General features: G+C 44.1%; 5 protein-coding genes across 20 annotated transcripts; 1 reads left to right on the top strand and 4 right to left on the bottom strand.

Annotated features, from left to right (window-relative positions):
* Window positions 1-62,474: 62,474 nt before the first annotated feature.
* CASP3 (caspase 3) lies at window positions 62,475-97,957 on the bottom strand. 5 transcript variants are annotated; one of them, XM_053584764.1, is made up of 8 exons: window positions 97,868-97,883; window positions 96,520-96,567; window positions 84,709-84,776; window positions 82,079-82,203; window positions 80,258-80,386; window positions 79,797-79,972; window positions 79,504-79,624; window positions 62,475-62,795 (listed from the first exon to the last, which is right to left on the bottom strand). In XM_053584764.1, exons 2-8 carry the CDS (start codon window positions 96,520-96,522, stop codon window positions 62,605-62,607), a joined length of 813 nt encoding a protein of 270 aa, XP_053440739.1. In that variant the 5' UTR covers window positions 96,523-96,567; window positions 97,868-97,883; the 3' UTR covers window positions 62,475-62,604. The 5 variants fall into 5 exon arrangements, with proteins under 5 accessions (XP_053440739.1, XP_053440731.1, XP_053440712.1 ...); XM_053584756.1 differs by lacking the exons at window positions 62,475-62,795; window positions 96,520-96,567 and adding exons at window positions 77,739-77,969; window positions 85,819-85,963 and having other exon boundaries at window positions 97,868-97,923; XM_053584737.1 differs by lacking the exons at window positions 62,475-62,795; window positions 96,520-96,567 and adding an exon at window positions 77,739-77,969 and having other exon boundaries at window positions 97,868-97,957.
* LOC128581687 (60S ribosomal protein L37-like) lies at window positions 85,971-89,323 on the bottom strand. The gene has a single exon (XM_053584823.1). The coding sequence runs from the start codon at window positions 89,168-89,170 to the stop codon at window positions 88,928-88,930; it is 243 nt and encodes an 80-aa protein (XP_053440798.1). The 5' UTR covers window positions 89,171-89,323; the 3' UTR covers window positions 85,971-88,927.
* Window positions 97,958-98,057: 100 nt separating the features above from the next.
* Window positions 98,058-147,056, top strand: PRIMPOL (primase and DNA directed polymerase). Of its 6 annotated transcripts, XR_008378884.1 has the most exons (14): window positions 98,058-98,341; window positions 104,572-104,797; window positions 106,759-106,856; window positions 109,892-110,021; window positions 114,178-114,325; window positions 126,978-127,265; window positions 127,778-127,940; window positions 129,568-129,665; window positions 131,202-131,291; window positions 131,370-131,478; window positions 136,203-136,285; window positions 136,365-136,411; window positions 144,505-146,378; window positions 146,420-147,056. XR_008378884.1 is itself a non-coding variant. In XM_053584659.1 (13 exons), exons 2-13 carry the CDS (start codon window positions 104,618-104,620, stop codon window positions 141,571-141,573), a joined length of 1,449 nt encoding a protein of 482 aa, XP_053440634.1. In that variant the 5' UTR covers window positions 98,058-98,341; window positions 104,572-104,617; the 3' UTR covers window positions 141,574-143,152. The 6 variants fall into 6 exon arrangements, 5 of the variants coding, with proteins under 5 accessions (XP_053440634.1, XP_053440625.1, XP_053440602.1 ...); XM_053584659.1 differs by lacking the exons at window positions 144,505-146,378; window positions 146,420-147,056 and adding an exon at window positions 141,559-143,152; XM_053584650.1 differs by lacking the exons at window positions 144,505-146,378; window positions 146,420-147,056 and adding an exon at window positions 140,770-143,152.
* On the bottom strand, window positions 141,272-183,172 carry CENPU (centromere protein U). Its single transcript, XM_053584702.1, has 13 exons — window positions 183,088-183,172; window positions 182,258-182,309; window positions 179,117-179,234; window positions 174,678-174,780; window positions 167,836-167,896; window positions 166,773-167,009; window positions 163,455-163,524; window positions 150,332-150,440; window positions 148,529-148,607; window positions 148,269-148,316; window positions 146,055-146,116; window positions 143,163-143,319; window positions 141,272-141,411 (listed from the first exon to the last, which is right to left on the bottom strand). Exons 1-13 carry the CDS (start codon window positions 183,126-183,128, stop codon window positions 141,298-141,300), a joined length of 1,251 nt encoding a protein of 416 aa, XP_053440677.1. The 5' UTR covers window positions 183,129-183,172; the 3' UTR covers window positions 141,272-141,297.
* A 13,063-nt stretch (window positions 183,173-196,235) lies between these two features.
* On the bottom strand, window positions 196,236-263,238 carry ACSL1 (acyl-CoA synthetase long chain family member 1). Of its 7 annotated transcripts, none has more exons than XM_053584552.1 (21): window positions 263,072-263,238; window positions 240,461-240,687; window positions 228,598-228,712; window positions 223,347-223,411; window positions 220,168-220,269; window positions 216,489-216,588; window positions 216,106-216,284; window positions 213,101-213,133; window positions 212,876-212,927; window positions 212,268-212,341; window positions 209,070-209,147; window positions 206,762-206,896; window positions 205,613-205,747; window positions 204,889-204,984; window positions 203,782-203,854; window positions 201,901-201,989; window positions 201,322-201,438; window positions 200,447-200,590; window positions 198,851-198,952; window positions 198,670-198,741; window positions 196,236-198,140 (listed from the first exon to the last, which is right to left on the bottom strand). In XM_053584552.1, exons 2-21 carry the CDS (start codon window positions 240,653-240,655, stop codon window positions 198,000-198,002), a joined length of 2,097 nt encoding a protein of 698 aa, XP_053440527.1. In that variant the 5' UTR covers window positions 240,656-240,687; window positions 263,072-263,238; the 3' UTR covers window positions 196,236-197,999. The 7 variants fall into 7 exon arrangements, with proteins under 7 accessions (XP_053440527.1, XP_053440537.1, XP_053440545.1 ...); XM_053584562.1 differs by lacking the exon at window positions 209,070-209,147 and adding an exon at window positions 208,926-209,003; XM_053584570.1 differs by lacking the exon at window positions 263,072-263,238 and adding an exon at window positions 245,548-246,025.
* Between the last annotated feature and the right edge of the window lie 1,234 nt (window positions 263,239-264,472).

The following is a 264,472-nucleotide window of genomic DNA, read 5'->3' as shown; positions in this document are numbered from 1 at the left end:
ATCATCTTAAAATTTATCATTTATTTGTGTTGGGAATATTCATTATCAAGAGGGGGTCCTTTTAGGCACTGTTCCGCTTTGCTTTGAGTAGATTTCACTCAGCTCTGTCCTTTCCCTGTTTCATCCACAGGCTTACACATGTAGCTATGACTGGAGTTTTATGTTTCTGTCACTGACAGGGTACAAGGATAAGATTAAAAAATAGATAAGGGGCTGGGTGCAGTGGCTCACACCTGTAATCCCAGCACTCTGGGAAGCCAAGGCAGGAAGATTACTTAAGCTCAGGAGTTCAAGACCAGTCCAAGCAAGCGTGAGACTCCCATCTCTATTAAAATTTTAAAAAGTAGCTGGACATAGTGTCGGGCACATGTAGTCCCAGCTATACGGGAGGCTGAGGCAGGAGGATCGCTTGAGCCCAGGAGTTTGAGGTTGCTGTGAGCTATGATGCCTCTGCACCCTACCCTGGATGATAGAGTAAGACTCTGTCTCAAAAGAGAAAAATAAAGGAAGAAAGAAACAGATAATACTTATTGGGCTCTGATTCCATGTCACTCACTTTTCTTTCTATGACTTGGGGCTTTTGACATAGGCACTTTCCTCAAAACTTAGAGTGTGTCTTTTGGAGTAAGACTTCAAGGACACCCATCTCTGTCACCTCTATGGCATTGCAAGACCTAGACCTGGCCTTCGGAAAGCCGCTGACCTCACACACATGCAGGGTATCTGTGAAATCAGAATACTAAGCTGCCTACCTGTTACTGGTGGGTTATGGAGGAGATTGCTAAGTTAATATTTGAAAAGGTGACTTGGACGAAAGGACAAAGGGCTATTTTTATGCCTATCCAGATGTGTGGCTGCAGATATAATGAGCAGTCATAAAATTATCCAGCCTTAAATAGAAGTCAGCCAAACTGTTTTCGTGGTTTACAGCCGTGGTTGAAATGCCACCCATTGGTGGTGGCCTAGTCCTGTGAGAGCACCTTGTTGGCTGTCTGTCTCAATTTCTTAGTGGGAAGAAGAGAGGCTCTATGCTTTCCAGTTAAGACCTCTTTTTCTCAGTTCATTTGTGACTTAGATCGGCCGGGTGCGGTGGCTCACGCCTTGTCATACCAACACTCTGGGAGGCCAAGGCAGGAGGATCTGAGCTCAGGAGTTCCAGACCAGACTGAGCAAGAGCCAGACCTGTCTGTACTAAAAATGGAAAAACTAGCTGAGCATGGTGGTGGGCGTCTTTAGTCCCAGCTACTTGGGAGGCTGAGGCAGGATTATCGCTTCAGCCCAGGAGACTGAAGTTGCTGTGAGCTATGATGCCACCCCGGCATTCTACACAGGGCGACAGAGTGAGATTGTCTCTCAAATAAATCTTTTTTTATTTATTATTATTTTGGGGGTGGGATTCATTGAGGGTACAATAAGCCAGGTTACACTGATTGCATTTGTTAGGTAAAGTCCCTCTTGCAATCATGTCTTGCCCCCAGAAGATGTGATGTGCACCAAGGCCCCATCCCCCTCCCTCCTTCCCTCTTTCTGCTTTTCCTTCCGGCCCCCCCATAACCTTAATTGTCATTAATTGTCCTCATATCAAAATTGAGTACATAGGATTCATGCTTCTCTATTCTTGTGATGCTTTACTAAGAATAATGTCTTCCACTTCCATCCAGGTTAATACAAAGGATGTAAAGTCTCCATTTTTTTTAATAGCTGAATAGTATTCCATGGTATACATATACCACAGCTTGTTAATCCATTCCTGGGTTGGTGGGCATTTAGGCTGTTTACACATTTTGGCGATTGTAAATTGAGCTGCAATAAACAGTCTAGTACAAGTGTCCTTATGACAAGAGGATTTTTTTCCTTCTGGGTAGATGCCCAATAATGGGATTGCAGGATCAAATGGGAGGTCTAGCTTGAGTGCTTTGAGGTTTCTCAATACATCCTTCCAGAAAGGTTGTACTAGTTTGCAGTCCCACCAGCAGTGTAAAAGTGTTCCCTTCTCTCCACATCCACGCCAGCATCTGCAGTTTTGAGATTTTGTGATGTGGGCCATTCTCACTGGGGTTAGATGGTATCTCAGGGTGGTTTTGATTTGCATTTCTCTAATAAATAGGGATGATGAACATTCAAATAAATCTTTTTATCTGGTAATCAGACGTATACAACAAGTGGAACAAAATTCAAGATCTGGAAACACACAATTTAAGTACCAAAGATGATATACCATTGCCATTTAGGCCGTGAAACGAGAACCATGCTGAAAGTATTTCTGAGAAAGGCCGTACTGTATTGAAGGTAACATTTGCCAGTAGCCTTGGAAAATAAGCTGGTGACCCAGAACCTAGAGTTGAGACAGAGAAGGAAACAAAAAGAAGATGGGGCATCTGGTGGACTCAAGCTCAGGCTTTGCTGTCCCTTAGGGGAAGTATTGTGCTGCTTTTAGTTGGCATCTGTGTGAGCTGATATCCTTTTACGATGGGCTTGGTTATGTGAGTGTCGGCCTGTTTGTGTGAGGGAACCTAAGTGTAATCGCCTTTGGGACAATAGCCTCCATTCTCTGCAGCCATTCTGTGGGTCACTCCCTTGATAAGGAACTCATTGTACAGCTGTGAATGACTCAGGGACGAGTGCTTCCACCCAGCACACCTGACACAAAGGGCTTCCAAAACGCGGCCTGAAGGTCTAAATAATCCATGCTCAGCCAGGGCCATCTTCCTATGCTTTGATGAAGTTAACTGCCAAAGACAGTGTTTAGTCTATTTTAAATATATTTGTAGAGAAGAAATAAACGTGGATAAGAAACACAAATTCTTGGATGTCAAAACCTTAAAATCATTTCCTTCTATTTCCCCAGAATGCAAAATGCACTATACCAACCCATGTTGTGTGTCGATACTGCTGACATAGCATCAGAGGAAGGATGAAGGTGACTGCTTTGGTTTTGGGAGTCAGGAGTTTTCAAACTGGTGCTTTTGTAAGGTACTTTGCATGTGAATGAAAAAGGTGTCAAGCCTCCAAAGGCCTCCTGACCCTAATTCACAAAGAGGTGGAACATTAGACATTCCTTTTACCTGAGACTGTTCTTTTTGGAGGGGGGTTGTTTGTTTTCTTTTGTTTTGTTTTGTTTTGAAAGGTCTCACTCTGTCCTCACAGCTCGCAGCAACCTCAAACTCCTGAGCTCAAGTGATCCTCCTGCCTCAGCCTCCCAAGTAGCTAGGACCATAGGCACCTACCACCACACCCAGCTAGTTTTAGAGATGACATCTTGCTCTTGCTCAGGCTGATCTTGATCTACTGAGCTCAAGGCATCTATCTGCCTCAGCCTCCTAGAGTGCTGGGATTACAGGTGTGAACCACCATGCCTGGAGTTGAGGCTGTTCTTTGAAAGCTGAATTCATTAGGTTTTTAAAGCCCCCTGTTATTATAGCTTGGGACAAACTGGCCTGGATAAAAGGTGAAAGTTAAGAACCCTGCCATTCTGCCCAGTTTCTACTGAAGAGAGACAAAGAACCAGAAAAAGGGTTGCAAACATAGCCAAACTGGGCCTCCGGCATGCAGGGGTCAGATATCCAATGTCTCCAAACCTGCTTTGGAAAGAGAATGGAGGCAGAAGCTGGTCTTGACCTGCTGGTTTTCAGCCTCCTCCCTTTTCCTGAAACTATTCTGTGGTGTGTTCAGGGCCAGGACAGTGGGACCCACCAGGACAGGAACCTGGCCAACCCTCCCTCTGTCCTCAGGTTGCAGTGGACCCCTCCCCGGGGCATCCCAGGTGGGTGGGTGTCTGTCCCCCACAGGGCTGTCAGCTTCCTGAGACTGTCTTCTTTTCTTTGTGTCCCAACATGTGCAACAAGGTCAGGGACCTGTTAGGCAATTACCACCACATTTCCTCCTCCCCTGCCCTCACCATTCCCAATGTCAAGGGAACAGGATTGCGACCCTCAGCTGTGCCCTTCAGGAACGTGGCCAGCTGTACACCTGGAGAGGACACCCTGGGCTGTGTGAATCTCCAGGTGGGGAGGTACAGGAAGATGGTGAATTCTCCGATGTCCCCTCCCGAAACTGCCTGGCCTCTGGGCCCCACCCTGCCCCATGGACCTGGTGCCATCTCCTGCCTGGGTTCAGGCACGGCCAGACCTGCTGTGCTGGGACAGATGAGGGGGTAGTGGTGGTTTTCTTCTGCGGCCACAATGATAACAGGTGCAGGGGCGCTTGGTCTCTGCTTCTGAAAATAGTATCTAGAAGGAAGGAAGTGGTCAGGCCTAATAAACAGTTTGAACAAAAATGTTAAGTCTGTCCAAGAACCTGGGTCATGCTGTGAAAGGATCAAGATGGGAAGTTTCAGACACATAGTCTGAAAAGAGCATGTTCTAGAATCCTCTGACCCAAGTTTCTTTATAAGAAAAGCAGCAGGCATGCTTTTCTGCTCAGAGCAAGCACCCTTTGGAGGTTTGGTCATTTTCTCCGTATCTGCTTTATAAACATGTTCAGACTGAGGTTACTGGCTCTGTGGAATGCATTCTGCTGGGATTGTGCAATGGCTGCTCAGTTAACCCCTTCTGTGCATAGCTGCAGAGACACCCCTGTGGCAAGCAGCAGCCTGGACAGTGAAAACAGCTGATTTTAGAAACACAACTGCTCCTGCAGGTGCCAACAACATTCAACAACAGCACCTCTGAGTTTCAACTTGTGTTGAGAAAAATGTTTTGCAACTCGAGCACCCCAAACATCCCTCTACGTGAATCACCAGGATGTTCCATCAGCTGATAGCTTGTCGAGGATCTGAGATGGATCAAGGTGCCAGTTCAAAGGAGTCGACATTTCGGATTCACACGTTCTACTTGGAACATGTTGCCTGAAGGATAATGTTAGCAACTAGATGAGGGCCTGTTCCCTATGGCTAATGATGAACTCAACCTTTATTCTTGCCTAGAATTAAATTTGGTTTTTTAATTTATTTTTATGTATTTATTTTTTTGAGACAGAATCTCACTCAGTCGCCATGTGTAGAGTGTCATCAAAGCTCAGAGCAACTCAGACTCTTGGGCTCAACCAATCCTCCTGCCTCAGCCTCTGGAGTATCAGGAACTATCGGTGCAGCTAGTTTTCTATTTTTAGTAGAGACAGGGGGTCTTGTTCTTGCTCAGGCTGTCTCGAACTCCTGAGCACAAGGGATCCTTCTTCCTTGGCCTTCCAGTGGCTGGGATTACAAGTACCCTGTTTCCCCCAAAATAAGACATCCTCCAAAAATAAGACCTACTTACAGGAAAGATAAGGCGTCCCCTGAAAATAAGACCTAGCGCATCTTTGGGAGCACACCTTAAAATAAGACACTGTCTTATTTTCGGAGAAACAGGGTATGAGCCACTGAACTTGACATTCTAGAATTAACACTGACATATTCTCTCAGAGTCCACTCATCTGTCTCCCAAAGCTTGACTTCTCTGGGGTTGTAAAATGAACACAACTTTTTTGTTAGTTTGTTTTTTGAGACAGTCTCACTCTGTCTTCTTGGGTAGAGTGCTGTGGCATCATAGCTCACAGCAACCTCAAACTCTTGGGCTTAAACGATTCTCTTGCTTTAGCCTTCCTGAATAACAGGAACTATAGGTGCCCACCACCATGGCCAGCTAGTTTTTCTATTTTTAGTAGAGACAGGGTCTCACTTTTGCTGAAGTTGGTCTCAAACACTTGAGCTCCAGCCCATCTTTACTGCTATAATCATTCCTCTCGGAAATTTGTGATCACATTTTTAAAGTAACTGTGAAATACAGAAGAGATTTCCCAGGCTCAACTCTAAAATATTCAGGGAACAGGCCAAGTAGGAGCTTTGGTTTAATAAATAAATAAAGTAGGGCCAAGTGCAGTGGCTCGTGCCTGTAATCCCAGCATTCAGGGAGGCTGAGGCAGGAGGAAGGCTTGGTCTCAGAAATTCGAGGCCAGCCTGAGCAAGAGGGAAACCCTATCTCTACTAAAAATAGACAAACCAGCTGAGCATCATGATGGGTGCCTGTAGTCTTAGCTATTCAGAAGGCTGAGGCAGAAGGATCGTTTGAACCCAGAAATTGGAAGTTGCTATGAGCTATGATGACACCACGGCACTCTACCAGGGTGACAGAGTGAGATTCTGTTTCAAAAAAAAAAAATGTAGTTTTTTTTTTTCATTCAACACTAGTCCCACTATTTTCAAAAAAAAAAGATGTAGTTTTTTTTTTCATTCAACACTATTCCCACTATTTTCTGGTAGTGTTCTTAAATATTAAGAGCTGTTACAGAGAACAGTGCCTGTGGCTCAGTGGGTAGGGCGTCAGCCCCATATACCGAGGGTGGCAGGTTCAAGCCCAGCCCTGGCCAAACTGCAACAAAAAATAGCCGGGCATTGTGGCGGGCTCCTGTAGTCCCAGCTACTTGGGAGGCTGAGGCAAAAGAATCGCCTAAGCCCAGGAGTTGGAGGTTGCTGTGAGCTGTGACACCACAGCACTCTACTGAGGGCGATAAAGTGAGACTCTGTCTCTAAAAAAAAAAAAGGCACTGTTATAGAAATGAATAGAACCTAGGCAGGCATTGTGGCAGGCGCCTGTAGTCCCAGCTACTTGGGAGGCTGAGGCAAGAGAATTGCATAAGCCCAAGAGTTGGAGGTTGCTGTGAGCTATGACGCCACAGCACTCTACCCAGGGCAACACCTTGAGACTCTGTCTCAAAGAAAAAAAAAGAAGTGAATAGAACCAAGTCCTGGTTCTTGTGGACTTTAAATTCCAGTAGGGTGGACATTCAGCCAACAAAGAAAAGTAGTCTCTGGGAGATGCTATATGCTAAGGAGAAAAATAAAGCTGGTGAGGGAGACAGACGGTGATGGAGACGCTCAAAGCTTTCGTTTTAAGAGCTTAAAGGATTGATCACAGGGTTGGGGCTGCAAAAATCAGCAGTTAGAGGGAGAGAAGGAAAACAGCGTTATCAGCAGTGCTCAGTTGCAGGAAGCAGAAACCACACTAGCTATTTTAAGCAGAAAGGAATCAACGAGAGAACAGCAGGGGTTTCCAACTGTGGGGATCCTGGAGGACCTGCCATTCCAGGTGCCACCACCTCTGCCACCAATGCATAGGTAGGAAAGAACTGACTGAGGACATTGCCCAAACTGTCTCATGACACCCGGGAAGTCAGTGGCTCACCATGGAGACACTGCTTCAGAATGTACTGGTGTATATAGTTGTCTTTGCTAATGGTCACCGCCAAATCAGCAGGACAGTGGCTCCTGCCTCATCCTGGCTTCCGTATCGATGCAGGTACTCTTGCAAATACCTGCATCGATATGACCTAACTCATAATTTGAATCCCAGCAGCAAGCAGGACTGAGATGTGGTTCTGGAATGCCAGCCTCTGCAGCAGAGGGAGGCTCAGAAGACAGGAGTGAGAGCGGATGTGAGGGCCTCCTCAGGGCACCCGTCACGCCGTGAGAGGCCACTCTGCGGAGAATACTAAAGGCAGAGAAAAGCCCAGGTTGAGACTATGCGGAGAATGGCATCTTCATCCCATTTTCTCCAGTGTGTATGGGAAGGCAACATTATGCAGCGGGAAGAGTGTATGGTGGTTTGTTTTGTTAGTTTTTATGACAGAGTCTCACTCTGTCACGCTGGGTAGAGTGCTGTGGCATCACAGCTCACAGCAACCTCCAACTCTTGGGCTAAAGTGATCCTCCTGCCTCAGCCTCCTGAATAGCTGGAACTACAGGCGCCCACCAAAACACGCGGATAATTTTTTTATTTTTTGTAGAGATGGGGGTCTCACTCTTGCTCAGGCTTAAACTCCTGACCTCAAGGGATCCTCCTTTCTCAGCCCCCCAAAGTGTTGGGATTACAGGCATGAGCCACCACAGCCAGCCAAGAGTGTATGTGTTTGAAACCATACAAGCCTGGGTTCAAGTCTCACTTATTTGCCAATGACTTTGGGCATATTTCTTAATATCCATGGCTGTGTTTACTCATCCATGTGAAGCAGTGAAGACTCTTATTGGGATCAGACATCTACTCTTCCAAATACATTTTTTTTTTTTTTTGGTAAATTTCAGTAGTGCCTTCCGGTGCTGGTGGGACGGACAGAGGGTGAAGAAACCCAACCCTCTCATGTGCCACCCAGGGACATTTGGCAATGTGGAAAACGAGGCTTTTCCTGACCAAAGGACTCAGCCTGGAGAAATGGGCTATATCTGAAAGCCTGTGTACTGAGAGAAAGGTGCCCGTGGAGGATGTCAGGGTCAGAAAAGAGAGGAAAGAGTTTCTTGCCGTCCCAATACAGGTGTTGCTCTTAACTATCCAGTAACAGTGTGGCTGAGGCAGGAAGGGCCAGGGCTGAAGAGCAGGACCCTGAGGTCACCTGGCTGCTGGGGAGAGGCAGAGGGCATCGTCACTCTCACCTTGGGCTGGGTGTGTGTGAGAGGGGCACTAAACCCCACCCCCAAGGCGACCCTTCCTGGAAATTCCTTCCAAAAACATAAGCATCTTGGCCTGGTTTGGCTTTGCCCTCCTGAGTAGGTTCTTATCATTTATTTCTAGATGTGGCAACTTAAAGGACTAGCTGGAAATTGTTTCACCAGTGGCAAGGCAGAACCATGACCAGTAAACAGGAAGGGAGGGGCTTTTGTGTGAGTGACAACTTATAACCCCACCAAAAGTTTGTTTGCTCTATAACTTTATAAAAATGGAGGGAGGAGGCTCGGCGCCCGTAGCACAGTGCTTAGGGCCCCAGCCACATACACCGAGGCTGGCAGGTTTGAACCTGGCCCAGGCCAGCTAAACGACAATAACAACTGCAACAAAAAAATAGCTGGGCGTTGTGGTGGACGCCTGTAAGTCCCAGCTACTCGGGAAGCTAAGGCAAGAGAATCGCTTAAGCCCAAGAGTTTGAGGTTGCTGTGAGCTTTGATGCCATGGCACTCTACCGAGGGCGATAAAATGAGACTCTGTCTCTTAAAAAAAAAAAAAATGGGGAGAGGAAACCCACCAAAGGCAAGATAATTACACACATGAACGCACGAAACTGCAGAAGACTTCGATAGGATTAGTTCCTCAGTCCTTTATTATTAGAGTCCAGTTGGTGTTTCCCAATTGCCACATGTCATTACTAATTCAAATAATGTTCAGGATCCCAGAGAAGAGGACTGGGTCTTTCTGCATGGCCAAGAAAATATGTGTCTGCCAATGAGCCTTCAGAAATGACATCTGAGCTCGAAGAAATTATTTCAAGGAGCTTGAAATAAGCTGAACTGCTATCTTCTTCCCCTGCTGTCTTTGGGGCTGCTTTTCTCTCCAGACTGCGATTTGAACTCTCTTACCTCCAGGATTGGAGTAGGAAAAGGGGACAGGGGTCATGTGGGCAGAAAGGGAAGAGGGAGGCACAACTTTCTGAGTGATGGGCACAGCTCTGGCTGTCCGCCCAGCTGGACTTCTCAAGGCCTTGTGACTTTTGAAAACTGCCCATTTCCTCCACTACAAGACTCATTTTGTTTTCTCCCATGTTAGTGTTTACAAAATGGGATGTTTCGTGCTTATCCTGTCAAAAGACGCTGCCAGCTGCCAGGCAGAGGAGGGAGCCGCAGACACGGTTGGTGTTGCTGGTGGCCGCACACTCCCAGCCAGCTCCACAGAGGATCCATGCATCTGTTTTGTCACTTCCGTTTTGTTATTTGCATTGGTGGTATCACACACTGTTAACTGAGATTCACATCCCTGATTGTCACTGAAAATATCTTCATAAAGATGACACTGCTTTACTGTATAGAAACAAAAGTCACCGTGTGTGTAAGATTACCCAGGATGTGCCAGGCATGACATGTTGCCCCCCTGTCGCCCCACTGTACGGAGTAAATTATACAATTTTCCAACTGCGGGGAAAGAGGGTGTGACTACTTTATGCATCATATTAAAAAAATTGTTGGCTCGGCGCCCATAAACACAGTGATTACAGTGCCAGCCACATACACCAAGTGTGGCAAATTCAAACCCAGCCCAGGCCAGCTAAACAACTGCAACCAAAAAATGGCCAGGGCACTGGGCCTTGGGCTGGGTGCCTGTAGTTGTAGCTACTTGGGAGACTAAGGCAAGAAAATTGCTTAAGCCCAGGAGTTTAAGGTTGCTGTGAGCTGTGATGCAGCGGCCCTCTACCGAGGGTGACATAGTGAGATTCTGTGTTAAAAAAAAAAAAAATGGTTAACACTTCTGGTCTCAAGCATTTCAGATAAGGGATACAGTACATTAAAATCTCTGTGACTGTGAAAAAAAATTGTTAATTGGGTTCTAGAAACTATCAAAACTTCTAGGGATTTTCAAAAGAGGTTGCGATCGCTCGAGCTCAGGAGTTTGAGATCAATTACTGTGAGCTATGATGATGCCACAGCACACTACCCAGGATGACAGAGTGAGACTCTCTCTAAATAAATAAATAAATAAATAAATAAATAAAATAAAAACCAAAATCATAAGTTTAACCAAAGAGGAGATGCCAACCAATGACTAGAATTGTCTGTGATGCCCTTAAATTATGTCACCAGTGTCGAGTGCCAAAGAGCCCAGGCTCGTGAGCATACCTGAGAAGTGGGGTGTCTTCTATAAGGTGGTGAATTCCAAAATGATTTGGAAGAATATTTAGTCTCTGCTTATGAAATAGGCTAGAGCAGTGGTTCTCAACCTTCCTAATGCCACGGCCCTTTAATACAGTTCCTATGAGTCGCGACCCACAGGTTGAGAACCACTGGGCTGGAGGTAAACTTAGATCATGAAAACAGGATGTAATTGCATGGATAAATGAAAACGGAAGTCATTAAAGAATATGCACAGGAAGTTCGCCCCACCCGCTCCATGCCCTCTATGGTTTTCTATCTTTCCTCTCTTTACCTCCCTCCCTCCCTCCTTTCCTTCTTCTAATCTCTCCCTTCTGTTTTTTTCTCCCACTGCTATAAAACTGATAGAGCATCTCACAACCAACAACATCTTAGAATTGGGGACATAGGGTATTTGTCAGGCCACTTGAGTTGGCCATTGACGGCGAAGGGTTGAGGATTTTAGATGAGCAAGACTATTGGGTCTCTTTAGAGAAGATGGTGGAGCCATGGAGTCAACTGTAGCAGGTGATGGAGACGGCAGCAGCAGCCAGGCTCCTCCAGCCTGTGGAGTGGATGGAGAAAGGGTGAAAGTAAGCACGAGAGGACCATATGGGTAGAAAAGCCAGCGGCAGTCTCCAAAGAAGAGGAGGCAGTGAAGTTAGAGCATTTAGAACCCAAGGTTCGAGCTAGAAGAAATTTTGGTCACTCCTCGCTGAATCCTTTCATTAAACAGATGAGGAAAATTGGCTCCTACAGTAGAAATAATCTGCAGAACAAGGACCAGATCCCAGGTGTCCACCTCCCTGCCTGGGAATTTTCATTTGGAGAAGTCAGGTATGTGCCTGCCCCAGGGCCCTTGCACCTGCTGTTCCCTTTGCCCAGGACCTTTCTTCCCCTGGATAGCCAAATGGCTTTCCTCCTCATCTCCTTCAAGTTTTTGCTTGAATTCCTGTTTCTCACTCAGGCCTTTTCTTACTGTGATAAGGGGACCAGAATATGCAACCTCCAAATATGCCTCTTTATCATATTGATTATTTTGAGAAACTGTAGACATGGCAGGGCATGGTCACTCACACCTGTAATCCCAGCACTCTAGGAGGCCAAGGCAGGAAGATCACTTGAGCTCAGGAGTTTCAGACCAGCCTGAGCAAGAGTGAGATCCCATCTCACATATAGAAAAACTAGCCAGGCACACTGGCAGGCACCTGTAGTCCCAGCTACTCAGGAGGCTGAGGCAGGAGGATCACTTTAGCCCAAGAGTTTGATGTTGCTGTGAGCTGTGATGGTGTGACAGCACTCTACCCAGGGTACAGAGTGAGATTCTGTCTTAAAAAAAAAAAAAAGACAAAGAAAAGAAAAAGAAATTGTAGACACAAGAGTTCAAATCTGAAAACAGATTAGAAGTTCCCCTTTTGTAGGGAAAGTTGACATCTATCTAGGCAATTTCCATTTGTAAGAGTGTCTCCTTCTCAGTACTTAGACAAGAAGGATGACCAAATCACTAGACTCTTATCAATGAAGGAGGCATGGACTCCAGCCAGTAGTACAGACCTCACCCCTGTTCACCTCAATTTTCCCAGGGGGCCTCCCCACAGGGCTCCATCCAGCAGTGCAGGCGAGGACCTGTTGCTCAGCATTTTCATTAACACTTGGCAATAAGTGTCAGCTTTGGAATTCTCTTTATAAGAGCTCGGTCCAGTCTTCCTTAGAATTTTTAAATAGCTCAGCAAGCATTTGTGATCTGATACGAGCAAGGAAACCATTGGCACGGGGAAGAACAAACTGCCTTACATGCACACGTACTCACAGAAAAGCCGTTGCTCTCACCACTTTCTTTTAGTATTTTTGGATGCCAAGCTACCTCACCAAATGCTACACAAATAGCTTTTTCTGGAGTCTACCTCCCGCAAGGGATTAGCACCAATTCTAAGAGATTCTACTTGTCTTGTTTGCAATCTTTGTGCCATTTTAGGACTCTATGTTCCCTTTCCTGTAACTGTACAATAGCGCCATTGCCATGCAGTGCTGCACGGCTTCCTGCTCTCTGCCCGAATTTCCTTGTAATCTCCAGGTGTCTGCTGCAGAGATGAGAGCCCAGGCTTTAGAGGCATTTAGACAAACCCGGGGCCCAGGTGTTCTGTTGTTTGCTATATGCTCACTTAATCTCTTAGCTTGTGCTTTTTTTCTGTAAAAATGAAAATAATATTATTATAGTCTAAGTAGGATCATCATGAAGATTGAATAGGACCCAGCAGTGCAGGGTGTATAAAGCATTCACCACAGTGCCTGGCAATATCAACTACTTCAGTCAATGAAGTCATTATTTTAATAATGGCAGGAAGGGAACAAGGGGACATGCAGTGTGCTTTTCTTTGTTGTGATCCCCAGCAACAAAATGCTCTGCCTTTGCTTAAAATCTTCGGAGACATGCACAGAAATGTTTCAGTGGAGAAGGTGGTGCACAATGTTAGGGATTCTTGGCTGTATTAACTATGTTATAAAATGTTCTGTGGCTTGAAAAAAAGGCTGTCTTAGTGACCAGATGGCTACTAAATCAACAAAGCCTTTATAACATTTCTGGAGAAAGAGGAGGGACACCTCACCAGGTTGGTGATTGTAGAGAAACAGATATGCAAGGTAAAGGGATGTGGGCCCTCTATTGATGATGACAAGAACACTTACAAGAATCCAAAACACCTGTTGTGTCTCTGCATCTTACCTTTGGCATGGCTGAAGAAGGGCATATGTGGCCAGAAATTGTGTGTTGTTGACATGGATGGTCATGTACAATGAACTGAACTTTTCTTTCTTTTTTTTTTTTTTTCTTTTAAAACAGAGTCTCACTTTATCACCCTCAGTAGAGAGCAGTGCTGTCACGCAGCTCACAGCAATCTCCAACTCCTGGGCTTAGATGATTCTCTTGCCTCAGCCTCCCGAGTAGCTGGGACTATAGGTGCCTGCCACAACGCCCGTCTATTTTTGTTGCAGTTTGGCCAGGGCCGGGTTTGAACCCACCACCCTCGGTATCTGGGGCCAGCACCCTACCCACTGAGCCACAGGCGCTGCCCAATGAACACTGAACTTTTCCATGAATATATTATTTTCTTCAAATTTGTTGCACATGGGGGTCCAAGGTGAATATATCACGCTGGCCCTGAGAATTCTTGAAAAGCCTTACTTGGGTGAATTTTGCCAGGGATGGATGAAGGCCTTGGTGTTTGCTTTGTGTGTGTTCAGCATTTACTCTGGGGAACTTGTGGTACTTACCATGTGGCATGGAGGAGGAAGAACAGATTTTATTTATTTATTTTATTTATTTATTTGAGATAAGATTTTTCACTCTTTCATTGTAGGTAGAGTGCTATGGCATCAAAGCTCACAGCAACCTCAAACTCCTGGGCTCAAGCGATCCTCCTGTCTCAGCCTCCGGAGTAGCTGGGACTACAGACTCCCACCACCACACCCAGCTAGATTTTCCATTTTTAGTAAAGGCGGGTCTTGCTCTTGCTCAGGCTGCTATTGAACTCCTGAACTCAAGCAGTCCACCAGCCTCAGCCTCCCAAAGTGCTAGGATTATAGGCGGGAGCCACTGCACCTGGCCAGAAGTGCTGATTTTAGAGTTACATAGGCCTGCACTGGATTCTCAGCTGGGCCGCTCATTTACCTTGAATGAGTTGCTTAACCTTGCTGAGATACCTCATTGAAAAATGAAAACAATAACATCTACCTTGCAGACTGTTGTTACTATTATAATTGTAAAAATTGTACTGTACTTTGCACAGTGTGTGGCATATGGGATAACAATATGTGGTGGTTTATATTGCTGTTACTTAAAAATGATCTAGCAGTTGTATAGATGAGGCCACTGAGGAGGACAATTCGTTTCATAAATTAACAGATCTCTGAACAAGCCCTTAGCATGAAATCCAGATGTTGTATCACTCATAGCTACTCCCAGAAGAAAAAGAACAGCTAGGCTTGGTGCCTGTAGCTCAGTCAGCTAAGGCACCAGCCACATACACCAGAGCTGGGGAGTTTGAATCTAGCCTGGGCCTGCCAAACAACAGTGACAACTACAACCAAAAAATAGCCAGGCGTTGTGGCGGGCGCCTGTAGTCCCAGGTATTTGGGAGGCTGAGGCAAGAGAATCACTTAAGCCCAGGAGTTGGAGGTTGCTGTGAGGTGTGATGCTATGGCACTCTACACAGAGCAACAGCTTGAGGCTCTATCTCAAAAAATAACAAATAAATAAAACAGCTAGGAGAGAGATTAAAGATGGCGGCCGAGTAACAGCTTCCCTGTAACTGGGAACAGCGAGTCTGGGGAGACAAGACTCCAGGCATCTCTGGCCGGAGGGATCTGCCCATAATCATCCCTTTGAGGATACAGGGAGCCAGCAAGGGACTTCTGGACCCCAAGAGGAGGACAAAAACAGTGGAAAACTGGCAAGTGGTTGCGTGTGTTCGATCGACCTAATCACGCTGGCAACCGTTAAATACAAGCAGCAGTGAGACTGCAAACCAGAAAGGCCTTAGCTGTGAACTGTTTTGGTGTTCTTGGACTTGGCACTCAGTTGAACTGCCTTGGGGAGAGCTTGAGCAGGAGTGTGGAGAACTTTGGGCATTATCTGGGGCCCCAGACTGAGCCACTGAGCTAGGCGCAGGGAGCCATTGTGAAAGAACTGCCCCAGCAAGCTCCGCCCTCAGGGTCTCAGAGCAAGGATTGGGTGGGTCAAAGTAACCTACTGACTGAGCAGCCTAAAGGCGGGGACTGAGCTTCCTTACAGCCCTAATCCTTACGGGCAGAGTGAGACAGTTTTGGCACACTGGAGCCTTGGGCTGTTGCCCTGGGTAGAGTTCCGTGATGTCACAGCTCATAGCAACCTCAAACTCCTGGGCTTGGCACTGCCCAGACCTCCATAAGAGCTGTGCAGCGACCTCTGACCAGTGACCCGCACCCACTGGGCCTCCACATTCCCTGACCAGGAACTGCGGGAGCCACACAACCCTACGTCCTCCCTCCTGTGTCCTCCCAGCTTCCACACTAGCCCGTTCATCTGGACAGGGACTCTGGTAGCTGCGTGCCCTTTGGAGCCCTCCCTGCCTCTGTGCAGAGCTCTTCTCCTGGCCAGACACTGCTGGAACCTTGGGCTCTCTGTGCCAAAGTCACTGGGTGCCTGGCACTCCCAGAACCGTGCGCACCACCCCCAGCCCTGTTGCTGGATCCGGGTGTGTCACAAACAGGAGCTGCTTCCACAACCAGAACTCCCTAGCTAGAGCAACCCCAGAGGAACTACACAGAGTCACTCCCTACAAAGATCCAGCAACAATAGAGTGATCCCGCTGGGGTCTAATCTTGGAGAGACACCTCCCCAACTCTGAGGACAGCCAGAGGCAACGATGAAAAACAATCATGAGGCGAAATCAACAGAAAAATTCTGGCAATATGAATAATCAGAGTAGATCAACTCCCCCAAGGATAAATGGGGCAGAAACAGCACAAGACCCCATGCAGAAACAAATAGCTGAGATGTCAGAAATTGAATTCAGGATCTGGATAGCAAATAAGATCGAATTAGAATTCCAAAAGTTATCTCAAGAATTCAACGGATTCAAAGACCAAATGACCAAAGATTTCAACACATTGAGACAAGAAGTTGCATCCCTCAAAGATCTGAGAAACACAGTAGAATCCCTCAGTAACAGAATGGAGCAAGCAGAGGAAAGGATTTCTGACATTGAAGACAAAGCTTTCGAACGCTCCCAAACCCTCAAAGAAGAAGAGAAATGGAGAGCAAAAACAGACCACTCTCTCAGAGAGCTCTCGGATAATTTGAAGAAAACCAATATTCGTCTTATAGGGATCCCCAAAAGTGACGAAGTGGCTTCACAAGGCACAGAGTCTCTTCTCCATGAGATTATGAAGGAGAACTTTCCAGACATGCCAAGAGATTCCGAAATTCAGATAGCAGACAGTTTCAGAACTCCAGCATGACTCAACCCAAATAAGACATCCCCCAGACACATCATAATCAATTTCACTAAAGTTAATATGAAGGAGAAAATTCTGAAAGCTGCCAGACGAAAGAAAACCATTACCTACAAGGGGAAGAATATCAGAATAACTGCAGATCTCTCTGCTGAAACCTTTCAAGCTATAAGAGGATGGTCATTGACTTTTAATCTCCTAAAACAAAATAACTTTCAACCCAGGATCCTGTACCCAGCTAAACTGAGCTTCATTTATGACGGAGAAATTAAATACTTCAGCGACATTCACATGTTGAAGAAATTTGCCACAACTAAACCAGCTCTCCAGGACATTCTTAGACCTATCCTCCATAAAGACCAGCATAATTATAAAAGTAAACCCACCCAAAAAATTTTTGATCAAATTCCAACTTCCACAGTCGCAAAAGGATTAAAATGTCCACTGGTATCTCGAAAGGCTTATCAATACTCTCAATTAATGAGAATGGTTTAAATTGTCCTCTAAAGAGGCATAGGTTGGCAGACTGGATACAAAAACTCAAGCCAGATATGTGCTGCATCCAAGAATCACATCTTACATTAAAAGACAGATAGAGACTCAAGGTGAAGGGATGGTCATCTAAATTCCAGGCAAATGGAAAGCAGAAAAAGCAGGCATTGCAATCCTGTTTGCAGACGCAATAGGCTTTAAATCAACCAAAATAATCAAGGATAAGGATGGACACTTCATATTTGTTAAAGGTAATACTTAATATGATGAAATCTAAATTATTAATATTTATGCACCCAACTACAACGCACCTCAATTTATAAGAGAAACTCCAACAGATATGAGCAACTCGATTTCCTCCACTTCCATAGTAGTTGGAGATTTTAACACCCCTTTAGCAGTCCTGGATAGATCCTCCAAAAAGAAGCTAAGCAAAGAAATTTTAGATTTAAACTCAACCATTCAACATCTGGACTTAACAGACATCTACAGAACATTTCATCCCAAAAAAACTGAATACACATTCTTCTCATCAGCCCACGGAACATACTCCAAAATCGACCACATCCTAGGCCACAAATCTAACCTCAGCAAATTTAAAAAAATAGAAATTATTCCTTGCATCTTCTCAGACCATCATGGAATAAAAGTTGAACTAAATAACAACAGGAACCTGCATACCCATACAAAAACATGGAAGCTAAACAACCTTATGCTGAAGGATACATGGGTTATAGACAAGATTAAGAAGGAAATCACCATATATTTGGAACAAAACAACAATCAAGAAATGAATTACCAGAACCTCTGGGATACTGCAAAGGCAGTCCTAAGAGGGAAATTTATAGCACTGCAAGCCTCCCTCAAGAAAATGGAAAGAGAAGAAGTCAATAATTTAATGGAACATCTCAAGCAACTGGAGAAAGAAGAACACTTCAACCCCAAACACAGCAGAAGAAAAGAAATAAGCAAAATCAGAGCAGAATTAAATGAAATTGAAAACAAAAGAATTATACAACAGATCAATAAATCCAAAAGTTGGTTTTTTGAAAAGATCAATAAAATAGATAAACCTTTGGCCAACCTAACCAGGAAAAAAAAGAGTAAAATCTCTAATTTCATCAATCAGAAATGGTAATGATGAAATAACAACAGACCCCTCAGAAATTCAAAAAATCCTTAACGAATACTACAAGAAACTCTACTCTCACAAATATGAAAATCTGAAAGAAATCGACCAATACCTGGAAGCACGCCACCTACCAAGACTTAGCCAGAACAAAGTGGAAATGTTGAACAGGCCTATATCAAGTTCTGAAATAGCATCAAATATACAAAATCTCCCTAAAAAGAAAAGCCCAGGACCAGATGGCTTTACGTCAGAATTCTACCAAACATTTAAAGAAGAACTAGTACCTATACTACTAAACCTCTTCCAAAATATAGAAAAAGAAGGAATATTACCCAGCACATTCTACGAAGCAAACATCACCTTGATCCCCAAACCAGGGAAAGACCCAACAAGAAAAGAAAATTATAGACCAATATCACTAATGAATATAGATGCTAAAATACTCAATAAGATCCTAACAAACAGAATCCAACAACACATCAAAAAAATTATACACCATGACCAAGTCGGATTTATCCCAGGGTCTCAAGTCTGGTTCAATATACGTAAATCTACAAATGTAATTCAACACATAAACAAACTAAAAAATAAAGACCATATGATTCTTTCAATTGATGCATAAAAAGCTTTTGATAATATACAGCATCCCTTCGTGATCAGAGCACTTAAGAAAATTGGTATAGAAGGGACATTTCTTAAACTAATAGAGGCCATCTACAGCAAACCCACAGCCAATATCGTATTGAATGGAGTTAAATTGAAATCATTTCCACTTAGATCAGGAACCAGGCAAGGTTGCCTATTGTCTCCATTGCTCTTTAACATTGTAATGGAAGTTTTAGCCATTGCAATTAGGGAAGAAAAGGCGATCAAGGGTATCCACATAGGGTCAGAAGAGATCAAACTTTCACTCTTCGCAGATGATATGATCGTATATCTGGAAAACACTAGGGATTCTACTACAAAACTTTTAGACGTGATCAAGGAATATAGCAATGTCTCGGGCTACAAAATCAACACCCATAAATCTGTACCCTTTATATATACCAACAATAACCAAGCCGAACAAACAGTCAAGGACTCTATTCCTTTCACAGTAGTACCAAAGAAGATGAAATATTTGGGAGTATACCTAACAAAGGACGTGAAAGATCTCTACAAAGGGAACTATGAAACTCTAAGAAAAGAAATAGCCGAAGATGTTAACAGATGGAAAAACATACCATGCTCATGGCTGGGAAGAATCAACATTGTTAAAATGTCCATACTGCCCAAAGCAATATATAATTTTAATGCAATTCCTATTAAAGCTCCATTGTCATACTTTAAAGATCTTGAAAAAATAATACTTCGTTTTATATGGAATCAGAAAAAACCTCGAATAGCCAAAACATTACTGAGCAATAAAAACACAGCAGGAGGAATCACGCTACCAGACCTGAGACTGTACTATAAATCCATAGTGATCAAAACAGCATGGTACTGGCACAAAAACAGGGAAGTAGATGTCTGGAACAGAATAGAGAACCAAGAGATGGATCCAGCTACTTACCGTTACTTGATCTTTGACAAGCCAATTAAAAACATTCAGTGGGGAAAAGATTCCCTATTTAACAAATGGTGCTGGGTGAACTGGCTGGCAACCTGTAGAAGATTGAAACTAGACCCACACCTTTCACCATTAACTAAGATAGACTCTCACTGGATAAAAGATTTAAACTTAAGACATGAAACTATAAAAATACTTGAAGAAAGTGCAGGGAAAACTCTTAAAGGAATCGGCCTGGGTGAATATTTTATGAGGAGAACTCCCCAGGCAATTGAAGCAGTATCAAAAATACACTACTGGGACCTGATCAAACTAAAAAGCTTCAAAGAACATAGTGAGTAAAGCAAGCAGACAGCCTTCAGAATGGGAGAAAATATTTGCAGGTTATACCTCTGATAAAGGTCTAATAACCAGAATCCACAGAGAACTCAAACGTATTAACAAGAAAAGAACACGTGACCCCATCTCAGGGTGGACAAGGGACTTGAAGAGAAACTTCTCTAAAGAAGACTGACGCAAGATCTACAAACACATGAAAAAAAGCTCATCATCCTTAATCATCAGAGAAATGCAAATCAAAACTACTCTGAGATAACATCTAACCCCAGTAACAGTAGCCCACATAACAAAATCCCAAAACCGGAGATGTTGGCGTGGATGTGGAGGAAAGGGCACACTTCTACACTGCTGGTGGGAATGCCCACTAATATGTTCCTTCTGGAAATATGTTTGGAGAATACTTAGAGACCTACAAATAGACCTGCCATTCAATCCTATAATTCCTTTACTAGGTTTATACCCCAAAGACCAAAAGTCACAATATAACGAAGACATCCGTACCAGAATGTTTATTGCAGCCCAATTCATAATTGCTAAGTCATGGAAGAAGCCCAAGTGCCCATGGACCCATGAATGGACTAGCAAATTGTGGTACATGTGTACCATGGAATACTATGCAGCCTTAAAGAAAGATGGAGACTTTATCTCTTTCATGTTTACATGGATGGAGCTGGAATATACTCTTCTTAGCAAAGTATCTCAGGAATGGAAGAAAAGTATCCAATGTACTCAGCCCTACTATGAAGCTAAATTTTAGCTTTCACACGAAGACTATAACCCAACTATAGCACAAGACTATGGGGAAAGGGCCAAGGAAGGGGAAGGGAGGGGGGAGGTTTGGGTGGAGGGAGGGTAATGCGTGGGGCCACATCTATGGTGCATCTTAGAATGGGTACAGGCGATTGCACTAATGTACACAGCTATGATTTAACAATAAAAAATAAATAAATAAAACAGCTAGAATGTATTACTAACAAGCCCTGGCCAGGGCCTACCCATACAGCACATCTTCTTGATACCTGGTGCTGGCTTCCCAAAGTTCCCCTGGGAGCACTGCCCATGCTCATGTGTCCATCTATTGCTGAAGACCAGAGGAGCATGTTTCTCTTTTGGGAGGTCCTCCCACATTCATAAGACTCCCTGGGTGAATGAGCACTGGAAGTAGGAAGGATTGTGACACTCTTATGCTACCAGTGTGGGCTGGGTCATCATAGCCTGATCTGTCTCTGCCACGTCCCCACTGGAAGGACCATCTCCCAGCCCCACAGTACTGCTACAGACTGGTGTCCTACAGACCAAGATGGCAAAGCGAGGTCTCATGGATCTGCTGGGCCTGGCAGATTGGATCGTCTGTGGTGGTCTCCACAGGCTTGGGAACAGGGCATAGTGCATACATCTGTCCAAAGTGTTGGTTGTTCACCAGCAAACTTTGCTCCTCTTCTATGTTGCTAGAAAGCGGCTGTTCAGCCAGAAATAACATGTTCCAGAAACACTTGCATCTAATTTGGGCCGTGAGACCTAGTTCTGGCTATCGGAAGGTGGTGGAAGTAACACACCACGTGCGGGCCTGGCCCATAGAAACCTCCCTCCAGGTCTTTGCTCTCAAGATCCTGTCTGTCGGCTGGATGGCAGAGCCTTGGGCAGCTCTGGGAGACATGCTCGTGGGAGGGATGCTTAACGGGGGGCTCTCTAGGATCATGTAGGGTCCCCCTTTTCCCTGCTTTGTGCCAGCTGGGAACTGCATGAGTGGAAAATGAATTTCAACTGTGCTTTCCCACGGAGGTTTGGGGGGTATATGTGTGATTGCAGGTATATTACCTTAATACGAGATAATTTGTTATTTTATTTTATTTCTTAGGATACTGTCTCACTCTGTTGCCCTGGGCAGAGTAGCATCATACTCACAGCAACCTCAAACTCTTGGGGCCAACCAATCCTCTTGCCACAGCCTTCCGAGTAGCTGGGACTACCGGCACCACCCACCACCACATCCAGCTAGTTTTTCTATTTTGAGTAGAGACAGGGTCTTGCTCTTGCTCAGGCTGGTCTCAAACTCCTAAACTCAAGGGGTCTACCCACCTTACCCTCCCAGAAGTGCTGAGATTACAGGTGTGAGCTACCACGCCTGGCAATACAAGATGACTTGTGATCAACTTTTCCTGGGATGTCTGTCCAGTGATGCTGCAGATTTGACCCTTATAGTGACTGAACAAGGTGTCTGGTGGGTGATTACACTGAGACAACGCGCAAGGCATCTTAAGTCCACGTCAGCTCCTGTTCACACCTTTTAGGACATGAAGAAGAAGGCCAAGTATTTCCTTCCTTCCTTCCTTCCTTCCTTCCTTCCTTCCTTCCTTCCTTCCTTCCTTCCTTCCTTCCTTCCTTCCTCCCTTCCTCCCTTCCTCCCTTCCTCCCTTCCTCCCTTCCTCCCTTCCTCCCTTCCTCCCTCCCTCCCTCCCTCCCTCCCTCCCTCCCTCCCTTCCTTCCTTCCTTTCTTCTTTATTTTGAGACAGAGTCTCACTTTGTCATCCTTGTTAGAGTGCTGTGCATAGCTCACAGCAACCTCAAACTCTTGGGCCTAAGTGATTCTCCTACCTCAGCCTTCCAAGTAGCTACAGGTGCCTGCCACAACGCCCAGCTCTTTTGTTGTTGTTGTAGTTGTCATTGTTGTTTAGCAGGCCCAGGCTGGGTTCAAAACTGCCAGCCCTGGTGTATGTGGCTGGCGCCCTAGCCACTGAGCTATGGGCGACAAGCCAAAGCCAAGTATTTAAAGTATATGTCTGGAGCCCTAAAGGGTGAGTAGATTTATCAGCAGGATAAACCCTAGCCAATACAGAAAGAAACGTCCTAGCTGGGTGTCATGGCAGGCATTTGTAATCCCAGCACTCTGGGAGGCCGAGGTGGGTGGATTGCTTAAACTCTCACCTGAGCAAGTGTGAGACCCCATTTCTACAAAAATAGAAAAACAAGCCAGGTGGTGTGGCTGGTGTGCCAGCCAGGTGCCTGTAGGTCAGTACAGCTATTCAGGAGGTTGAGGTGGGAGGATCGCTTCAGCCTAGGAGTTTGAGGTTGCTGTGAGCTGTGATGGCACAGCACTCTTTCTACCCAGGGTGACAGCGTGAAACTCTGTCTGAAAGAAAAAAAAAAACATTCACTAAAGGTTCTTTCTTAGAATGCCTTTATTCAAATAAACACGCTGGGAGTTACCTGCTCAGTAATTATTTATTGATGAGTAATTTAATTGGGAAAGAATCCCTAAGGACTCTCTATTTCCATACTAGTTTGTGCAAAATAGCTTAGATGTTCTTTTTTTCTTTCTTTTGTTTTTTTTTGTTTGTTTGTTTTTTAGAGACAGAGTCTCACTTTATCGCCCACTGTAAGTGCTGTGCCATCACAGCTCACAGCAACCTCCAACTCCTGGGCTTAGGTGATTCTCTTGCCTCAGCTTTCCGAGTAGCTGGGACTACAGGTGCCTGCCACAGCGCCCGGCTATTTTTTTGTTGCAGTTTGGCCGGGGTGGGGTTCAAACCTGCCACCCTCGGCATATGGGGCCGGCGCCCTACCCACTGAGCCACAGGCACCGCCCTAGCTTAGCTGTTCTGAACAAAGAATACAAAAAAATAGTCCTGCTGCTAATCACTTGGATTCCTCAATGTCTGAAACCCCATCTTCAGACCACCTAACAAGCCAGGTGGCAGGGCAGAGTCGACTTGTTTTGTTTTTCATTTCAGCCGCTCCCCTGTGAAGAGGGGTCCGTGGGTAAGGGCGGCCCAGTCTCACTTCAGGAACACGGGTGGGGGTTACTCTCCTTCCCCTTGTCAGCCTGGCCCCTAGACTTCCTGGATGGGGACGTTTGCCAGATTCCTCACATTTAAGCCACATAAGGCAGAACTCACCGGAAACATCCACTTCCCTTCTCTTCCCAGCAACAATACCTTTGCCCAGTCACCAGGAAGCCCTGTCCACTGTCAGCTGTGCTGTGTGTGTGTGTGTGAGAGAGAGAGAGAGAGAGGAGAGAGAGATCTACAGAGTGGCATTAAAAAGACTTATGTAAAAAGCCACAGAAGGCCTTTGCACAGGACTGCCTGGAAATCCTGCCTGCCCATAAGCCTCTTTGCTGCCTTCCTCTTGCAGGGGACTGTCCTGCCTTGGCCAGGTGGGTCCCCCACTCACCTGGGGCAGCTCAGCCTGGAGGGCAGATGTGGGGTGGAGGCAGTGATCCCCAAGCACCAAATTCTGCTAGTAGTCCCAGAAAGTGTTTTTCTCTTGCTTGAAATAAAACAACGCTCACAGCATTGATTCTTGTCACAATTATTCTCATTTGTCACTGTATCTGAGGCTCTAGAGAAGCCACTAATTGTCCTCTCATTGCCTTAGAAGGTAGCTTTTCTGTTCACATAAGGGCCATCCTCAGATTCTTGACTCTGGAAAACTTCGCAGACAGGAAATTCAGTGGAGGCCAGGCGTGGTGGCTTATGCCTGTAATCCCAGCACTCTGGGAAGCCTAGGCAGGTGGATTGCTTGAGCCCAGGAATTTGAGAACAGCCTAAGCAAGAACGAGACTCCATCTCTACTAAAAATAGAAAAGGTAGGGCGGCACCTGTGGCTCAGTGAGTAGGGCGCCGGCCCCATATGACGAGGGTGGCGGGTTCAAACCCAGCCCTGGCCAAACTGCAACAAAAAAATAGCTGGGTGCTATTGCGGGCACCTGTAGTCCCAGCTACTTGGGAGGCTGAGGCAAGAGAATCGCTTAAGCCCAGGAGCTGGAGGTTGCTGTGAGCTGTGTGATGCCACGGCACTCTACCAAGGGCCATAAAGTGAGACTCTGTCTCTAAAAAAAAAAAAAAAAAAAAGGTAAAAAAAAAATAGAAAAGGTAGCCAGTTGTGGTGGGTGCCTGTAGTCCCAGCTACTTGAGAGGCTGAGGCAGGAGGATTGCCTGAGCCCAGGACTTTGAGGTTACATGAGTTATGCCATAGCACTCTACCTAGAGTGACAGAGTGTCTGAAAAGAAAAAAAATCCAGTGTAAGTATGTATTCTGCTCATACCTGGTGCCCCATTTACTTTTGCTGCGTAAAAAGTCACCTCAAAATTTAGTGGCTTAAAATAAATGTCTTAAAGGCCAGATGTGATGGCTCACACCTGTAATCCTAGCACTCTGGGAGGCTGAGGCGGGAGGATCACCTGAGCTCATGAGTCCCAGAACAGCCTGAGCTAAAGTAAGACCCCATCTCTAAAAATAGCCAGGTATTATGGCAGATGCCTGGAGTCCCAGCTACCTGGAAGGCTGAGGCAAGAGAATCACTTGAGCCCAGGAGTTTGCTGTGAGCTATGACACCACAGCACTCTACCATGGGTGACAAAGTGAGACTCTGTCTCAAAAACAAACAAAAAACCCAAATGTCTTATGTATGCTCATGTAATCTAGAATTTAGATAGCAAGGGTAACTAGCTAATTAAAAACATTTTTTTTGGTAGCGATATAGTATCACTGTGTTTCTCAGGCTGGTCAAACTCAAGCTCAAGGGATCCTCCTGCCTTGGCCTCCCAGAGTGCTGGGGGCCACCACGCCTGGTGCATTGGTGTTACTTTAAATAAGGTAAGCACTCCTTTGCCCTCCTTGTGTATTAAGGCATAAATGCACTTTGCTTTCTTTGGGGTCCTCGTTATAACACCATTACATCTTTCTGCATGTTGCTGTGACCCCTCCCTATGCTTTGGTTTTCCCATGACCTTATTCAAAATTTATTTATTTTTATTTATTTATTTATTTATTTTTTTGAGACAGAGTCTCACTGTATTGCCCTGGGTAGAGTACTGTGGCATCACAGCTCACAGCAACCTCAAACTCCTGGGCTCAAGCAATCCTCCTGCTTCAGCCTCCTGAGTAGCTGGGACTACAGGCGCCCACCACCACGCCCAGCTAGTTTTTCTATTTTCAGTACAGACGGGGTCTCACTCTTGCTCAAGCTGGTCTCGAACTCCTGAGCTCAAGGGATCCTGATGCCTGGGCTGACCGCCTATCAGAAAGGGAAGAAGAAAGAGAGAAGAAAGAAACAGGAGGAGGGGAATAAGGACGAGGAGAAAGAGCTATGTTCATTGGTTGTGTGTGTTATTCATGTGTCCAAGAGCCTGTTACCTGGTCATCTTGAACATTTTGCAAATTACTTCCTAATATTGATCTGCTGGGAGAAGTTGACTCTGAGCAGACTGTAATCTAGTAGAAGCAGTGATGACTGTGTGTTCACTCAAGGGTGTGAGCGGGTAGCCCTCCTGCTGAGGTGGTGGGCCTGAGTGGAGCCTTCAAAATAAATGAGACTGCAGGGTCACCTTCCAGGCGGAGGGGAGGAAAATGCAGTAGCACTGTCACACATGGGTGTCTGTGGTGGGTATGTCTGGCCCTGGCCCACCTGCGGCAGGTGCAGAGCCTCTCTCTAGGAGGCAATGGCTCCCCACCTTCAAGCCACCTAGCCCCTGTCATTTCCCCTTCAAAGCAGCCTCCTGTGCCTTGGTAGGATTGGTGGTCTTGGAGGAAATAAAAACGTGGAACAGGTCGGGAGGATGTGTACTTTCTCTGCTCTTTCAGCCAACATCCTTCAAATGATTTGAAGCCCTCTGCACACAATAGGGCAGTGATTTTCAACTGGGGTGCCTCAGCACACTGGTGTGCCATAGAGGATCTTAGGTGTGCTGAAAAATTTTTAAAGATCATTCATTAAATTATTTTTGAAAGAAATTCAAAGCACAGGGTGGCGCCTGTGGTTCAGTCAGTAAGGCGCCGGCCCCATATACCGAGGGTGGCGGGTTCAAGCCCGGCCCCGGCCAAACTGCAACCAAAAAAATAGCCGGGCGTTGTGGCGGGCGCCTGTAGTCCCAGCCACTCGGGAGGCTGAGGCAAGAGAATCGCTTAAGCCCAGGAGTTGGAGGTTGCTGTGAGCTGTATGAGGCCACGGCACTCTACCGAGGGTCATAAAGTGAGACTCTGTCTCTACAAAAAAAAAAAAAAAAAAAAAGAAATTCAAAGCACAGTAAATGTATTCTTTTTCTTACTTGTTTAAATCAACATAATTTAAGTGCCGCAAAAGTTTAACTGTAAGTGTGCTGTGAAATAAAACAGATTGAAAAACACCGTAGTCGGGTACTGTGAGAGAAAAGGCCTCATCTAGGTGACAACTGTGCGGCAGATGGGCCCTCACATGTGTCCCGGGTCCGCAGATATGGGGGCCTCCTCTACCTAACTGTGCAATGAATGGATACCCATTTTGTAGCCTCAGAGAGGGTCCTAAACCGGCTCCCTTCCTCATCCCCCCACATCCCAGGGGTCATTCAGTGCTACTGATCCTTTCCTCCCCCTGGCCCTCTCCCTCCCTCCTCAGCCCTTCTCCCTCACTCTCCTCTCCCTGTTTGTTCTCTCTGACCTTCCTAGCTGGAAGGAGGAGATGGGCAGGGCAGGGCCGCAGCCAGGCCTGCGTGAGGCCCCCATCCCCTCCTCCCTGTGCCGATAGGAAGACACCTTGAGTACCTCCGCCCCCGCTCTGAGCTGCCCCTGCCCTGCTCCTGCTCCTCCTCCTGGAACCCGACTGGCCTTGGGCCCTGCTCCAGAGGGGACCTACCCTCATCATAGCACATCCACTCTCTCCTGCTGCTGGCTGCCCCTCGGAACTTTGCCTGGTGAATACTCAGTGTCCAGGTCTAGAACAACAAGCCCTCAAGAGGGTTCTAAGGTGGCCAGGTGTGGTGGCTCACACCTGTAATCCTAGCACTGTAGGAGACCGAGGAGGGTGGATTGCTCGAGCTCAGGAGTTCCAGACCAGCCTGAGCAAGAGCAAGACCCCGTCTCTACTAAAAATAGAAAAACTATCTGAGTGTGGTGTTGGGTGCCTGTAGTCCCAGGTACTTGCAGCCTGAGGCAGGAAGATTGCTTGAGGCCAAGTTTGAGGTTGCTGTGACAGAGGGAGATTCTTTCTCAAAAAAAAAAAAGCATTCAAAGGACAGTCACAAGGATGACCCACCTGGGAAGCCAGAGCCACACAACCTAGGATGTGAAGGTGGGGTGCTGGGTTCTTCCTCCAAGGATAGGAGGCCCCTTCGTTTAGGCAGGGCAAGAGAAGTATTGTCAACCCTGGCTGAAAGTTCCCCGAGAGGCAGAGCTGTGGGGTGGCTGTACTGAAATACACACTGCCCCTTCCTCTGTGGCAACCACAAGAGATGCAGGGAGGGCTCTGGGACTGAGATGTGCACACAGAACTCTGTCACTCACTCATTCAACAAATAACGGTGAGACCTGAGGCACATACAGTGGCTTGTACTAAATGCTGACCAGGAGAGTGTGTGAGTGAGCTGGATTGAACTGCCCGTGGAAGAGTCTCATCAAGGGTGATGGTAAGTCCTTAGGGAGGCTTTCATAAGAGGAGCTGTTAAGTGTGGTTGACATGGGCCCTTGTTAAAGGCGAGTGCCATGAAGAATCATGGCGGTGACTTTCTCTGGGCGCCACGTTCAGCCCTGCTCTGTTAAGCAGGCCTGCAGGTGGGGATATCTGCTTGTACCTGGTCCACCAGGGCCTGTGGCATCATGCCCAACCTGCTTCCAAGGTATCAGATTGTGAGCTGGGGTGACCTTTCTGTGCCAAAGGAGTGGCATGAAGCCAGTGGACCCTGACCTTCAGTTAACACCACAGCCTCCCTACACCAGTAGCCATATCAGGCAGTATTTTTCCGTGTGTCCTGAGTTCAAGGACAATACTCCAAAAACAAACTTGGAAGCTGACATGACACAGTAAGGTGGGGGTGTGGAGCAACAGGAAGGACTTACATATTTTTTAGAAATAGCGGCCAGTCCAGGCACCAGTGGCTCACTCCTATAATCCCAGCATTCTGGGAAGCTGAGGCAGGTGGATTGCTTGAGCTCAGGAGTTCAAGACAGACTGAGCTAGGGCAGCTCCTGTGGCTCAAGGAGTAGGGTGCTGGCCCCATATACCAGAGGTGGAGGGTTCAAACCCAACCCTGGCCAAAAACTGAAAAAAAAAAAAAAAAAAGACAGATTGAGCAAGAGTAAAACCCCACCTCTACTGAAATAACAGAAAAAAAATAGCTGGGTGTGGTAAGCAGGCACCTATAGTCCCAGCTACTCAGGCAGCTGAAGCAGGAGGATCACTTGAGCCCAGGAGTTTGAGGTTGCTGTGAGCTGTGATGACGCTACTGCACTCTACCCAGGGTGACAGAGTAAGACATCATCTCAAAAAAAAAAAGAAAAAAAGACTGCCAAAAAGAAGGATTGTCTAGCCATCTATGCAACTCCTAACATGAGGAAGGGAGGACTCTGTGAAAGCAGAATAGAGGAATTTCAAGCAGCAAGTAAGTCTACAATTCACGTTAGCTGGAGCCTGGGAAGTGAACGAGCTTGAGCTCAGGAGTTTAAGCAAGAGTGAGACCTATCTCTACTAAAAATAGAAAAACTATCCAGGCGTGGTGCTAGGCCCCTAGTGTTAATCACTAGGCTAGAGTGATTAACGTCTGAAGCGTTCCTTTTCTAGTGTCTTGTTTTGGAGCATTTCTTATCTAGTGTCTGATTTCTTGTTTTTGTTTGTTTGTTTGTGAGACAGAGTCTCACTCTGTCACCCTGGGTAGAGTGCCATGGCATCATCACAGCAACCTTAAACTCTTGGGCTCAAGCCATCCTTCTGCCTCAGCCTCCCTAGTACCTGGGACTACAGGGGCCTAGCACCACGCCTGGATAGTTTTTCTATTTTTAGTAGAGATGGGTCTCACTCTTGCTTAAACTCCTGAGCTCAAGGGATCCACCCGCCTTGGCCTCCCAGAGTGCTGGGATCACAGGTGTGAGCCACTGCGCCAGCTAGTGTCTGATTTCATTTTGTTTGTATGCTATGATTATTTGCAGTCTACATTCAAGAAAGCAGTCGGCCAAAACACAGGACTACACACAGAGGTTGCTTGGTAGACTCAGTGGAGATGGCCCAGTCCTGGGTGCCAGAAGACTCTGCCATTGGCCTCCGCCGACCTCTGGGTCTCAGCCTTGTCAGCAGGGCAAAGGCTTTCAGGATGCATGGAGGCCGGCGAGAGAAATACAAGAAGAGTCTCTGTCATCAGTACAAGTCCTGGCCACTACCAGGAAGTGATCTAAAAAATGAAAATAAACGTGCACATCACAAGGTGGAACATATTTTTTGCTATAGGGTGGTTCATCCATTTCAAGGCATTAAAATGCACTTTCTGTCGGTGGAAGGACACTAAACTGTCCTCCTGCCTGCTCTGGATTCTCAGTGGGACCGGACCGTGCCCTGGTACCTCTGTCAGGGAAGGCAGGCCCCAGAAGAGGAGGCCTTTGCTTTGTTAATTTAGCAGGAGAGCAGAAACTTTGGTGAAAGTTCCCCTGACCCAAGGCAAGCTCTTCCACCTGCCATTAGCGTCCAGGAGGACAAGTGGAACTGAGGAGATGAGAGGACACTGTCTCCTTTGCAACCCTTAGTTACATTAGGCAAAGCACAGTGTGGGACACTGTGGGACTTCAGATTATTAAGATTAAAATGTTGGGCAGCGCCTTTGGCTCTAAGGAATAGGGCGCTGGCCCCATATACCGGAGGTGGTGGGTTCAAACCCCACCCTGGCCAAAAAAAAAAAAAAAAAAAAGATTAAAATGTTGGGCAAAAGCTTACATGTGAATTTTATTTTTATTTATTTATTTTTGCAATTATTCTTTTTTTATTTCAGATTATTATGAGGGTACAAATGATTAGGGGGTTACAACGTTTGCATTTGTTAGGTAGAGTCCCTGTTGTAGCTGTGTCCTGCACCCAGGAGGTGTGCCGTGTGCCCTTACCTTGTGACCATTAAGTGGGAGCTCACCCATCCCCCTCCCTCCTACCTTCTCCCCCCTTTCCTTCCCCCTTCTTCCTTTCCCTCTTCCCTCTCCCCACCCCTCCTTCCTTCCCTTTCTCTCCTTCCCCTTCCCCCAACTTGAACCAGGTTTTTCTCTTGTGTGGGCGTGTATTAGTTCATCTACTGGCTTCATATTAGTACTGAGTACATTGGAGACTTGCTTTTCCATTCTTGTGATACTTTACTAAGAAGAATGTACTTCAGTTCCATCCAGGTTAATATAAGATTGTCTCCATCTTTCTTTAAGGTGGAATGGTGTTCTACGTTGTACATAAACCACAGTTCATTCATCCATTCATGGGTTGATAGGCACTTAGGCTGTCTCCACCTCTCGGCTGTTGTAAATTGAGCTGCAATAAACAACCTCATGCAAGTGTCTGGTGTTCTGTGAGGGGATCTTAGGTGTGCCAGGAAAATTTTTAAAGATCATTAATTAAATTATTTCTGAAAGAAGTTAGAAGCGCAGTAAGCATATTCTTTTTTTTTTTTTTTTAACTTTTTTTATCAACATAATTTAAGTGTGCTGCGGAAGTTCAACCATAGGTTCAAGTGTGCTGAGATAAAAAAGGTTGAAGAGGGCGGCGCCTGTGGCTCAGTGAGTAGGGCGCCGGCCCCACATGCCGAGGGTGGCGGGTTCGGACCCAGCCCCGGCCAAACTGCAACCAAAAAATAGCCGGGCGTTGTGGTGGGCGCCTGTAGTCCCAGCTGCTCTGGAGGCTGAGGCAAGAGAATCGCATAAGCCCAAGAGTTAGAGGTTGCTGTGAGCCTTGTGACGCCACAGGCACTCTACCCGAGGGCGGTACAGTGAGACTCTGTCTCTACAAAAAAAAAAGGTTGAAGAGCACTGCTCTATATTGTAGCCAATCCAAACATCAGATGAGTGGGGAGTTGGTGTCACTGCACTCCACAAGAGATATTTCCCCAGGTTTCTGGGTGTGATCTTGAAATCACAGAATTGACAGAAATCTGACACCGCTGGGAAGCAACACAGGCTCTTGGGCCTGGAGCCAGAGTGGTGTGCACTGGCCAGCCATCCAATTCCGTTTGGACCTGAAGACCCCAGTGCATGGGAGAAGGTCATTTCTACAGCAGCACTGGCTCTTCCAAAGATGAAAGAGGAGCTGAACATGGAGAAGCAACATTTTGAAAATGCCTGTGGAGTTTGCTGAGAGTTGCAAAGGAATCTGTCTTTAAAATCTCCTAAGACATCATCACTAGGGATGTATTTCAAAATCTTCTTGAGTGGGCCCAGGCACAGGGGCTCACACCTATAATCCCAGCACTCTGGGAGGCCAAGCCAGGAGGATCACCTGAGCTCAGGAGTTTGAGACCAGCCTGAGCCAGAGTGAGAACCCCATCTCTACTAAAAATTGAAAAACTTTCCAAGTGTGGTGATGGGCACCTGTAGTCCCAGCTACTTGGGAGGCTGAGGCAGGAGGATCACTTGAGCCCAGGAGTTTGAGGTTGCTGTGAGCTATGATGCCATGGCACTTTACCCAGGATACAGAGTAAAACTATCTCAAAAAAAAAATAATAATAATAATCTTGTTGAGTGACCCATTTGTTACCAGTTCAAAGATGGAGAAATTGTACCAGCACTGTCATTGTTTTTCTGATCACTAGCTAAAAATGTCATAGACATCAAATACCAAAACCAGCTCCTAATTCATCACCAAGAAGAAATCCCTTGGTGTCAGCTTCCCAGTAATGGTTTTTCATGAAATGAAATGAAATGTCTACAGATGATGTTGACCTAGAATAGAAAACTGGGCTACAAGAGCTTATTTTGTGACCTTAGGTATTCTGTCCCCCACCCTCTCGCTACACCCTCCCATTTCTGAGCTGTGTTTGACTTAGCATGTGTAATACTCTGACCTCTAATCTCTTTCACAGAATTAGGTTAGGAGGACAAAGGGTTCAGATAGAAGGGATTTTTCAGCTGGAAATTTTCCAATATGACACCGTTTCCTTTTTTGTCATCTTTTCTTTTTCAGAGGAATTGGCAGGATGTGTTAGAGGCTATGACTACAAGCTGTAGATAGGAAATTCAGTCTGTGACAATAAATTTTAAAAGAAAGATTTAAAAAAATGGTAATGTATTTTTAGTCTACATCTTTGATTTTGTTTGATGCCATTGGCTTTTTAAAAAATTTTAACACGTGGCCAGGCACTGGCTCACACCTGCAATCCTAGTGCTCTGGGAGGCTCAGGAGGGTAGATCACTCAAGCTTAAGAGTTCAGGCTTGGTGCCCATAGCTCAGTGAGTAGGGCACCAGCCACATACACCGAGGCTGGCAGGTTCAAGCCTGGCCCAGGCCTGCTAAACAACAATGACAACTTCAACCAAAAAATATCTGGGTGTTGTGGTGGGCACCTGTAGTCCCAGCTACTTGGGAGGCTGAGGCAAGAGAATTGCTTGAGCCCAAGAGTTTGAGGTTGCTGTGAGCTATGACACCACAGCACTCCATTGAGGGCAAAATAGTGAGACTCTGCCTGAAAAAAAAAAGAGTTCAAGCCTGAGCAAGAGCAATACCCCGTCTCCATTAGAAATAGAAAAACTAGCGTGGTGTGGTGGCGGGTGCCTATAGTCCCAGCTATTTGGGAGGCTGAGTCAAGTGATTGCTTGAACCCAAGAGTTTGAGGTTACTGTGAGCCCTGACACCACAGCACTCTACCTAGAGCAACAGAATAAGACTCTGTCTCTTTTAATACATTTAGGGGGTACAAGTTATTTTGTTATTTGGATGAATTGTATAATGCCAAAGTCAGGGCTTTTAGTGTGCCTGTCACTATAATAGTGTATCTTGTATCAAATAGGTAGATTTTTATCCCTCGCCCCTTTTCTTAGTTTCCAGTGTCCATAACATTAAGCATACAGCCCTCATTTAACTCCCACTTAGAAGCGAGAACATGTGTTGTTTTTCCATTCCTGGGATGGTTCACTTAGGATAATGGTCTCTAGCTCCATCCAAGTTCCTGCAAAATGACATTATTTCACTCCTTTTTATGGCTGAGTAATACTCCATGGCATATCTATACCACATTTTCTTTATCTTCTCATCAGGTGGTGGGTAGTTAGGTTGATTGCACATATTTGCAATTGTGAATTGTGCTGCAATAAACATTCAGGTGCAGAAGTCTTTTTGATAAAGTGACTTCTTTTCCTCCTGGTAGAGACCCAGTAGTGGGATTGCTGGATCGAATGGAAGGTCTACTTTTCTTTTTTTTTTTTTTTTGAGACAGAGCGTCACCATGTTGCCCTGAGTAGAGTACTATGGTGTCACAGCTCACAGCAACTTCCAACTCTTGGGCTTAAGTGATTATCTTGCCTCAGCCTCCCAAGTAGCTGGGACTACAGGTGCCTGCCTCAACACCCGGCTACTTTTTGGTTGTAGTTGTCACTGTTGCTTGGCAGGCCCAGGCTGGATTCGAACCCGCCAGCTCTGGCCTATGTGGCTGGCACCCTAGCTGCTGAGCTACAGGCACAGAGCCAGGTCTACTTTTCTTGATTTCATCATTGGCTCCAGGATTGTTCAGCAGTCAGCTTGTTTAATTTCCATGTATTTGTATAGTTTTGAGAGTAATTCCTCTTGGAATTGATTTTGAGTTTTATTCCACTGTGGTCTGAGAAGGTACACCATATTATTTCAGTTTTTCTACATTTTCTGGGACATTTTTTGAAGCTTAACATATGATCTATCTTGAAAAATGGACAATTTTTTTCTTTTTTGAGACAGAGTTTCACTCTGTCACCCTGTGTAGAGTGCTGTAGCATCATAGCTCACAGCAACCTCAGACGCTTGGGCTAATGTGAGCCTCCTGTTTCAGCCTCTGGAATAGCTGTGACTATAGGGGCCCACCACCACACTCAGCTAGTTTTTCTATATTTAGTAGAGATGGGGTCTCCCTGTTCTTCGGTCTGGTCTTGAACTCCTAAGCTCAAGGGATCCATAAGCCTCAGCCTGGATGTGCTGGGATGACAGGTATGAGTCACAGTGCTTGGCCAGAAAATGGACTGTTTTGAAGAAAAAAACAGGAACATCTTTTGAGACCACTTAAGGGGAAACACTATCTTTGCATAAGATGCCAAGATAATATATATGGCATGCCAAGTATTTAATGAAGCACTTTCAAGTGGATAAGAACCAGGAGACTAGAAAGATGCCACCGGTATTTTGCAAAGTGGAGTGCGAAATGCAAGTTTTTGCCAGAATTTGCATATCCCATGCCAAACCCAAGGAGAGGAAGTGGCAAGAAGGAAGAGAACTTGATTGTCAGATGGTTAAACATGGTGTGATAGGATTCTATTAGAAGTTTTGAAACATTCAACATATGTTCACTGTGCTTCAAATAGGCCCAAATGGGAAACATCTGGGGGTAGACACGAGCAGCGGTGCTGTGAGACACATCTGTGTATAAGGCATACACTGTGCTGGCTATTTGTCGGCTGCATCCCTTCTCTGTAGGGGGCTGGAAGCCTGCTAACTACATTTCCCAGACTGCACAGTTGGCTGGTTTCCAGTTAGCCTCCATCAGTAGATGCTGGTGGGAGCTGGGAGGAAGGTGGAAGATAGCCCATTTTATTTCTACTTCTGCAGTGGAAGTGGTCATGGCACAGCTGCAGCAGTGGCCATGGCGGACTGTGAGTTCCTGCTCAGGTTTCAGAATGGCAATAGCAGTGGAGGCCAGGAGGCACCCCTGAGCACAGCACTCCTGGACTGTGGGAGTTTAGCCTTCTGGACTCCTGGAAGATTTCCAACAATAGCAGTGGACCAGCAGGTCTCCCTGCAGCTTTGGCACAGAGCAGTCCTGGATTCTGGGTGACACCACAATCCTCCAAGTGGTTTCCTGCAAGATACTCATCTCTCTGCCAGTCCTTCAGTATGTTTATAGGCAATTTTCTATGTGAATATTCCTGTAATGAAAATTCCTAAAGCAGCTTCTGTTTTGTGACTGGACAGTGACTAGCACAAACATTTAGACTAAAAATTAAAATTTAGGGCAAATCATATTATAATTGCAATGCATTTAATTTCTTCTCCATTTTCACTTGAGGGCTTACCACACACAGGGAGAGAAGAGCAAGACTTTACCCCCAGGGCAGCGCCTGTGGCTCAGTCGGTAAGGCGCTGGCCCCATATACCGAGGGTGGAGGGTTCAAACCAGGCCCCGGCCAAACTGCAACCAAAAAATAGCCGGGCGTTGTGGCGGGCACCTGTAGTCCCAGCTACTCGGGAGGCTGAGGCAGGAGAATCGCTTAAGCCCAGAAGTTGGAGGTTGCTGTGAGCTGTGTGATGCCATGGCACTCTACCCAGGGCCATAAAGTGAGACCCTGTCTCTACAAAAAAAAAAAAAAAAAAGACTTTACCCCCAAAGTTTGACAAGAAAATTCAGTTCCTTGCCATATACCCCGCAGCCTGCAACAAGAAAAAGAGGTTAATGCAGCCCTTATTCTAAGTGGAGCACAATGGCTCATGCCTGTAGTCCCAGCACTCTGTGAAGCCAAGGTGGGAGAATCACTTGAGCCCAGGAGTTTGAGGTTGCTGTGAGCTATGCCGCTACACACTACCCAGGGTGACAGAGTGAGACTCTGTCTTTTTTTTTTTTGTAGAGACAGAGTCTCACCCTATCACCCTTGGTAGAGTGCCGTGGCGTCACACAGCTCACAGCAACCTCCAAATCCTTGGGCTTAGGCGATTCTCTTGACTCAGCCTCCCAAGTAGCTGGGACTACAGGCGCCTGCCACAATGCCCGGCTATTTTTTTGTTGCAGTTTGGCCGGGGCTGGGTTTGAACCCGCCACCCTCGGCATATGGGGCCGGCGCCCTACCCGCTGAGCCACAGGCGCCGCCCGAGACTCTGTCTTAAAAAACACAAACAGGCTCGGTGCCTGTGGCTCAAGCAGCTAAGGTGCCAGCCACATACACCTGAGTTGGCAGGTTTGAATCCACCCCGGGCCCGCCAAACAATAATAATGGCTGCAACAAAAAATAGCCAAGCGTTGTGGCAGGCGCCTGTAGTCCCAGTTATTTGGGAGACTGAGGCAAGAGAATCGCTTGAGCCCAGGAGTTGGAAATTGCTGTGAGCTGTGATGCCAGAGCACTCTACCCAGGGTGACAGCTTGAGGCTCTGTCTCAAAAAAAAAAAAACAAAAAAACACAAACAGGCTTGGTACCTGTGTCTCAAGCGGCTAAGGTGCCAGCCACATACACCTGAGCTGACGAGTTCGAATCCAGCCCAGTCCTGCCAAACAACAATGACGGCTGCAACCAAAAAATAGCCAGGCGTTGTGGCGGGTGCCTGTAGTCCCAGCTACTTGGGAGGTGGAGGCAGGAGAATCACTTGAGTCCAGGAGTTGGAGGCTGCTGTGAGCTGTGATGCCACAGCACTCTACCCAGGGTGACAGTTTGAGGCTCTGTCTCAAAACAAAAACAAAAACCCACAAACAAAAAAATGTAGATAGATATATAGAAAGATGGTCCGTCAGTGACTGAAACATCATTATGCACACATGACTATATTTTTAATGGCACTAGTACATCGTTTAGTGGTGGTAAAGAATAATATGTTAACAAATTGAGTCTAAAAGATCTAATTGGGTTTTATTAGTGATTCATAAACCAGGCATCATCCAGTCTGCAAAGCAGACAGGAGCTGCACTGGGGGTGGCAGGATGCTGGGATTTTGTAAGGTTGTTAGAGCAGGAACAAGGAAACGGTAGAGCACACAGAACGGACTGGCTAATACCGGGTTGCTTCTCATTGCTTTCTTTGTATGAGTGTAAGCAGCGGGAACTTCCTTCTCATGCCAGCTCAGGGCAGCTGAGCCCCTTTTGTTTGATTGCTGTGAATCCCTTTGTTTTTGGACAACTGGCCTATTTGGGGATTTTCTTATTTTTTCTTAAAAAGATCTCAGTTGGCTTCCATGGCACTTAACACTAGTGACTCCATTGTGGTCTGATCTGTTGAGGTCTAGGCAGGACTTCAGTCCAAAACAATGGCCTTGCCCCAAGGCCACTTCAGGTGGCTACATACCCCTCTCTTTTTCGTGTGCACACTTTGCAATGTGACTTGACCATTCCTCTGACCCAGGAGTGTAGTCTCTTTCTTCACTCCCTGGCATTTAGGATGGACTTGTGACTTACCCTGGCTTAGAAATGTGCCAGAAGGGCCATGTGAGCTCTAGAGACCAACCTCCATGGTCACCAGATAGCTGAGGGGAATACTGCAAAGGTGACTACAGTGATATTCAGAGTCAAGTATGCAGCACTTTTTCTGGGACAAGTCCTCGAACTTCATTGTCTGACTTCGTATGCCCTTCCAAATATTGTCTCTGGTTTAGGATTTGAAGCAGGTCCTGTGTCCACAGCAAATGAGAGCAGGGGGTCTTCTTGCACTTGACTGCAACTAACTAAATTGAGTTGTTAGGGCCAGACACAGTGGCTCACATCTGTAATCCCAACATTCTGGAGGCTGAGGAAGGATGCTGGGATTTTGGAAGATCAGGAAGATTTTGGGATCAGGAAGATCCCTTGTTCTCAGGAGTTTGAGACCAGCCTGAGCAAGATGGAGACCCTGTCTCTACTAAAAATTAAAAACTAGCTGGGCATGGTGGCAGGTGCCTGGAGTTTGACACCTTGGCACTCTTGTGTGGGTAACAGAATGAGACTCTGTCTCAACAATAAATAAAAATTAAAAAATAATAAATATGCTATTAGAATACTGTCACATCTGCTTTAAGGCATTTGTCAGAGTGACCATGAAACAAAGAACTAGCGCTTCACTGAATTTACAGAACTGGTCATACAACTTTTTGGTGCCTGCTGGTTTCTAAACGTTTATTTGAAGGCTGAATTCAGCCTAAGACTTCCCTTCATTATAACATTCCTCCTAATAATGACGTCCTGGGAGAGGAGAGAAGCCTGGTGGCTGCCACCTAGTTCTGTTGTGTGTCCACATGGGCCAGGCACAGGGTGTGCAACTCTTCCTTTAAGAAGGGTTTTCAGAAGCCCTGAGGCTGGAAGAAAGCTTGGACCTGTTATCAAAGGTCCTTGTTGTAGCAGATGGGACCCAGTCATTGTATTTCTATATATTGGCTCTTTACTATGAACAATAAGACTCTTCAGCTGTCATATCAGAAGGACTTTTAACCTTGACTCTATGGCACCGAGCTAGGGAATGAGGTGAAAGGGGACTCCTTGCAACTCCTGGAGGCGTTTTTGTTTTATTATTTTCATTTACTTATTCATTTATTTTAGAGACAGATTCTCACTCTGTCACCCTGAGTACAGCGTTGTGGCGTCATCATAGCTCAGAGCAACTTCAAACTCTTAGGCTCAAGTAGTCCTCCTGCCTCAGCCTCCCAAGTAGCTGGGACCACAGCACCCACCACCATTCCCAGCTAGTTTTTCTACTCTTAGTAGAGATGGGATCTCACTCTTGCTCAGGCTGTTCTAGGACTCCTGAGCTCAAGGGATTCTTCCACTTCAGCCTCCCAGAGTGTTGGGATTACAGGCGTGAGCCACTGTGCCTGGCCTCCAGGAGCCATTTTTTAAAATGTGCCTGTGTTTAAGTTTCACATGCGTGGTGGAATCACTTTCACCTTTCTGAATGACACTGAAAGTCACACTGAAATCCCTATAGCCAGCAGAGCCATGGGGGCTGCAATTTCTACCCCCGAGCACAAAGTGTTCTTTTTAACTTCAGAAAACAGAAAACCTCCTCCCCTCCAATTTCTGTTTGCATGGAGGCTGATATTTTATTCATTTGTTCTTTCAATATCTCTAAGTGCCACCACCCAGGGTGGCCTGCACACTGCTTTTTTCTTCTCCCTGTCACACGTCTTTATGCCACATGCACAAAAAGAAGCAACTCCACACATAACCTGTGTCGGTCAGCTTTCCTTCCTAAGTGACAAAATGCTTACTCCGTGCCATTAACTACACTGTGAGATTCCCTTTGAGAACCCCGCAAATAAAAATATATAACCATTATATATTTGCTAAGGATTAGGAACCTTTATACTCATTTAAATTCTAGACTCTTTAAAAACATTATTTTCTGTGGAATATTAACAGTCACCAAATGATCCAGTTGAGAGCCAAAAAAGCATTGTTGTAGGATGACCAATTTTAGATGTGATCTGAATAACGTTTAGACTCTGCAAGTCTGTGAAACATGAACTTGCCATGTGAAGCTTCTGGGTTTTCTTGTTTTTTCTTTCTCTTTCTCTCTCTCTTTTTTTTTTTTTTTCTGTCTGTTTCTGTCATTCAGGCTAGAGTGGCGTGGCATAGTTCACAGCAACCTCCATCTCTTGGGCTCAAGTGATCCTCCAACCTCAGCCTCTAGTACAGTGGTTCTCAATCTTCCTAATGCCGTGAACTTTTAATACAGTTTCTTATGTTATGGTGTTCTCCAACCATAAAATTATTTTTGTTGTTACTTCATAACTGTAGTTTTGCTACTGCTATGAATTGTAATGTAAATATCTGATATGCAGGATGGTCTTACGTGACCCCTGTGAAAGGGTTGTTCAACCCCTAAAGGGGTCGAGAACTGCTGCTCTAGTAGCTGGGTCTACAGGCTCCCACCACCACGCCTGGTTAATTTTTCAAAAAAATTTTTTTTTTTTTTTGAGACAGAATTTCACTCTGTTGCCCTCGGTAGAGTGCTATGGTGTCACAGCTCACAGCATCCTCAAACTCTTGGGGTTAAGCGATTCTCTTGCCTCAGCCTCCCAGGTAGCTGGGACTACAGGCGCCTGCCACAACGCCTAGCTATTTTTTGTTGTGGCTGTCATTGTTGTTTAGCAGGCCTGGGCCAGGTTTGAACCCACCAGCCCCGGTGTATGTGACCAGTGCCCTAACCGTGTAGCTACAGGCGCTGAGCCTAGTTTTTCTATTTTTAGTAGAGACAGGGTTTTGCTCTTGCTCAGGTTGGTTTCAAACTCCTGAGCTCAAGGGATCCACCTCCCTCGACCTCCCAGGGATTACCTGTGTGAGGCAAGGCACCCATCCTTAAAGCTTTTTTTCTGATTCACACTCATAACTATAACATGAGTGTGTCTGTGTGTGTGTCATGGGTAGGTGTGCACTGCACAGGGCTGACAACAACGCACTACTCCCACGAAAAGTCATGCAGAGAGAGGTACCATCGATTTAAATTTTTTTTTAATTTTCACCTTGACCTGAGCTTTTTAACCACTCTGTGGTTAAACCAACATGAACATAGTGTCACACAGAGCAGTCATGTGTGAAATGATGTCACAGAGGTGTTACAGGACAGCAAACAACACTTTCAGAGAGGGCCTTTGCTCTTTGTCAGTGGCAAAGTAAATGTTTCCTTAGGAGGGTAAATCCCTTATTTTGAAAGGCCAGAGGGTGGGGACAGAGAGGGTGACTGCCGGGTTGGGATTGATGCCAGTGGACTGCAGACAAGTTGTACTTATAAGGCCTTGGGCTGACCCAGCTCCAAGTAGTGCTGTTTAGGAAAGCTGAGGAGAGTTTTCTGGATGCATCAAAAACTAGTGATCTTTCTTTCAGACAGACTTTCTTCATTTACCATTGAGTTTGATGTTGTAGAAAGATTCCTGGATTTAGAATCAGAAACTCTGGATGAATTTGACCTAGCAATCCTGCTACTGTCTATTTACCTAAAGGTAAAAAAGACATTTTATCCAAAAGACATGTGCACTTGAATGTTTACAGCAGCTTAATTCACAGTTGCAAAGATGTGGAAATAACCCAAGTGCCCATCAGCTCATGAGTTGATGGACAGAAGGTGATATATATACCACGGAGTATACTCAGCCATCTTGAGCGGTGTATCACAACAATGGAGAAACCAACCCCACATGTACTCAGTACTAAATTGGAACTAGTTGATCAGCACCTATGTGCATATATGGAAGCAAAACCCAGCAGAAATCAACGAGGTGGAAGGAGGGAGAAGGGGTTAGGTTAATTCACACCTAGCGGGTACAATGCACACACTCTGGGTGAAGGGCACATTTAACAATTTTTGCTTAAAATGTACAAAAGCTAATTATGTCACCAAAACACGTGTCCCCCAGAAACATCCTAAAATTAAAAAGAAAAAGAAACGGGTTGAGAAGCTCCTTATTTAATCACCATGGAGGAGGAGAAATAACCTTCTCCCCCATGCTAGGCTCATGGCTGAGGCCTCTGTAACAGACAAGAGTAGAATGTGAAGAGCATACAAATTGATTTAATGCAAGTTTTATGTAACCTGAGAGCCTTCAAAATGAAAACCCAAAGAAATAGTCAAGCCTGTGGTACAGTGCCTCACGCCTGTAATCCCAGCACTCTGGGAGGCCAAGCTCGGAGGATCCCTTGAGCTGGGGAGTTTGAAAGCAGCTTGAGCAAGAGTGAAACCCTGTCTCTACTAAAAATAGAAAAACTAGCTGGGCGGGCTTGGTGGCAGGTGCCTGTAGTCCCAGATGGTTGGTAGGCTGAGGCAGGAGGATCTTTGAGCCTAGGAGTTTGAGGTTGCTGTGAGCAATGATGATACAGCACTCTACGCAGAGTGACTATATCATTAAAAAAAAAAAAACAAAAAAACCTCAGGTACAACAGTTTGAAGTTTTGAAACATCTGTGCAGAGGACACATTGTAGAAGAGAATGCATACACATTTCCAGTGCCAGAATATCTATTATTGTGATTCTCTGGAAGCCTTTTCCTGTTTCTCTGATTTTCTTCCATCTTTTGCTGTAGCTTCCTTCAACCCATGTCATCATTTATTTATGCACTAATTTATTAATATGGCAAAGCAATACATAATCAATATGTGTATTATTAATAAAGTAACTGGTATTTTATAAATGTTATTTGATAATGAAAGAAAGGTCATCAATTATAACAATTATAGGTAATCAAAAACAATAAAATAAATGAATTGATTTTGTCATGTTTATTTATGATTCTTTTTTCTTTTTTTTTTTTTTGAGATAGAGTCTCATTATGTCACCCTCGGTAGAGTGCCGTGGCATCATGGCTCTCAGCAACCTCAAACTCTTGAGCTTAAGCGAGTCTCTTGCCTCAGCCTCCCAAGTAGCTGGGACCACAGGCGCCCGCCACAACAGCTGGCTGTCTTTTAGTTATAGTTGTCATTGTTGTTTGGCAGGCCCAGGCTGGATTCAAACCTGGCAGCTCTAGTGAATATGGCTGGCACCCTAGCTGCTGAGCTACAGGCAAGTGAGCCAGATTCTTTTTCTTACTCTTTTTTTTTTTAGACAGAGTTTCATTAGGTTGCCCTCAGTAGAGTGCCGCAGCGTCACAGCGACCTTAAATTCTTGGGCTTAAGTGATCCTCTTGCCTCAGCCTCCCAAGTAGCTGGGACTACAGGTGCCCGCCCAAACGCCCAGCTGTATTTTTGTTGTTGTTGTTCTCATTGTTGTTTAGCAGGCCTGGACCCGGGCCAGGGCCAGGTTCAAGCCTGCGAGCCCCAGTGTATGTGGCCGGCGCCCTAACCACTGAATTATGGGTGCTGAGCCTTATTTATGATTCTTTCAAAGGCTTCTCTCCACATAGTACCCATTCACCAATTGCCTTATTCACTTGACAATCTGAGAAATCATTTACTGGAGTGGTAGTTGCTCTGCAGAGGAACAGGCTGAACATCCCAAAAGGGTGTTTATGCTTAACTCACAGGTAAGTAATTTCTTTAAGCCATCTTGCAGAAACTCCCACCCATTCTTTGTGCTCATTAATAAGTAACCAATAGTATTTGCACCCCTGGTGGGTCATCCAATCCTCCCACCAACTAGGCAGGGAGATCAGAGAAGTAAGGAAAGTGAGCTGTAGAGAATTTAAGTTGCAGAGAAGGGCTTGAAACTAAATCTTCCCCTCATAAATCCTGCCCCTTTCATTCTACACTGACTAAGGAGGAGGGCACAGGGCTTTGCAGAGTTTAGCTGAATTTGCTGATAAAAGCCATAAAGCTATTACCTCCTAAGCGAGAAAATTCAGAACTCTCCATGTGCCCATTTTGTTATGCTGTAACATTGCAAGCATCCCAGCAAAATGGTTCCATGCTGTCTCTGTGTGTGGAGTGAGGAGGTGGGTTGAGTGAGGCAGTGTGGGAAGAGGAAGATGTTGGAGAAAGGGTCCCATGCCCACCCTTGGCCAGAAAGCGAGGTGCCCCCACTTGGGTTAGCAGCCTCAGAGGCAGGGACTCTCCAGAGTCCTCTTGCCCCTCTCAGCGTTGGAGGGGATGAGGGGGCTTCCCAAGGCTGGCATCCTTCTGTAGTTCTTTTAGCATTTCAAGACCTAACGAGAGGCTGGGCGTGGTGGCTCATGCCCATAATTTTAGCACTCTGGGAGGCTGAGGCGGGTGGATTGCCCTGAACTACCAGGTTCAAGACCAGTCTGAGCAAGAGCAAGACCCCATTTCTAAAAATAGCCGGGCATTGTGGCAGGTGCCTATAGTCCCAACTACTTGGGAAGCTGAGGGAAGAGAATCACTTGAGCCCAAGAGTTTGAGGTTGCTGTGAGCAATGACACCATAGTACTCTACCAAGTGCAACAAAGTGAGACTCCATCTCAAAAAGAAAATAAAAAAGATCAAACAAGAGCGGTGCCCTGTGCACCCATGCAAAGAGCAGCGGAGTGCCTCTTTTCTGGTCTCTTTTGTGGCCACACTGCATCGGAGGTCCTAGAGTTAGGCCAAGTCCCACCTTCCCATCATCACTTAGTCTGTGCTCACCTGGGTCTGAAGTTTTAGTATTTATCTGCTATTGTGCCTCACTCTGGAGTCCATCTAAGTGCCAGAATAAGTGACCCCCTACAGCTCCAAGTCCCCTTTTTTTGAGCCTCCCTGGCTGCTGGAAACTGCAGGAAGGAAGTAAAGATCTTTTCCTAGGACCCTCAGAGGCACACAGCCCTGCCACCACCTAGCTTTATTTTCTATTTTGTTTATGTTGAGACAGTCTCACTCTGTCATGAGTGCTGTGGTGTCATCACAGATCACAGCAACCCCAAACTCCTGGGCTCAAGCAATCCTCCTGTCTCAGCCTCCCGAGTAGCTGGGACTACAGGCACCCGTCACCATACCAGGGTAGTTTTTCTATTTTTAGTAGAGATGGGGGGATCTCACTCTTGCTCAGGCTGGTCTTGAACTCCTGAGCTCAAGGGAGCCTCCCGCCTTGGCTTTCCAGAGTGCTCATGATACAAGGTTCCCCCATTCAAGACTGGACAGGGGACCCCAGTTTTCCTAGGCTTGGGAAAGTTCGTGAAGGGAACGCCCTGACCTTTTGCCCTGAGCTGGAGGGGCTGCATTCATTCCTTTGTCGATAACACTCATTAAGGTTGAAAACGTTTCCACCTGCCAAGTCCTGACCAAGTGTAATTCTCAAGACCTAATACCCCTAGATAAACAGCCCACATAGAAACTCCTCACTTGGTCTTTCCCTGCCAGAAGCTCTGGTACTTTTTACTTCTTCCGTATTCCTTTCTTTCTTTCTTTTTTTTTTTTTTTTGGTAGAGACAGAGTCTCACTTTACCACCCTCGGTAGAGTGCCATGACGTCACAGGACTCACAGCAACCTCCAGCTCTTGGTCTTCTACGATTCTCCTGCCTCAGCCTCCCAAGCAGCTGGGACTACAGGCGCCCGCCACAACGCCCGGCTATTTTTTTGTTGCAGTTTGGCCGGGGCTGGGCTTGAACCCGCCACCCTCGGTATATGGAGCCGGCGCCCTACTCACTGAGCCACAGGCGCCACCCTCTGTATTCCTTTCTAACAAAATCCTATCTTACCACTGATCTGTGGTCCGTTTATTCCTCGAATCCCTGAGACCAAGGACCTACTTTGAAGAGAGAAATTCTGGTACCACTGGGATCACAGTTCTCAGCCACCACACTTGGCTGACACCTAGATTTTAAACTCCAGCCCATGGAAGTGACAGAGAACACATTTTTGTCATTTTCAGCCACCCTGTCTTGGTGCTGCGTCACAGCAGCTCCAAGAGACTCAGGTTCCCGTGAATCCAGGCAGAAATGGAGATGCCAGCACAGGTTGAGGAAGGGTGTGCACACACAGGCTTTGACCTCCTTTTGAATTGACTTTGTTTATTACACTGGTTTCAGGTTTATGGCAAAATTGAGCAGGAAGGCCAGGGACTCCCCGTGTATTCTGCCCCCATATATGTGCAGCCTGCAGGCTCCCCCCATATAGTGCCCTCTGGCACCAGGGGGCATCTTTGTTACCAGTGACGGATCTGCGTTGCCACCTCACTGTCACCCAAAGTCTGTAGTTTCCAATAGGCTCATTCTTGGCATCACCACTTTCCTTCTGATGACAGGTTTTACAGATCTGTCTTAACTTCCCCGAGCCCTGGGGTGTTGAAAAGAGCTATGATGACTGATATAGAGATAAGGACACAAGGAAGCAGCTAATAAAAAGTAAATCCAGAGGGTTGGGTGCAGTGGCTTATGACTATAATGCACTTTGGGAGACCAAGGCAGGTGGATTGCCTGATCTCATAATTTTGATATCAGCCTGAGCCAGAGTGAGACTTTGTCTGTAAAAAAATAGCCGGACGTTGTGGTGGGCACCTGTAGTCTCAACTACTTGGGAGGCTGAGGCAAGAGAATCACTTAAGCCCGAGAGTAGGAAGTTGCTATGAGCTGTGATGCCACTCTAATGAGGGCAAGAAAGTGAGACTCTGTCTCAGAAAAAAAAAAAAAGTAAATCCAGGACTAGAACCCAGATCTTGTGTCTCTAATCCAGTGGTAACGTTTTTTCTTTTTAATACTATGATCATGCAGCTTTTTGGACTTGTGTTTATGTACCTGTCACTCACACATACACACACACACACACAAAGGGCTTTAGAGGCTGTTCCCAATGGTTCTTTAGATCCTGCACAGCCATGGCACACAGTAGGGGCTTAATAGATGTCTATTACACTGAAGTGGAAGCTCTTTGGAGCCCAGAAGTGCCTCTCTGGGTGTGGGGTCAACACTTCCCCTAGCACACACCCTCTACTGGGGCAAAACAGGACACTTGGTTTCTGTTGCTTTGGTGGTAACTGCCCAAGGGCCTAGGAGAGGAAGTCAGAAAAAAGCCTATCAAAGCCCACCCAGAGCAGCAGGGAAATTCCGGGTCTTCAGTCTCTGGCTCCCTTCAATGCAGGTGGGGGCCCTGCTCTGTGGTGAGCCACCCGCCTGTCCTGCTGTGCCTGTGAAGCACCCACCCACGGAAAGATGAACCATCAGGACTGCTCTGAGCTGCTGCAAATGTCAGTAGCAGCCCCTGTTGTCAGCTAAAGGTCAGCAAATGAGTTCCCTGGCATTTGGGGTCTGCAGGTGCAAATGCGTACTGTAAAGGCCTGCAGGGCCGGCACTGGGTACTTCTTTTTTGTTTTGAGACAGAGTCTCACTCTGCTGCCCTGGGTAGAGTGCTGTGGCATCATCATACCTCACAGCAACCCCCAACTCCTGGGCCCAAGCTATCCTTCTGCCTCAGTCTCCCGAGTAGCTGGGACTACAGGGGCCCACCACAACGCCTGGCTAGCTTTTCTATTTTTAGTAGACATGGGAGTCTCATTCTTCTTCAGACTGGTCTTGAAGTATTAAGCTTGAGGGATCCTCAGCCTCCCAGAGTGCGGGGATTACAGGCTTGAGCCACCATGCCCAGCAAGTCCTTCTAATTGGCTTCTGCAGGCCCAGGGCCTGGCTGGGCCCAGACGGTGATGGTGGCCAGGGCTCAGCTGGCCTTGTTCACGCACTGTCCCTGTCTGGCTTACAGGCTGGGCTTTGGGAGCCTGCCTCTCCTCTCTGTAACGCTGCCTTCAGGGCACCTGCACATACTCTGAGAGGTGACAAAAATAATGAGACCAAGAAGACTGGATTCAAATAGATGTTTTTACTTTGCACAGAGTATGCCTCATGCAGCGGAGAGAGCCAGCCAGGCCTATGGAGCCCCTCCTCTGCCTCCTGTTCCCTGTAGGAAGGGTGTTAGCTATCCTCTGGGCCCCTGTCCTCCCTCTGATTCTTTCCAAGTGGCCTTTGTGTCTTTGCATGGCTCTGCTTTGTTTTCAGAGACCACAGAAATGTGAATGAGAGAGAAATGCGGTACAGATGTCTTTGGCTCCTTCCCTGGCATCACAGAATGACTGATACAGGCTAGCGGTTTTGAGGAATGATGAAAAGCATGTGGTTCCCCCCGTCCCCCACCAACTTCCAAGAACTAGTGGCAGATTCTAGGAGGGTGAAGATGGTCTTGGCTTAAAAATACTAGCACAGGGCTCGGCACCTGTAGCTCAAGCCGCTAAGGCGCCAGCCACATACACCAGAGTTGACGGGTTCGAATCCAGCCCAGGCCTGCCAAACAACAATGACAGCTACCACCAAAAAATAGCCAGACGTTGTGGTGGGCACCTGTAGTCCCAGCTACTTGGGAGGCTGAGGCAAGAGAATCACTTAAGCCCAAGAGTTGGAGGTTGCTGTGAGCTGTGATGCCAGGACACTCTACCCAGGAGGACAGCTTGAGGCTCTGTCTCAAAAAAAAAAAAAAAAAAAAAAACAAAAACCCACTAGCACAGCACATGTGTTGAGGAGATAACACCCATGAAAAGGACGGAATAGGAGCTGGTCTGTGGGTATTTCCTATATCACAGAAAAAGGTGTCACTCAGCAAGGTTCAGCCCTGGGCTCCCACCTGCCCTGCAGCTGAAGCTCACAGGATTTCCCCCAACTCACAACGTCCACAAAAGGCAGTGAGGTGAGTCGTACCCCTGTAGTCTCACTTTGCCAGAGAGACATTTCTAGAACCCAAGCCTGATGGTGCAGATCACTCCCTTGAAGTTCACTTGTTGGTTTCTAGACCCAGGGGTTACACAGACCCTCACCACTGCATTCCATGTTATCTCTACACCAAATTACTCGTCACGTTCCACATAGACTGTTGGATTTTTTTCCCCTGAACCAACTCTCTTCTCTAAAAGATTCAGGCTTTGGATTGGGCCCGGTGGCTTATGCCTATAATCCCAGGACTCTGAGAGGCTAAGGCTAGAGGATTGCTTGAGCTCAGGAGTTCCAGACCAGCCTGAGCAAGACTAAGATCCCATCTCTATTAAAAATAGAAAAACTAGGGCGGTGCCTGTGACTCAGTGAGTAGGGCACCGGCCCTATATACCGAGGGTGGTGGGTTCAAACCCAGCCCTGGCCAAATTGCAAAAAGAAAAAATAGCCAGGCATCATCGTGGGTGCCTATAATCCCAGCTACTCGGGAGGCTGAGGCAAAAGAATCACCTAAGCCCAGGAGTTGGAGGTTGCTGTGAGCTGTAACACCACAGCACTCTACCAAGGGTGATAAAGTAAGACTCTGTCTCTAAAAAAAAAAAAAAAAAGAAAACCTAGCCATGTGTGGTGGTGGGCACCTTCAGTCCCAGCTACTGGGGAGGCTGAGGCAGGAGGATCACTTGAGCTCAGGAGCTTGAGGTTGCTGTGAGTTATGATGATGCCATGGCACTCTACCCAAAGCCCAGAATGAAATTGTCTCAAAAACAACACAACACAAAACAAAACAAAACAAAAAACCAAACAGATCCAGTCTTTGGAAGACTCCTAGGAGGGCTGCTCATGCTACCCGTGCCCACCTGAGTTACAGCCTGATGTCTACAAGTCTGATCCAGCACTAAGCACAAGATTTTAGTTATCTTCTTCCTGCTCTGCATCCTCAAGCATCTCCCTCCTACTTCTCAGAGTACAAATTCTTCTTTCAATAAATATGCATCACGCTCCCATTGGGTCCCAGTTGCTATGCTAAGTTCTGTAGAAGCAGTGGCAAAAACTCCCAAAATACATGATTGCTGCCGGATTAGTTTCCCACGGTGACAGAGCCCCACAAGCTGGAGAATGTTCTGTCTCACGGTACTGGAGGCTGGAAGTCCGACATGGAGTGTTAGCAGAGTTGGTTCTTTCCAAGGCCGAGAGGGAGAATCTGTTCTGGGCCTCTGTCTGGCTTCTGGTGGTCTGGGGGGTGATTGTTAGAGGTCCTTGTCCTGTAGGAGAGTTGCCTTAACCTCTGCCTCTGTATTCATACAGCCTTCTCCCTGTGTGGGTGTTAGCCTCCAAACTTCCCCTCTTTAGAAGGACCCTCGTTATATTGGATTAGGTATAACCCACCTTAAGGGCCTAATTTTACTTCATTAGCTCCATAAAAATTGTATCTCCAAAGAAGGTTATGTTCTACTAGGGAAGACTTCAACATGTGGATTTTTTTTTTTTTTTTTTTTGGAGACAGAGTCTCACTCCCTTTCCCTGGGTGGAATGTGGTATCATAGCTCACAGCAACCTCAAACTCCTGGGCTCAGGTGGTCCTCCTGCTTTGGCCTCCCAAGCAGCTGGGACTACAGGAGCCCACCACAATGCCCAGCTAGTTTTTAGAGACAGGATATCAGTCTTGCTCAGGCTGGTCTTGAACTGAGCTCAAGCAATCCACTGCCTTGGACTCCCTGAGTGCTGGGATTACAGGCGTGAGCCACTGCACCTGGCAACATATGGATTTTTATGGGACACATGTCGGTGCCTAGAACCAGTGTCAGGAGTCCAGTGGTCAAGGAGGCAGTGCCAGAGGATGCACAGATGCCCATAAGCACACGCTCAGCAGCCTGCCAATCTGACGTGTTAGCTAGGACAGGCTTTCTGTGGATGGTGACTGACTCTGAACACCAGAAGAACAAGTTGGAATTACCCAGGTGATGGGAAAGCAAGCACAGGGAATGGTGTTTGGAGCTGAGAGAACAGCATAGGGGAAATCCCTGATGCAACAAGGAATATGGCTCCTTTGAGAAGTGGAGAACTTTCATGTAGATAGTTCTGGGAGGGATAAGGCTGTAGGAAGGGAAGGCCTGAGTTTCAAGGGGGTTCCTTTGGTGCCATAATGAGGAAAATTGGACTTCCTGGGGGCAGGAAGAATTGGTTGAGTGGTTTAAGGCAGGGGAATAACATGATTACTGTCAGCTTTCCAGAAGACCCCAGGCTAGGAAAAATTGGGAAGTTATAGCCACACTCAAAATGTGCCCACGTGCAGAGGAAGACCCAGAGCCACAGGGAATCCTGATCTCCAGGACAGGCTGAGCAGAGAGGGAGCAGGGGAGGTGTAGAAGGAGGTCAGGAAAAGCTCTCTGGCTGTAGGCCAGAGGCCTCCACCCTGAGGAGCCAGGGGGCTGGTCCGCACCTATGCTGATATGTTCTTCGATTTGAACAGAGTTCATGGTTTGCTTTGTTGTTGCCTTTTTTTTTTTTTTTGAGGCAGAGTCTCACTTTCTTTCCCCTGGTAGACTGCTGTAGTATCACAGCTCACAGCAACCTTGAACTCTTGCCTCAAGTGATCCTCTTGCCTCAGCCTCCTAAGTAACTGAGACTACAAGTACCCACCACAACGTCTAGCTATTTTTTTTTTTTTTACGAGATGGGGTCTCATCTTGTTCAGGCTGGTCTTGAACTTGAGAGCTCAAGCGATCCACCGGTCTCAGCCTCCCATAGTGCTGGGATTTCTGGTGTGAGCCATGGCACCCAGCCTGCTGCTGCTGTTCTTGTTGAGGGGATGTGAAATAGACTGAGCCTCACTGCATGATGTCATTGTCCTAATAGCCAGCTGTGATTCCTTCCCTCTGATGGGGTACTCTCCCCGGGTTATAAAATTATCACATACATAGAAATATCCCCAGGTTATAAAATTATCACATGCATAGAAGTGGGGGCTTTCTCAGGAAGGGACCTGATGTCATATCCAGGACAAACAGGGAAGGTCCTTTTTAGCTATACTGGACTCCTTTAAAACTATAATGGTTTATAAAAAATTTATATGACCTAGTGTGCCCCCTTGACTACTTTCGAAAATGTCACCCACACACAGAGATCTGTCTCTACTGTGAGAATAGATGAAGTGTTAGGCACACAGACAGATGGATGCAGTTAATTCCCATAACTGCCTTCAAAGTAGGAGCTAATGAGACTGCCATGTTACAGATGAGAAAGCTGAAATTCAGGACACTGGGCTGATGACAAAGCTGCACAACAATAAGTGTGAAGCTGGGATTTGGACCGACCATTAAGGATTCTAGGCTAGAGTCTGTGCAGCAAAATGCTCTTGCTAGTTCACCTGAAGTTCAGTATATGAAATCAGACAATTAAGTTTGAGAACTCTTCCTAGAAAAAGTGCTACATACCTCACTGCTATCACTATTGTCACCTTTGAAATACTCCCCTTGCCATCTGGTGACCATAGTGATATTCAACAAAGAGATATGTAGCACTTTTTCTAGGATCAGTTTACAAAATTAATTGTCTGACTTCGTATACATACTATTCCTGCTTTAAATAATATGTTTATTTATAAGGTCTGACAATTAAGCTCATGAACTCACCACTATGCCCAGAATTGATAAAAACATTGCAAAAATTTGTTGACTTGTGCATCAAAATAGTTTCTGTGAGGAGCGTAGCAGACAAGTAAACACTGAGAGAAAAACATGACAGCAGACCAGCTCACTGGGCACTGTGAGGAGATTTTTAGGCAGTAAACAAATACCTGCATGGGAACATCCTCCCTACTCACCTGATTGGCCCCCAGTGACTTTTTTCTTTACCCCAAAATAAATACTGTAAGGAAGGCCTTTGGATGACATTCAGGACAGTAAGGGTAACAGGACACCAGCCCTGGTATTCCAAAAAAATAATTTTAAAATTTTATTTGAAGGGGACTAGGTGCTGGCCTCGGTGCATAGCCTCTTCTCAAGGGGAGTACCTAGAAGGTAAGCATGGTAATACTCAGCAGGGAGATACGGAGCACTTTTTCAGGAACGAGTTCCCAAACTTAACTGTCTGACCTCAGACATACAGTTCCCATTATGTGTGTTTATCGTATTACTAACGAGCTTTCTAGTACTAGAGGTAAAACCAAGCACAGGCTCTTTTCCTTCACGGTGAGTGACCGTTTGCTTAGAAAAATAAACTTTCAAGAAATTGATCAAGCCAAGATTCGCTTGTTGTCTTGGGGACAAAAGAAGGATCCCTAAAAGTTAAGGGCTGCAGTGACCCCTCCAGCGGGACGTGCAAAGCCCCAATTCCAGCCATTGAGACGGCAGGGCCAGTCCTGGGTGTCCAAGCCCGGCTGTCCCATGTGCCAGGTGCAGTCAGGGCGGAGGCAGTTGAAGGCCTTTGTACTCAAGCCTTTTGTTCCTTTTTTATTTGGGGGGGGGGGTCAGGTGGGGACCGTAGATTGCCAAGAATTACATATATACACGGGACGAAAGGTGGCGTTGAGGAGACTTGCCATTTCCCCTTCAGTATAGCTACCGCCCCTGGATACTGTCTTCAAAACAGATTAGTCAGGGGGGGCGGCAGGGAAAAAAGACTTCATGGGGATCCCAGGCCCGACTGTAACAAAGTCTGACGCTACCCAGGGGCAGTCTTTAAAGGGAACCTGCAATTTTTCAGGGTAAAACACGTAACAGCCTCCCCTATGACCTTCCAATGTTCCACTAACGTCCCTGAAAAAGAAATCCGCCACATCAATACAACCAGGACTGTCAGCCTATTTGCCGAGGGATCTTTGGCAACTCTGCAGCCGGCGTCCCTGCAAAGCGCTGCCCTGGGCCCGCAGCAGGGAGGTGCAAACGCCTCTCTCCCGCGCATAAAAGCACTGTGTGCGCGCACCGGGTCCCGAGACAGCCTGCTCTCCGCTACGGAGCTGCTGCTGCTGCTGTTTTTTTTTTTTTTCGTTGTTGTTAAAGAAAACACAAGCTCAACCCAACGCCTTCGCAAGCGGCCCATTAATCCTCCCCACTTTGCACTTTCCCGGAACTCGGCAGAGCAGTTATTCCTCAGGAACCGTAGCCGGAAGGAAGTAGGTCTTCGCGGGCGTCGGCATGGTGCATCCTGGGAGTTGTGGTCCGCGCAGCACAGTAGGGAAGCGGGGACGCAGCGGAACCCTGCAGAGAGGAGACTGCGCAGTGTCAGGGACGGCGAAGTTTGGGTATTACGTCACGTCTTCCCTCTTGTCCCTCGGTTTTCGTGAGGACCCAGTTCTAGGACCTTCACTGATATCAAAAATCTGCGGGTGCTCCATAAAATGGCGTCATATTTGCATATAACCCAGGCACATTCGCGTGCACTTTGAATCTCCAGATGACTTAGAAGGTCTAATGCAACGTGACTGCCATGTAAATAGTTATACTGTGTTTAGGGAATAATGGTAAGAAAAAAGTCTGTATATGTTCAATACGGACGCAGTTTTTTCTTTTTTGAGACAGCGTCTCAAGCTGTTGTCCCGGGTAGAGGGCCGTAGCGTCACAGCTCACAGCAACCTCCAACCCTTGGGCTTAAGCGATTCTCCTGCCTCCGCCTCTCAAGTAGCTGGGACTACAGGCGCCCGTCACAACGCCCGGACGTCCTTTGGTTGTAGTTGTCATGGTTGTTCGGCGGGCCGGGCTGGATTCGAAGCCGCCGCCTCTAGAGTGTGTGGCTGGCGCCCTCGCTGCTTGAGCTACAGGTGCCGAGCCCGCAATTTCTTTTTTATATTTTAGATACTCGGTTGGTCGAATCCACCCAGGCGGACCCTACGGCCGGGCAGATGGGGTCAGAGTGGGCGCTGCGGCCAGGAGACCCGTATAGCTTGGCTAGGGGATCTCCACGGATGCCTGCGGCTCGGGGTGACGTGGTTTGGGTACGGTGAGTGTTTGGAACAGGTTGAGATGGCCCCCAAGTGGCCAGAGCGCTATGAACTAGGGCAGAACATTGCAGAATCCAAGGAGGCGTGCGGCAAAAAGACTCTCCCGATCATTTACCTTAAGAAGACAGCATTTTTGAAAAATTTTGGCTCTTTAAAAACATAACTCCCCCCCTCCAAATACCCAAAAACTCTTCCCCAAAATAAGAACTACCAAGCCATATTATGTATGAGACATAGGAACAAATAAAAAGTATTGCGAAGTTTGGAAGCATATACAGCAAAATATTACAATTAATTTTCTTTGGATGAGAAGACTATATTTAATCATTCCTATTGGGTAAATACCCAGTAATGAAATTGGTATTCAGTTGCTACTGTTGTTCTCAATTTTACTTACATTCTTAACTGTTTCAACCAGTTTTTATCTAGACCTACAGTTTTATTTCAGAGATTAATATATATGTAGATGACCACATTTTGTGCAAATTATTTCCATGTGCTCTGTATTAAGTGGAAAATTCCTCACAGATTCTAACAAGTAGTGGTTTTTTGTTATGTTTTGCTTCTAAAGGCTATGGTAATTTTTTTATCTTTCCATGAACTTTCATTATTGTAGTAATACCATGGAAGACAGCTAACTGAATCCTTGCAATCTTGGAGGCTGAGGTGGGAGGATCGCTTGAGTCAGGGGTGGGAGACCACCCTGAACCAAGAGCAAGACCCCCGTCTATACTAAAAATAGAAAAAAATTAGCTAGGCATGGTGGCCAGCACCTATCATATCAGCTACTCAGGAGGCTATTTTAAACCCAGGAGTTTGAGGCTGCAGTGAGCTATGATGATGCCACTGTATGCCCCTATGCTGGGGCAATAGAGCAAACTCTTTCTCAAAAAAAAAAAATTTTTTTTTCAGTTGTTTTAAACCACCTACTTTGTGGTAACTTGCTATGGTGGTCCTAGGAAACTACAATATACATGGTATAAATACAGATTGAGCATCCCTAATCTTAAAATCCAAAATTCAAAATGCTCCAAAATCCAGAACTTTTTTTTTTGAGACAGAGTCTCACTATGTCACCCTTGGTAGAGTTCCATGGTGTCACAGCTCACAGCAACCTTAAACTCTTGGGCTTAAGCAATTCTCTTGCTTCAGCTTCCCAAGTAGCTGACACTACAGGTGCCTGTCACAACAACTATTTTTTGGTTATAATTGTCATTGTTGTTTGGCAGGCCTGGGCTGGATTTGAATTTGCCAGCTCCAGTGTATGTGGCTGGTGCCCTAGCTGCTGAGCTACAGGTGCCAAGCCAGAAGAATCCAGAACTTTTTTATTTATTTTTTTTTTTGTAGAGACAGAGTCTCACTTTATGGCCCTCGGTAGAGTGCCATGGCATCATACAGCTCACAGCAACCTCCAACTCCTGGGCTTAAGCGATTCTCTTGCCTCAGCCTCCCGAGTAGAGAATCCAGAACTTTTTGAGCATGACATGACACCATAAATGAAGAATTCCATGTCTGATTATATGTGACGGGTCACAGTCAAAAGATAGTACAGACTTTGCTTCACATACAAAATTATTAAAAACGTGTAAATTCCCTTCAGGTTATATATAGGATATGTATGAAACATAAAGGAATTTTGTGTTTACAGTTGAGTCTTATCCATAAAATGTATCATTTTATATATATATACACACACACACACACACAAATATTCCAAAATCTGAAAAAAATCCAAAATCCTTTGGATTTTGTCCCAAGCATTTCAGATAAGGAATACTCAACCCATCCACCAGGGCTGGGTGACAGTGACTTCCTTGAGTGCAGAGTGGGGAAGGTATGTGCCTCTCTTCTCATGGGCCAGTGTAAGATGGCTCCCAAACACCACTGAGCAGAAGGCTTGGAGCCTTCTTAGGAAGAATCTCAGGAAGAGAGAGTTCCAAGTTTGTTCAGAAGAATTTGAGATAGGTTTGATGGAAAACTTTCAATGAAGAATTATCACCCCTAGACATTGTCTTATTTTGTGTATGTTCTCTTCACCTTTTTAAATCTCCATGTTTGGCTAAAGGGGTACTTTGACCTAATTCAATTCTAAAGAAACAGGCAAGATCATGAATGCAAAAGTACCCGATAACAATTCTAATACTAATGACAACATGAAGAAACGGTTCAAGTTACTCTGTTGAGACATTCCTTATGTACACGAAGACTGTTTCAGCTAGGAGTTTTAAAGCCACTCAGCATTGAAATATCCTGGATCACAAGTGACAAACACACAGTGACATTGGACACAAATAGAAGTGTCAGGGCAGTAGGGTCTTTGTATAGAACCTCTACTCCTGTTTCCTGTCCTCTTGGTGGGGAATTAGGCCTAGACTGGGTTCAAATTCCAGCTCCACCACTTACAGTCTGTGTAACTTGGGATAAACTACTTACTCTTGATCAGGCAGGTTTCCTCTGTATAAAGGTGATAATAACACACGGCAAGTGTGAAGGTTGACATATTTAACTCAATACCTGGGATATGATAAGCACTCAGTAGTAACCAAGATAAGAGCGGCAACTTCCTGATGTGGGGTTTTGAATCTAGGAGGCCCAGGCCCCCAGGGCAGAGTCCAGTGGCAGAGGCCTGCTCTTCCGCCCTGACAGCTGAGAAGGAGCAAGTGAGGTGCTGTGTGCAAGGTCCCTTCAACTAGGAGAATGCTTTGCTTCCTTCAGGAAATCTGAAGCCTGAACTTACCCATTGTGATTCGCCTCTGTCCAAAGCAAATGTGCAGGGTTGACAAAGAAACGTATGTTAAAGATCAGGATGGAAAACACAAGAGCGTTTCTGAGGAGGTCAGTGGTGCCCTTTGTTTCGACATGCTCTGGAAGCCAGGCTTTTCCCAGCTTGGGGCAACAATGCTACTATAGGGAGGAGTCCCAAGTGAGGGTGGTTGGCTGCAGGTGGTGGCTGTCTAATTACTAGGGAATTGTGTAAGAGACTTTTATCTTTTCTCATTCTAGAGCATTGCTGAGAACACCTTTATTCTTAAGATTAAAATGTAAAGATAAAGACCAGGGCCAGACACAGTGGCTCATGCTTATAATCCCAGCATTCTGGGAGGCAGGACAATCTCTTGAGCCAAGGAGTTTGAGACCAGCCTGAGCAACAAAGCAAGACTCTGTCTCTACCAAAAAAAAAAAAAAAAAAAAATTTGTAAATTAGTCAGGTGTGGTGGTGCACACTGTGGTCCTAGCTAAGTTGCTTGTCTGCCTGGTGCTTGGCCCATAGTAGGTAATTTAACACCATTTAACGGAAACTTACGATTTATAACTCACCTGGTAGTTTATGAAGCTTTCTCAAGTATATTATTTCTACTGATTTCTTGAAACAACTCAATTCTTACCTTTATTAGCTATTACCATCCTCCCATTAAGAAGCTTGGGTTCATGGAGCATTAAACTTGGCTTAAGTAGCTTAACTGGTGTATGGTCCACCTGAGACCACACAGCTTGGATGACAAAGCTGAAAGAGAAGAGCAGCCTTCCAAGTCATAGGCTCTTTTTACTTACAGTTCTGGCAGGGGAGCCAGGAGGCCTGTGTATTTATCTCTCGGTAGCTTTGAGATTTTGACCTTACCAGATCTCTTTTTTCTCATCTATAAAATGAAAAGGCTACAATAAATAAGGAATTCTCAACTGTTTTATATTACCTATCTACTAATATTTCTAAACAACCCAGAGATTCCCTAATTTTCCTGCTTCCAACAGATGCCCATCTCCCTCAAAATTTAAAATACCTCACAGGAATGTTTATATGGATGTTTATTTACATAGATTTCAAAGCCATGAAATTATAATGATATGATTGAAGGTATATTATAATGCCATATTTTAAAAACATAGCTCTACATGCCTTAATAGTCTGAAATATTGGAAAATATTGCTGAGAGTATAGTTTACTGTATCATTATATAGCACAAAATAAATCCTGGTATTATGTAGAGGTAGGAATATATTGCCACTGACCGATTAACACATACATGTACATATAAAACTCATTCTATTAGAAACTAAATTATGGTAATACCATTGACAAATACTTTATAGCTACCATTGCAAACTCAGATGAGTAATTTCATCACCAGAAAACATATAATGGTTATTTAATCTTACTGTTGAAAAGCCTGTAATTGCATTTTACCCAATAGCACCTCATTTCTTGGGATAAAGTTTGAAACAGCACCTGGGAGATCAGCTTTAACTTAAAAAGTTTTATTTTTAGAGTTGTCGTGGTATAAAAGTTGTTGGAAATAGGCCAGGTTTTGTGAAAAGTTTTCATTAAGTGTTTCATGTTGTCCTCACTTTAACCTCAAACAATTGCGAACTCTTCATAAGCTATTACAATGCTGGTTCAGCTGATAAATCAATAAATTTCTCCTTCTCTAAAGTCCTAAAACCATGAAACATTTGTTAACATTATTAATAGAAATGGATGGACGTGGATGGGCCACCCACTAATCTCCTATTCCAGCATCATCTGCAAAGAGGAAACATCAATTTCACTGTTTCTTGCTTACCTAGGTCAAGAGTAATCTACACTAAAAAGTGGAACTGCACAGAGACAAGCGCCAGGGTGTCAGGAGGAGCAAATAAAAACCCAGGTGCCTTTGGCTATTGTGAGTAATGCTGCTATGACCATAAATTTACAAATATCTGTTTGAGACCCTGCTTTCAATTCTTGTGGGTTTATACCCAGAGGTGGAATTGTTGGCTTCTGTGGCAATTCTATGTTCCAGTTTTTGAGGAACCATCACACCATTTTCCACAATGTCCTCAATAACCCTTATTACGTCGTGGGTGTTTGTTAACAGTCATTCTGCTGTCTGTGAAGTGACGTCCCATTGTGATTTTGGTTTGCGTCTTCTTGGTGCTTTTGAGTATTTTATCATTTGCTTGTTGGCCATTTGTGTATCTTCTTTGGAAAAAGAATTCAGGACTTTTGCATGTTTTTAAATTGGTTTTATTACTTTTGAGTTGTAGGAATTTTGGAGTTGTAGAATATTCTAGATGTTAATGCTTTATAAAGTATAATGATATTTTCTCCCATTCTGTAGGTTTCCTTGTCAACTCTGTTGATGGTATCCTTAGATGCACAAAAGTTTTTAATTCTGGCTGGGTGTGGTGGCTCACACCTGTAATCCTAGCACTCTGGGAGGTTGAGGCGGGTGGATTGCCTGAGCTCACAGATTGGAGACCAGCTTGAGCCAGAGTGAAACCTCATCTCTAAAAATAGCCAGGTGTGGTGGGTGCCTGTAGTCCCAGCTACTCAGGAGGGTGAGGCAAGAGAATTGCTTGAGCCCAGTAGTTTGAGGTTGCTATGAGCTATGAGGCCACAGCACTCTACTGGGGGTGACAAAGTGAGACTCTGTCTCAAAAAAAGAAAACTTTTTAATTCTGATAAAGCCCAATTTACTTAATTTTTCTTTTCTTGCCCAAGCCTTGAGTATCAGAAAGCTTTTAGTTTCTTTTGTTTGTTTATTTGTTTTTTGTTGTTTGTTTTTTTGAGACAGAGTCTCGCTATGTCACCCTGGATTGAGTGCTGTGCCATCACAGCTCACAGCAATCTCAAACTTTTGGGCTTAAGTGATTCTCTTGCCTCAGCCTCCAAGTAGCTGAGACAACAGGTGCCAGCCACAATGCCCAGCTATTTTTTTGGTTGTAGTTGTCATAGGTGTTTGGCAGGCCCGGGCTGGATTCAAACCCGCCAGCTCCGGTGTATGTGGCTGGTGCCCTAGCCACTGAGCTACAGGCGCCGAGCCTATTTTTTTTTTTTTTTTTAGACAGAATTTCATTGTATCACCCTCGGTAGAGTGCTTTAGCGTCACAGCTCACAGCAACTTCAAACTCTTGGGCTTAAGTGATTCTCTTGCCTCATCCTCCCAAGTAGCTGGAACTTGAAAGCCTTTAGCTTTTAATTTTAAATATATCATGTCTGCTGTGTCCTATTTACCCCTGGACGGGTCCCTTTTAAGGTGCTGAGTTTTTGTCAGAGGTAAATGCATTTTTGATGTGGACAGCAGAGATAACTACACAGTTGGGATGGAGAACTAAGGTAGTTATGAAAGTTCCAGATGCAAACAGTGAGGGCTCAATGCCACAGTTCTCTGCCAGTTGGTCCTGGACATCGTTGTCGTCGTCTTTTTTTTTTTTTTGAGTTGAAAATATTATTGGTGGAAAAAATACAAAGAAAAGTCCCAACGAAAAGAACATGATGGTTCGGCGTCTGTAGCTCAAGCGGCTAAGGCAGAGCTGGTGAGTTTAAATCCAGCCCGGGCCTGCCAAACAACAACGAAAACTACAACCAAAAAATAGCTGGGCGTTGTGGCAGGTGCCTGTAGTCCCAACCATTTGAGAGGCTGAGACAAGAGAATCTCTTAAGCCCAAGAGTTGGAGGTTGCTGTGAGCTGTAATATCATGGCACTCTACCTAGGGTGACAGTTTAAGGCTCTGTCTCAAAGAAAAAAAAAAAAGGAAAGAACATGACAATACAGCATAACTGAAACGTCATTTTCCCTAATCAATATAATTATTAAGTGATCATTTACTGTATCTTCATACTAAGCAGAAGAGTCCTTGTCTCTGATCATGAGAACAAGGGGATTCCTGTAGATGTGACCCTGGGGTCACAGGTTATGCCCATGCCCAGGAGGATCTGGAGGACAGGTGATTCCTCACAGGACACTTGGGGAACCTTGAATAACATTCACTACATCTGCTCTGCTGGCAACTTCCACAGTGAACCTTCTTTAGGTTGTCAGAAATGAAATGGTTATTGAGTTGTCTCCATATCCAAGGTCATATCCGCTTGGTACTTCATTCTGGGGTTAATCTATAGTACATCTCAGTTGGTTTTCTTGTGCTTTGACCTTGGACTCCAGCTCCCCTACCTGGGCAGTAGGCCTGATGTTACTATTCTGAGACCTTAGGGCAGAGGAGACATAGTCCTCCCCGTGGCACTCTTTCTGTGGTGGGTATGTGAATCAGAGGAAGAGAGTATTCAGATTTCTGGTGCTCAGGATGATTAACGTAGTGTAGGCAGATAGGAGATCTACTTGCTTCTTTACAGCATTCATCTATGACTCTGTCTTTCCTCCACTAGGCTTTCCTCCTCTGGCTTACCGCTATGTCCAAGGATAGCTCAGGTCTCAGTCCTGGACATTTTTAGAATTGTCTAAATAGTGCAGGGTTTAGGTATAACACATGATCTAAACAGATAGAGCAGTGATTTTCTTTCTTTTTTTTTAAAGACAAGAGTCTCACTTTGTTGCCCTTGTTAGAGTGCTGTGGTGTGTCACAGCTTATAGCAACCTCAAACTCTTGGGCTTAAGCGATTCTGTTGCCTCAGCCTCCCAAGTAGCTGGGACTAGACTATAGGCATCTGCCACAACGACTGGCTATTTTTATTTTTTGGTTGTAGTTGACATTGTTGTTTGGCAGGCTTGGGCTGGGTTTCGAACCTGCCAGCTCTGGTGTATGTGGCTGGCACCCTAGCTGCTGAGCTACAGGCACCTAGCCAGAGCAGTGATTTTCAACCAGTGCACTCTGAGAGGATCTTAGATGTGTTGCAAATTTTTTTTTTTTTTTTTTTGCAGTTTTTGTCTGGGGCTGGGTTTGAACCCACCACCTCCGGTATATGGGGCTGGTGCCCTACTCCTTGAGCCATAGGTGCCACCAGTTGCAAAAAATTTTAAAGGTTATTAATTAAATTATTTTCAAAAGAAGCTCAAAACACAGTAATATATTCTTTTATTTTTACTTTGTTTTTTTGATCAACAAGTTTAACTATAGGTTTATGTGCTGTGAGAAAAAGAAAAGGATGAAAAACACTGGTATAGAGAAGAGACCAAGATGAGAAAGAGTATCAGGATACCCTTGTTTGGAAGGTTATCTGCAGAGGCAAAAGGGTGTGGCTTCACTTTGTTGAAGGAAACAGGGTTTTCGTTTTGTTTTTGAGACAGTCTTACTCTGTTGCCTTGGGTAGAGTGCATTGGCATCACTTTCAGAGGCTAAGGCAGGTGGATCACTTGAGCACGGAGTTTGAGACCAGCCTGAGCAAGAGCGAGACTCCGTCTCTACTAAAAATAGGAAACATGGTGTTAAGAGCACTCTGGTGGAAGATGCCAGCTTATCCTGATACAGAGAGAAGGTGTTAAGATGACTCCATGGAAGGCCTCAGGCTGAGAAAGCTCCCAGGTTCTGGGTTCCTACATAAAACAAAATGACACCTAAGCTTTTTTTTTTTTTTTGAGACAGAGTTTCACTATGTCACCTTGGTAGAGTGCAGTGGCATCCCAGCTTATAGCAACCTCAAACTCCTAGGCTTAAGCCAGTGGTTCTCAACCTTCCTAATGCTGCAAACCTTGAATATAGTCCAAAGGGGTCGCCACCCACAGGTTGAGAACCACTGGCTTAAGCGATTCTCTTATCTCAGCCTCCCAAGTCGCTGGGACCACAGGCACCCGCCACAATGCCTGGCTGGTTTTTTGTTGTTGTTGTTGTTGTCGTTGTCATTGTTTAGCTGGCCCAGACTGGGCTTGAACTCACCATGTTCGGTGCATGTGGCTGGCGCCGTAACCGCTGTGCTATGAGTGCCAAGCCAGACACCTAAGCTTTGCCAGTCACAGGAGCTAACTGAGTATTAGTTATATAATCAGGGGATTTCGGCTCGGCGCCTGTGGCTCAAGTGGCTAAGGCGCCAGCCACATACACCTGAGCTGGTGGGTTGGAATCCAGCCTGGGCCCGCCAAACAACAATGACAGCTGCAACCAAAAGATCGCCAGGCATTGTGGCAGGCGCCTGTAGTCCTAGCTACTTGGGAGGCAGAGGCAGGAGAATCGCTTGAGCCCAGGAGTTGGAAGTTGCTGTGAGCTGTGATGCTACGGCACTCTACCCAGGTGACAGCTTGAGGCTCTGTCTCAAAAAAAAATAAAAATAAAAAAATAATCAGGGGATTTCCAGTAGGAGAGTTCAAGTAAGGCAGATGCTCAAATGTGTTGATACTTTCTTGCTTCTGCTCCAGCATCTAGCTTTCCCTTCCAACTGTTCTAGGGGAGCCTGGAACCAATTTTAGTTTAGAGCTGCCTGATTTGTGACTGCTGTTTGTTCAAATAGGCTCTTTAAATTTTAATGTGCCTCGTCTATTTCTCAGCAAGGGTTTGACCCCTTCCTGAGATTTGTTTGTATTAATATATGAACACTGGCTCATCTTACGCTGTTGGGCACTTTGACCTCTGGAGCAGTATTCTGCTAAGAAATTCAAGCTAGTTTACTCTCTACTGAGCAGGGGAGGTTTCTCTGGGTTTGAAAAGATATAAACTCACACCTTCCTACCAACACTTCAGGAGAATCAACAGGAGAAATCTTGTCCTTTGGGGTCCTAGGCCAGAGCAAGTCCTCCTTGTGGGGCTTAGCCACCACTGACTTTCCTCCCAGGAGTATTGACACTCATCAGATACACATCTCCCCTAGGGTCTGGCCCCCCACTGCTTATCTCCAGTCACTGGGGCTGAGAGAAGGTCCCGGCTCAGCTGACCTTGGACAAATGCAGGCTGCTCCCAGGGGAGCAAACAACTTGTGTGCATGTCCTGAGCCCTTGACCCATTGGTAGGCTGGGTCTGAGCAGAAGGCAGCTGCCCCTTCCAGATCACGTCAGAGACTCAGGTGGCCATGTGCTCACATCAGGCTGGGCTTCCTGCTCTTGGTGCACATATTTCCCATCTGCCCAGGAGACTGGCTGGTAGTTAGGTGATAAAGTCCCGGGAGGCAATGAGCAGATGAGTTAGAAATCTTCAAAGGCCAACCATACTTACTTTGACCTTGCTGCCACTTTGACCTCAGAAAAAACGTGTAACCGGCAGGGGCCTGAAACGCTGTCACCTGGGCAGAAACTGTGGCAGTGAGAATACCTTGAGTGGGGAGAGGTACACCCTTGGTATGAAAAGCACTCAGTATGGTATTAAGTGATGACACCTTGAAACCATGGAAATGTACTGAAATCTACTGCTGTAGATCATCTGGAATGTGTAGTTTTGGTTTGTTTTTTTTAAATTCTAGCAAAACTTCCTTGTGGGGATCGGGAAATTGGTGTCAGCCTAGTCACCCATCTTGGTTTCTAGTTGGGAGTTTCATGTACATTTTCATAAATTAGCCACATAATCTTTTATAAAATGTTAGTAGCAAAACCTCTGATCTCCCTGTCTTAATACCAGGTCTCTATCTTGCCTCTTTCTCTCTCTCTTTCTCTCTCTCTCCTCTCTTTCTTTCTTTCTTCCTACAGCTGTTGCCCTGGGTAGAGTGCCATGGCATCACAGCTCACACCAACCTCCAACTCCTGGGCTCAAGTGAGTCTCCTGCCTCCCCCTCCCAAGTAGCTGTGACTACAGGCGCCCACCAGAACGCCAGGCTATCTATTGGTTGCAGCCGTCATTGTTGTTTGGCAGGCCCGGGCTGGATTCGAACCCTCCAGCTCAGGTGTATGTGGCTGGCACCTTAGCCACTTGAGCCACAGGTGCCGAGCAATGCTTGTTTCTTTCATCCAGGTGCTCCATGAAAGTCAATTCCTGCCCATTTTACTTTTTTTTTTTTTTTGTAGAGACAGAGTTTCACTTTATTGCCCTTGGTAGAGTGCCATGGCGTCACACAGCTCACAGCAACCTCCAACTCCTGGGCTTAGGCGATTCTCCTGCCTCAGCCTCCCGAGTAGCTGGGACTACAGGCGCCTGCCACAACGCCCGGCTATTTTTTTGTTGCAGTTTGGCCGGGGCTGGGTTTGAACCCGCCACCCTCGGCATATGGGGCCGGCGCCCTGCTCACTGAGCCACAGGCGCCGCCCCATTTTACTTTTTTTTTGAGACAAGAGTCTCACTTTGTTGTCGTTGGTAGAGTCTGTGGTGTCACAGCAACCTCAAACTTTTGGACTCAAACGATTCTCTTGCCTCAGCCTCCCTAAGTAGCTGGGACTATAAGGCCTGCCACAATGCCCAGCTATTTTTTAGAGACAGGATCTCACTCTAGCTCAGGCTGGTCTTAAACTCCTGAGCTTAGGCAGTCCACCTGTCTTGGCCTCCCAGAGTGCTGGGATTATAGGCATGAGCCACCACACCTGGCCTTGCCTGTTTTACTTTAATTACAGTAAGTCCTCTGGAGGGAGGTAACTGCTAAGTAACTGTGAGAAGTAGGGAAAAGTATGAAGGCTGGCCATGTGGTTGCAACGAAAAAAAATGAAAAAAGCAAACATATAACATAAAATGATAATAAACCATATTGCATGCAAGTGAGTCCACCAGGAATTTTTGCTGCTATTTACATTATATTTAGGAAGGAAAAAAAAGGATAGTACTATGATTCCTATTGTGAAATGTACTATGATTTCTATCTGTAAAGATAGATAACTTAAGATATATGAATGATTTTTTTCTCGAAGTCATACTGTTATAATAAAAACAACTTGAACAGGCTTGGTGCCCGTAGTACAGTGGTTATGGCGCCAGCCACATACACCAAGGCTGGTGGGTTTGAATCTGGCCTGGACCAGGTAAACAACAATGACAACTGCAACCCGAAATAGCCAGGTGTTGTGGTGGGCACCTGTAGTCCCACCTGCTTGGGAGGCTGAGGCAAGAGAATCGCTTAAGCCCAAGAGTTGTAGGTTGCTGTGAGCTGTGACACCACCGCACCCTACCCAGGATGACATTGAAAGACTTGGGGCAGGACCCCCCACTCTGTCCTGAACGACGACGACCCCAATCAACCGCAAGAGAAGGCACTTGATGCAATCAGCAAGAGGATTTTATTCCAGCATGCTGGGGCTTAACTCGTAACTCTTTCAGGAGCAGAGGAGTCAAGCCCTGAACAGCAGGTTTTACAAGCTTATAAAGGCAAAAACCACAAAGTAGGGAGGGGTAGCAGACATAGCAGGGGCTTTCCAGATAAGAAGAACTCTGGTTCATTACTCATCTGTCTTAAGACAAGATCAGCAGTTAAACATTTGCTTAGCTCTTTTCTCAGAACCGGTTACCGGGTATCTGCTTTAGCTCGGGGCTATTTCCTGGAACAGTTACGAAAGGTCACATTCTTATGGTAGGGGGCGAGAGGTGCTGCTACATGGCTGGTCCCCTCCCCCCCCTTTTTGGATTTGGTAGTACTTTCCTTCAACATAGTGAGACTCTGTCTCAAAAGCAACAATAACAAAACCCCCATAAGAACAAAGTGAGTAGCATAATGTTAGATTCTGGGGGTAAGAATGTAGAGAATAAACAAACTGTTCATAGAAGTTAGGGCTTCTGAGTTTCAGATCAGAGTCAGCTAATAACACTTAACACTTTACTTGAGCCTCAGTCTTCTTGTTGAAATTTTGACGTAGCTGGAGTTTGAACACGTTAAGTGCTGATCTGTGCTGTGCTGGTTTATGGCACATTGATCTTTGAAAATCTTATCTACTTGTTCCAGTCAGTCCACTTCCTGAAACATGATACTGCTCCAAATACCCATAGTTACCATTCAATATCTTTTCTTTCTTTCTTTTTTTTTTTTTGCTTCTAGAGATAGCAGAGAAAATGAAATTAGCATTTTAGGGTGAGTTTTATTTGCCCATATATAGACATGTGGAGACTGGGCAGTGAGGCAGCAGAGCCCCCACAGCCTGGGGAACATTCAGGGAATGAACCCCCAACTGCTTCTCCTCTGTTCCCAAAATAGCCATATTCCTTTCTTCATGCTCTCTCTGCCAGAAGTCTAGTAGCTCTTTCTTTCTTTCTTTTTTTGCAGTTTTTGGCCGGGGCTGGGTTTGAACCCGCCACCTCTGGTATATGGGGCCAGCGCCTTACACCTTTAAGCCACAGGTGCCACCCAAGTAGCTCTTTCTTTGTCTAGTTAACTATCCAGAGATCCTTGTGATCTCTCCCTTCTTTCTCCTTGTCATACCTAACAAAGTTGAGTAGAAACCACTAAGTCACATAGTTCTTTATTTTGTTAACTATGCAGAGATCCTTGTGATCTTTCCTTCTTACTCCTTGTCGTGCTAACGAAGTTGAGTAGAAACCATTAACAAGATGATTTATCTTTATTCAAGTCATTTACTTCTACCTATCATACTGTAAGTCCAAAATATGTCTTTTGTTTATGCTACTTCCCCATATTATCTATGTTACTTCCCCCTAGACAATCCTGTACAGATACTATAGAATAAAATTGATTTTGTGCTTTGGTGCTGGCTGCAGCCATCAGCTCAATCAGTCCTCCCAATCCCATCTTTTGTCTCTGTGTCTTCACTTGCACTGTATTTTTCTCATTCCCCACTAATTCCACTCTGGTTTGCTCCCCTTCCCCGCACTGCTTTGAGACATAAACATACATATCAAATATCATTTGCTTTTTTTTTTTTTTTTTTAATTTTTAGCCAGCCTGGAATTGAACATACAAGGTCACTCAAATATATGATCTAGGGCAGCGCCTGTGGCTCAAGGAGTAGGGCGCCGGTCCCATATGCCGGAGGTGGCGGGTTCAAACCCAGCCCCGTCCAAAAACCACAAAAAAAAAAAAAAAAAAAAATATATATATATATATATATACGATCTAAAAATTATTTGTATTAGTCAAGTGAGATTATAGAGATCTTTTTGAACACACACTTTGTCTCAACTATTAATAGTCTTAAATTTAGAAGTAGCAACTCCATAACAATTCAACTTTCTTCTATTTTATATCATAGTGGGTTTATCTTAAGGACGCTTTACAGCTTTCATCTGATTTAGATCGGTATGTCACAAATCTCAGACGGAATAGTATAATATGCATTGTTCACATAAATGTAAACACACCTTCAAATACTAAAAGCAGACCCATGGATAAGTTGGGGGTAGAGGCCAGTATTCCTACTTATAGTCTTTAGAGCAGACATATCCCAGTGAAGTAGATCCCAAAGTAAAATGGAAACTAGACTCTGGAATCACATTGTGTGGTGGAACAAGACTTGGGAATCACATTGGCTTTGCATTTTGACTCTTCCACATACAAGCTGCAGGACTGGCGTAGGTTACACACCATCAATTTCCGTTTCCTCCTCTGTAAAATGGAGGCTAACACGTATGTGTCACAGCTGACGTGGGAATAAAAGAACCAACATCAAATGCACAGGCAGGGACTGGTCCTTAGGGCAAGTGGCGCATCAAATGCAAGCCCCTATTTTGTCTCCTCTTTGCAAAATTGAGAATAAGGTGTAATAAGTAGTCTTGGAAAGACTAAATTAAAACCTATTTTTTGGGAGGGGGGAACTTTTTCAAAAAGATGGGAGTTTCATGTTTGTGGAGTGAGGATACATGTGGAGCTTTATGCCTACCAGGTATTTGTGGAACTTTAATAATAGCTTTAAGAGACCAGTTTAGCTGTCATCTATTTCCTCTGCCAAAGAGCTTCCTCCCCTTTTCTGAGATTTCTGGATAACACTTTGTTTTTCTTTTTTTAGAGAAAAGGTGCCATTCTGTCACCCTCGGTAGAGTGCTGTGGTGGCACAGCTCACAGCAACCTCCAGCTCTTGGGCTTAGATGATTCTCTTGCCTCAGCCTCCTGAGTAGCTGGGACTATAGGTACCTACCACAATGCCTGGCTATTTTTTTGTTGCAGTTTGGCCGGGCCAGGTTTGAACCCAGTACCCTTGGTATATGGGGCTGGAGCCCTACTCACTGAGCCACAGGTGCCACCCTCTGGACAATACTTTTTATGGCTCTAATAATGTGATTCTCTCTGTGTTATTTGAGCTATTCTAGTAGATACAAAACAGTATTTCACCAGCAGATGCTATTGCATTTTATGTGAAGACTGCAAACTGAAAATTCCTTTAGGACTATGTCATGGATTTTGGGGAGGAGAGTGGACATACTCTTAAAGTTGAAAATTCTGTAAAATAGGTTTACAGCAGATGATAATTACGTGTTGCATATGCCTATCTCACTGTATTACATGTATATGCAGATCAACATTTTGTCTTAGAGTGTAGTTACTTGATGGCAGAGACTGTCATACAATCGCTGCACCCTGGTGCTTAGCTCAGAGCACCATACACACTGGATGCTCAGTAAACTTTCTAAAAATGTGCTAAGAATAAATCGAAGTCGACATAAAAACACCTATGAGTTCAATCTGTTGACATGGTCAGAATTCAAAATTCAATCTCCAACTGTCAAAACCCTCTCCATCTTTCAAGGCTCAGCGTGGGAGCAACACACCTTCCCTGAAACACCCCTGATCCTTCCACAGCCCCAAGATATGAGCTTTCCCACTTCAAGTTCCTGTAGCACTCTGTACCTCTTCTTTGGAACATTTGCTGTTTTCTGCCTTTTGCTATAATTTGCTGGGTGATAGAGGTGTAAATTAGCTCCTGCCTACTCCCTGCTGAGTCATCCCCAAATGTTCCCCAGTGTCCACAGACTATGGTGGTCTCACCAAATGATTGTTGAATGGTCTCAGTTCCGAAATCTTAGCATTAACAAAAAAGCTTTTAGCCTAGTGTGGTGGCTCATGCCGGTAATCCTAGCGAGGCAGAGGCAGGTGGGTTGCCTGAGCTTAGTTTCAAGACCAGCCTGAGCCAGAGCCAGAGCGAGATCTTGGTCTCTAAAAAGCTACTTGGAAGGCTGAGGCAAGAGAATCACTTAAGCCCAAGAATTGGAGGTTGCTGTGAGCTGTGATGCCACAGCGCTCTACCAAGGGTGACAAAGTGAAACTGTCTCAAAAAAAAAAAAAAAATGTTTTAAAGTAGCTTCAAAGCCCTTTTGAAAACAGATATGTTCATAACAAGATGAAAACATTGGATTTGCATATGGGTCCCATTGTTTATTTGCAGTTGATTAGACTATGGCCAAGGCACTTGGCTTCTCTATCCCTCATTTCCTTTTCTACAAAGTAGAAATAAGAATAGCTAACAATTAGGGTTGGAGAAAAAACATGAGTATATAAAGGCCATTGAAGAGATCTTGTCATATAATAAGCACTCAGCTATTGCCCAGGCAAGGTGGCTCACCACCTGTAATTCCAGTACTCTGGGAGGCCGAGGCAGGTGGATTGTTTGAGCTCCGGAGTTTGAGACCAGCCCGAACAAGAGACCCATTTCTACTAAAAATAAAAATATTAGCAGGTTGCCTGTAGTCCCAGCTACTCTAGAGGCTGAGTCAGGATCGCTTGACTCCAGGAGTTTGAGGTTGCTGTGCTTCCTCACTAAGCTTAATCATCTCTACCTTTTTATTTAAAATGAGAGACAACTTGAATACTTAGAGGCTATTGTAGCGTTACTAATTGGCCTAATTTCAATACTGTGTCCCAGGGAACAGGGAGAGAGATGGGAAAACAGCTGATGGGTGGCACAGTCAGATGCATATACGATTTATCAGTTAAGTTCTCTGTCTTCTGTGAGTGCAGTTCATGGTACCTCAACTCAATTGAAATAGTAACATCAGTGATTACCATAACAGATATGGTAATAATTTAAAAGTCTGAAATACAGCAAGAGCTATATAAATATGACATAGCGTAACGTGAGCACACGCTGTTGGAAAAATGTACCTGGAGACTTAACACATTGGTTGCCACAAACCTTCAATTTATAAAAAAATGTAGTGTCTATAAAGAGCAATAGAGTGCAATGAAATGAGTTAATGCCTGCACTTAAAGGAATAAAGGCACAAGTCCAAGTGAAGGCTCAGTCTACCCAAGGGCAGCCTTATCACCAGCAGACTCACAGGAGCCTCCAACAGTCTTTTTTTTTTTTTTCCAACAGTCTTTTAAGAACTTTGCCTAATGGGCGGCGCCTGTGGCTCAGCGAGTAGGGCGCCGGCCCCACATGCCGAGGGTGGCGGGTTCAAACCCAGCCCCGGTCAAACTGCAACAACAAAAAAAAATAGCCGGGCGTTGTGGCGGGCGCCTGTAGTCCCAGCTACTAGGGAGGCTGAGGCAAGAGAATCGCGGAAGCCCAGGAGTTAGAGGTTGCTGTGAGCCGTGTGACGCCACGGCACTCTACCCGAGGGCGGTACAGTGAGACTCTGTCTCTACAAAAAAAAAAAAAAAAAAAAAAGCACTTTGCCTAAGGGCAGTGCCTGTGACTCAGTGGGTAGGGTGCCAGCCTCAGGCCCCACATACTGAGGGTGGTGGGTTTGAGCCCGGCCCTGACCAAACCGCACCACCACCAACAAAAAAAATAGGGCATTATGGCAGGTGCCTGTAGTCCCCGCTACTCGGGAGGCTGAGGCAAGAGAATTGCCTAAGCCGGGCGGCGCCTGTGGCCCAGTGAGTAGGGCGCCGGCTCCACATGCCGAGGGTGGCCGATTCAAACCCGGCCCCGGCCAAACTGCAACCAAAAATAGCCGGGCGTTGTAGCGGGCGCCTGTAGTCCCAGCTGCTCGGGAGGCTGAGGCAGGAGAATCGCTTAAGCCCAACAGCTGGAGGTTGCTGTGAGCCGTGTGACGCCACGGCACTCTACCCGAGGGCGGTACAGTGAGACTCTGTCTCTACAAAAAAAAAAAAAAAAAAAAAAAGAATTGCCTAAGCCCAGGAGTTGGAGTTTGCTGTGAGCTGTGACACCACTGTACTCCACCAAGGGCGATAAATTGAGACTCTTGTCTCTAAAAAAAAAAATGTCCTGAATCAACTGTGGCCTGGGGGGAGGGAGTAGGGGAGGAGAGAAGCTGCTTATGGAAAATGAACAGGGAGGAAGGCAGACCAGTCACTAGTTTTGACATCAGTTATTTCAATGAAAAAGAGAAGGTACAAATAGACCCTTTTCAATGGACTGAGGACTATACCTGCATCTACTGGATTTTTTCAGACAATCCCAGTTTCAAATTTTTAACCTGATGTGAACACATTATTGTGGGTCAGACCGTTGTCCAGGTTTAAGGCTCAGAAAATGAGCTCACTGTACAGTGGGAGGCCTGGTTAGGGTTGAGAACTCTTCCCCAGACCCGGGGGCTGCTCTTGTGGAGGCCAATAGCAGGTGGCCACGTTCACCTCCAGGACTGGCGTGGAGGAATTCATTACCTGTGCTGCCCCCCAGCGGCGAAGGGCAGGTGGCACACCAAAGCCCAGACGTGGCACTGCAAGCAGGAACACACACTACCAGTCATAACCCGTGTGGCAGTCACCTTGTGCGTTTGGTCTTCCTCTTCAGAAACTACAACATCTTCCCTACAGTGATGAATAAACATCTCTTATGTACGAGCACCGGAAAGTTTTAAACTCCAGATACAATGCCATAAGAAAATTTTAAAATATACCATGTATTATTGAGCAAACGTTTACTGAAACTATGAGCCAACCACATTTCCAGGCCTGTGGGACAGAAATATCAGGAATATAGAGCCCTTTGGCTGGAGAAGCTGACATTTCTCATGGAATGAACTGACAAAGCACTGTTGTTCAGGCGACGTGTATCTGAATAGCAGTATAATCTTTTCTTTTTCGTATTTTCCCCTGACAACAGTGGTTCAACAAAATGTAAGTGAAGGTTTATAGGGATATCCTGTTGGCTTCTTCAGCACCTAAAACAAACCTTCCAGGACTCTCCAGGCTCCTCCCTTAAGATGCAGATGCTCCAGGAAGGATGATATCTTTCTCAAACCTCTCCCTCGTCTGAGGGCAGCCTGAGGTCACAGGATCACAGGATGTAACTTTCCCCAGATAGTTGTGCCTCATCCAGATATAAGCCTTTTATATCTAAACTATGAGCAGCTTTAAAGACAAAACAAGACAAATACTAACAAGAAAACACTTTCCTTCCCAGCTACTTGGGAGGTTCAGAGAATCGCTTGAGCCCAAGAATCTGAGATTGCTGTGACCTGGGATGCCACGGAACTCTACTGAAGGCGACAAAGTGAGACTGACAAAAAACAAAACAACAAAGCTTTCCAGTGGCTCACACCTGTAATCCTAGTAGGGAGACCGAGGTTGGTGGTGGATTGCTTGAGCTGAGCAGTTTGAGATCAGCCTGAGCAAGAGCGAGACCCCATCTCGCTGGGGTGTTGGGCAGGTGCGTGTAGTCCCAGCTACTTGGAAGGCTAAAGCAAAAGTTCCAGGTCGCTGTGAGCTATGATGCCGTGACACTCTATCAAGGATGACAAAATGAGACTCTGTCTCCAAAAAAATAAGAAACACTTTCCTATTATTTACATTTTCAAAAACACCTGTTAACGTCACCACTTTGTTGTTTTTCCAATATCAGTACAGAAAAAACAAATTGGCTTTTATAATAATACATTATGAAGATCATCAAACATCAAAGATACCACAGGAAAAATAACTTTGAAACTATAGGGTTTGTCCAAACAAAGAAACAGAAAGGGGCTTGGCGCCCGTCACTCAGTGGTTAGGGCACTGGCCACATGCACCTGGGCTGGTGGTTTCAAACCCAGCCAGGGCCTGCTAAACAGCAATGACAACTGCAACAAAAAATATCTGGGCATTATGGCGGCTACCTGTAGTCCCGGCTACCTGAGAGGCTGAGGCAAGAGAATAGCTTAAGCCCAAGAGTTTGAGATTGCTGTGAGCTGTGACGCCACAGCACTTTACCGAGGGTGACATAGTGAGATTCTGTCTAGGAAAAAAAAAAAGAAATACAAAGGGTAAACTTTTTTTTTTGAGACAGAGTCTCACTTTCTTGCCCCTGGTAGAATGTCATGGCACCATAGCTCACAGCAACTTCAAACTCTTGGGCTGAAGCAATCCTCTTGCCTCAGGTGCTAGGAGGCAAGGGACTGCAAGTAGCTGGGGCTGCAGGTGCCTGCCACAACACCCGGCTATTTTTTTTTTAAAGAGACAGGGGTCTCACTCTTGCTCAGGCTGGCCTTGAACTCGTGAGTTCAAATAATCCACCTGCCTCGACTTTCTAGAGTGCTGGGATTATAGGCATTAGCCACCATGTCTGGCCGACTTTTTTTTTGTTTGTTTTTTTGAGACAGTCTTGCTCTGTTGCCCGGGCTGCAGTGTCAAACTCCTGGACTCAAGGGATCCCTCTTCCTCAGCCTCATCACAGACATACAACACTACACCTAGCTCATTTTTTTTGGCAGAGATGGGGTCTTGCTATGTTGCCCTAAGCTGGTGTCAAACTCTTATTTCAAGCTATTCTCCCACCTTAGCCTCCCAGAGTGGTAGGATTACAGGAGTGAGCCAGTGCCCCTGGCTGAAAGGGTACACTTTACAATATTCAAATTAAAAAGAAAATGTTTGGTTCCAGTAGCAGCAGTAGCTATGGCAGTGGCAGAAGGTTTTAATTATTCCCAGGGAGGAGTCTACTACAGTCTTGTCAACTCTTTTTTTTTTTTAAAAACCAGAAACTCATGTTCAAGTTCAAGGCTAAAAGGAACATCCTTGTGAGGACAACCTTTGTCTGAGCCACTTGTACTTCATTCTCACTGCCATGCAGTGGACTTTAGCTGCTTGCAGCCCTGATGATTAATCATTCTATTTTGTGAATGGGTTTTTTAAATAAATATGTTGCATTTGAAAAAAAAAAAGAAAATGTTTGAAGTATGGAGAAATAACCAGAAAAGAAATTAACAAGAAGCACTGTGAAAAGAAAATAGGGTGAGCTGAACTTTGAGTGTGTTTGTCATGCAAAATGGAAGGTGAGGAAAAAGCCAATATGCACCGATCTACATATATTAACTAATTTTAGTAACAAGTAAACTGAAATATATTCATCCCTAGTAGAGTACCAAAAGGACTAATACTTTAGATTTGGGCAACTTTGCTTAAAAGAATGGAAAAAATTTTGAGCTATTTACAAAGAAAGTAACTAGTCAGGCATAGTGGCTCATGCCTGTGATCTCAGCACTCTGGGAGGCCGAGGTGGGAGAATCCCTTGAGCTTAGCAGTTCAAGACCAGCCAGAGTAAGAATGAGACCCCATCTCTACTCACAACAGAAAAACTAGCTAGGCATGGTGGTGGGTACCTGGAGTCCCAGCTACTTGGGAGCCTGAAGCAGGATTGCTTGAGCCCAGGAGGTTGAGGCTGCTGAGTGAGGCTGCCTGGCAGTCTTACTCATCTTCTATGGTCAACTCATGCCCACTGGTGATAATGACTGTTTCAAACCTTCCTTACTCTTTTAACCCACTCTCACTGTCACCTCACATCCCCCAGGGCAGCCAGCAGTGCTTTGTCCTGTATCCCTCTTAGGTTGTTCCCCCGTCCATTAGCTCTTTTTAAAATGTATGGGGTGGACGATGTTTCAAATTCAAAAGTACAATCATATTTAAGAATAGAGATTTGGCAAAGTGAGTGCGCTTGCTGGCACTGTGGTGGTTTTAGGAGTAGGGTCTTCTGAGGGGACCTGGGACACTGTAGAGTTCTGCTCACCATAGTCAGTAACTGCTACTGCCTCTTAGTTCAGAGTGGGGTACTGGTGCTTCCTCTTCTGTTCTTCTGAATTAAGCTCTTGGTTAAATATATTTGAACTTCCAATAATAACAACTACAACAAAACACTCAAAACACATTGATAATTTTAAGTTTGAAGGTATATTTTGAAATAAAAATGCAAAATAAATTTTTACAAAATTGTCACAAAGGAACACACTTCACAATATCATCATATACTACATTACTTAAAAAAATTACAGATCTAGTCATCAACAGAAAGAGCTGTTATTTACAAAGGCCAACTTCCCTTCTTTGAGGAAAAGGAGAGCTCGGGTGAAATGGCAGACGGCAGGTGCGACACTGCTCCGCTCCTCTGGGAGTGAGGAATGAGGATGCGTGCGGCCTGCCCCTGGCTGGGGGCTGAACTTGGTCCTCCACCTTCCCAGGTGCCAGAGCAGAGGTTCTGACGGTGACTTCTCTGGTCCTGGACACCATGGTCCTCTTACTTCACTGAGCACTATAAAACGTGACTATAAATTTCCTTTGATTGTAAACAGAAAAATAACTTAATATGGTTAAAAATTTTACTACAAAGTGTTCCATAATTTTTATTGTGACGTACCACATTTGCAAAATTTTCATTTCAGAAGTTTCTGATTTGGCTCACTTGGTGATCTGTGGCTTGGCACATCCTCCGTGAATCTAGGATGCCCCCAACTAGGATGCCCACCTTTTCAGAAGGTGGTCCTTTCTGAAAGCTGCCTCCTATGGCATGGGCTGAGAGCCCCACTTACTGGTTTATTTTTTGTTCCTTGCATTCCATTTTTATTATATACACTACAGGTTAGAATGTTCCCGTTAGAATTTCTTCCTGTCATCCTATTCGTAATCAATAGTTAGAGGTTTTTACGTAGTAGCTCTTAGATTTTGCTGGTTTGTGAAGCTCAACTGATGTTGAGATGTGCACAGATCAGCTGCATTTCAGCACCTTAGGGTTTAACTCCATCTCCTTATGAATGCTGCACTTTTAGCCTTAAAAAAAAATCAGCTTAGTTTGCTCATACTTCGTCTCAAATAAAATATTTACTTTCTTTTTCAATATTAAACAATTACCTTTTCTTTTCTTCTTCTTTTTTTTTTTTAACAAAGCCATGCTCAGGACAAACACCACAAAACCATAATCTTACAGAAAGTGTCTAAAATGCAGTTGACTTCGTGTTTGTATATCAATTCTAAACTAAAGGCTTAAGCCTGTAACCGTGCTCAGGGATCCCTAAACTCTTCCACATTATCATTTTTACAGTTTGATAAAAACTAAAATGCAGAGTCCTAAGTGGGAGGATATCGTGAAAATTCCTTACTGCGATCATACTGTCTTATGATTCTTGAACATTCATAGCATAGCATCATTAACACCTGCTAATTACGAGAGCTGTACATTTACAATCATTTCCTCTCCTAAGGAGTAAACCGTTACTCATTTTTACTTATTCCTAAGCAAATTCAATTGTGACTACCTAATTGGAGTCAGAGGTAGCTTCATACTGGTCGTATACTATGGAAGTGGTATATACCATGTGGAGGATTAGATTGGATTTAGCCCTGAGAGGAAATACAGTATCAGTCACACTGCTTTCTCACTTGGCATGCCAACTATACCCTCCCACATAACTGTTTGTTTAGTGATAAAAATATAGGTCTTTTGTGAGCATGGACACAATACATGGAATCTGTTTCTTTGCATGATAAGTAGAGTCAAAGGAAAAGGATTCAAATTCTGTTGCCACCTTTCGGTTCACCCGGGTGAGAATGTGCATAAACTCGAGCTTGTGAGCATACAGTTTCAGCATGGCGCAAAGAGACTGGATGAACCAGGAGCCATCCTTTGAGTTTCGCCAGGAATAGTAACCTACAAGGCAAAATACGACCAGAATACCATGGACATCGGATTTTAGTTGACTCTATAGATTATCATGTAATCATAAAGTTAAATTCTTATCAGCCACAAGAAAAGAAAATTACACCTTTGGTTTCAGGAGAAATGATGCTGCAGGGGGAAAAAATGTGTGCTGTGTATACACCTTTGCTTTCAGAAAAAAATAGAGAACTGTGGACTCACTTTCCCATTAAATTACTGAAAGTTTTACTTTCTGGGTTCCTGTTCCAATAGGCAAGAACAGTAAACATGCAGAAGGCAGAAGATGGAAAAACAAAGATAAACAGAAAAACAAAGATAAACAGAAACAAAGATAGCATGGTGTTTCCATCTGATGTCATCTTATTTTAGTACTACTTAGCCAATAAACTGCTTTGAGTATCCTGTCTACAGGGTATCTGAATGAAGTCTAACATGTTACAGAGTGTTCAAAAAGTCCCACAGAAAAAACTGTATTATCATACTTTTTTTTCAGATTAACTGTTGGACTCACTGCATTTATTTATTTATTTATTGAGACAGTTTCACTCCGTCACTCTCCATAGAGTGCCATGGCATCCATCACAGCTCACAGCAACCTCCAGCTCTTGGGCTTAAGTGATTCTCTTGCCTCAGCCTCCCAGTAGCTGGGACTACAGGCGCCCGCCATAATGCCCGGCTATTTTTTGTTGCAGTTTGGCCGGGGCTGGGTTTGAACCCGCTACCCACAGTATATGGGGCTGGAGCTCTACTCACTGAGCCACAGGCGCCGCCCGGACTCATTGCTTTTAACTTAGAAGTACTCTGCCTGGGAAGATGCCCAGAGGATAAAGGAAATCATATTGTGAATATTTAAAAATAATAACACTGTTTAAAGATACCTTTAACTTCAACCTTCTAAGCTGTCTGATGCTGAGTTAGCTGTAAATAGTTGTATGAACTGGGCAGCGCCTGTGGCTCGGTGGGTAGGGCGCCGGCCCCATATGCCGAGGGTGGCGGGTTTGGGCCCAGCCCCGGCCAAACTGCAACAAAAAAATAGCCGGGCGTTGTGGTGGGCACCTGTAGTCCCAGCTACTTGGGAGGCTGAGTCAAGAGAATCGCCTAAGCCCAAGGATTTGGAGGTTGCTGTGAGCTGTGTGATGCCACGGCACTCTACCGAGGGCGGTAAAGTGAGACTGTCTCTACAAAAAAAAAAAAAAAAAAAAAGTTGTATGAACTATAAATGTTTATTTTTAATGTATGCGCAACACAAAAAAAGAGTAGAGGTTAACATATTCATGTCATTTTTACTGTCTGTTCTCTCTTATGCTAGTCATATTTATGTTATTTATTTCCTATCTTCCAAAGAATTCCTGAGAAACACACCTCTCTTCTATTCTGTGGCCAGAGACTTTTCTGTGTTTAACATACTCTGAAATATTCTTTACAGATACCAAAATCTTGACAGCGTCTAGCACATGCTCTTTACCATTCATTCTACAATTAATCACAGAGTCATTCATTTAACATTTACGGGTAACGTGCTTACCAGGTGCTGTGGAGTACGCATACAGGAAGTCAGCCTCCACAGGTATTTTCTGACATGCCATGTCATCCTCAGCACCACTGTCTGTCTCAATGCCACAGTCCAGTTCTGTCCCTCGGCAGGCCTGGACATTAGACAAGAAACACGTATTTAACCTTTAAGTGGTGGTTTAAATGAATGAAAAAGTAACAATAGTTCATTAGCCTTGGCAGGAAAAGTAAACCCTTTGGATAATTTATAACTAGGTAAATTAATCCCTGATTAATAGTAACTAAATTGCTCAATTATACATTTACCTGAATTATGAAAAGTTTGGGTTTTCCAGTTAGACTTCTACAATAATCCCCTCTGAAGAAACTTGTTATTTTTTTCAGGTCCACAGGTCCATTTGTCCCAAAAATTATTCCTTCTTCACCATGGCTCAGAATCACGCAGACAAAACTGCTCCTTTTGCTATGATCTTCTTTAGAAACTGGAAAAGTACAAGTAAGAAGAAACCCAATCTTATTCAACAAGCTCAGAAACACTGTGTGGAGATAAGATGAAGAAATTAAGACTAGATGACTTATCAGAGAACACACCTCAGACCGTTTTAGGGAGGTAGCATAAATACCTTTTTCTACTTCTCGCTGTCATAGGTAAGATTAGGATCACGTACAGTGTACCTCCACAGTTCTCAAACCTTATTATATGTACAAATGCAGCTAGACCATAACATAAAATTGGACAATGAAAGTCAGTGGTAATGATTTCTTACCATTGTGCATGAATGCCACAATTTCTTCACATGTAAGATCATTTTTATTCCTGACTTCATATTTCAAGTTCATGAATGTTTCCCTGAGGTTTGCTGCATCTACATCTGTGCCTGACCGAGGTGACATTCCTTGAAACAGAAAGAATTCATTTTAAGGGGAGAAGAAAAACTATTTTATTTATTTATTTATTTTTATTAAATCATAGCTGTGTACATTAGTATGATCATGGGGCACCATACACTTGGTTCATAGATCGTTTGACACATTTTCATCACACTAGTTAACATAGCTTTCGTAGCATTTTCTTAGTTATTTTGCTAAGACCTTTACATTCCACAAGAAAAACTATTTTGAAATGAAATGAAGTTTTCAGCAACTCAAAGTATTCGCAGTAAGTTCTTCCCTTCAAATGCTATGAAAAGTCTTAATTGTTTTGATCATGGTGACACAAACTCTTTGTAGTTCCTTAGTTTATAAGACATTTCATATTAACATGAGCTGTATCAGTGTCACAGCCATGTGCGATCTCTCACAGTTGCTTAGTGAAAAACAGAGACAAATGGCCAATAGGATTTTGGAAAAATAAATTATGATTCATACTGTGCTGCTATTTTTGTAGATACAAGTTTGCCAGCAAATGGTCGTTGCTTAAACAAACAAATAAATAAAACCAGAAAACAACATGATTATATTTTCAAGAAAAAATTAAATACATACATACTTCTCACACTCAGAGGAACTGCATTTCTTTGATTCTAACTTCCCAACAGTTTCAAGATAGCATTACCACTTTCATAATAACTTTTCAGGAAAAAAACCCTCAACGTCAATACTGTTCATCAGGCGTTCTGCTGTGGGGAACTGCCCTGAAATCCTTCCAACCACCACGAGACAGTTACCACCACCAGCTTCATCTGCACAGAGGTGAGACATCAGGTAACAAGGCTGGGTGACAGAGCTGGTGCTGGGCCTGTCCCTGGGCTCCTGGTTTCCTCCCACTCCTCCGCAGCAACTTTTATGCAGACAAAGATTCAAGAAGGAATGGGGAAAAGTAATCTAGCAAACTTAAACTACATATATTCAAAATTGAGGAAAGACGGGAGATAAGAGGAATTAAGAGGAAATGGGGTAAAAGATGGGAAGTCTCTGTCAACTGTGTAGGGCAGGAGGGAAAGGCAACAAAGCAGAGCAGAAGGTGGCGTAAGAGATCAGGCTCCCAAGTGGGCAGAACAAGCCTCAGACCCCTGCTACTGTTACCTGCATGACTCTGCAAGGGTTTTTGCCTTCCAAAATCAAACAGGAGTTACTTTCCAGGCGGTTGTAAAGATTAAAGGAGACAGTATCTGTGACGTGCTTTGTAGGACTACTACTTACTATTTGTTAAGAACCTTTCACTGGGGCTTGGTGCCTGTAGCTCAAGTGGCTAAAGCACCAGCCAAATACACTAGAGCTGGCGGGTTCAAATCCAGCCTGGGCCTGCCAAACAACAATGACAACTACAACCAAAAAATAGCCGGACATTGTGGTGGGTGCCTGTAGTCCCAGCTATTTAGGAAGCCAAGGCAAGAGAATTGTTTAAGCCCAGGAGTTGGAGGTTGCTGTGAGCTATGGCACCACTGCACTCTACCCAGGGGGCAGCTGGAGGCTCTGTCTCAAAAAAAAAAGAACCTTCCACTGGGATAAAAGAGAGGCAGCAAGTTAAGCACACATATAACTCTGTCATCGTTTTCTGCCTTATCACATGTCAATACTGCTTTTTATATCAAATGTAAATAGCACGAATATCTGAAAAGGGATCAAAAATTATGTAAGGTACATACCAGTACTTTCGTGAAAGTTCTTATTATTAATTATGATACACAAGCCCATTTCAGGATAATCCATTTTATAACTATTGTCCAAGGATATTCCAGAGTCTGTTGATTTGCTTCCATGGATGATCTTTCTGTTTGGAAATCACACAACAGTTTACCAGGGTAGAAATGACCAATCCTTCCATTTACATTAACACAACTTTTATAATGCGTAAGAAACATCAACATTCCTTAAGATGGCCTGGACTTTGTGCTTCAGGCTTTTCCTCATTTAAATTTCACACCAGCATATTTTACAGATGAGGAAATGATGCCCCACAAGGCCAGTGAAATGGTGAAGGCTACACAGATGCCCTGTCAAAGCCATGAAGGAAGGTAAGTGTCTGTTGGAGTTCACTGTCAGGCTTTTAATTTTAACACTTAATGTTTTCTTCTATTTTTTTTTTTTTTTTTCACTTTATCGCCCTGGTAGAGTGCTGAGGCATCACAGCTCACAGCAACTTCCAGCTCTTGGGCTTAGGCAATTCTCTTGCCTCAGCCTCCCGAGTAGCTGGGACTATAGGAGCCCATGACAACACCCGGCTATTTTTTTGTTGCAGTTTGGCTGGGGCCAGGTTTGAACCTGCCACCCTCAGTATAGGGGCGCTGCCCTTATGTTTTCTTCTAAATTTTAGTAACATTTCATTAAACAATTTTTATAATTTAAAATTTTTTTTATAACTTTGTAAAATATTTTATTCTTTGAGGTAAGAGTAAAATCTTAAAAATTACCCTGAAATGAAAGGAACAAAATGCAAATATGAAAAATTATTTATCGTAAAACCTCTACTTTCTGACCAGGGATCAGTAAACTTTTTCTGTAAAGGCCCAAATATTAAGTGTTGCAGCTACTTAATTTTGCTGGTGAAACCAACCCAGGACAACATGTAAATAAGTGGATGTGGCTAAATTTCAATAAAACTTGAAAGAAACAGACCACAAGCCTGACCTCTGATCTATACCAACGATTAGGAAAAGGCTGAGTACAGTGGCTCCTGCCTGTAAGACTCTGTGTTTGGGGGTGGTTTTTTGACCCCCCGTTTATAAGGAGTGGCTCTGGGGGCCAAGGCAGTGGATCGCTCGACCCCCTATTTATGAGTAGTAGTTCTGGGAAGCCAAGACGGTGGATTGCTTGAGCTCAGGAGTTCAAGACCAGCCTAAGCAAGAGTGAGATTCACATCTCTACTAAAAACAGAAAAATTATCTGTGTTGTGGCAGGCGCCTGTAGTCCCAGCTACTCGGGAAGCTGAGGCAGGAAGATCATCTTGAGCTGAAGAGTTTGAGGTTGCCACTTCACTCTTCAGAGGGTGACAAAGTGAGACTCAGTCTCAAAAAACAAAAAAACAAGAGAATAGGAAAAAAACAGGACTAGAAACAGCCAGACCCTGATAATTAAAGTCTGTGTTCTCATGCACTTAACTTTAGAGTATTTCCGAAATATTGCTGGATGAAGATTAAAAGTGTAATAGTATATTAATGGAGTCAAGATCAGAAAAGAACTAGAGGTAAAGAGCCCCACATTTTACAGAGAAAATCAAAACTTTGAAAGATGAGTGACCTAACCTTCTGGTCATACAGAGAAAAACTCCTTTGCTAAACACTGTGAAATCTTTACTGGTAACTTTTTAACAGTACTGTTGTAATAGTGTTGTTCAGTAATAAAATTAGTTTGGAATTCCCAGGGTGGTCCAGAATATTACTGAGCCCCTAGAATTAAAAGTATCACAAGCGACCCCAAATGAATAAAAACAGAGAGGAATCAAGTGAAGAGTGTTTGGATTTTATCTTCTTCCTTTCCCTAGAACGAGTCTATTCTTCTCTAGACTGAAAATTACCATTGCATTTTATTATTAAAACTCATGAACAGGATCCTGTAGTATAGGTTTTATTTTTTATTGTATTTTTTTTTGAGACAGAGTCTCACTATATTGCCCTCTGTAGAGTGCAGTGGCATCACAGCTCACAGCAACCTCAAACTGTTGGGTCTTCAGTGATTCTCTTGCCTCAGCCTCCCAAGTAGCTGGGACTACAGGCGCCTGCCACAATGCCCGGCTATTTTTTGTTGTTGTGGTAGTTGTCATTGTTGTTTAGCTGGCCCAGGCCGGTTCAAACCTGCCAGCCCTGGTGTATGTGGCTGGTGCCCTAAGCACTGAGCTACAGGCGCTGAGCCTGTAGTATGGGCTTTATAATTAAAAATAAAACAAAATTCAAAACCTTGCTAATGAGGTCAGAACACTCCCCCAAACACAAAATCTCTAACCCTATGGTGATTTGGGAAGGTACAGACCACCCAGCCTCATGAGAATGCCTCTCCTGTAACATTCTTCTGGTTCTGGGACAAGGTTTCCAACTGTGGGTCTTTCTTTCCCTTCATCTTCCCTGTGGTTCTGTGAAAGTTTTATTACTTCCATTTAAAAGACGAGGTTCAAAGAGGTTGAGTTAACCTGTGTAAAACCACATAGCTGGCTGAGGTAGGAAGCCTGCTTGGTCTCCCTGGCTTGAGAGCCATATTCCCTCTGCTTTCCTATCCTCATAGCTTGCTGTGTGTCACACACCCACCTTGCTCTGATTACAGAGGATTCCATTTAAATACTCACGTTTCCAAATTTTTAATAGATTTTGAATCCACTGAGTTTTCAGTATTCTCCATGGATACGTTTATTAACTAGAATATAAAGAAAATGGAAGATAATACAAAAATCAGTCATAAAATCACTATATTGTACTAATTATCCCAGTGATTATCCAAGTTAATAACCCATTTTCACCTCGACTACTAATGATTTGCAACAGCACTTACGATGTAGTTCTCATCCATCTGTCTTGCTCTCTAACTGAGCTATGAATTATATATATTGAGTAAAGTGTATATCTCCATCAATTTTCATATTTGCAAGATAGAAGTGTGTAACTCCATCAATTTTTATATTTGTATACTTTCACCAGATCAAAATTGTGATGAAATACATATAAAACTTACCTTGGTAACCTTTTTTTTTGAGATAGAGTCTCACTTTGTCGCCCTCGGTAGAGTGCCGTGGCATCATAGCTCATAGCAACCTCCAACTCCTGGGCTTAGGCGATTCTCTTGCCTCAGCCTCCCGAGTAGCTGGGACTACAGGCGCCCACCACAACACCCGGCTATTTTTTTGTTGCAGTTTGGCCGGGGCTGGGTTTGAACCCACCACCCTCGGTATATCGGGCCGGCGCCCTACTCACTGAGCCACAGGTGCCGCCCATGTTAACCATTTTTTAAGTGTACAGTTTAGTGGCACTGAGTATAGTCACGCTGTCGTGATCCATCCCAGGAACTTTTTCCTCTTCTGCCCAACTGACACTCCATACCAAGGGCCCCTTTTTCAAAGTCTCTCAGAAAACATAGTTTCTTTCTTTCTCAATGCTAAGGTCCTTTCTCTCTTCTCCCCCACTTTTGTGTGCAACTCTGATGGGGAAAGACTGAAAGACAGTAACTGTCACCAATTCAATTTAACCACCAAGGGGGCAGTGTTTTTCCTGAAGCCCTTTTTCACTTTTTCCTGAAGCCCTTCCATGTTTTACATTTCTAAAAAAAGCTCCTTGTTTTTCTGCCATTAGTCTTCCTAGAAAAACAAGGGAAGATGTGAGCACGATTGAAATAAATTATCTGTTAGTGTACCAGGCACCATTCTAGGCTCCAGGACAGAGTGAAAATGAGACAAAGTTCCTACCTTAAAGAAGTTTTCACTCTAGAGAGGAGGAGTAATTATACAGATGTCCTTGCTTATCCAGGAGGGGTATATTCCAAAATCCCCAGTGGATGCCCAAGACTACAGGCAGTGCTGAATGTGAACTCTGTATACACTGTGTCTATCCCTACAAAAAATAAAAACATCAGCTGGGTGTGTAGCATGTACCTATGGCTCTAGATGCTGGGAAGGCTGAGGCAGGAGGACTGCTTGAGCTTATGAGTTCAAGGCTACAGTGAGTTATGACCATGCCACTGTACTTTAGCCTGGAATAAGTCAGAACAAGACCCTGTCTGTAAAAAAACAAATCAAACAACAAAAACCCTCAAAGGACCAAAGAAAGCAGAAACAGAGAACCAAAAACACACTGGTTGTTTCAAAGTTACTTATAAAGGTAGTTAAGGCTGAGGGGATTTTCCTAGCATAGCTAAAACTGGCCTGTTTGGGGTTTTGGCTGTTATCTCTTTCTACCCAATTTCATGGAAAGTCAGACAAACAAGTTGGTTTCAGATCCGTGGCATGGAAACCGAGCTTGAGGAGCTCTATTTTGGTTTGGTCTACTGAGCCTAGTACAGAACTCAGCCCAAATCAATAGCCTCCTATAATTTTTTTTTTTTTTTTTTTTAAAGGCAGAGTCTTACTCTGTCATCCACTACAGTACAGTGGCATGATCATAGCTCATTGCAGTCTCAAGCTCCTGGCTCAGCGGATCCTCCCACCTCAGCCTCCGAAATAGCTGGGACTACAGGCATGTGCCACCAAGCCTGGCTCACATTTCTTATTTTCTGGAGAGATGGGGTCTTACTATGTTGCCCAGGCTGGCCTTGGCCTCCATGACTTCCCAAAGTTCTGGGATTACAGTCATGAGCCACACGCCTATCGCGCCTATAAAATGTTTTTAACAAAGGAGACAAGGGGCACAGAATTCTTGTTTTGTTTTAAAGACAGTCCACGTTAAAGCATGTTTTTATGCTGATGAGGGAGGAAGAAATAAGGGAGGAGTAGACAGTGAAGTTCCTAAAGGCATGGAAAGGTCTGGGGATCCAACTTGCATAGGAAGAGGCATTCGGCCCAGAGAACAGGGACAGCCACCCACTGTAATGGGAAGGAAGACCAGTTATTTTGGCACAACACAGGATGCCGATGAATTTGACCGAAAGGAGAATGAAGTACATTTCGTATGACTGGAATGGTTTTCCTTTCAGATGATACAACAATGGCAAGTGCATGGGACAGGCATTCTCATGTGTTCCTGATAAGACCTCCTTTATTTTTTATTTTTTTATTTTTTTTTTTTGAGACAGAGTCTCACTATGTAGACTGCCATGGTGTCACAGCTCACAGCAACCTCCAATTCCTGGGCTTAAGCAATTCTCTTGCCTCGGCCTCCCAAGTAGCTGAGACTACAGGCACCTGCCACAATGCCTGGTTATTTTTTGGTTGGCGTTGTCGTTGTTATTTGGCAGGCCCAGGCTGGATTCGAACCTGCCATCTCCGGTATATGTGGTTGGTACCTTAGCTGCTGAGCTACAGGCACCGAGCCCTGATAAGACCTCTAGAGGACAAGATGACTACAAGTCCCCTAGTCCCAAATAAAACACTTCAATTCTGATCTGGTAAAATAATACTGCAGACTGTTCCCAGATTATGAACAGGATAGGTTCTGTAGATTTGTTCTTAAATTGAATTTGATGTAAATTGGAACAGGTACATTTACCTATTATCTATAATAGTCTCCATTTGTAAGTTTGAGTTGTATGTAAGTCAGATGTTTGAAACTCAAGGACATCCTGTACTAAGAACGCATCCTAAGAAAATAACCCCAGAGGCTCCAGGGCATAAGGAAAGGGAAGAATATGCATTATTCATCAAAAAATTAAGAATCTGAGAAAAGAGAAATAGTTATGATATGTCCATACAATTATTAACACACTAAATTTTTTTGAAGAACTTACCAAGGATATAGGAACTATAATGATGATTACTGGCAATTTATTTATCCCTTATATTCTTCTATATCTTGTAATTTTTCTATAACATTTGCATTTTTTTTTTTTTTTTGAGAGAGAGAGAGTCTCACTATATCACCCTAGGTAGAGTGCCCTGGTGTCATAGCTCACAGCAACCTCAGGCTCTTGGGCTTAAGCGATTCTCTTGCCTTAGCCTCCTGAGTAGCTGGAGTCCCAGTAGGCTCCTGCCACAACGCCTGGCTATTTTTGTTGTTGTTGTAGTTATCATTGTTGTTTGGCTGGCCCAGGCAGGGTTTGAACCCTCCAGCCCTGGTGTATGTGGCCTGCACCCTAGCCGCTGAGCTACAGGTGCTGAGCCCATTTGCATTTTGTTTAATTGTTGGGGAATCATTGACTATACAAAGAGCCAGGTTACACTGCTTGCATTTGCTGGGTAAATTCCCTCTAATAATAGTGTCCCATCCCCAAGAGGTGTGTCCCTCACTGTGGCCCTCCATCCCCCTCCCTCCTTCCCTCTCTCTGCATCCCCATTCTCCTCCCCCACCATGTACCAGCATCAACTGTCCTCATATCAGAATTGAGTACATTGGATTCTTGCTTCTCCATTCTTGTGATGCTTTACTAAGAAGAATGTATTTCAACTCCATCCAAATTAACACAGAAGTTGTAAAGTCACCATCCTTTTAATGGCTGTATAGTATTCCACAATATACATATACCACAGCTTATTAATCCATTCCTGGATTGGTAGGCACTTAGGTTGTTTCCACAATTTGGCAATTGTAAACTGAGCTGCAATAAACAGTCTAGTGCAAATGTCCTTATGACATAAAAGGATTCTTTTTTCTTCTGGGTAGATGGCCAAGTAATGGGATTGAAGGATCAAATGGGAGGTCTAGTTTGAGTTCTTTGAGGATTCTCCGTAATTCCTTCCAAAGGCTTGTATTAGTTATTTGCACTGTTTTTGAAGTTAAAAAATAACAATCAGATAATAACAAGTAATTAGTTATTTGCATTTTTTTTATTTTTAAAAACTAAAACATTTATTGCATGACTAATTTTTGAAATTCTTAAGATGAACCGGATGCTGCAACAGCTGCCCTCTTGGGTTTAGGCATTGTTCATTCACAGAATCCATGCCTGAGTCTGTGGTACACAATTTTCAGGTGCCTCATCTGACCAATCCCAGTGGTATTTCTTCTTTTAGCCTTGGCACTCCAGTTGTGCTTTCTTTTGCACTTAGCAGGATAGCCACATTTGCTACAGGTAGACTTTTGCAGGTGGTAGGCCTTAGAGCCATAGCAGTGGCACAACGTATGTGTCTTATTCCGACGCTTTCCAAACGATGACATTCCCTTCATCATGGTGCTTCTGTAGTTATTTGCATTGTTTTTAAAGTTAAAAATAACATCAATCAAATAATAACAAATGGTGTGTTGATATGGCACCTGTAGCTCAAGTGGCTAGGGCGCCAGCCACATACACCAGAGCTAGAGGTTCAAATCTAGCCTGGGCCCACCAAACAACAATGACAACTACAACCAAAAAAAAAAAAAAGGCCAAACAAACAAACAAAAAATAGCCAGATGTTGTGGCAGGCACCTGTAGTCCCAACTACTTGGGAGGCAGAGACAAGAGAATTGCTTAAGCTCAAGAGTTTGAGGTTGCTGTGAGCTATGACACCACAGCACTCTACCTGGGGTGACAGCTTGAGACTGTCTCAAAAAAAAAATATTATTTTATAAAGTAATATCAACAAAGGCCGGCTGCATCAACTAGGTTTGTACCAGACAACTTCAACTCTCAGACCAGTTTCAAGAGGGACAAAACTAGGGGTATTTCCTGCTATCAGATTAGCAACTCTCCCTTCTCTACCCCATGCTCTGTACCATGTTCTAGGCTACCTACTTGCTGTTCGCTTTTTCTATCATATGTACAATAAATGTGTATCAGGTACAGGGAAATCTCAAACTTTCTTGAACCATAAATATCATAAGCCCGATTTGTCTTTATACATATCAATTCAAGTAGACAGACCACAAGACAAAATAATTACTCATCTGCTGAGAACAAGGTGTGGGGTGTGGTTAACTTGGATAACTGAGGAACGCTAAGGGTGCCTAACAAGTCTGCAAACGCAGGTGAATACATAACAAACTGTGTTGATACTGAGTTACAACCCAGGAGACAGTATCTTTGTTTCAAGACTTTCTGGCTACACTATAGAGAAGGGAGTGAAAACACAAGGGACCTCCTCAAAGATCAGCAGACTGCAAATCAGTCTTCTGAAAAGAAGCTCCACATCCCCCAGGGAGATGCAGACTGAGGAAGCAGCAGCTGCTACCGAGTCAAATGGCCAAGATTCACAGGACTGTCAACACCCGATGCCGGCAAGGATGTGGAGCAACAGAAACTCTCATTTGTTGCTGACAGGAATGCAAAATGGTACAGCCACCTCAGAAGACAGTTGGGCAGCTTCTTACAGAACTCAACATACTCTCACATACGATCCAGCCATATGGTAAGTATGTGCTCTTTGGTATTTACCCCAAGGAGCTGCAAACTTGTGTCTACACTAAACCTTGCACACAGATCTTTGGAGTAGGTTTGTTCTTAGCTGTCAAGAGAAACTGCTGCTCCAGACAAGGGGACATCAGTCAGTGCTAAACAGAAATGAGCTGCCAAGCCACAGAGAGACATGGAGAAACCTTACGTGCATCATTAGTAAGTGAAAGAAACCAATTCTCACTATACGGCAAGCTGGGAAAGACAATTAAAAGACCAGTGGTTGCCAGGGATTAAGAGGGAGATGGGAGCCCAGAAGATATTTAAGGCAGTACACTGCTCTGTGTAATACTATAATGGTGGATAAATGTCATTGAAAATCTGTCCAAACCCATGGAAGGCACAGCGGCAGGGGTGAACCTTAGTGTGAGCTGCAGAGTTTGGGCAGTGAGATGTCAGGGTAGGTTCATGGTCTGCACCAAACCTCCCACTCTGGTGTGGGGTGTCGACACCAGAAGAGCCCAGTGCGTATGTGAGGGTGGGGGACGGGGATGCCTCTGCACCTTCTCAGTGTTGCTTTAAATCTAAAAACTGCTCTAGAAAATAAAAAACTGGGAAATAAGACTTAATAAGCCCCGACCTTCAAAAAGGTCTCTTTTTGAAGATTCCTGCAAACAGTGCAGTAACTCTTAAGACTGAAATACTGGCTTTTGGGTGGCGCCTGTGGCTCAGTGAGCAAGGCGCCGGCCCCATATACTGAGTGTGGCGGGTTCAAACCCAGCCCCGGCCAAACTGCAACAAAAAAATAGCTGGGCGTTGTGGCGGGCGCCTGTAGTCCCAGCTGCTTGGGAGGCTGAGGCAAGAGAATCGCTTAAGCCCAGGAGTTGGAGGTTGCTGTGAGCTATGTGACGCCACGGCACTCTACTGAGGGCAAAAAAAAAAAAAAAAGAAAAGAAATACTGGCTTTTAGTAACCTGTTGTCTCTTGCCAGCAGTAAAGCTGTGGGATAAAATTATTTTCTCCTGTGACTGGTAGCAGAAACTTTAAACAGCGACCAGCTTCCCAGAGTTTTATAATATTTGCTTCTTGGCTCAGACCTATGTAAGATTTCATCTAAATCCTGGGTCATTTTACTTAAAAGTCATTTCCTTACTATACAGCGAACCAACTTTTTTCTAATTACTTAGTAAAAGTTAAGAAAATTTTCAGATGTATCAATCTCAACACAAGTAATTACAAGGTAAGCATTTCTGATAGTAGACACAAGATACACTGTTTTAGTAATATAGTTGGTGGCTGAAAGGAAAACATGAATTCTTTTAGAATAGGATTTAAAACAGTGCCTTAGTATTTTATAAAGATTTCTCAAGAATAAATACTGTAATGTATTCAGTTTACTTCTCTGCTACAGGTATCAGTAGATCTTGGTATACTACTGAAAATTTGTATGATGGTAGATAAAATACTTGCCTTGTACGCTGTGCACATCTGCTGTCTACGTGCCATCCCTGCTTTTTCCACGTGAAAGCACCAAAGCTGCACTCTTGGGAGCAGAGCTCTGGTTCCTGCAGAGCCACTAAAGTGTCACACTCAGCATTACCTCAGCTCCATTAGCTAAAGCTTGGCTGGATACAAATTATTCTGGGGATGATGATCTCATCTTAGAAGGATAAAAAAATTATCTTCTGGGGAGATACTCACCTAAATAATAACAAGAGTTTAGGTTCTTAGAACATTTTCATTTGGCAAAACATAAACAGGGAAAATAATGGGGGGTTAAAAACTTAATGCCAGCACAGCAATGGACTTACGCTAATTGCATCTTACTGTATTTAGATGTGTAGTTCTTTGCATCAACTCAGATGCTGATGGTAAGAAAGCAAATTTCTGAACATATATCTGGTGGGCTATGGCGAAGCTCCAAGCACACTGACAGCAGACAGCAACCTGGAACTAGGGTCTCACAGTCACTTCAACACTTCCCACCAAAGCTACAATAGTCAGGTCCTCAAAAGTTAAAAAATGTTGTCAGTAAAGTTATTGTCACTCTAAAATAGATATCTAAACATTTCAAGCTGTGTTTCCCTAAAGCAGTAAAAAGTTAGAATGTTTTCCCTGGTAGTTAGAATGTTTTCCCTGGTGTTTACATGGTAGTTAGCCAATTATTCATTACAATAATGAAGTAAAGCAAGCAGAACAAATTGGCCACAGAATTAAGGCAGAAGAATAAAAATTTCCAAAACAGAAGTTTCCATATTAAGCTATAAGGTATTAACAATTTGAAAAAAAAAAAAAAAAAGCCAATTTATTATTAAAGAATGAATAGTTTGAAAGTGTGCCTGTGTTGGGTGGCACCTGTGGCTCAGTGGGTAGGGTGCCGGCCCCATACTGCAACAAGAAAATAGCCGGGCGTCATGGTGGGTGCCTGTAGTCCCAGCTGCTTGGGAGGCTGAGGCAAGAGAATTGCCTAAGCCCAGGAGTTGGAGGTTGCTGTGAGCTGTGACGTCACAGCACTCTACGGAGGGCGATAAAGTGAGACTGTCTCTACAAAAAAAAAAAAAAAAGAAAGTGTACCTGTGGTAGAGAATTTAAAGTGAGATATTAAAGTAGTCTAACCAGTTTTAGAGACTCTTTTTCTTTTTTTCGACCGAGTCTCACTTTGTTGCCCCCAGTAGAGTGCCATGGCATCACAAACCTCAAACTCTTGGGCTTAAGCGATTCTCTTGTCTCAGCTTCCCAAATAGCTGGGACTACAGGTGCCCACCACAACACCTGGCTATTTTTTATTTTGAGACAGTCTCAAGATGTCCCCCTTGGTAGAGTGCCACGACATCATAGCTCACAGCAAACTCCAACTCTTGGGCTCAAGCAATCTTCTTGCCTTAGTTTTTCTAATTTTAGTAGAGACAGGGTATCGCTTTTGCTCAAGTTGGTCTCAAACTCCTGAGCTCAAGCAATCTACCCACTTCCGCCTCCCAGAGTGCTAGCATTACAGGTGTGAGCCACCATGCCTGGCCCAGTTTTAGAGATCCTTAATCAGCTAATATATTTCCCACCATCAGGCTGTTCTTCCTGCCTGTCCCATAAGGAATCTCTGAGATCAGGGATAAAACCTGATTTCTGCCCTAAGAGTTTATAAGTCCCAAAATGAGACAGTGAGCCAAAACTGTTCATCTCTGAATCATCTCCATGAACATGAATATTTTAAAAAATCATTTACAAGTAAGAATTTATCAGAACAGCAGCCAAAAGAACACACATGATTCAAGTGTTGTGCGCAAAGCACAGTATGTGACCGTCCCTCTTCCTTTTGGCTCACAGGAGCAAGACCCCGAGCAGAAAGGTTCATGTGCATTTCTAGTGAGTCTCAACGACACTCTGAAGCATAAGGATCCCTACTGATAGTTCAGTTGATTGAGGATTAGAGAAGGTTAGCAAGTTTTAAGTGACAAAGAATGTTCAAACTAGGATCTGATTCAAGAGGACCATGTTAGGCACCTGTGGCTCAAGCGGCTAAGGCACCAGCTACATACACCAGAGCTGGCGGGTTAGAATCCAGCCCGAGCCCTCCAAACAGCAATGACAACTACAACCAAAAATGGCCAGGCATTGTGGCGGGCGCCTGTAGTCCCAGCTGCTTGGGAGGCTGAGGCAAGAGAATTGCTTAAGCCCGGAGTTGGAGGTTGCTATGAGCTATGATGTCACAGCACTCTACCCAGGGTGACGGCTTGAGGCTGTCTCAGAAAAAAAAAAAGAGGACCACATTAGTATAATTCAGGTATTGTCATTATTGACACCACTATATTTCAAAGAAGGAAACAAAAATCTGTAATCTCAGCAACTCCAATTAAGATGAGACAAAGAGCATAAATAACATGATAGAAACTTCGGCAGTACCAAAAGAGCATATAATTCTAATTAGTGGGAAAAAAAGCAATAATGATTATGGCATTTCTGATGCCTAAAATAAGTGGTTTTGTGTTCAGTATTCACTATAAGTCATTAAGACACATTTGCTATCTATTTGTCTCCAAAGGAAAGGTGAAGCCTTCCCAGCATGACTTCTGGGAATACTACATGTCTGTCAAACAATTTGAAAAATATCGTTATATTCATTAGCTGTCAGAGGTCGGTCTGACAGAGGAGCTGACAGAGGTCGGTCACATTTCCAAATTTAGTAAATGAAATAGAAAGAAGATCTGTTTCACAATAGTTTGGATAGGAAAAAACTTGATGTGTACTGTATAGAGGTTTTCTAGACATCTTTTTCCATCTGATCTCTGAATTCCTTTGGGGACATAGAAGATTACCAAACTGGTATTGCCATTGGGCCTGGCGAAGTCAATCCTCTTAATATTTATTATGGAATCAAGGAAAAAAACATGCGAACAAGAAAATAAACCAACTTACATACAAATTCCACTTAAGAACAAACCAATAGAACCTATCACGTTTGTAACCTGGGAGTGCCTGTGAACCACCCTTTCCATTTATCTGGCATGGGTCCCATGACCAGAAGGCAGACTTGAGCGCTTCCCACTGTGGAAAGTCTCTCTCTTAGTGTCTGCCGTAAGTCAGAGAGAACATACTATATGCAAGAGGCCTCTTCCCCTCATCCAAATGAAGTCCTAAGATGATATTTTTAGAGGGGCAAAGAGAGAAAATGGGGAAGTCTTTACATACCTAAATATTTTGTATAACATAAAATACATGTAGAATGGAGGATCTTGGATGCCTTTTATAAAAATAACCTATAATGCCTCACTACTACCCCTAAGAACCACTGTTTTATGGAATTAGATAAAAGTATAAAACCAGTTGATTAAAGAAATCCTGCCTGCAAGAGAAGGTTTAAAATGGTCAAAAGTCCGAGTTAGAGCATTTACTCATGCGGTATGTGCATCAGTACTCATCTACTGAACACCACTGTGTGCAGAATGCTGCATTAGATTCTGACTTTATAAAGCAGAGAAGCCACAAAGCATCTCCCCTACTCATGGCTACGTCAGCGTTCTCGGGCATTAAAAAGTAGATTGGCAAGCAAGGCAAGTGCCAGACCGTATTCAGTACTTGCCAGATAACTTTATCTTATTCTACCCCAATGCAGAAGCTCTATAGGCAACATGTGAAGGCAAGAACGAAACATGCAGTGAAATAAAATAACTAACATTATGTAAATTAATGAATTCCCACATTCTATTTTAAGGTCTAAGCACCAGTGCTTCTTATCTTGGAGGAAGAGCTTTAAGAATTAATACTAAGCACCAGAATCAACATAATGTCATTCATGAAAGTAAAGACTGCTTTGTAACATTAAAGGGTGGGTGAGGCATTAGGAGATTGTGTTAAAATAGGTTTGAAAGTAAAACAGCACTGCCTATATCAGATAAGATGCCAGTCTCTTTTTTTTTTGAGACCGTTTCACTATGTTGCCCTCGGTAGAGTGCCGTGTGACGTCACAGCAACCTCAAACTCTTGGGCTTAAGTGATTCTCTTGCCTCAGCCTCCCAAGTAGCTGTGACTACAGGCACCTGCCACAACGCCCAGCTATTTTTTGCAGCTGTCATTGTTGTTTAGCTGGCCTGGGCTGGCCTTGAACCCGCCAGCCTCGGGTTCATGTGGCTGGTGCCGTCACCACTGTGCTATGGGTGTGAACCAGAAGCTAGTCTCTTCTAAGGGCAGGAGGCTAGGTCTTTTTTCAGGAAAAGGGATTCAAGTGCAATTTGTTTTACTTTGAACCGGTTTTATCGCAACACTCTGATAAATTATTTATTCATTCATTAAAATACATTTTCACTTTCAAAAGCCTTCTGTTGCAAAAAAGCAAAGCAAAACCAAAGTTCAAACATCATATTGTGATAGGGATGATATAAGCCTTACATTTCATTTTTGGAGATGATGTAACCACAGCACAAAGCAGCTGAGCGCACTCTGACACTGCCGGCCTACCCGCCTCACTTAACACTGCCTTGAATGTTCATGCAGTGACAGTGACTCCCTATTCCACCTCCATATTCTCTGCTAGTCCCCATGTTAATATTTGCTATGTAATCCTAAAGCAGATCTACTTTTTCTAGATGAGGCATAGTTATTAAAAAGGGTAATACTAAAGTGAAAACACAAATGAATGGGTTATTCACTTGTGCGGAGCTCTGGATCTGGGGGAAGACAATAAGGAGAAAGTCAGTCCTAGATGGAGTTTGCTTACCATTCCTAGGAGGGAAGATAGCAGATCGGGTCTGACTTGTCCCTCCAGCTGTTTAATGAGAGCAGAGACATAAGCAGGAGCTAAGGAATTAAGTGTTCCAGGCAGGGAACAAGCTGGAAGGTTAAATGACCGGTGTGAGAGAGTGAAGATGAAGGCGGGGGAGGGTCCTCAGGACCCAGCCAGCGCCAGGCTTTTCAATCAGTTAAGGGCTGGGTTTACCCTAAGGGCAAAGGACGCTCTCCCTCTGCCCTGTGTATAAAGAACGGACTGGAGGGGCGGCGCCTGTGACTCAAAAAGTGGGGCGCCGGGCCAATATGCCCAGGGTGGCGGGTTCAAACCCAGCCCTGGCCAAAAAACTGCAAAAAAAACAACCACCACCACCACCAACAACAACAAAAACAACGGACTGGAGAGAGGCAGGAGGGTCTGGCAGTGGCCAGGCAAGTGAAGAGGCTGCGGTGGTCGGGTGAGAGCCAAGTGTGGCTGAAATCAGAGATGGGCAGAGTGGACAGATGTGGCAGGCTTTGAGGAGGTCGCCAAGGCTTGGTGACTGGGGCAGAAGCGCGGTGGGTGACGGAGGGAGAGGGCTGCTTTCTGTTTTCCTCCTTGGGAACCACTCACTGAGAAAGGGGGGAAAGAGGCAGCTGCTCACGCAGACTCTGAAAACAGGTGTGACAGTGAGAAAAGCCCTCTCATTCAATATGGCCTGAGGAGACCTCAAGGCTGCTCAAACCCGACGTTGGCCTTGGGCACACAGCCACGGGTATGAGCCAGAAACATTTACAATTGGAATTAAATGCTCTCAATTAGCTCCCTAGAAAACGAAACCACACTGGCAACCGAGAAACAGTAGGCTGCAGACCCAGAAGGCGGCAAAGGCCAAACACACTCGTCCAACAAAGGGAGGATCAGCCCCGAGGGCCAGCGCCTCGCGCCCCCCCTTGCGACCCGCGACTCGCTCTTCGGTCCCGGCCGCGCTCACTGTCCCTGCATCCCGCTGCTTCCCGCTTCCTGATCGGATCTCCTGGGCCCCAGGCCCGCCGTCAGGCTCCCATCACTCACCCCAGTCTGGCCCCCGACCCTCTTTCCCAGTCTTCAGGTCTCGGCCCCGAGCCCCGCCTCCTGCTCCTCGGCCGGGTCTCTAGCTCCGCGGGCTTCAGCGCTGACCCCCACCCCCGCGGTGGTGGCAAAACAAAGGACCCGCCGCCCGGACCGCGCCGATCTCCTCCCTCCCTGCAGCAGCTGCAAATCCGGGCAGGTCTCTAGGGCGGCGCTGGACTTGGGAAGACTCGGGCAGCGGGCCCCGGGCCGACCCGCCGCGGAGAACAGGGCCGAGGGCGGCACTCACCGCACACCCTCCGGTCGGCAGGCAGCCGCTTTCCTCGCTCCGCGCCAGCTCAGCTTCCGCGGCCCCCTGCGCCCGGGGGAAGAGCTCGGGAGCCGGCCCCGCCCCGGCCCCGCCCCGCCCCTCGGCTCCGCGCGCTCCCTCCCGCTACGCTCACGTAGCCCCGCCCAGCCCGGGCTCAGCGCGCTGTCAGTCTTCCAGCCGCCGCACAGCCGCCGCACTGCCGCCCCCGGCCCGGTTCCCGCCGCGTTCTGGCGCACAGCTGGGGGAGTCGGGGCCGTGCGCGGCCCGGGCCGCACCGAGAAGAGGGCGGGGGGCGGCCGGCTCTGCGGCGCATCCCCGGCCTTCTCGCGGCGGGCCGCGGGCCCGGGGCGCGTGAGCACGACGCTCGCGTCCTGCTTCTAGGGCTGCACGGCGTCCTCTGTTACTTCGGAACCTCGTAGAACTGGCGGGTCCCAGCGCTGGCGGTGTTCGGGCGTAAGTCGGAGCTTGTGTTCTCTGCGTGAACGCGCAGGGGAGCTATGCGACTCCGTGCCTTGAGTGCTCATTTTACCTTTTTTTTTACCTAGTCATTTCAACGACCCCCACGGTAGGAGTTCCAGTCCCCACCCAAGTTTAGGAGGTTTGCCCGCGCTAGGAGCTGTAGGAGTTAGACTCTTCCCGGAAGTAAAACTTCGGCCTTGTATGTTTTTTTTTTTTTGAGGCAGAATCTCAACCTGTCGCCCTGGGTAGAGTGCTGTAGCGTCACGGGTCACAGCCATCTCCAACTCCTGGGCTTAGGCGATTCTCTCGCCTCAGTCTCCGGAGTAGCTGGGACAACGGGCGCCCGCCACAACGCCCGGCTATTTGTTTTGTTGTTGTTGCTCTTGCAGTTTGGAGCGGGGTTCGAACCCGCCACCCTCGGTATATGGGGCCGGCGCCCTACTCACTGAGCCACAGGCACTGCCCCAGATTCTTTGATTTCTAATTGATTAAAGAAATGAAGCTTTGGGCGGCGCCTGTGGCTCAGTGAGTAGGGCGCCCGCCCCATATGCCGAGGGTGGCGGGTTCAAGCCCAGCCCCGGCCAAACTGCAACAACAAAAAAATACCCAGGTGTTGTGGCGGGCGCCTGTAGTCCCAGCTGCTCGGCAGGCTGAGGCAAGAGAATCGCTTAAGCCCGAGAGCTGGAGGTTGCTGTGAGCCGTGTGACGCCACGGCACTCTACCGAGGGCAGTAAAGTGAGACTCTGTCTCTACAAAAAAAAAAAAATGAAGCTTTGGAAGGCCAAATCTGCAGGTGTGGTTTAAGCGTTCGTTTTTCTTAGGCCTGTCATGATTTTGTATCACAGAATAACTCCAAAAGGGACAGGGCATAACTAGGCGTGTCTGACCTTTTCTTCACCGTTAGCAGCTCAGCTTTGACGCTGTTTTTGGTGTTGGGGTGGTCCTCTTGTCCAAGAGGGAATCCATTCAGTCGGCTGGGAGGCTTAAGATTTTATTTTAGTTTACACTATAAGTCATTAATTAGTGTCCCTGTGTACAGTTATGATAATGGTTGATACTTCTGGCAGAAATATGCTGTTTGGGTGGGAGACCCTGTAGAGAAGATAGACAGGAACCTGAAAGCAAGAGTGTTGGAAATTTAACTATGAGTTATTGTTGTTCAATCATAGGCAAAGTGACTAAAGTGACAAAAAAGAAAATTCATTCGGTTATTGTATTTAATGTTTTACGATGTTATCTGTCCAGGAAATAAACTCATGTAATTATATTTCTGTAAATGCTTTTTGATCATGTACTTTATGATGAACACTTTAGCATGGGAGAAACAGTATAAATGCATTCCTACAGGACAGAAAAAGAACTATAAGAGGACATTGTCAAATACCAGAACATTACTAAATACTAGGACTAAAGTATTGCCAGAAACACAAAATACTGGTAAATCTATTCTCAAGATAGAGGAGTTGAGGATTAGAAATTGACTCATGATTAGACAAAAATAAAGAAACTGGGAGGAGTGGGTTAGAGAGAAGCATGGCCACAGGCTTCAGGTCCCTGTGCCACAAAGCCAGTGTCTGTAGAGCTGGTGCCCCCTAGTCCGGCTGCTCCTGAGAACCAGGCCATCAAGTGTCACAGCTGGGCAGGTCTGGGCACAAACCGAAGGAAGCCAGGGCTCCTTGATTCTGCTGCATTTTCATCCCCATTGCCTGTTCTCCTGCTACTGTTATTTAAAAAAGGACTAACCCAGCCTTTTTTCTAGCTTGATCACCTTTAGTTATAAAATCAGTATGGAACTCGGTAAAATAAACATTCGGTGCAATGTTAAGAAGTAAATAATAGAACTTGTTACATGTACTTTAAAAATACAATAAATATTTTCATTTGGAGCTTGGAAACTGTTACCAAAAATTGTTCTGGTTCTTGGTGAAAAGCAGTGTCAACAGAAATGAAGCCAAATTAAAGAGGTTTATTCTGAGCCAAATTTGAGGACCATGACCCATAGTCACATCCCAGAAGCCTTGAACAAGTAGACTCTTGGTGTGACAGTTTTGTTTTATACATTTCAGGGAGATAGGGTTTACAGGTAAAGTCATAAATCAATACGTGGAAGGTGTACATTGGTTTGGCCTGATAAGGTAAGATATCTCAAAGCCAGGGGCTTACAGGTTACAGGTGGGTTAAAGATTCTTTAACTGACAATTGGCTGTAAGAGTTAGATTCTGTTTAATGGACCAGGAGTCAGCAAAAAGTAATGCTGAATTAAGATGGGGTCTGGTAATCAGAGGTACATGCCCAGACCCAAGGGGTTTGTTATATATATGGAGGACCTGCAGGTGTGTCTTGCATAGCCTTAGGCCTGTAAATGGGTCACAAAGGGCATCTCTAAGAAGGGAGGGGTACCTGATGAGGAATGTCTTATCTCCTTCTCATGGCTAGCAACTTTGTTTGATGGATCCTTTTGGCCATGAGGAGGTCCAGTCAATCAGCTGCTGTAGGGAGCTTTAAGATTTTATTTTAGTTTACAGCAGTTTTGATACACAATTATATGAAAGAAGACTTTACTCTTTCCTGCCAGGAATTAAAAACATTTCTAGGCTCTGCGCCTATAGCTCAAGCAGCTAAGGCGCCAGCCACATAATGCACCAGAGCTGGCAAGTTCGAATCCAGCCCGGGCCCGCCAAACAACAATGACGACTACAACCAAAAAACAGCTGGGCTTTTTGGCAGTGCCTGTAGTCCCAGCTACTTGGGAGGTTGAGGCAAGAGAATTGCTTAAGTCCAGAAGCTGGAGGTTGCTGTGAACTGTGATTATAGCACTATCCAGGGCGGCAGCTTGAGGCTCTGTCTCTAAATAAATAAAAGCATTTCTAATATGGTGACATCTTCTCCTAGAGGTAGAGATGAGGAATGTGATAGTCCCAGGCTAGAATGCCAGATGTCCTGCTGGGCTATATTTCCTTTTGTCATCTAGCCCTCCTCCTGGAGTAGCCCAAACCCCAGTTGTCTTCTGATCCTCACCCTAGCTGTTTTTTTTTTTTTGGAGGCAGAGCCTCAAGCTGTCACCCTGGGTAGAGTGCTGTGGCATCACAGCTCACAGCAACCTCCAACTCCTGGGCTCAAGCGATTCTCCTGCCTCTGCCTCCCAAGTAGCTGGGACTACAGGTGCCTGCCACAGAGCCTGGCTGTTTTTTGGTTGCAGCTGGCATTGTTGTTTGGCGGGCCCAGGCTAGATTCGAACCTGCCAGCTCAGATGTATGTGGCTGGTGCCTTAGGCACTTGAGCCACAGGTGCTGAGCCACCCCAGCTATTTCGAAGCTGTGCAAAGATCACAGGGCATGATACATACTGAACTTCTCTTTTTTATTCTGTTGAAACTCCATGTATCCCCCATCTGGTGAGTGTTAAACTGGTTTCTGCAGTGACTCCATGACTGTCATGTATGACACGCTCCCATGGTTATGTTAAGATGATTTTCCTAATGTCACGTCCTCAAGTTGAACATCCACGTAGTCATCACTCGTCAGTTAACTAGTTAGGTACTAGCTGTGATTCAGATACGATTGCCTTCTGTCAGATATGGACTTTGTTAAAAGTTAAGTTTCATAGAAGAAAGTCACTTTCTCAATTAGATTATCTCAATATAGGGGAATTTTATCTATGTGAGGCAGATTAAAGTAACCTTGAATGCTCAGAGTCTGCCTAGCAGAAAGGAGCCATATCACTTTGTACAAACAAGTTAGAGCCGGTTTTTCCAAATTGGCTCCATCTCCTCAATCCAATGAAATGTTATTTCCCTCCCCACCCCCCCAGGCCTATCTATTTTGAAATTTATATTGATGCCTTTAGGATTTGTTTCTTAGTTTATAATAATAATTTTCATGTGGATTAGGTTTAATTCTGAGAGAATAATCTTTCTTAGGGCTGTTATGGTTGATGTCAACTTTGAAATCTGTAGATGATAATATGCCTTTATCTCTAAACAAGGTCATGATATCTTTACTCTCTCTTAATCTTTTAAAGAGATTCTGTGTTTCCTTCCCAGGGGTATATCATTTGTCAGTGAGTTTGTGTTGCTGTAGAGTTTTCTGCTAAAATTCAAGAAACTATTTATCAACTTGATGAACAAAAAGGAATTTTCTCTTCAGAACCCATATTATTTTGCTTAAAAAAAAAAACCCCTAATTATCTGTTTTCTACATAGGTAAATTATGCATAGATGATATTAGTGTAGAGGGGAACTGTATCAGTTACCTATTTCTATGTATAAAACCAGCCCTAAACTTACTGGCTTAAAAAAAAAATAGATTTATTTATAGTTCTGTGAGTTGGCTGGGCAGTTCTATAGGGCTCTCCTGAACTCCTTTGGGTATTGAGTTTAAAATGGCCTGACTCAACTCTGACAATTGGTGGTGGCTGTTAGCTGGGATGCCTTTGTTTTTCTCTGTGTATAGTTTGACAGTCTCAGGGCAGGATTCCAAGATAACTAAATCTGATGCAAAAGCACATACTAAACCTCTCTTTGCTTCACATCTGTCAATATGACGTCTCAAAGCAAGTCATGCAACATGGCCTATCCCAGAGCCAGTGTGAGTGAGCTTCGAGAACATCTCTTAATGGGAAAAATGGCAAGGAGGTTGTGGCTGTTTTTAAGTCTATAGTATAAGCTCCACCCCCTCCTTCTAAAAACCTTTCCTTATTCCTTTGTAAGTAAATCTTAATCCCAAATTGGGAAAATATTGTCTGGCCCCTTACCTGTATGGAAAGAAAAATCACCCATTCCCATAGATGTCTGAAACTTGCCAATATCATGACTGCCATTTGCACACTGAATTTTTCTCCCAACTAAAAAAAAAAAAAAGGTTGTGTTGGGAGAGAAGAGGGGAAATGGAAGTACAGAGGAAAAGAGATGTAGGAGTTCATGTGGGTGTTTGGAAATGAATTCTGTGGCCTGGCGAGGTGGCTCACGCCTGTAATCCTAGCACTCTGGGAGGCCGAGGTAGGTAGATTGCTTGAGCTCGTGGGTTCGAGATCAGCCTGAGCCAGAGTGAGACCCCATCTGTACTAAAAATACAAAAAACTGAGGCAACAGCATTGCTTGAGCCCCAAAGTTGGAGGTTGCTGTGAGGTATGATGTTGCCATGGCACTCTACCCTGGGTGACAGCTTGAGACTCTGTCTCAAAAAAAAAAAAAAAAAAGAATTCTGCACTGAGAATAATAGCAGAAGAGTGGGAGGTGAGGTGGTAGCACCAGTTGGGCCAGGTAGGTAGCGCGTGGTGCAATAAAATGGTTATGATAAGACCCATAGTGGCTGGTCTGAAGGTAGCGAGTTGTCTCACTTGATTGTTCACAGTTACAGATTGTTCTGCTCTTTCCCCCTTTCTCACTACTGTGCTTGACTAGTCTTTTTTTGTTTTGTTTTGTTTTATGTTGCCATTTTTGGCTGGGGCCGGGTTCGAACCCGCCATCCTCGGTCTATGGGGCCAGCACCCTACTCAATGAGCCACACAGGTGCCGCTCTGCTTGACTAGTCTTAATAAATAAATAATAAATACTGTAAAGATACAAAAAGCACTTACAGTACAGTATTTTACGTGAGGCTTTGTAATTCAGAGAACACTTGGACATGTCTTATCACATTTATCTTCAAGGTAAGTATATAAAGTATTCAAGAAGACATTTTGTTTTTTTGGGGGGTGGGGGTGGGGAGACAGTCTCACTCAGTCTCCCTGGGTTGAGTGCTGGGGCATCATAGCTCACAGCAACCTCAAATTCTTGGGCTCAAGTTTTTTTGTCTTAGCCTCCCAAGTAGCTGGGGCTACAGGCGCCCAATACAACACCGGGCTATTTTTAGAGATGGGTCTCACTCTGGCTCAGGCTGGTCTCGAACTCCTGAGCTGAAGCATTCCACCCACCTCGGCCTCCCACGTGCTGAGATTGCAGGTATGAGCCACTGTGCCCAGCCCAAGAAGACATTGACATTTTACAGTTGATTAAACTAAGGTTCAGAAAGCTTTATTAACTTGTCCCAGGTCGTCGCACTATTAGATGAAAGAGCCAGGGTCTGAGGGTTTCTGATGAGCAACACGCTTTTATTCTGTGGTAAAATTGCACTCGAAGAGTAAAATATAAAGCAAACCAGGAAATGAGTTCTGAAATTTTATCAAACAAAATGTATTCTAAACATGGAAATGAATGGCCTTTTTGTTTTTGTGGTAATTGACAGAAATCTTACCTGGGACAGGATTTATTCTCCCACTACTTCTGAACCAATGAACAGAACATGGGAAGCAAAACTGAAGCAAATTGAAGAACGAGCATCTCGTTATGAGAGGAAACCTTTGTCCTCAGTGTATAGACCAAGATTGTCCAAGCCAGAAGAACCACCCTCCATTTGGAAACTGTTTCATCGACAAACTCAAGCTTTTAATTTCGCTAGAAGCTGTAAAGAAGTAAATGCCTCCTCCTCTCCTCTCTCTTTTTCTAGAGCTATTATAGCTGAAGATTTCTAACAACACAAACAATTTGTCTTTCATTTTCAGGCCATGTTCTTTTGCCAAGAGAATCTAATGGCAATCTTAATATCACATGATTTAGGAAAAAAAATCTCTGAATCGCTCATTTCATTTATGTTTGTAATGAAAAAGAATGACATATCTAGTGCCAATTAGTGCCTTATACCTGGAATTCCAGCATTTTGGGAGGCCAAGGTGGGAAGATGGCTGGAGTAGGCTGGACAACATAGTGAGACCCCTATGTTTTGTCTCTACAAAAGAAAAAAAAAAAGTTAGCCAAATGTGGGGGTGTACTCTTGTAGTCTCCGCTACCCCAGAGGCTGAGGTAGCAAGAAGAAAGTGACATTTAAACAAAGATTATGCTTAGAGAAAAGGTGACTATATTTATTGCCAAAGCATTAAGCAAGTGGGAGAAAGAAGTGTTTGCTAGATGCCAGCCTTGAAAACAGCCATGGTGCTCAAAAACAAAAATTAGTAATCAAGGGCGGTACCTGTGGCTCAGTGAGTAGGGTGCCAGCCCCATATACCAAGGGTGGCAGGTTCAGACCTGCCCCGGCCAAACTGCAAAAAAATAGCTGGGTGTTGTGGCGGGTGCCTGTAGTCTCAGCTACTTGGGAGGCTGAGGCAAGAGAATTGCCTAAGCCCAAGAGCTGGAGGTTACTGTGAGCTATGACGCTATGGTACTCTACCTGTCTTTAAAAAAAAAAACTAGTAAATCAAGCAACAGATGTGTATTGCACATTCTTTTTTTGTTGGGCACTATGGGGAATATAAAGAAGTAGAAAAGATGCATGAAATCAAACAAAATGTATTGTGAGTCTGATTTCTGATGCTGTATAAAAGCTTGAAGTTAGGCCAGGCATGATGGCTCATGCCTATAATTATAGGAGGCTGAAGGATTCCTCCGGAGCCAGAGTGAGACCTGTCTCTAAATATAGCCTGTTGTGGTGGCGGGCATTTGTAATCCCAGCTACTTGGGAGGCTAAGGCAAGAGAATTATTTGAGCCCAAGAGTTTGAGGTTGCTGTTAGCTATGACATCACAGCACTCTACTGAGGGTGACAAAGTGAGACTGTTTCCAAAAAAAAAAAAAAAAAAAATGCTCAAAAGTGCTGGAATTCTTAGGAGAATTCTTAGGAAGCGTAACAGACACCTTTCTTACTCATTTTGTGTAAACTTAAGACATCAGAAATTAAAATTTCAACAGATTCATTTGAAGTTGAATTTTTAAAAAAATATGGAATTGCCAATTATTGGTCTATAAAAACAGGCTCACCAGCTACCTTTAGCTAAGTGGAAACTAATAATTTATAATAGTTTAGGTAATTTTGAAAAGTAAGTTTAGCCAGGGGCAATGGCTCTTGCCTGGTAATCCTAGTACTCTGGGAGGCCCAGGCGGGTAGATTGAGCTTACCAGTTCCAGACCAACCTGAGCCAGAGTGAGACTTTGTCTCTAAAAATAGCTGGGCATTGTGGTAGGCGCGTATAGTCCCAGCTACTTGGGAGGCTGAGGCAAGAGAATTGCTTAAGCCCAGGAGTTTGAGGTTGCTGTGAGCTGTGACTTCCTGGTACTCTACCAAGGGTGACAAAGTGAGACTGTCTCAAAGGAAAAGTAAGTTTAATTTTATAAGCTAAGAAATAAAACTATCATAGAAAGTCAAACTACAATAATAGAATTAAGAATGATTTTTCTTTTATTATTATCTTTTTAATCTATATATTCAAATTGTTTTTACTTTGTGCATATATTATGCAAATGATTAAGTAGATTTTGATCTAGTTACTTTTGTGTTCAATAGTGTTCAAATTCCAGTTTCTGAAAATGTGATAGTCTTTATTTTCAGTAGTTACAGTTGAATTTAGGTTAACATTTTCTGAATACTATTTGATTTTCTATAGGATGTTCATGTATTTGCCTTGGAATGCAAAGTGGGAGATGGACAACGTATTTACCTTGTAACAACCTATGTTGAACTTTGGTTTTACTATAAATCCAGGTAAGTAGTGTGTAACAGAAAATGCATTTAAGCTAATGTTACATTTCCTTCACCTAGTAATTTGGATGAAATTAATTCAGGCTAAATTGGCTTTCAGCGTTCTTGACCACATGATTAGTTACTCCTTCACTATTAGAATTGAGTTCTGGAATTTCTCTGTCATAGCAACACTTGATTATTTCCCCAGGTGCTAGGAGAAAACAACCCATATATATACACACACATGTCTGTGTACCCAGAGGGACACAGAAGTTTTTATTTTGGAAACGAGTATTAAATCACAAATGGATACTTTATAAGTTTCTAATAATCAAGAGATATCTGCTTTATTATTTATTATTTTAAGTTATTTATTATTATTTGAACTGGGTGATTTGTCCATCTATTTCTTAGACTTGAATAATGTATGGAAAAGGAGACCATATTGTTACAGATGCTCAGTATTGACTTAGAAGTATTTTCTGTGGGGATCTGGGGAAAAAACCTTTTATTATAATGTTGCTTAAGTAGCTTCAAAGATAAAACTAGATTTATTTATGTTTGTAGTCTTACAGTATCAGAGTTGAATTAAAATCATTAAGATGAGGTGCTGTGTTTTGATTACTAAATCTTATCTTTCTATGTAAATGTGGTATTGAGGGCTCCAGGGTGTACGTGTAGGGGGTAGGGGGCATGGTTTGAGTTCTGTGCTACCTGGTACAAACCCCCATCACTTTTCTTTTTTTTTTTTTTTTGGTTTGAGACAGAGGCTCACACTGTAGCCCTGGGGAGAATGCAGAGGCCTCATTATAGCTCACAGCAACTTCAGAGTCTTGGGTTCAAGAAATCACTTTTCTTTTTTTCTGCACACCCTTTGTAGGCTGCCAAATGAAAGTCAGTTAGCCCAAATTATCATTTACCTGTTAAGTCGGCTTCTGTTTTTATTTTTATTTTTCTTTATTTTTTTTAGGGTTTTTTTGGCCGGGGCTAGGTTTGAACCTACCACCTCCGGCATATGGGACTGGCGCCCTACTCCTTGAGCCACAGGCGCCACCCATGGCTTCTGTTTTTATTAACCTGTGTTAAAGTCCTGTCTCTTCTTGCTGGCAAGAAGAGCGAACGTGAACAGTAAAAGCTTATTGAAATCAGGTGACTCAGAATTTTTTTTTTTTGAGGCAGAATCGCAAGCTGTAGCTATAGGTAGAGTGCCATGGTGTGACAGCTCATAGCAGCCTCAAACTCTTGGGCTTAAGTGATTCTCTTGCCTCACCCTCCCAAGTAGCTGGGACTGTAGGCAACTGCCACAAATGCCTGGCTATTTTTTTTGTTGTTGTTGTTGTAGTTTCATTGTTGTTCTGGCTGGCCCAGGCTGGGTTCGAACAACCCCCTAGCCTAGGTGTATGTGGCGGGCACCCAGCTACAGGTGCCGAGACAGATTTTTTCTTTTCTTTTCTTTTTTTTTTTTTGGAGATAGTCTCACTGTCACCCTCGGTAGACTGCCGTGGCATTACAGGTCACAGCAGCCTCAAACTCGCCTTAGGTGATTCTTTTGCCTCAGCCTCCCACGTAGCTGGACTATAGGTGTCTGCCACAACTCCCAGCTATTTTTTTGTTGTAGTTGTCATTGTTGTTTGGCAGGTCCGGGCCAGGTTTGAACCCACCAGCTCTGGTGTATGTGGCCAGTGCCCTAGCCACTGAGCTACAGGTACTGAGCCAAGATTCAGAATTTTTAAAACAAATTTTATAAACATTATCTTCCTAATGAAAATATAAAATTATTCTCATGGAAAATTCATGGAATCCCAAGAATGTGATCCTGGGATCTCACTTTGAAAAAGAATATTCTTTTCTCAGAATTTGTTTCCTGGTGACACCAAAAATGAATGTGGAGATATTACTCCATATCAGAATCATCTGAGAATGAATGAGAAAACTAGGCCCACCTCAGTGAGGTCTTCTTTTATAGAGTAAAAACACTGTGAAATTGACAGCATTTTTCAAGTAAATAATGTTACAGAATATAATCATTACATCTTATTTGATGGAAATTCTTAATACTCTGAGCCATAAATCTATGGTAAACACATTTACTTTATCATGTCTTTAATTCCTACTTACATGTATTTAAAGCACAGTTAACACTACACTTTGAGATACAAGATCAACATTATTTGTTTGTTTATTTATTTATTTATTTATTTTTGAGACAGAGTCTCACTTTGTTGCCCTGGGTTAAGTGTCATGGTGTCATTGTAGCTCACAGGAATCTCAATTTCTTGGGCTTAAGCCATCTTCTTCCCTGAGCCTCCAGAGTAGCTGAGACTATACTTGCTACCACGCCCAGCTAGTTTTTTTATTTTTTATAGAGATGGGTCTTGCTTTTTTTTTTTGAGACAGAGCCTCAAGCTGTTGCCCTGGGTAGAGTGCTATGGCATCACAGCTCACAGCAACCTCAAACTCCTGGGCTCAAGTGATTCTCTTGCCTCCGCCTCCCAAGTAGCTGGGACTACAGGCGCCCGCCACAATGCCCAGGCTATTTTTTGGTTGTAGTTGTCATTGTTGTTTGGCAGGCCTGGGCTGGATTCGAACCCGCCAGCTCAGGTGTATGTGGCTGGCACCTTAGCCGCTTGAGCCACAGGCGCCGAGCCTTTTTTTTTTTTTTTTTTTTTGAGACAGCTGTTGCCCTGGGTAGAGTGCTGTTGTGTCATAGCTCACAGCAACTTCCAACTTGGGCTCAAGCCATCCTCTGGCCTCAGTGTTTCTATTTTTGGTGGAAATGAGGTCTCGCTTTTGCTCAGGCAGGTCTTGAACTCATGAGCTCAAACGATCCACCCGCCTCGGCCTCCCAGAGTACTAGGATTACAGGTGTGAGCCACTGCACCTGGCTGGGTTTTGCTCTTGTTCTGGTTGGTCTTGAACTCCTGAGTTCAAGGGATCCTCCCACCTGGGCCTCCCCAGAGTGCTGGAATTACAGGTATGAGCCACCACACCCAGCCTCAACTTTGACTTAAAAGGTATAAAATAGAAATCTAATAATCTTGAATTACTCAATTTAGAAACAATCTCTTGCACTGCTATGAAGTTATTCCTGAAGATGCTGTGTGCAAGCTTTACTTTGACTTGGAATTTAATAGACCTGCCAATCCAGGAGCTGATGGGAAGAGGATGGTTGCATTACTCATCGAGGTAAGTGACAGGCTAAGTTTTTCTCCTTTGATCTGAGGCTGAAGCAAGAGCATTGCTTGAGCCCAAGAGTTTGAAGTTGGGCAGTGCCTGTGGCTCAGTGAGTAGAGCGCCAGCCCCATATAATGAGGGTGGCGGGTTCGAACCTGGCACTGACCAAACTGCAGCAAAGAAAATAGCCAGTTGTGGTGGGCACGTGTAGTCCCAGCTACTCGGGAGGCTGAGTTAAGAGAATCGCTTAAGCCCAGGAGTTGGAGGTTGCTGTGAGCTGTGATGCTACAGCACTGTACCAAGGGCGATAAAGTGAAACTCTGTCTCTAAAAACAAAACAAAACAGTTTGAGGTTGCTGTGAGCTGTGACATCATAGCACTTTCTCTACCCAAGGTGACAGGGTGAGATTCTGTCTCAAAAAAAAAAAAAGTATTAGAATTTTCTAGCTGGCAGGAATTTTAGGTTATTTTATCTTGTCATTTAATAAGGAAATTAAGACCTTGGGCGGCGCCTGTGGCTCAAGGAGTAGGGCGCCGGTCCCATAGGCCAGAGGTGGCGGGTTCAAATCCAGCCCCGGCCAAAAACCACAAAAAAAAAAAAAAAGAAAGACCTAAAAGAGATTAACTTCTACTCAAGACCTTACAGATAGTTGTGGGTAAAACCTTGTCTACAGATACAGTTACCACTATTTTTATTTTTATTTTATTTTATTTTATTTTATTTATTTTGAGATAGAGTCTCACTTTTTTACCCTGGGTAGAATGTCATGGCATCATAGCTCACATCCACCTCAAACTCCTGGGCTCAAGCAATCTTCTTGTCTCAGCCTCCTGAGTAGCTGAGACGACAGGCCTCCAGCACAGGTCTAGCACAGTGCCCAGCTATCTTTTAGAGATGGGTTCTTGCTCTTGCTCAGGCTGGTATTGAAATGGTGAGCTCGAGCAACCTGTCTGCCTCGGCCTCCTAGAGTGCTAGGTTTACAGGCCTGAGCCACCGCACCCGGCCCCTGTATCCCTATTTTTAACTAAGAGAAAAGAATGTAATTCTAGTATTTATTTTTGATTTAGCTATGTCAACTAGGAAGTTACTAAAAAAAGGAATAATATGCACTTATCCAGCTAAGTTCTGTTGCAGTTATTTCCAAAGAAAGTTTAAGATTGCATTGCATGACGTTGTATTAAAATCATGTGGTCTATTGACTTTGGCCTCAAGAGCAGCTATTAACATTTGTTGATTAATTATATTTTTCTTCTCTTCTCTTTTTTCTTTTCTTTTATTTTTTTGAGACAGAGTCTCAAGCTGTTGCCCTGGCTAGGGTACCGTGGCCTCATAGCTCACAGCAACCTCCAACTCTTCGGCTCACGCAATCCTCTGGCCTCAGTTTTTCTATTTTAGTAGAGACGGGAGTCTTGCTTTTGCTTATGCTGGTCTTTAACTCATGAGCTCCAGCAATCCACCCACCTTGGCCTCCCAGAGTGGTAGGATCACAGCACCTGGCCTGAAAATTCTTTTTAAAAAATGTATGGAAAGTTAGCTTTATTCTGGCTTTGAAGTAGAGGAAATATACGTAAAATCTCTCTCCCCCGAAAATACAAAACACACACAAAAAAGTTATGTTTTTCTTAAAGAAGCCACTGAACCCTTAAAAATAAATTTAAATGCTTATTTCATTATGGTTGGTAAATTCTCTTTAATTTTTCAAATTAATTGTTTTTAATAATTTATAAATATTGACTTTTCTGGCATGTGATACAATTCTACAGTCTAAATTAGGATTTATTGTGCAGGTTCTCTGGTCTACAAGGAATTCAGATTCAGAGATTTTACTGGCACTTAAAGATGTTGATACTATTCATTAACAAGGAAGTACTGTGTTGTATTAGAAACAAAACTACCCCTAATGAAATCAGCATGAGTGCAAATTCCATTTGTAGCATATTAATAAACACTGGTATTGGCGTAAATCTTGTGGGTATTCAGAATTTTTTTCCTTCTACTTCTTTATACCACCTTATCCAAATGGGTCTTGAACAACTAATTTTCTGTATCACCAACACTTGAAAAAAAATTATAAAAATCTTAAGTTCAAAATTACACAGCATTTAGGCTCGGTGCCTGTAGCTCAAGCGGCTAGGGTGCCAGCCACATGCACCGGAGCTGGCGGGTTCAAATCCAGCCCTGGCCCGCCGAACAATGACAACTATAACCTAAAAATTGCTAGGTGTTGTGGTGGGCACCTGTAGTCCCAGCTACTTGGGAGGCTGAGGCTAGACAATCGCTTAAGCCTAAGAGTTTGAGGTTGCTGTGATGCCTGAGGTGACAGCTTGAGACTCTGTCTTAAAAAAAAAAAAAATAAAAAAAATTATGTAGCATTTAAAAATTTTTTTTATAAAGATAAGATCTCACTATGTTGCCGAGGCTGGGCTCGAGCTCCTGGTCTCAAGCAATCCTCCTGCTTTGGTCCCAGAGTACTAGGATTACAAGTTTGAGCCACTATGCCTGGCCAGCATTAAAAAAAATTTTTTTTTTGCAGTTTATGGCTGGGGCTGGGTTTGAACCTGCCACCTCTGGTATATGGGGCTGGTGCCCCCACTCCCTTGAACCACAGGTGCTGCCCCATATTTTTACTTTTATTTATTTATTTATTTTTATTTTTTTCAGCATTTTTATTTAACATGTTTACCATTTGATAGAACATTCTTATGAAATTACTTAATATAATGTCTTTATAAGTACTTACTTTGAAATTAATTTCATTTATTGGTTACTTTGTATGCAGGAAGTTTAAATCCAGTAAGTACTTTTTCTTTTGACTCTATGTAAGGAGGCATTAATTAGGTTAGCACTTAACCTAAGTTTAGCAAAGGGTTAGTAATAATTGGTCATAATATATAATACCCTTTTGTTTAATGGCTGACACATTTCAACAAGCCACTTCTGTCGGTTAATATGAAGTCTGTTTCTAATAATGCATTTTATATGATCATTGCTCAAACAATCAGGTAGTTTTAACTTTCTGATTTTATAATATACTTATTTAAATAACTTAAATTTTCATTTTTTTTTTGCAGTTTTTGGCCAGGGCTGGGCTTGAACCCATCACTTCTGGCATATGGGGCTGGCGCCCTACTCCTTTGAGCCACAGGCGCTGCCCTAAATAACTTAAATTTTAATTTAACGTTTAAGTTGGGAAAGAAAATTTAGGACCGTATGATTGCTTTTCTACCTAGAGTCACTGATTCATTCTCTATAGCTCCAAAGTATAGCACTCCACTTTGTTCCTTTATCAGAAATGTTCTAGCTGTTATTACATGTTGTGCACTGTGCCAGGGACTGGGAATACAGGGGTGAGCCCAAACAGACAGAGTTCCTGACTTCACAGAGTTCGTAATCTAATGGAGGATAATAAATTAGGGTGGACTTAGCCGCCATAATTATGAACTAAAGTGGCTTAAATGAGATGAAAATATATTTCTCTCTCAAGTAGTATGTCATGTGGCTCCAGTGCATTAGAGACTAGGCTTGTGGCTTTGTTACTCCTAAGGTGCTGCTTTATTCACGCCGTCCAAGATGGCTCACACCTGCCTTCCTGTGTGCCAATCAGTGGAAAGTGGTAGATTCCATTTGTAGCATATTAATAAGCCCTGGTATTGGCATAAATCTTGTGGGTATTCAGAGTTTTTTCCCTTCTACTTCTTTATAGCACCTTATCCAATGGGTCTTGAACAACTAATTTTCTGTATCACCAAAACTTGAAAAAAAAATTATAAAAATCTTAAGTTCAAAATTACACAGCATTTATGCTAGGCACCTGTAGCTCAAGCGGCAAGGGGCCTGCCCCTCACCTTTATCTTAGAAGTGGCGTCCTTTCCTCCTCCTCATATCCCATCAGCCAGACTTGGTCACACTGCCACTCCTTACTGTAAAGGGGCCTGAGAAATGTAGTCTTATTCTGGATGGGCTCCTTGTCTAGCTACAAACTGAAGAGTATATAAGGGAAAGTTGGTGTAGATTAGGGACATTGGTAAGATTGTTCTATTGTAAACATTCTGATAATGAATTGATATTTAACTGTTAAGCTTACTTATATCACGACTTTTGAATTTTGCTTATAGAAAAATTTTAAAACAGAAGTATAAATTATTTATCTTTAACTTGTGTTTTTAGCATGTGTGTAAAGCACTTCAAGAGTTATATAGTATTAACTGTTCAGCTGAAGATGTTTTGAACTTGGATTCTAGCACTGATGAAAAATTTAGCCGCCATTTAATATTTCAGCTCCAAGATGTGGCATTTAAAGATAACATTCATGTTGGTGAGTACACTGTTCTTTTTTTTTTTTTTTTAAATGATGAGAGTTGTATTAAAAACTCATATTTTCCGATTCCTCTTAAAATGTGTAAGTGCTTATCAAGTTTTATGGTTGGTAACTTATCCTAAAATGCAAAATGTGATCTTTCATGCTTTCAGGATTTGCCCTTAGCCCTAGACCTGTCCTTCTGTTCCAGGCACATTCCTGCTCAGAACATCTTTGGCGTTCACACCTCTCACCACAGATATTGGAGTGGCCATGTGTGTCCAAGTGCTGGCTTCTGCTCCTACAGGATCCATCTCAGTTTTCTGAAAATTCATAAGTGGCTTTTTCATTTCTAGCCTTTTCTGTGACTCCTCTTACCTGGATTTCTGACCTTTGTTTCAGCCTTCCTTTGGGACTTGGGTCCCAGGTCACATCAGGGAAGACTTGTTTACTGTTCCAGGCTGAACTTCGGGGCTGGAAAGAAGTCTGGATATGGAAGCCTGAGTGTATCACCAGAGTATTGGTCCTAAGCCTGGGCATTAGAGGTTCAGGCTGAGGTGTGAAATGACGTCAGTCCAGAAGAAAACATGGGGCAGGAAGGGAGTACCAAAACTCAAGCCTGAACAAAGCCCAAATCCTGCAGGTTTGTCAAGGGAGGGTAGGGCAAGTATCCCTGGGTCCAAACAGCAGCTGGTTGACTGAGCACAGGTGACAGGTCATCGATTCAGGGTGTCTTACAGCTTCACAGCCACCTAGGGTGAAAGGCATGAGTGTGGTCATTAAGGGACTGGCATAAAAGCCAGGAACCTAACTCGGACTAGGTGTCACTGGTCACGACCTGTGTGTGCTGGTGTCCAGGGCTGCTGCTCGCCTCCTGTTAGTTCCATGGGGCGTTGCTTCCCTGTCTCTTCCCTCACCTCTTAGATGTTAGTAATTGTAGAGTCTGTCCGCTACCCTCTTCACACTCTGTCCTTACCCTTGACAGTTGTCCACTGTCACGGCTTTCACGATCATCTGTGTTTATGACTCTGAAATCTTTATCTTCAGCCCAGATTGTTGTCCTCGATGCCCCCTGTAGCCAACCAGCCACCAAATGTCCCCATGCAGACATGCCAAACTGAGCGTGTCCTACGCTGAGCTCTTCATTTCCCCCCCCACCCAGAACCTGTTGGTGTCATCCTTGACCACGGTGTGTCTTTCTTTTTTTTTTTTTTTTTTTTTTTTTTTTTTTTTTTTTTTTTTTTATGTTAATAAATAATGGGTTTATTATTCTTATTTAAATGAATTAATGAACACATTAAGACATTTCTCAGTTTTAATTTCTAATACATTAAATATTGATATATAACCCACATACATTTTCAATAATATTTTGTAATTTTTAAGATTGTAAAGGGATCCTAAGACCAAGATATTTGTGAAATGCTGCTAGCCATATAGTTTAAAAATTTTTAATAATTTGGAATAACTTTAGATTTATAGAGAAGTTGTGAAGATAGCACAGAGTTCCCGTCTACCCCTCATTGCACTTCCCCTAATGCTAGGATCTTGCACAATGTACATGGTACATTAGTCAAAATTAAGCAACCAACAATTGGCACATTATTATTTTTTTTTTTTTTTTTTTTTTTTGTCTTTTTTTTTTTTTTTATTGTTGGGGATTCATTGAGGGTACAATAAGCCAGGTTACACTGATTGAAATTGTTAGGTAAAGTCCCTCTTGCAATCATGTCTTGCCCCCATAAAGTGTGACATACACCAAGGCCCCACCCACCTCCCTCCTTCCCTCTTTCTGTTTCCCCCCCCATAACCATAATTGTCATTAATTGTCCTCATATCAAAATTGAGTACATAGGATTCATGCTTCTCCATTCTTGTGATGCTTTACTAAGAATAATATCTTCCACGTCCATCCAGGTTAATACGAAGGATGTAAAGTCTCCATTTTTTTTAATGGCTGAATAGTATTCCATGGTATACATATACCACAGCTTGTTAATCCATTCCTGGGTTGGTGGGCATTTAGGCTGTTTCCACATTTTGGCGACTGTAAATTGAGCTGCAATAAACAGTCTAGTACAAGTGTCCTTATGATAAAAGGATTTCTTTCCTTCTGGGTAGATGCCCAGTAATGGGATTGCAGGATCAAATGGGAGGTCTAGCTTGAGTGCTTTGAGGATTCTCCATACTTCCTTCCAGAAAGGTTGTACTAGCTTGCAGTCCCACCAGCAGTGTAAAAGTGTTCCCTTCTCTCCACATCCACGCCAGCATCTGCAGTTTTGAGATTTTGTGATGTGGGCCATTCTCACTGGGGTTAGATGATATCTCAGGGATGTTTTGATTTGCATTTCTCTAATATATAGAGATGATGAACATTTTTTCATGTGTTTGTTAGCCATTCGTCTGTCGTCTTTAGAGAAAGTTCTATTCATGTCTCTTGCCCATTGATATATGGGATTGTTGGCTTTTTTCATGTGGATTAATTTGAGTTCTCTATAGATCCTAGTTATCAAGCTTTTGTCTGATTGAAAATATGCAAATATCCTTTCCCATTGTGTAGGTTGTCTCTTTGCTTTGGTTATTGTCTCCTTAGCTGTACAGAAGCTTTTCAGTTTAATGAAGTCCCATTTGTTTATTTTTGTTGTTGTTGCAATTGCCATGGCAGTCTTCTTCATGAAGTCTTTCCCCAGGCCAATATCTTCCAGTGTTTTTCCTATGCTTTCTTGGAGGGTTTTTATTGTTTCATGCCTTAAGTTTAAGTCCTTTATCCATCTTGAATCAATTTTTGTGAGTGGGGAAAGGTGTGGGTCCAGTTTCAGTCTTTTACATGTAGACATCCAGTTCTCCCAACACCATTTATTGAATAGGGAGTCTTTCCCCCAAGGTATGTTCTTGTTTGGTTTATCAAAGATTAGGTGGTTGTAAGATGTTAGTTTCATTTCTTGGTTTTCCATTCGATTCCAAGTGTCTATGTCTCTGTTTTTGTGCCAGTACCATGCTGTCTTGAGCACTATGGCTTTGTAGTACAGACTAAAATCTGGTATGCTGATGCCCCCAGCTTTATTTTTATTACAGAGAACTGCCTTAGCTATACGGGGTTTTTTCCAGTTCCATACAAAACGCAGAATCATTTTTTCCAAATCTTGAAAGTATGATGTTGATATTTTGATAGGAGTGGCATTGAATAGGTAGATTGCTTTGGGAAGTATGGACATTTTAACAATGTTGATTCTTCCCATCCATGAGCATGGTATGTTCTTCCATTTGTTAATATCCTCTGCTATTTCCTTTCTGAGGATTTCATAGTTTTCTTTATACAGGTCCTTCACCTCCTTCGTTAGGTATATTCCTAGGTATTTGATTTTCTTTGAGACTATGGTGAAGGGAGTTGTGTCCTTAATTAGCTTCTCATCTTGACTGTTATTGGTGTACACAAAGGCTACTGACTTGTGGACATTGATTTTATATCCTGAAACATTACTGTATTTTTTGATGACTTCTAGGAGTCTTGTGGTTGAGTCTTTGGGGTTCTCTAAGTATAAGATCATGTCGTCAGCAAAGAGGGAGAGTTTGACCTCCTCTGCTCCCATTTGGATTCCCTTTATTTCCTTGTCTTGCCGAATTGTATTGGCTAGAACTTCGAGCACTATGTTGAATAGTAAAGGTGACAGAGGACAACCTTGTCTGGTTCCAGTTCTAAGAGGAAAAGCTTTCAGTTTTACTCCATTCAGTAAAATATTGGCTGTGGGTTTGTCATAGATAGCTTCAATCAGTTTTAGAAATGTGCCACCTATGCCTATACTCTTCAGAGTTCTAATTAGAAAAGGATGCTGGATTTTATCAAATGCTTTTTCTGCATCTATTGAGAGGATCATGTGATCTTTATTTTTGCCTCTGTTAATATGGTGGATAACGTTTATAGACTTGCGTATGTTAAACCAGCCTTGCATCCCTGGGATGAAGCCTACTTGATCATGATGAATGACTTTTTTGATGATAAGCTGTAATCTATTGGCTAGGATTTTGTTGAGAATTTTTGCGTCTATGTTCATTAGTGAGATTGGTCTGAAATTCTCCTTTTTGTTTGGGTCTTTTCCTGGTTTTGGTATCAGGGTGATGTTTGCTTCATAGAATGTGTTGGGGAAGGTTCCTTCTTCCTCAATTTTCTGGAATAATTTCTGCAGTACAGGAATAAGCTCTTCCTTGAAGGTTTGATAGAATTCTGGAGTGAAGCCATCTGGACCAGGGCATTTTTTGGTTGGAAGCTTTTTTATTGTTTCTTTGATCTCAGTGCTTGAAATTGGTCTGTTCAGGAGCTCTATTTCTTCCTGGCTGAGTCTAGGGAGAGGGTGTGATTCCAAATATTGATCCATTTCTTTCACATTGTCAAATTTCTGGGCATAGAGTTTCTGGTAGTATTCAGAGATGATCTCTTGTATCTCTGTGGGATCAGTTGTTATTTCCCCTTTATCATTTCTGATTGAGGTTACTAGAGATTTTACTTTTCTATTCCTCGTTAGTCTGGCCAATGGTTTATCTATTTTATTTATTTTTTCAAAAAACCAACTCCTTGTTTCATTAATTTTCTGAATGATTCTTTTGTTTTCAATTTCATTGATCTCTGATTTGATTTTGGATATTTCTTTTCTTCTACTGAGTTTAGGCTTAGATTGTTCTTCTTTTTCCAATTCCATAAGATCTCTTGTGAGATTGTTGATGTGCTCTCTTTCAGTTTTTCGAATGTAGGCATCTAAAGCGATGAATTTTCCTCTCAAAACTGCTTTTGCAGTATCCCACAGGTTTTGGTAGCTTGTGTCTTCATTGTTGTTATGCTCAAGGAAGTTAATGATTTCCTGTTTTATTTCTTCCTGCACCCATCTGTTATTCAACAGAAGATTGTTTAGTTTCCATGCCTTTGGGTGGGGTCGAGCATTTTTGTTAGAGTTGAGTTCCACCTTTAGTGCCTTATGGTCTGAGAAGATACAAGGTAAAATTTCAATTCTTTTGATTCTGTTGATATTTGTTTTGTGTCCCAGGATATGATCAATTTTGGAGAATGTTCCATGGGGTGATGAGAAGAATGTATATTCTTTATCTTTGGGGTGGAGTGTTCTATATGCGTCTATCAAGCACAGTTGTTCTAGAGTCTCATTTAAGTCTCTTATATCCTTGTTTAATTTCTGTTTAGAGGATCTGTCCAGCTCTGTAAGAGGAGTGTTAAAGTCCCCTATTATGATGGTATTATCAGATATCATATTGCTCAGACTGAGTAAGGTCTGCTTCAAGAATCTGGGAGCATTTAAATTGGGTGCATAAATATTTAGAATTGAAACGTCTTCTTGTTGTATTTTTCCCTTGACCAATATAAAGTGACCATCTTTGTCTTTTTTGACTTTAGTTGCTTTAAATCCACATGTGTCTGAAAATAAGATTGCAACTCCTCTTTTCTTCTGAGTTCCATTTGCCTGAAAAATTGTCTTCCAACCCTTGACTCGGAGCTTTAATTTGTCTTTTGAAGCCAGGTGTGTTTCTTGCAGACAGCAAATGGATGGCTTGTGTTTTTTAATCCAGTCAACCAATCTATGTCTCTTCAGTGGGGAATTCAAGCCATTAACATTTATTGAGATAATTGACAAGTGTGGTAGTATTCTATTCGTCTTATTTTGTGAGAGTCCATTGCTTAGTTTTATCTTTTGCATCAGTGTGGAGGTTAGGTTCTGTCCTTTAATTTCTGAGTTCTTACTTTGCTGCTGATCCATTGTGGTGGTCAGTGTGCAGAACAGGTTGAAGTATTTCCTGTAGAGCTGGTCTTGTTGTGGCGAATTTCCTCAATGTTTGTATATCCGTAAATGATTTGATTTCTCCGTCAATTTTGAAGCTTAGCTTAGCAGGGTACAGAATTCTGGGCTGAAAATTGTTCTGTTTAAGTAGATTAAAGGTAGATGACCATTGTCTTCTTGCTTGGAAAGTTTCATTAGAGAAGTCTGCGGTCAATCTGATGGATTTGCCCCTGTAGGTCAACTGGCGCTTACTCCTGGCAGCTTGCAGAATCTTTTCTTTTGTCTTGACTTTGGACAGGTTCATCACAATGTGTCTTGGAGAAGCTCGGTTAGAGTTGAGGCGACCTGGGGTCCGATATCCCTCTGAAAGCAGTGTGTCAGAATCTTTGGTGATATTTGGGAAATTTTCTTTTATAATATTCTCTAGTATGGCTTCCATTCCTCTGGGGCATTCTTCTTCCCCTTCTGGAATTCCTATAACTCGTATGTTGGAACGCTTCATAAAGTCCCATAATTCTGACAGTGAACGTTCTGCTTTCTCTCTCTTCTTTTCTGCCTCTTTTACTATCTGAGTTATCTCAAGAACTTTGTCTTCTACCTCTGAAATTCTTTCTTCTGCATGGTCTAACCTGTTGCTGATACTTTCCATTGCATCTTTAAGTTCCCTGATTGACTGTTTCATTTCCTTCAGCTCTGCTATATCCTTTTTATATTCTTCATATCGTTCATCTCTTATTTGATTCTGTTTTTGAATTTCCTTTTGGTTATTTTCCACTTTATTAACAGTTTCCTTCATTGTTTCCATCATTTCCTTCATTGTTTTCAACATGTGTATTCTAAATTCCCTTTCTGTCATTCCTAACATTTCTGTATATGTGGAATCCTCTGCAGTAGCTACCTCATGGTCCCTTGGCGGGGTAGTTCTGGACTGGTTCTTCATGTTGCCTGGAGTTTTCTGCTGATTCTTCCTCATGGGTGATTTCTTTTATCTGTTTACTTGCCCTAGTTTTCCTTTCAATTCCTCTTGCTCTTTAAGTTCTTGTGCCTGTGGACTAAGGGTTACAGGACCAGAAGGGTGAGAAGGTTTAAGAGCAAAAAAGCGATGAAAGAAATGAGGACCGAGTGATAAGAAAAAAAAAAAAAATGAAAAAAAGAAAAATAGAGAAAGGAGAGTGGTTGGGTGAAAGGAATATTGACAAAAAGAAGAGAGGCATAGAAAGAGGGAGACAGAGGAATATAGGTGTACAGTAGGGTACTTTGATACAACCTTAAAAAAAAAAAAAAAAAAAACACCTTCTGGGGGTGCCAAGTGGGGTGGTTCCCTTGAGGTCAGCAGCTCTTTGCTAACCTGATCAGACACAGAACCCCACCTCCACCAAGTAGAGAGGAAAGACAAAAATGCTATAAATCAAACCAAAACAAGCAAACAGAAAACTTTACGGGATAAAATTGGCTGGAAAAACCAAATAATAGTGGTAGAAACACTAACAAAAATGAAGTTCTGATTATTGAAATAGGCAGCAATGGGAAATTATAATTAAACTAGAAAAATTGAGAAAGAAAAAGGATCTGTATGGAAAAGGTTGAACTTAAAAAACAAAACAACAATCTAGAACGTCAAAATAAACAAAAAAAACAACCAAACCAAAAAAAAAAAAACCAAACAAACAAACAAAAAAAAACACACACGCAACCAAAAACAAAGCAGTATGTATATGGAATTGAATATTGTCTGGGCAACACGTGGTCTTCTGGGGTATGAGATGTTAATCACAGTTCTGATACAACTGGAGGCTGCTAGTTTCTCGAACCCCAGCAGGTAGACACCCTAAATCTCTCTTCAGCCCACTTAAAAGGCACTTTGAACTTGTTCACTTACTGAGCAGAAGCTTTCTCAGGGAAGTGCTTGTTGCTGGAATCACTGCTGAAGTGGCTATCCACTTACCCTGTGTGTCAAAACTGGTCTCCCTCTGCCCCCGAGGGTTAGGGCTGCAAGGCGGCTCAGACCCCGCCCTTAGGCTACTTGGTCGCTGGGTTACCAGCTCCCACCCAATTCCAGCTCTGCGACCCTGAGGGCGGAGCTTGCCAGGGCAGATCGCTCACAATGTCTGCCTGTGACCCAGAGCCAAACTCTATTAGCTCCGTCTGGCTCAGCGGCTCAGACTGGGGCCCTAGACAAAGGCCAAAGTTCTCCGCACTCCCGCTCAGGCTCTCCCCAAGGCAGTTCAGCTGAGTGCCAAGTCCAAAGACACCAAAACAGTTCACAGGTAAGGCCTTTCTGGTTTGCAGTCTCGCTGCTACTGAACTTACAGTTGCGGGCGGGTTTAGGCAGATTGAACACACGCGACCACTTGCCGGTTTTCCACTGTTTTAATCCTCCTCTTGGGGTCCAGAAGTCTCTCGCTGACTCCCTGTATCCTCTCAGGGGTGATGATAGGCAGATCCCACCAGCCAGAGATGCCTGGAGTCCTATATCCCCAGACTCACGGTGCCCAGATGCAAGGAAGCTGTTACTCGGCTGCCATCTTGCTCCACCCACGGTGTGTCTTTCAACCCACTCACTTGGTCAGCCAGCTGGAGTGAGCTGGGGACCCTGCTTCTGGGCCCTAGGGGCATGGATGGACATTCTTTGCCTGCTTGAAGGAACATGGTGAGGCCCCTGTGCTTCTGCCTCATCTGTGGCCACCTCACACGGCACATTGGGGCCGCGTTTCCTGGGTTCCCCGGGCCACTGCATGTTTGATGCAGCTGTCTGCACAGACACGTCTCCAGATTCGGCCAGTCTGTCAGGTCTCTGCAGCTGTCACATCATCTGAGAAGTTTTTTAGTCATGGCCCAAACCCTAAGATTGAGCTGAGTGTTGCTCTGGGTTACAGGGTCTGGGATTGGTTGCGTGTACCACTTCTCGAGTCATTTCCTGTTTCCTTTGTCTTCTCTTCAATTCACTTAATATTTCTTAGGGGCAGGGACTGATTCTTCACTACTGTACGTGATTATTTCCAGAGCTTAGCGCGTAATGGTTGTGGGGAAGAACTCCTCAGGACTCTGACAAAAGTACAGCTATTTGGGAGACAAGTACAGAAAGAAAGCAGGCCAGAAACCAAATTGTGGTCACAGCAGCCCTCTTCCCATACTCCTGTAAATCCTTGCGACCTTGACAAGAGTACAGCCAACCTGGGAGGACGCTAGTGATAGAGAGGAGGTCAGAAACCAAAGGCATGGTCACGGCAACCCCCTCTCCACCTTCCTGAAATGCTTCAAGACTGGTGTTCCTGGAAAGCATCAGATCTCCTACCCAGGCCCTGGCTGGAACTAGAGATAAGACCTTTGTGCAAGTTTAACACCTTTTGTGGAAGGCAGTAATTCAATCAGTGGCAGATGCAGCATCTTTCACTCTGCAGGAAAAGTGACTTCCCTCACCTCTCATGACCCCCTCCTACATTCTAGCTACACTAATAAAAAGTTCCTTGAAACTGTGTGAGGGGGGCTGACTGCTGCTCAGACTCCATTGAGCTCCTTTAAAATAAAGCCTGTCCTTCATCTCTGGACTGGCCGCCTCTCCTTGCGGACCCGGCAGGACTCTGTCCCTAAACCTCTCAGTGGTAATACCCTTACTGAGTAAAAACAAGCACAACAGTAAGGCGTACAAGTGGGCATTCCGTGAGTATTTGCTGAGTGAAGGTGAAAGCAGTGGTGTGAGACTATGGAGTCAAGGAGGCTGGGCAGATGCGACACAGCTGGGCTGGGCAGTTTAGGTTGTATCTGACCTTCACCCCTGTCTTCATTCTTACTGTTTTGTAAATTTACCTCCCACCCTAAAGATGCAGATCTTGAGTAGGAGAATTGATTTATGAAATTGACTTTTGAATTGGAAATGTTGTAATAGGTCACTGAGTTGTACTGATTATTATTTAAAGTAAGGGTTAAAGTTGATCTTTGCTTTGAATTTTTATGAATAAAACTGTGGTTTTGGAAATGGAAGAACAGAATAGTCTTGGGGAGGCTACTGTCACTGTTCTCCAGAATCACGGGCCTTCTAACAAAGTTTGGTGGACCTGTCCCTGTCTCTGCATATTGGCTGGCAGCGACAGGTGGCCAGACCTTCTTCGTCCAATAACAAACATGGGGATGGTGAAGCCCTCCTGTCTGCGTGGAGATGAGTCCTGGCAAACCATTTCTTTGCTTCCAGTTTACCCTTCCCAGTCTGCTCTGGACTACTAGGCACAGGCTAAAAACTGAGACCCTGTTGCTCAGAAAGGCATCTTCTGATATCTTACTCCTGGGCTTCCAGTAAGGTTTTTGTTTGTCATCATATAAACAAGCTCAGAAAGCCTTTACTATTAGCATAGTATAAGCAAACAGAGAGATAAGAACATGGGGCTGACTGGAGCCTGTGGGGGTCTAGTGTGTGAAGCAGAGACAAAGTTAGTGGGTGTCATCTGAGGCTGTGCCCCTCAGTCTGAGCGGCCAACCAAGGTCAGCCGTACAGTATGGAGCAGGTGGTGTTCCCCTGGCCCCTTCCCTCACTGGTCTCCTGCTGGCATCTCCAGCTCTGTCAACAGCCTCTTGGAAAGGGGAAGTAGATTCAATGTAAGATCACGGAATTTGATCTACTTAAAAATATTTTTCTGCCAGTTTGCCATCACACCTGACATTTCTGTGGTTCTTTTGCTTTACTACAGCTGGTGAGACAGTCCCTGTCTTTGTGAGGCGGGGAGGTGACGTGAGGGGCCATTGTCACATGCAGTCCATGGGGCTCGGTGGGCTGCTCAGTGCCACCCAATTGCCATTTCTGCAACTTGCGTTCACTTTGTTTTTCTTTTTTTTAAGACTTACTCTGTCACCCAGGCTGGAGCACAGTGGCACAGTCACAGCTCACGACAAGCCTGAATTCAAGTGATTCTTCCTCTTTAGCCTCCCAGAGTGAGCTACCAGTCTTATCTTACTGCCTCCAGTGAACCAGATGCAATTTTATGTTTCCAGGAAAATTAACTCTATCGATTTATGTTTATATTGCTTTGTTTGTCTTGGACACACTGTATTTCACTGTCTGTCTTTTCTCCCTCATTCCAGAAGCAGTCATATCTGTACAGGCATATCACTGCAACGTTCATTTTATTTGCTTTCATTTTACTTTTGGTGCTTTGTAAGAAATTGGATTTGTTTCTTTGAGTGAGGAAGTAATTAAGGCTGACTGGAAGAAGGAGAATTTTGAATTGAGAGCTTGTATAAGTTTTCGTTTAAGAGTTCAAGGCTTTCTGGTGAATAAAGTGAGGGATAAAAGGAGACGACAGTTCTAGAGATTAAAATTAACCTTTGGCTCGGTGCCTATAGCTCGGGCGGCTAAGTCGCCAGCCACATACACCAGCGCTGGTGGGGTCGAGCCCGGCCCATGCCTGCCAAACAACAGTGACAACTACAACCAAAAAATAGCTGGGTGTTGTGGCGGGCACCTGTAGTCCCAGCTACTTGGGAGGCTGAGGCAAGAGACTCGCTTAAGCCCGGGATTAGAGGTTGCTGTGAGCTGTGATGCCACAGCACTCTACCCAGGGTGACAGCTTGAGACTTTGTCTCAAAAAAAAAAAAAAAAATTAACTTTTTCTTATAGTATTGCATTTTTCCAGTATTTATATATATGAAATAATAGCCAAATTATTACTGGATTTCATGAGATAATAATATATGTGAATTTAAAGAAGTCCCAGACTATCTTACATACTTCTGTGTGGCGAGCAGACTGTGAAGGCGGCAGAGCCCCCACAGCCTGGGAAACATTCAGAGAATGACCCCCCAACTGCTTCTCCTCCTTTTGCAAACAATACTCCTTTCTCCATGCTCCCTCTGCCAGAAATCAGGTAGCGATTTGTTTGTCTAGTTAATCTTTAGAAACTATGCAGACATCCTGGTGATCTTTCCCTTTTTACCTTTTAACGTACATTAATGAAGCAAGAAACCATTAACAGGATGATTTGTTTTTGATAATTTACGTTTTCCAATGATATTGTAAGACCAAAAATATGTCTTCTGTCGATGCTACTGCCCTGTAAAAACAAGCGTGCTGAGAAACTATAAAGTAAAACTGATTTGTGTTTTGGTGCTGGCTGCAGTCATCACCTGTGTCAGACAGACCTCCTGACCCCATCTTTTCTGTGTCTTCTCTTGTATTTTATTTTCTCAGTCCCCATTGCTTCCTCCCTGGTTCATTCTCCATCTCTGCACAGGCTCACAAAACTTCTCGTGGTCCAGATAGGACCTCTGGTCTTGAGTTCTTAGGATAGATATCGGAGTACAGTAAATGTATTGAATTGCTGTAGTTTTGGATTCTAGCTCCAAGGCCATAGTCCAAACCATGAAGTTTTGAGAGAGAGGTAAGAGAAGTGACCTCATTGGAGCTGGTGGCTGTGAAAGTCAGGGCTCATAGGACAGGCAATCCTGTAAGATGGCAGGGAAAAAAGAGAGAATGTGCTCCTGAGACATTGGCTGGTGTCCTGCCTTCAACAGGGTCTGGCAGAGATTCTCTCCGCACTCCTGGGCAGCAGCCACCTCCCATGAACCCCCCTTTCTTTAGTCATTGACTACAACCCCGCTCGGTTTGTGTTAATAGACATGGAGTCTGGGTGACAAGTCCATGCTGGTGACACTGACACACTTTGTCAAATTAACCTTCCCTTTTAAAATGACGCCCAGCTCCCCTGCCAGTGGAAGATGAAAAGTAAAAGATTGCTTAGGTGGCAGGAAGTAGCAGGAGAGACGTGTCACAGTTTATGACAACAACTCAGTTTCAAAATCAGAAATGAAAAAAAGGCCACGTGTAGGTTTGTGCCCAGGTCTTAAGTTACGATTTTATGGAAAAGAAGAATCAGACTAACCATAGCATCTTTTTTCCTTAGGTAATTTTGTGAGAAAAATTTTTCAGCCTGTTCGTCACTTAATTGCCAGAGAAAGTGACAGTGGGCTTCAGGAGACAACAGGCCATGGATGTCCCCATGTTTCTGAAGCACCAATAAAACAAGGAATTTCCTTTAACCAAATGTCCACAGAGAGCGACATAGGAGGGAGCTGGACCTTTAATTCCGGGAAACTGGAGCCACTGGAGTCTGCTGAGCAGAGCTCTCCTGATCTTTCATTTTTAGTTGTGAAGAATAACATGGGAGAAAAGCATCTTTTTGTAGATCTCGGTAAGTTCACTTGCCAGTTGTCTCTGTCAGACCTTCCGGGTACTTCTGTGAGAAATAAGCGGTGCCCATTGGCCACTGTGCTCGGAGTTCTCACTTCTACCCCTGACATGTAGGCACCGCCGGGCCTGAGCGGGGAGCTCAGGAGGCAGACGGGAACAGCTGTGACTGGCAGCTACTCTGAATGTCCAGAGGCTTCCTGTCAAGGGAGTTGGTTTTTGTTTGGCTTTGCTTTTACATTTTAGAAATGGGGTTTTGCTGTGTTGCCTGAGCTGGGCTCAAATGGTCCTCCCGCCTCAGCCTCCTGAGTAGCTGGGACTTCATGTGCCACCACCACGCCCGGTTTGTCAGGGGAGTTGTGGTAGAGGACCGTTAGACCAGCAACCTCCAACACTGCTGAGAGGATAAATTAGATGACATAAATTTTAGTTGTTCCTCCTAGTAATGTACAAAAATAATATTTGTTGACTGTAAAAGTCACAGAAAACATGTATTTTGATTTATTTTTGATGTAGGAGTTTATACAAGAAATAGAAATTTTCGACTCTATAAATCATCAAAAATAGGAAAGCGTGTGGCTTTGGAGGTCGCTGAAGACAACAGATTTTTTCCTCTCCAGCCAAAATGTATCTCTAAAGAATATCAGTATTTTCTTGCTTCTCTGGTCAGCAATGTCAGGTATGCAATACCAGCATGATGAATGTTTACTGAACAGTGTCGTTGTGTATTAACTAAAATGTGAGTCACATAAATTCATTCCACCTAAAGTAAAAGAATGGTCACGTCTTAAATCTAAGTTAACTGTTCTCTTTTTTTCCCTTAACTGAAAAATAATAATAAAATGTAAAGTACTTTTCATATCCTTTTATAATTACTGTTAATCCTCCTGTATGTTTTACTTATTTGTTTATTTGAGCCCCAGGGTCTGGCCCCGTCATCTCTGTCAGAGTGCAGTGGCATGGTCATAACTCCTGGGCTCACGCGATCCTCCCACCTCAGCCTTTGAGTGGGGTAGCAGGGACTTCAGGTGCTGTCACCACACTTGGCCTTTAAATATTTCAGTGTGGATGTGGTTGAACCTGCAGATGCGGAACTGTGGACCCACTGGCTGAACACTTCAGTCTGTCCCTTTAGCAGTCCTAGAGTCCTCTGATCCACTGTGTAACTGAGGACAGTATTTTACACAGTCCCCAGTTGAATCTTTTAAAAAACATTTTATTTTTAATTGACAGTTCATACTCTTTTTATGTAGGTAGGGGTGTTGCTTTTGTGGGCAAATGTGGCAGAAATGTCCTGCCAGGCATGCTGGGCATGGTGGCTCACGCCTGTAATCCTAGCACCCTTGAGAGGCCAAGGCGGGTGGATTGCTTGAGGTCACAGGTTCAATACCAGCCTGAACCAGAGCGAGACCTCATCTCTAAAACGACCTCATAGCCGGGCATTGTGGCCGGTGCCTATAATCCCAGCTATTTGGGAGGCGGAGGCAAGAGAATCACTTGAAACCAAGAGTTTTTTTGGGGGGGGTAGAGACAGAGTCTAACTTTATTGCCCTCGGTAGAGTGCTGTAGCATCACAGCTCACAGCAACCTCCAACTCCTGGGCTTAGGCAATTCTCTTGCCTCAGCCTCCCAAGTAGCTGGGATTATAGGCGCCCACCACAACACCTGGCTATTTTTTTGTTGCAGTTTGGTTGGGGCCGGGTTTGAACCCACCACCCTCGATATGTGGGGCCGGCACCCTTACTCACAAGGGCTAGCCTGAGCCCAAGAGTTTGAGGTTGCTGTGAGCTAGCTATAAGGCCACAGTACTCTACTGAGGGCAACAAAGTGAGACTGTCTCCAAAAAAATAAAAGAAAAAAAAAAGAAACGTCCTGCAACAATTTACAGTTAACTGTTGAAGCATTTTCTTTGTTGTTGTTGTTTGGAAATGGAATCTCACTCTGTCGGCCTTGGTAGAGTGCCATGGCTTCATCATAGCTCACAGCAACCTCAAACTCCAGGGCTCAGGGGATCCTCCTGTCTCAGCCTTGCAAGTACCTGGGACTACAGGGGCCTGCCACAACACCTGGCTGTCTTAGTAGAAATGGGGTCTCACTTTTGCTCATGCTGGTCTCAAACTCCTGAGCTCAGGTGATCCTCCCACTTGAGCCTCCCCAGAGTGCTGGGTTTATAGGCATGAGCCACCTCATCTGACCCAAAGGATTTTAATATGGAACTATGTCAAATGTGTTTCCTTTCTATAGCTATTCCTCTTGAATTGTAATAGAATGTTATATTTGTTTCCTTCACATATTTTCTTCTTCAGATTCTCAGATTCTTTAAAAATTCTTACATGTGACATATCTCAGGATAAACGAAAGGGAATTGAATATTCTAATGGAACCAGAACTTCCAGCACTTCAGGTAATTTTAAGAAAATAATTTCCTATCAAAATTTAGGGATATAAAATAGATTTTGCCTTAAAATCTTAAGTATTCATATCCATTGATCATTTAAAAATACTTCTAGGTGGAAAAAGTATATAAAAAAAGATGTTTATTAAAGGATTACTTGCTATTTCATTTCATTTTTTTTTTATTTTATTTTTGAGAGAGTCTCAAGTCGCCCTCAGTAGAGTGCTGTAGTGTCACAGCTCACAGCAACCTCAAATTCTTGGGCTCAGATGATTCTCTTGCCTCAGCCTCTCGAGTAGCTGGGACTACAGGCACCTGTCATAATGGCCGGCTATTTTTTTAGAGACGGGGTCTCACTCTTGGCTCAGGTTGGTCTCAAACCTGTGAGTTCAGGCAACCCATCTGCCTCAGCCTACCAGAGTACTGGGATTACAGGCAGGAGCACTGTGCCTGGCGGATTTTTCTGTCTTTACAATTTAAACTTCCAGGCTGGGCACAGTGGCTCACACCTGTAATCCCAGCACTTTCGGAGGCTGAGGCGGGTAGATTGCCTGAGCTCAGGAGTTGGAGACCAGCCTGAGCAAAGAGTGAGATCTAGTCTCTAAAAACGGCTGGGCGTTGTGGTGGGCGCCTGTAGTCCCAGCTATTCAGGAGGCTGAGGTAGGAGTATTGCCTGAGCCCAAGAGTTTGAGGTTGCTGTGAGCTATGACGCCACAGCACTCTACCAGAGGTGACAAAGCGAGACTGTATCTCAAAAAAAGTAAAATTTAAACTGGCCATTCCATATTATTGCAGTAGGTCCTTAGCTGCACAGTGTAACTGCACAGTCAGTGCCTCTAGCTGAGGACCATGGGGCACTTGCTGTGATCGAGCCCAGTTTATCCCTCCTGGATTCGGGGGAGATGCACACCCTAGGGAACCGCAGGGCGTCTCAGGATTTGGGCTCAGAATTGTTTGGTGTTGTCAGGGATTGCCTGTGTGGCTGGTTGTCTACTCTGCCTAGAAGCAGCAGCAGTTCCTCAGGGCACCCAGGGTGTGTGTGTGGTGGGGGGGCTTGTTTTTGTGGTCTGGGAAAACCTTTAACTGTGTGGAGATCTGAGTACAGAGTGGTCTTGAATCCTCACGATCACAATCTCATCTGCTGAAGTTCTGTGAGTTCATTTATGTTCCTCAGGGACCACCAGGGCTGGGGTGTGAGCACCAGGCTGGCTCTTGGCCACATCAAGGCCTTGCTGGTAGAACTAGGCCCCTCCTGGATGCCAGGCGCTGCTTTTGTCTTTGCCAGAAGGAACACAACAGCTGAAATTATTTCAGATGTTCTTTCTGAAAATCAGTTAACATTTGACCTAATTGAGATGTCTTGAATTTTACCTGCTTCCTTGCAAGATAACAAAAAGCCCATGAAGGGACTGAAAGGCAACTTGCAAAAAGGAGAAAAGAAGTTGAGGGGTTGCAAAACACATACTTGTTGTACTAAGTAACAATTTAATCGAAATTGAACTTAACAGCTGTTGTAATTTACGTTAATTTTTCTCTCTGTTGCAGTAAGAACCATTGAAGGTTTTCAGTGTTCTCCCTATCCTGAAGTTGATCGTTTTGTTCTTTCTTTGGTGAATAAAAATGGCATTACAGGAGGTATAGCTAATCTTTTTCTTTCTTAACTATGAGGTAGTAAGACTAGCAGGACCTTTAGAAACATTGTTTGCATTTTAGGGATTCGGCATTGGAACTACTTTTTCCCAGAAGAATTACTGGTGTATAATATTTGTAAATATCGCTGGTGTGCAAACATCGAAAGAGCTCACAAGAGTAATAATATCATGTAAGTAACATTATCAATGATTTGTGTGTTTAACCAATATATTTTAGATTTTTATGTTTGAGAGTATAAAAATGTTTCTGTGATAAATTTTGTAATCAAATTTATATTTGTTGTACTTAGTATTTTTTATTGGTCAATTTGTATATCTTAATTATTGCATTGCTTCTAGTACATCAGCTGTATTCTTATTTTATTTGGTAAACTAACCCTTTAGTATACGTGTATCTTGAGACAACTCAGGTAGACTGAGCAGGGACAGAGAGTGGCCAGGTGGAGAAAAGGAAGGTGCCTCTCCCTCCCTATTGTCACCGGCCCTGGGCACCTCCTAGAATCTAGATCAAAATTGGGCAGATTGGGCAAGGAGACTCCTCGGTGTTATGACATCAAGGTGACAACTATGGTTATCAGCTTGATATATCTTTCTATTTTTTTTGTGTGTGTATTAATTTAACCAAAAGTCACTATTTATCAAAAAGTCAAAAGTCACAGCAAGTTGTATTGTGAAGTACACTCACTAGGGTACATATGAGGGACATGTACCTTACAGACTAACACTAAACTGACCGCTTGTTGTGTCTGCCACTCACCTTAGGAAGTGGAACTTGATAAACCTCAGAAGCACGTTGTGGGCTCAACTCGTTTCTTCCTCTTTTGCCCTCAGAGGTTACAGCTGTTACCCTAGATTTTATGTCTGTCTTTTCTTTTCTCTATGACTTTTTGCATGTATGTTGGTATCTGAACAACATAGGGTTTTATGTTGCATGTGTTTGAACTGTACCCTTTCACGGGTCCCTGGGAGGTGCGTCCACATCAGGACATGTAGCTGCTGCTTGTTTGTTGGTCCTTATTCTGTCCCACCAGGCGGCCACAAACATGCCACAGTTTGTGTCCTGCCTTGGGCATTTGGGTCACTTTCATAAACCATGAAGCTGTGAGCCTCCTTGTACACATCGCCTAGTACACACGTGCCAGAAGCTCTCAAAGCACGTACATATCTACGAGGGGAGGTGCTGTGTCATACAGTGTGGACACATTTAATTCTGCTGGGTAATAAGCTGTCTCCTGAGTGGTGGTGCTAATTTATACTCCTGCCAGCAGTGTTCTGAGATCAGCTACTGCTCCATGGTCTCCCCATTACTTTTGCACTGTTAGGTGATCTCACCTTCCGTGCAGCCTTGCTGATGAGGTGTGGGATAGGGATAGGGAAGGAAAAGGCATAGGTGAGGCAGAGTGCGGCCCCTCCTGCCCTGACTTGGCACACAAGGGAGCGGTCACCACACAGCAGGGAGCACACAGGCTGAGACAGCCTCATTTATACCACACGGTGGCACAGCATGGGCGGCATTTCCAGGAAACCATGTCTCATCCACCTGTATGTTCTGTTTACTTACCATACACAACTTTAAAATTGAGAATATCCTACAAAAGGCATTCTGGTACCCCATGGTATTTTAATCATTTTTTTTGCATTTGCTTTGAGGCCAAAATAAATACCTAAGAGCTGTGTTAATGAATTACTTTCAAACAACCTGATTAAGTACTTATGTCCTGACAATTCATTAGCTGTTTGAAAAAGAATATTCACACTTTCAAAGAGCATACTTGTCTGATTTTTTTTTTTTTTTTTAAGACAGTCTCACTATGTCATCCTCGGTAGAATGCCCAGGTGTCATAGCTCATAGCAACCTCTAACTCTTGGGCTCAAGTGATTCTCTTGTCTTAGCCTCCCAAATAGCTGGGAATGCTACAGGCGCCTGCCACACGCCTAGATATTTTTAAAGATGGGGTCTTGCTCTAGCTCAGGCTAGGCTCAAACTCATGAGCTCAGGTGACCTGCCCACCTTGGTGTCCCAAAGTGCTGGGATTGCAGGCATGAGCCACCATACCCGGCCTTTGTTTGAGTATTAAATGCTCCTACATATGAATGGGAACGTGTGCCCTCTTGGTGTCACGAGACCTCCTAAACCATGGACTCAGATTAGAGACCCCGCACTCCCACCCCACTTATGTTCCTCGTGGATAATGTTTTTTATCACAACCACCACCAAAAACCCAGCTCTTTCAAAGGTGGGGCACCCTTGAAAGGAATGAAGTGTGATGTAATATTGAGGACAGGAACTGAAGCCTTGTCCATCTATTAGGAAGTCTGTAATTGGAACGCTTATAAGACCAGACCAAGTCTCCTGCTTTTCTCTCCTGGGCACATAGTCCTCACCACCACTTCACCTCACCAGCTGCTTCGTGGAATATGAGCCATTTCATGCTTCCTTTTCTGTAAATTGGGTGAATTTTAAACTAAATCAAATTTTTAATTTAACTAGAATTTTCAAGGTTACTGATAAGTTCATTCAATTTTATGTATGATATTTAATTTCTAATAACATGTCTTATTTTTTGATGAATTTTATAATTTCATTATCTTGAAGTTTTGACATTGTTAATTATTTTTACTTTTTGTTCTTCACTACTTCCTGCCTTATTAGGGGATTTATTATGTTACTCATTTTCCAAGTTATTTAATTCATTTCTTTAGCCATTCTGCTTTCTTTTTTTTTTTTTTTTTGGCCGGGGCTAGGTTTGAACCCACCACCTCCGGCATATGGGACCGGCACCCTACTCCTTGAGCCACAGGCGCCGCCGAGCCATTCTGCTTTCATAATGTAAACTTTTAAGACTACAAATGTCCCTTGATGGTCATTTTAGCTGCATTTTACATTTTTTTTTAAGAATATAAGGTTGATTTTATATTGGGGAGGATGAGAAAGAGAGAAGGGAAGGCAGCTGTAGCCGGAGCAGAGCAGGGGGATTATGGCATCCCAAAAGGACAGACATTTCACATACTTTTAGTATAGATTTCCAGTTCCATTGAAGTATTTTCTGATTTCTATTCTTTTTCCTGGGGCTATTGGTTACTTAGAATTTTTTTTTTTTTTTTAGACAGAGCCTCAAGCTGTCACCCTGAGTAGAGTGCTATGCCATCACAGCTCACAGCAACTTCCAACTCCTGGGCTCAAGGGATTCTCCTGCCTCCACCTCCCAAGTAGCTGGGATTACAGGCACCTGTTACAATGCCCAGCTATTTTTTTTGGTTACAGCCATCATTGTTGTTTGGCTGGCCCGGGCAGGATTTGAACCCGCCAGGTCAGCTGTATGAGGCTGGTGCCTTAGCTGCTTGAGCCACAGGCGCTGAGCCATAAATGTTTTTAATTAAATTATGAGCACTCTGGGAGGCTTAGGCAGGAGGATCACCTAAGCTCACGAGTTTGAAATCCGCCTAAGCTAGACCCTGTCTCTTAAAAAATAGCCAGGCATGCTGGGCACGGTGGCTCACCTGTAATCCCAGCATTTGCGAGGCAGAGGCAGGTCGACTGCCTGAGCTCCCAGGTTGAAGACCAGCCTGAGCCAGAGTGAGACCCCCTGCCTCAAAAAAATAGTTGGGCGTTGTGGGGGGCACCTGTAGTCCCAGCTACTTGGGAGGCTGAGGCAAGAGAATCGCTTGAACCCAAGGGTCTGAGGTTGCTGTGAGCTGTGATGTGACAGCACTCTACCAGGAGAGACAAAGTGAGACTGTCTCAAAAAACAAAACAAATTATGAGTTTCTATTAGCCTTTTATTTCTAAAATTTGCTTTGTATCAGAGAATGTGTTCTGTGTGAACTGATACTTTTAAATTGGTAAGATTCATTTATAGCTGGCATGGTGTCAGTTATTATTGTACACGATAAGGTGCTGATCCATATATGCCCATTAGATCAGATTTAATTGGTTTTTAATTGTCATTCACATTTTCTTTTTTTTTTTTTTTTTTTTTTTATTTTTGGCCGGGGCTGGGCTTGAACCCGCCACCTCCGGCATATGGGACCGGCGCCCTACCCGTTGAGCCACAGGCGCCGCCCGTCATTCACATTTTCTATATTCTCATTGACCTTTTGGTTATTGGATCTGTAAATTACGAAGAATTTTTTTAAGATCTGGATTTATGGTAAAAAAGTTTATCCTTATAGTCCTGTCAGTATTCACATTTAAAAAATTTTTTTCTTTTTGAGCTGCCTTAGCCTGCTAAGTAGCTGTGACTACAAGTATGTGCCATCATGGCCAGCTTTTTTTTGGATGGTGTTTGGTTTTTGCCCAAAGTCCTGCCTCAAGTGATTCCCTGGCTTGGCCCCCAGTGTTAAATTGTTCCCATAGAGCAGAACCTCTGTAAGTGACCACCCAAGGGACTATAACCCTGGTCACCATATGGAAGTGGTCACTATAAGGAACTGGGCCTCCTGTACTGATAAATATATGTGGGCCATATCCAGTCTGTGCTTAAGGAGGTGGCCAGTTGTGGAGGTTCTACTGTATTTTGAAGTCTTTTTTTTTTTTTTTAAGAGAGTCTTACTTTGTCACCCTTGGTAGAGTGCAGTAGAGTCATAGCTCACAGCAACCTTTCAGCTCTTGGGCTTAGGCGATTCTCTTGCTTCAGCCTCCTAAGTAGCTAGGACTACAGGCTGTATTTTGAAGTCTTATTATTTGGAGGATACAGGTTAGGAATGTTTTATCTTCCCAGTGTGAACTTTCATCACTGTCTACTTTTTTCCCTTAGGCTTTTTCTTTTGGTTGGTGTCTACTTTCTACTTTTTAACATCTTTGTCTTAGACTTAGCTCCTATAAACAGCATGCAGGGAAATTTTGCTATCTAGTCTTGGGTGTTAATATTTACCTTTTTTTTTTGAAACAAAGGATTCTGGTTGACCTCAAAAATGAAGTTTGGTATCAGAAATGTTATGACCCCGTGTGTAAAGCAGAAAACTTCAGATCTGACTGTGAGTTATTTTTATTTATATTTAACCCGAAGTACAAATTAGGTGGCATCTATATAAAACAGTTCGCTGTCTGATACAGGTTCTCCACTACCTGCCGAAGTGTGTCTCCAGTTTCTCTTCAGAGAGGTAAGTCCAGGTCTTGCTTTTCATTGCAGTTCTTGGTATAGTAGTGGAGTTACACATAGCGTCCCTGTGTCCAGATGGCTAAGAGCACAAAGTTTGGCACCTGCTTCCAATTAGGAATACACAGCAATTTAACTAGTCCCAGATATTTAAGAAGTTTCTCATGCTTTTGCTTTACAAAATAAACCAAAATTCTCATTTTTATGTTTCTTTGAACTAACTGAAGGATGAATTTCTAGAAGCAGAATTTTATCAGAGAGTATATGCAGTTTTAATTTTGGTAGATATTACCAGACTTGGCAATCCAGCTTTTTTCTTTTTTTAATTTTTTAAGAGAAAGAAGTCTCACCGTATCACCCTTGGTAGAGCGCTGTGGCGTCACAGCTCACAGCAACTTCCAACTCCTGGGCTTGGGCGATTCTCTTGCCTCAGCCACCCAAGTAGCTGGGACTACAGGCACCCGCCACAACGCCTGGCCATTTTTTTGTTGCAGTTTAGCCAGGCCCGGGTTTGAAACTGTCACCCTTGGTATATGGGGCCCGTGCCCTATCCACTGAGCCACAGGTGCCGCCCAACAATCCAGCTATTTTCTTACTAATATTGGTACTACATATTTACCCAGATATTAATAATTAACATGCATTGTAGAATGAATTAGAAAATAGTTACAAAGGAAAGAATCTAACTCATAATTTGAGTAGAGATAACTGATAATATGCAGATATATTTTTATCTCCCAAAATTTGTATCAGATACATTTTTATCTGTTTTTTTTTTTTTGGTGGGGGGGGCGGAGACAGTTTCATTTTGTCACCCTCGGTAGAGTGCCCTGGTGTCATACTTGCAGCAACCTCAAACTCTTAGGCTCAAGTGATTCTCTTGCCTCAGCCTCCCAAATAGCTGGGACTACAGTTGCCTGCCCACCACAACACTCAGCTATTTTTAGAGATGGGGTATCACTCTGGCTGCTGGTCTTAAACCCATGAGCTCGGGCAATCCACCACTTTAGCCTCCCAGGGTGCTGGGATTACAGGTGTGAGCCACCATGCATCAGCTGCTTGTATCTTTTTTTAAAGTCATATGGTATATATACTACTTGGTAAAGTATCAAAATATTTTCATTAGTGCCTATAACCAAATTTCTTTCCTTAAAAATGACAGGATACAGAACACTAGACTTCCACAAATAACTTTTTTTTTTTTTTTTAGAGAAAGAGTCTCACATCTCACCTTGTCACCCTTGGTAGAGTGCTGTGGCATCACAGCTCACAGCAACCTCCAGCTCTTGGGCTTAGGTGATTCTCCTGCCTCAGCCTCCCGAGTAGCTGGGACCACAGGCTCCCTCCACGATGCCCGGACATTTTTTTTGTTGCAGTTTGGCCGGGCCAGATTCAAACCCACCATCCTTGGTATATGGGGGTGGTGCCCTACTCACTGAGCTACAGGGGCCGCCCCACAAATAACTTTTATTAGCACACATATTAACCCACATTGCTTATGTTTAACCTTTTAACCTCTACCAACCCAGTAGGCAAAAGGTGGTGGTTTTAATTTGCATTTCCTTAAGGAAGATAAACCTTGCTTCAGATTTACTATTACCTTGAATTGCTTGTACTTATCCTTCTATCCATTTTTCTCCGGTAATACTTCTTGCAAGAATTTTTTTCCCTTTATTTCAGGAAATTACAAGTGTGCCCTATATTAATTTACCCATTCCCTCTCCCAAGAACTTCTGTAAATTTATTTTTATTTTTTTAGCCTTAGGCATTATTTTTATTCACTTGGACACTGTACAAATATTACAATTTCCTTTTGCTGCAAAAAGTATAAAAATAATCTTTTATATAGGAATCCATTCGTTACTGTAAATCTTTCTAAATCTCTGCAAATGGCTTTACATGAGGGTAAACGAATAAATGGAAATAAGGGGGGCAATGGGGCAGCAGGAGGTTGGGCTAATCCTCAGGGACAGAGCACCCAGATTCCTAGCTGGAGACCTGTGTTCCTTCCTGTTAGCACCTCCCCACCACCACCTGCAGGTTGTCAGGGCTAAGGGCCCAGCAGAAGAAGGGGTACATAGGAGCTGGAGGGTCAAGGGGCAGGGAGCAGCAAAGGAAGCTAGGGGTGGTGCTGGGATGTGCCCAGTTCCACCCCACCCTTTTCTCCTAGAGGGTGACCCGCTAGCAGGAACAGGGCAGTGGGGCTGGACAAGCTGCCCTAAGGGGGCAGTGGGGAGTCCTCAGGTCTGTGCCACTGGGTGGCAGCTGAGCCTGTGATGAACAAGCCCCAGAAAAGGAGAAACAAACACTTTGGCTCCATGGTGGTGGGTGCTGAAGCCCTTTCCCCTACACTGCAAGCACAGTGCGAGTGCCAGAGCAGGAATGGGAACTGTGGCCAGAACTGTGCAGAGGGGAGGCTGGGGAACAGGAGTCTGTGGCTCTCAAGCTGTGTAAGGGTGAGTGAGGAAGGTCCCCAGGCAGGCCCCAGGTCAGTCTGGGTCCTGGCCACACAGGGCATGTCCCTGTCAGTCAGAGTTGAGAACAGGTACATTAAAGAGGTCACAGACACCTTCAGTCTCGTCCAGGTTGTAGATGTAATCGTGGTCTCCCGGGGGGCGGAGAAAGGCGGGGGGAAGGGGGCACACACTCTGAGGACATCAACTCCTCCAGTAGCTCTGAACTCAGGCATTCTCTTGTGGGATCAAAGATTTCTGACAGCTCTTTGGGGAGTTCCAGAACAGCGCCGCCCTATAAATTTAAACCTTTACATCTGTCACTAAAATTTACCTGCTACAAAAATGGAACAAGTGCTTGAGTTATTCAGTCTGTTTTTAAAAATGTCTTCTGTAAAAACCCCATCCAAGTTTGAAAACGGTGGAAATTCTATCCTTGGTCTCTAAGATATGGATAGCTGAATTCTCTGGTAACTACTAGGTTAAAAAATATTTTTAGGGCAGCACCCATGGCTCAGTGAGTAGGGCACCAGCCCCATATACTGAGGGTGGTGGGTTCAAACCCGGCTCCAGCCAAACTGCAACAACAACAAAAAAATAGCTGGGCGTTGTGACGGGCACATGTAGTCCCAGCTACTGGGGAGGCTGAGGCAAGAGAATCACCTAAGCCCAAGAGCTGGAGATAGCTGTGAGCTGTGATGTCACGGCACTCTACCAAGGGTGACACAGACTCTGTCTCTACTCTGTCTCTTAAAAAAAAAAAAAAAGTGGGGCGGCGTCTATGGCTCAGTCGGTAAGGTGCCGGCCCCATATACCGAGGGTGGCAGGTTCAAAACCCGGTCCCAGCCAAACTGCAACCAAAAAATAGCCAGGCGTTGTGGCAGGCGCCTGGAGTCCCAGCTACTCGGGAGGCTGAGGCAGGAGAATCACTTAAGCCCAAGAGTTGGAGGTTGCTGTGAGCTGTGTGAGGCCACGGCACTCTACCGAGGGCCATAAAGTGAGACTCTGTCTCTACAAAAATAAAAAAAAGTGTATTTTTAAAAGTTAACCCCTCAGAAATGCCAGGGAAGATACAGTATTATAGCTACAACTATTTGAACGTTTATTTAGCTTTTATTATAAACACCCATGTACCTTTCACTCAGTTTTTTAACAGTTAAGTAATTTAAATTACCAGTGGTTGTTTACATACTTTTGTATTACACTGATCATCTTACTAGCACACTGGTCATCTGAATATTAATTATAAATTTTATTTAAGAAGGAAGTCTGTCCTTTGCCTATATTGGCCACATTGGTTTTGTCCCTCTACTGTATGCACTGTTTTTGGTGAATCTCTTGAGCTGTAAGATGCAGACATCAAAACCTTCCATGTCAGTACTAAAGAATGACGTTTACGCTGCAATGTTAAATGCAGGAATTTACCTCAATACAGGATTATTATCTAACATACAATCTGGTCATGTTTTGCAGTTGTTCCAAAATCATCTTTTTTCAATCCACGTTCTTCATTTTAAAAAATACTTTTAAAATATAGGGAAATAAGTCCATGGTCAGGATAGCAAGTGTTTTTTCCAATTCCAGTTGTTAAATCTGCCCCATTGCGAGATACTGAAAAAACTGCAGGAAAGTGGAGTTTTCGTATGTGTCTGAGCTTGGAGACAGGAGCTGTCCAGCATGTCCACTTTAGTACCTGCTGAATACCTTAATTCAATATAGGTTGTGTTGGTGAAATCACATATCTTCCCCTCACCTTTTCCTGCTGAAATAAAGGAAGAGGAGTTTCCAACAGATGAAGCAGACGACAGTAGGACCAAGACTACTCATCAGCAGTCACCTCATGAGTTGTCAGCCCATGTGTCCTCTGACACCGGATGGGACGATGACACAGATGATGTTTGTTTTTTAGAAGCCACTGAGGATGCTGAATTAGTTGATGCTGCAGAGAACAGTCTTCTCAGTTACAATAGTACAGTGGATGAAATTCCTGATGAACTTATTATAGAAGTATTACAAGATTAGCTAATTAACTGTGGACACGTAAATAACCAGGCTAATAATTCACCTGAAGTCTGTGAGGTTTGAGTAAATAGACAATTATATTTATTGTTATGCTGTTTATATCAAGTTGTATCACTTTAATTTTTTTATTTAAGTAAACGAGTTTTACTGAAAATTAACTTTGGTGTACTTAAGTTCATTAGAAATCTTAAGTATATAAGTTTATGTATAGGTTAAAACTCTCCTGTGTGAGGGCTGGGTGGATGGATGTCAGCACTTTAAACTTTGTTACTCAAGACTGACCAGATTATTATGGCCTTTAAAGCTGTGAGACATTAAATTCACAGTCATTTATTTGGACAAAGTAATATATTAAATGCTGGTGACTACACCATATTGGTACCTCACACAGGCACACTTTGGGAGACTAGTCTTCTCATTCCTGGTCAAGGAGCTTCTCTAATTGATGGTTGATGTTTTGCAGATGAGTTTCAGCTCCCAAAACGGTTCTTGTGTTAAATAACAAAGCTGGAAGGCTCGATGAGTCATACTGTTGAAAGAATTTGTTTAGATTAACAAAAAGTTTTATAACCCAACCTTTATAACCAAGACTTGCATTGCTCAGTCTTATGACTAATGCCTATTTTTTGTTTTTTAAACTAGGACCATTAACTGGCTTTTATATTCATTTCCTTAGGACAAAATTGATTGATAGAGTTGGAAAGGAACTGTCAACAGAGCTTAAACTGATCCATCCCAGTCAATAAATTATTTAAAATAAAATTGTGCCTGAGACAGGACAAGGCTTGGTTTGGGGCTGTGTGGGGTCTGCTTGATCATGTGTCTATTTTAAAATACAAAAAAATGTGAGTTCTACTTTCATACCAGGCCTATAAAACATCAATCATCTAGAAAAACTACTTTGGCAGGGGATCAATTAATGTCTTAGAGGTTGCCAATCCAAAGGCAAAATCGGAATTCAAACTCAACAAAAAGTAGAAGGCACAATCTAACTCATGATTTTGAAACAAAGCCAAATTTCCTACTCTAAACTGTACCTGAAGCTGAGTGATTCCATCTCCTTGCAGAATTTTATGTTTCATACTCTGCTGTTTAATCATATCTACAAGGTGATTTATTAGTGATGAAAACTAAGCAAAAAACCTGTCAAACTGTGGCTTCCACCCACATATTAGTGGAATTTTTTCAGGTATAAAGCTTACGTAAGTGATCCTACGGAATTCAACTTAAATACTTGGCAGCCTGATGTCCAAGATGCTGTGGGCACCTGCTCTCAGGCAGGGGAAGAACTCCAATTTGGTGCACAATGTTTGTTTAGCTTAGGAAAAGAGGTGGGATATATACCCAAACACCTACATGCTATGAGGCAAAGGAACAGAGGCTACCACAAAAGTACAAGAAGCTACTGAGGCCTTTAAAGAACAGGACACCGGTAAGAGTAGGGCATCCCAAGCAAGGTGGCGGCACTCCCCGTTTTAACCTAAGTGATTATGCTCAAGTTGACTTAATGCTACTATTAATTTCTCCAAATTTAGTAACCAAATCACCAACTCTGAATAAAAAATAAGACTAGTGAAGTACCAGAAAATAAAAACAGATTCTATTTCTCAATCTATGATATAAACCGCAGATAAGTGTCAAAATCTTAAAATCGAATTCAGAATGCAAATCTGGTAACATAGATGTGTACATTATATATAAATATGAAATTAGGGTATAGAAATGTAAACTTTTTTTCCTCTACCTTAAACATCTCTATTAGTCTTTGCTGGATGGCCTGCAGTAAAAATCCAGAAGCAACTACATAATCTGTTGAAACAATACCAGGTATTTCTTTCTATATACTTTTTTATGCTTCTCAACTTGTAAAATCACACCATTTATGTGGGATAATGCCTTCTTTTTCAGATACAAAAGATGCTCTGAACAAGGGCTAGGTGAAGAACAAAAGGAGGTGTCTCTTCCAAATAAGTCTGAGTGGTCTTACGTTGAGAACTGTAACAAAGCAGTGTCCTGTCAATTGGGGTTTATACAGAATTGTACTTCCCTTGATGAAATCCAATTCTCTAAAGTGTTAATACCCAAAGAAAAAAAAAAATGAGTGATTCTGGATTTTTCCTACTCCTCCAGCCTTCAACTAAGAGAAGTGATGCTGTAACAAACCTTCCCTGCCTCACAGTGACATGGCGTCTACATTTACCTTCCATAAGCCTCCTGGGACTTGTAGGCAGATGCCCTCATTCCCCCTCAGGCACAGTGAACAGCGAGAATCAGACTTACCGTTTCCTTTACTTTTGGTTCTTTCCCTTGAACATCTGAATAGTCTCGATAGAGCTGTTTTAAATTAGATAAGAAATATGCTGCACTTCTAAGGGAAGACTTTCTCTCCTTAAGCTCAGTGTATCTTGTTTTTAGTTGTCTCAGCTCTGGCTTTAACCTAACACAAAAATAAACGTTTCCAAAAATAAACAACATGTAATGAAGTCTAAGGCCAACAGCTGAGGAAGCTGAGGATGCTACTGTGCTGAGTGAAGCATCAATACCAGGGCAGGGAGACTGGACGGGTTATCTTTGGCTCTGAAACATAATGTCCAAGGAGTAATGACCAGTGACGCCCACAGAAGAACATGCCTTATATGTGCTACAAGGGGTCTGGGGAAGACTGGGTTAAAACATACACTCGCCTAACATGTTAGAAGGCTCTGCAGGTGTAGGTGGGCACTGCTGTCTAATAGGGAAACCAGAGACAAAAGGGTTTCCCTGTGCACTATCCTCTGAGAACAATCTCGTCCACTTTCCTGTCTTAAAAAAAAAAAAACAAAACAGTGAGACACTCACAGTGCCTGACAGAAAATGCATGACCTGGGCAAACTGATGAAATACAGAGAAAGTGGATTTGATGGGCCAATAAGAAGAGGATAACAACAACTAGCTAACCTAAGTCCTTTCTAACAGTGAACGAACTCAGCACTCAGAAAAACTCCCGGCTGAGTTGGCAGGGCTGGGGTCAGAATGTGGGGATCAGTCAGCCAGTAGCCAATCCAAGCTCCCCTTGACCTCCTCGGGGTGAAACTGTAGTTAAGTTACTTCCCTGGGCCTTAGGTTTCTCATGTAACATTAAAATAATGATATACCATACTTTTTCCTATTATGCATTTCCCAAATATACTTCTCAACTTAAGAAATTACATCTAGAAAAAGAACAAAAGTCACTTCTTAAAATACGTGCTAGTAAGTGGTCTCATAGTGATGACAGTGTTTAACAAAGACTATGAAACTATAACTTGCCTCACAGGATGAAGATTAATAGGCCTGCTTTATAAAGCATACAGAAAAGTCACCGCCACACAGGACACGTCTGTCAGCCAACTTCATCTTGTCACCTTAGTTTTCTCATTTGGGGGCCAATGGGAACGTTTTCTATGACAGGCCAGCACCTGTCTGCAAACCAGATTTGCAAACAGTGGACCAGACACCCTCTTTCTCCTGCTTTAAAAAACTCCAATGCCAGTCTCTTCTTATCAACTTAGTAGTTACATGCCCTGTCTTTTCAGATAATATTTTCTCAAGCTATTTTAAAGCTCCTTAAGAGCACAAAGCACATCTGATGTTTCACTTCCAGGCCTCCAGCCCTGGCCTCAAAGAAGAGCACCACACAATACCAGGCTGACAGGCAGGTGTGCTCCAGTCTTGCCCATCATGCGGCACTGCCAGCAGGACCTGGAGCCCTCCTGGCTTAGCCCTCAGGAAGGGACCCAGGTGAGTGTCATGCAACAATAAAAAGCATTAAACCTGATACAGCCCTCAGTATCCTACGCTCGACCCTGTGCAGCACTGTCTGTGTACTGACTCATTTAATCCATACAAAGCTCTGTGAGGTGCAGGGAGTAGGAAGCCTGTATTCACAGAGGGAACGGAGGCACTGACAGGTTAAGTAACTTGCCCAAGGTTGCACAGCAAGGAAGTGGCAGTCTGATTTCAAACCCAAGGTATGGAATTCTAGAGACTATGAGCTAAAACTCTAGTTATAAGTAAGTAAAAATGAGGCTGCCTCTCGGGCCAGAGCTGAGAGGATCTGTTGGGAGACAGATCAGTAGGCAACCTGCAGGGAGGCGGGAGGACCGACCTTCACTGACCAACAAAGCTCACAGATAACTTGGGGCTTTAATGACACCACAGCAGATAATGCTACCCCAAGTGACACAGTAGACCTCTGTTTGCCATTTATGATGTGCACCCATGTTTTTGGCCAAACTTCCAGGAGGGCAAAAATCTATTTTTATTTTTTAATTTTATTTTTGTTTATACTTAGGTACTTGTGTTTCCTATTATAAACAAATTTTAGCATTTACTTTTTAACATTTTATAGTATAAGAAATTTCATGTCACAAAAAATTATCAGCTAGATTGCTAGCTCCTGCCTAAAGTGTACTAATGAATAATACATCACTCTTTGTTGACCAAAAATTCTTCTGTTGCAAGTCTGTCATTAAGTTCAGCAAAACTGATTATTGTTTTCCAGGTCGTTATTCTGCATATGGATATCATTATTGCTTTCTAGACTTACCCTTTTAGCATATAAGCATAAATCAAAGAATTTAAAACATAATATTTTAGAGTACAGAATGTAAACTTTTTTTCTCTACCTTAAATATCTCTATTAAGCTGGGCATGGTGGCTCATGCCTATAATCCCAGCACTTGGGAGGCTGAGGCAGGTAGATTGCCTGAGCTCACAAGTTCAAGACCAGCAAGACGCCATCTCTTATTAAAAAAAAAAAACAAACAAAAAAAACGTCTGGGCGTTGTAGCAGGTGCCTGTAGTCCCAACTACTTGGGAGGATGAGGCAAGAGAATCACTTGAGCCCAAGAGTTTGAGGTTGCTATGAACTGTGATGCCACAGCACTCTACTGAGGGTGAAAAAGTGAGATTATCTCAAAAAAAAAAAAAAAAAAACAAAAAAAACAAAACAGTCTTTGCTGGACAGCCTACAGTAAAAATCCAGAAGCAACCACAAAATCTATAGATGCAGAATTAGCACCATCCATGTGTAATGCACATCCTTACTTTCCCCCCTAAGAATCTGTCAAGAAACTGCACATTATACACAGCAAAATATTGTGGTGTTCCCTTCTAGGTAAGGTCCGGAACAGGATTTTGATATAATCTTACCGAAGCAGTTCATCCTGAACTTCAACCAAACGCTGCCTTTTCTTTTCGATATCTGAAATCATCTAAACAACACAATCATTCCTGTGTTAAATTCATTCCATGTACATAGTGCCAGGTACTGAAGTACAATGGGTAGCAAGACAGCCCAATTCTTACCACCATGGACTTTGGTCTAATGGGGAGGGCAGACCCTACTTATAAACAGTGAGTGACACAGCGGGTGATGGGTTCTATGAAGGAAAAAAGCGGCAGGGGCGGGGCATCTACTTCAGAACAACCCTGAAGAGGAAGTGGGGACAGGTTTACTGGAGCCTGTGACCTGTAGTTTTATCTAGACACACTAGGAAAATAATGCAGGAGGGCAGTGTTTTGAAGTTTTATCTAGATACACTAGGAAAATAATGCAGGAGGGCAGTGATACACTTTGTATTTTACAAAGAACGTTTCAATGTTACAAATTTTATTAACTCAGTCATCATTTTGAGTAACTACCTAATATCACTGTTGGACATTCAGAATGTTCCCACTTGCTTATAAGCAATGCAGAAATGACCAGTAACATTAAAATGGAAAGAAAACAAAAATCCAAAGGTTTATAATCACTGGAAAGAAAATGTATGTATTTCAAGCCCATTTCTATGTAAACCTCCTGAACTCACCTCTGAGGGCATGGGGTCCAGCCACACAGACAGGAAAGCAGGGTCTGGTGCTAACCAGCTTGTCCCCCACTCACACCTCATACTGCATGGTTTTTAAGGCGGCACAACACTGAAGCAGCAGAACGTGTCAACTAGAAACGAGGTCTCCATACCCCCAGCTCCGTACCCTTCCCAGCTGTCCTTTTACTGGGACAGTTTTTTTTTTTTTTTTTGTAGAGACAGAGTCTCACTTTATGGCCCTTGGTGGAGTGCCATGGCATCACACAGCTCACAGCAACCTCCAACTCCTGGGCTTTAAGCGATTCTCTTGCCACAGCCTCCCGAGTAGCTGGGACTGCAGGCGCCTGCCACAATGCCCAGCTATTTTTTTTTTTTTTGGTTGCAGTTCAGCCGGGGCCAGGTTTGAACCCGCCACCCTCGGTATATGGGGCCGGCGCCTTACCGACTGAGCCACAGGCGCCGCCCTACCTGGGACAGTTCTTTATTCTAAAGGGTTTTGGGCAGGGTGTGGTGGATTACAAGTGTGTAATCCCAGCACTCTCGGAGGCTGAGGTGGGTAGATTGCTTGAGCTCCTGAGTTAGAGACCAGCCTGAGCAAAACTGAGACCCCATCTCTACTAAAAATAGAAAAACTGACGCAAGAGGCTTGCTTGAGCCTGAGTTGGAGGTTGTTGTGAACTATGATACCATAGTACTCTACCCAGGGTGACAGCTTGAGATTCTGTCTCAAAAAAAAAGGTGTGGGGAGGGGGCGGTGCCTGTGGCTCAAAGGAGTAGGGCGCTGGCCCCATATGCCGGAGGTGGCGGGTTCAAACCCAGCCCCGGCCAAAAACTGCAAAAAAAACAAACAACAAAAAAAAACGGGTTATGCTTTTTGACATCCACAAAAGCAGTAAATATACAATATTAAATACTCATCCACATACTTGGTCACACTGAACTTGATAGACATGTTCAGGGTAACAACATATTCGGGCTAACTTGGAGCCATTTAAATAAGGCTTAAATTTTTGTTTTCTATTGTAAAAATTATAATTAGATGCTTGCACAGCTTTAAGCAACAAAGGTGGCTAGGACCCCTGTTCCATGGCTTGCAGTAGTGCTCATCGGGTCAACTAAATAACCCAACCAAAAGGATCTAAAAGCCAGGAGTGGTGGCTCATGCCTATAATCCTAGCACTCTGGGAGGCCAAAGCAGGTGGACTGCCTGAGATCACAGGTTCAAGACCAGCCTGAGCAGGAGCGAAACCCCATCTCTAAAAATAGTTGGGTATTATGGCAGGCACCTGTTGTCCCAACTACTTGGGAGGCTGAGGCAAGAGAATCGCTTAAGCCCAAGAGTTGGAGGTTGCTGTGAGCTATGACACCATGGAAGTCTACCCAGGGCAACATAGTGAGACTGTCTCAAAAAGAAAAAGAAAAAGAAAAAAAATTAAAAAATAATAATAAAAATCTAATAATGTCTAAAGGTGATAAACCCAGGGTCAGGTATTTTCTTAACTCCACACTTAATGTCACTAATGTGCATGACCGTGACTCTGACCATATGACTTACCTTAGCATTCCTCCTTTTCAGCTTTTTTAACATGTGGGCATCTTTAAGCTACATGAAACAAAAAAATATTCACATGCATTTTCCAAAATTAAATTAGTTTCACATATATCACATTTAGTTTAAAACCTGTTCTGTGAAATACAAGTGTTTCTAAGAGTTTACCACATTCCCAGCAAATGCAAGCTTTTCTAAGACACGGTGCTGTCTCAGGATTAGGCAAAAAATTGTTAGACCAACATATTTATGTCCAGTGAGCTTACCATTTTGATGAGTTCTTCTTTAATATTAAAATAAAATTTGTTGATGGCTTTCTTACAGATTTTGGATTCTATTCTTTGTCTGTAGAAGAATTTAAAAATAAAAGGTACCATAAAGAATTTTGAAAGGTGTTTCATGTGCTTAGTATGTAACAGACACACACAATTTGGCACGTGCTGTTTTAAATATCTAAGGTGACAGTGCTTAGCCTGCAGCCCTTTCTCAGACTTAAACAAAATACTGAAAACATGTCCCAGCAAAAGCAGAAAAACAGGTGGTGCTCCCTGAGTCCTCTGATAGGAGGTCATCGTAACTCCTTGACACTGGCTAAGTTCCTAGTAACAACTGCTTACAGCCAACCCCAGTCTCCTCCCACCCTCTAATCTAAACCAGGGGCTTCCTCCCACCCTCCTTGCCTGTTAGCAAATAGAAGAATAAATAACTGTGTGACACATTTGGACCAACTGATAAGTAGCCATAAATCAGCTATCTAGTTCTTCTGCTTGCTTTGGATTTAATTAGCTTTTTTCTAATTTCCTAGGGCAGAAGGTTAATTTGGTCATCCATCAAAACAAATAAACACAAAAGCCTGTTAGAAATAATAAATGAATTCAGTAAAGTTGCCAGCTTCAAAATAAACACAAAAATATAGTTGTGGGCTCAGTGCCCATAGCTCAGCCACATACACCGGAGCTGGCAGGTTCGAATCCAGCCAGGGCCTGCCAAACAACAATGACAACTACAACCAAAAAATAGCCGGGCTATTGTGGGTGGTGTAGTGGGTGCCTGTAAACCCAGCTACTTGGGAGGCTGAGGCAAGAGAATTGCTTAAGCCCAAGAGTTGGAGGTTGCTGTGAGCTGTGACGCCATGGAACTCAACACAGGGCAACAGCTTGAGACTCTGCCTCAGAAAAAAAGAAAAAAAATACAGTTGTGGCCAGATGCGGTGGCTCACGCCTATAATCCCAGCTAGTCAGGAGGCTGAACCAGGAGCATCACTTACACCTGGGACTTGAGACTGCAGTGAGGTGATCATGCCACTATACTCCAGGCCTGGGAGACAAAGCAAGAATCTCTCTCCAAAACAAAGCAAACAAAAAGAATGAGCTCCATTTCTACATGCTAATTACAAACCACTTAAAAAGGAAATTAAGAAAATAATTTCAGGCTCCGCACCTATAGCTCAGCAGCTAAGGCACCAGCCACATACACCAGAGCTGGTAGGTTCGAACCCAACTTGGGCCTGCCAAATAAACAATTTCACTTACAATAATAACCAAAAGCATGTTCAGAAAGGGTCAGTACTTAATGATAAATGTTCAATCTGTAAGACAGAATTTTAAACATGATGTTCCTAAGTCGCACAAACTAAAGCACCAGTAAAACTCAAGTAATCAGAGTTTCCACATAGATCCATACTTAGATGTTCTAGCTCGATCCAGCGGCCAGAGATTCCACATGGATCATGTGCTAGGGCACAGAGAAAGCATCAAAATTAAGAAAAGAAAAAAGGTATCACCAGACCATCTTTGACAACATAGTTAAGATAGAAGGTTTACACAAAAATATAAATAGTCACATAATTGTGGATAGAGAAAAACATTCTAATAATTCAAAGAGCTAAAGAAAAAGTTATAATGAAAATGTAAAATTAAGTTTTTAAGATGGATTTTAGGAAGAAAAACAGAAAATGTAAAGATTCCAAAAACAATGATATAACACACCAAGAAAACTGTTGGATGAGCAAACATGGTGCTTTGAGGGAAGCTTATCGGATACATATATCACAGTATCAAAAGACTTACTCATACTCTAGGAGGGTTTTCTCCAGTGCAGGCAAAACAATATCCAACTCCATGATGTCACTGATTTTCTTTCCTTCTAGACACCAGATACGTACAACATCAGAAGTACCTAGAATATTAAGATAAACCAATTTAATATGCTGTTTATTCATAATTTTGCTGTAGGTCCAGAGTTCAGTTTCCTTGATGGTAAATGGAATAAAACATTTTCTGGCTTTTATTTACAAAACTGTAATTACTGAACATTTGTAAGGTGCTATAGTCAATTTCTAAAGCAGGCTCAGATTTTCTGTGCAATGTTAACATGAGCCACTGACAGCACAGTCCGTCCTTCTCCTGTAATTACCTTATTTAATGCTGCAAAACTGATGCCCACACTCAGTTTGTCTCTGGAGTCCCACTGCCCTGAGTGACTCCTGGGTGGTGGGTTAATGACAGCTGCAGACTCTCTGCCACCTTCCCTAGTTCTCTTCCCCTTGAACCTGGGACAGACCCAGGACTGGCCTGCACAGCAGGACACGTGAGTGACACTGCAGCTTTCAGTGCCAGGGCTCAGAGATCTACAGCTGGGGCTGCTCTTCACCTCCTCAAACACTCCCTCCTGGATGTCACCTGTCATGTGAGAGTCTGACCCCCACAGGACAGGACAGCCTAACCTTCAGGAAAAGAAGGGACCACAGGAGGGGCCAAAGGCATGAGACCTATGAACAGGGATTGCAGACCTTCACCCCAGCACAGCCACAGATGAGCAGATCGCCCACAGTAAATAAGCTCATGGTGGCTGTAAGTCGGGGCTGGCAACTTCTGCAGAGGGCTGGACGGTGAGCACTGCTGGCTGTGTGGGCAGCTGCACAGCCACAGTGTGTAAAGCAGTGCACCTGCCTGGGACCAATAAGGTTATTTTCTAAAACAAGCAACGGGCCAAACTTGGATTACAGATCATAGTTTTCCGATCACTGCCTTAAATCACTAGGTTTGGGCAGTTTGTTTGTGTCAATACACACCTGAGACACCGGCTGACCCCGACAGCTGTGTTAGCTCTGACACATTTTTGGATCTAATCTTAATAGCACCTACAGCTTACAGGTTTATTATAAGGATTAGAAAAAGGATGACATTAACAGCAGAATGACAGGCACACAGTAATATCCCAGCATTTCTGTTGCAATTAATTTACGATAGAAATAGGACAGCAGTAAAGGTACTGAGACCACAAGTCCAGGCCAGGCCTATGACCTGCTCACCCCCATGCAGGCCCTAGTCCCAGCTTACCTGAGCTCAGCTCACTGGGACTTTATAGAAAAATCAGTAACCTGTAAAAAGTACTCCTGCTTTTACAAAACACAATATCTGAAGATCTTATTAGTACAAATAAAATCCTTCTTACACTTTCAGGGCTAAGATTTTTTTTTTTTTTTCCATTTTTAGACAGCGGTGTCATCATAGCTTTCTGCAACCTCACACTCCTAGGATCAAGTGATCCTCTTGCCTCAGCCTCCTGAGTAGCTGGGACTATAGGCAGCTGCCACCACGCCCAGCTAGTTTTTCTATTTTTAGTGGAGACTGGGTTGTCACTCTTTCTCAGGTTGGTCTCAAACTCCTGACCTCAAGTGATCCGCCCACCTTGGCCTCCCAGAGCACTAGGATTACAGGCATGAGCCACCATGCTTAGCTAAAATTTAATTACGAATCATTCTATCCAACCTCTCACTCTGATTTAGCATTTTTAATTTTAGTATCATAACTGATTTGTTATGAGTTGTTTTATGCACATGAGAACATTTGTGTGTGTGTGTGTGTGACCCTCCTGGGACCCCAGTATACTAAGAAGACACTGAAGCACTCCGGGTACCCCCACTCAAATATATCCCCTGCCAACCTTGTCAGTAACCACCATTCAGCGTTTTGTGTTGATTCTTCTTCATTACTGTACACACGTGTACATTTTTAAATAGCAGTTTTTTGGTTTTCTTTTGAAACAGTCTCACTATGTTGCCCTCAGGAGAGTGCCATAGAGTCACAGCTCACAGCAACCTCCAACTATTGGGTTTAAGCAATTCTCTTGCCTCAGCCTCCCAAGTAGCTGGGGCTACAGGTGCCCACAACGCCTGGCTTTTTTATTGTTGTTGCAGTTGTCATTGTTGTTTAGCAGGCCTGGGCCGGGTTTGAACCTGCCACCCTTAGTGCATGTGGCTGGCACCCTAACCACTATACTACGGGCGCCGAGCCGATAGCACAGTTTAGTTCTGCATGTGTCTTTCTATATTTGTTAACCTACCAGCAGAGGTTTCCTCTGTGTTCCATCCATCACATAACACATCACAACCACCCCCACCCCCCAGCCACCCCTGGGCTGTTTCCAGCACTGTGTGAGCACCACAGGTGATGCTAAGGGAGTTCACATGCATGCTTCACGCACCTGTGCAAGAATTCCTCTAAAAAAACACATCCACAGTGAGTGCTGGGTTTCGAACTCTGCACATTTTCAACTTTACAAAAGATGCCAAAATGATTTTCAAAGTGCTTAAAACATTTATACCTGCACTTGTTAAGGATCCCTACTTGGTAACATCTTCATTGAATTTGGAATCGAGTCACTAAAGTATTTGCCATCTAGTATATGCAAAAGGTCTCACTCTAGCTATAATTCAAGTTTCTGTGATTAGGAATGGACTCCCTCCAAATGTTTATTTTACTATTTTCTCTACTCTAAAAATATGCTGGTGTCATTTGCCTATTTTTCTACAAGGGTATCTTTTTATTAATATTCCTATATTTCGAGGCCAGGCACCGAGGCTTATGCCTGTAATCCCAGCACTCTGGGAGGCTGAAGTGGGTGAATTGCCTAAGCTTAGGAGTTTGAGACAAGCCTGAGCCAGAGCAAGACCCCATCTCTTTTTTTTTTTTTTTTTTTTTTTTTGTAGAGACAGAGTTTCACTTTATTGCCCTCGGTAGAGTGCGTCACGCAGCTCACAGCAACCTCCAACTCCTGGGCTTAGGCGATTCTCCTGCCTCAGCCTCCCGAGTAGCTGGGACTACAGGCGCCCACCACAACACCCGGCTATTTTTTTGTTGCAGTTTGGCTGGGGCTGGGTTTGAACCACCACCCTCAGTATATGGGGCCGGTGCCATGCTCACTGAGCCACAGGCGCCAGCCTCATATGCTGGAGGTGGCGGGTTCAAACCTAGCCCCGGCCAAAAACTGCAAAAAATAAAAAAAAGCCAGGTGTGGCTCGGCGCCTATAGCTCAGTGGCTAGGGCGCCAGCCACATACACCGGAGCTGGCAGGTTCGAATCCAGCCTGGGCCTGCCAAACAACAATGACAACTACAACCAAAAGAAAATAGCTGGGCATTATGGCAGGAGCCTGTAGTCCCAGCTGATTAGGAAGCTGAGGCAAGAGAATTGCTTAAGCCCAGGAGTTTAAGGTTGCTGTGAGGTGTCATGGCACTCTACCCAGGGCAACAGCTTTAAGACACTTGGCTCCAAAAAAAAAAAAAGCCAGGTGTTATGACAGGTACCTGTAGTCCCAGCTACTTTGGAGGCTGAGGGAAGAGACTTACTTGAGTCTAAGAGTTTGAGGCTGCCGTGAGTGGTGACACCATAGCACTCTACTGAGCATAACAAGGACTGTCTTAAAAAACAAAAAGATACTCCTAACTCCTGAACTATCAGATTTTACCTGCCACATTTATGTTTTCATATCACCTAAAGCTGCTTTTCTATGTGTGCAGCGAGTCAGAAGTCTCACTCCATTTTTCCTTTGGGACAACCCCAATGACCACAGTCCCATCTCTGTCACACACTCAGGTCCCCACATCTGCATGGGCCTCCTTCTGGTCTATCTTTTGGTGCACTGTCTTTAAGATTAGAACTAAATTACCCGTTCCTTAAATGTCTGTTAAACTCATTTGAATTGGACAGTTAGAGGATTATTCTAGTTTTCCCTAAAAGCCATCTTGTTAGCCTTGTGTTTTTCCACATATTAATGTGCTGCAAGCCAGGGGTAGAGGGGAGATATCTCCTTTGCATCTATTTTTTGAGGGCCCTGGATTTTTTTTTAATTTCTTTTTAACTGACACATAATCATTGAACATATTTATGGGGTGGAGTGTGACGTTCTGATACATGTATGTGCTGTGTAGAAATCATACCCAGGTATTCAGCATGTCCATCACCATAATTCATCATTTCTTCATGGTGAGAACATTCAAAATCCTCTCTTCTGACTACAGGCAGCCCCCGGGTTTCAAACCAGATAGATTCTGTAGGTTTGTTCTTAGGTTGAATTTGTATGTAAGTTGGAACAGGTACATTCACCTATTACCTGTGATAGCCTCCATTCCTAAGTACGAGTTGTACCTAAGTCAGATGTTAGTAATTTAGGGATTACCTGTACCTGCCTTTAACCAGGGCCACCTCGCTGTGCAGCAGAACACCTGAAACCCCACCTGCTGATGTTAACTTGGTGCCACTGACCAACTTCTCCCTGCCCCTCCACCCCCTTCCCTATTCTAAAGTTACTCACATGAAGTTGTTCATTGTATTCTTAGTAACACTTTAAACTGTGCAGCTTCTGGTGGGAACAGAAAATTACGTAACCACTTTGGGAACGCAGCTTTCAAAGCTTGGCACTTTCTTGTAAAATTCAACATATGCCTACCCTATGACTCAGTAGCTTCACTCCTTTTTATTAATTTCTCTTATTTAAGTAAGAGAAATGAAAACATATGTTCACAAAGACATGTGTATAAGAATGTTCACAGCAGCCTTACTCATAATAGACAAATCCCGAAAACAATTCAGTTGCCCACCAGTAAGGGATGGGACGAACTGTGTTGTAATCAAACAAAGGGATTAAAAAATACACATACACACAAAACATAGATAAATCTCAAAAAAAAAATTATGCTGAGTGAAAGAAGCAATACATAAGAGTACATACTATGATCCCGTTAATAGGAAGTGGGTAAAAATAGACTATATATTTTGGGATTACATTTATATAAAATTCCAGAATAAACAAAACTAATCTAAAGTGGATAAAACAGCTGAACCAGTTGCCTGAGGAAGTGGGATGGGGATTGACAGGAAAGAGATGTGATAGAACTTTCTGGAATCAAGTGTTTATCTATTGATCATGGTTTGACTTATCCTTCAAGGTTGGGCATTTCCCTGTGCTGTATGTACAGTCTACATTTAAAAGAAAACAGCATCAACAAAAAAAGAACTCCAGTGAGATGTGTGCATGCTGAAGTATTTCAGAAGTACTGATATCTAACTGATTTTAAAATGCATTAAAAAATTAAACCAGATTAAGGGATAGATAGGTAACAAAGCAAATATAAGAAAATGTTAACTTAAAAAAAAAAAGAAGAAAAAATGTTCAGTATAAAATCTTGGTGGTAGGTGAATATATACTAAAATATATTTTCAGCTTTGTTGTATGTTGAAAAATGTTCACAATAAATGTTAGAAAAAAGATTACTCCAAATCATATATTCTTAATTTGTAAAGGACACAATTTTATGTATTTATAATTTACTACTTTAACAAACTAAAAATGAAGTTTTTTCCCCATAACAATTATTTTTTAATTAAATCATACCTGTGTACATTAATGCAATCATGGGGTACAATGTGCTGGTTCCACACACAAGTTAAAATATTTTCATCACACTGGTTAACATAGGCTCATGGCATTTTCCTAGTTATTATGTTAAGACATTCATACTCCACACCTAGCAAATTTCACATGTACCCTTATAAGATGCACGGTAGGTGTGGTTCCACCAACTACCTTCCCTCCACCCATCTTCTCCCCGTCCCCCTCCTCCTTTCCCCATCTTCTTGGGCTATAAGTGGGTTATAGCTTTCATAAGAAAGCTATAAATTAGTTTCATAGCAGAGTTGAATACATTGGATACATTTTCTTCCATTCTTGAGATACTTTACTAAGAAGAATATGTTCCAGCTCCATCCATGTAAACACATCAGAGGTAAAGTCTCCATCTTTTTTTAAGGCTGCATAATATTTCATGCACAATTTATTAATCCATTTGTGGGCTGTGCACTTGGGCTTCTTCCATGACTTAGCAATTATGAATTGGGCTGCAATAAACATTCTGGTACAAATATCTTTGTTATAATGTGATTTTTGGTCTTCTGGATATATACCTAGTAGAGGAATTGTAGGATAGATTGGCAGGTCTATTTTTAGATCTCTAAATGTTCTCCACACATTTTTCCAAAAGGAACTTATTAATTCTCACCAGCAATGTAAAAGTGTTCCCTTTTCTCCACAGCCAAACCAACATCTCTGGTTTTGGGATTTTGTGATGTGGACTAATCTTACTGATTAGTCAATATCTCAAAGTAGATTTGATTTGCATTTCTCTGATGATTAAGGATGATGAGCATTTTTTTATATGTCTGTAGGCCATGCGCCTGTCTTCTTCAGAGAATTTTCTCTTCAAGTCCCTTGCCCACCCTGAGATGGGATCATTTATTCTGTTCTTGCTAATATGTTTGACTTCTCTATGGATTCTGTTATTAAACCTTTGTCGGAGTCATAACCTGCAAATAATCTTCTCCCATTCTGAGGGCTGTCTGCTTGTTTTACTTACTGTGTTCTTGGCTGTGCAGAAGCTTTTTAGTTTGATCAGGTCCCAGTAGTGTATTTTTGATGCTGCTTCAATTTCCCCAGGGTATCCTCCTCATAAAATATTCGCCTAGGACAATTTCTTCAAGTGTTTCCCCTGCACTTTCGTCTAGTATTTTTATAGTTTCATTTTTAAGTTTAAATCTTTAATCCAGGGCGGCACCTGTGGCTCAGTTGGTAAGGCGCCGGCCTCATATACCGAGGGTGGTGGGTTCAAACCCAGCCCTGGCTGAAATGCAACAAAAAAATAGCCGGGTGTTGTGGTGGGAACCTGTAGTCCCAGCTACTTGGGAGGCTGAGGCAAGAGAATCGCTTAAGCCCAGGAGTTGGAGGTTGCTGTGAGCTGTGTGATGCCATGGCAGTCTACCGAGGGCAATAAAGTGAAACTCTGTCTCTACAAAAAAAAAAAAAAATCTTTAATCCAGTGAGAGTCTATCTTAGTTAATGGTGAAAGGAGTGGGTCCAATTTCAGTCTCCTACAGGTTGCCAGCCAGTTTACCCAGCACCATTTATTAAATAGGGAATCTTCCCCACTGAATGTTTTTAGTTGAATTGTCAAAGATCAAATAATGGTAAGCAGATGGGTTCATCTCTTGGTTCTCTATTCTGTTCCATACATCTAACTCTCTGTTTTTGTGCCAGTACCATGCTGTTCTGATCACTATTGATTTATAGTATAGTCTGAGGTCCAGTAGCGTGATTCCTCCTGCTTCATTTTTATTTCTGAGTAACGTCTTGGCTATTCAAATTTTTTTCTCATTCCATATAATACGAAGTATTATTTTTTCAAGATCTTTAAAATATGACAGTGGAGCTTCAATAGAATTGTACATTGCTTTGGGTAGTATGGACATTTTAACAATGTTGAGTCTTCCCAGCCATGAGCATGGTATGTTTTTCCATTTGTTAATATCTTCGGCTATTTCTTTTCTTAGTTTCATAGTTCTCTTTATAGAGATCTTTCATATCCTTTGTTAGGTAAACTCCCAAATATTTCATCTTCTTTAGCACTACTGTGAATGGAATAGAGTCCTTGACTGTTTTTTCAGCTTGACTACTGCTGGTATATATAAAGGCTACAGATTTATGAGTGTTGATTTTGTAACCTGAGACACTGCTGCATTCCTTGGTCACTTCTAGGAGTTTTGTAGTAGAATCCCTGGTGTTTTCCAGATATACAATCATATCATCTGCGAAGAGGGAAAGTTTGATCTCTTCTGACCCTATATGGATACCCTTGATGGCCTTTTCTTCCCTAATTGCGATGGCTAAAACTTCCATTACAATGTTAAAGAGCAGTGGAGACAATGGGCAGCCTTGTCTGGTTCCTGATCTGAGTGGAAATGATTTTAATTTAACTCCATTCAATACGATATTGGCTGTTGGTTTGCTGTAGATGGCCTCTATCAGATTAAGAAATGTCCATTCTATACCAATTTTCTTAAGTGTTCTGATCATGAAAGGATGCTGGATATTATCAAAAGCTTTTTCTGCATCAATTGAGAGAATCATATGGTCTTTGTTTTTTAATTTGTTTATGTGCTGAATTATATTTTTAGATTTACGTATATTGAACCAGCTTGAGACCCTGGGATAAAACCCACTTGGTCATGGCATATAGTTTGTTTGATGTGTTGTTGGGTTCTGTTTGTAAGGATCTTGTTGAATATTTTTGCATCAATATTCATTAGTGATACTGGTCTATAATTTTCTTTTCTTGTTGGGTCTTTTCTTGGTTTGGGAATCAAGGTGATGTTTACTTCATAGAATGTGTTGGGTAGAATTCCTTCTTTTTCTATATTTTGGAAAAAGTTGAGTAATATAGGTACTAGTTCCTCTTTAAAAGTTTGGTAGAATTCTGATGTGAAGCCATCTGGTCTCAGGCTTTTCTTTTTAAGGAGATTTTGTATAGTTGGTGCTATTTTAGAACTTGATATAGGCCTGTTCAACATTTCCACTTTATTCCGGCTAAGTCTTGGAAGGTAGCCTGCTTCCAGGTATTGTCAATTTCTTTCAGATTTTCGTATTTCTGAGAATAAAGTTTCTTGTAATATTCCTTAAGGATTTTTTGAATTTCTGAGGAGTCTATTGTTATTTCATCCTTACCATATCTGATTGATGAAATTAGAAATTTTACTCTTTTTTTACTCAACTCCTGGTTAGGTTGGCCAAAGGTTTATCTATTTAATTGACCTTTTCAAAAACCAACTTTTTGATTTATTGATCTGTTGTATAATCCTTTTCTTTTCAATTTCATTTAATTCTGCCCTAATTTTGGTTATTTCTTTTCTTCTGCTGGGTTTGGGTTTGGGTTTGGGATTGGAATGTTTTTTCTTTTCCAGTTGCTTGAGATGTCCCATTAAGTTGTTCACTTCCTCTCTTTCTATTCTCCTGAGGAAGGCTTGCAGTGCTATAAATTTTCCTCTTAGGACTATCTTTGCGGTATCCCAGAGGTTCTGATAATTTGTGTCTTGATTATCGTTTTGTTCCAAAAATTTGGCAATTTCCTTCTTAATCTCATCTATGACTCAGTTATCATTCAGCATAAGGTTATTTATCTTTCATGTTTTTGTATGCAGATTCCTGTTGTTACTGCGTTCAACTTTTATTTCATGACAGTCCAAGAAGGTGCAATGAATAATTTCTATTCTTTTAAATTTGCTGAAGTTAGACTTGTGACCTAAGATGTGATCAACTTTGGAGTATGTTCCGTGGGCTGATGAGAAGAATGTGTCTTCAGTTTTGTTAGGATAAAATGTTCTGTCGATGTCTGTTAAACCCAAATGTTGAATGGTTAAGTTTATGTCTAACATTTCTTTACTTAGCTTCCTATTGGAGGATCAATCTAACACAGCCAAAGGAGTGTTAAAATCTCCGACTATTATGGAGCTGGAGAAAATCAAGTTGCTCATATCTGTTAGTGGCCCTCTTATAAATTGAGGAGCATTCTGGTTGGGTGTATGTTAATAATTGAAATCTCATCTTATTTTATTTTTTTTTGAAATCTCATCATGTTGAGTGTTACCCTTAACAAATATGAAGTGACCATCCTTATCTTTCCTTTTGTTGGTTTAAAGACTATTGTATCTATGAATAAAATTGCAACACCTGCTTTTTTCTGATTTCCATTTGTCTGAAATATAGATGACCATCCCTTCACCCTGAGTCTATATTTATCTTTTAAGGTAAGATGAGATTCTTATATGCAGCAGATATCTGGCCTGAGATTTTGTATCCAGTCAGCCAACCTGTGCATCTTTAGAGGACAATTTAAGCCATTTATGTTCATTGAGAATACTGATAAGCCTGGTAGAATTTTGGGTATCTAGTTTTTCGGAAGTCTAGTGGACATTTTTAATCCTTTCACCACTGTGGAAGTTGGAATTTGATCAAAAGTTTCAGAGTGAGTTTACTTTGGTGGTGGAGGATTGCGCTGGTCATTATGGGGAAGAGGTCTGAGAATATCCTGGAGAACTGGTTTAGTTATGGCAAATTTCTTCAACATGTGAATGTCATTAAAGTATTTAATTTCTCTATCATAAATGAAACTTGGTTTAGCAGGATATAGGACCCTGGGTTGAAAGTTCTTGTTTTAGGAGATTAAAAGTTGATGACCACTCTCTTCTACCCTGAAAGGTTTCAGGGAGATCAGCAATCATTCTAATGTTCTTCCCCTTGTAGGTTATGGTTTTCTTACATCTGGCTGCTTTCAGAATTTTCTCCTTCATATTAACTTTAGTGAAGTTAATTATGATGTGTCTGGGGAATATCTTATTCGGCTTGAGTTGTGCTGGGGTTCTGACACTGTCAGCTATCTGAATTTCAGAATCTCTTGGCATGTCTGGGAAGTTCCTCATAATCTCATGAAGAGCCTCTGTGCTTTGTGAAGCAACTTTGTTGCCATCAGGGATTCCTATGATGGGAATGTTAGTTTTCTTCGAATCATCCCAGACCTCTCTGAGAGACTGATTCGTTTTTACTCTCCATTTCTCTTCCTCTTTGTGGGTTTGGGAGCATTCAAAAGCTTTGTCTTCAATGTCAGAAATCCGTTCTTCTGCTTGCTCCATTCTGTTACTGAGGGATTCTACTGTATTTCTCAGATCTCTGAGGGCTGAAAATTCTTGTGTCAAAGTCTTTGGTGATTTAGTCTTTGGATTCATTGAATTCTTGAGACAACTTTTGAAATGCTCCTTGAATTTCTAATTACAACTTTACCTCCATTCTATTAATCTTATTTGCAATCCAAATTCTGAATTCAAATTCTGACATCTCAGCCATTTGTTTATGAATGGGATCTTCAGTTGTGTCCGCCATATCATTCCTTGATATAGGGGAATCAACTCCTTGGGGTAGTTGATCTACTCTGGTTATTCATCTTACCAGAGTTTTTCTGCTGATTGCACTCCATGATTATTTTACACCATTTGGCTAGATGAGCAGATAAGGTGAAGTTGGGTTGGGGTACTCCTGGAGTAGTGATTTACCAGCCCTTTACCCAAGAGCTAGGACTGGTGTCTGTACCTTTTGCCCTAGAGCTTTGCAAAGGACCTGTACAGTGCTATGGGCTGAGACACTGGGGACTTACTTGGTGTGGTGGAGCTAAGTGGCTCTGTCTTGTTTTCAGCTGGTCTCTATCTTACCCTGGTGAATCAGCTACTCTGGGTTGAAATCTCAGCTGTGGAGAAATACCAGCAATCAAGTCACCTTGCCCCCCACGGGCAATAACTGGAAAAGGAAAATAACCCACAACCACATACCCAGGATATCACTTTGGATAGTGGTACCACTATCCATACTACAACCACACACCCAGGGTACCACTTTGGATCACCCCAAGGGGGTGATTGGTCCAGTCTGAGAGATCCAATTAATTGTACCAGTCAGTACCCAGTCTCAAGTGGGAGAGTTCAAAAGGTCTCTGGCAACTAGATAGCAGTGGTCTGCTGGCAGCTCGAGTATGACTCATTCTGGTGCTCCGTGGAGTCAGAAGGACCCCCCCCCCCCCCAGCAAATGAACTAGTCTGGGAAGGTTGATGCTGCCTTCCCCACTTTGCACCTGTCACACCCAGTCACTGGTAACGCCACAGGGCTGTGACCCAGTTCCCTCCAACGAGCACATGCTCCTCCAGAGGTTTGCGCCTGCCTGAAATCTATGTCTCCTCAGCGAAGCCTCTACACTCTGCCACCATCCAGCAGAAGGAGCTGAGACCTGACAACCTCAGGTGGTTAATGGAAGCTGAGGTGGTTCACTCAGTTCCAGCCCCACCCCATTGATGTTGCTGACACCTATATTTTTACAGAATTTGTGATTCTGTTCTGGCTATATCCCCCTGCAGACGAGGCGCTGTTTGAGTTCACAGAAACTGCAACTCAGCCCTGGTCTGTGCCACTGCCCACAGCTGGTGTGTCTGTCTCTGCTGCAGTCTGTGTTGGGGCAGATGCGGTTAGAGCACACTCGGCTTTTGAGTTCCAGCCTCTGGCTGCCTGCCTTTGTCTCAGCTATGATCCCCTGAGGGCCCAGTGCTTCTTAGGCTCACTAAAGCACTCCTCTGCCTCAGCCTCGCCCAGGGTGTATGCCGTATCTGTGTGCGAGTCTTCTATTCTCCACCACCCCCACCCAGCCAGGTATCACCTCAGGCATATCCTTTACTCACGGGGCTTGCCTTATGTCCCAGATCTGTTCTGCCAGTGTCTGCCACTGGAGAAAATGCCTAGCTTTCTCCAGTTGCCCAGAGAGACTGGAAATGTCTCTGCAAAATATCCCCAGGGGTGTAAGCCCTATTGTTTCTGCCACTGCCACTGCTACTCTGTGACACGGGGCACCACCTCTCCCTTTCCCGTATGGTTCCTTCAGTCCAACCATCTTCTCCTTGCTCTCATTCTGCAGAATCAGCACAGACCTGCAACAGCCCATACCCTATCCACACCTCTTGAGAAAATGCCCAAGAATCTGGACTCCATGGGGGACAGGCTTCCAGACCTCGGGGTGAGAATGGAGGGGAGTGCTGGGAGTTCAGGATTGCAGGTTGAGAATATATACAGTTTTATACAGTTTAATGCCTGGCAGGAGAGTGCCATGGCACACTAGTAGGGGAAGGAGGTCCGGTTTTTAGAGGGTCTCTCCCATGGGATAAAATGGGAGGATCTTTGAACTCTGCTCACTTGTTTCTAGAAAGAATGCTGTTCTCATGGGGGAGGGGACTCCTTCCACTTGGCGTTGGATTTTGTACCTATTGTTTGTATCCTTGGGGTTGCAGCTCACCTCAGCAGGGTTGATGTGCATTCTTCAACCTTCTCTCTCAGCTCAGCTCCAAACCATCAGCTTACTTGCTAAACTTCTGTCCTTTGACTCTCCTTCTGGATGGGGACCTCTGTGGAAAGCTGGCTCCAGTCGGCCATCTTGCCTCTGCCCCTCCCATAAAATTTTTGAATGAATGACAAAGTATAAAACACTACCTGTACCTGAGTCTGTAGCTTCACTTCTTGGTCTCTCCCTTTTGCCAGAAGACATCTTCCCTTTTTCCTGAGTTTTCTACAAGAAAAAACATGGCATAGGTCTTAATATTTAAGTGTTCTTTCTCTTAAAATGTGAGGATTAAGACTGTGCTATCAAACACTATCATTCACTCTTTAGCTACTATTCTTATTTCGTTCTAAATTAACATATATTATTTATATAAACTATCAAAATTAATATAAGGAAACATAGCAAACAATTAAGTAAAACCACCACAAAACAAAAAGAAAATAACACGTCCAGTGGATTATAAAAATTGTTGCCTTGAAGGTACTTGAGACAGCAGTACATACAAGCAGCTCAGATTTCTGCTCCAGCAGCAGTGAAGCTGCGAGCTCTGCACCTGCCCCAACATAAGCCACTATAAGGTGGGGGTGGGGAACAGCACCTCTATTTAGGCAACACGAGACAAAGACCCCAACATAAGGGCAACTGCAGGTGAGCCCCAGGAACGCCACCTCCCCACACACAATTTCAAGCTAAAGTCCTCGAAGAGCACGAGACTCCCTTAGCTGAGGGGTTACCTGTACTGCACATGTGCAGACAAGAGAGACCGCAAAAGTGGAGGGAAAACTAGCCCTCACGCCCGGCTACTGTGTAGAAGGACCATGCTGAGATGACACCTCAGGTCAATAGTGGTCCTGAGAGGGCAACAGTTGATTTTAGGGTGGGATACCAAAAAAAGAAAAAAAAGCTAATAAACTGGTTATGACCTTCCACCTGGCAGGCCCCAGTACACACAGGGGCACTGCATACCTGCACAGTTACAGTGTAATTGTGTTTGAGAAAGGGGGAAGAGCAGCGGGGGTGGTGCTGTCTGAGTTCTTCCCAGGGAGGTAAACTAAAAATCCTGAATGGATCCCTCTTGGCCAAGGGTACCCCAGAAAAACATTAAAACTGACCTCTTGGCCACAAAGAGAAGGGAGACTGGATGCCTGGGACAGTAAGACACTAAATTATAAGCAGATCCAAGGCCACACAGAGCAAAGGTTAGATCACCTGCAGGCAGTCTATTTGTTTTACAGATCACTTGAGTTGGTTTACTGGGGTTTGTCTCCAATTAACTGACTTCCTTATGCTCATTTCATTAGTCAATTACAAAACTAAGAATTTTTAACCTTCTCTGCCCTCTCCCCATAACCTGTAAACTCCTGCTTCAAGATTTTCTGCTTAATCAGGCTAACACAATGTCTGCCTTCCATTAACTGATTTGTGACTTTACCTGCAATTCTGTTTCTCTACAGTGTATAAAACCACACTGTAACCCACCCATGGCAAGCCCACTAACTTAAGACTTCTTGGTGTGACTCCCCCGGCCATCGTCACACATATTTGGCTCAGAACAAAACTCTATAAGTTGGGCGCAGCACCTGTGGCTCAAAGGAGTAGGGTGCTGGCCCCATATGCCGGAGGTGGCAGGTTCAAACCCAGCCCTGGCCAAAAACAGCAAAAAAACAAAAAACAAAAAAAACTCTAAAAGTTATTTTTCAGAGTTAGGGTTTTTTCCTGTTAATACTGCCTCAGAGGGCGGCGCTTGTGGCTCAGTGAGTAGGGCGCCGGTCCCATATGCCGGAGGTGGCAGGTTCAAACCCAGCCCCGGCCAAAAACCACACACACACAAAAAAAATACTGCCTCAGAGTAGGGCCTACTCTAGATAACACCATAAACAAAGACTAAAACCCATCTCTGATCAGATCCACCACTGAGATGGACTGGGGACTGGGCTGAGCAGAATCTGAGATGACATGCCTAATTCCCTGCCTGGGAGTGTGGTGGCACCTGAGAATGCGATGGGACAGCTGCCCCCTTGATTACATCTTCACTGAAGACTACAGACAGGGGAGACTCCCCGGCAGGCATGTGTGACCTCCCGCGCTGTGCAGGAGCCATGAGACTGGGACAGGAGGGCGGCCTGCAGGAGCAGAGGACAATCTTAGCTCACACTCAAAGAGAAAATGGGTTCAGTCCCCACTGCAAGGAACTGAATTCTACTAACAACCCAAAACAGCTTCAATGATCTCAGCGGGGGACCCTGAGTCTCAGATGAGTTTTCTGCCTGTGAGACTCTGAGCAGAGAATCCCGCTAAGCTGGGCCTGGACTTCTAACCTCAGAAACTAAGATAATAAATGTGTGATGTTAAGCACCCAAGTGTATGCTGACTGGTTATGCAGCAATGGAAACTAAATGGAAGGTGAGTCCCATTGAATAAGAAAGGTGTGGAAAACACCTTAAGCTACCCACAGACTGATCACCCCCCCACCAAGGATAAAACCGAGCATGAACTTCAAGATCAGTCAATAATCAAGCTACCGACTAGAATGAAAGTCAACATTATTCACAAGAAGATACAGAATTCAGAGTTTCAACAACCCATCAACAACAATGTTCATTACATAACCAGAAAGTACTAGATTAAAGATGTCACACAGAGCTGGGGTGCGGTGGCTCACACCTGTAGTCCCAACACTCTGGGAGGCTGAAGTAGGAGGATCCCCTAAGCTTGGAAGTTCGAGACCAGCCTGAGCACCCTGAACAAGACCAAGATCCCACCTCTACTAACAACAGAAAAACTAGTTGGATATAGTGGTGAGCCCAGCTACTTAGGAGGCTGAGGTAAGAGGTTCGCTCAAGCCCAAGAGTTTGCACTATGATGCCATCGCACTCTAACCAGGGTGACAGAGTAAGAAACAAAACAAAAAAACAACAACCAACAACAACAAAAAAAAAAACCTTAGAAAAAAGATTGAGGAGTACAGAACCAAAAACATGGTGGTAATTTTAGGGTTATAGAATTTAAAGGTGATTTTATCTTCTTTCTATACCATCAAGACTTTCTAAAATAACCATTAAGTTTTATTATACTAAATGTATTTTTGTTATGTTAAGAAAAATATAAAATTTATCTGTTAAAGGATTAAAAAAACAAACAATTTTCCTTTCTTTTCTTTTTTTTTTTAGACAGAGTCTCACTATGTCGCCCTCAGTAGAGTACTGTGGCGTCAAAACTCACAGCAACCTCCAACTCTTGGGCTTAAGCAATTCTCTTGCCTCAGCCTCCCAAGTAGCTGGGACTACAGGCGCCCACCACAACGCCCGGCTATTTTTTGTTGCTGTTGTTTAGCTGGCCTGTGTTGGGTTAGAACCCACCACCTTCGGTGTATGTGGCTGGCACCATAACCACTGTGCTATGGGTGCCGAGCCAAACAAACAATTTTCAATAAACTTTTTCTCTATCCAAGGGAATGGCAGACACCTGCTTACCTGCTGACTTTCTGTTGCCAGCACCTCTCTTTTAGCAGAGGTCTGGGCAGTAAGGCGTCCTGACCTTCTAGAAGGGACTGATTCTGCTGGTTTCTCTGGAAATTCTGAAGATGCTGCAGTTGGAAGAGCTTCACGTTGCTGTGTGCTTGTTTTCCCTGCTGATTTAACTTTTCTTCTTATCTCACTTTCTTCAGTGCTTTCAGACTTATCCCTGATGGCCCTGAGTTTTCTTCTTGGCTATGTGAAGAGCATAGCATTACTGGTCTAGGAAATATGAACACTGGTAACGCTTACTACAATAGAAAACTGTGAAGTCCACACTTACTTCTAAACCTCAAAAATTAACATAATAGGAAGTTGGCAACATAATTAGTGGCTCCAAATAAACATTCCTAAGAATTTGCTCCACCTTAGCAAACCACACCCTATAGATATTCCATGAATGCTATGAAAACTGACAAAGTGCACCGAGATTTGTAATCCCTTTGATGAAAAAACACTTCAGATAAAACAGCAGTTCTCAAGCTGTGGGTCGCGACCCCTTTGGGGGGGTCGAACAACCCTTTCATAGGGGTCACCTAAGAAAAACCCATTGTAAAACACATCCTGCATATCAGATATTTATATTACAATTCAAAATTACAGTTAGGAAGTAGCAACAAAAATAATGTTATGATTGGGGGTTACTACAACACAAGGAACTATTTTAAAGTGTCATGACATTAGGAAGGTTGAAAACCACTGAGTTAAAACATGTTTTGCTTTTTACAATAAAAGTATCTTCCATGGGCGGTGCCTGTGGCTCAAAGGAGTAGGGCGCCGGCCCCATATATTGGAGGTGTTGGGTTCAAACCCGGCCCAGTCAAAAAAGAAAAAAAAAAAGTATCTCCCAAAACATAATATAGTTTCTTTATGTATGAAAAATACTGCTATAAAACAGCTTTTGTATCTATATCCAATACTTCTGGAAATGAATTATTTTATAGAACATTTTCTCTATTTGCAACCAATCAAAATATATACTCTTACTAATTAAAATAGAAAAGAGAACACTCCTACATACCTTTTTTGCACTAATTTTCACAGATTTGCTTTCACGTGCTTCTCTTTGGGAAGTGTTCAAACTGTACCAAAAAACAAGCCATCAGTATCTTCACACATTCCATTTTTATTCACACATGTCTTCTATAAGTTGTTTGTCCAACAGGAAAACAGACCCAATAAAATGAGGAGATATCCTACTTGTCACACACAAGTCTGCTTTCTCCCAGGCTGTCTGGCTGTCTCCCATGTCCTCCCCACCCAGGTGAGCAGTACCAGTGTCCACCCCTGCAGCACCTTGAGTCCTGTGTGAGAACAGCACCTTCCTCCATGTCACCATCCCAGCATGTGGGCCATTCACTGCCTGCAGTGAAAGTGAAATCTCCTAGGTTCTTCCTTAGTGATAAAAATGGAATACTTAGGCCTGGGGAGGTAGCTCACGCCTGTAATCTCAGCACTCTGGGAGGCTGATGCGGGTGAATTGCTTGAGCTCACGAGTTTGAGACCAGCCTGAGCAAGAGCAAGAACATGTCTCTAGGCTCAGCGCCTGTAGTTCAGTGGCTAGGGTGCCAGCCACATACGCCAGAGCTAGCGGGTTCGAACTCAGCCCCAGTCTGCCAAACAACGAGAACTACAACTAAAAAAAAAAAAAAAACCGGCAGTGCCTATGGCTCATATGGTGCTGGCCCCATATGCTGAAGGTGACGGGTTCGAACCTAGGCCTGGCCAAAAATTGCTGGGTTTTTGTGGCAGACGCCTGTAGTCCTAGCTAATTGGGAGGCTGAGGCAAGAGAATCGCTTAAGCCCAATAGTTGGAGGTTGCTGTGAGTTGTGACACTATGGCACTCTATCCCAGGGAGACATAGTGAGACTCTGTCTGAAAAAAAAAAAAAAAAAGAACCTATCTCTAAAAAGTAGCAGGGTATTGATGGGCACCCGCAGTCTCAGCTACTTGGAAGGGTGAGGCAGGAGGGTCACTGTAGCCCAAGAGTTTGAGGGTGCTGTGAGCTATGACACCACAGCACTCTACTCAGGGTGACAAAGTAAGACTCTGTCTCAAACAAACGAATAAGCAAAGGAATACTTTCTTTTACCCTCTGAAAAGAAAAAAAGTAACTCTTAACTTCTGATATGAGAGGACAATTCTTTCATTTTTTTCATTTGATTCAGTACATTTATTTTACACCAATCTCAAAGTGCAAAGTATGGTGAATAAAATTACCTAGAAATGAAAGGCTTTCCTTTGAACCGTTTGCTGTCTAGTAGGAAGGCCAAGACAGGGCAGAGGGAGTACTCGGGAGCATCTGACAGATGGAGATGGACACATAGCTGAGGGGTCAGGAAGGGTGTCTCATACCCAAGCAGGCCTGTGATGACACCTTTCAAGTATGAGGGCCATGTTTAAAGTGAACAGAAAAGCACAGTGGTGTAAGATGGCCTGGTATGCTTGAGCAACTCAAACAGAGCACAGAAGGTGTTTTTCAAGAGAAGATGATGCTAGGAAGAAGTCAGGATGTGTCAGTGGCACTGGGAGGCAGCCACAAATGACCCTGCACTGATAACCTGTCAGCAACAGCCTCCACTGCAGCTTGGGCAGATAGGCACTTGGGGCCATCTCTGGCCAGTAACTAAGCATGATGCGTTCTGGGGGCTCCTGTGACAGTGACCTTCCCCTCTAGGGTTCCCCTCAGGGCAGGTCAGAACCATAAACACAGCCGTACAGTCTGAAGCCTGTTCTGCCCGATGTCGTTGCTTCCCACTGTGACCTCAGAGATGTTACAATCACCCTCCTGCCTCCATGACTGCCTCAGTGTCCACCCGCGGAGGACCTAAACTGGCACAGGGGCCTCCCATGCTGCACACGGGAAATGGGCAGCCCCCAAAAGGCAGCAGGCATGGGAATAAGACAAGACTTGTGTTTCAGAAAAATCACTCTGAGGCTGAGTATGGTGATGCACACCTGTGATCCCAGCACGTTGGGATGCTGAGGAGAGAGGATGGCCTGAGGCCTGGAGTTTGAGACCAACATGAGCAACGCCTGTGGCTCAGTGAGTAGGGCGCCGGCCCCATATGCCAAGGGTGGCGGGTTCAAACCCAGCCCCGGCCAAACTGCAACAAAAAATAGCCGGGCGTGTGGCGGGCGCCTGTAGTCCCAGCTGCTTAGGAGGCTGAGGCAAGAGAATCGCTTAAGCCCAAGAGTTAGAGGTTGCTGTGAGACGTGTGACGCCACGGCACTCTACCCGAGGGCGGTACAGTGAGACTCTGTCTCTACAAAAAAAAAGAAGAAAGAAAGAAAAACCTAGCTGGGTTGTGGGGGTGCCCTGCAGTACCAGCTATTGAGGAGGTTGAGGCAGGAAGCTACCCAGAGCCCGAGTTACAGGCTGCAGCAAGCTATGACAGCACCACTGCACTACAGCCTGGGCGCCAGCGAGACCCTGTCTCTAAAAAAATAAAAGATCACTCTGGAAGTTGTGTGGGTGGGAGGTCCACAGAGAGGGGAATTCAAGAGACAAAGAGACCTAGGAGAACTGCAGCAGGAACACTGGGAAAAGTGGAAGTCCCAGAATAGTGGCACCACAGGGAGGTGGTGACAGCATGGAGAGGAGAAATGGACCCTTAAGGCACCCCCTGGCCAGGGTAGGATGGGTCAGATAGAGGAAAACAGCAGGACTGATCCCCAGATCTGGATGTGAGGGGACCAGGTAGGTACCAGGACTGTTAATTCCCAGATAATTCACAGGACTAAAGGAGTTCAGTGGCGTGAGATGAGAAAGAGGCTGGAGCTGGGCTTTGCCATGGTCGAGTCCATGGTGCCTACGGACATCCAGGGAAGTGTGACTAACACACAGGACATCTTGGGACTTGTAGGAGGGAGAGATAAGAGACAGATGTGGAAACAGTGGCACACAGGGAGTTAAACCATGACAGTGGAATGGGACAGAGCAAGAGCAGGCTCAGAGCAGACCCAGCTGCACACACAGAGAAGACAGAAGGAGACCCAGGATCAGAAAATCTGAACATCCCTATCTAGGGTTTGGGGCCTGGTTTATGAATGCTGGGAAATGCAGGTCTTTTGCAGTTTTTGGCTGGGGCCAGCCCCCTACTCCTTTGAGCCACAGGCGCCGCCCGCAAACATAGTTTATTTTTATTTATTTTCTTGAGACGGTCTCACTATGTTCCCTTGGTAGAGTGCTGTGGTGTCACAGCTCACAGCAACCTCCAACTCTTGGGCTTAGCGATTCTCTTGCCTCAGCCTTCCAAGTAGCTGGGACTACAGGAGCCTGTCACAATGCCTGGCTATTTTGTTGTTGTTGTTGTTGTTGTTGTTGTTGCTGTTGTCATTACTGGTTAGCCAGCCCGGGTCAGGCTTGAACCTGCCAGCCTCAGTGCATGTGGCTAGCGCTGTAACCACTGTGCTACGCGCGCCGAGCCATACAGTTTTTAATATAGGAAATCTTAGTAAAACTGTCAATGTGGGTCAAATGAGTAAAAAAACACATAATTATTTCAATAGGTGAATTCTGATAAAAATACATAACTCAGTATTAAGCAACGTGAATAGGCTATTTTTAGGGACCTGCTTCTTTTTCATCTCTATTTTCTAGTATCTAGAAGAGTATTTGGCAAGTACTAAATGTTCAATAATTTAGAAAATTGCATTAAAAATGAATTCCTAATAGTAAAAAATTTAATGTACATAATTCACAGCTTTCACACATAAAATCAACCACAGCAATGAAGATAAAATGTGAGAAAAGACCCCACATATAAAATAATTACCAAACACAAAAAAAGACAAATCATCTTGGAATAAATTTAGGAAATATACAAAACCAATATAATTAAAATTCTGAACAGCACTAAAAGATAGAAAGAACTTGAACAAATGGAAAAATCATCAAATATTCTTTCTAGTTTAATTTATAAATCTAACCCAATAAAGTTAACAAAACAGGAAGTCTAGAATATACCTGCTACGGATGGAACCTGACACATAAGAGCGGTGACAGCTCAACCAGCAGAGAAAGAAGGGACGTGATAAACAGCACTGAGACAAGAGAGTAGCCATCTAGAACACAGACAAAGTGTCAGCTCCACACCTCACACAAGGATAGAAAGGACAAAGGCTTTCAATATGAAGAAAACATGAAGGGAGATGTCTTCCTAACTGTGACCCCAATTTCCTAAATCCTGAAAGAATGACACATGTAATACCACATCTACATAAACATAAACACTGCCTATGTATTTCTCAAAAGACAGATGAACAAACTAGCAAAATAAATCTGTAACACGGGCTCATCTCACTGATGTTTCAATGAAGTTGTAGTAGTCAAGAAGAAAATGACCAACAGCTAGTAAAAAAAGGATGTTGTTCGATCATTTATAAGAAAAACACACATTGGAACTGAACTGGGAGAACATGTTTGATCTAGCACAGGGGCAAAAATACAAGTTTTTTTTTTTTTTAGAGACAAAGTCTCACTCCGTTGCCCTCCATAGAGTGCTGTGCCATCACAGCTCACAGCAACCTCCAGCTCTTGGGATTAGGTGATTCTCTTAACTCAGCCTCCCAAGTAGCTGGGACTACAAGTGCCCGCCATAATGCCCAGCTATTTTTGGTTGCAGTTTGGCAGGGGCCAGGTTCGAACTGGCCACCCTCGGTATATGGGGCCGGCGCCCTACCCACTGAGCCACAGGCACCACCCAAAAATACAACTTTGATACCTCCCTGGTTGGCAATGTGTCAGAAACTAGACAAATGACTATCACACATTTCGTATGACCCAGGATTTCACTTTCATGAATTTATCCTGCTAACACACAGGCACGTGTGTGCAGTGGACATGCTCCTGTCCCTGGCATAGCACTGGGAGTGGTAGCAGAGACTGCAAACACTGAATGCCCATCCATGCCAGGCTGGGGAGACACACTGCAGAACACTAGCTGTGACACACCTGCAAGGGTGACAAGGAAGAGAAAGCTCTGTGTACACTGTCATGTAAAGATCTTCGAGACAGATTAAGTGAAGACTAGGGAGCAAGGTATGCTGCGTTTTCTACATACAAAAGGAGAAAAATTTGTATTCTCATTTACTTTTACATGCATTGAGAAACTGTGAAAGGACATATAAGAAATTAATAAGAAAAAGGGGGCGTAAAAAAATGGGCCCCATGAGAAGGGTGATGACAGATGTGACATGGAAACTTACTATAAACCCTTTTTTTTTGTTTTTATTAAATCATAGCTGTTTACATTAGTGCAATCAAGGGGTACAATGTGGTTTCATATACAATCTGAAATATTTTCTTTCTTTTTTTTTTTGTAGAGACAGAGTCTCACTTTATCGCCCTCGGTAGAGTGCCATGACGTCACAGGACTCACAGCAACCTCCAGCTCTTGGGCTTTCGCGATTCTCCTGCCTCAGCCTCCCGAGCAGCTGGGACTACAGGCACCTCCCACAACGCCCGGCTATTTTTTGGTTGCAGTTCAGCCAGGGCTGGGTTTGAACCCACCACCCTCGGTATGTGGGGCCGGCGCCTACTCACTGAGCCACAGGCGCCACCCACAATCTGAAATATTTTCATCAAACTGTTTAATATAGCCTTCATGGCATTGTCTTAGTTATTGTATGTAGACATTTGTATTCTCCATTTAGTAAGTTTCACCTATACCCATTCCCTTTTATGTTTTTGAACCATTTGAATACATTACCAATTCCAAAAATTCCTCTTCAAACGTTATATACACCACCTGTGTAGAGTGCGTGTTTTCCCAAATATTTGGCCCTTACTGATTTCCAGAAATGTATAAAGAACTGCAGACTCCAAAATAACCAAGTGCTATAAAGTTTCCAATGCACACAACCTCAAAATGACTTCCTCATTCAGATTTCCCCCTAACCGGAATATGTGTTTAAAACCAGTTTTACTACTTAACAAATACATTTAATAACTAGGATTGACCTATTACTTGAGGTTCTTAAGCCAAAGGGTTGCTCTAGCTAATAATTTGTAATTAGTACTATAATTATTGAAGAGTTCTTCGTTGTATTTTCAAGTTGTCTCTATGAAATCATTTTTATGGACGTTGACCTGACCTACACCTTTACATAAATCTGTAGGACTCCAACCAACGCTCCTTCAGGAAAACACATCCAAAAGCGACTATATTTCCTTTATAATTGTCACCTACCATGTACAAGAAAACATTTAATTTGTGACAGAGAATTTGTAAATGAAAGGGACCTGTTAAAATCACTTAAAATCCTATGCTCATAAAATCTTTCCCTCTTTTCTTATTTGTTCTACCTTAAAGCTAAGCTACCTTCATAGACATGTTTTCTAGGCTAATGGGGTGTGAATTACAAAAATCACTGTAATTATCATAATTATTATACGCAACACCAATTTTTTTTTTTTTTTTTTTTGAGACAGAACCTCAAGCTGCCGCCCTGGGTGCAGTGCCATGGCATCACAGCTCACAGCAACTTCTAACTCCTGGGTTCAAGTGAATCTCCTGCCTTCGCCTCCCAAGTAGCTGGGACGACAGGCACCTGCTACAATGCCCAGCTATTTTTTGGTTACAGCCGTCATTGTTGTTTGGCAGGCCTGGGCTGGATTCGAACTCGCCAGGTCAGGTGTATGTGGCTGGCGCCTTAGCCACTTGAGCCACAGGCGCTGAGGCACGCAATATCAATTATTAAAAAATTAAGTTTTTATCTCCCAGTTCTCTTGAGGAAACACATAACAAGTTGGGTCAAAAGATCTTAAAAAGCTTTAGTTTTATTAGCTTCCATCTTAAAAGAGTTCCTCAGAAATCCCAATAACCATGAATAAGCAATTCCTTAAAATATAACTATACCGCCTTGCTTCTTGTCCTGGAGGAGTTGAAGGGATGGATAATCTGCAGTGTTTGGAGAATTCTTCCTCATCAGCATATATAGCTGTGCTGTGTAAAGGCGGATCTTCAAAATACAAAAAAAAGTGCTGCTTAAAATTCTAGTTCCTCAGGTAGTATTTAAGATTATTCTCTCAGAGTATAAAACTATCTTTGTTTAAATGGCTAACCAAATCAATTATACAGGCCACATTCCAAATATTTTTACCTCTTACCTCAACGATAAAAAATTTAAACCACAGCTCAGCAACCATGCTCAGTGGTTAGGGCGCCAGCCACACATACTAGGGCAGGTGGGTTTGAACCCGGTCGGGGCCTGCTAAACAAACAAATAAAAAAAATAGTGGGGTGTTGTGGCAGGTGCCTGTAGTCCCAGCTACTTGGGAGGCTGAGGCAAAAGAATCACTTATGCCCAAAAGTTTGAGGTTGCTGCGAGCTGTGATGACACAGCACTCTACCAAGGGCAACAGCTTGAGACTCTGTCTCAAACAAAAAAAAAAAAAAAAGTGGAAGCAACCCAAGGATTCATCAACATATAAATGGGTAAACAAAATGTGGTACATACATCCAACAGAATATTATTCAGCTTTTGAAAAGGAAATTCTAACACCTTACAATGTGGATGAACCTTGAAGAGGTTACGCTAAATGACACAGGCTAGTTACAAAAGCACAAGTATTGTATGCTTCCTTTTATTTATTTTTTTGAGACAGAGTCTCACTTCGTCGCCCCCAGTAGAGTGCTCTCTGTCGTCACAGCTCACAGAAACCTCTAACTCAAGTGATTCTCTTGCCTCAACTTTCTAAGGACAAGACTGCCCATCTTAGTCTCCCAAAGTGCTGAGATTACAGGTGTGAGCAACCGTGCCCAATTTATTTTTTTAAAAAGAGACAGGGTCTTACTCTGTCACCCAAGTTGGAGGGCAGTGGGATAAACATAGCTCATTACAGCCTTGAACTCTCAGACTAAAACAGTTCTGCCTCAGCCTCCAGAGTGGCTGAGACTACAGCTGATATATATTTTCTTTTTTTCTTTTGAGACAGTCTCACTTTGTCGCCCCCAGTAGAGTACCATGGCGTCATAGCTCACGGCAACCTCAAACTCTCGGGATCAACTGATTCTCTTGCCTAAGCCTCCCAAGTAGCTAGGACTGCAGGTGCCTGGCTATTTTAAGAGATGGGGTCTTCCTCTTGCTCAAGCTGGTCTCAAATTCTTGAGTTCAGGCAATCTACCCACCTGGGTCTCGAGCCACCTCACCTGGCCCTATTTTCCATTTTTTTAAGAGATGGGGTCTGACTACATTGCCCCGGCTGTTCTCAAACTCCTGGCCTTAAGCAATCCTCCTGCCTCTCTCTCCTCAGTAGCTGGGATTGCAGGCATGAGGCATCAAGTCTGGAAGGCTTCCTCTTATAGGATGTTACCAACATAGCCAAATTTAGACAGAAAGGAATGATGGTTGCTAGGAGTCTGGGGGGAGGGGCTGAGAATGGGTAGCTATTTAATGAGTACAGAGTTTCACAGTTAGGAAAGAAGAAAATGTTTGGGAAATGGATGGAGATGATGGTTGCATAATGTGAAAGTACTTAACTGACAATGAACTACACACTAAAAGTTGGTTAAAATGGGGCACTTTGTTATATATATTTGACTACACACACAAAAGAACCACAACAAGGTACTATTTCATATCCACTAGGATAACTAGAATCAGAATGCCAGATGGTGACAAGTTTGACAACCACGTGCAGAAATTAGAACTCTCACCTGTTGCTATGGGAATGACAGTTTCTCACAAAGTTAAATTCCCACACTGTTTGCTATAATTCAGCAGTTACAGAGGCACCTCTGCAAACTGAGGGCGGCGAGTTTGAACCTCACCTGGATCTGATTGAAGGGAAAAAAAGGAAAGAAAATTCCCCCAGGATCCAGCAACTCCACTGCTAGGTATAAAGAATTGGAAACATAAAACTTGTTGGTGTAAATAAATGTTCACAGGATCATCATTTGTAACAGCCAAAAGTACACCACATGGCTATCACGTGATGAGTAACAAACCACGGTGTGACCAAATTGGACCACTACTGAGCTATAAATTTTTTTTTTTTTTTTTTTTTGAGACAGAGCCTTAAGCTATTGACCTGGGTAGAATGCCATGGTGTCACAGCTCAGAGCAAACTCAAACTCATGGGCTTAAGAGATTCTCTTGCCTCAGCCTCCTGAGTAGCTGGACTACAGGCGCCCACAACACCCAGCTATTTTTTGGTTGTAGTTGTTTGGCAGGCCGGGGCTGGATTCGAACCCACCAGCTCTGGTGTATGTGGCTGGTGCCTTAGCCGCTTGAGCTACAGGCGCCACCTAAAAATCTTTAGGAATAAAATAGATACACACTACAACATGGATAAACCTAGAAAACACTACACTCAGTGAAAGAAGGCAGTCAGAAAAGACCACAGTTTATGTTTCAGTTTATGGTGAAATGCCCAGAAATGGCAAATCTATAATACAGGAAATTGATTAGTGGTTGCAACAGGGGACAGGGAGCGACTGCTAATGGCTACAGAGTTTCTTTCAGGGCGATAAAAAATTGTGGAACTAGATTATGATAATTGTTACACAACTTTGTCAATATTCTAAAAACCAAAGAACTGTACAGGCAGAATTTTGGGTGGGTGAGGTGAAGTCCTAGCACTCTGGGAGGCCAAGGCGGGTGGACTGCTTCAGCTCACCAGTTCGAGAGCAGCCTGAGCAAGACTCCTTCTCTAAAAAATAGCCAGCTGTTGTGATGGCCCCCTGTAATCCCAGCTACTTGGGAGGCTGAGGCAAGAGAATCCCTTGAGCCCAGAAGTTTGAGGTTGCTTTGAGCTATGATGCCACAGGGGCAACAAAGTGTGACTCCATCTCAAAAAAAAAAAAAAAAAAAAGCAGAATTTTATGTGAATGACATCTCAGTTTTTAAAATTATGGGATTTCTGGGCAGCGCCTGTGGCTCAGTGAGTAGGGCGCCGGCCTGCCGAGGGTGGCGGGTTCAAACCCAGCTCCGGCCAAACTGCAACAACAACAAAAAATAGCCGGGTGTTGTGGCGGGCGCCTGTAGTCCCAGCTGCTCGGGAGGCTGAGGAAAGAGAATCGCTTCAGCCCAAGCATTAGAGGTTGCTATGAGCCGTGTGATGCCACGGCACTCTACCGAGGGCGGTAAAGTGAGACTCTGTCTCTACAAAAAAAAAAAAAAACATTATGGGATTTCTTTCACATTCAGATATTTTAGATTTAGATTTCTTTTAGATAAGTAATTGAAACATTTTTATCAAGCCATAATAAAAGATATATTCTGGGAATGGTTATTTCTTTTATTTTATCTTATAAATGTATTATTTCTTTTATTAACCAACAATTAGACTAAATAATTTCCCAAAGAAAAAATAAACTAAGGATTTTGTATCCAGAAGAAAAAAATAAATAAATAATAAAATAAAAAATTTCAGAAGTCAAATGAAAATATGAAAGAGGGGTGGCGCCTGTGGCTCAGTGAGTAGGGTGCCGGCCCCATATGCCGAGGGTGGCGGGTTCAAACCCAGACCCGGCTGAACTGCAACCAAAAAATAGCTGGGTGTTGTGGCGGGTGCCTGTAGTCCCAGCTGCTCGGGAAGCTAAGGCAGGAGAATCACAGAAGCCCAAGAGCTAGAGGTTGCTGTGAGTCCTGTGACGTCATGGCACTCTACCGAGGGCGGTAAAGTGAGACTCTGTCTCTACAAAAAAAATAAATAAATAAAAAAGAAAATAAAAATAGAAAATATGAAAGAGTACATAAGTTTTCAAAAGTTTTTAAAAACTTATTCTAGCAAAAATGTCTGACTGCTGCTGTTCTAGATGTGGAGGCACCTGGCACTTTCTGCATTACTTTTGGGCTCTGGTTTGGTCAGTGACACATAGTGACAGCAGCAGTAGACCTGGGCAAATCACATACCCCTGGACAGCCAGGCACCAACCCTTTCACCTCATACTCCTAAGAACACAGGCGACACTCTCCTGCCGGCTTTTCCAAAGCAGACTCTGCTTCAGTGAGCTGAAGACACGGGAAAATTACCCCTAGTCTTCTCCTCCCTAAATTAGCGGCTCTACCAAGTAGTAGAGAAATATATTTTATATTCTTCCTGTTACAAAGCACTATAGTGAGTGACCTTATATGACTGAATTGTTAACAGATGCTGCTAGAAAAATTCCACTTTGATAGTTTTCTTAGTTTCAATGTACCCAAAAGTGAGAATAATTAATTCAAATTATCATGTACAGACAAGTGCAGACAGGTGATTTTTGTGTTTGACGACACTTCTGTATTTTTACTACACCTAGCCTAAATTTTATTCCTTTAAAGTCATGTTAGGATAAAGATTTAAAATACTAACCAAAGGTTTCATAAGGTTCTTCATCTTTCTCAATTTCATCCAGTCTGCCAATCTTAGAGCTACCAGAATTATCAGGAAAATCAAACACACCAGGAGGCTTGCACTGAGGATCAGTTTCCTAAAAGTGAATAAGGTCAAAGTCACTGAATTGGCTCTCACAAGCAAAGATTATTACAAAGCTGATTTATTAACAAGGATGTTCTTGTTATCACGTCTGCCTAAAGAAGCAATCCTTATGCATGAAACGATGGATACCAACGACCCTGACTGGGTCATTTTCTTTTTTTTTTTTTTTTTTGTAGAGACAGAGTCTCACTTTATGGCCCTCGGTAGAGTGCCGTGGCATCACACAGCTCACAGCAACCTCCAACTCCTGGGCTTAAACGATTCTCTTGCCTCAGCCTCCCGAGTAGCTAGGACTACAGGCGCCCGCCACAACGCCCAGTTATTTGACTGGGTCATTTTCAAAACATCAAATTCTATCCCACAAATATGCACAATTACAATGCATCAGTTTAAATCAACAAAAGAAGCAATCCTTAACTCTTTTTTAGGGCACACAGACTCCTCTGATAACCTAAAGCGGGGTTTGGGAAACTATTTCTCTAAAAGATCAGAGAGTACATACTTAAGGCTTTTTGTGGGCCTTTGGCTGTACCCTAACTAACTCTGCCATTGTAGTGTGAAAGCAGACAGTGAGAATGCAAAGACAATGTACAAGGATGTGTTCCAATACAATTTGACTTGTGGCCAGTGAAATTTGAATTTATCATTTCCACAAATCATGAGGTATTTTTATTTTATTTCCACCATCTAAAAATATAAAAACCATTCTTAGCTTGCATGGCTGCAAAAAAAAAAAAAAAAAAAAACAGGCAGCAGGGTAGGCAGCTCATGCCTGTAATCCCACTGCTTTGGGAGGCCAAGGCAGGAGGATAACTTGAGGAGTGTGAGACCAGCCTGGGCTACACAAAGAGATCATGCCTCTATAAAAAATTTTAAAAATTAGCTGGACATGGTGGCAAGAGCCTGTAGTCCCAGCTACTCGGGAATATAAGGTGGGAGGATCACTTGAGTTGGAGTCTAGAGCGAGCTATGATCACGTCACTGCACTCCAACATGGACAAAAGGGTGAGACTCTAAAAAGAACAAAAACAAAAAAATGGGTGGCGCCTGTGGCTCAAAGAAGTAGGGCATCAGCCCCATATACTAGAGGTGGCGGGTTTAAACCTGGCCCGGCCAAAAACTGGAAAAAAAAAAAGCATAAAAAAATAAAAAGGGCAAGCTTGATGGCTCATGCCTATAATCCTTGCACTCTAGGAGGCCAAGGTGGGTGGACTGTTTGAGCAAGAATGTGACCCTATCTCTACTAAAAATAGAAAAACAATCAGGGCGTTGTGGCAGGAACCTGTAGTCCCAGCTACTCAGTAGACTGAGGCAAGAAGGTTGCTCAAGCCTAAGAGTTTGAGATGCTATATTGCACTCTACTCAGGGAAATAGAGAAAGACTCTGTCTCCAAAAAAAAAAAAAAAAGGCTGGGTGTGGGGCTCATGCCTGTAATCCTAGCACTCTGGGAGGTCAAGGCAGGTGGACTGCCTGAGCTCACAGGTTCTAGACCAGCCTGAGGCAGAGGGAGACCTCATCTCTAAAAATAGCTGGGTGTTGTGGTGGGCACCTATATTCCCAGATACTTGGGAGGCTGAGGCAAGAGAATCACTTGAGGCCAAGAGTTTGAGGGTGCCCTGAGCTATGACACCAGGGTACTCTATACTGGGGGCAACAAAGTGAGACTCTGTCTCAAAAAAAATAAATAAATAAAAATAAAAATTTTTTTTTGGCCTACAGGCTACAGGGGTTGCCTAGACCCCTGACCTAGGGAAAGTAATGGGCCCTGTCCCCAGAAATATCTCCACATACCTTAAAGTTCTTAAATAATTTTGAGGGTGCACCTGGGTAAAAACTTCTAACCACAGGAAAAATAGCAGGTTTATAGTTCAATATACTGGGTAAGCTCATTAAGGCTGCGACCCCAAATCCTAACGAAAGATGAAACAACAGGAGAAAATCTTCCATAGTAGTTCTGGGAAATGTGAAAGGGTACCATTAACAGCCATGAATATAAGAAAATTCCAGCTTGGCACCCGTAGCTCAAGCAGCTAAGGTGCCAGCCACATATACCAGAGCTGGCTGGTTTGAATCCAGCCCAGTCCTGCCAAACAACAACGACAACTACAACCAAAAAAAAAAAAAAAAAATAGTCGGGCATTGTGGCAGGCACCTGTAGTCCCAGCTACTTGGGAGGCTGAGGTTTGAGGCTCTGTACAAAAAAAAAAAGGAAATTCCCTGGACTTCAAGCTAAAGCAGGCTGGGGACAGGATTATACAGCTTAGAGAAATCTCCTCCAAGGCACACTGGACTTTAGCTATTAAGGATAGGGCAACAGGGCAGGAGTACAGAGAACATCCAAAGGCCCCATGGGCTAAGGCTGAAGCGGCAGCAGAGCACTGGGCAAAATCTTGCAGAGGTTCAGAAAGAAAAAGAATCATCCTCTGAAGGCTGGGGTTGGGGATGCAGTAGAGAAAAAAAAACACATACAGAGAAGGCCAGGGCAGAATAGAGAATAGAAAGAAATCTTGACTGCCTGCCAATGTGACTCACAGTGTGAATTCTAGTGACAACTGGACAAGCCACTGGAAAAGAAGTTGGAACTAGCTATCAAGGGTGTTAAAGAAGCGTACCTGCCTTCAACACGCATTTATATATTTTAAGACTCGGTTCTAAAAAAAAGGAAAACCGTAATGTGGTATAAATGGAATTTCATGAAATCATAAATAATTGTTGAAAATTAACATGGATAAAAAGCTTTAAGTGAAAAAAACAAAATATGGCAAGTTGTACAGTTTTTACACGTCAAATACCTAAATGAAAATAAAACCTAGGCTCAGAAAAAAAGGTCCCAAAATGTTCACAAAGGTCATTTTTCTCATTTATATAAAAAAATCCAGAGGGACAAGACTACACCTTTTCACGATAAACACAGAGCCTAACAAGTGAAATCTACAAAACTCAGATCCCCACAAAATGTTATTTTGCATTACCAATTACGAGGAAACTACATTAAAAAACAAAAAGATAACTTACATCGTTTATGGGATGTGTTCTTCCCTTTAAGGTGTTCTTTGAATATCTTTCACTGTTAAACAGAAGAAAAGGTACTTAAATAGTTGGGGGAAAAAACTTGAAACACTAATTTGTGACCCTTTCCAAGCATTTTCTTTCCAAATTAAATTTCTTATCACTTGCATCCAATGAAATTTAATTACACTTTTTAGAGGTCAAATCCTACCACCAACGTATAAAAATAACACCCCTCTCGGTAGGGACGTGGAAACCTACTCACGCTGAGACCCTGTGTCTCCAAGTCCTCACCAACCAGCAATTTCCGAAGTTTACGGAGCAGGGGCCGCCCGCCCACCCCGCTCAGCCGGACGGCCCCGGGGCAGGAGCTCCCAGCTGCCCTCCTCGCTCCCCTCCTCTGGGCAACAGCATAAAAAGGTAAGATTGCGTGTTCAACGAACTCAAAGTAAACACCGGCGACAACAGCGACCAGGAACCGCGCTCTGTCGTGCCAGTGACAACCCAATCTGCGGTGAGCGCGGAGCCCCCGTCGCGCACCAGGGACCGCGCAGAGACCCGGCACGCCGTCCCGACTGTGAAGCACGCCCCGCGGACGGCAGCGGCGGGTTTCGGACACGTCTCGTGTGGAGACCGCAAAGCCCGGGCGGAGCCCCAAGACAACTCGAGCGGCTTTTTGACCCGGTTTCAAGTCAGACGCGGAGGGCGCGGCCGCGAGCGACCGGCTCCTCTGGCAGGTTCCGCAGCCGCAGCGCGAACTGGGCGCAGACCGAGGCGGAGAGGAGGAAGGGGAAGTCGCCGTCCGCCCTGGGGCTTCCACTACTCGCAGTACTCACCCCGCACGCCCCGGGCGCCTCATTCGCTGCGGCGGGGCCATAGCCAGTTCCCGGCGCCAGCAACTCCCAAAACCCCCGCCAAGCCCCGCGCGGCTCGGAGCACCCAATAAGAGCGGAGCACACGCGCCCGCCTCGCCGGAAGCTCCCGCCAAGCCCCGGGCGGCCCAGAGCAGCCAATCAGGGCAAAGCACGCTTGCTAATTTTTCCCCCGGGCAGCTGCGGGAGCGAGCGCAGGCCCCTCCCCCGCTACGGAATGGGAGGGACAACCCCGGGTGTTGTGCAGACTGCGGACAGTTTAGGTTTGCATTATAAAGCCAAGTTGTGAGCGTTGTTTGTGGAAGAGTTCCCTGGGCTCCACAGAGTTTCAATACTTAGAATTTTGTTGCCGATCATACTGGTCTCTTAAGTTGATCATCTTTTCACTGTTTATGGGCCATTCCTCCTTGCCCTTTAGGGAAATGCTTGTTCGCCCTATCCAGAAATCCTGTGGATCCCTGCCAAGGAAGGACGAATCACCTTGAGGTATCGAAGGAGAACTCCATTTTCAAACCTTTTGTACTTGCGAGTCTGAATACCCCCCCCCCTTTTTTTGCAGTTTTTGGCTGGGGCCGGGTTTGAACCCACTACTTCCGGTATATGGGGCCGGCGCCCTACTCCTTTGAGGCACAGGCGCTGTCCTACTTGCGAATCTGAAAAAAGAAAACTACCCAACTGTCAAGACAGAAAGAGGGCTCTGCACCTGTGGCTCAAGCGGCTAAGGCGCTAGCCACATACACCTGAGCTGGCAGGTTCAAATCCAGCCCTGGCCTGCGGAACAACAATGATGGCTGCAACAAAAAATAGCCGGGCGCTGTGGCAGGCACTGTAAATCCCAGCTACTTGGGAGGCAGAGGCAGGAGATTCGCTTGAGCCCAGGAGTTGGAGGTTGCTGTGAGCTGTGATGCCACAGCTCCCTACCCAGGGTGACAGCTTGAAGCTCTGTCTCAAAAAAAAAAAAAGAAAGAAAGGGGATTCAGCACTTTGGATGGAAATTATTTACAAGAATTCAACCGCCCCCCACCTCCAAAAAAAGAAGAATTCAATCCAAATAATGTTTAAGTAATGAAAGGAATTCATAAGCACGTGTCTCTGAAAAGGCTAGAGGAATATGGGTGTCAAGTTCAGTTTGATCCAGAGGTTTAAGAAGCCATCAGGGCTCTGAATCCATTTCCTTGCCCCCCTTTTATAGGGTGGCCATAAAGTTTGCATGCAATTTAAAATAGACAAAATTGCATGTGAACTTTATGGCCACCCTGTACTGTCAGCTTTTCCCTCAGACGGAGTCCCACCCCATCATCATCTCCGAGATTTACTGAGCCTGTATTAGTCAGCGGTTCCCCAAGAAACAGAACCAATAAATATTTATATGGAGGGAAGGAGAAGTGGGGGAGAGAGAAGGGCCGAAAGAGGGAGGCAAAGAGAGAAAAGGAGAGAGGGGGAGACTGAGCTGGAGAGGGTCTAAGGAATTGCCCATGTGACTGTGGAGCTGTCAAGTGTAAAATCTCCAGGATAGGCCGCAAGCTGGAAACTCAGAGTTTTATGTGGCAGGCTTGAGAATTCCTTCTTCAGAAAAACCTTAGTCTTTTTATATTTTTTAAAGCCTTCCTTCAATTGACTGGATGAGGCCCACCCACATATTTAAAATCTACTGATTAAACTATTAATCGCATGTGAAAAATACCTTCATGGTAACCTTTAGGCTAGTGTTTGACCAAATAATTGGGCACTATAGCTTCGACAGGTAGGCTGACACAGGACATGAAACTGTCACACTTCCCCTGAACCAAACCCTGTGGCCAGGGAAATGAAATAATAGACTCATTATTAGCTTCCGGGAACCACAGGGAACCCCCTGGAACTGCAGTTGGGGGTGGGGAGGTTGTACACTGGCAAAGGGGGAAATGGATAATGCAGAGACAGACAACTCAAATCCACAACAGAAACTTGCCCAAGGTTGTAGAGCAAGTCATAGGAGAGCTGGGATTTCAACCCATGTGTTCTAATACCCAAACTCCTTGGTTTCACTGGTCATGCTGCTCAGACTATCAGTGTGGGCAAAGGGAGGGCAGAGGGAAAGGGGTTGGTGTAGATAACAAGTCAATACTGTAATCAGAGGAGGACTCCAGTTTGCTCTGGTCAGAGGGAAGAGCAATCTCTAAGTTCCTGTGGGTTATTTGTGTTGTTGAGTATGAAGACTGTTCATGAGCTTCTGGATATCTGGAGCCAGGTGTAGACCCTAGTTTGCCCTGGAGGAGGACAAAAAGTCTCATGGTAAGAGGATGGGGAGGGTCCCAGCAGAGGAGAAGCTGCAGCCAGAGTGGGTCAGCCAGTGAGGAAAGGAACCCTCCTGCAAGGAGAACAGTGGGTCACTTTTCAAGGAAGCTGTGGCCCAGTATTTCTTGTTTTAAGAAGGTGCCTGAGTTGTGTTGATCCCTTTCTGCAGCTGTTAAACTTTGGGGAATGTTTGTTAAAGTCAACAGCCTGTGTTGCTGTGTCTAGGGGGCAGTAAGAAATGAAGGGCAGTGCTTGGGACAGGGTGAAGCCTAGGTGTTGGGGCAGGACAGGGGCTGACACCACAGGAGTAAAGGCAGCAGGGTCAGGGCCCTGGAAGTGACCTGAAGCCATGTAAGCAACTGCTGATGAGAGTCAGACGTACCAGAGAACAAGCAAACAGGACACTGGGAACACCTACGTAGTAGTCCTTAAATTATACAATATATTTTCGTGTTTGGGAAATGTAAAAAAAAAAAAGAAACCTATTGCTTTGATAACACAAACTACAGACAATAATGAACTATAAAAGTTGTTGGATGTTGGGCGTGAATGCCACTACCCTATGGAAATGCTGTGTATCTTCCCTAAGGAGACAGTTGGTATATATATTAGTTCCACATTTTTTGATTAGTTTGATTTTCAAATGGTTTTTTTTTTTTTGGTTTTTGGCTGGGGCTAGGTTTGAACCCACCACCTCTGGCATATGGGACCAGCGCCCTACTCCTCGAGCCACAAGTGCCGCCCAGATTTCAAATGGTAATATCACCGTTTATCTTTCTTGCAGGATCATCATGAAGATAAGCAATATCACGAAGGTAAAAAACATGGAAGGCCCTAGATGTGCAGAAGAGCTCACCATTCCTGACTGTGCCTCTTTGCTTTTAGTGAGCTTTTCTGTAGAATTTTCTGTTCTGCACTGTGTCCAGCAGAGGGCAGATAAGGAGAGGGACTGGAGATCTGAAAATGTAAATGGAGAACAGAGCTACTGATTCTCAGGCTTGGAAAATATTGATTCCATAAGTTCCAGAAGGTCAGTAAGACTAGAGATTTTGTTTTGTCACTCTGTTGCCCTAGGTAGAGTGCTGGGGTGTCATAGCTCACAGCAACCTCAAATTCCTGGGCTCAAGTGATCCTCCTGCCCCAAGTAGCTGAGACTACAAGTGCCCACCATGATGCCTGGCTAGTTTTTAGTAGAGATGGAGTTGATACTGCTCAACCTGGTTCTGAAATCTTGGCCTCAAGCAATCCATCTGCCTCAAACATAACTAGGACTATGGGCATGAGCCAGTACGCCTGGCCAAGAATGGATGTATTTAAATTTTAACTGCCCTTTTGCTTAACCAATGTTTTTACCTTCATGTAAATGATGTTCTTCCACAATCTATCAGATCCATTCCTGTAAACTTCCCTTAAGGCAAAGACTATGATTTTCTATTGTGGAAAGGAAAATAATTTATCTATCAAATTTTCCTTTCTCATTTAACTTCCTACAATCCCTACTAATTATTGGACTATCACAGGACTATCTCACTAAACCTGGCAGTTTAACAAACCACTCATTATCTGTTTTAAACACGCCAAGTGCTCAACATCTGTAACTATGACTCTGCAAAACAAACTTGAAATGTCCCTGGAGGGCAAGAGTGGGGAGCCCAGGAGGACACTTTCTCTTAGATGTTCCCTTTAAGAAAAAGAGGAAATATGGGTGGCACCTGTGGCTCAGTGGGTAGGGCGCTGGCCCCATATACCAAGGGGGGTGGGTTCAAACCCGGTCCCAGCCAAACTGCAACAAAAAACAGCCAGACGTTGTGGCGGGCACCTGTAGTCCCAGCTACTCTGGAGGCTGAAGCATGAGAATCGCCTAAGCCCAGGAGTTGGAGGTTGCTGTGAGCTGTGTGACGCCACGGCACTCTACCAAGGGTGATAAAGTGAGACTCTGTCTCTACAAAAAAAGAAAAGAAAAGAAAAAGAGGAAACAAAGGCTATGCATGGTGGCTCATGCCCAAAAGCTTGAGGTTTCAGTGAACTCTACCCAGGGGTGACAGAGGGAGGATCAGTGGGCAGAAAGATTTTTCCATAGTAGCAAACTGTAGTGACATTAGCTCCCTTCCAATGTCATGTGCTGATCAACATTTCCTTTGCATTGTTACCCAACTATTAAACCTATTTGCTGTGTAACTAAATGTTCTACTTTTTCCAGACCTAACTGGCATTGCTTCTACCCAAGCTGAGATCACATGGTTGACTAGGTCTGACCAGTACATCATGGCCAAGGAATGTCACGTGTTTAGGATTCTATTCCCAGCTGCCTGAAGGGCTTGAAGAGTCTGGTGCTGGAATCCTGGCAGGAGCATTCTAGCAAAAATGTAACCAAGGAATGGCAGACCCCTAACTTGCATAGGAAATAATTGTGTGTCTCAGACTGAAGTAAAAAAACCAGCTGAGCACATCAGCTAAGAAAGAGAAAGTGAATGAACAATGAACATTACAAAGAAAAGGATTTTCTTAAGGAAAGAAAAATAAGGAAAGAATTAAAATGTCTACATTAAATAGATGGATAGATAGATAAATTTCCATAACTCGCCCTCAAGCTGCAGTTGGAAAATAATTCTCTGAAAAAGGTTTTTATCTTTTAAATGAGCTTGCTCATTCTGATGTGGCTTTTTTTTTTTTTTTCTTTGAGACAGAGTCTTACTCTGTTGCCCTGTCTGGAATTCAGTGGAATCATCAGTGCTCCCAGCAACCTCAAACTCCTGAGCTCAAGCGATCTTCCTGCCTCAGCCTCCCAGGTAGCTGGGACTCCAGGCACTGCCACCACACCCTGCTGATTTTTATTTATTTAGTATCGAAAAGGTTTCACTCTTGCCCGGCCTAGTCTTGACCTCCTGGCCTTAACTGATCCTCTCAAAGTGCTGGGATTACAGGCATGAGTCACTGTACCTGGGCCGATGTGACTTTTGATTGGCAAAAACACACACAGCTGTGAGGCTAACCTTGTTTCCAGGATCCCCAGCTACCAGTGTCCTTGCCTCAGGAACACTGTCTGCTCAGGCAAGAATGCAGTCAGCAGATGGTGCCCAACAGATAGGCTTCTGGGTGATGCAGAAACCTCCTTCATAGCTGCCTCTCTACAAGGAAACCCTCTGGCTGCTGCCCTGTACCTCACAGGCCAGCTCTACCACCCAGTTGACCTTGTCAGTTAGCATAAATATTGTGACCACTTTACTCCCATATCACACCACTGCTGGGCCATAGATGTGCTCAACTCTGCTTCCTGGAGGAAGGGCCAACTCCAATCTAATATAAGAGTGGGAGTGCCCAGGCTGGGGTGCTTTGCAGAGAAAAGGATGTTCAGTCAGGCTGGAATGGAGTTCTCAGAGGGGCCAAAACGTGACACCTGGAGAATTTTATATGCATTTTAAAATGTCCAGGTGGCCTTGGCGCCCATAGCTCAGTGGTTAGGGTGTCAGCCGCATACACTGGGGCTAGAGTGTTCGAACCTAGTCCAGGCCTGCTAAACAACAATGACAACTACAACAAAAAAAATAGCTGGGTGTTGTGGCGGGCGCCTGTAGCCCTAGCTACTTGGGAGTCTCAGGCAAGAGAATCCCTTAAGCCCAAGAGTTTGAGGTTGCTGTGAGCTGTGACTCCATGACACTGTACGGAGGGCCACATAGTGAGACTCTCTCAAAACAAAATAAATTAAAAAAAAATAAAATCTCCAGGTGGTTGGCCACACAGTAAGTTGGAGAAGCTTCCTTCTTGCCAGGGTTCAGAGTAGAGAGCCGAGTCCCATGCTAAGACTGGTGATTTAGGAAAATCATTCATTCCCTCTACAGAGCAGGTAGTTAGCAGAGCCTAGTTCACGAGGCAAGGAGGCCAGTACAGGTGTCCTGGCAGGAGGCAGCCTCCACTCCATTGAATAGTGGGAAGGGCTGAGTGAGGAGGGCCCCAGGTGCTGGCAGCAGCACAGCAGGGTGGAGGAGGGCGGTATCAGTGGGTGTGGGAACTCTGGAGCCTCCAAACCCAGAGTCCCCCTGTGTCTGCTGCCACCTCTGCAGAATGTGAGCAAACTGGTTCTTGCACATGCTCAGTGTGTGTCCTACCAGGCGCACACCGCCCCTGCAGCATTACTCACTCTCCAGTTTGAAGAAGCTGTCTGCAAAGCAGGAAGCCTGCCTGGTTATTTGGAGGGCCTGAGTATTGAGCAAGGACAGTTTCGGTTGGAGAAATCTGACGATCAAAACCATTCCCTTTCTCCGGTAAAAATCTCAGCAACAAGATTAGTAAGAACTTACACGCAAGGGTGGGAGTGGTAGTTCATGCCTGTAATCCTGGTACTCTGGGAGGCTGAGGCAGGAGGACTGCTGGAGGCCAGGAGTTCAAGACCAGTCTGAGCAAGAGTGAGACCCTGTCTCTAAAAATAGCCAGGTGTGGGCACCTGTAGTCCCAGCTACCTGCCAGCAGTGCCTGCACTGGGGAGCCTCAGCCTCCAGCTCCTGCCCACACTTTCTCCTCTTGTCTGTCATCTCTCACCATTCCCAGCTACTCAGGAGGCTGAGCCAAGAGGATTGCTTGAGCCCAAAAGTTTGAGGTTGCCGTGAGCTATGATGCTACAGCACATCACCAAAGGTGACAGAGTGAGACTCTGTCTCAAAAACAAAGAAAAAACAAAAACAAAAACAGACTTACATACAAAATGCATTTGTGAAAAAAAGAAGTCTGGCTTTAGGCCAAGAACAGAATTTCTCTGTAGCTGAAGAAAGCTACTTAGAAGCAGAATCCACCTAGCAAGACTTCTACTCTGTGAGCAAATCAACAGCACAGAGGAGTTAAAACATAAAAAGGAAATTCCAGGATTCCTAGAATTTGTCTTCCTTTCCTTTATGGCATGCTTAACCTAAAACCGCAAACGGGGTTTAGCTGCCTCTGAGGACTAGCTACAAAAACTTACTCAACATTGCTTAACAGCAACCAGGTGCTCAGGGCACCAAGCATCACACTGAGGAGGGCAAGGACAGCAGGAAAGGTGACCAAGGCCTGGAGAAGACTCCACGAAATTGGCCTTCCAAGCACTGGAACTGGGGTAAAGTAGCTGATCTCTTCAAGCTTAATTTTCTCATCCATAAGAAGGAGATAATACTTGCCTGGAAAAATAGAAGTATTCAGATAGAAGCTCCCGAGTCTTCCACCCTAATCACCACGGGGCTACCTGCATTTAACCCACACTTTCTATCCCCTCTCTTGCTGCAACAGAGGTGTCTTGTCAATAGCCCATCTCCTCCCTTAATTTTGGGTCTAACCCTCCCTCCCTCTTATAACAGTCGTCTTTCCCTTATTTCCTAAATCACCATTTCTCTCTTCTCAATCATTCTTTTTTTTTTTTTTTTTGAGACAGAGTCTCACTGTGTTACCCTGGGTAGAGTGCTGTGGCGTCAGAGCTCACAGCAACCTCAAATTCCTAGGCTCAAGTGATCCTCTTGTCTTAACCTCCCGAGTAGTTGAGACTATAGGTGCCTGCCACAATGCCTGGCTATTTAGACGGGGGTCTCATTCTTGCTCAGGTTAGTCTCGAACTCTTGAGCTCAGGCAATGCACTGCCTTGAGCTCCCACAGTGCTGGGATTACAGGCGTGAGCCACCGCGCCCAGCTGGATCATTCTTACCATTATGCTCAGTACCTCCCAAAATCTCCACCACTTGCAAGCAAAAACTCACCACTCAGCCTCATCTTTTCCTCCAGTTACCATCCACCCATTCATCTGGCTTCCTTCACAGTGAAAAGAACTATCTACCTTTCCTCCCAACTCCCTGGGAGTTTAGGCCTCAACATGCTCCAAATGTACTCCCTAGTTTGTGGGAACAGTGATTGTTAGAGTTGACACCACTGCTGGGTGCAGAAGACTTTCTTCTGTCCCCACCTCCCTCCACCTTTCACTCATACTTGACATGACTGATGCCCCACACGCCCTTCCTGAAATACTTTTCTCTCTTCCTCTTGCTTTTCTGCCTTCCTCCACGGCAGATGCTTCTCCATGTCTGCTGCTGGCTCCTCTTGTAACCCTCCCTCAATTATCAGAGCCCCATGACTCTGTTTTGGGGTGCACTTGATTGCATTTCCTGTCTGCACATCTTCCTCAGCTGAAGGCCTTCCAGACTGTTTCTTTGAGCTGACTTGAGCTGCAGATACATTGTATCTTCTTGTGGTTGTCAGGATCTTCAAGTGAAAACCAATCCAAGTCCCAGCTCTTAATTCCTTCCCCCTAAATGTGTGTACCTCTTGAGTCTCCACCATGTGCTGATGGCCCAACCCCTCCCTGCTCCTGAAGCCCCCGGTGCTGTGGTTCTATTTTCAACTCACTTTCAAATTCTCTCTTTCTCCCTCCACTGCCACTAAGCCATCCAGGATGCCCTCATCTGTTTCCTTGCCTCTCACCTTCCCCTCGGCAGCTGTTCCCAGGATAGCCAGGAGTTGTCTTACAAAAGGGAAATTCAGGGAATGTCACCCTTCAATGGTTTCCTCCTAAACCCAGAGTAAAACTGAAGTTCTTTTCAGGGTCCAGTCATCTGTGTCTCTATCTCCTTTTGACTCTACTCTTCCCCTTGCTTCTGATCCTCAGCCACATTGGCGCCTTCCAATTTCTTGAATATGTCAAACTTTCTCATCCCCCATCCTTTGCATAGGCTATTTCTTCTATTTGAAAACTCTTTCCCCAAGACTGTACAGGCTGGTTTTGTACATTCTTTGGATTACTGGCCCAGATCTCACCTCCTCAAGGAGACCTTCTCTGACAACATTTAGAAATGGGCACCATCAGTACAATTGTTCCCTTCAAAGCATTTGTCACGCCTGACCTTGTCTGCTTTCTTGCCTATTGTCTCTCTCTATTAGAACCTGAGCTCCTTAAGGGCAAGGATCTCGTCTGCTATGCTCACCCCCACCCAGTCTGGTTTCCTCACTCAGCAGTCTCCTATGGAGATCATGGCTCTCAGCTCTCAGGGCAATTGCTGAAAGAAGCTTAACATACCAGGGCCTATATGGAAGGAAAGACTGCCCCTACACCAGGCAACAGTTATCTTGCAGTCAATCATATTTCTTCTGTTGTGGCTGGAGAGACAGACCAATGGGCTTCGGAAGTGTACTGTGGATTTGTGGGAAGAAGCACCATTATGCCCCTGAGCAGGCACGGATCCCAAACAGGGCACCATGAAAATTAAGAATTAAAAAGAACATTTGGGGGTGGTGCCTATAGCTCAATGGGTAGGATGCCGGCCACATACACTAAGGCTGGCGGGTTCAAGCCCGGCCTGGGCCTGCTAAACAACAATGACAACTGCAACCAAAAAATAGCTGGGCGTTGTGGTGGGCACCTGTAGTGCCAGCTACTCGGGAGGCTGAGGCAGGAGAATCGCTTAAGCCCAAGAGTTGCAGGTTACTGTGAGCTGTGACGCCATGGCACTCTACCAAGGGTGACATAGTGAGACTGTCTCAAAAAAAAAAAAAACATAGAGCATTTTGGGGCTCATGCCTGTAATCCCAGCACTCTGGGAGGCAGAGGCGAGTGAATCACTTGAGCTCAGGAGTTCGAGACCAGCCTGACCAAGATTGAGACCCCATTTCTACTAAAAATAGGAAAACTAGCTGGGCATGGTGGTGGGTGCCTGTAGTCCCAGCTACTTGGAAGGCTGAGGCAGGAGGATCGCTTGAGCCCAAGAATTTGAGGTCACTATGAGCTATGAGTCTACTGCACTCTACCCAGGGTGACAGAGTGAGACACCATCTTAAAAAAAATGAAAATGGGGCGGCGCCGGTCCCATATGCTGGAGGTGGCGGGTTCAAACCTAGCCCTGGCCAAAAACCAAAAAAAAAAGAAAATGGCTCAAGCAGCTAAGGTGCCAGCCACATACACCAGAGCTGGCAGGTTCGAATCCAGTCTGAACCTGCCAAACAACAATGACAACTACAACTGAAAAATAGCCAGGCATTGTGGCAGGAACCTGTTGTCCCAGCTATTTGGGAGGCTGAGGCAAGAGAATCACTTAAGCCCAGGAGTTGGAGGTTGCTATGAGCTGTGATGCCACAGCACTCTACCCAGGCTTGACAGCTTGAGGCTCTGTCTCAAAAAAAAAACAAAAAAAAAAAACCAGTAAAATAAAAAGAGTGTTTAGGGATTAATATCTAGAATATATGAAGCACTCCCACAGCTCAATAACATAAAACCCCCAACAACTCAATTTTTTAAATGGGCAAAGGATTTGACTAGAAAGCATTGCATTTCTCCTAGGATTAACAGATGGCCATCAAGCACATGGAAAGATGCTCAATATCATTGATCATCAGGGACATGGAAATCCAGATAGTACTCCATACCCGTTAGGACGGCTGTTACCAAAAAAAAAAAAAAAACAGAAAAGAAGTGCTGGTGAGAGGGCAGCGCCTGTGGCTCAAAGGAGTAGGGCACTGGCCCCATATGCCAGAAGTGGTGGGTTCAAACCCAGCCCTGGCAAAAAAAAAAAAAAAGGGCTGGTGAGGATGCTGCAAAACGAGCCTTCATGCACTGGCTGGTGGAAATGTAAAATGGTGCAGCCACTGTAGAAAACAGTATGGTAGTTCCTCAAAAAATTTAAACATAGAATTACCATATGATCCATCAATTCTACTCTAGGTGTATACACAAAAGAACCGAAAGCAGGTCTCAGATATTTACACGTCAGTGTCCACGGTGGCATTATCCATGACAGCCAAAAGGCAAGAACAATTCAAATGTCCAGTGACGGAACACACAAACAAAGACATACAACGACAATGGCATACTATTCACCTTACAAATGAAGAAATTCTGACACATGCTACAACATAACGTGCATGAGCCGTGAGCAGTAAGGTAAGTGACATAAAGCCAGTCCCAAAGGGACAATACTGCAGGATCCCACTAGTAATGGGGTACCTAGAATAGTCAAGTCCAGAGCGACAGAGGTAGAAGGCTGGCTCCAGGGACTCAGGTAAGGAGGAAAGGGGGAGTTTCTGTTTAACAGGCAGAGAATTTCTGTTTTGCAGAATGAGACTTCTGGAGATGGAGGGTAGCAATGACAACACAGCAACGTGAGCGTATGTAATGCCACCCAACTGTACACTGAAAAATGTGAGGATGATAAATTTATGTGTATTTCACCATAATTAAAACACTCAGTGTTTATTATCAAGTTTATTCCAAGAGGAGCTTTAACAAAATTTCAAGTGTTTGTTTAAAATGTGTATTTAGTGAACATCTAGTTTCTAAGCCCTGTGTTCGATGCCAAGGGAGGAAAGGAACAGTTATGCTTTTTTTTATATATAAAGACGTGTCTTTATTTATTTATTTATTATTATTATTTTTTTTTTTGAGACAGAGCCTCAAGCTTTTGTCCTGGGTAGAGTGCTGTGACATCACAGCTCACAGCAACCTCCAACTCCTGGGCTCAGGCGATTCTCCTGCCTCCGCCTCCCAAGTAGCTGGGACTACAGGCGCCTGCCACAACACTTGGCTAGTTTTTTGTTTTGTTTGCAGCGTCATTGTTGTTTGGTGGGCCTGGGCTGGATTCAAACCTGCCAACTCAGGTGTATGTGGCTGGTGCCTTAGCCACTTGAGCCACAGGCGCCAAGCCAGGTTATGCTACTTTCAAGAACCTCACACATGGGCACCGCCTGTGGCTCAGTGAGTAGGGCACCAGCCCCATGTACCAAGGGTGGTGGGTTCAAACCCAGCCCTGGCCAAACTGCAACAACAAAAACAGCTGGGCATTGTGGCGGGCACCTGTAGTCCCAGCTACTTGGGAGGCTGAGGCAAGAGAATCGCCTAAGCCCAAAAAGCTGGAGGTTGCTGTGAGCTGTGTGATGCCACAGCACTCTACCATGAGCGATAAAGTGAAACTCTGTCTCTAAAAAAAAAGAACCTCACACTTCAGTCAGTCAGGTGAGTCAAGGGGAGAGAAGAAGAGAAAAACAGAAAAACAACAAGATAAGGATTTTTTTTTTTTTAATGGACAGACTGAACTTGAACTCCTGGGCTCAAAGAATCCTCCCATCTCAGCCTCCCAAGTACCTAGGACTACAGGTGCACTGACCAAAATAAGGATCTTTAAAAAAAAAGGGAGAATGGGGCGGCGCCTGTAGCTCAACGGAGAAGGGTGCTGGCCCCATATGCCAGAGGTGGTGGGTTCAAACCCTGCCATGGCCAGAAACTGCATTAAAAAAAAAGGCAGAATGGACTAGAAGTCTTATTGGAGATTCTGTATGTACAAAGAGCTTCGGCTTTAGAAGAAGGAAACACACATCACCACATCAAACATACAACTTAAGAGAGGATGACAGATTTAAACACAGCAGGCTTGCAAAAAATTGGGGGATTAATTAATACTTGTGGAAAAAATCTTTAAAATGGTAACATGAGGTTAAGGGTAGGGATGGAAGAAAAGAAAAATTTGGCTGCTATAAATGAGATATCTAGGGTGAAAGAATTACTAAGATGTAATAGAATTAAATCTACTGTTGAACCACCAATTATAACCAATGTGTCCTGACAGGTTAAGTGTCCGGCAAAGAAGATGAATTTTCAGAACTATCCCTATTATTCGCACTATGATTTTCTTCCCCACAACACCTCAGGACTGTCGTTAGAGACACCTGGTGGGAGGCTCAGGTCAGTGTCTGTCGGTATCAGAAATGACTGAGTTAGAATGAGAAAGGAAGGACATAGCTGGGATGGCTTCGAGGCGGAGGGCCATTCTTGCTCTTTGTGCCTATCACAGGCTTGTCTGGAATATTAAACCTGACATTTAAAAAGATGCTTCACTCACTTGAAATGCAGAAATATTTATTTTGGCTTCCTTCATTGTTTTTGGAAATTCTGTTTTGGTTTATAAAACATAGAAATAGCTGACACTTAAAGCAAACATTCAAAACCCCAATGTGACAAATTATTGACATTTTGTGCAATTAGGAATACATATATGAAGTTAGGCTACCAAATAGTGTTATTACAATGACAGTTCATTACTGCAAACCCTGTTGTGCTTTTGTAAGACATGTACTCTCATGTATCCAAAAACAGTCACTGTGAATGTATAAATGACAACTGAATTCAGTCAAATGTAGCCAAGACTCGCAATGAAGTGAACTCATGTTAATTTCCCGAATTAACGTTAAAAAAAAAAAATCCCTTGAGAAGTTAATCCCAGGTAATACTCTTTCCATATTTCTACATCCTAGAATTATTTTGGCTTATCAAATCCATTTCATAGAAATCAAGTAGCATTATGCTGTAAGAACATTTATTTCTGTCCATTTCAGTAAGTACCCAAGTGTATCTACTCCCTTAATATTTTTATTTTTTGAGACAGAGTCTCTCTTGGTCACCTTTGGTAGAGTGCTGTGATGTCTTAGCTCACAGCAACCTCAAACTCTCGGGTTCAAGCGATCCTCTTGCCTCAGCCTCCCAAGTGCTGGGATTACAGGCGAGCCACCTCGTAATATTTTGAAAGACATGCTTTGCCTGAGAGTTTATTTTGGGGGGAGAAAACCAAGTTAATCACGACATGATTTTTTGATATGAAAATTGTTATTAAAAATCCATTGGCTGGGGTGGCGCCTGTGGCTCAAGGAGTAGGGCGCCAGTCCCACATGCCGGAGGTGGCGGGTTCAAACCCAGCCCCAGCCAAAAAAAAAAAAAAAAAAATCCATTGGCTGTTACACACACGGGGCAAGTGGTTCAGTGAAGATAAGTAGTTTATTCGGACATCACAGTTGAGCATGGTTGACCCAGCTAAGTCTTTCTTTCTTGAAATGCTTTCTTCACTGTTGAATCTAAGGCAGATTTTTAAATAACCGCCGGGACAGGATGGAAGGAGGGAATCCGGTCTGGAGAACAGGGGCCAAGAGCATTCTGCTGTGGTGAGAAGCCATTGGAGACTCGGCACCTGTGCCGTTCTGAGTTGGCTGTGTCCTTTGGTTTACAGGAACCTTATGTCCAACAGGAGCAAGAGGGGACTGGAGAAGAGCATGTTTCATAACCCTCATGATCAGAAGGGCTGTGTAAGTGCCTGTGAGGTGGGGAAGGGTTGATGGGAGGGATTGAAAAAAAATCTCTGGTCCGCTTGTGACATTCTCCAGCCAGGACAGTTGTTCTCATTTCTAAAGGGACAGCTTCCCTCTAGTGCACTGTACTCTTTAGAGCAGCAGACGACTGTAGCATTTGCAGCAAGTAGCAGAGGTCTCAGGGATAGTAAAGTCCTAATCCCTTGCTTAGAAAAACAGGGAGACAGAGAAGTTTTAAAACCCACTTTTGAACTGAGGAAGTCTCAAATAACTTAACACATCGATAGTTTTTCCGTTACAATTTTTAAGGCTCATTTTGGGAATTGTATATCACCATAAACATGGTCTACAACACAAGGTGACTATAAGGCAGTGTTCCAGTTCCTCTAATATTCCTATGACGAGAACCCCGAGCAGACAAGTTAAACGTGCACATTTCCTTCCCTAGACTTGCTGTAGTCAAAATTACCAACGTGAAGGCCATTGGTAGAATAAGAGACGGAAGCGGTATGCTGTTCTTCCTCACATTAAATCTTGATGGTGGAATAAAGTTCATCTATCTGTGACCTGAAATAGTTCCGCAGCTCTGGCCTTTTGGCCTTCATTGTTGGAGTCAGGAGGCCATTGTCAATAGAAAATAATTCAGGGTGTATCGCAATGCCTTTGACCTGCAAATAAACAAGCCTGCTAGTGGAAGAAAGAGGACATAGGCAACCCAGCCTAAAAAGCATGTGAGCCCCAGCAGGGGATCAAGACCCAATGCTTCCTCTCACTTCAGCCAAGCTGCACCTTCTCTATAAAGGACAGCCATCCTATTCTTGGGTCAGAATTCAGGATTATATCCTGATCTCCACGGGAAAAGATAATTCAAACACTTGGCTAAAACACCTTTCCTCTATCAAACAACTCCATCATTTATTTCTCATGTCTGCCTTTTTTTTTTTCCAGAGAAGGCCTCACTCTGTTGCTCTGACTGGAGTACAGTGGCGTTTTCGCAGCTCGCAAACTCCTGGGCTCAAGTGACCCTTCTGCGCCGGCCTCCCAGAGTGCTAGGATGACAGGCGTGAGCCATCGTGCTCAGCCTATTTCTCATGTATTTCTTCAGGTCATCTCATCTGCTTACAGAATATACTTGTAAAACTCTTCCAATCAAAGATTTGTTTTATAAGAACTCATGCATTTAGAGGAAGGACATACCTGTTCAAATGGCTTGAGACCAGAGTCCTTCCCGAGTCTCACCATATCTTCTAGGATGGCTTTCTTGACATCCTGATAAAGTAAAAAGAAGATACTTCCTCTGTTGCAAGTCCCTGTGTAATCACAGGCATATTTAGGGCAAAGTAAAGATGATGAAAGACTGGACTCTGCATAACCTTACCTTATTTCGGCACAGTTCATCAAAGGTCCCATCAAATCCTTTCTTTTGGGCCCAGGAAAATAATGTCTCAACATCTGGTACCACAATTGCTATGAGAAATGCCTTAAACACAGACGAGTGAGTTATTACAGGGCTCGACCTAGAGTAGGTAGAGCTCTAGAACAGTAATTCTTTACTTCTTTGTTTCCTGGGTCCCTGGGACAATCTGATGAAGGTTATGGGCCCGTCCCTTCAGAATACACGAGTCCCCTTGCCCAGGAGTTCACTGAATCCAGGTTAAGAACTCCTGGCTCGGCTTGGCCCCTGTAGCTCAGCGACCAGGGCACCAGCCACATAGACCAGAGCTGTCGGGTTTGAACCCAGCCCAGGCTAAACAACAATGACAACTGCAACAAAACAACAATGCAAAACGACTGCAACTGCCAAGCAACAGTGACAACTGCAACCGCCAGCTCTGGCGCCTGTGGTTTAGTGAGTAGGGCGCTGGCCCCAGATACCAAGGTGGCAGGTTCGAACCTGGCCACCGCCAAACTGCAACAACAACAAAAATATAGCTGGGCATTGTGGTGAGCGCCTGTAGTCCGAGCTACTTGGGAGGCTGAGGCAAGAGGATTGCTGAAGCCCAAGATGCCATGGCACTCTACCAAGGGTGACAGCTTGAGACTCTGTCTCAAAAAAAAAGAACTCCTGGCTCTACAATGTAGACAACATCAGCAGTTTTGCATTGATGTTTTAAAAGAAACACTAGCAATCAAATCTTAATAAAACTCTAATTTTTATTTACTTTTGTGTATACTTATTTTTATAAAATAGGGTCAAATAAACAAACAAGGTGATAGATAGCAGGTAACTGCTTTTAAAAAGGGAAAGAAAATTTATACAGATTTATTTTTTTAAATCTCTAAAACCTTACTCTTTATAATCTAGTAATAATAAAATTAAAGGAAAACCAAAAACATGGCAAGAGTCTAGATAAAAAAATAGGTATAATATCTCAAAGAAAAATAAATACATTTCTCCTATAAAATAAGAAAATATCGTTCTAAAATAATTTTAAAATCTTAAGATTTGTCAAAAGATTGACTTTTAGGAAACCAGACCTCTTTTCTTCCTTGCTACCATCTTTCTAATATTTTGACAAATACTTTGCATGTCTCACTGCAATACTGATTTTGATGTTCCACTTTGAGTGTTCTTGCTTTATAACCACCATTTGCTCAAAAATAATTAAGAGGCATATCCTAAATAAGCTGAGTTCAATCTGTTTAGAATTTTTCAACATTCTTATAATCCATGTAATGTTACCGTCTTTCATAACTAAACTAGAAATACCTATTACCCAACCCCCTCAGCCATCTTTATTCAACTTTCTTTGGTATAGCAGACCACTGTCGATAAAATAAAAACGTGGACATTCAAAGAGAAGAAATTTTTCTGGGCAGGAAATGCCAAGCAGCAAAACCTAATAGTGGGTCAATGATATTCCAGCATGTCAGGCACAAAAGCCAATTTATTCTTATCTAGAACTTTCGATCCCATTCAAAGCTCCCTGAGGACAAGGCACCAGCTGCTTCTCACAGCCCAGGAAGCACATACCTGCAAGCTTTCTCCGTGGACAAACACCTGAGCGACAGGTTCACTTCGCAGGTAGATATTTTCGATCTTTTCAGGCGCTATGTATTCGCCTTGTGCCAGCTTGAATATGTGCTTCTTCCTGTCGATGATCTTCAAGGTGCCATTCTGTTTGTCAGAGAGGAGGGGCTGTGAATGGGCCTATGCCTGGTTTCCACCCAGGACCAACCTCAATCCAGCACAAGATGTTTGATATGTGCTATCACTTAATCCTAACGACCCTCACAGAAGCTGGTTGTTGTTCCATTTTGCATTTTTTAACCAAGGCCCCAGTATCAAGGCACGGAATTGGTATTATAAAGAGGCACAGTCTCTTTGGATTCCAAATGGGAAGCAGCAACCAGAATTGACATTAAGTATCAAAACAAAACATATTTGCTAAAGTTGACTATCGGAAGCAAGTACGTAAAGAGAATAAACCTATCCCCAGCAGGAGACAGAAGGGTCTACATCTGCCACTCCAAAAGGAGAGAGGGAGGCTCGGCATCCATAGCTCAGTGAGTAGGACACCAGCCACATGTATCAAAGGTGGCAGGTTCGAGCCCAGCCTGGGTCTGCTAAACAATGACAACTACAACCAAAAAATAACTGGGCATTGTGGCAGGTGACTGCTGCTCAGGAGGCTGAGGCAAGAGAATTGCTTAAGCCCAAGAGTTTGAGGTTGCTGTGAGCTGTGACACCAAAGCACTCTACTGAGGGCGACATAATAAGACTCTGTCTCAAAAAAAAAAAAAAAACAAACAATAAAAGAAGAGAGGGAGAGAGAAAACTCAAGGTGCTGCTGTACAGACGATGGGCTACAACTGTTGGAGAACAAGGAAGCAACAACTACAACTTACTGGTAACCATTTTCCAATGTCCCCTGTGTGTAACCAGCCGTCTTTGTCTAAAGCTTCTGCTGTCTTTGCTGGGTCCTTCAAGTAGCCCTGAAATACATTTGCCCCTTTCACGCACACCTAAAAAAAAAAAAAAACCATCTGTTAAGGCATTTACTGGGTTTTTTCCAAAGAAAACTGTCGTGTGTGTCTGTCTGTCCTGACCTTTAGCTAGAAGTCCTGAATTCCATGATCCAGATAGCAGAGCCCTTCATTAATTACACTGCAGTCAAACTGTAGGGCTTGTGTTTGGCTTAGGTTCCAGCTCAAAGCTGCCAGAAGCCCCACAGGACATGAAATCACTTACTGAGGCTCCCCATATCTGCGGACTTGGGTACCAGAGCTTCGCATGCTCTTGGGCCCAAATCCCCACCATGTCAGGAATAAGGTGGCAAGCATCAGTGTTCTCGCACCCTGCCCATGGAGAGTTGAACATGAATGTGCTTTCAGAAAGAAGCCTGCCTGACTCCAGGACCACCAGGAAGTCAGGCTCAGTGGCTTTGCTGAGATGTGCTGACAAATGTCTACTGGGGTGTCGCTTACCTCACCCTCGCCTTTGGCAGCCATATAATTCATTTCTTCCACATCAACAAGTTTTATAAAGTTGCAAGGCATCGGGGCACCAACGTGGCCTGTATAGTAAATGAGCAAATGATCATTCCCAACGGGGTTCCTAATAACCTTAGGTCGAATTATCTTTATAAGAAATATGTCTCCTCGGTGGCGCCTATAGCTCAGTGAGTAGGGCGCCGGCCCCATATGCCAAGGGTGGCGGGTTCAAACCCAGCCCCGGCCAAACTGCGAAAAAAAAAAAAGAAATATGTCTCCTCATAATAAGAACATCTGGTATAAACTTCTGGTTTTTGCACTAACCCATTCTCTCTCTGATAAAATAATTTAAGAGAGGTTACTCCCAGAATAGAGACAAAAATATAAGTCTCTTTATGACCTTTCCAGGTTTGATGGAAATTATTTGTAAATAATTCAGCCTCTAATTTTAAGGGTTAGTACAAACACCGGACTTCCTAAACTTCCTCAAACTTTTATCTGGCTTCTACAGTCTGATGGTCCAGGCCATTACTGGTCTCTCCTCCCACATACAGACTTAATGTCCCTATCTTTTATAAGAAGAGAAAACATGTGCAACACAGCAAACCCCTCATCACCTGGTTCTGATCAATAAACATGACCTTTATTTCCTTAAGTGTTAACACACATATTTTATTTATTTATTTATTTATTTTTTGAGACAGAGTCTCATTATGTCACCCTGGGTAGAGTGCCGTTACGTCACAGCTCACAGTAACCTCCGATTCCTGGGCTTAAGCAATTCTGTTGCCTCAGTCTCCCAGTAGCTGGGACTACAGGTGCCCACCACAATGCCTGGCTCTTTTGTTGTCCTTGTTGTTTAACAGGCCCTGGCCGGGTTCGAGCCCACCAGTCCCGGTGCATGTGGCCGGCACCCTAACCACTGAGTACAGGTGCCGAGCCGTACATACACATTTTATATTTAAGTTTAGTAAGCTAGGACATGCTTACTTCCACAGCTAATTTAATTCCCTTGCCAAAGGGTGTTAAGATGGGACTGTCTTTCCTGAAAACAAAAATATCAGATATTAGGTACGTTTTAAGTGTCACAAGTAATTCTCTTCCTATATTTTAATAATTTGAGCTTACAGAGATAACAATTCTAAATTCTGTGGGTGTTAAAAACTAAAACCATAAAGATTCATAAACTATCTGTGTCAATCCCAGTAGGATTTTGTTATGAGATAGTGCTATATACTAGTATCTACTAATATTTATAACACACCAAAGTCAGTCAGGGACGTCATTTGTCACAGCATGGAATGTAGTAATATAATACACTAATGTGGCACAGAGGAGGCAGAAGTTTTGCAGTCAGGCCGGAATGAAATCCTGGCTCTGAAGCATAATGCTGTGTCAGTTCTGACACATTGTTTACATGCTGTTCAGCAACAATCTATAATTTCCTCCAAGAGGTCCCAGGACTTGTCTCACAGGGATGTTGTTGGGATTGCAGTGACTTGATGCACACTGTCAGTACCGCTGGATTAAGATTACCAGCAAAGAACAAGACCCTCAGCAATCACTAGGAAGCTGTGCTGGGCCAGGCAGTCCCAATCTGTTGCACAGTGGCATCCCCTTCCAGATGTCACCACTAGCTCTAGGAAATCTCTACTGCCATGAGGCTTTAAAGGCAGACCCTCCAATTCAACCACCCTTAGCCACACATTTCCCTATAGCACCTGGATTATAAAATTGTTGCCTCAAAGCCTAATTATCTGAGATATAGCAGTTAAGCTAATTAATGAACCAATCAATGATTAACTCAATTTCGGTAATTCCAATAACTCAAGTCAAAGAGTAAGACTGAAACTAGGATTCGTCCACTATTCGTACCTGCCGTCCAGTCTCCAGGGACAGTGAGGCAGCAACCAGCAGTGCACTCGGTCTGTCCATAGCCTTCGTAAAACTGGGGAGCCAAGAGATGGACATTATAAAGGAGGGCACTGTCACATCTTTGCAGGAAGTGCACAGGTAGTCATGTCCCACCAGCTCCTGACTTGTGGCTGAGTGGCACTCTGGTACAGTCTCATCTCAAATGGTCTGTTAAGTTCATTCCATAATCTGACGTGCTTTATGACAGCACCCACATGCCAGACACCTATGTTCACTTTCTATGTAACTTCCTACCGACAAGGAAGTTGGAGAAGCCTGCAGGATGGGCCCAGAGTCCACTTGCTTTGGCAGTTCAGAGGTGAACGACACATTTGCCCTGTCAGCCACAAGTATCCCCTACCCACTTTAAAATAGGTTCTCAGTGTGGTTTGCAGGTAGTTGTATCTCCTATGCTCCATCCCATACCTGCATGCCCAACTCATCTTGGGTCTTACCCTAGAGAACATCACACAAACGGTGAGGTAGACTCATACTCCCCTGCAGAGGGTGCAAACATATAATGCTTACTTATCCAAGCAACCTAGTAATAACACACCTTCCAAACAAAAATAAGACACACATACCACACACACACAAGGGGGGGGATGAGCAGCATGAGGGTGGTGTTGGTCAGGACAAAAATTTCCCTTAGGAGAAATAAGTTCAAGTGATCTGTTATATGTCACAGTGACTATAGTTAATAGCAATGTATTGTACGCTTGAAAGTTGCTAAGAGTAGTTTTTTTTTTTTTTTTTTGCAGTTTTTGGCCAGGGATGGGTTTGAACCCACCACCCTCGGTATATGGGGCCAGCGCCCTACCCAATGAGCCACAGGCGCTGCCAAGAGTAGATTTTCATCACACCCAAAATGAAAAGCGTGTAAGGTAAGGTGTAAATTAATTTGCTCAACTTAGCCATTCTGCAATCAAAACATCATGTTGCATAACGTACGCATATACAATTGTGTTAATTAAAAAAAAGGTACACATCAAGAGAATGAAAGTGGCTTTTATGGGGACTTGGCACCATAACATCTGGGAAGATTAAGGGACAGAAGGCCCACCTCACCTGACAGCCGAGGGCTGCTCTCAGAAACGTCAGTACAGTGGCAGACACGGGGGCAGCTCCTGTGACCATCAGCCGTACTTTTCCACCCAGGCTTGACTTACAAAGCAGAGAGTGGCAGGAAGCAAGGGTTACACATCTGGAAGTTAGTGGGCCCTTAGGCAAAGATGCCTGCTGTGTCCTCACCCACTAGCTCCTCTGCAGGCCACACCAAATGCACACCAGTGACAGTGCACAGAGAACACTCAGTGTTTACAACTGCACCACGGGTACAGCATGTTTCTACCTGCAGCCACCTCACTCCTTCTCAACACGTGTGAAGTAAGACCCGCTGCTGACGGGCATTTCTGGAATCAGAGACCATGGTGGGTTGATGGTAACTACCACAATTCTGGCATTTGGGGGGGGACATAATATTATTATACATTTTTTGTCACTCATGCTTAAAAAGTCACCTCAAAAGTGACGTATTTATGGTAGAAAAGCTAAACAAAATGAGAATTAGAAAGGCTGTAATGCCCTGAATCTTTTCATCCCTAGATAGCTAGGGATGTTCAGAGCTGTCTTCGAGACTGAGGTTTACTTAATGGCTCTGTCTCTGATCTTTGGACATGTGCCAGAATTAATAAAACCCCTTATCCTCACCCTCACCTTCATATCTCCCCTAGAAACTTGGAAACCTAAATTAGTCTACATGAGAAACAGCCACTGTGAGTCTATTTATCACCTGTATTTTGTGGAAGATCAGTTTGTCCCACAGGCTGTTGTTCCTGATGATGCCACTGCGAAGCTCAGCCTCCTTCCTCTTAGAAGCGAAGTCCAAGAGCCACCGCTTCAGTGTGGTGTTGGCTTGTCCAAAGATCTAACAAGGCAAAAAGAAAGGACATTGCCATACCTATTCAAGTGGCTAGAATCAAACAGTCAGATAATTGTCAGTGTGGGTGAGGATGTGGAGAAAAGTGGGGACCCCCATCCAATGCTGATGGGAAGGTAACATGGCCAGCAGCTCTAGAAAACAGTCTGGCCAGTCCTTTCACGACCCAGAGATTCCAGCCCTGGGTATACACCCCTAGAAGTGACCTGAACATGAATGTTCCTGGCAGCATTATTAATAATAGACAAAAATCATAAACAACCCAAATGGTCCCCAGTGAAGGAATGGATAAAGAAAATGAACCATGGTGACACAGCCGAGTATTATTTGGGTACTAAAAGGAGTGAAGTACTGATACGTGGCCACCTGGATGAAGCTTGGAAACATGTTCAGGAAAGGAACACGCATGGCCTGACCCCCTTCACACCATAATCCAGAACAGAGGAATCTACGGATTCAGCACGAAGATTGGTGGTTGCGTAGGGGTGGAGGGGGCTGGAGGATGACAGCTGCAGAGGATGAAGGTAAGGGGTTTCTTTCGGAGGTGACAAAGATACTCTAACATGGACCATGGTGATGGTTGCAGGACTGTGGAAGTTCTAGGAACCTTGTAAAGAATGAATTATACTTGTGAATTATACCACAATAAAGCTGTCTAAAAAATTAAGAATCATTAAAAAATATATGAAGATTCTCAGAGATGACAGAAGCATTGACTCAAAGAGTGTCAACCCACCCAATGGAACTTCACTTGGAGACTGCTCAGGCCACACACAGGCTTATCTCAGTGGTATGGTCCCTGCTGTGACAGGTCACCACAGAGGGGCTGACATTCTGGCCCTGCCTTGGCTAAGTCGCTTCTATCAACAGGCTAAGTGTTATCTATTATATTTTACATGTACACAGAAAACCATTCAGCTGTCTTTATTCTTACAAGATCTTATTGGCCGCCTGTCCCTAAGCTTTGCCGCCTGTCCCTAGGCTTTGCCGCTTGCAACTTACTCGATCAAACATGCGGTTTAGCAGCCTTGGAACCACAGGAAAGATAGTGGGCTGAAGCACCTTGAGGTCATCCATAAGCAGCCGGATATCTCCTTGGAAAAATCCGATTTTAGCTCCGTGAACCAGCATTACACACTACAGAGGTGAACAGAAACAACGGTCTGTCCCCACAGCACGGGTTCCAGGGCATGCAGACAGACAACACAGGAGACTTTGGTTTAGCATTTCAGGCCAGTTTCCAGAAATCTTAAAAGTTCCTGAATGTGGCCTGGTGCCATGCCTCATGCCTGTAATCCTAGCACTCTGGGAGGCCAAGGTGGGTGGATTGCTTGAGCTCAAGGGTTTGAGACCAGCTTGAGCAAAAAGCAAGACCCCCATCTCTACTAAAAATAGAAAAACTGAGGCAAGAGGATCACTTGAGCCCAAGAGTTGGAAGTTGCTGCGAGCTGTGATGCCATGGCACTCTATCCAGGGCGACAGCTTGAGACTCTGTCTCAAGGAAAAAAAAAACCAAAAAAGTTCCTAGATATATGTAGCTTTTTTAAAAAACTGCATTTTCTAGTCATTGTACCTATGAGATGAGACATTTCTCTTGACCATCCTGAAGATAGAGGAGTTGGTATGAAACTAGGCTATGTTGCTGCTAGTGATAAATCAGAAAGGTTCCACTATTTTAGCTTTGTGATAAAAGTTACTGAATGAACAACATGGTACTATACACCCCAGACATATTTAGCCTCTCAGAAACTTTAGGTTTACTTTATTTTCAAAATAAAAATGTAACTTCTCACCTACTGTCTCAGCTCATTTAAGTCTTATTTTCTTTTATTTGAATCTCAAAATTCCTGAAAACCCACCGAACATAATGAAGTTGAGACCCCAGAGTAATGAATGCCACAGCGGCTGGTGGTTTAGCTATAAGATACCACATGTTTTTTCCCTGTCAAGCCATATGAACTGTCTGCCTATTTTTTCTTTTAATTTTTTTTTGTGTTTGTTTGTTTTTAAGTCGAGGTCTCTGTCACCCTGGCTAGAGTGCCGTGGTGTCATAGGTCACAGCAATCTCAAATTCCGGGGCTCAAGCAAGCCTCAGCTTCCCCAGTAGTTGGGATTACAGGCACCCACCACCATGTCTCTATTTTTAATAGAGATGGGGTCTTGGTCTCAAACTCTTGGCCTCAAGGGATCCTCTCACCTTAGCCTCTCAAAGTGCTGGGACTACAGGCATGAGCCACCGTGCCCAGCCAGTTTGCCTATTTTCAATTAAAAAAAACACAATTCAAAAGATGATATGACAGAAATACAAATGGTCTCTGGCTTGAAAGCAGAAGCCATAAGAAAGGTACACCATGGTTCACTGTTTACAAATTAAAGCTCAGGAAGCTTTTGTTTGCGGTGGTCTCCCAGGCACACCTCTAAACTACCCAGTCCACGAGCAACTCAGGTGAGATCACTTCATACACTCCTAAGATCCTGAGTTGTGGGGGAGGCAGAGCAACAGTTGGAAGAGGGGATCTAACCACCCTTGATCCTTTAGGGGTAAATAACCCTACCGGACAACGGTCATCTCTGTCACTAACACTTAGCACAGTGCCCGGCACATGGCTGGTGCTCATATTCACTAAATCAATGAATGGTGTCCATTGTCCTTCCTACAGTATAAAATCCAACATCGTCCAAGAAGGAAAAAAGGTGGTTCTTGGTTTTCAAATTAGTCGCATAGGGAGCTCAGGCTAAGGTCAACTAGAAGATCATCCTCCTTTTCCAAGGTCATTTAGTGTATTAGTGAAAAAAATCGGTCTTATGCCAACTTATGCATTATAACAAACACAATCAAAAAACAGAGACTTAACCATTTTTTAAAATTTTCCTTTTTATTTTTTAAAAACCAGACTTCTTACAGAATAGAAGCCTCACTAGGCTTTGTAGGATTGAATTAATAAAAACTTTACTTTTAGAGTTAATCTTATTGGAATTATGTCCGTACTAGTATCCTTCCAAAGTCTGGGATTCTAATTTTAAAATAGATGATTAAAATTCAAGTATCCAGTTCAGACCCAGGAAAAGAATTTATACTCTTTCAAATAATTTTCACCGTTTCTAAAATGGGGCTGATCCAGCAATTACCTATGGGGGGGGGTGACAGTGTGCACATTGAACTTACCAGCATGAGCTGCTCATACATGTGTGCAAGTGGCAAAAACGAAATGTGTGTGTCACTGGCATTCAAGGCAAGTGCTTTCTGTAAAACACAACAACTTAGCAGAACACAAACAAGTAAGCAAGGAAAACAAAACTGAAGGCCTACCTCTACAATTCTCTCAAACATATGGGCCAGAGGCAAGAAAGATATCAAAATATCATCTGAGGAAGGAATGACTGCATTCTGTAAGCAAAGACACCAGCAAGGCAGAAAGGCATTAAGATTCCCAGCAATTTTCCATTTTATTCCAGAGCACATAGTACTTCAACTTTAAGGAGAAACAGCTTTTGCTAATGGTCTATGATTTTTTCCTGACCAAAGAATGAAATGAAAAGTAATACTTTAATTATTCAATTAGAGTGGGTTACTCCCAAAGACAAAGGAAACCCACTGTAGGACTTTAATCAAAATGAAAAAGATCTGACTCGAATTGAAATGTTAAGGGATTATGTGCTCTGAACAGTATTTCAGATTTATATTAGCCCACAACCCAGCAAGTTCAAGTCCACCTTAATATAAGAAACATAAGATCCATTCCAATAGAAGATAGCATATTACGTTGCAAAGGGAAAGGAGAAAAGAGAAAAGTGTAGTCCCAAGATCCTTCTATTTATAGTATAAATGAGGCAAGAATATCTGAGTTTGATCATTTTTACCTTAAAGCTTTCCTATACTCCACAAAAAAAAATATTGCAATGTATTTGGCACCACCTCAGATCTAGCACCAGGGAATTCACTCTCCCATAAAATGCTAATCACGATGGGTCCACAGGCAGATTAAGTTTGAACATGTGGTATCCCTAAAAATAGGCCTTGCTTAGTGGCAGGCTCAGTGAGGGTTTGCATGGACCATTCATGTCATTAACATAAAACATTCTGAGAAATGAGAGCATTGTCAAGTTACCTAGAGGGTGAGCACTCACATCTTTTTTCTTTTTCTTTTTTTTTTTTTTTTTGTAGAGACAGAGTCTCACTTTATCGCCCTCGGTAGAGTGCCGTGGCGTCACACAACTCACAGCAACCTCCAACTCCTGGGCTTAGGCTATTCTCTTGCCTCAGGCTCCCGAGAAGCTGGGACTACAGGTGCCTGCCATAATGCCTGGCCATTTTTTGTTGCAGTTTGGCCGGGGCCGGGTTTGAACCCACCACCCTCAGTATATGTGGCCTGCGCCCTACTCACTGAGCCACAGGTACTGCCCAAGCACTCACTTCTGAGCCATGCCCTCCCCATCCCCAAAGCTGGGTCACCCTTAATAATAATGTGACAATAGATAAAAGCACCAGTCCCGGGTAGACAATGCAGCCCCAAAAGTGTTGGACGTAGGCTGAGTGCACTATAATCTTTGCTTGATTTTGTTCAAGTGTGACCTGCATCCCAACACATACTTCTCAGTATGAAATTGCTAAGAAGTCAGACTTGATAATATCTATACTTTTCATTTTTCTGATTTAGAACAAAAATATGTCAATTATCATTATTAGAAGTTTTACAAAGTTGAGAATGCCCTTTGATGTTATAATTAATTTTTATTTTTAGGCCCTTGTTTTTCACCCATTGATATAATTGATTTTAAACAAAGTTCTGTCATCATTTGCCTCAATGAGCCCCCAATGCCAAATAGGAAATTAAAATTTCACTTGGGTTGAATTTTCTTTACAAAGCATAGCCCTTTAAGAAAGTGTGAGTGGAGTAAAATAAGTAGCAAGATCCCTCAAAGACCAATCTTCTTGTAGCTGCCAAAGATGTCCATCCCCAAAATCATTAAGCATAGGTTGCTGCCACAAAAATTACTCCCAAGATATTGCAAAAGCAAATTATGTTAACACATTAACTGCCATGTGAGTTGTATTTAACTTAAGCTAGTTTTGAGCCCTGGGGCCTTGTGAAGCATATATAACTCATGTCTCTTAACCTGTCTTCAACTAATAAAACATCATGGCCCTAAGGGAAAAAAAAGAATTTTTTTTCAGTGTGGCAGTGAATGTGTTAAATGTGAAAAGAGTGTAAGAGAAAGACATTATATTGTGCAAGTACCTTTTTATATATTTCTTAAAATTTTCTTAGAGACAGGGTCTCATTCTGTTGCTTAGGCTAGAGTGCAATGGCATAATCATAGCTCACTGTAACCTCAAACTCCTGGGCTCAAGAGATTTTCTTGCCTAAGCCTATTGAGTAGCTGGGACTACAGGCATGCGCCACCATGCCTGGCCAATTTTTATTTTTTTTTAGAGATGGGGTCTTGCTATATTGCCCAGGATGCTCTTGCTACATTGTCCCAACTACATTGCCCAGGCTGATCTTAAACTCCTGGACTTAAGCAGTCCTCCTGCCTTGGCCTCCCAGAATGTTGGGATTATAGGTACGAGCCCTTATGCCCAGGTTCAAGTATCTTTTTAAAAGGCAAGTTTGAATATACTCTTGGTGTTATGGACTGAATTATGTCCCCCTCCCCATTCCAAATTCGTATGTTGAACTCCTAACTCCCAATGTATTTGGAGATAGGGCTCTGATGTGACCATATTTTGAGGTGGGTCCGGATCTGATAAGGCTGATGTCCTTGTACGAAGAAGCAGAGACACCAGAGCTTGGTCTTTCTATACATGCACAGAAGAAACATTATGTGAGGACACAGGGAGAAGGTGGCTGTCTGCAAGCCAGAAAGAGAGCCCTCACCAGAAACCGAATTTGCTGGCAGTCAATCCTGGACTTCTGGCCTCCAGAAGTATGAGAAAATAAATGTCTGTTGCTTCAGTCAGCAGTCTGTGGCATTTTGTTACGGCAACTTGAGCAGACTAAGACGCTGGCATGGCAAACTTAAAAATTACAGGGAGTTAACTTAAGTTCAAGGCTTTAATCCTTCTCATATGATGGAAGTCTAGTTGATGACAATAATAATAATTCAAAACCCTTCAGAAGCTTTTAACATTTCACTGACAGCACAAAGAAATTATCTTCCCTACACTGGGACAGTGGATAAAAGCACAAGAGAGTCCATCTCTTCTCTGTCCTTTCCGGACATATTTATAAGGCCATGTCCAAATAAAGTTTTACTACATAAAAACCATAGTAAATCCCCTCGGTCAGTTTACCTTAATGGTCACAAGTAAGAGCTGCAGATTAGGCCCTCGATGAAACCATTCGAGAGAAGGTGACTTTAGGCTGCATTAAAGTTCTCTATTTCAAATAGAATTTAAAATACAGCATGGACCTGAGGCACTGGTGCTGCCTTTATCCCTTTCATTCTCAAGGTCTAATGTCAACCAATGAACATGAAGAAAGATGACAATATCCCAAAAAGTTACCTCTGTCATTTTCATAAAAGCTGAACAATCGCTCACTACATTTTGATGAGTGATCATCGCTCCTTTGGGGTTGCCTGTGGAGCACACATGAAGCAGAACAAAGTTAAAGGGACTCCATCAAAGACAGCCATAAATGAAGGAATCCTGGAACCCTTATAAGTAAGGCCTCAGAGACCTCTGCTATTAGATACACCACCGAAAGCCAAATACTGAGTAACACTAAATTCCCAAGCAACCTACAAACCTTCAATGACTTATCTTAAAAGTATCTTAAACAATCTTTGTTAACATGGCCAAATTTTAGAAGGTACATGTAGCAATAAGAGAAGAAAAACCAGATATTTTCTTCCTGGGAGCCACTATATAGTTTCCCCTAGAAAGATGGGAGAATCTAATGTCACCTTTAGTAAATGTCTGGGGAAATATATGGAACTCTCAGATTCTGAGAGTGTCTTCCAGAGCAAGGAGAAGACAGCATTTGAGCTACTTCCATCTCTTCTGCTCTCTGTCCCATCTATGGTTAGCTAATAAGTCAGCCAAAAAAAAGTGGATGGAGTAGGCGAGACTTCCAGATAACATGCATAAAAGAATTGTATTTCAAATCCTACCTGTCGTTCCACTTGTGAAACAGATTACTGCAAGATCTTCAGGAGCTGGAGGCTAAAGAAGATTAAAAAGAAAAAAAAAAAGCTGATATAAATCAGAACAGAAAAAGAGAACTATAAGCCACAAAGCATTACCCAGGATATCTACTAGTCTCTGACCCAATATGAGTAGATGGTGAAAAACCACAAAGCGGGCTGGTGGAGCAGGACCCGACACAGTGTACTTACCTTGGGCTTCCGCCTGTTGGCTCTTCCCAGGTCCTTCATTAGAAGAGACAAAAAAAAAAAAAAAAAAAAAAAAATTAAATGGAAGCATTCTAACTGAAAAAGTAAGGTAAAGTCAAATCACTTAAAGCTGACTTTACCATGAGGTTCATTCACAGTTGATGTAATTTTCTTTTCTTTTTTTTTTTTTTGAGACAGAGTCTCACTGTCACCCAGGGTGTAGTACTGTGGCATCATCGTAGTTCACGGCAACCTCAAACTGTTGGGCTCAAGTGATCCTCCTGCCTCAGCCTCCTGAGTAGCTGGGACTACAGGTGCCCACCACCATGCCTTGCTAATTTTTCTATTTTTAGTAGACATGATCTCTCTCTTGCTCAGGCTGGTCTCAAACTTCTGACCTCAAGTGATCCTCCTGCCTCAGCCTTCCAGAGTATTAGGATTACAAGCATGAGCCACTATGTCCAGCCATAGCATACTTTTCTAATTAAATGAACTACGGCAATTTTAACTAATCAAAACCAAAGTATTTATTGTTTTATATATATTGTTCTAAGAAGCCATTTTCTAGTTACATTATCTCTTATCTAAAACTACATAAATGGTATTAGGACTGGCCTTTGAAATAGGATTTAGTAAAAAGATAGCAAGTAAGTCTTTTACAATGCATTTCTGGTCCCCACTCCCACAACCTGGTAGGGCCTTTAATGAAGCCCTACTGTCCGCACAGCAGACACTGCAAGCCCCGAGCAGAGCTCAACAATGCCTATCACTGGCTCTGCACACCTGAGGAGAAAAATTGGCCTCTACCAGATTTAAATGCTGTCATGTTAGACACGCTCAAATTTCTGTGCTGCCCATGTAGAGAAAGAACTTGGGAGCCTCCAGTTATAAAACAAACCACACCAGCTCAGCGCCTGTGGCTCAAGCAGCTAAGGCGCCAGCCACATACACCTGAGCTGGTGAGTTCGAATCCAGCCTGGGCCCGCCAATCAATAATGATGGCTGCAACCAAAAAATAGCTGGGCATTGTGGCAGGTGCCTGTAGTACCAGCTACTTGGGAGGCAGAGGCAGGAGAATCACTTGAGCCCGGGAGTTAGAGGTTGCTGTGAGCTGTGATGCCACAGCACTCTACCCAGGAGGACAGCTTGAGGCTCTGTCTCAAAAACAAACAAACAAACAAAAAAAAAAACCACACCAGCAGATGTAAGACCACTTCCTAAGTGGACACAAAGGTTAAGAATGACAAATTCATTTCTGAGCAGCAGGCTCCTGGTTACTTCCACTGATGTGGTTCAGTTTCCCGCATTAGAGCAGTCTTGGTGGACACATTAATATCTACTACTTTTTAAAAATGAACTATTTATATTCTTTTCCCACAAACATTGATCAACTTGAGTGAGCATAGGCAATGAATATGTTTGAAATCAAATGGAAATGAGATGACTGTGCTCAGGAGTCAGTGAATTTCTGCCTAGTAGAAAGTTTTCAATAGCTTTTAATCATAATCACATTTAATTATATATGACAGATTGCTGATTAAAAACAGTCAGCTGATGTCCAACTAGCAGTCAACTAAACACTGAAGTCACAATAAGTCTGGACAGTTTTTTCAAAATAATCTTTTTTGTGTGTGTGCAGTTTTTGGCCAGGGTTGGGTTTGAACCCTTCACCTCCAGTATATGGGGCCGGCACCCTACTCCTTTCAGCCACAGGCGCCACCCTCAAAATAATCTTTATTAACTCCAAACTTCTACTCATCTGTTCAAAATTCTTACATGACTTCTGAAGATCTCCAATTCTTCAAAAATTAGGGTGAACCAAAATAAAGCAATAGTTACATGCAATTTGGCTTTTAATTTACTGAGAAAGACATTATTGAAATTAGTTCACTATTTGCCTTAAAATTTTCACAGCCTTCTATCTGAATTATGTCATCATTTAGAAAAATATAAGCAATTATTCTTTTTAAAAAGTTGTCATCTTATGTTCCATAAAAAAAAAAAGAAAAGAGAGAGAGAGAGAGTAGGTGGCGCCTGTGGCTCAGTGAGTAGGGTGCCGGCCCCATATATGCAGGGTGGCGGGTTTGAACCCAGCCCCGGCCAAACTGCAACAAAAAATAGCGGCAGAAGGGTTACTCGAGCATAAGAGTTTGAGGTTGCTCTGAGCTATGATGCCACAGCATCCTACCCAAGGTGACAGAGCAAGATTCTGTCTCAAAGAAACAAAAAGAAGACAGGCTCGGTGACTCATGCCTGTAATCCCAGCACTCTGGGAAGCCGAGGCACAAGGATCACTTAAACTCAGGAGTCTGAGATCAGCTTGAGCAAGAGTGAGACCCCCATCTCTACTAAAAATAGAAAAACTAACAGGGCATGGTGGCAGGTACCTGTAACCCCAGCTACTCGGGAGGCTATGGCAGGAAGATCCCTTGAACCCAGGAGTCTGAGGTTGCTGTGAGCTATGACGCCACAGCACTCTACCCAGGGCAACAGAGAGAGACTTTGTCTCCAAAGAAAAAGAAAAGAAATTTAATATGGAAAAAATACAAATCTAACGTGTCCACTGGAAAGTCATCAGGACTCTACAGAAGCAATCTGAAAAAAAGAATGAGGAGGCAGATTTCTCTATCTGGCTTGGTTTTAGAAACAACTCAGCAAGTAAAAGACATTAAAGCCTAAGGAGGAAAAGGAACTTAAGCTTCCACGTGCCTGAAGCTGAAATTCACATTCTGAGATTTCCTGGCAGGACTAGTCAGCACTCTGGAATAAATGTGAGCACTGCAACTCACTTTTTGAGAAAGTACTTCTAGTAAGGAGTGACCATGAACACGTGGCGCGCATGCAGAATTCCTCTTTCCAGTAGTAAGATGAGAATTTCTGCTCTGTATCTTTTATGGCTTGCTGAGATCTCTGGCCAGAGTTGGGATCGCTGGTGGCACTGAATAACACATGTGAGCTGAAATGACCTAAGGGAACCTGTGGAGGGTGCGCGGGGCAGAATGACTCACCTCCATTGCCTTCATGCTGGTAACTTCCACCCCACACTTCTTGCCTCGTTCCACCAGCTCACTACCAACGGTGTCCATGAGAACTATGATTTTGAGGCACGGTGTTAACTTATTTTCTACACCCTCTAATAAGAGTCTGGCCTTGTCTGGCTTGTCAACAAAAATCAGAGAGAGTTCAGCTGTAAATGAAGACATACAATAAAGAATGAGCTCTGGGTGTTAAAGCATGACTCTGTAACATCTGACATGAGGATATTTTAAGTACTACATTCTCTGAACAGAAAGGCAGATACTATTTAAATGTAAAACCAAATATAAGCAAATGGAAAGTCACTGACCCTGATCAATAATGAGTCCAATGTTCACGTGAGGATCAGACGTACCTTTGTTGACTATGTACGTGATGGCTTCAGTCCCCAGGGTATCGTACAAGGGAATGACCACCATGGAGTAGGCAAAGCATCCCTGCTCAATAATCACCCACTGCAGAAAAGGTGGGACAAGAGGGGAACAATCAGATGTCACAGTGGAAACAATCCAAGAACAATACTCTAAGAGAGATGCAAAGTGAAAACATTTGACATAACAAAACTAATATATTGTATATCTGCTACTCTGTGCCAGGGGACATGTGAAATTCATCATGAGAACAGAGCATGTACCCCCTTCTTAAAAACAAAATCTGCCTGAAGAACTGATGGAAACTGATGTGAAAAGGTAATTAACAAAATAAGAAAGGTGAATTCAGAGATAGAAGAGGCCACTATGGGCTGAGGTGGCTGCAGATGCCCTTGAGGGAGGAAACTGAGCTTGCCTATGGCAAGACAAGTGCAATTTGGACAGAAAGAGAGGTAAGGAGCTACAGAGGGACTACAGGACCCAGCAGAGGGTGGGGGGGTCAGTGAGGGAGGGATTTGGCCGGCAGGGAGGGTGGGAAGCAGCCACTGAGGGTTTCCAGGAAAAGCCATGACTGCAGGGTGCAGGGAGGGTCAGTCCACTACAAGGTCCTCTCCCTGGGAACAGGGGGAAGTGAACAACATACTTGTCAAATAGGAAAATTGTTTTGGCAAGATCTTCCCACGAAAGCAATGAAGGAAAGAAGGAACTGGTCCTCTTGCCACATACAAAGATGTGGTAAGATGTGTCTATGCTCATCTGTGCTACATGGCCACTGACCAGGTACAGGACGAATGTGGTAAGATCCTGCTTATGCTTACAATCCCTCAGGGATTCACAGTTTGGGGCTGCAGTTTTCAAACCAACTCACCTGCAGAATCCTGACACACAGCACAGATAAAGGGAGCACAACCCACTCACACCCACTGGTGTGGAACTGGGCTTTATTGTTTTTTGTGCTTCCTAAAGGGAGTTTCTAGCTACCAATATGGAAGCTCCTCAGCAGGGTATGTACAATATATAAGACTCGACACCTGTAGCTCAAGAGGCTAGGGCACCAGCCATATACACCAGAGGTGGTGGGTTCGAGCCCAGCCCAGGCCTGCCAAATAGCAATGACAACTACAGCCAAAAAATAGGGGCGCCTGTAGTCCCAGCTAGTTGGGAAGCTGAGGCAGGAGAATCGCTTAAGCCCAAAGAGTTTGAGGTTGCTGTAAGCTGTGACGGCACAGCACTCTACCGAGGGGGACAAAATAAGACTGTCTTAAAACAAAAAAACAAAACAAACAAACAAAAAAAACCAAAACAAATAAACAACAAAAGGCCCTGCCTTTCCTGCCACTTCACCCTCCACCACATCAAAATGTTTTATTTCCAGGGCGGCGCCTGTGGCTCAGTCGGTAGGGTGCCGGCCCCATATACCGAGGGTGGCGGGTTCAAACCCGGCCCCGGCCAAACTGCAACCAAAAAATAGCCGGGCGTTGTGGCGGGCGCCTGTAGTCCCAGCTACTCGGGAGGCTGAGGCAAGAGAATCGCTTAGGCCCAGGAGTTGGAGGTTGCTGTGAGCTGGGTGAGGCCACGGCACTCTACCGAGGGCCATAAAGTGAGACTCTGTCTCTACAAAAAAAAAAAAAAAAAAAATGTTTTATTTCCAGACACAGATGTGCTGTTTGATGAGAACATGTGTTTGCTCTCGGCATTCCCTTGGGCCCCCCACCCCTATTTCCTCTGAGATCTTTACTCAGGTGTTGCCTCCAGAAAGCACTCCTTGACTAAGCTCCCATAATCCTTCTACCCTGCACCCACACTGACCCCTTTGCAGAGAAAGCATCAGCTTTTGGGTCTGTCTCCCCCTATGTGGTACCTTAGAAGAGGGTCCAGGTCACTATAATCTTCGGTGCCTCCCATAATCCTTCACACCTAGTAGGTACCCAACGAACTGATGCTGTGCTAACTCACAAATACAGGCAGACATCTACTCCAAGTAAGGAGTATGTATTGCAGGTACAGACAAAAATTTCGGATGTGTCCATTTCAAATGAAAGAAACTAAGTTCCACAAACCCAATCATAGTCTAGCTGTGGAAAATATTCTTTTCCCCTTAGCAGAACATAAAACTCCAGGAAGCTGGCCAGGCATGGGGGCTCACACTTGTAATCCCAGCACTCTGGTGGCTGAGGCTGGTGGATCACCTAGTTCAGGAGCTCGAGACCAGCCTGAGCAAGAACCAGGTGAGACCTTGTCTCTACCAAAAATAGAAAAATTAGCTGGGCATATTGGTGGGCATCCGCAGTCCTAGCTACTTGGGAGGCTGAGGCAGGAGGATTGCTTGAGCCAAGGAGTTTGAGATTGCTGTGACCTATGATGATGCCACGGCACCCTACCCAGGGTGACAAAGTGAGACTCTGTCTCAAACAAACAAAAAAACCCTCTAGGAAGTCACTCTAGTCAGTAGCATAAGGATTGAGCCAACCTGTCGTTAGTACACAAGTAGGTATAACAATAAATTTGATTTCTTCAAGCCTCATCCTTGATTTTTTTTTTTTTTTTAAGAGACAGAGTCTCACTTTGTCGCTCTCGGTAGAGTGCCACGGTGTCACAGCTCACAGCAACCTCCAGCTCTTGGGCTTAGGTGATTCTCTTGCCTCAGCCTCCCTAGTAGCTGGGACTAGGAGCACCCACCACAACATCCGGCTATTTTTTTGTTGTAGTTTGGCCGGGACTGGGGCCGGGTTTGAACCTGCCACCCTCAGTATATGGGGCCAGCACCCCACTCACTGAGCCACAGGCACTGCCCTCATGCTTGAATTTTTCCAACCCAATTATACCACTAATCTGTTGATTAACATTAAAGCAAGACCTCCAAAAGAGCTTCTCGTTCACATTCATATACTGGTTACAGAAGCACCATGGTGGACCCAATCAGCCAAAGAACAGACTGTCTAAACCAGTGGTTCTCAACCTTCCTAATGCCCTTTAATACAGTTCCTGTGGGTCACAACCAACAGGTTGAGAACCACTGGAAACCACAGCCAGCTTTGGTAAGGTACCTTCCCCACTGCCCATGGTATTTTGAACCAGAAGGAAAGCCTCCTCCCTTTCAGAAAGAAAAGAGGAGTCTAGGGCGGTGCCTGTGGCTCAAGGAGTAGGACGCCGGTCCCATATGCCAGAGGTGGTGGTTCAAACCTAGCCCCAGCCAAAATCCAAAAAAAAAAAAAAAAGAAAAGAGGAGTCTACTACTAACAAAAACATACCCAAGTCTCTCTATAATTCATTGATATTATTTTCCTAATCATAGAAGTAGCCCTTAAAGTGAAACGACTTCCATGTTAGTTACTTGTTCTGAGGATTTTGTTTGGGAATCTGGTTTTAAAAAAATACTAAAACTAAAACTAATAATGCAAGCCAAAAAAAGTGATTTTTTTTTTTTCTCTTAAAGGCTGAGAAGGTGTTGGTTCAGGTTTCCATACATGTTACTTTCTAAGGCAGCAGTTCTCAACCTATGCTGAAAACAGTGCTGAAAACCACTGTTCTTGGAGCCATGTTCCTGACAGAAGTCAGACCACAAAATCTGGTCTCAGGCAGAAGTTAGATGTGAGCTCTGATTGGCTCTTACATCTAAGAACTCTCAAAACCAGGTACACTAAGGTATAGCAATGTTAATACCTCCGGTCTATTTTGAGCGAAGATGCCAATGAACTGGTCTGGGGCAGTCTTGAAGCCTTTCTGTATGAGCGCTGAGCCTATGCACTCTGACAAGTCTGCAACCTAAATGGGAAGGAAAAAATCAGAAATACCATCAGGCCCCACCTGGAGGAACAAAGCTTAGCAGATGACAATCTAGTATCTCAGCCAGCAAGTACAGCTGCAAAGAGCAGGGGGAAAAGGAACAAGCAGATATTCCTTTATATACACATTTTTGTAAATTACAAGGTTTAATTCGCCAGAACTGAGCATTAAGAGAATTGATTGGAGGGCTCCTTCCGCAAAGCAAATTAATCTCATCCCAACAGCTGCACATCATAGCTTCTTACACATTTTTTATCCCATTTTAGTGATACAGAGACATATCTGTGTCTTTGGCAGCAAAGCAGCTAAAATTCACCATTTTGTATCAACACAGAAACAGCACGTTTTTGAGAGACCTTCCTAAAAATAAAAGCAAGCTGTTATTATTATTATTTTATTTATTTATTTTTTTTAAGACAGAGACTCAAGGTATTGCCCTGGGTGGAGTGCCATGGCATCATAGTCCACAGCAATCTCCAACTCTTGGGCTCAAGCGATCCACTTGTCTCAGTTTTTCTATTTTTAGTAGAGAAAGGGTCTCACTTTTTGCTCGGGCTGATCTCAAACTCTTGAGCTCATGCAATCCACAAGTATAAGCCACCTCGCCAGGCCGCAAGCAAGCTATTATTAAGCTCTACAATTCCATTCTTGAGAATTTATTTTGGAGAAACAGTTCAGTCTCAGAAAGTGGTTTTTAAAAGTCTATCTGCAAAGAAACATGTATATTTTAAAATTATCTAAAGTCAAAAATCTCTAAGGGAAAAAAGACCAGTGCCTAGATGGTTAAGTAAATGACAGTAAATCTCTGAGAAAATGCTACATAGCTAATAATATTACAATTATGAAAATCATGGCAAACAGGATAATATTATTAACAATAAATAATACAAGTAAATGTAAAAATGAATATGATGGCTCGGTGCCTGTAGATAAGTGGCTAGGGTGCCAGCCACGTCACCGGAGCTGGCAGGTTCAAATCCAGCCCGGGCCTGCCAAACAACGAAAAAATGGCCAGGCATTGTGGCAGGCGCCTATTGTCCCAGCTACTTGGGAGGCTGAGGCAAGAGAATCACTTGAGCCCAAGAGTTTGAGGTTGCTGTGAGCTGTGATGTCATGGCACTCAACCCCTGGGTGACTGAGTGAGACTCTGTCTCAAAAAAAAAAAAAAAAATGAATATTATTATAACAATAAGTAAAAATAGGTAGATTCACAAAATTAGGCAGGGCTATATACTCCTTCCTATTCTCTCCCCACTCCTACCCCAAATTAAGTGAAAATGTTTTAAAAAAAATCTTAAGATATTGGGGTCCTTTTCTTCATTGGTGAATTCTCAAGGACTCTTAAAGCACAGCCATGCCCAAACCTGGCCTGGAATCCCTGCTGGTTTGACACTGGGTGCCCTCCTGGCCCTGCAGACTCTGGTGAGGACACAATGGGATGACATGAACAGGCATATTACTCTACCCCATGGACAAGTTCACAACTCTTGATGGCATTTTGGGAAATGCCTGAAATTGTTTGCAAAGCCTATTGGAGAATATGCACATGTTCATATTTCTAGAAAGACAGTTCATTTTTTTCTTTATAAAATGCCTCAAAGGAACTCCTAGCACCCAAAAAGGTCAGATTCACTGGCACACAGAAACAAAAACATTTAAATCGGCTTCAGAGAAGTCTAGTTTTAGACCAGTGGTTCTCAACCTTCCTACTGCCACAAGCCTTTAATACAGTTCCTGTGGGTCACGACCCACAGATTGAGAACCGCTGTTTTAGACCTTCACTAGTCTCTGACTGAAGTGCACAAATCACAGGGTCACACCTGCAGAACTGCAGTGATTTTCCAGCTGCCCTGCAAACCTCACTCTGCCATGATGTGCCTTCTCTCTTCCAGCCACTAAACACCACAAGTAATTGGAAAGCATTTGAGGACTCTGTGAGGCCTCAGGAGCATCACGCAGTATTATGCACCCAACAAGTATAATCTGTTTTTACCCTACATGTGAAAACGGTTTGGATCTGGTAGGGAAACCCTATGGTCACCTGCAGCACACCTGATTACTCCTTCTCCAGGCAAGTTGTGGCAAGTGACTTTATGCTTCATACACTAGCACTACTCAGAGGATGGAAGGGAGGAAATTGTGTGTCTTAGTCTAAGAAGACCCCACAAGCACTGCCCCACAGTGTGGCTCTGTGGTTCCAAATGACAATTCCCTTCACAGACACACCCCTAAATCCACCAGCTACTAAAAGCACCTTTCATACAAAACACAAAAAGAAGAAGACATTTGTGCTCATGAATGTCACAGGATGACCTGCCCAGACAGCTGCAGTGGAAATAAGAGGTGACAAAGCAAACTGTGCCCACCTGTCCTCAGTGTTGCTGGGACAGGGAAAGCAGTAGCATCTGGATTTTTTGTGACCACCATAAAAGTAATAGTGCAAAGCAAAACTTTCCTGCTATTTAAACAGGTGCAGGTGCTGGTGGGTGGAAACCAGAAAGTGACAAGGGGAGGGACACCTCCCTTTGTGTTTGTACCATAAGCATGGCAGCATCTTCCTGGAACACCTGTGCTCTTCCATATGGCTGCCCTGGGGCTCAATGTCATACACATGGTAAGACAGCCAGGACAGTTTTGAGCACCTGCAGGACACACCAGGCTCTGCCACCAACCAGCTATGGTGCATGTTTTCCTCATTTATAAAATGAGAGATGCTGGTTGTTCCTATTCTAAGTTTTCCAGTAAAAACTCAGACAGAGAGGTATAATCCTATCCCTACCTTCAGAGAGAGGAGGCACTGGCCTCAAGCAGTTTCTAGAATTTTATCTTAAAAATTATACTTGACTCCACAATGTATCCACATGAGTTTTAAAATCAGGTGCTTTGGACTGCCAGTTAAGTTACACAACTCGTTCTCCCCAAATCCTTGCACCAAGCTTCCTCATCTGGGCACTCTGAGCTGGCCCAGCACCTGCTCCATAGGAAGCTTCCAGCCTGACATTCACAAGCTCCCAGAACTAACATGCTTGAGTGGTCCATGGAACCAGAAAACTCACCTGTTTGTATGAAATCCATTCATAGGGCTGGTTTGGTTTCCGAGAGCCCAAACAAGGGCCATTATCTACAAAGAGGAAAAAAAAAATGAAGAAAAAACAAGGTTGAATTTAACATGTATAAATATTCCTAGATTTTAATTTTCTATCCCACCCTGTTCTAAAAATATTAGGTAGATTCTATTTCTTCCTCAGATTAGAAATGATGAGTTCAGGTTGTAAATGTCTCCTCTCTGGGTTTTGGTCTGATTCTTTGCTTGCTTGTTTCTTTTATTCTTTCGTACTTTTTATTTATTTATTTTTTTGAGACAGAGTCTCAACCTGTCACCCTGGGTAGAGTGCCATGGTGTCACACCTCACAGCAACCTCAAACTCTTGGGCTCAAGCGATTCTCTTGCCTTAGCCTCCCAAGTAGCTGGGACTACAGGCGCCCACCACAACACCCGGCTATTTTTTTTTGTTGCAGTTGTCATTGTTGTTTTAGGTGGCCCGGGCCGGGTTCAAACCTGCCAGCCTTGGTATGTGTGGCTGGCACCCTACCCACTGAGCTATGGGTGCTGCCCGAGTCTGTTTTGTTTCTTAAATGGGCAGGAGAGGAGGATAGAGAGAGAGAAAACGGCAGATATAACTTTTAAGGACACTTAATTTGTGCATTCCTCTTTAACACCCTATTGGTTTAGACCAGGAGTCAGTAGCTGAGAGGTAAAGGGATTCTGCTGTAGGTTTTTAGAAAGATATATTCCTCAAAATTTCTAAAGCTTAAAGCATTCTAACTCAGAATATGAAAAGGAAAATTTAATTCTTCATATGCCCAAATTCTGATGATTAAAGGTACTAAGAATTACCTGGAATCCTAGTTACATGTGTGAAGCTGTGATAGCAGAGAATAAAACATGAAGAAAAGATGCAAAATGAGGCAGCATTTGTGAAAGCAAGTTAAGAGATGTCAGGATGTGTTCTGATTCCAATTTAGGTTCCAAGGAAGCAAAAAAGAGACCATAGTACACCCGGCTTCACCAGTTTAGGTCTGCATGTTCATGAAGGTGTTCTGATTTGGCACAAGGACACAGGCAGTGGGATGGCAGGCACAGGTGGCCCTGCCTGGGCCTATTACACAAATGACGCCCCAGAGAGAGGAAGTGTGACATACGTGTGGATGCAAGAATCCATCGTGAAGGTGGGGAGGACACAAGCTGAACACTGACTTCTTTGCTGTCCCTAAAAACAGTCCTGACGAAAACAGAAAGAGCCTCATTCTCAGACCCTTCTCGATGTACAGACTGTAACGAGGCCTACGCCATACAAGCAAGTTCAAGCAGATGTTGTTTGGGGATGGAAAAACAATACACTAACCATATGAAATGATGCTACTTTATTCCTCACAGAGACTGGCAAACTACAGTAAAGGGACGACTCAAGGCTTACTGCCTGTTTTTGTAAATACACAGCAGTATTAGAAAACAGCCACACTCATTAACGTATGTATTGTCTAAGGATGAGGTTGAGTAGTTTGCAACCAAGACCATATGTCCCCAAAAGCCTAAAATATTTAGTATTTGGCCTTTTCTAGAAAAAGTACTCTGACTCCAGCTCTAGAACAGCAGTAGTTAAATCCCAGGCTGACCTGGGGAGCTCAAGGGACGTACATTCCAGCTACTAACAATCTCCCTGATTCAATCAGATGGAGAAGGGGCCTGGGCCTCAGTTTTTTTTTTTTTAAAGTTCCCTGGGTGCTGCTAACACACAGCTACCCATTAGAGCCACTGATAAACCAGGAGCTCAGTCTTTTTTTTTTTTTTCATTGAGACAGAATCTCACTTTGTAGCCCTTGATAGAGTACTATGGCGTCATAGCTCACAGCAACCTCCAACTCTTGGACTCAAACAATTCTCTTAATCTCAGCCTCCAAAGTAGCTGGGACTACAGGCGCCTGCCACAACACCTTGCTTTTTTTTGTAGAGACAGGGTCTCACTCTGGCTCACACTGGTCTCGAACTCCTGAGCTCAGGGCAATCCACCTGCCTGGGCCTCCCAGAGTGCTAGGATTACGAGCACAAGCCACCACGCCTGGCCCAGGACCTCAGTCTTAGTACATGGCTTTGTAGCTATGGTTTTAAAATACTAGGTTTAAAAACTCTAGGATGGCTCGGTGCCTGTAGCTCAGCAGGCGGGGCACCAGCCACCTACACCGATGCTGGTGGGTTCAACTCCAGCCTAGACCTGCCAAACAACAATGACAACTACAACTAAAAAATAGGTGGGTGTAGTACAGGGTGTATACAGGGTGTAGGCACCTGTAGTCCCAGCTACTTGGGAGGCTGAAGCAAGAGAATCACTTGAGCCCAAGAGCTTGAGGTTGCTGTGAGCTGTGATGCACAGCACTACCCAGGACAATAGCTTGAGACCTTGTCTCCAAATAAAGAAACAAATGAATTAATTAATTTAATTAAAAATTTTAAAAACCCGAGGGACGCCTGTGACTCAAAGGGGTAGGGCGCCAGCCCCATATACTAGAGGTGGCAGGTTCAAACCCAGCCCAGGCCAAAAACTGCAAAATTAAAAACAATTCAAAAATAAAATAAAATAAACCCTAGGCTGGCTTCTCCCATCATTCAACAAACTTCTGATCATCTCACCCCAAACCTAGGTTTTGCTCTTCTATAACAGTTTAAGTCTATGGTAGTCCATGAAGATCAAAGAGAACAAAAAGCTCCTCTGAGAAAGGAAAAAAACAGTGACCTGCAAAGCAGCTCTCTTCAGTCAATGTAAATTAAGGCTGAACTTATTTTCCTTCACCTTCTCTGAAGCATTCTTAGAAGAATCTTCATTTTCCAAGTAGAGCAAATGATCAAAAAACAGTTACACATTGTCTTAAGATCGGGGGAGAATATCACATATATAATGTAAACTGCCATATGTCTAGAATCCCACCCATTGCTAACAATGGGAAAAATGTATATCCATTTATATGAGTATACAGTTGGCCCTTGAATTACACAAATTCACATACAGGAGATTTCCTTCCACCTCTGCTACCCCTAAGACAGCAAGACCAACCCCCACTTCCTCCTCAGCCAGGAGCAAATGTGGAGATGATGAGGACAAGACCTTTATGATGATCCACTTCCATTTAGCCAATAGTAAACATATTTCCCCCTCCTTATGATTTCCTTAATAGCATTTCTTTAGCTTTATTGTACAGCATATAAATAAATACACATAACATATAGAATACGTGTTAATAGACTGCTTATGTTATCAGTAAGCTTCTGGTCAACAGTAGGCTATTAGTACACATAGTTAAGTTTTGGGAAATCAAGTTACAAATGATTTTTGACTGTGTGGGGGGTTGATACCCCAGTCCCCATATTATTCAAGGTCAATATATTTACATACACACTATGGTAAAAAGAAAACACACACACACACACACACACACACACACACACACACACACACACACACAGTCTTCCATGCGGCCTATATTATCTGTCACAGATAAACCCTAAACTGGACACTAGCTGGCAGGAAGTTAATAAATTAAACTTGCCTTCCTTTTGTAGTGGGGCTTAATGAACCTGCTAAGGGGACACTGGGGCAAATACATGAGCTGTCTAATTTTACTAGCATTGAATAAAAGACGATGGGCACTTCTTGAGCACATGCTCTAGTCAGCGCATCATGGAGGACAGAGAAAGCAATACCACGTAGTCCAAGGCTGTAAAAAGATCACAATCTGGGGCAGCACCTGTGGCTCAAAGGAGTAGGGTGCCGGCCCCATATACCAGAGGTAGTGGGTTCAAACCCAGCCCCGGCCAAAAACTGCATTAAAAAAAAAAAAAATCACAATTTGGCTAGCCCTGGCAAAAGTAAAAGCTAACCACCACAAGACTTATATAACAAAGCAAGGATTCCAGGCGGCACCTGTGGCTCAAAGGAGTAGGGCGCTGGCCCCATATGCTGGGTTCAAACCCAGCCCCAGCCAAAAACTGCAAAAAAAAAACAAAAACAAAGCAAGGATTCCAAGATCATCTCTAGAGTAGAGCCAGGGATAAGCAAAAATGAAGTGGCTAAAAAAGAAAGAGGGGTAGAGGAATCACAAGGCACCCCTCTTTCACTGAAGGTGCATGAATGGAGTGCCTGTGTGGGCCACTATGTCAGTGCAGTGAGAAGAGATGACTGACGGCCACCTGATTCTCAAGGAGCTTGGCCTAGTGGGGCCGACGGCCAGGTAGACGCTCTGCCCCACTCAGGCTGTGCAGGAGAGGGTAGACATTACCAGGGGACACTGGGAACTGAGGCAAGAAAATGATAGAGCAGGAAGATTTTAGAGAAAAGAGGAAAGGTACTGAGTTTTAAAAGATTAATTACAATACATCAAGCACCTGGCCTGAGAAAGGGACAAAGAAGGTTTATGATCTGAAAAAAAAGTGCACATAGGCTTGGGGTCAGGAAAGAGCAGAGGTGACCAAGGCCTTGTGGAAGTACAGCATGAGGAGCGTACCCAGGAGGCCCAGACTGGACAGGAGCTGAAGAGAACACAGGTACCAGACATCATGAGGTCTCTATGCCACAGTTAATAATTAAGAGTAATCCCCACCTATAATCCTAGCACTCTGGGAGACCAAGGCAGGTGGATTGCCTGAGCTCAGGAGCTCGAGACCAGCCTGAACAAGAGCAAGACCCTGTCTCTAGAAATAGGCAGGCGTGGTAGTAGGTGCCTATAGTCCCAGCTACTTGGTAGGCTGAGGCAAGAGAATCACCTGAGGCCGAGAATTTGAGGTTGCTGTGAGCTATGCCATAGCACTTTACCGAGGGTAACAAAGTGAGACTCTGCCTCAAAAAAAAAAAAAAATGAGTAATCCTGTAAGCCAACATTTCCAAGGTGTCTTAACAGAACACTGACCTTGGGATGTTAGTATTTCTTAAACTTTGGATTTCCTGGTCAAGCAAGCTTGAAAAATGCTGAATTAGGCCCCATTAAACAGGCTTCTTTGCTGTAGGAAACATCAGGGCCCATCATGAGCTAACGTACGTGTGACTCACCATGAAGTACAGGACATGCTAGAAATATATTTAACCACAGAGCCCCCTTGGCCACAGGGAACCGCTAGAGGGGCCAACAAGCTCTGATAGGCAGAGACAGAGGTAGAGCAATACTAAGTAGACAAAGGCAGGAGCAAATGTGCCTCTCTGAAATGAAGGTCACCCTTCCTTAGGGAAAGTCAATTAGCATTAGCCATATAATGCTTACTTGACACCTGTATACCCCTCTGGAAACCTTCATACAAGGTTCTGACATCGTCGTAGAAGTACACCAAGGGCTCATCTTTGTCGAGCAGCGCAGATCTTCGAGCACCTTCTCCACCCTATTGGAAATGACAGACAGGGAGCATGTTAGAGGAAGGTATGAAAAATAAAGAACCTACAGCACGGCACTTGGATATGTGCACACACTGCTGAACAGCTAAGGACACCTGATGGACATTTTCATTCCCTTTATGCTCAGCACTAGGTGGTGGTGCAAATACTTAACATCTCATAGCAATTTCCAAGTGTATGATTATTATTAACTACAATCACCAATTATAGTCAATATAGTGTCACTATTGTTATGAATAACAGATCTCCTAAACTTATTCCTCCTATTGTACACAATAAATACTATGTATATAATTTGCATTTGTCCATTGAAAATAAGTACATAGGCTCAGCGCCTGTGGCTCAAGCGGCTAAGGCACCAGCCACACACACCTCAGCTGGCGGGTTCAAATCCAGCCCAGGCCTGCCAAACAACAATGACGGCTGTGACCAAAAAAATAGCCAGGCGTTGTGGCGAGCACCTGTAGTCCCAGCTACTTGGGAGGCGGAGGCAGGAGAATCACTTGAACCCAGGAGCTGGAGGTTGCTGTGAGCTGTGATGCAACGGCTTTCTACCCAGGGTGATAGCTTGAGGCTGTCTCAAAAAAAACAAATCAATAAATACATAAATATATAAATTTTTAATTAAACTAAAAAGCCTAAGGTGCCCCATGGTACCCTCACTGCTCCTCCAGGAAGCAGCTGCTCAGTGAGTATTTGCTCTATGAACAGAGCACAGGATTTGCTGTGCTGATGTATAATCAATCATTCATTCACCAGGGAATAAGCGCAGGCTACAGAGAAACAGCACTGAGACAACACAGGGTCGGAAGGAACCCTGGGAAAAGGAAACAAGTGAAGAAAAAAAAAAGAAAAGAGGCTCACAGACCTACAAGCTCTGGTCCTGCCAGACAGGGCCAAGGAAAACAAGAGGAGGATCAAACTGACGTCCTCAAACCAGGGCCATCCACAGCACAGAGGACCAAGCCTGCTTAGCTGTAGGGGAAATGACATGCCGTTTGATTTTACTTCTGTAAAGTTATCTATGTTCTTTGGGGGATGATTTCTACTGTTTTTTTCTCCCTTCCAACTACAATATAATCTGTTAAGAATTTCGGCTTCTCGGGCGGCACCTGTGGCTCAAGGAGTAGGGCGCCGGTCCCATATGCCGGAGGTGGCGGGTTCAAACCCAGCCCCGGCCAAAAGAGACAAAAAAAAAAAAAAAAGAATTTCAGCTTCTCACATAGCATCTAATAGCTAAAAGCTGCAGCTACAAAACATATGGACATGCAGAGGTAGGTCTTGACCAGTTCTATTTGCAGCTTTTTCAGGGATGCACGTTTGATGTCACTGTGCACCTTTCTCTACGTTGTCTTCATCTGCTGGCTTTGTAAGGACGCCCACTATGGATGAGAACTCCTATCCATGATCAGACAGTGGCTCCAAGCCTCATGCAGTAGCAGTTAGTACTCTTTAAGAGGCAGCAGTGTGCACTGAGAGCTTTTGAACCCTCTGGGACCACGGACACACTACAAGGGGTCCAGACATTCACAGGAACCCCAAAAGCATTCTTTAGAGATTAATAAATAAGAGCTCAACCACTATGATGTTAGAACCTACTACACACACACACTTTTTTTTTTTTTTATCTCAGAAAAGGGCCTTTACTCTTGCAATAGTGAGGAAACTCTTGGGGAAATGGTACTGTGCTATGAGAACATCTGCTACCACAAAAAAGAACTGTCCCAAAGAGGAAGAAATCATTTCTGGCTAGAGGTGTGCTGAAAGAAAACTGGAAGGACTCCAAGAAGAAGGGGGAGGAGCTAGGTCTCAAAGAGCCAAGGGTCTGGCTGGACCCGGTGGCTCACACCTATAATCCCAGCACTCTGAGAGGCTTAAGCAGGTGGATTACTTGAGCTCAGGAGTTCAAGACCAACCTGAGCAAGACCGAGACGCTGTCTCTACGAAAAATAAAAAAACTAGCCAGGCGTGGTAGTGGGCACCTGTAATCCCAGCTACTCGGGAGACTCAGGCAGGAGGATCACTTGAGCCCAAGAGTTTGAGGTTGCTAGGAGCTAGGACGGTACTCTACCCAGGGCAACTGAGTGAGACCGTCTCAAAACAATAATAATAATAATAAATAAGAGCTGAGGATCTGAGCAAGCAGCACTCATGGGGAAATGGGCCCATTCTAGGAGAAGGACTAACATGGACACCTTCCTAAGGCAACGACTGCCACATGTTTTCGTGGACACTTGTGTTTTCATTAGGATTATCCTCTCCTCTGCCTGCAAGCTTTTTTGCTTTTTGCCTCTCCTGTGCCTTAAGTTATACTTTATATACTGTTTTTAAAAATAGTTCAATGGTACAGAAGTATTATACACATTAAAGAAAAGATGACCAACTAATCTAAAACTGCAAGTATTTTTCTGGAGTAAATATCTCCCAATCATACCTTCTAATTACAACATTATCTTCTCTATCTTGGCAGAAACTCTCTAACACCTAAAGCCATGATTCCAAAGATAATTTTTAACATTACCTTATTACAACATGCTATGATATAAAGCAAAGAAGTTATTTTTCACACGCATAAAGATGAAAAATCTCTTCTCTTTAGTATCGTGTATTATTGTTACTTAACCTCTGAGTCTGTTTACTTTTCTATAAAATGGAGATGCCATGAGTCTACGCCAGGATTATTTTTAGTTAAACAAGAACTTTCCTGTACAATGTGAACATGTAGAATATTACTCATGCACTCGGTGACATGCCTTCATGACAATACAAGTCCTGCATAACGTTTATCTTTGCTTCAACAAACAGCCTGGAATTCAGAAGCAATTTTGGAGCTCTTTAGTAAATAAGTATCTGAAGCCTCTTCAACTCACAACTGAAAATACCCAGGGCACAAAGACTAAGATAGAAAGAGAAAGAGGAGGCACAGAATCAATAGAGAAAAAGGAGACTAAGAAAGTGACAAGAGATAAGACAAGGGATGTGCATTTCAAATCTATTAAGAATATAAATGGGCTCGGTGCCCATAGCTCAGAGGTTAGGGTGGCAGCCACAGGCACCGAGGTTGGCAAGTTCAAACCCAGCCTGGGCCTGCTAAACAAAATGACAACTATAATTGCTTAAGCCCAAGAGTTTGAGGTTGCTGTGAGCTGTGACACCGCAGCACTCTACCGAGGGTGACATAGTGAGACTCTATCTCAAAAAAAAAAAAAAAGAGCATAGGGCGGCGCCTGTGGCTCAGTCGGTGGGGCGCCGGCCCCATATACCGAGGGTGGCGGGTTCAAGCCCGGCCCCGGCCAAACTGCAACTAAAAAATAGCCGGGCATTGTGGCGGGCGCCTGTAGTCCCAGCTACTCGGGAGGCTGAGGCAAGAGAATCGCTTAAGCCCAGGAGTTGGAGGTTGCTGTGAGCTGTGTGAGGCCACGGCACTCTACCCAGGGCCATAAAGTGAGACTCTGTCTCTACAAAAAAAAAAAAAAAAAAGAGCATAAATGTCTGACCACAACAAATAAGTGAAGTGATGAAGTGATGATTATGTGGATCAGTTTGATGTAAACATTCCACACTGTATATCAAATCAGCACACTGTACCCCATAAATGCACAGTTATGATTTAATTAAAAAAAAAAAAAACAGAGAGATGTGCATGGTGAAGAAGGGCCAGCTGCCATAAACACCTGTCCCACCCCTTTGTGTGCCCACAGGGAGGTGCTCATGTCTCTCTGCTTAGGATGGCGCCTTCTCTACTCATCTGTGGTGTTTTTCAATGGTATCCCTACAAAAGCAACACTGTTTTCTGCACTTTGCCCAGGGGTTCTCACAGCTGCAGATGGGGTGGATGGGAATCGGGTGAATAAGACACAGCATATCCCGAAGAGGCCCAAGTCTTGTCCCAGAGAGACTCCAGGGATTGGTCGAACACAAGAGTGCAGGAAAGTTCAGAATGGACAGACAGGTGCAGGCCTGGGGTCCAAGGGACAAGGCTCACTGGAGCCAAACTCCTCAGCATGTGGTCTAGGGAACAGCTGGCACTTGTTGGGCTCTATCTCAGACCTGCTGACTCAGAAATTTGGGGTACAATCCAGCAATGGGTGCCTCCAAAAGCCCTTCAGGGATGCTCCAGTTCGAGAAGCACCATCCTAGAGACATCAAGGTCTCCGGCAGGGCAGTGGTGAAGATGGCCTAATATTTTAGCAGGAAATCTACCAGAAGCGTAGGCAGCATGTAGAACAGGAGGCAGGGAGAAGCTAGAAAAAAGCCAATTCCTTTAAAAAAGAAGAAAAGCAAGAGGGCTGAGAAGATAGTTCCATTTGAACAGAAGACTGGGCACTTGGGGTAAGGCTTGAGAAAAGACATTGAATTTGACTTTGGATACGTGCAAACCACATATCCCTTCAACATAGGTCTACTCTCTTGGTCAACTCCCCAATTCTTATTTTGAGAATCACTGCTCTAGGATCATTTTATAACAAACTTTTAGTTAAATAATTCTTTGGTTTTAAGCTTTTGGTGGTACGGAATCTTCAGGACTTTGAGAAACAAGGAGGCAAAATAGCCAAATCAAAGTGAAAGAAGTTAATTACATCCCCAATAAAGCCATCAACTTGACAATGCAACCTGAGGACAAGATATTTATTATTCTAATTAGAATAATTAGCAAAATCTTGAAAATCAAACCTTCAAGGAGACTTGCCAAAAGGAGCTGCTAATTTGTAAGACACACTCTAATTTCATGAGGGCAGGTTGACTAGAACAGGGAAATGGCACACAGCATAAAGATTTGTGCTTTGAAATATGTTGCTCTATGCACAATCTAAAGAATCTTTTTCTGTTGTTTGGGTTTTTTTTGTTTTTTTTTTTTTGAGACAGAGTCTCACTATGTCGCCCTCAGCGTCCATAGCACAGTGGTTATGGCATCAGCTACATACAGCCACATACACTGAGAGTGGTGGGTTTGAACCCGGCCAAGGCCAGCTAAATAACAATGACAACTGCAACAAAAAATAGCCAGGCTTTGTGGCAGGCGCCTGTAGTCCCAGCTACTTGGGAGGCTGAGGCAAGAGAATTGCATAAGCCCAAGAGTTTGAGGTTGCTGTGAGCTGTGACACTATAGCACTCTACCAAGGGTGACACAGTGAGACTCTGTCTCAAAAAAAAAAATAAATAAATAAAAAAATAAAGAAAGAAAGAGAAAGAAAAATACCTTAAATTCGGCTTCTGGCCTTCTGACATACCTAGGAATTGGGGTGGAGGTGGGCGTTTCAGCTGTGCTCAGGAAACACAATGAGCTAAGCAAGCAGCCCCAATCAAAAGCACAGGACTATGAGTTAGGAAAAACTGTGTTTTTTACTTCTGTCATAGACCTCTTTTCATGCGGTTATATGGTTTTCCCAGTTTTAAAAAAAAGATGGTGACTCAAACACACTACAATCAAATCAGAGGTCACAAGGACATTCTGTAACCTCTATGCAAGCTACGGTTCCCCAAGCTGAGGTCAGTCTCCCCACATGGGCGAATTAGGAAATACAAGTTCAAGTTCCCCCTTGGAAACAGGAAGGGCAGGGAAACCATGAACATCAGCACGTATCACATGTTCCCCAGGCCACAATCTTGTCAGTATTTAACAGGTAGGAGCAACGAATGGCCAGTTATTTTGCCCTGTTCCCCTATTTAAGTGCAAAAGTACGTCACGTCCTTGAGGATGTCTTAGGACTCAGGGGTCCTCAAACTGCAGCCCGCGGGCCACACAAGGCGATGTGATTGTATTTGTTCCTGTTTCGTTTTTTTACTTCAAAATAAGATATGTGCAGTGTGACAGGAATTTGTTCATAGTTGTTTTTTTTTTTTTAAATTGTAGTCCGGCCCTCCAACGGTCTGAGGGACAGTGAACTGGCCCCCTGTTTAAAAAGTTTGAGGACCCCTATTAGGTGGTAGAAAGACCCAAGTTTATACATCGTGGCTTTATCCATCTCAGTCTATCAATGGGTATCCACTGGCCACAGCAGTGAAATGCCCACTGCACTACCTTCCCCATGGAGTATACAGCAGCATCTGTTGTATCTGCGGGGCAGTGGGTGCAGGTCCCCCACATTCCAGACACCAAAATCCACAGACGCTCAAGCCCCAGGTATAAAATGGTACAGTATATGCACTTCACCTACGCACCCTCCCCGTCCTCCCTTATACTTTGAATCACCTTGAGATTACTTATAATACCTAATACAAAAAATGCCATATAAGTAGTCATTACACGACATTGTCTAGAAAATAATGTCAGGAAAAAAGGTCTGTACATGTTCAGTATAGATGTAACCATCTATTTCTATTTCCCCCCAAATACTTGCAATCCATGGATGCGGACCCCCAGGAGCGAACAGGATTCTTCCCAGCACTCGTATTTTACATGCGTCTCAGCCCACCCAGACTGGCATCATCTGCTTCTTTCTATAAACAGACACGAAATGACTTTTCCATCCACTGACCTTTAAGAGAGGCTCTTTGGCCATCAATTCCCATATGTGGCAACACTACGTCTTTGCTATATTAAACTAGGTCTTTGAAAGGCCAGCTTATAGGCACACCCCCCCTCTGTGATAATTTCTGAACGATAACAGACAGGACATTTAAAAATACACAGACACCCCTCGCGCACTAACAGTAAATGTCACAAGGTAACAATGAGGCCTCAGGCTCACTACTCATGCTCACAAATTAACTGGCTAACTTCCCAAGATCCCCTACGCCCAGGTAGGCACAGAAAGGGCAGACCCATCCTGACAGGCAGTGCGGGGTTTTGACATCTGCATGCAAGAAAGATGGAAGGTAAATGACTATTTACAGAGCACCTGCTGAAGGCCAGCCACCCTTCAGGTGAGGAACTAGATTCAGGGGACACCTCCCCCTTTCTACAATGTGGTGAGTGTAAAACTCAGCTCAGTGGAACATCCCAGTATGCTAACATTTGTTTATGGTTTGCAAGTACATTCCAAACTTGGCCACATCTTGTTCATCTTGAGGACACAGGGTCCTGCTCACCAGCGCCTAGCTATATTTTTGATTCTTCAACTCTCCTCCAATCTTCACATCTCTAGATTATCTCCAGTTTCCAACTTCCGGAGCTCACATTTTCCCAATCAGAGGGCTTGTTTAAGAGAGATGGGATAGGAGGCTGACACAGCACTTAGCAGAATATCTCATCACCAGAGCAAAGTCAGCCAACTGCAGGAGGGAAAATCTCACCATCCCCCTCCACGAAAGGGAAGTCACAACACCCCAAATTCCCCACTCCAACACACATTGTTCAAAATAAGAATGTTTCACACACCGGCTATTTGGAAAACATGAGGCATTCTGCTTCACCCCTGGCCAGCCCAACAGGAGCCACATCACTATTTATCAGCTTCTGGTGGCCTTCTGGACAGAAGGGATTTTGCCAAGAAACACAGACAGCCTACCTTTGTCATTCTGCATTTGGCACCAGTTGGCTCCACTTGGGGAAGGCTATTTTTAAACTTAAATAAATATTACAGCATGTGTTTCTGTCATTGTGTGAACATACGGTTTTTGTTTAAAGAAGTGTGTGGGAAGTGGCATTATACAAAATGAAATCACGTTTTCAGATCTGCTTTATTGTATTCCTATACACCTGTATGGCTTTTTTCTTCCTGGGGAAAGGGTACCCAGAAACAAATAGTTCCTTAAAAAAATAACAATCTCTCTTTCCTTGAATTCTTTTTTTTTTTTTTTTCTGTAGAGACAGAGTCTCACTTTATTGGCCTCAATAAAGTAAAGTGCCGTGGTGTCTCACAGCAACCTCCAACTCCTGGGCTTAGGTGATTCTCTTGCCTCAGCCTCCTGAGTAGCTGGGACTACAGGCACCTGCCACAACATCCGGCTATCTTTCCTTGAATTCTTAAGGCAGCTATTTAATATTTCTGTGGCCGAGGCTTGCACAAAGATCAGAAACTCACCTTCAGCTCCCTGTGACAGGCACCCCTTGGCCTATAGAGCCCTGGACCCAGCAACTGCTGCCTGTTACCAGGCTGAGACTATCATCACCTCATTCAGCAACTTAGCAAGTGCTTCCAAGTCAGTGACAGGTATTACAGCTTAAAGAGCAACTCAATGTCCCTAGAATGTGAGTTTAGCAAGAAAAAGTAATTCAGCAAGGTTTTTAGAGTTTGTTACTAGGAAGCCCACTAAAGTTTTAGAAAAGGGGCTAACATTACCTAAAGGTAAATAAATGCTGATGTCTTCATGCTGTCAGAGTGAATATTTCTAAACAAAAATACCCCTTCTAAAATAATCTCTCCATCCCACCCCACAGTCCCAACTATCACAAGTGCTTGATGAAAATGACATCAAATGCTAGAATACTTTTCAAAAAGTATGTTCAAGAATTCTCTGAGCACTGTGTCAGCACAGTTGCTAGTGGGAGAATGAAAAGGGCAAATCTTAGCTCACATGTTCATTTGATCACTTGCACGATTATTATGGACCAGGGAAGAATAGCCCACGGGGAATGGTGACTGGAAGCCTGCAATTCCAGATGGATTTCCACAAGGATAACTGACAGATGGGAAGACAGAGCATCAGACCAGGAGATTCTCCCCATGTCTCACCTGCACTTCTAGTGGAATACATACCTGTAACTACACTGCTCTGAAGCTTCCCAGAGATGAGAACTGGAATCATATTTACAAATAACTACAGAAACAATACTACTATTCCATATTTAGAAATGACTGCAGATACAACCAGATGCTACTAACATTTCCTGACATCTCCCCCTTTCTCTCACTGTTCACCTACTACCTCCCACCTGGTTCACATCCACTGGTCGACTTGTACAGGTGGCGTGGACACTCCTGCAGACCCACCAGGCTGGTGTTAGGAAGAGCGAGTGTTACCAACAGCCTCCCTACCTGCCCTTCCTAGCAGTTTCCACTCAGAATTATCCCTAAACATCTGTCTCACAGCAGTATTTGATCCTGCCAAACAGCTCGCCACTCACAGCAGGTCCTGCCCTTCTGGCGTAGAAGGGCATCACCTCTCTGTGTCCACCAGGATCACCCTGATGGGCATACTTGCTTTACCTCCCCACACCAGGTGTGAGTCTTCATAGCATCTTATGAATCAAAGGCCCACTCCTCTCCTGCAAAAATTGCTTATGCCAAAGTGCAAGTGGGCCTTAACACGCACATGTGTGAAGTGTGAGCATAGGGAAATGAGGGAATCCACCAGCCACACAGGAAAATCCCTTGGTACTACGCTCCAAACACACCCTCTAAATGGGGACAAAGAATGCTTACTGAGAAGTGCATGTGAGCTGGGAGGTCTAATTTGCCAGTGCGAGCCTCTGGCAGACCATGACTTTGAATCTTAAAACCATGCTGTTCATGAAGCATTACTGCTGCAGGCTGGAAAGGCTACGTTAGTTTGCTGCTTTCAAGTTCTTATCTGAGAATGAACTCACCGTTGCAGTTTTACAGCATGAAAACAAGTCGCTTGCATCACTCATAGTTTGGGGATGGCTCTCGCCCTCTGCCAAGACAGGGAAGAGTCCGGAGCAGTGCTTCCCACTGCTCTGTAAGCTCCATAAGGCAGCCCCAGTACTGTGCACATCACAGCTTCGTAGCTTGAGTCCTCACTGAATGAATACATACCTGATAACTATTCTCTGTGACTTGTAGAGAATTAAACCCGAAGCATCACACCCTCCATAGCAGACTTTCTGAAGCACGGGATTAAAGTGCTAAAGCAAGTCTCTAGCCACATACGTTCCAACGTGTGGATGTCTAACTTTCAACCATTTGCGCGAAAGGGTCACGAGGCAGCATGGGACCTGAAGGCCAGAGGTTATGCGGTATGGAAGTTAGTCACCAACGTGGAAATAAGATCATTATAACCAAGAAACTGGTTCTGCACATGAAAAGATAAATCCACGCTAGAACCAAGGTCTGGTAACAAGTCTGAACAGTGACTCTGACAGACTAACCGGTTTAGTCACCAGAAGTAAATTTTAATCTAAGTTCTGATATTCGTAAAATTAAGTCTTAGAGAGGCTAAGGACTTGGTTAGAGGCATAAAGAAATTTTTGCATGGTACAATTTACTTCCTTCTCTAATATTTAAAAACAAACAACAAAAACACGAGCTTTTTATTTAAGTACTTCATAATCTAGTTATGGTTGTCAAAAATCTTATTGAACTAATTCGACAAGCCCTTCACCTCCCCATGATGTGCGGAGCTCAAGTGTTCCTCCCACCACCTCCTCCAGCAGCTGCCATGGTTCTCACCTATACTTCATGATGGTTTGGGGCCTAAATCGCTCCACCAGCACCAAGTTCTGCTCTGACCCCTTCTAGGTCCAACCAGGTTCAGTGCAGAGGACACAAGGAGGACAGAACTCCTCATGTTTTCCATAGCCCTGTGCCCCCTCCCCACTTGTTCTTAGCCCCACCTGATTCTTGGCTGTTTCTAATTCTACATCCAGCCTGTGTATAGAATCTACACTCTTATTTTCCTTTTGCTCCTCCCATTTCCATCAGTGTCTTCAGCCTCTTGTGCCCACGATCCTTTTTCAGAAGAGCCTGCTTGTGGGTGCAAGGGTTCTGGGCACAGACTCTTCACACTGCCCTGGACAGATCTAAACTTTCCTTCTGGTACAAACTTTCAACCACAATAATAAAGATAGCATAACAGAGTTCTAGGTCTTCCACTAACTGTGATTTCATCTCTTTGAACTCAGTTTTCTCACGTATAAAATATGAGGGTTAAGAGGAGACCTTTGAGGAAGAAGAAAACTAACATTTCCTGAACGTTCATAGTGGGTCAGGCAGATACGCAGAGCTATGCAGTCATCTTAGCCAGGCTGAAGGAGGAAAGTATTTCCATCACTCCTGTCTTCCAGACGATCTCAAGGTCAGAAACTCCTGGTGAACGTGCCCACAGCTGCCTGGTCTCAGCACAGAAGGCTGGTTCTGCCTAGGTCCCATCTCTCCTCTCCCCGGTCCCTTTTGGTAACCATGATCTTGTACTTCTCTTAACCCAAACAACCAAGGTCCACCCCCAAAAGGGGTCCAATCACTCTTTCAACCTCAGAGAAAGGCTAAGACACGTGAAAATCAGAAGACTTGTACAACCCTTGTGAAAGTGAAACAAGTACACACAAACCACAAAACTTGCTTCCACTCACTGCCCAGCAAGTCACTCAGAGGCTCCTCTCGAATGTCCTCGTTCCTTCATGTCTTGCCCTAAATTCTGCTGCCATGTCACTCTGCCAAGTTTCTTTTCTACCTAGTTTTATTCTGCTTGAAATCCCAAAGTCCCTTTCGAGAGGGGACATGTCTAAGATCCAGCTGTGTTCAACAACTCTCACCCCTGCTGGAATAGAACCCCAGTGAGACTCTGCGTTATCCTGTCCCCTCATGGAATCCCCTGAGCACCAGAAAGCCCAGCAGAGGGTAGAAGCTCAATGTGGTTTCTGGAATGATCTGTGAGAAGGCGGGTAGATCCCACGGCCAACACCACCCCATCTGTCCCTGTGCTCCATATTTTGGCCTCAGCCTCTGCTCACTATCATCCACTTATTTGTTTAGTGTATTTCTATGTATAAAGTACCCCAAACCAAATATTTCATTGAGATCATGATCTTGATCAATACTACGTCTCATGGGGCTTCCCTAATCTGGGGGAGTGCAGAGAAAACTCAGGAGGCAAGCTGGCCCCTCACTTACCGCCACTTCCACCGACTGCATGGAGAGGTCACATGGCGGCTTCAGGGCTTTGGGTCTTGTGGCGTACCAGAAAGTGGTGAGTGCTGCAAAAGCCCCAAAGCCCATGAGAGTGTTGGTTGGAAGAGTGCGCACGTATTGTCGGAAGTCAACCAGCTCTGGCATTCGAAAATACCGGAACAACTCGTGGGCTTGCATTGTCCTGTGTTGGTGGTTTTCTAAGCTGAATTCTGTCGGAAGAGAAAAATGTCGTGTTCATTCCAGGGAGGCAGGACTTGTCTCCAGAATTCCCAGAGGCTGACCCATCTGGGCATTAAACCCAGGCCTATTCCTGGCTGTCAAATGTCATTTTTCTAAAAACATTTTAGGAATTCATTTTCATTTGATTTCTCCATTATCTTGTGTTTAAAAAAAAAAAAAAACCTTTATCTTCTTTCATTAACTACATTAAAAAGATTTTACCCACAAAGAATTCTTCCCATCAAATGCTCAAAGTAGCTATAAGTTTCTATTTTCCTCTCTGATATTCCGCCTAATCAAATACATTCAATTCTCATTATCAAGGCTAATGAAGAGATGAGTGAAGAGGAACAAGCCCAAACCACCTGAATGCCATAGTTTCTACTTCTTCCAACAGATCTCAGGACAGGTCCCCAAACTGGTTAAACAGACCAATCTAAATTTCACCTTCCTGTACTCTTCATACCAGAAATGTGGTGATGTAAATGCTGGGACACCTGGCGTTGGCTATTCTGATAAGATCAGTTTATGTTTTATTCCCCAAGATGTTACAGTGAAAAGAAACAAATAAATAAATTGATGTGCATAAACTCTAAACCAAGCATCAGATGTCTACAGAGAGACTTAAAAGAAAGTAAGAATAGCATTAGAGTCAAGACCCAAAGTCTGCCTCCCCAGCTTAGAAACTGTATGATTTTGGTCAAATTACTTCACCTGTCTGTGCGTCCATTTCTTCATTTGAAAATGAAGATGAAAACAGAACCTATCTCATGGGGCTTTTAACATTGCTAAATGATTCACATAACAAGGTTAGGTTGATGCCACACACCAGAAAGTTCTCAAAAAATGTTAGATATTTTTATTATTTCTTTACTCTGCCAATGATCTGTGATTAACCTTGAGTACAGAATAGTGAGGGACCCTGGCAATAAAAAAATGATGCTTGCTACAAGCAGCTTGCAAACAAAATTAAGAAGCCAAAACACACAGAAAAAAATTAGATGAACCTGATACATACGTATCAAAGCCCCAAATAGATTTTATCTATTGTTTCATAAGTAGATCAGTATAAAAAATAAATGTGCAGTACAGATAATAAATAAGAATAATTCTAATTAGAAAATTATTAACTGCTCAAAAGTTTGGCAGTAAAGGAAAGGAAATAATACTAGTAAATGATCTGAAAGGCTTTTCTGAAAAATTCCCTGGTGATGCAACAAGTATTAACATTTTTAACACGAGATGAGATGGCATTTGTGAATGATTTACTATAATATTCTTTTTAAGTCTCGGCCACAAAATTGAAAATAATTTTGTTTTTCTTTTTCTTTTTGAGAGACACAGTCTCACTTTGTTGCCCTCAGTAGAGTGCCAAGGTGGTATAACTCACAGCAACCCTCAAACTCTTGGGCACAAGTAAACCTCTTGCCTCAGCCTGCCATGTAGCTGAAGACTACAGGTGTCTGCCACAATGTCCACCTATTTTTTAGAGATGGGGTCTTACTCTTGCTCAGGTTGGTCTCCAACTCCTGAGCTCAAGCAACCCACGTTGGCCTCCCAGAGTGCTGGCATTATAGGTGTGAGACACTCTCTTTCCTCAAATATAGAAATCCCCTGTTTAAATTTAAATCTATACTATTAGTCTTTTACAGAGCAGCAGAACATCAAGCTATTTTATTAGTCACCAACACTATAAGAACAAAGTAATACATTTGCTCACCGCAGTCAGTCTGCCTCAATGGCTCTACATAAGTGAACAAAGACACAAAAAAACTTCAGGGTTTAATATGACAGCAAAGAAAGAACTGATAAGCAAACTTCTTCTGGCTACAATTCTGGAAAGAAAGCACCAGCCCTTGCAAAAACACTCACCATCTGTGCCACCAACAGCTGACTGTGGGGTGACACACCACTGCAGAAACAGAAAAGAGTGGTGAGGGTGGGGGCGGGGAGGGGTTAGAAGGGCTCAGCCGGTGCTTGCCCAGTCTGCCAAGGTCTCCCAGGGCATGCGTCACATGTGAGGCCCACGCTGCTGCCCACTGGGCTAAAGGTAACTAGCAGACAGAATCCATACTCCATTCTCAGGAGAGCAGAGGGTGGAGGATGGGCCAATGGCAAGCCGGGAGCAAAGTCACCCCACCGCACCACCCATGGGCAGGGACGGGCATCCGTGAGTGTCACTGCCTGGGCTAGTTCTGTAAACAGACACTGTTTTCTTTCTGCTCAGCTTTCCAATAAGAAGAGACAATGGGCATTTTTTTTTTTTAAACCACTGAAATGAAAGATCGGATGTTGAGTGGTGTCTCACCAGCCTAAAAGATATACCAAGAAAGAAATGGATCGAGAGTGGCAGCAGATTTAGTCTATCTAGCTGGGTTTAGAGGGATCAAGCTACTCCCCTCAGTTCGCATCTGGGAGCCCTTAGTGTGTTCCAGGGACCCTAAAGGACACTGGGAAGACAGTGCCGACGGCACAGTCCAGGCCTTCGGGGGTGGGGGTAACCACCTAGTGAGGGAGATGACAAACTGAACAAGCAGCGTCTGTGAGGCATCGAGGAAGTCCTTTCAGAACAGGGTAAGTAGACAAATTGTGTCCAGGGTCCAATCGGCCCCGAGTGGTCAAATTTCACAGACAGTACTGCAACTGTACAAATGCGAAGCGACCTTACCATTAAAATGTATAACCTGCAAACCCTTCTACCTGCTAGTTGTTATCATGCTCCTGCAGCACCCAGAGTCTGAGCAGGGATCTCCTGCCCCTAAACACTCCCAGGCCCTTCTGTCTTCTCTTCCCAAGGTCCCTGAAGTCAATTTCCTAAGACCTAGACCAGTTCAATTTACAGGGACTATTCAACAGACTCACATCCCTGAGTGAGAATACGAAGTAATTCCTCTGCATACAAATACAGTCACATACAGGTTACTAATTAGTCTATTTTAAGCATCAGGAGTAGCCGAGCTACAGATTGCATCATTCTAAGAAAGTTTAGTAAGTCAAGGAAAGAGATTTTTTTTTTTTAAACTTCAGATTATAGATTTAGTAGCACAGATGCGAGTGTTTTACTACAATACTAATCTATAATGCTAAGGAATTAAATCTAGCTAAGTTCCTCCATTTAGTGGATGATAATAATAAACTATAGTAGTTTAATTCATATCTCTTCGCTGGCAACCAAGTAACAAGTCAAAACACAACTTCCCTGAGCAAATTGGTTAATGTGGTAGATGGAAAAACTAGTCTATGCATAAAGAACTAAGACAGCGTCTTATTTAGATCCATGTGAAGAACAGCTCTTGAACATGAAACTGACAGCATTATACATCTTTTCCTTTCTACTTAACTGCCACTAAGGAAAAGGTACTTGAAGTATTTAAAAATGGAGGCAAACGTAAATTCAGGAAAAAATCAGACTCAATAAATAGCCTTTCAATGCTGTGTGTGAACAATAAACAGCAGATTCAACCCCAACAGCTCTCTAAGAAGTAGTAAGATTCACATACTTGCTAACAAATGATCAAAACTCCAACACCATTCTAGTTGATTTTTTTTTTTTTTTAACTCTTTCAAAATTTAATTTCTACATCATCACCTAAGGAAGTTCATAGCACGGGCACATAAGCCAGGCTGTTGTTTGCTACGGCCATGATTCAATTCACTGAAAAGTGTAAGACCCTTCCTCAGTGGGCCTTGGTTCTCCTTCCTGCTACTTAGTGAACCTTTCCTCCTCATGATTCCAGAAAGTGGGTTTGCTCAGTTGGGTTTTGGTAATTTCCTATAAAGCTAGAGTCTAAAAAGCACAGGAGGACAGTGGATGTAACAATGGCCAGAGACATCTGGCACGTGCCCAGGGTAAGGAACCAGCACAGACGATGGCTTTGAATAGAACTGGGCAGAAATGGAGGGCACAGGGCAGGGAAGCAGAAGCTGGATTGCAGGACTGTCCAAAAACAAAAAATCACAGTACCTGTCTAGACAAAAACCCAATTAGTATTGATGTAATGTTTTGGAAAAGCTTTCATATCTTGTGTCTTATCTGAAACCTCAATAGCAAAATGAAGACAAGGAAACCAAGGCTAGAAACATGGCAGGTTTCCCCAAAGAAGATATCCCCATGTTTGTTGTGAATAGGATACCAACCTGACTCTTAATCTGATCTACACAAATGATTCCTTTTTTTTTTTTTCAGACAGAGTCTCACTTTGTCACCCATGCTAGAGTACCATGGTGTCATCATAGCTCACAGCAACCTCCAACCCTTGGGCTCAAGCCACCCTCCTGCCTCAGCCTCCTGAGTAGCTGGGACTACAGGTGCCCACCACAATGCTTGGCTAATTTTCCATTTTTAGTAGAGACAAGGTCTGGGCCTTGATCAGGCTGGTCTTGAATTCCTGAGCTCAAGTGATCCTCTAGCCTCAGCCTCCAAGAATGCTGAGATTACAGGTATGAGCTACCATGCCCAGCCTCACACAAATGATTCTTAACTGTGCCAAGCCATTGACCCTCTCCCCTGAGAATACACATCATCATCTTTACCTGGAACTCAGAAGTCCCTGTTAGCCTGACCCAGGGTAGGAACCATGACGCCAGGTGTCTAAGGATCCTTCCTGTGCTAACACACCCCCAAAATCCACCTAACCTCTCAATGTCTCGCATGAACACTAGCATGGATCCCCTCACTCTGCCCTCAGAAAAGGGAGGTTCAAGACCCACCGTACACAAAGGTTCACCCATTACAACTTGGTTTATACCGTGAAAAAAGTAGTTTAGGGCCAGAGGTTCTGATTCACAAGGGCATCATTCTCTAAGGATACAGACACATATCTCTTATAATTCTGCAAGCTTTTACTTACCTTAGCATTTTATTCTCTTCATGCCATCTATAAATCTGGATAATCTGGATGTTCTCTCCTTTTGAGTTCCTCAAGCTTTCACCAAGATGAATAACAACAGTCTGATAGAATACTCACTAGGAATGTAGCCCTCAAACAAACCCACATAAATAGCACTCGTGCCCTGGCAGCAGCAAATTAAGAAATCCTGACATCTTTCCTCAATGCAGCAAGCCAAGCTGGCAAGATGCTGCCATCCCATGCCCCACCTCCTCCCCCTGTACAATCGGCTATTTACAAGAGGCTGAAAGCCCCCCCTTTGTCCTGTACTAGCTGGGCAGAGCTCAGGCTCAGGGCAGAACAAGAGAGCAGCAGACAGACCATTTGCTGTTCTTTTAATTTGCCACTCCAAAACCGTTGGATACATGCTCCTTAACCCCGGCTGGCAAATTACCTAAAGCTAGATTTGCTTAAGCCATTGCCTCGTGAACCAAAAAAGCAATCCCTAGAGAGGGGGAGGTACAGAAGCTCCAAAGAGGTGCCAGAATCTTGTAATTAGGGAGATTCTCTTCTATTTTTGGTAGGGATGAGGTCTCGCTCTTGCTCAAGCTGGTCTCAAACTCCTGAGCTCAAGTGATCCCTGTCTGTAGTCACTGCCCTTAGCCCATCTCATCTCTCTGAGCACAAGCACAGCAAGGACCATGTGGGCAACTGCGGGATTTCATATGCACAAATAAGCAAGTGGTTCCACAGGGAACTAATTATTCCCATCCACTGCCCTGGAGCTTTTCTTCTCAACTAACTACAATAAACCTTAAACCCACCTAATTTTCTTTTCTTTTTTCTTTTTCTTCATAGAGACAGAGTCTCACTTTATGAGCTACCACGCCCAGCCTCACACAAATGATTCTGCCCCCTGTTCAGAGGGCAGAGTGAGGGGATAGATGCTAGTGTTCATGCGAGACATTGAGAGGTTAGATGGATTTGGGGGGCATGTTAGCACAGGAAGGAGGGGCATTATGAGCAGGGCACTGTGGCAGGCGCCTGTACTCCCAGCTACTTGGGAGGCGGAGGCAGGAGAATCGCTTGAATCTAGGAGTTGGAGGTTGCTGTGAGCTGTGATGCCAGGGCACTCTACCCAGGGCAACAGCTTGAGGCTCTGTCTCAAAAAAAAAGCAAGTATAAAGTTATACTACTCTTTAATCACTAATGGTTGGGGCATACTTCACCCATTCATACTGGTCAGAGGTCGCAACTATCATATGTGCAGCCTGCCCGCCACTAACGAGATCCCAAACATAATGTGTCCATCTGAACAGTAGATTTTTTAGGATATAAATGAAATGATTAGGCTCAACGCCCATAGCTCAGTGGTTAGGGCACCAGCCACATACACCAGGGCTGGTGAGTTCGAACATGGCCCAAGCCTGCTAAACAACAATGACAACTACAACAACAACAAAAAAAAATAGCCTGAAGATAAAAAAGAAACAAACAAACAAAAACATAGTCAGTGAGTAGGGCGCCGGCTCCATATGCCAAGGGTGGCGGGTTCAAACCCAGCCCCAGCCAAACTGCAACAAAAAAATAGCCGGGCGTTGTGACGGGCGCCTGTAGTCCCAGCTGCTCGGGAGGCTGAGGCAAGAGAATCACATAAGCCCAAGAGCTGGAAGTTGCTGTGAGCCGTGTGACGCCACGGCACTCCACCAAGGGCAGTAAAGTGAGACTCTGTCTCTACAAAAAAAAAAAAAAAAAAAAATAGCCTGTAGACCCAGCTACTTAGGAGGCTGAGGCAAGAGAATCACTTAAGCCCAAGAGTTGGAGGTTGCAGCCCTCTACCGAGGGCGACACAGTGAGACTCTGTCTAGAAAAAAAAATAGAAAGAAAGAAAAGAAATGGTTAAATATCTACTTATAGCAGTTTCTGTATTCATTCAACTTCATATACATTTAAGTCACATGACAGGTTACTTTGTAAATACCATTTTAAATTCACATTTCATTAATATTTTATTCAAATTGTTTGAATGTGCATCTACAAACAGGGTCTTACACATTTCTGTGGCATATCTTCACATTTTTATGTTCCGTTAAATTGTTCTAGTTGAAGTGTTTCTTGAAATCATGCAGGTACTCATAGTGAAAAAAATCCTGCTTACTCACAAGAACACATTTGAGTAGTAGGATGGGAAAAAATGTTGTACTATGAGTCTAGGTTCATAAAATTAAACCTCATATTTCACTGCTTTTTAAACTGATTTTTGAAAGCTTTTTATAATAATAACCAATGCTTGCCTTTGTTAAGGTCAAACCTCAAGAAATAATTACCCAGCCGGTATTAAATTTCATTGCTTCAGAAAAAGTCAACTTCACTTAGTTGACCTTCACAGAGACCCAAGACTAGGACTGGCAGACATGGTTTCAGGACAAGGTGCCTTTTCTACCTGGTATTGCTCCAAATCCAGTGGCTGAGAGAGTGCCCCATGCTAGGAGAGCCTGGGCAAGGCTTTAACTGGAAGGGGAGAGAAAGTTTGGGGGAAACACTCCCCTGACATTGGGGCATGGGAATTGCTGCACTTTCAGGTAGAGGTAGAAGTTGAGAAACATTTGCATACCCTGTTTGTGTGGCTTGGAGGTAAAATACACACACAAATACATGCATGAAACTGTGTAACAAGGAGGCAGGAAGTGCAAGAGAAATTATGAAAGGAAACATAATGATCTCAGAAAGAAGGCACAGTTGAGCTGGTCCTCACGTGACAAGTGTCGTTTAGGAAACGTGCTATACTTCACAGTGTAGGGACAGAAACTAGACTACTATTAGCAGAAGCAGCCCACCCCACCCAGTGCTCACATTTCTTAATTTATCTAGAACAGATGACAGAGTTAACTGGAATAGGAGAGGGAAAGGAAGATGCTCAGGACGGTCAGTTCAGCTGTGACTTCTGTGGAGCCACTGTGTGTTAGGCACTCACCACGGGCTGGCACTGTGCTAACCAAGGACACACGTGACTAATGTGGTCATGACAGTCCCTCCTGCACGGGGCTGTTACTGCCATCCGTGCAGAGATCAAGAGACTGCACAGAACTAAGATGGCCTGCCCTTGCTCTGCACCCACAAAAGGACAGAGCCCAGGGTGCCTATGATAAGTATTACTTACACTCCAGCAAGTGGCAGGTTGATTCCCACCTAGACAGAAGCGGTAGGTGAAGCTGATGATGACAACAAGCCACGCTACACCATGCTTCAAAAAGCCAGGGTCTGACCCTAAATGTCCATAAACAGGTGAAGGGACGAACCAGATGTGGTATATACAGGAAACAAAATACATTCAACCTTTAAAAAGAAGGAAATCTGAATACATGCCATGACAAGGATGAGCCTAGTGGAAATGACAAGTGAAATAAGCCAGACATAAAAGTCAGCAAATTCATACAGACAGAAAGTAGAACAGAAGTCACCAGGGGCAGGGAGGAACGAGTGCTGTTACTTTAAGAGGAGCAGAGGGTCAGTGTGGGATAATGAAAAATTCTGGACCTACACAGTGGCAATGGTTATACAACACTGTGAAGGTATTTAATGCTGCTGCGCAACTGTGCACCTAAAAATGGTTAAAATGATCAATTTTATGGGCAGCACCTGTGGCTCAAAGGAGTAGGGTGCTGGCCCCATATGCCGGAGGTGGTGGGTTCAAACCCAGCCCCGGCCAAAAACTGCAAAAAAAAAAAAAAAGAAAAAATGATAAATTTTATGTTATATATATTTTATCACAATAAAGTACCTTTAAAAAATCATTTTTGGGGGCAGCACCTGTGGCTCAGTGAGCAGGGCGCCGGCCCCATATACCGAGGGTGGCGGGTTCAAACCCAGCCCCGGCCAAACGGCAACAAAAAAATAGCTGGGCGTTGTGGCGGGCGCCTGTAGTCCCAGGTACTCGGGAGGCTGAGGCAGGAGAATCGCCTAAGCCCAGTAGTGGGAGGTTGCCGTGAGCTGTGTGAGGCCACGGCACTCTACCGAGGGCAATAAAGTGAAACTCTGTCTCTACAAAAAAAAAAAAAAATCATTTTTGAAAAGCCAGAAATTGGTAACTAAATGGATACAAATGGAAAAGAGAAGTAATCCTGAGCCTAAGCAAATGAACAGTGAAGGGTGAGACAGGAAAGAGGTTTGTGAGCTATCAGCCCAATCCTCCCGGGACCTCCAGGCCTGGAGAGGGTTCATGTGCAAGAAGGTTCCATGGACACCCCACCAGGCACTTCTCTGGGTGGGTTACCCTGCCGGCTCCCTGCCTCAACACACAGGGAGGCAGGCACCCCACTGCCGGCTACCTCGAGTCCCTGATTCCCTGGGCACTCTGCCCTCCTGCCCCACCCCCAGCCTCAATAAAGTCTTCTCTATGATCCCGCTGTATCCGACCTCACTGTCCCCTTCACCTGCCAAGCTCTTCCTAGGCCCCGTTTTCACCCTGAGTGTGGCATTTAACACCTCCTATTTTATACTCATGCTAGGTGGGACTTAGCCCCTGTGTAGATGCTTCTCCCTCTCCCCGCCCCCAGGCCCTGGGCCTTGTCCAATCCATCTCCATATGCCCTGGGTGCTGAAGTTAGTGCCCAGTCCAGGGTGGGTGCTTTAGGAACACCTGTTGAGCCTTGAGTGACCCTCTGTGATTTGACCCTGTCCCTGCTGCAAGCCCTAGGGGACATATTTATAGCACTGTGACTTCTAAAAAGTAAGAGGGTAGTTGAAACATTTTCAAGGGCGGCACCTGTGGCTCAGTGAGTAGGGCGCCAGCCCCATATACCGAGGGTGGTGGGTTCAAACCCAGCCCCGGCCAAACTGCAACAAAAAATAACTGGGCATTGTGGCGGGCACCTGTAATCTCAGCTACTCAGGAGGCTGAGGCAAGAGAATCGCCTAAGCCCAGAAGCTGGAGGTTGCTGTGAGCTGTGTGACGCCACAGCACTCTACTGAGGGCGATTAAAAAAAAAAAAAGAAAGAAACATTTTCAAACTTCAGTATTCTTCTGTCCCCATGGAGTTGTGGTGAGTCGGTGTGCCAAAAGGAGTAAAGGGTGCTCCTGAGTGATTTGGGGGTAAAAAAAAAAAGGCTGCAAGTCCCTAATTTAAAGGCTATGTAAGAATATCCTCTTGCCCCAGCCTCATGATGTTTTTCTTTTCCCAAATTGTTTCACTTATGTATAACGTCATCCTGAGAACCCTGTCAACTACAAGGGCCCCACACCAGGGCTGGCCACCAACTTCTCTGAGTTTCCTATGACAGGAAAAAGAATCCTCTAAACTAGAGAAACAGACCAGGCTGCTTCTAACACAAGAGCTAAGTGCCAAATGAGGACTCTAGAAAGGAAAAGGGGGCTCGGCGCCTGTGGCTCAAACGGCTAAGGCGCCAGTCACATACACTTGAGCTGGCGGGTTCGAATCAGGCCTGGGCGCGCCAAACAACAATGATGACTGCAACCAAAAAAAAAGCTGGGCGTTGTGGCAGGCGCCTGTAGTCCCAGCTACTTGCGAGGCAGAGGCAGGAGACTCACTGAGCCCAGGAGTTGGAGGTTGCTGTGAGCTGTGATGCCACAGCACTCGACCCAGGGCGACAGCTTAAGGCTCTGTCTCACAAAAAAATAAATAAATAAATAAAAATAAAAATAAATAAAAAAATAGAAAGGAAAAGCATCCAGAAAACACTGAGAGCTGGGTGGGTGGCTATCTGTGATGTAAGGAATGCTGACAACTATTGACAACAGAGCTGCCCACTGTCTCCAGAACACGTGTGTGTGCACGCACAGACACACACACACACACACACGCTTAGAGATCTCCTCCTTCCTCTCTTCACACACGAGGACCTGTCCTGTATGTCTACTTGGGAAAATGATGATATAGTTAGGACATGCCTGATGAAGACATCTCGGTCATGTCCAAGCCTCTGCGTGGGAAAGAGAAGGTTAAATTCCAATGGTGGATATTTCAGAGGGTAAGTTTCCAATCAAAAAAATTCCTAAGAGAAGCAAAATTATTCCATTTGTCTTCCATTTTGGATTGACCTCGGCTAAGTGATTTTGCAGATGTGTCCTGACAAAGCAGGAAAGTTTATGACAAGAGCTAGACGAGGCAGCAGGCTGAGACACAAAGACCTACTGTGAGTGACCCAACCCTTCTGCAAGGAGAAAGACAGGCGGGCTTCTGGAGACTAACCTGGACCCAATAAGACACATATTTCAGCTGACGTTCAGCACTCAAAGAGCACTAATTATGTCCCTAAGACTGTAGGTTGAAAACACAAGACAAGCAGAACCTGTTATAATAATAGCTAAAGAAGGAAAAAGCATGCCTTTTGCCACCAGAATAATCCAGAATTGATCCTCCACCTTACTGGACTAGAATGAAGCAAAAAGCCCCGAAGCAAGAGGTCCCCTGAAGAAGGGGACTTAGCAGGAGGGAGTAGCAGATGTCCTCTCACAATGGCCAGAGCTGGACCCACGCTAGCAGAGACTCTTCCTCACTGAGGGCCTCGAGGTAGGGAACAGGGTTCATTTGTTCAGAAAACTGCACACAAACAAGGCACTTAAGTCCTGGAGTCTTCTCAGGTTGCCTTGTACAAAGCCAGTATGTTCCCATCTTCCCACAGTGACTATGGAAATAAACAGGACAGAAACACAGAAAGAATCTTAGGCTCAGATGCAAAAAGATCACACCCAGGCTCGGTGCCCATAGCTCGGTGGTTAGGGTGCCAGCCATATACACCAAGGCAGGCGGGTTCAAACCCAGTCAGGGCCTGCTAAACAACAATGTCAACTGCAACAACAACAACAAAAAATAGCCGAGCATTGTGGCAGGTGCCTATAGTCCCAGCTACTTGGGAGGCTGAGGCAAGAGAATCACCTAAGCCCAAGAGTTTGAGGTTGCTGACAGCTGTGACGCCATGGCACTCTACTGAGGGTGACATAGTGAGACTCTGCCCCCTCCCCCCCCATAAAATATTACATCCAGCTACTGGCTGTGCCTCTGATGACAAGCTGCAAAATCTTAGGCCAGCTCCTCTATAGTTTGGGCTTCCAAGCAGATAAAGAAAGAGGGGAACTGAGGACAGCTACATTCTCTTCCATCACAAACCCCAAACTACGAAGGAAAGGCCAAAGATAGTTTGGCCTAGGTTCAGGTAGTCCTAGAACCCAAGGCTAAAAAAGTCAGAGTCCTGCCCACCAGCACAAACTCTAGGCAATAGAGACATATGAAGAAAATAAGCAAAGTGTAAAAACCATCAATTCTGGCTGGGCGTGGTGGCTCACGCCTGTAGTCCCAGCGCTGTGGGAGGCCGAGGCGGGTGAATTGCCAGAGCTCAGAGGTTCAAAACCCATTAGAGCAGCAGTCAGCCAGAGTAAGACCCCGTCTCTACTAACAACATCAAAAACAGCCAGCGCCGCAGGAGAAAGAAAATCAACAAAAAAGGAGTACTTGTGTGGTGAGCCTAATGCTGTTCATTATTATTATTTTATTATTCTTTATATTATACTTCGCTGTATTTTCTTCCAAATTTTTTATTGTGGTAAAATTCATGTGACATAAAATTTGCCAGATAACCAGAGCAGTATTTATTTTTAATTTGCCAAGATAAAGACTATATAGGTGGGTTAGGTCAGTTAATTTCCTCTTGTATTTACATATTTCCCACCTGTCCGCAAAGGATTTAGAGTTGCAACCTGTCCTTTTAACAGGACAGATAGACAAGACCCTCCCCACCCCCCAAATACATATCTGGGCCCTCTCCATCTACCTGTGCTAGGCCCTGGCTTGGCTACCAACCAACTATGTTAGCAACTTCCACGTGAGCGTCTCTTTGAACAAAGGTCCCACGACAACTGCAGGGGGATAAAAACTCCCCTTAGTCCTTGCAAACAGAAGGTTGTCACCACAGCATTTACAATCTTGTCTCTACCCTCAACAAGTTTAGGACAGTGGTACACCTGCAGGAGCCAGACTGTGATAACCACAGGAGAAGTAATTAGTGGAGACCTGGTGCCCCAGCACTCAGAAGAGGGAGAAAACACTACAGAGAAAAAATGCAGAGACCAGAGAGAAGGCGGTCAGACAGCTGAAGGTGGAACCAGCCCATGTCTGAACAGGCAGGGAAGGAAGGGGGTAGGGAAACACCAACAAAAGCCAGCCGGCTTGGAGCCTGGAGGCAGGGAGGAGGTCCAGCAGGAGCAGCAGGTGGGCGGGGAGCAGCAGTGCCAGGAGGCACGCCAGGGACTGCTCCCTCCTGACAGCAGACTGAGAAACAGCTGGTAGCAGGAGGTCCTCACTAGCCACTGCTCAGTCTGTGGATACTCCAGGCCTTAGTGGAGACCAGGCAGAGCAAGACACAGTCCTTGTTATCAAGGAGTCTATAACCCCCTTGCAGCTCAAAGAGGTCACAGCTATCAAGTATCAGTGACCTCGCTATGAAGAGAATACAGGTTGGGTAGACTTACTTACACCTCTTAAAATAGATCATGGTGTCAGAGTGACTGATAAGCCAGAAAGGTGGCTTAATTAAAGCCGAACGCAAAGACCTCTACCCAGGCAGGGAAGGCCAGCCTCTCACAGGAGAAATCCACTTCTGAGTTCAGTGTGTACAGAGTTCACCAGGTACCTGCTGCTACTTTTAAAAGCAGATATTTGTAAAATATCTACAAAATATTTGTAAGCACTGAGGTTGCTCAGGACTACATAGAGCCTGTACGGAACCTGGGATCCTGTTCTGACCTCTAAGTTGTGTCAGTTATGTGGAAGACGTCCATGGTGCAGGAGAAAACAACATGTGAAAGAGAAAAGGCTAACCAGGATTTAGCAGATTGTGAGGGGAGGGCGTAAAGACGTATTGGTGACAACTACGGGATACTAGACAAAATTACAGAAAAAGTTTAGGTAACTACAAGAAGAAGATGGGCCCTGGAGAAACTAAAATCAAAACAAATCTAAAAAGTTGTAGATTATAGAATTATGACCCAGTATTTAAAAGAGAGAAGAGAGAAAAGGAGACCATCCTGTTTAGCTGTCACTTGCTTGGGACGGGTGACACTAGTTTGTGTCTCCATTATCTATGTTTTGATCAACAGTTTGCTAATATTGTTTCGTTATATCCATTTTTAAAAATGATTTCAAAGTACATCTCAAACACCCTGCCATTCAGGTGACATTTCTAAGGCCCCAAGAGTTCTGTGATTCTACAGTTTTAGAAAGTCATTTGCAGGACTGTGAAACATACACGGCATCCTGCTAAATGCCCTAAAGAAGCCAACTTGAATATTGACTTCAAGCATCAAACTTAGCATAATATTTAATTGTCATGCAAGAACTAGGTGGTGGCTCATGCCTCTAATCCCAATGCTCTGGGAAATCGAAGCAGTAGGACTGCTTGATCCCAGGAGTTCAAGACCACTTGAGCAACAGTGAGACCTCATCACTACAGAAATTTTTTAAAAATTAGCCAGGTGTCCCGGTGGGCACCTGTAGTCTCAGCTATATGGGAGATTGAGACATGCATATTGTTTGAGGCTTAGGAGTTTGAAGTTGCTGTGAGCTATGATGACACCATTGCCCTCTAGCCTGGGTGACAAAGCAAGACCCTATATTGAAGGGGAAAAAAAAAAAAAGAAAGAAGTTCATATATACAGTTTGCAAGACCCACTACATGCCAAGCACAGCTCTAGCCTCAGGTGACACAAAAGTGAATAAAAAAGAAAATAAATAAGATACCTATCCTAAAGAGGATTCTACATTGTCAGTTTTAGGGACCAAAGGCAAAAACACACCCTAAATTTAATCTAACTCTTCTGAAATCACAGCCTAGTTTCAGAGAACACTTGGCTTCTATCCCCCTTCAACTGACACATTGAGTTCTTTTTTAAAAATGGTATTCAAAGGTTACTGGCCATCCTGGTGGAAGAAAAGGGTTCTCTAAACCTCTGATAATGCTTCCTATGCAGTAACAAATGCACCCCTAATATGTAGACATTTTTATTTATAAACTATATACATGTAGACTCTACAAATATTTTCTGAAGATTATAAACTGCAAATGAATTGAAAAGAAGGAAAAAATAATTATCTATAGATATTCTAATATTCCGTACCCTAATGAGAATATAGCCACCCCTATGCAGGGCACAGCTATCCCATCTTACAGATGACTCCTCAATCTCTTGAGCAGACCTACAGCTATCTGGTGACCTGCCTGGCTCAACCAGTTCCCGCCTATGGATAACGATACATTAAACTGCTAAGTAAAGCACCCTGAAAAGGTGACCCAGCTAGGAGACAGGTCTACCAAAGCCTACAAAAGGGGACTGTCACCAAGGAGGGGGACAAAAACATTCAGCATTACCCTGAATGCTGGGTGGAAAGCGGCATGCCAGAGTGGGCAGGACACTGCGGGTCCCTGCGGAGAGGTCGAGTGGACAGGGCTGGCTGTTCTGGAGGAAGGAGAGTCAAAGTGATGAACGACACAAGGTACAGGGCTGTCCCCTTCTGAGGAGATGTGTCCTGGGGACCCGCAGCTTCACCCTAAACCCCAAGGCCAAGGCTCTTCACCTTGCCTGAACTCCAGAGAGGTCCTGGCATCGGTGCAACTTATCCCTGAATCACATCAAGAGAGAAAAGCAGAAACTGGCACTTGCCTGCACAGTCCATCGTGAGTCTGGGCGGCTCGGGCATACCTTCTGGAACACAGTCTGTCTGCTGCAGGGCAGACTGCTTGATAGACAAGGTCCCACATTCTGGGGCACCTGGGGTCTTTTTTTTTTTTTTTCTGAGACAGAGTCTCACTATGTCACCCTCAGTAAGAGTGCCATGGCATCACAGCTCACAGCAACCTCAAACTCTTGGGCTTAAGCAATTCTCTTACCTCAGCCTCCCAAGTAGCTGGGACTACATACAGGTGCCTGCCACAATGCCTGGCTATTTTTTAGTTGTAGTTGTCATTGTTGTTTGGCAGCTGAGCTATGGGCACCAAGCCAAGTCTTTTTTTTTTTTTTTTTTCAAATTTCAGGTTAATATGAGGGCACACAGATTAGGTTACAATGTAGACACCTCAGAATCCTGCTTGAGGCACAATATAATTGCCCTACAGAAGGAACAAAGAGCTATTTGACCACTTACTAGTGGCACAGAAATAAGAGATGATTTAAAAGCAGGAATATCAGGTAAAGGAGGCTATAAAGACTACAGTACAGTTATGTAAGATTATCTGGGACTTGACACTAATCTCCTTCCCTCCCACATCCTGCAAAGCTCACAGCCACCTGCTTCTCGTAACTGAAACTACACTGAAAGAAATACCTGTGACATGCTCCCTCCCACACTCAGGGTTCACCCCAAGGAAAGCCTAGAGATTTTCAGTGCCTTGATCATAGCTGTGAGATCTAAACCTTGCACAGTGCCAGGGCAGACAAACCGGGAATATTACCATGTCTGTTCTTGTTGTGCACCCCTACCCCAGGCCACCTGACCATCTGGACATCTCCTGGTCTCAGTAATCGGATAATCTCATGTACTTATAGCTGTAAGGCCCTTTGTTACGTGCTGCCAAAAATACAGAAATGACAATGACTAGGTCTCCTACGTGCCCAAGCCCAGAAGGTAGCTGCAGTGTTCACCCGAGAAAGCAAGATGCACACATGTGAAAAGGCAGGTGCACAACAGAGGCAAGGACACCAGTCAAAATATTTAATAAGCAGCATGGCCAGGCACCGACCATCAGAAAAGATAAAGACTGAGTGACAGGGCTCAGAAGATGCCCTGCCGGGCCGGCATTAACCCTTTCTGATTTAGGGGGAGGGCACTTGGGGTAGCAGCTTTGCTAACCAGTAGGGGAATATTTCATTTTAACCACCACCATGGCTGGGGTGCATGCAGCTGATTGACAGTGAGCTGGGGTTCCTGTGAATGATGTGGAGTCTGAGGAAAGGGATAGTGGCTCTAGGACTCTCTGAGGAGCAGAGCTCTCTGGGGCAAGAAGCAGCATTCCCGACAGGCATGCAGAGGTGAGCATGCAGGAGCTAGGAGGCCTTCCTAGACAGAGAAGGTCAGCAGGAAGATGAGAGCACTCATGTAAGTGGTAAGAGACCCATGACTCCTGTGCCACTGCAGTGTGCTTTCCAGAAGCCTCCATGTCTGGTAGTTTGGAGGGAAGGCAAAGGACACAGAAGGTTAGAACCAAGCTGTAGAAACCCACAGCAGGCATTAGCTATCTAAACAGGAGGTGACAGATGCTGGCTCAAGGTGGTAACACTGAGAATGTAAGGAAGATATGGGTGAGACGGGGACATACTGGACAGAGAATAGGTCATAAAAGCAGAACCTGTTGACTGAGTGGATTTCAGGGCAAAAATCAAGGATAATACTGAGGTCCAACCATTTCCTAACCAGGAACAAACTCTACTGTGTGTGCATGGCCAGAGGGGAAGGTGGGTTGTACAACCTCGGTGAAGTCACCTCCTCTCTCTGTACTGTCACTGCATGGGTAAAATGAGCAGGTTCACTTCAGTGTTTCTGGAAGCCCAGAGCTGTGGGCCTCAGAGGTGAAACAAGGCATATGAGGCCGGAGCCCTACTCCTTTGAGCCACAGGCGCTGTCCTGCCTAGCTATTTTTTTTTTGGTTGCAGCCGTCATTGTTGTTTGGCGAGCCCGGGCTGGATTCCAACCTGCCAGCTCAGGTGTATGTGGCTGGCACCTTGGCCGCCTGAGCCACAGGCACCGAGCCTGTTCCTCTATCTTTTATATAAGATGGACGGTAGCAGCACCCACCTTTCAGGGTTGTTGGGGGATTAATGAGTTAAGACACAGGAAGCACCAGAACAGTGACCACCTGGCCATTCCAGGCTAGGCCACCACAGGCCTGCTTCCTGGTCAATACTTGAGTATTGGGAGGCACCAGCTTCTGTAGTACCTTCCTCTGACACTGCTTAATGAAGGGAGAAATAACATGTATTTCAGTATTATGTGGCTATTTCCAAAACAATCCTGAGAAAATGCCAATCTTTACAGCAGTCAAAACTGTGCTAATAGATAGAGCACACATTTACCAGAAGTCCCTCCCAAAACAAGGAAATGTCTTAAAAAGCAAGTCACATTTCCCCCTTTGGTGCCCTCCTTTCTTTCAATGTATCTTTTCAAACCATAAATCCCCTATTTTGACAGCTTGACTAGAATCCACAAACACAAGAATTCATTAAAATCCAATCCTTAATAAAAATAATTTTCAAGTCATTGTCAATTTCAAGAGATTAAAAGCTAAACATGCTCTAATTTAACAACTAAAAAAGATATAGTGAAGTAGATTAACACAGCTTGATAAACTTCTGAAATAAACAGGTGTACCTAAATATTTATCCAGCAACAGGGAGAAGTAACTAAAGGGCAGTGTAGCCCGTTCGCACATAATACAGTCATCTTCAAAACTCTTTTTTTGAAGAAAATGTTAACTTTTCACACACTCTAAAAAGTTCACACTCTAACTTTGGCAACCAAAGTTAAATTGTCAAATTGCTATCTTCAATGTACAATGTATGCTTAAATTTCTTTTTAATTTATTTAGAAAGAAAACACTAGAACAGTGGTTCTCAACCTGTGGGTCACAACCTCTTTGGGGGTCAAATGACCCCTTCACAGGAGTCGCCTAAGACTATCCTGCATATCAGATATTTACATTATGATTCATAACAGTAGCAAAATTACAGTTATGAAGTAGCAATGAAAATAATTTTATGGTTTTATGGGGGTCACCACAACATGAGGAACTGTACTAAAGGGTAGCGGCATTAGGAAGGTTGAGAACCACTGCACTAGAAGGAAATATTGTGAAATGTTATCAGTATTTAATCTCTGGAAATTATTATTTTTATATTTCTAACATTTTCTACAATAAGCATATATTACTTTTATAATATAAAAAATATATAGCTTTTCTGGGGCAAATGGTTTTGATATAGTTAGTAGACAGCTTTCAAATTTTGTTTAAAACTTAAATTAATGGGGCGGCGCCTGTGGCTCAAAGGAGTGGGGCACTAGCCCATATGCCAGAGGTGGCGGGTTCAAATCGAGCCCCGGCCAAAACTGCAAAAAAAAAAAAAAAACTTAAATTAATGAAGAGAAGTAGCCCAGGTATCCAGTGGAGGCATCGGGTTTGAAGTTTTATGACACTCACCTCCAGATGAATGTACCTTTTGGAGGCAGGAAGCACAGAGGAGCAGGGCCCCCACTTATCTCCACTTGAGTTTCTGTCCAAAAGGGATTACCTCCAAGCCAGCCAAACTTCAAGGAGGGCTCCACCGTATCTCACCCTCTCCCCTTGATTCCTCAAAGGTTTTAACTGAACAGATACCTGTGTTGTTTCCAACACAGTCAAGAACTTGAAAGCGACAGATGTAGAATGTGGAAAAATGAACATAACTTGGATTATGTGATAGTTTCCTCTTGTCACTATTACGTATCACCCCAACCTTACACAAACTAAAATTTCTTAAGAGTTGTCATTCAGCATTTTACATAAAAACAATGAATTCAGAGGTAGGGCGGCAAACACTGCCTCTAGTTTCCAGTCCAGCAAACCACTCCAGGGCATGTGCTTCTTTAGAAGTTCTCAAGGCCGCAGTGGCTCACGCAGGTAATCCTAGCCCTCTGGGAAGCCAAGGCGGGTGGATTGCCTGAGCTCCTAGGTTCGAGTATAGCCTGAGAAAGAGAGAGATCCCATTTCTAAAAATAGCCAGGCATTGTGAAAGGCACCTATAGGCAAAAGAGGCTAGAGGCAAGAGAATCACTTGAGCCCAAGAGTTTGAGGTTGCTGTGAGCTATGACGCCACAGAACTTCACCAAGAGTGACAAAGTGAGACTCTGTCTCAAAAAAAAAGTTCTCAGGAGCCCCTTGATATATCAACACATACCACTGGGCAGCTTCAGATGGGCTGTGTTCACTGAGAATTCCTCTCTGGGCATGTGTGTCACAGACACTTTATGACTTGCATGTGTTTGTCTGCTACCAACCTAGCCCAACGACCTTCAATAAAAACTCTGGCACATTAATCTGCCTCCTGACCGACTACTGCCTGTCAGAGAGTAGGGCTTAGAAAGGCTTTAGGACACTAACAGCTCTGAGCTGCTTTAAAGGAAATTCTTTTCTATTCTGTTGCAGGGGAACCTTGTGCATTACATCATCCAAACCAGGCTGTCCATAAAACATTGTTTATGGGTTCTAACTTAAGCAGAGTTTGGTTATAAGAGACAATAAATGCAAAGGAATAACAGGCATCTGTTGTAAACAGTTAACTTGCACAATAAATACAACTGACCTTAAAAACTAAACATTTTCCTAAGGTTATTGAGTATAAACACCTAGAAATTACTACCTTGTTTCCCCGAAAATAAGACAGTGTCTTATTTTAAGGTGTGCTCCCAAAGATGCGCTAGGTCTTATTTTCAGGGGACGTTTTATCTTTCCTGTAAGTAGGTCTTATTTTCAGAGGATGTCTTATTTTCGGGGAAACAGGGTAGTATTCCTATAGGCTTGTTCTTTTCAGAGAAGTAAAACAAGAATGCAGAGAGGAGGCAAAATACCCAGTTACAATGACAAGACAACCGAATGTTTTCTCAAGGCTCTCCCCAAACATACAATCGATTTCCACAAAGCAGCTACATCCAAAGTAAAGAAGTGGCAAGACCTACGTACTAAGCATGACACGGCAGCAGGTGGGTGCACGTTGACTTATCCTAAACCTCACTACTCACAAGTAGAGATAGCTATGAAAACTCTACCCAGATCATATAGATAATTGTCCCTGCTTTCCTTTGTCATCTATATCTACTTAAGTGTCAAAAATTTAAAAGCTCAGATTTCTTTTTAGTCAGGCTCCCTGGGATAATAATAGAAAATATTGCCAAAATAGGAACAGAGACAGGAAGGAGAGATGTCAAAATCCTTATAACTGCTTGGGGAAGGGTAACTGCTTGTATAAGAAGTCATTCTATATTTACAGTAAATTCAGGAGACAGCAGCCTTTAACATGTCTTATTACTTTAAAGGGGAAGCAGGGTACAAGGTGTATAGCTGTTAATGATATTCTTTTTCTAGGTACAGAATTTTAGCTCCTTTAAAGATTTTAGTCGAGGTGGCGCCTGTGGCTCAAGGAGTAGGGCGCCGGTCCCATATGCCGGAGGTGGTGGGTTCAAACCCAGCCCCGGCCAAAAAAAAAAAAAAAGATTTTAGTCGAATGCAGTCTTTTCATAAATAAGAAGTATAAGAAAGACTGTCTCCCAAGACCTGGCCCTGTTTCTATATCCCTGTCTGGCTCCAAACTCATGGTGAACAACTGTCCTTAAAAGCCCCACCTCCTCAAGCCTGCCCAGCACAGACCTTCAATTCAAACTTTTAAGTTTCAGCCAATTTAACCTGCCATGTCCACCTGGTCTAAAAAAAAAAAAAAAAAAAAAGGGGGTGGCCCCTGTGGCTCAAGGAGTAGGGCGCCAGTCCCATATGCCAGAGGTGGTGGGTTCAAACCCAGCCCCGGCCAAAAACCAAAAAAAAAAAAAAAAGAAAGAAACTCAGAATTAAACAGAAGTTTTTGGTTGATTTTTTTTTTTTTTTGCTTGCGTTAAGCCAATATTTGTTTTCTTTGGGAAAATCACAGGTTAAATGGTGAAATATGTGTCGGAAACTGCGAGATTTCACCAGTTTCTCTCCAAGATCAATAAATAAAAGGAAGAGTGGCGCTAGTGGTGGTACCTTAGATCCACCTGCACCCCGGGAAGCTTAGAAGTCCTAACCAGGGCACTAGAGCACACTTCGATAATGTCATTCTTTTAAGCTCCATAACCTTGAAATTGGGCGGGGTGGGGAGGGGTCTGCAAGCCTCGGGATACACGCTGTAAGAGGGGGTCTGTCTCTAAGATTCCAGCCCACGTGTTTGCCCGAGTCGCCGCCGCCACTCTCCGCCTGCGCCGCAAGGTGACAGACATCATCTCGGCTTCCCAATTTCAAAAAACGCCAGTGCCGCTCAATCAATGACACCTTCCTCCCGGGCCGTGTGCGGGGGCTGTGGCGCTCCTCCCGCGACCCCGGGAGAAGGTCCCCGCACTGCAGCCGGCTTCAGGGCCGCCTCGGACCCTCCTGACCGCGCGACCCAGCGCTCCCTGCGCCGCCCGGGACCGGCCGTCTGCACCCGAACCTCGGTTCGTCCAGGCCGGTCCCCGCCGCCACACAAACAAGGAGCCGACCCCGCCGCGCACCAGCCCGGCGCCCGCGCCGCCCGCATCCCGGCTCCGCCACAGGAAGCCGCGCCGGGGCCTGGAGGCTTCCAGCTGCCGGGGGAAGCCGGGCCGCACATCCGAGGCCGGAAAAGCGGCAGGTCTCCGGGAGCCAGGGGCGGTTCTGGTCCCTTCGCCGCCGCCGCGGCCGCCTTCGGGGCTCGGCCCTGAGGGGTCACCTGAGCCCCGCGCCTCAACGGAGCCCAGGACGCTGCAGCAGGGACAGGCGCGAATCCGCACGTCAGGTGACTCACCTTTTCAGCAGGCCCGGCCGCTCCGCCGCCGGCTGCCACTGTAGCCCACTCAGTGCCCGGTGCCGGCTCTGGGTGCTATTTAAGGAGCCGCCGCCGCTGCCTGCTGGATGCGCCCCCACCGCAGCCGCCGCGGCCCAGCCAAGTCTCTGCTAGTGCGCTCGCCGTGCCGCCCCGCCCCGCCAGCAGGACCCGCCCCCGCCCGCAGGCTCCGCCCCATCACCGCGGCTCCGCCCGCCGTCGGCCCCGCCCCGTCGTGCGCCCTCCCGCCCTCGGGCCCAGGCGGGCGCGTGGCCGGCGGGTGGCTGGCTGCCGGCGGAGGGGGCGAGCGAGCTGCCCTGGGATGTCGCAAGGAACAAGAGGAGGAACAAAGAGCAAATTGTGGTACCTCAAACTCACAACCTGGCGATCGCGGAGGTCTCCAGCGCCTCGGGGGACCGCAGCCCCTTCCGCGGGCTCTGCGCTCTCGCGTCGCCGGCTGCGCGCGACATTCGTGGGGCACCCCCTGACGGGCCTTGGTGGCCACAGTTTTCCTTTTCGTTTTCCTTTGGCACTGGCGTACGCGACAGCTTTCAACCCGATTTCGCCACTGCCCCCACGCGCGGTTTCGCCACAGTTCCTGGCCGGAAAGGCTCTTCCACGAGCTGGACATGAAGCAACCCGGGCAGATCAGGCCGGCACAGGTGGAGCAGAGAGTGGACCGGACATTGCCCACAGGCAGTAGCCAACTGCTGGGCCCTGGCTAAGAAGGGGCTTTCAGGGGCCAATGCAGTTGTCTTCGGGGTCACATCCAGATGCTACGCTTGTCTGTCAGGGTCCTCAGGTTCTAAAAACACCTATCCAACCCAGTTACAGTGGTGTTTGCACCCAGCACTGTCTGGAGGGATGTTACCTTAGTAGGACTTTGAATTGAGAGGATGAGATTGACTATAGTAATAAACGCCTTTGGTGATCACAAATACCGTTTACTGAGAGCTTGACACGGGAAACTGTTGTAAACTCTTTGCTCTCATTTTATTTAATCTGCATGGTGAGATAGGTGCTATCATTATTCCCTTTTTACAGAAAACGGAGGCACGTAGGTTAAATGCTAGTGAGGGAATTCAGCTGTCCCCAGAGCACACATGTAAGAACCATGGACTACACACGTGTTCCCTGGAGGCCTCAAGCCTACTCAAGTTGACTCCTGCAAACAGTATCTTCAGGACTTAAGTTGGATGTCTCTCATTTTTCCAGAGCACCCAAAGGTGGCAGCAGTATTTGCTTCCTCCCATGGTGTGCAGGACACAGTGGGACAGCTCACTTCTTCTAGACTCTCTTCTGGGTCTGGTATCTTCCAGACTGAGACCCTCCCATTTCAAAGAAAATAATGATCTCTGTGTTTATGTTTATGGTTTCCTCTTG

Source organism: Nycticebus coucang, chromosome 1, assembly GCF_027406575.1.
Source record: "Nycticebus coucang isolate mNycCou1 chromosome 1, mNycCou1.pri, whole genome shotgun sequence".
NCBI classification, from domain to species: Eukaryota; Metazoa; Chordata; class Mammalia; order Primates; family Lorisidae; genus Nycticebus; species Nycticebus coucang.
The sequence above is the reverse complement of the archived record's forward strand: the minus strand, read 5'-3'. Positions and strand labels throughout refer to the sequence as shown.

Excerpts from the sequence above, each read along its gene's own strand:
- CASP3 (XM_053584731.1), bottom strand. Across the intron at positions 82,204-84,708 it reads TCTATTAAAAATTTGGAAAC|AAAGATCATCCATGGAAGCA; the intron begins GTGAGTATTTAA and ends ATTTCCAAACAG. Across the intron at positions 79,625-79,796 it reads CCAAACTTTTCATAATTCAG|GCCTGCCGAGGGACAGAACT; the intron begins GTAAATGTATAA and ends TCTAATGTCCAG.
- CENPU (XM_053584702.1), bottom strand. The coding sequence starts at position 183,128 with ATGGCCCCGCCGCAGCGAATGAGGCGCCCGGGGCGTGCGGG. Across the intron at positions 167,897-174,677 it reads CCAGGACAAGAAGCAAGGCG|TTTGAACACTTCCCAAAGAG; the intron begins GTATAGTTATAT and ends TTTTTGGTACAG. Across the intron at positions 150,441-163,454 it reads AAGTGAAGCTACAGACTCAG|GTACTTCTGATGTTGTACGT; the intron begins GTACAGGTAGTG and ends TTAATATTCTAG.
- ACSL1 (XM_053584552.1), bottom strand. The coding sequence starts at position 240,655 with ATGCAAGCCCACGAGTTGTTCCGGTATTTTCGAATGCCAGAGCTGGTT. Across the intron at positions 209,148-212,267 it reads CTTTTATGAAAATGACAGAG|AATGCAGTCATTCCTTCCTC; the intron begins GTAACTTTTTGG and ends CTTTGCTTACAG. Across the intron at positions 201,990-203,781 it reads CCCTGGAGACTGGACGGCAG|GCCACGTTGGTGCCCCGATG; the intron begins GTACGAATAGTG and ends TTTACTATACAG.
- LOC128581687 (XM_053584823.1), bottom strand. The coding sequence starts at position 89,170 with ATGATGAAGGGAATGTCATCGTTTGGAAAGCGTCGGAATAAGACACAT.
- PRIMPOL (XM_053584618.1), top strand. The coding sequence starts at position 104,618 with ATGAACAGAACATGGGAAGCAAAACTGAAGCAAATTGAAGAACGAGCA. Across the intron at positions 104,798-106,758 it reads TCGCTAGAAGCTGTAAAGAA|GATGTTCATGTATTTGCCTT; the intron begins GTAAATGCCTCC and ends GATTTTCTATAG. Across the intron at positions 131,479-136,202 it reads CACAAGAGTAATAATATCAT|GATTCTGGTTGACCTCAAAA; the intron begins GTAAGTAACATT and ends TTTGAAACAAAG.